The sequence below is a fragment of the Brassica rapa genome, chromosome A03 (genome assembly GCF_000309985.2).
Source record: "Brassica rapa cultivar Chiifu-401-42 chromosome A03, CAAS_Brap_v3.01, whole genome shotgun sequence".
In the NCBI taxonomy this organism is placed as follows: Eukaryota; Viridiplantae; Streptophyta; class Magnoliopsida; order Brassicales; family Brassicaceae; genus Brassica; species Brassica rapa.
Genome location: NC_024797.2, coordinates 31,558,948 through 31,835,402, shown reverse-complemented (window position 1 = coordinate 31,835,402; position 276,455 = coordinate 31,558,948). Strand labels below are relative to the sequence as shown.

At 36.0% G+C, this 276,455-nt stretch overlaps 46 protein-coding genes, 3 long non-coding RNA genes, 1 other non-coding gene and 3 pseudogenes across 69 annotated transcripts in view; 23 read left to right on the top strand and 30 right to left on the bottom strand.

The window, feature by feature from the left end:
• The window catches only part of LOC103862458 (NAC domain-containing protein 76-like), a 10,008-nt gene extending 5,344 nt beyond the window's left edge, over nt 1-4,664 (top strand). The window contains exons 3-5 of one of the 2 annotated variants that reach the window (XM_009140162.3): nt 755-928; nt 1,021-1,292; nt 2,021-4,664. In XM_009140162.3, coding sequence (XP_009138410.1) covers nt 760-928; nt 1,021-1,292; nt 2,021-2,692 — 1,113 coding nt within the window. In that variant the 5' untranslated portion in view covers nt 755-759 and the 3' untranslated portion in view covers nt 2,693-4,664. Of the gene's footprint in view, nt 929-1,020; nt 1,293-2,020 lie in introns of both variants that reach the window. The other variant, XM_033286680.1, reaches the window with a different exon arrangement.
• Nucleotides 4,665-8,857: 4,193 nt separating this feature from the next.
• Nucleotides 8,858-10,409, bottom strand: LOC103862457 (60S ribosomal protein L8-3). Its single transcript, XM_009140161.3, has 2 exons — nt 9,911-10,409; nt 8,858-9,383 (listed from the first exon to the last, which is right to left on the bottom strand). The coding sequence occupies exons 1-2, from the start codon at nt 10,348-10,350 to the stop codon at nt 9,047-9,049; spliced, it is 777 nt and encodes a 258-aa protein (XP_009138409.2). The 5' UTR covers nt 10,351-10,409; the 3' UTR covers nt 8,858-9,046.
• A 6,333-nt stretch (nt 10,410-16,742) lies between these two features.
• Nucleotides 16,743-18,071, bottom strand: LOC103862456 (auxin-responsive protein SAUR50-like). The gene has a single exon (XM_009140160.2). The coding sequence runs from the start codon at nt 18,027-18,029 to the stop codon at nt 17,730-17,732; it is 300 nt and encodes a 99-aa protein (XP_009138408.1). The 5' UTR covers nt 18,030-18,071; the 3' UTR covers nt 16,743-17,729.
• Nucleotides 18,072-22,221: 4,150 nt separating this feature from the next.
• LOC103862455 (calcium-dependent protein kinase 18) lies at nt 22,222-24,969 on the top strand. Its single transcript, XM_009140159.3, has 12 exons — nt 22,222-22,622; nt 22,742-22,872; nt 22,953-22,994; nt 23,088-23,199; nt 23,280-23,358; nt 23,446-23,615; nt 23,711-23,837; nt 23,914-24,029; nt 24,100-24,207; nt 24,288-24,350; nt 24,422-24,595; nt 24,669-24,969. The coding sequence occupies exons 1-12, from the start codon at nt 22,284-22,286 to the stop codon at nt 24,831-24,833; spliced, it is 1,626 nt and encodes a 541-aa protein (XP_009138407.1). The 5' UTR covers nt 22,222-22,283; the 3' UTR covers nt 24,834-24,969.
• A 177-nt stretch (nt 24,970-25,146) lies between these two features.
• LOC103862454 (transcription factor bHLH11) lies at nt 25,147-29,058 on the bottom strand. Of its 2 annotated transcripts, none has more exons than XM_009140158.3 (5): nt 26,278-29,058; nt 26,075-26,193; nt 25,858-25,985; nt 25,455-25,766; nt 25,147-25,359 (listed from the first exon to the last, which is right to left on the bottom strand). In XM_009140158.3, exons 1-5 carry the CDS (start codon nt 26,355-26,357, stop codon nt 25,261-25,263), a joined length of 738 nt encoding a protein of 245 aa, XP_009138406.1. In that variant the 5' UTR covers nt 26,358-29,058; the 3' UTR covers nt 25,147-25,260. The 2 variants fall into 2 exon arrangements, with proteins under 2 accessions (XP_009138406.1, XP_033142572.1); XM_033286681.1 differs by having other exon boundaries at nt 26,075-26,207; nt 26,290-29,058.
• A 240-nt stretch (nt 29,059-29,298) lies between these two features.
• LOC103862453 (chaperone protein dnaJ 11, chloroplastic) lies at nt 29,299-30,189 on the top strand. Its single transcript, XM_009140157.3, has one exon. The coding sequence runs from the start codon at nt 29,411-29,413 to the stop codon at nt 29,894-29,896; it is 486 nt and encodes a 161-aa protein (XP_009138405.2). The 5' UTR covers nt 29,299-29,410; the 3' UTR covers nt 29,897-30,189.
• A 5,327-nt stretch (nt 30,190-35,516) lies between these two features.
• LOC103862452 lies at nt 35,517-40,440 on the bottom strand. The gene is made up of 2 exons (XM_033287474.1): nt 40,326-40,440; nt 35,517-35,980 (listed from the first exon to the last, which is right to left on the bottom strand). The coding sequence occupies exons 1-2, from the start codon at nt 40,438-40,440 to the stop codon at nt 35,517-35,519; spliced, it is 579 nt and encodes a 192-aa protein (XP_033143365.1).
• Nucleotides 40,441-40,708: 268 nt separating this feature from the next.
• Nucleotides 40,709-40,816, top strand: LOC117133150. The gene has a single exon (XR_004456991.1). It is a non-coding gene; the product is annotated as a small nucleolar RNA R71 (small nucleolar RNA).
• A 4,316-nt stretch (nt 40,817-45,132) lies between these two features.
• On the top strand, nt 45,133-48,587 carry LOC103862451. Its single transcript, XM_009140155.3, has one exon. The coding sequence runs from the start codon at nt 46,333-46,335 to the stop codon at nt 48,286-48,288; it is 1,956 nt and encodes a 651-aa protein (XP_009138403.1). The 5' UTR covers nt 45,133-46,332; the 3' UTR covers nt 48,289-48,587.
• A 4,717-nt stretch (nt 48,588-53,304) lies between these two features.
• Nucleotides 53,305-54,632, top strand: LOC103862450 (cold shock protein 1). The gene has a single exon (XM_009140154.3). It carries the CDS (start codon nt 53,571-53,573, stop codon nt 54,360-54,362), a length of 792 nt encoding a protein of 263 aa, XP_009138402.1. The 5' UTR covers nt 53,305-53,570; the 3' UTR covers nt 54,363-54,632.
• Nucleotides 54,633-56,060: 1,428 nt separating this feature from the next.
• On the top strand, nt 56,061-59,021 carry LOC103862449 (senescence/dehydration-associated protein At4g35985, chloroplastic). The gene is made up of 4 exons (XM_009140153.3): nt 56,061-57,149; nt 58,143-58,309; nt 58,394-58,478; nt 58,559-59,021. The coding sequence occupies exons 1-4, from the start codon at nt 56,284-56,286 to the stop codon at nt 58,752-58,754; spliced, it is 1,314 nt and encodes a 437-aa protein (XP_009138401.1). The 5' UTR covers nt 56,061-56,283; the 3' UTR covers nt 58,755-59,021.
• A 5,674-nt stretch (nt 59,022-64,695) lies between these two features.
• Nucleotides 64,696-66,461, top strand: LOC103862447 (rac-like GTP-binding protein ARAC1). Its single transcript, XM_009140151.3, has 6 exons — nt 64,696-65,287; nt 65,451-65,538; nt 65,638-65,811; nt 65,903-65,967; nt 66,050-66,115; nt 66,197-66,461. Exons 1-6 carry the CDS (start codon nt 65,189-65,191, stop codon nt 66,296-66,298), a joined length of 594 nt encoding a protein of 197 aa, XP_009138399.1. The 5' UTR covers nt 64,696-65,188; the 3' UTR covers nt 66,299-66,461.
• Nucleotides 66,462-66,575: 114 nt separating this feature from the next.
• Nucleotides 66,576-68,497, bottom strand: LOC103862448 (glutamic acid-rich protein). Its single transcript, XM_009140152.3, has 3 exons — nt 68,082-68,497; nt 67,362-67,821; nt 66,576-67,254 (listed from the first exon to the last, which is right to left on the bottom strand). Exons 1-3 carry the CDS (start codon nt 68,160-68,162, stop codon nt 66,713-66,715), a joined length of 1,083 nt encoding a protein of 360 aa, XP_009138400.2. The 5' UTR covers nt 68,163-68,497; the 3' UTR covers nt 66,576-66,712.
• Nucleotides 68,498-68,747: 250 nt separating this feature from the next.
• Nucleotides 68,748-72,829, bottom strand: LOC103862446 (F-box protein At4g35930). Of its 2 annotated transcripts, XM_033286698.1 has the most exons (6): nt 70,396-72,829; nt 70,013-70,243; nt 69,773-69,919; nt 69,611-69,685; nt 69,436-69,545; nt 68,748-69,344 (listed from the first exon to the last, which is right to left on the bottom strand). In XM_033286698.1, the coding sequence occupies exons 2-6, from the start codon at nt 70,229-70,231 to the stop codon at nt 69,071-69,073; spliced, it is 825 nt and encodes a 274-aa protein (XP_033142589.1). In that variant the 5' UTR covers nt 70,232-70,243; nt 70,396-72,829; the 3' UTR covers nt 68,748-69,070. The 2 variants fall into 2 exon arrangements, with proteins under 2 accessions (XP_033142589.1, XP_033142588.1); XM_033286697.1 differs by having other exon boundaries at nt 69,773-70,243.
• Nucleotides 72,830-73,067: 238 nt separating this feature from the next.
• On the top strand, nt 73,068-76,540 carry LOC103862445 (protein MID1-COMPLEMENTING ACTIVITY 1). Of its 3 annotated transcripts, XM_033286696.1 has the most exons (10): nt 73,076-73,245; nt 73,696-73,731; nt 73,775-73,835; nt 73,907-74,325; nt 74,966-75,369; nt 75,436-75,545; nt 75,666-75,737; nt 75,827-75,933; nt 76,048-76,141; nt 76,230-76,540. In XM_033286696.1, exons 4-10 carry the CDS (start codon nt 73,915-73,917, stop codon nt 76,280-76,282), a joined length of 1,251 nt encoding a protein of 416 aa, XP_033142587.1. In that variant the 5' UTR covers nt 73,076-73,245; nt 73,696-73,731; nt 73,775-73,835; nt 73,907-73,914; the 3' UTR covers nt 76,283-76,540. The 3 variants fall into 3 exon arrangements, with proteins under 3 accessions (XP_009138395.2, XP_033142587.1, XP_009138396.2); XM_009140147.3 differs by having other exon boundaries at nt 73,068-73,245; nt 73,696-73,835; XM_009140148.3 differs by lacking the exon at nt 73,076-73,245 and adding an exon at nt 73,295-73,614 and having other exon boundaries at nt 73,696-73,835.
• A 327-nt stretch (nt 76,541-76,867) lies between these two features.
• LOC103862444 (UPF0434 protein BRADO0313) lies at nt 76,868-77,958 on the top strand. The gene is made up of 3 exons (XM_009140146.3): nt 76,868-77,073; nt 77,175-77,229; nt 77,685-77,958. Exons 1-3 carry the CDS (start codon nt 76,973-76,975, stop codon nt 77,763-77,765), a joined length of 237 nt encoding a protein of 78 aa, XP_009138394.1. The 5' UTR covers nt 76,868-76,972; the 3' UTR covers nt 77,766-77,958.
• A 749-nt stretch (nt 77,959-78,707) lies between these two features.
• Nucleotides 78,708-80,979, bottom strand: LOC103862443 (protein FD). The gene is made up of 3 exons (XM_009140145.3): nt 79,398-80,979; nt 79,202-79,279; nt 78,708-79,085 (listed from the first exon to the last, which is right to left on the bottom strand). Exons 1-3 carry the CDS (start codon nt 80,040-80,042, stop codon nt 79,014-79,016), a joined length of 795 nt encoding a protein of 264 aa, XP_009138393.1. The 5' UTR covers nt 80,043-80,979; the 3' UTR covers nt 78,708-79,013.
• Nucleotides 80,980-86,823: 5,844 nt separating this feature from the next.
• On the bottom strand, nt 86,824-90,107 carry LOC103862438 (la-related protein 1C). The gene is made up of 6 exons (XM_009140141.3): nt 89,448-90,107; nt 88,529-89,039; nt 88,328-88,454; nt 88,147-88,237; nt 87,564-87,635; nt 86,824-87,470 (listed from the first exon to the last, which is right to left on the bottom strand). Exons 1-6 carry the CDS (start codon nt 89,868-89,870, stop codon nt 87,210-87,212), a joined length of 1,485 nt encoding a protein of 494 aa, XP_009138389.1. The 5' UTR covers nt 89,871-90,107; the 3' UTR covers nt 86,824-87,209.
• Nucleotides 90,108-92,482: 2,375 nt separating this feature from the next.
• Nucleotides 92,483-94,162, top strand: LOC103862440 (ras-related protein RABB1b). The gene is made up of 6 exons (XM_009140143.3): nt 92,483-92,792; nt 92,875-93,014; nt 93,151-93,233; nt 93,321-93,525; nt 93,665-93,733; nt 93,828-94,162. Exons 1-6 carry the CDS (start codon nt 92,747-92,749, stop codon nt 93,918-93,920), a joined length of 636 nt encoding a protein of 211 aa, XP_009138391.1. The 5' UTR covers nt 92,483-92,746; the 3' UTR covers nt 93,921-94,162.
• Nucleotides 94,163-94,459: 297 nt separating this feature from the next.
• LOC103862441 (NEP1-interacting protein 1) lies at nt 94,460-95,742 on the bottom strand. The gene is made up of 3 exons (XM_009140144.3): nt 95,349-95,742; nt 95,042-95,220; nt 94,460-94,963 (listed from the first exon to the last, which is right to left on the bottom strand). Exons 1-3 carry the CDS (start codon nt 95,503-95,505, stop codon nt 94,586-94,588), a joined length of 714 nt encoding a protein of 237 aa, XP_009138392.1. The 5' UTR covers nt 95,506-95,742; the 3' UTR covers nt 94,460-94,585.
• A 303-nt stretch (nt 95,743-96,045) lies between these two features.
• LOC117132685 lies at nt 96,046-107,020 on the top strand. Its single transcript, XR_004456227.1, has 2 exons — nt 96,046-101,938; nt 104,882-107,020. It is a non-coding gene; the product is annotated as an uncharacterized LOC117132685 (long non-coding RNA).
• A 2,997-nt stretch (nt 107,021-110,017) lies between these two features.
• On the bottom strand, nt 110,018-113,017 carry LOC103862667. The gene is made up of 2 exons (XR_004456228.1): nt 111,252-113,017; nt 110,018-111,159 (listed from the first exon to the last, which is right to left on the bottom strand). It is a non-coding gene; the product is annotated as an uncharacterized LOC103862667 (long non-coding RNA).
• A 2,555-nt stretch (nt 113,018-115,572) lies between these two features.
• On the top strand, nt 115,573-119,504 carry LOC103862436 (phospholipase D delta). Its single transcript, XM_009140140.3, has 9 exons — nt 115,573-116,687; nt 116,785-116,901; nt 117,088-117,282; nt 117,363-117,737; nt 117,813-117,960; nt 118,042-118,190; nt 118,481-118,630; nt 118,708-118,908; nt 119,004-119,504. Exons 1-9 carry the CDS (start codon nt 115,728-115,730, stop codon nt 119,298-119,300), a joined length of 2,592 nt encoding a protein of 863 aa, XP_009138388.1. The 5' UTR covers nt 115,573-115,727; the 3' UTR covers nt 119,301-119,504.
• Nucleotides 119,505-125,160: 5,656 nt separating this feature from the next.
• LOC117132850 lies at nt 125,161-125,467 on the bottom strand (annotated as a pseudogene).
• A 6,930-nt stretch (nt 125,468-132,397) lies between these two features.
• Nucleotides 132,398-135,840, bottom strand: LOC103862432. The gene is made up of 2 exons (XM_018657185.2): nt 133,151-135,840; nt 132,398-133,061 (listed from the first exon to the last, which is right to left on the bottom strand). The coding sequence occupies exon 1, from the start codon at nt 135,476-135,478 to the stop codon at nt 134,525-134,527; it is 954 nt and encodes a 317-aa protein (XP_018512701.1). The 5' UTR covers nt 135,479-135,840; the 3' UTR covers nt 132,398-133,061; nt 133,151-134,524.
• Nucleotides 135,841-136,754: 914 nt separating this feature from the next.
• LOC103862430 lies at nt 136,755-137,747 on the bottom strand (annotated as a pseudogene).
• On the bottom strand, nt 136,755-141,223 carry LOC103862429 (annotated as a pseudogene).
• Nucleotides 141,224-142,585: 1,362 nt separating this feature from the next.
• On the bottom strand, nt 142,586-142,993 carry LOC103862428 (exocyst complex component EXO70H1-like). The gene has a single exon (XM_033287473.1). It carries the CDS (start codon nt 142,991-142,993, stop codon nt 142,586-142,588), a length of 408 nt encoding a protein of 135 aa, XP_033143364.1.
• A 4,961-nt stretch (nt 142,994-147,954) lies between these two features.
• Nucleotides 147,955-158,623, bottom strand: LOC103862427 (probable polygalacturonase At3g15720). Of its 2 annotated transcripts, XM_033288156.1 has the most exons (11): nt 154,298-158,623; nt 154,099-154,218; nt 153,817-153,954; nt 153,584-153,727; nt 153,462-153,491; nt 153,175-153,382; nt 152,599-152,691; nt 149,195-149,276; nt 148,922-149,030; nt 148,732-148,848; nt 147,955-148,618 (listed from the first exon to the last, which is right to left on the bottom strand). In XM_033288156.1, the coding sequence occupies exons 1-11, from the start codon at nt 154,340-154,342 to the stop codon at nt 148,388-148,390; spliced, it is 1,317 nt and encodes a 438-aa protein (XP_033144047.1). In that variant the 5' UTR covers nt 154,343-158,623; the 3' UTR covers nt 147,955-148,387. The 2 variants fall into 2 exon arrangements, with proteins under 2 accessions (XP_033144047.1, XP_033144048.1); XM_033288157.1 differs by lacking the exon at nt 152,599-152,691.
• Nucleotides 158,624-162,658: 4,035 nt separating this feature from the next.
• On the bottom strand, nt 162,659-168,103 carry LOC103862426. Its single transcript, XM_009140136.3, has one exon. The coding sequence runs from the start codon at nt 163,614-163,616 to the stop codon at nt 162,771-162,773; it is 846 nt and encodes a 281-aa protein (XP_009138384.1). The 5' UTR covers nt 163,617-168,103; the 3' UTR covers nt 162,659-162,770.
• A 244-nt stretch (nt 168,104-168,347) lies between these two features.
• Nucleotides 168,348-173,802, bottom strand: LOC103862424 (cyclin-B2-2). The gene is made up of 8 exons (XM_009140134.3): nt 170,478-173,802; nt 170,245-170,380; nt 169,964-170,129; nt 169,756-169,884; nt 169,593-169,682; nt 169,294-169,515; nt 169,105-169,203; nt 168,348-168,855 (listed from the first exon to the last, which is right to left on the bottom strand). The coding sequence occupies exons 1-8, from the start codon at nt 170,512-170,514 to the stop codon at nt 168,514-168,516; spliced, it is 1,221 nt and encodes a 406-aa protein (XP_009138382.1). The 5' UTR covers nt 170,515-173,802; the 3' UTR covers nt 168,348-168,513.
• Nucleotides 173,803-183,091: 9,289 nt separating this feature from the next.
• LOC117132717 lies at nt 183,092-187,693 on the top strand. The gene is made up of 2 exons (XM_033287551.1): nt 183,092-183,465; nt 183,554-187,693. Exon 2 carries the CDS (start codon nt 184,156-184,158, stop codon nt 185,824-185,826), a length of 1,671 nt encoding a protein of 556 aa, XP_033143442.1. The 5' UTR covers nt 183,092-183,465; nt 183,554-184,155; the 3' UTR covers nt 185,827-187,693.
• Nucleotides 187,694-194,463: 6,770 nt separating this feature from the next.
• Nucleotides 194,464-197,884, bottom strand: LOC117132720 (protein AGENET DOMAIN (AGD)-CONTAINING P1-like). Of its 2 annotated transcripts, XR_004456235.1 has the most exons (8): nt 197,783-197,884; nt 197,603-197,701; nt 197,072-197,521; nt 196,941-196,997; nt 196,790-196,870; nt 196,659-196,715; nt 196,182-196,567; nt 194,464-196,049 (listed from the first exon to the last, which is right to left on the bottom strand). XR_004456235.1 is itself a non-coding variant. In XM_033287555.1 (7 exons), the coding sequence occupies exons 1-7, from the start codon at nt 197,870-197,872 to the stop codon at nt 196,346-196,348; spliced, it is 1,056 nt and encodes a 351-aa protein (XP_033143446.1). In that variant the 5' UTR covers nt 197,873-197,884; the 3' UTR covers nt 194,464-196,345. The 2 variants fall into 2 exon arrangements, 1 of the variants encoding a protein (XP_033143446.1); XM_033287555.1 differs by having other exon boundaries at nt 194,464-196,567.
• Nucleotides 197,885-198,077: 193 nt separating this feature from the next.
• LOC117132668 lies at nt 198,078-199,591 on the bottom strand. Its single transcript, XM_033287472.1, has 3 exons — nt 198,716-199,591; nt 198,219-198,632; nt 198,078-198,116 (listed from the first exon to the last, which is right to left on the bottom strand). Exons 1-3 carry the CDS (start codon nt 199,589-199,591, stop codon nt 198,078-198,080), a joined length of 1,329 nt encoding a protein of 442 aa, XP_033143363.1.
• Nucleotides 199,592-200,356: 765 nt separating this feature from the next.
• LOC117132718 (DUF724 domain-containing protein 6-like) lies at nt 200,357-208,720 on the bottom strand. 2 transcript variants are annotated; one of them, XM_033287553.1, is made up of 7 exons: nt 208,657-208,720; nt 208,040-208,563; nt 202,083-202,514; nt 201,692-201,948; nt 201,522-201,603; nt 201,014-201,398; nt 200,357-200,917 (listed from the first exon to the last, which is right to left on the bottom strand). In XM_033287553.1, exons 2-7 carry the CDS (start codon nt 208,106-208,108, stop codon nt 200,652-200,654), a joined length of 1,491 nt encoding a protein of 496 aa, XP_033143444.1. In that variant the 5' UTR covers nt 208,109-208,563; nt 208,657-208,720; the 3' UTR covers nt 200,357-200,651. The 2 variants fall into 2 exon arrangements, with proteins under 2 accessions (XP_033143444.1, XP_033143443.1); XM_033287552.1 differs by having other exon boundaries at nt 208,040-208,399; nt 208,477-208,719.
• On the top strand, nt 202,487-207,047 carry LOC103862423. 5 transcript variants are annotated; one of them, XR_004456236.1, is made up of 5 exons: nt 202,717-202,764; nt 202,864-203,015; nt 203,155-203,703; nt 203,775-203,907; nt 203,988-207,047. It is a non-coding gene; the product is annotated as an uncharacterized LOC103862423 (long non-coding RNA). The 5 variants fall into 5 exon arrangements; XR_001958124.2 differs by having other exon boundaries at nt 202,487-203,015; nt 203,988-205,440; XR_001958125.2 differs by having other exon boundaries at nt 202,715-202,764; nt 202,864-203,703.
• Nucleotides 208,048-210,243, bottom strand: LOC117132721. 2 transcript variants are annotated; one of them, XM_033287556.1, is made up of 8 exons: nt 210,164-210,243; nt 210,031-210,078; nt 209,884-209,952; nt 209,721-209,795; nt 209,556-209,624; nt 209,339-209,488; nt 209,176-209,247; nt 208,048-209,097 (listed from the first exon to the last, which is right to left on the bottom strand). In XM_033287556.1, exons 1-8 carry the CDS (start codon nt 210,233-210,235, stop codon nt 208,972-208,974), a joined length of 681 nt encoding a protein of 226 aa, XP_033143447.1. In that variant the 5' UTR covers nt 210,236-210,243; the 3' UTR covers nt 208,048-208,971. The 2 variants fall into 2 exon arrangements, with proteins under 2 accessions (XP_033143447.1, XP_033143448.1); XM_033287557.1 differs by lacking the exons at nt 209,176-209,247; nt 209,339-209,488 and having other exon boundaries at nt 208,048-208,959.
• Nucleotides 209,352-214,277, bottom strand: LOC117132719. Its single transcript, XM_033287554.1, has 2 exons — nt 210,853-214,277; nt 209,352-210,764 (listed from the first exon to the last, which is right to left on the bottom strand). The coding sequence occupies exons 1-2, from the start codon at nt 211,837-211,839 to the stop codon at nt 210,411-210,413; spliced, it is 1,341 nt and encodes a 446-aa protein (XP_033143445.1). The 5' UTR covers nt 211,840-214,277; the 3' UTR covers nt 209,352-210,410.
• A 303-nt stretch (nt 214,278-214,580) lies between these two features.
• On the bottom strand, nt 214,581-217,285 carry LOC103862422 (probable serine/threonine-protein kinase CST). Its single transcript, XM_018658044.2, has 6 exons — nt 216,933-217,285; nt 216,450-216,781; nt 215,795-215,930; nt 215,589-215,722; nt 215,353-215,476; nt 214,581-215,188 (listed from the first exon to the last, which is right to left on the bottom strand). Exons 1-6 carry the CDS (start codon nt 216,994-216,996, stop codon nt 214,809-214,811), a joined length of 1,170 nt encoding a protein of 389 aa, XP_018513560.1. The 5' UTR covers nt 216,997-217,285; the 3' UTR covers nt 214,581-214,808.
• A 231-nt stretch (nt 217,286-217,516) lies between these two features.
• LOC103862421 (probable serine/threonine-protein kinase CST) lies at nt 217,517-221,127 on the bottom strand. The gene is made up of 6 exons (XM_009140132.3): nt 219,946-221,127; nt 219,477-219,847; nt 218,754-218,889; nt 218,540-218,673; nt 218,307-218,430; nt 217,517-218,221 (listed from the first exon to the last, which is right to left on the bottom strand). The coding sequence occupies exons 1-6, from the start codon at nt 220,010-220,012 to the stop codon at nt 217,746-217,748; spliced, it is 1,308 nt and encodes a 435-aa protein (XP_009138380.1). The 5' UTR covers nt 220,013-221,127; the 3' UTR covers nt 217,517-217,745.
• A 2,443-nt stretch (nt 221,128-223,570) lies between these two features.
• Nucleotides 223,571-224,339, top strand: LOC103862420. The gene has a single exon (XM_009140131.3). It carries the CDS (start codon nt 223,989-223,991, stop codon nt 224,178-224,180), a length of 192 nt encoding a protein of 63 aa, XP_009138379.1. The 5' UTR covers nt 223,571-223,988; the 3' UTR covers nt 224,181-224,339.
• Nucleotides 224,340-224,822: 483 nt separating this feature from the next.
• On the top strand, nt 224,823-226,125 carry LOC103862419 (high mobility group B protein 4). Its single transcript, XM_009140130.3, has 7 exons — nt 224,823-224,926; nt 225,028-225,084; nt 225,163-225,307; nt 225,383-225,427; nt 225,515-225,595; nt 225,701-225,787; nt 225,862-226,125. The coding sequence occupies exons 2-7, from the start codon at nt 225,038-225,040 to the stop codon at nt 225,874-225,876; spliced, it is 420 nt and encodes a 139-aa protein (XP_009138378.1). The 5' UTR covers nt 224,823-224,926; nt 225,028-225,037; the 3' UTR covers nt 225,877-226,125.
• Nucleotides 226,126-226,206: 81 nt separating this feature from the next.
• Nucleotides 226,207-232,021, bottom strand: LOC103862418. Its single transcript, XM_009140129.3, has 17 exons — nt 231,726-232,021; nt 231,000-231,133; nt 230,836-230,920; nt 230,530-230,583; nt 230,359-230,450; nt 230,136-230,239; nt 229,137-230,056; nt 228,543-228,705; nt 228,098-228,472; nt 227,774-228,023; nt 227,570-227,693; nt 227,437-227,495; nt 227,260-227,359; nt 226,988-227,183; nt 226,671-226,915; nt 226,530-226,589; nt 226,207-226,449 (listed from the first exon to the last, which is right to left on the bottom strand). Exons 1-17 carry the CDS (start codon nt 231,762-231,764, stop codon nt 226,339-226,341), a joined length of 3,111 nt encoding a protein of 1,036 aa, XP_009138377.1. The 5' UTR covers nt 231,765-232,021; the 3' UTR covers nt 226,207-226,338.
• A 1,726-nt stretch (nt 232,022-233,747) lies between these two features.
• LOC103862666 lies at nt 233,748-234,950 on the top strand. Its single transcript, XM_009140351.2, has one exon. The coding sequence runs from the start codon at nt 233,748-233,750 to the stop codon at nt 234,948-234,950; it is 1,203 nt and encodes a 400-aa protein (XP_009138599.2).
• An 8,769-nt stretch (nt 234,951-243,719) lies between these two features.
• On the top strand, nt 243,720-245,139 carry LOC103862417 (WUSCHEL-related homeobox 13). Its single transcript, XM_009140125.3, has 3 exons — nt 243,720-244,143; nt 244,330-244,830; nt 244,916-245,139. Exons 1-3 carry the CDS (start codon nt 243,924-243,926, stop codon nt 244,993-244,995), a joined length of 801 nt encoding a protein of 266 aa, XP_009138373.2. The 5' UTR covers nt 243,720-243,923; the 3' UTR covers nt 244,996-245,139.
• A 279-nt stretch (nt 245,140-245,418) lies between these two features.
• On the top strand, nt 245,419-247,001 carry LOC103862415. Of its 2 annotated transcripts, none has more exons than XM_009140122.3 (5): nt 245,419-245,987; nt 246,123-246,207; nt 246,285-246,339; nt 246,490-246,610; nt 246,763-247,001. In XM_009140122.3, the coding sequence occupies exons 1-5, from the start codon at nt 245,796-245,798 to the stop codon at nt 246,874-246,876; spliced, it is 567 nt and encodes a 188-aa protein (XP_009138370.1). In that variant the 5' UTR covers nt 245,419-245,795; the 3' UTR covers nt 246,877-247,001. The 2 variants fall into 2 exon arrangements, with proteins under 2 accessions (XP_009138370.1, XP_009138369.1); XM_009140121.3 differs by having other exon boundaries at nt 246,472-246,610.
• On the bottom strand, nt 246,922-253,488 carry LOC103862416 (DNA mismatch repair protein MLH3). 5 transcript variants are annotated; one of them, XM_033286282.1, is made up of 25 exons: nt 252,895-253,488; nt 252,757-252,808; nt 252,634-252,681; nt 252,366-252,520; nt 252,218-252,275; nt 252,037-252,094; nt 251,814-251,906; nt 251,585-251,744; nt 251,463-251,478; nt 251,136-251,356; nt 250,985-251,054; nt 250,822-250,902; nt 250,100-250,708; nt 249,368-249,976; nt 249,085-249,258; nt 248,806-248,879; nt 248,520-248,720; nt 248,353-248,397; nt 248,193-248,246; nt 247,992-248,098; nt 247,858-247,906; nt 247,697-247,756; nt 247,548-247,620; nt 247,352-247,437; nt 246,922-247,272 (listed from the first exon to the last, which is right to left on the bottom strand). In XM_033286282.1, the coding sequence occupies exons 1-25, from the start codon at nt 253,018-253,020 to the stop codon at nt 247,114-247,116; spliced, it is 3,438 nt and encodes a 1,145-aa protein (XP_033142173.1). In that variant the 5' UTR covers nt 253,021-253,488; the 3' UTR covers nt 246,922-247,113. The 5 variants fall into 5 exon arrangements, 3 of the variants coding, with proteins under 3 accessions (XP_033142173.1, XP_009138371.1, XP_009138372.1); XM_009140123.3 differs by having other exon boundaries at nt 249,368-250,708; XM_009140124.3 differs by having other exon boundaries at nt 249,368-250,702.
• Nucleotides 253,489-254,985: 1,497 nt separating this feature from the next.
• LOC103862414 (suppressor protein SRP40) lies at nt 254,986-256,772 on the top strand. Of its 2 annotated transcripts, none has more exons than XM_009140118.3 (2): nt 254,986-255,227; nt 255,669-256,772. In XM_009140118.3, exon 2 carries the CDS (start codon nt 255,679-255,681, stop codon nt 256,513-256,515), a length of 837 nt encoding a protein of 278 aa, XP_009138366.1. In that variant the 5' UTR covers nt 254,986-255,227; nt 255,669-255,678; the 3' UTR covers nt 256,516-256,772. The 2 variants fall into 2 exon arrangements, with proteins under 2 accessions (XP_009138366.1, XP_009138368.1); XM_009140120.3 differs by having other exon boundaries at nt 255,083-255,357.
• Nucleotides 256,773-258,876: 2,104 nt separating this feature from the next.
• LOC103862413 (probable serine/threonine-protein kinase sky1) lies at nt 258,877-260,933 on the bottom strand. The gene is made up of 3 exons (XM_009140117.3): nt 260,466-260,933; nt 259,513-260,361; nt 258,877-259,363 (listed from the first exon to the last, which is right to left on the bottom strand). The coding sequence occupies exons 1-3, from the start codon at nt 260,646-260,648 to the stop codon at nt 259,070-259,072; spliced, it is 1,326 nt and encodes a 441-aa protein (XP_009138365.3). The 5' UTR covers nt 260,649-260,933; the 3' UTR covers nt 258,877-259,069.
• Nucleotides 260,934-261,166: 233 nt separating this feature from the next.
• LOC103862412 (54S ribosomal protein L19, mitochondrial) lies at nt 261,167-261,911 on the bottom strand. The gene has a single exon (XM_009140116.3). It carries the CDS (start codon nt 261,877-261,879, stop codon nt 261,409-261,411), a length of 471 nt encoding a protein of 156 aa, XP_009138364.1. The 5' UTR covers nt 261,880-261,911; the 3' UTR covers nt 261,167-261,408.
• Nucleotides 261,912-262,026: 115 nt separating this feature from the next.
• On the bottom strand, nt 262,027-264,450 carry LOC103862411 (54S ribosomal protein L19, mitochondrial-like). The gene has a single exon (XM_033286283.1). The coding sequence runs from the start codon at nt 263,626-263,628 to the stop codon at nt 263,158-263,160; it is 471 nt and encodes a 156-aa protein (XP_033142174.1). The 5' UTR covers nt 263,629-264,450; the 3' UTR covers nt 262,027-263,157.
• A 965-nt stretch (nt 264,451-265,415) lies between these two features.
• Nucleotides 265,416-265,831, top strand: LOC108871205. Its single transcript, XM_033287471.1, has 2 exons — nt 265,416-265,628; nt 265,682-265,831. The coding sequence occupies exons 1-2, from the start codon at nt 265,416-265,418 to the stop codon at nt 265,829-265,831; spliced, it is 363 nt and encodes a 120-aa protein (XP_033143362.1).
• Nucleotides 265,832-274,223: 8,392 nt separating this feature from the next.
• Nucleotides 274,224-275,746, top strand: LOC103862410 (probable E3 ubiquitin-protein ligase ATL45). Its single transcript, XM_033288580.1, has 2 exons — nt 274,224-274,927; nt 274,959-275,746. Exon 2 carries the CDS (start codon nt 274,982-274,984, stop codon nt 275,552-275,554), a length of 573 nt encoding a protein of 190 aa, XP_033144471.1. The 5' UTR covers nt 274,224-274,927; nt 274,959-274,981; the 3' UTR covers nt 275,555-275,746.
• Nucleotides 275,747-276,455: the final 709 nt, after the last annotated feature.

Below are 276,455 nucleotides of genomic sequence, written 5' to 3'. Positions count from 1 at the left end.
CGTACTTAAAGCTTTCCGAATTGAAGATAAAACAGACAGACTTTGAAACCTTTCCACAGTTTTTTGCTCAGAGGATTTTTTCTTATAAATTTGGAAAAAGCTGCTTTTGTTTGTATTCCACAAGGCTGAAAATAATATGTATAATATATGTAGTTGGATAGGTTGGTTTGTTTAAATTTAACATTCGATCATCAGTTTATTAGCGCACACATGAAATAATGTTCAAAAAGAGAGAAAAAAAACAGTTTTTCGATACACATGGTCTTTTTTTTTTGAACTGATTCTTACACATATGATCATTGCCACTATTTATTCACAAATCACGTTGAAACAGGAAAACATAATTAGTACAAGACTCTGCGTTTGTCCGTTCTCTTTCAACCTCACATAAGCTCTCATGCATGTCATCTTTATCATATCTTCTCAACTTTTAAACCTTTTTTTATCGACTCTCAACTTTTAAACCGAACTTTCATGTTTCTGCGCCACCTTCTGATCACCTTTTAAGATACATCAAAATATTAATCTTGTACCTTTTCTTAGTACATGTAAATTTTTATCTATGGAAAATGGTAATGAAGTTGAAACTAACCATTGAGTTATATGGTTATCTTTCAAACTTTCATTCTTGTTTTTTTCTAATTCTCTCTGAACATATATGAACCCCAACACTTTGTGATATAACAGAAGCATGCATACACAACATTAATATAGTGATGATCATTTAATTTTGGTGTTGAACCATGTTGTGCAGAAATAATGGAATCAGTGGATCAGTCATGTAGTGTTCCTCCGGGATTCAGGTTCCATCCAACAGATGAAGAGCTCGTTGGTTACTATTTGAGGAAGAAAGTGGCATCACAAAAGATCGATCTTGATGTCATTAGAGATATTGATCTCTATAGAATCGAACCATGGGATTTACAAGGTTACACATTTTAGATATAATTCAGGGTTTATTTTCTTAATATGACAATGTGAATGCCTAGATCTGATAAACATTTGTTTTATGTATGATAGAAAGATGCCGAATCGGATATGAGGAACGAAATGAATGGTATTTCTTCAGCCACAAAGATAAGAAATATCCAACAGGAACAAGGACAAACAGAGCGACCATGGCTGGTTTTTGGAAGGCCACAGGTCGAGACAAGGCTGTCTATGAGAAGTCAAAATTGATGGGTATGAGGAAAACACTTGTATTCTACAAAGGAAGAGCCCCTAATGGCCAAAAAACTGATTGGATCATGCATGAATACCGGCTAGAGTCAGATGAGAATGCGCCTCCTCAGGTATTCTATATTTTTCTGGATGATATTTTTGAAATAGATATATAGGATTATTGTGTTATGCGTACGACATATTCAATTTAGCGTTTCCAGTTTATTAGGGGAAATTATATGGAACTTTTTTTTCGTGGGGCTTGTAGACCATTTTTGGGGTCTCATTAAGCTTTTTATGAGACACATTTAAACCTTTAGGTAAAAGTCAAGCATCTTTAATTAAGACATGCAAAATGTTACACCTTTTATCACAAAACAAAAAGTAAAAAGACTGTACTAAAACTTCAGTTCCATATATGTCGACCAAAGATCATTCCTATATATCACTGTTTATGTGGATAATATTTATTTATAAGTGCTTAAAGTCTTGAACGTCTTAAAAGTTTAAAAGCATGTTTATGCTTATGAGTCTCTCTTGTGATTCTTAACACTATAATACTAGTACTTGAGTTATATTGTTGAAGTTCAATATTTTTTTAATAATAAAAACACATGTGTCTCTGTAGTTCATCCAATAATATTAATATATCTTGCAAATGAGTATGTAACCTATATATGCTAATGGTAGCTTTCTTCCTTGTGTTCTCAAACTTTAAACGCGTGCTTTTTATTGTGTCTCACTACACATATAAGCATGATTATTATTCTTTTTGTTTGGTATTGTACTATTGGTTAGGCTTATTTACACCAATATGATAATTAAACCATTCCTTATGATGATTGTGTACGTATTATAGGAAGAAGGGTGGGTCGTTTGTAGAGCTTTCAAGAAAAAACCAACGACCGGGCAAGCCAGGAACACGGAAACTTGGAGATCAGGTTACTTTTACGACCAATTACCGAGCGGAGTTGGCTCGAGTATGGAGCCTCTCAACTACGTATCTAAGCAGAAACAAAACATTTTTGCACAAGATTTTATGTTCAAGCAAGAACTAGGAGGGTCAGATATCGGTTTAAACTTCATTGACTGTGATCAATTCATTCAACTTCCGCAGCTAGAAAGCCCTTCATTTCCTCTTATGAAGAGGCCAGTGAGCTCAACATCGATAACATCACTGGAGAAGAATCATAATAAATACAAAAGACCACTAACAGAAGATGATGAGAATTTCGACGAGCTGATAAGTAGCAAAAGTAAAGATAAGAAGAAGAAAGCATCAGTGATGACAACGGATTGGAGATCACTCGATAAATTTGTTGCTTCTCAACTTATGAGCCAAGAAGATGGAGTTCCAGATTTCGGAGTTCATCAAGAAGACGATACCAACAAAACTGGTCAATGCAATAACGAAGAAAGCAATAACAATGGTATAGAGATGCCTTCATCGTCGTTATTGAGGGATAGAGAAGAAGAGAACAGGTTCATCAGTGGGTTCTTGTGTACGAGTTTGGACTATGACTTAATATAGGGATTTGCATGTTTGATAAAATTAAGATAATGATCTAGTATGGTGCGTAACGTTTTCTATATAGGTAGAATAAATTGATATAAAATAACATATATAAATATTTTTAAAAGATTTTTTTTTATTATTATATAGATATTATATATACTTTTCGTGAAAATAACTGGGCTGTGAAAGGAGTAATCACAAAGACTTTGTGGGTTAATGTTGCTATAACCAGGTTTTTAGGGTTCTGATCTACATGTGTATGATTTGACTATCAAACTAAAAGAACACCGCAGGGATTTTTTTTAGTGTAGTTTCTCGATGGGCTTGTTTAAGTTATTGTATTCTATCTTTTTGGTATAATAAATATTACAGTATTCATCTAATCTATTAATTTAGGGATTGGTTTTTTATCTACTACTTAAAGTTGTTATTTAGATTTTGGGCTCTTTCATAGTTGTTACTAGAATATATCACACCTCCTATAAAATGCAACCTACCAACTTAAATTAAACCAAATCTTAACCAACGTAGAAAGATTGAACTTAACCAATAACATAATTAAAATATTTCTGGTTATCTCTTAATATAACTAGATCATAAAAAACTGAACCATTCTTAAATCAATGAGTTCCAAATCATTCCAAACATAAGAGAAAAAATGCCCGACTCATTTTATAATGTATCTTTAATACAAAAACTGTGTATGCTTATGTTCATATAACTTTACCTTCATATATTTACTCTTCACCTGCATCATATCACAACATGTAAAAGTGATATATAAACGTGGGTTCTCATCTAGATACGAAGATATATTTGATTTGATCAAATCATAATTTATATGAACCTATATTTATATTTTTAAATTAACTTTGATCAAATCTACTATAAGTACGTGGGTCATCATATTATTATTCAATTCATAATAATATTAGATTTGATTAATTCTACTATAACTATCTTGAATAAAAAATTTATCAAAAAACTCAAACAAATATATATATATATATATATATATATATTACACAAAAATATATATAATATTATATGCACATATTATATATAACATATATTAAAATTAAAATTTGACAAATCAATCTCCACCCTTTAGGGCGGATCAGAATCTAGTTTAATCTATTAAAACAGAGTCTTATTTGAAAATTACCTTGGTATGATTTTTTTTGGACCTATTGAAAATGTTAGAACTTATCTGTTAATTAACATTTATATTATTTCTACATATCCTTATTCTACGAATATTAAATAGATACCTTAATATTTGCTAATAATTGTTACCCTATATTAAAGCATCAATGCTTTAAAGTAAGATTCATAATTTAGAACTATATATACTTGCCATATCTCATTTGTTGGAGCTATCGATTTATGTTCTTCTTGACATATGTTTTGCATTTGTCTAGGTTTCAAACTTTTTTCAATTACTGTTAATCAGCTCAGCATCCATTGATAGACTTATACTTCTTCAACTAATTTTAAACTCCTTCAAAAAAGTAAGTCCTATTCATAATCGACATTAGACTAACTTATTAACATTGATAGACTTATACTTATGTATAGTTGGTGATAACTGCATCAGACTACAACCATGTTACTCATCTACTTTTAAAAAGAGAACATAAAGCGATAGTAAAAATAACTGAAATATAATACATACTAGATTTGACGTCAGATATATATTTATTTTTAAAATAATATTAAAACTATAAAGTAAATTTATATATATAAATTAAAGAAAACACATATTTTGAAGGAGGTTATTTATTTGAGTATTTCATATTGTTATTTTATTGTATCTAACTCGAAAATATATTAGTAAGTAATAAAAATTAATAATAAAGTAAAATATACTAAACAAATCACTATATATTAATAACGCCGAATAATAAATATAAATAATAATATTGTAGAATTACACAATATATAATACTAAAATAAAAATTATATATTTTAAAAATTATAATAATATCAAATTTATTTATAAAATGAAAAAATATCCGCACAAATGTGCGGGTTAAAATCTAGTTAATTAATTAAGATAGACATGTTTTGTTAATTTTGATATGGGTTTGCGTGTCACTTAGGTATTGGTTCTTCCTCTCTTCTCTTCACTATTCTCAGAGTATGGTTCAGTTTATTTCTTGATATGGTCCTCTTTTGTTGGCTTGTTGATCACAACTTTGTAATCAATTCATTTAAGAGGACTTGTTGATCCCAACTTTGTAATCAATTCATTTTAAAAAAAAAACTTAACCAACAAATATTTCAGATAATTTCAAAATCACAGTGTAAATAATACAAATTATTTTTGGGTGATTATTTTTTATCAATAAGATATTAATGTTAGTATATTGGTATATATAATTAGTTAAATTGCATATTAACTCGTAGATACAAATCTTGAAGGTTTTCTTAATGTAGACCCTTGATTAATCAAATATCGAGGTTTACAAAACTATTTACAAGTGTACAAAGAGAATCTCATATCTAACAGTATGTAAGTTTAACTAATTACATAGATACATGTAGAAAATAACACGTTTACAGATCAATATCTGTACTAACATTAAATTTCATAGAATTGGTTATTTCTTGAGAGAGCTAGTTAGATAGATAAAATAATTAATTAATGATAGGAGTAAAGAAATAAAAACAAAGTGTTGGCCCAAAGTGGGCTCATGAGTTTGTCGAGCGTGCGGTGTACAAGATGGGGAGTCCGTTGGGCATGCTTTGTCGTCGTTTCAAGAGCCCTTACCCGTTTCTTGCTTTTTTCACAATTTCAATGTAAATTTCATTCTAGGTTTTCCTCAACTTTTATACATACTGTTGAAATTTTGTCAAATTACAGACACACGAGTCTCATTCTATTTCTCTCATTTCTTCAAGGATGAAAAAAATTATGAAGAAAAAGTCATCTTCCAATTTCAATGAGGAGTAAATTAAACATAAATTCTTATATTTCTATTTTATTATTTCTTCAACTGAATTTTTGTTCATTATTTTATTCATTTTTGTTTAATTATACGGCGCTAATCGAAGCTTTGGTTCTTATCAAATTAAATAATCCTTATCTTAAATCATTTTTGTTTTTGTATAATGCCAAAAAATAATTGTATACATTATCTAGCTTAGATCATACGTGGAAACATTTTGATCGAATAGTTGGCTTAATACTCAAGAGTTTATTTACCATCTCATTTAAACTATGCAAGTTTTACAATTAGAAGCAGCTTCCATTCACAAGCTAGATTAAAGTAAGTCGAAGGAACCATCAAATTGGATCGATCTCGGTATCTCTAGTCTACGATAATTTCATAAAGTCCAATTTGCTTAAAAGTTAAAACTGATATTTCTTGGATGGAGTTTAACCTAGATATGATACATATAGACAAATGCAACTAATAGTATCTTGGAAGAATCTTCAACACATCTAGTTACTCTAAACAAAACTGGATAATTTCTTGTAAATAAATATATATTATAGTTATAGATTATTGTTTAAAAGTGATGCCAAAATCTTAGCAATGGATTATAACCAAAAAACAATGGAGATTTACTTGATGGTAGCTTTTGAAGCGGAGGGATGTGATTGAAAGAAAGACAAAGCTTCTGATTTGTCCATTTCATACTTAGAGTGGGCCAACTAAATCACTCTCCTGTCTTCTATGCAATCCTTTCTTACTTTGCATTTTGCATTCTGCATTCTTATGTCTTCTTTTTCCTAAAGCTGTGTCCATTATTTTGTATAATTTTAAAGGTGGCGACAAAGACATCTTACATTTAATAATATATAATATAAAATACATGAAATGTATTTCAAACAGTATACTATACGATGGTGAATTCAGATATAAAAGAGATGAGGAGCTCAACTAGTGCGTAATTGATTAGAATTATGACAAATCAACCAATTGTACGATCCCAAGGATGAAGTATCTTTCATGTTACTACCATTGGAGGCACTCCACGTAAGTACAAATAGACGGCCAGTATGAATATGATTAGGAACAATTGCACACTTTTACTCAAACTAATGATTACTTTTCTCTTTTTGTTACTCCCTAAAGAGTATATATAATTCACTAAATTCTTCGTTTCCCTGAAATTTATGGTGTTGCTTTTCACACATTTAATAAGTTCTTCATATATACAAGCCACAGTTCGAACTTCGAATTGAACAATATTAACACTGCCCACAAGTATTTTTTTTTTTTTGAAACACTACTACTCAAAAGTATCTATAACATATTTTTTGTGATGAAACTGTAATTTGTTTCTTAATATATAGAGTACGCAATAATTTACATATATGTTGGATGGTTTTTGATGATTAAGAAAGTATTTTTTGCAGACATTACCAAAATCTCATATAATTGTTGCTTTTTGCAGTTTAGTTCAAGCAAGAACTTCGATATAGACATGTTAACACATGTGGTATGGTTTGAATATACCTAAACATGCAACTACATTAGACCCACTGGCCACTTCTAGTCTACTCTCTCTCTTTTGGGCAAAATAATAAGAAAAGTATCTGAGAATCTTGAACGATGGGAACTTGACGCAAAAAATGGGAATCGTTGGTTTGCACACGTTGTCATCTTTCAATCAAATTTTCAGAACGCATTAAAACAATAAAAGTAAAATGACAAAGGTTTGTGTGTGTATGGTCAAATGAGAGTAAACTAAATTACCAATGATACCAATTGTAATGATGCAGTTTTTTTTTTAAGTTGGAAGATTTGATAAAAAAAACTTAAGTATAGATTAAATTTAAATGTGATATAACCCAAAAATTTTGAGTAAGATTGTCAAACTCTTTCTCACCTTTTTCTATGATTTTCTTCTTTAAAATTGTGAAATTTCATAATAAAAATGTTCTAAGAGCAAACTGTCGAATCATGTCTTCTACTCCCAATTCGTTTTGTTTTTTTAAGTCGTTTAACAAGATTTCACATGGATTAAAGCAGTTAACATAATGTATATTTTGTCCTTCTTTGTCCTTAAAATAAAGTGTGCACTTATTTTAGATTACTACTCCCAGTCTCTTATTAATTAGTCAAATGTTACTCATTCCAATTTATTCTAGTCTCAGCCATTTAACACCATCATGATTTCACAGAAGTATATTAATGTTCAGTTATTCCTTTAGTCAACTATATGGTTGTGACTGAGAAATTGTAGCATAGATGCAATAAGACGGTTGAAAGTGGAGTAACATAAAATGTGCGGAAAGAGAAAAAAAATAAAAAAAATAATGAGAAAGAAAAAAAGAGGCAAAAGGATTAAAATGTTGTTACTCTCATTATATCTAAAGTAACATCTAGTGTATGTTTCTCTCTTCTGAAACAGTAATAAGAGTAAATGGGAGGAAATTAAATTCCACCTAATTGGCAACTTTTAAGAGTAAACTGGAGTAATTAATTTTTCACATTTGTGTGTTACGCTAGAAATGCTATACAATCACACTATATGTTGATTTGAGAACATACGGGTAAATAAGATTTGTAAATTTTATAACAAATTATGGAGCCAAAATATTAATCATCTTCATCTTTGGTCTCTGCTTTCTCTTTGGTCTCTTCATTCTTCATATTTTAGTGAATGAGTTTCGTCGAATGACAAGTGGATTATATAGTGGACGATGCTGAGACTTTATATTTACTGAATCTACATTATTAAATTTTCAGTTGCCTGAAAATGACATGTCTCGTAAAACGTGGATTATTCTGAGACTCAAAATGATTGACTAGAAAATAATTTTATATTCAAAGGGTAGATAAAGTCTAAAATGATCAAATGTTACATAGAAGTTTGGAGAGACTATTATTTCGACACAAAACAAAATCCCTAAAACCACTAAAAAAAAAACAAAACGGAGTAAGTACTATTTACTACGGGGAAAAAGGTAAACAGTTAAACTGTTGACCGGATCATGTTTTACCAAAAAAAAGTCGCTGCATATTAACTAAAACCGTGCCAAGGCTACATCATAAATTACAGAAAGCCAAAATCTGTATACAAGTAAACAAAGAGCCCAACAACAAACACAACATGAACGAAGTAGAAAAGATAAAAAAGCTCATTTTAAACTACATCTCCTTAGACAAGAAGAGAAAGTGACGAGTTCCAAAGCATGGAGAATTAGTTTTCTTGAATGAGAGATAATTCAAACAGAAGACACTACTTTCAAATGCACAATAGTGCGAAGGTTAAACTCTGAAAACATAGATTCTAATTGATAGAGAAAGGTCTCAAATAACATTATAGCAAGTCTTAAGGTTTCAAAACAAGGTCTCAGCAAAAACCCAAAAACAAAAGTGAACAATTTCATCATCTTGAAGCTTTCTCTCCTTATTCTTGCTTGGAAGCAAGAGCAGCAGCTTGACCTCTGAGACGACCAGTTCTCCTTGCAGCAATAAGACCAACCTTCTGCCCAGGGGGTGCATCACGACGAACAGTACTGGCGTGACCAATATGCTGATGGTTACCTCCTCCGTGAGGATGCTCCACAGGGTTCATAGCCACACCACGAACCTTAGGCCAGCAGTTTCTCTTCACACGGTACTTGTGGTACGCGTTACCCGCCTTGAGCATTGGCTTCTCAGTCCTTCCACCTCCAGCAACTTGACCAATCATGGCCCTGCAACCACTTGGGACAATCTTCTTCGATCCAGACGGCAACTTAACTCTGCCAAAACCAATGTGCAAGTTGTAACTGTAAGAACCAAGCTCAAGAAACAACGACATAACGTTTCTACAACCATTTCTAATCAAATAAAAGGCAATCATATAACAATTCATTACGACCAAAAAGACATAACCTTTCAATACTTCAAACCAAAAAGACACAACTAAGCAAGTTTAATCTTGTAATGAAGAACACAACCAAATGATGCAGCCATTTATATAACCATTTCTAATCCAATGAAACGCATTACAACCAAAAAAAGACATAACCTTTCAATCATACAAACCAAAAAGACACAATCTTTCAATCACACTAACCAAAAAAAAGACATAACTAAGCAAGTTTAATCTTGTAATGAAAAGAACACAACCAACTGATGATCAGCCATTTCTATAACCATTTCTAAACCAATCAAACGGATTATAACCAAAAAGACACAACCTTTCCATCATACAAACCAAAAAGACACAACCTTTCAATCATACAAACCAAAAAGACACAAACTTTTCAATAGTCCAGAACCAAACCTGGTCGTGTCGTTGTCAGGGTTGTGAGAAATAACGATAGCGTAATCACCAGAAGCTCTAGCGAGCACACCACGATCACCGACATGGTGCTCAACGTTGCAGACAACAGCTCCCTCAGGGATAGATCTGAGAGGGAGTACATTTCCGACAACGAGAGTGGCCTTCTTACCGCAGTACAAGAACTGTCCGGTGTACATACCTTCGGCGGCGACGAAGAGCTCCTTCTGCTTCTTGTAGCGGAAAGGATGACGGAAGGCGACGCGGGCCAACGGAGCACCACGTCCCGGATCGTGGATGATCTCCGTGACGACACCCTTGAGGTAACCATTTCTCTCGCCGAAGTCGAGGCTCCTGAACTTGGCGGGGCCCTTGCGGTGGTGAGTGTGAGACTTGAAGACGGAACCTGCTCCCTTACGTTGGGCTCTGATGACACGACCCATTGTGGATTGTGTGAAGTTGTTTCGTCTTCTTTGAGTTTACGGCGAGAGCAAGGAACTAGGGTTAGCGCTTATATGTAGATGGTGTACTTCACTCTTCAAACCCTAGTGGGCTAAAATTGATTCTACTCTACATGGGCCTACTATAAGCCTAGTCAACGCCCATACTAAATATTGAGGGAAATGAGCCTTTAAAGTTTAAACTATTCTCCTACTTCATTTTTTTTTTGGCTCAACATCAACTTTCATTAACCAATAATAGTGAATACAGGATTGTAACCACACGAGTTTAAACCCAACATACAAACGACGAAATCTAGTACCACCTAGAATCACTAAGTTGGATTCTACGCTACCTAATTTGGACGTCGTTGTATTTTTCACCATTTGGAAACGACACCAACTCACGACACGAGATGGCCGTCCCTTAGACCTACTAATTTGATCACAAAGTACGGAGACAGTAATTTACACGGAAAAGAATGAAAAACGTAGCAGGTACCAATTTTTAACCGCCTCTTAGTCTCCTAATGGTAAGCCTTCAGCCCGTGTACTAACAGGACCATCACCGCTGGCGCATACCGACCAAGTTCCACCCCTCCGGCAGTCACCATCCCGACCCTAAGCCACAAAACCGAACAAGAATGTCCGGACTGAAACACGGATTTTGACGTCGGAAAACGAGCAAGGATCACCAAATAACAGCTTCAAGAGGTGCAAAGCACGTACCGCCGGGACAATCGTAGATATCACCGACGCTGGGAAATACGGCTCCGCCGTGCCTCAGAAGGCAGAGACCTCTACTCTAGTTGACAAGTCCATCGTTGAAGGTTCATGCCGCACGTTGTCTCCGGGAACCAAAGAACAAGCCCCTTTCCACCGTCTGTCGCAGCACTCCTCCAGCAGTCTCACCGTCACACGGTAAGGTAGATCCGCGGTGGAGGAGACGTCACGCGCCGACTCCATGAATCCTTCACCGTAGATCTTGGAATTTGGAAAACCGGATTTGGTGGAGTCTTCAATCCTAAAAGCCGACTTTCATCTCCGCCGTTCCACCTTGTATCTCGCCGCTACTCCATAGAAGCCGAGAGCCATCACCGCCGAACACAAGAGGTCACCGGAAGAAGTCATCGACAGCACAGAATCGCGAGCATATCGACGAAGGGAAACCGGGGAGGATGAAAGCAAAGAGAAAAAAGAGGAAGGGAGAGGGAGGTGGTGCCTCCGGCACGCCTATCAGCAGCGGCGGCCGGAGTTAGTGTTTTTACAGATCTGGTTTTTACATGTTCAAGAGAGAGGTTTTTTTTTACGCACTAATTCATATTCTAGTGTATTCTCCTACTTCATTTTATCTTATCTTCCTTCATATTTGTATTTGTTTATATATACGTTTTGAGTATGTATGTGAGAAGAGAACAGTTTTAGTGAAGATCAATCTTTGGGGTCTTATTACTTGCTCTACACAAAAACAAGACCTGTTAAAAAGTAGAAACTCAAACTGAATTTACTGAAAACTGAAGAGTTTTTTTGGTTGTATGATGTACTTGAGAGTTGAAAGTTGATTAGGACAGACTTGGAATTTTAGTAAAATTAAGACATTCTGCCGATTAATTGAAACTATAAAATGTAATTATTAATGTTAACAACCTCATGAATAGTGTAAATATGGACATCAAATGGGTTATGATTTTAGCAGTTTTTCGTTAGCTCCATTTTTAATTGTATGGTTTAAATTTGAACGTGAGAATCAATGAGATTTCTCTACCAGATAAATAAAACAAGTTTTTCAGAAGAGCATTGGTTTATATTTTCTATGTATGATATTTTAGACAACAAAAATGGTAACGTGAGGTCCATGCAGCATAAAAACAATAATTAAAGCATCCAAATGGTCTTCTTAAAAATCTTAAGCAACAAGTTTGAAAAAAAAGGTAAGAAGCCCTTTTTCAAAATAAAAAAAAAGTTTGAAAAAGGTTCATGACATTAGTACCCAAAAAAAAAAGGTTTGAAAAAGAGACAGAAAACGGATCAGCCAGATATAATGTTCATCAATGTCAACCATACAGTGTATAATCTCAAAAACTTGAGAATATTTCAAAATTCTTTTTTCTAAACATAGTATTTCAAAATTCTTTTTGCCGACAAATGCTTTTTTCTTCCTATTATTTATTTCAAAATTCTCTGTGTTGAAAAATAGACATTTTTCTGTTTTTGATTTCTTCTGAGTATGATATTAAATTTTATTCTATTTGTTTGGTAGTCTAATTTAAAACTGTAATTAATATATGATAACTATGTGTGCGACCAAATCTCTTCTTTTTGTGCACATTGGATCAAATCTCAAAATTCATATTATATATATATATATATATATATATACACTATATATGTAGAAACAAAGAATATAGAAGAGGAAAAAAAGTTGCAACATCATCTCATTTATTTTTTCGTAAAAAATGAAAAAAATGCAAAAGAAAGGATCGAATCCAGATTAATATGACATAAATATAAGGCAGTTACCACTAAACCATCAAAACTTTCCAGGACACATATACAAGAATCACTAAGTATGTAATCACAAACTTTTATGTACAGTTACAATAATATGACTTCAACTTTCACGACTCCGATATTTTGTTTTGTAAAAAAAATAAGTAAGTGACTAAGCTAATATATTCTTTGAAAGTGTGAGAATATTGACAAATATGAAAAATCATATATTTTTGTTTTCGTGACAAAGTTAAGAATTTTGTAAAAGTAAGTTTAACATATATATTTACGTGACAAATATGAAAAAACATAGATTTTTGTACAATTTTGACAAAACAACTCAAAACAAAGTTCTCTAATGTCTTAATAAAATATTATTTAAGGGTTCAATAATTAAATATATCAATTCAATAAATTTTGTAATTTATAAACAAAACAATAACACAACAAATTTTGAAACATTTGTTTAACCTATCGATTTCTTTTCATGAGAATCCAACTAAACAAGATAAAAAAAAACAATTAGATTTAAAAATATTTAATTACCATTTTATTCAATTTTGATTTATTTCAAATTGTAATAATGTATCATTTTGAATTTACAAAAAAAATAATGTTTTTTCTTTATTACACTAGCATTATATATAAATTCTATATACACAAATAAATATAATATAACAACATAAACTTGCTTTCTCCGAAACATATGAAAACTTTTTAAGTTATCCATTAAAGTAAATTAATTAAATAAATCAAATTGTTAGAATACATCAAATTAATATATAATTTTATTTTAAATTAAATTATTTAAAAAGTGTATTTTCATTAAAAACAAAACAATAAATAAGTAAAACTGATTTGATGGTAATTTTTATGACATATATATATATATATATATATATATATATATATATATATATATATATCAATTCTGTGAAAGAAATAGAAGCTTAATATGGAAAAAAATCGTAAATACAAAAAACTCTAAAAAGTAACAAAAAAATTAATAAAAATTAAACTTATGATATCACTTGAAAGCTTCTTAGACAATATTAATAAAATATTTAAGCCATAATTAGACAAATTTGATTTTTTTGCCAGCCAAAAGTTTATTATTAATAAGTATCAATTATTTCAAGATATTTTTTTTTGACATCGTTATTTCAAGATGTTTAAGAAATGATGGACAAAAAAAATAGGATGGACATAAATGATATATGAACTATGAATATTACTTTGTAAATCTGACTTAGATAACACATCTGCACATCGATTTTCAGTCTTTTTTTATGCTTAAATTCAATTTCTTCAGAGCAGTTATTCCACAAAGAGATAGTATGAGATATTGTTTTGATATTCAGATTTGTTTCTTGACTGTTAAGAAGATTGATAACTGTAAAAATGTCTCCTTCAGATATGATATATCTATAACCGAGTCACCAACATGAAACAAGTTTGTTTAAAAAGTAAATAATTTCATTTCTTTTATATTATATAATAAATATATGTTATTTACTGATAATAAAAATATAGTTATTCATCTATCACAAATATCTATGCAAATATGTGAATCAAGTATAACAATCAAACAACATAATGATTTCCACAAAGAAAATTTAAAAAATATATTTATGTTATGTAGTCTTATTTTATATTCTTTAAATAATGTAATACAATATTATACATTATTTTTTTAGAGTTGAGAAATACATATATCAGTTAGACAAATTAAGGGATAATTAGACAAATTTGATTCTTGTTTGCGAGCCAAAAGCTTATTATTAATTAGCATCAGTTATTTCAAGATGTTTAAGAAATGATGGAAAAAAAATAGGATAAACATAAATGATATATGAACTATGAATAGTAATTTGTAAAGCTCACTTAGATAACACATCTGCACATCAATTTCCAGTCATTTTTGATGTATGAATTAAATTTTTTTAGAACAGTTATTCCACAAAGAGATCGTATGAGATATTGTTTTGATATTCAGATTTGTTTCTTGACCGTTAAGAAGATTGATAACTGTGAAAATGTCTCCTTCGAATACGATATGTCTATAACCGAGTCTCGAACATGAGAAAAGTTTGTTTAAAAAGTAAATAATTTTATTTTTCTTATATTATATAATAAATATATATTATTTACTAATAATAAAAATATAGTTATTCATCTATCACAAATATCTATGCAAATATGTGAATCAAGTACGACAATCAAACAACATAATGATTTCCACAAAGAAAATTTTAAAAATATATTTATGTTATGTAGTCTTATTTTATATTATTTAAATAATGTAATAAAATATTATACATTATTTTCTTAAATTGAGAAATACATATAATACTCTTATCCGCGCGGTTAAAAAATCTAGTGTATATTAATGATTCATTAGTGTTACTACACATATACTAATCATTGCATATGAAAATATCATTCCAATAGAGGATTATGATCTATCCATATACTAATTAAAGTAATCATCATCAAGCGAACAATAGTAGTCTAGTGGATATTTTGTGAGATATTGTATATATCATTTAGCAAACAAAAATATGTTACGAAAAATATACGGTCTCTCTTAAGTATTGATTCTTTTATACAGTAAAACCTCTATAACTTAATATTTCATAAATTAATAAAAAAATTCAGTTCCGAGTTGGAACAGTTCAAAAATATGAAAATAGTAAGATAATATTTTTTTTAGAAATTCTTATGTAAATATATATTTCCATTAAAATCATAAATTAATAATTTTATATAATAAGGTTTACATAAGTACAAATAAAACATTTTATTATTTCTTTAATATTTACGATTGATGCAGTTCATCTCGTTTTTTCTTAACACTTCAATATATTTTGATAATATTTAGTAAAATTATATCTAAAATTAATTTAAATTCGATAAAACATATTTCGTATACACTAAACAGTATAACAAAAAACAATATAAAAATGAAGTTCTAAAATTTGATTAATATATATACGGCCAAATTAACTATTTTAAATAGAGAATTTTAAAATATGAAACTTTTTGTAAATTAATATATTTTAAATTAATAAAATTTCATAGTTCCAGCATTATTAATAACTCACATATACATATACGTCGACAGACGATCTTGACAGAATTTACCTACGATACAAAAAGTCTATACTCTATACACCTTGATATATTAACCCGAATGATAAACGCATAGTTTAAATATGTATGAATCTCAATTCAACTGCCGTAATAATGCTTATACGTGCCGACAAATCTTGAAGGCGGCTTGCAGTTTACGAAGTTGTGAGTTTTATGATTGGAACTAAAAAGAAAACGAGACAAAGGGAACATATGATTAATCATGAAAACAATTTAAAAGCAATGATCGAACCCAACTCAAACAGCAACTACTATATATAACTCGGATTGCAATGATCGAACCCCATTCACTCAAAATTATCATATTGACTATTTCTATGTGTGTATAAATTCTGCAACGAACAAAAAAAGAGACAGATGAAGAAGACACGAACATAACCAAACAAAACCAAAACCAAATCAAAGCTGTATATAGACCGAACCGAATACTTCAATTTTATAGCTCAGCTCATACATTGAAACTAAAAAACAAATCATTAGAAGATCTCCGCTTCCCTTTTGGAGGAAACTCATGCATGGATTAGAGCAAAAAGTTTGTTGATCTTTCGATTTGTGATCATGGCCTACTTACAATCTTATGGCTTCTTAGATATTGAGTTGTGGAGCATTACGTTTGGGAACCACAAATGGTATAAATCGTTGATGTTTAGAAAATAATGGTTGATAGACCATGGAAAAAGTTGTCTGAGTCATCAGCAGGAAAGGGTGAAAATCAAGGTGCCTTTACTTCTGTTTGTGATTTTTTTTTTTTTTATATTCGTGGGATCCGGCGACTGAGGTTAACCGACTTGTTCCACGAAACCCACAGTAGCCATGTATTCTTACCATTTAAAACAGTCCGGATGGCCAGTTAGAATCGAACAGGGTTTCGCCATTTATCATGGATTTTGCATTTAACGTTTCACATATAACTTGCAGAAACAATGAAAAACAACTGGTTTTACTAGTTTTTCTCTTATGTTTGCATACAAAAAAAACTCGCAGTCAAAACGTTCACGACTATCTTTCTAATCAGTATTTCTTTTGTAACCTAAAGTTCAAATTTTGTAGGACAAATAGAAAATTAGTATACAGTAAAATCTCTATAAATTAATAATGTTGAGACTATATAAAAACTATAATTTTTTATTAATTTATCGATATACTAATTGTAGCAAAAATAATTTAAAACTATAAAATTATATTATTTTATAAAATTTTTTACTATATATTAATTTATAGAGTATTAATTTAAAGAGGTTATATTGTACTAATTTATTGATTTAAACTTCATACAAATAAACTAGCTATTCCTCTCAAAAACCAACGGTCAACAATACACGCTGACTTAAGGAAAAACTCATTCACCCAGACTCATGTTCAAAAGATTCAAAATAAATAGACAAGAACCCGATATCACATATAGAAGAAAAAAAAAAGAAATAAGAATCCTAAGAGAGTGATTGATTTAAAAACTGATATATATATATACATCACTATAGCCACAAATCTTGAGTCGATGCTTGACGCGATCCCCGCAGGCCGCCATATGCTTCCGTCTTCTTAGCAAAGAAAAGAACTAAATCATATTATTTATATACTGTTTCTCGATTTTCTTAATAATAAGTTTAATGTTTCGATCTTCCGAGTCTAGATCAGGTGGCAATGTGATCAAACGTCCCTTAAGAACCTTAAAAGAGATTATAATCTTGAGAGATTCCCAATTGAGCTAAATTAGTCTCTCTCTAGATCGAGTTCTATCAAAACATGGAGATGAGTGATTGAAAGACAACTTCATCACAAGGGATAGTAAGACCCATGTCGTGCTCGAACCCAAACTCTTCCTCAGCTAGTTGGAGGAGTGACTGAAACTCAGGATGAGCTAGCCATGAGATTGGCACCACGTAACGACTCCGGTACTGACCAACGTAGACCGGGAAGTGACCTTTTGGCACGTCGTTACCTTGGTTCTTCTTTCCAAGACTTGAGCATCTCTTTAATATTTTCTTTAGAGATGCTGCTTGACACGCTGACACTTTGTTCGACTTCTTTGTCACCATGATTTGAGCTCACTGAAACCTAATTTGGCTAGAGAGAGAGAGAGAGAGTTTGGTATGTTTGAAGAAAGGGTGTGGATGTGAAGGTGGTAGAGAGAATAGAGGGGTATATAAGGGCGCAATGAGAGAGAAATTGGAAGAGTTTATTAGCAGCAACTTTATCGTGTATAAACCGTATGAGTTTCTTAAAGAAAAATAATAATATTTAAGTTTTATAACTACACTATGATTTTTTTTTAAAATAACCAAATCATTTAGTAAATGCATTTGAGGTTCTCACCAGGTCTTTAACGGTTCTGAAATGAAACTATGTTCTCTTCTGTTTCATCCTTTCATATTATTTTATTTGTTTAAATCATGAGATGGTCTCTTGATAATTGAGATGTTCTAACTTAAGAAGAAAAGTATCTCTTTTAAAATAATTTTTCTAGGTTTGTTGACAAAAAAATATTTTTTAATTAGGTTTACCTTTGACTTTTAAGTAGATTTTTTCTTTTTTTGCAAAAACTTTTTAGTAGATTTGTGACTATGTTATATGAATTATATGTACATAATGACAACTAATTCATGCAGAAAACTCTACCTTGATGATCAATAATATTAATGCAAATCACAAACCGTCAACCTAAAAAAATCGCATAAATATAAACATATAAGAATAAATGATTGACTATCAATCACTGAAAATCTAACTATTTACAAGGTTTGTTATTCTTTACAAGCCCATTCTGGATATGACACATATAAACCTAATAGTCCGAGATTAATATAGCATAGAGAATTGAACTCAGAACTAGTTCTCTATAAACTTCCTACAAAGAAAAGCATAATTAAAAATGTTTTCATTTTGTAATGGTATTTTGAAAGCAAATATCACGCAGTATGTAGGAAATAAGGGCAAATTTAGAGACAAGGCCATAATGGAAATAGGGAAATATATATATATATATATATATATATATATATATATATATATAATGTGAAAAATTCATACAAAATAAAATTGAAACTCTTGTAGGGACCTGATATAGCATTTCCCTACATTGTCTCCCTTTTGTGTCTTTATCTAGACATAACTCTACAAAACAATACAAGTATTGCCCGTTTTCTCTTCCCCTTCATATACAGTATTCATCAGATTTGTCTCTACTGAAACTTCCAATTTCATTACAACTACTATATATACATATAAATCAAAGAACATATTAGATATTCGTTTTGTCACAACTGCAGATTGAAAACGAATAAATTACAGCGATATCAACTTTTTTACAACTAGAGATATCAACACTTAATTTACACAAAATGATTGTAGTTCGGTGGTTCTATATTTTTCTTGGTTTAAGTTGAGAACAAATTTTGTTTGAGGGTATAGCATGGTTTATATGACAGTTATACCTGGTGACGATCTGAATTGTAATCTGAAATGTCGGTCATCCCAAATTTTAGTCCCATTAGGAAAACCACCTTATATTGTTTTATGATTTATGGTAGGTTTTGGTTAAAATCCGGCTTGGTTTAGTAGTTTTTGTTAGTTAGGTTTTCTTGAATGCTATAAAACGTTTTTAATAATAGATTCACATTTTATGTATATAATAAATAAATGTATGGAAAATATAAAGATATAGATAAGAAATATAATAAATTTCTCCCATGTGAAAGTTTGAAAATGAAAACAAACACTTGGGATGGAGCCTATTTTTTTTTGTTTAATTGATAGTATCAAATCCATGTAAGTTCCACGTACTTCTTTTCTTTCTGTGCAGCATTTTTTTTTCCGCTTTCTCTGTTCATTTAAATGTGATGAATCAATCAGAATCATCAAACATTTTTCATCTTTGGCTTTGTGAATATTCCAGTCTAGTTAATTACAAACTTTCCGTGGTAGTAACCCCAGTATCGTGTATATAAATTAAAAAGTGATTGAAAAGGACTCATATATTGGCAGCATCTACACTATTTTGTCATCAGTGACTTAAAAATATCAGGTGAACTTTTTTAAAAGTTATTTGTTTGTATCTGTAGAACATTTATTTTAGAGATGCACAAGCTAAGCTTTTCGTAGAAACATCAACTAGAACATCTAAATGTGTGATAAGTAACCAAAACAACTTCTGTAACATCTGATCTGAGGGTACGTATGACCATATGATTAATTAAGAAGTAGCCAATATTTTTTTCTGTTTATTCAAACAAACACAATACCTTCAATCAAAATATCCTAACATTTGGGTTTAGGATTTAAAAATATGAATTCTTTAAACATGTTAGTTCAAAATATATTTGAAATATAGCATATATATATGTATATATATATATATATATATGTACATGCGGTACATCTCCACATTCGACAAATAAATATACTATTGTATGGAAAATCTGATGAACAAATGAAAAAACTAGGAGAAATGTGAAATAAGTCTGATTAATCATTGATCGGTTCAAATAGTAAAGTTACAACGGAAGACGTTATTTTATATACATTATTTAGTTTCTTCAAATTTGCTTTCAAGTTTCAAGTTTTTTAAAAAAGATTTGATTTGTTTTGTTTCAAAGATTTTGTAAGATATTTCAAGAAACAACGACAAATAGAAATAAATATGAAAGACGATCTTTCTGTCGACAAATTGAAAAATAGGTTTACGAGTTTGGCTTCAACTGAAACATTAAATAGGGGAGAGATAGAATTGAATTTGTATCTTATATGAAAAACGTTAAAAGTGACACTATTTGTGAAAAGAGAATAGAGAAGAAAAGTAAAAACTAAACCCCAAATTAATGTAGAAGATGTGATTTTGTCGTATTTATAGAATTTAACCTATCAAGAAAGAAAACAAAAATAAGAGATGGTGTGTGTAGGGACAAAGGAGCAGGAGACAGTGAGAGAATTAATCAGGTGGAATAATGGGACAACACTTAGCTGTCAATTGGCGTCTCTGTTGTGGTTATAACTTATATATACATGATCCCTCACGTTCTTCCTTACGCCACATCCGATTCATCATCATCATCAACCCACTTTTCTACTCTTGACTTAACCAACACAAATTACCTATATGGATAAATTTAGATACGTGTTAACGGCAATGATCATATCTATTATTTGTTGTTGAATGAGTCTTATAGTTGGGTTCAGTGCCCAGACAGTAGAAGACATCAACGTGGATATATATATCTGGAACCTAACTAACCACACAGTTTGATTGTATGAGACTAATTTGATTGTATATATGTATTTAGGTTGCATGACATATTAATGTGGTTTAAACGTGGCATTTTAAAGGACAATTCTTTCAAATAGTCATTTTAAAATTTTTGTCGCAAAAATAATTTATGGGAAAGAAAAAACCAAAATAATCTTTTTTATTTAAAATTTTTTAATATTTATTTTAAAAAATTTGAAACTCTATCCCTAAAACTCCACCCTTTAACTTTAAACCATAAGTGTAGATTAGTTAACCCTAGAGTAAAAATATATTTTTACCCTTTAATAAAACTTATTTTAGTCATTTTTTTCATTGAAACTATTTTGTGAAAATAAACTAAAAAGAACTATCCGAAGAATTTCTCTATTTTAAATACTAAACATAAATGTAAATATCTGAAAAGTTGAATTTTGTAATCTTAAACTGAATTGAGATTCTATGCATTGAAAACCGATTACTCAGATTTTATACCTTTGACACTTCCATGTATAGAACAAATATAATACATACAAACCTTTAGAGAATATTACAAAAGAGTTGATTTTGTAAGGTAGGTATGATATGAGATGCGTAGTTTACAAGGCCAAGTTAGTCACCTATCAAGCTTCCGGTGATAGAATTTAGATTTTTTTCTTTTTCCTAAACTTACTGAATTTGAGTTTGAAGTGGTTAGGTTTTGTAAATAGTTAGCTAATCTTTAATGGTAAATGTATATTATGATTTTTAACAATAACTGAAATGAAAGGCAAATGGAAGAAAATAATTTAGTTCTAATGGCTGTCAAATTAAGTGGTTCGTTCCCGTGTATCGCAAGCTATATAGATCGTTATCTACGCAATTTGCTGTCACGGTTTCTGTTTCTTTTGTTTCGAAAAAGTGTCTACCAGGTAACAAAGATAGAAAACTTGTGACAGGTGTAATGTTTAATGAGCCAACCTTTCTTCCTTCCATGTCTCAATCTGTCTCTCCATCTCGCTCAATTTTCAATCTGGCATTTGTGTGAACTTATCATCCATTAGAGACCCGAAACCTAAGCTCTAAGAGCATCATGGGTCTCTGTTTCTCTTCACCTAAGGCCACCAGACATGGAACCAATCACCCAAACCCTAATCCACCTCCAGATATACCTAAACCGCAATCTCAGGGGAAAGGGAGAGAGAAGGTTTGTAATCAAAACAAGAAGAAGACGAAGAATAACAAGACCCAGTGGAGGCACGTAGGAGGGACTCTATTTGGTAAGCGCATCGATTTTGGATACGCCAGGGATTTCGATAATAGATACACCATCGGGAAATTGCTCGGACACGGCCAGTTTGGTTTTACATACGCTGCCACCGACAACAACAACGAGGATCGTGTAGCCGTCAAGAGAATAGACAAGGCCAAGGTAAAAGTATTTTTGGATTCACATAGTCTATTTGGAAACCTAAAATTCAAAACTTAAATAATTTTGATGCTTGACGGCCAAGTAAGCTCAGTTTTCATTAGATTAAGGTTTGTGCGCAGATGACTCAACCGATTGAAATCGAAGATGTGAAGCGAGAGGTTAAGATACTACAAGCTTTAGGTGGGCATGAGAATGTGGTTGGGTTTCACAATGTGTTTGAAGACAAAAACTATGTTTATATAGTGATGGAGTAAGCCTCAAGTCTGTATCTCTTTCATCATCATTATGTTTCTTGTACTACAAGAATCTGATGGATTTTTCTTCTCTTAGGTTATGTGAAGGTGGTGAACTGCTAGATCGAATATTATCAAAGTAAGAATAATAATAGTTTGTGTTAGTTAACAAGAACGCTTAGGAATAGCCTCAAATTAATTTATGTGTATATGTAATTAATATGTTTACCAGGAAAGATAGCCGTTACACCGAGAAAGATGCGGCGGTTGTGGTGAGACAAATGTTGAAAGTTGCAGCCGAGTGTCATTTACGTGGTCTAGTTCACCGTGATATGAAGCCAGAGGTAGGTATGGGTTTGATCTGATGCCTCAAAGTTACAAATTCATACTGAAAGTGTCTGAGTTTTTTTCCTTTCCCCCACAGAACTTTCTGTTCAAATCAACAGAAGAAAATTCGTCTCTAAAGGCTACAGACTTCGGTTTGTCAGATTTCATAAAGCCTGGTACATGTTTCAAGTGTTTCAACTCTTGTCTCTTCTCATCATGATGATCTGATCTATATAGAGATGACTTTGTGAAAAATATGGCAGGAATGAAGTTCCAGGACATAGTAGGAAGTGCTTATTACGTTGCACCTGAAGTGTTGAAACGTAGGTCAGGACCTGAATCAGATGTTTGGAGTATAGGTGTCATAACTTACATTCTGCTCTGTGGAAGAAGACCCTTTTGGGATAAGACACAAAATGGGATATTCAATGAGGTATAGTAATTTTCTTTTTTTTAAGAAAACAAACCAATCTAATGTTCATGGAAGTTTTTAACATGTTTTTTGCATACTTAACATGAAAACAAAAGGTCATGAGAAAGAAACCTGACTTTGAAACAACCCCGTGGCCAACCATTAGCGACGGTGCCAAAGATTTTGTGAAGAAGTTATTAGTAAAGGAGCCGAGGGCACGGTTAACAGCAGCTCAAGCACTATGTATGTGATTCATCATAGACATTGTTTTTGGTTATATCTACTGATCTTTTGGATTTGGTTGTTTGGTGTTTTGAAGCACACTCATGGGTGAGAGAAGGAGGAGAGGCCTCCGAGATTCCAATAGACATATCTGTTCTTGAAAACATGCGTCAGTTTGTGAAGTTCAGCCGCCTTAAGCAGATAGCTCTGAAGGTAATAATCAAGAAGAAAAAGATTGTGTTTCATATGAGTTGTTACTTTAACTGAAATGTGTTTTTGAAAGGCTCTAGCGACGACAATTGATGAAGATGAGCTGGATGATCTCAGAGACCAGTTTGATGCGATTGACATTGACAAGAACGGTTCCATTAGCCTTGAGGAGATGAGGCAGGTAAGAAGAAAACAAAACTTGCAACAAAAGTAAGCGATTCAAAGCACAAGTGCATAAACTCATTGATCATATTTTCACAGGCCCTTGCGAAAGATCTTCCTTGGAAGCTGAAGGATGCAAGAGTAGCTGAGATTCTTCAAGCAGTAAGTCTGCTCACTAGCCGCCTCCACGGTTTTTTTTTGTAATAATCAAAAAAATCCATCTGTCTTTGCAGATTGATAGCAACACTGATGGTTTAGTGGACTTCACTGAGTTTGTGGTGGCTACTTTGCACGTGAATCAACTAGAGGAGCATGACTCTGACAAGTGGGAGCAGAGGTCAAGGGCAGCATTTGAAAAGTTTGACGTAGACAGAGATGGGTTTATAACACCAGAGGAACTAAGATTGGTCAGTCTCATACTTTTTACACTCTCTCTAAATCTTCACCATTGTTTTATTAGTTTTTGTTTCCTGCTTGCAGCAAACGGGTTTGAAAGGCTCCATAGAACCACTTCTTGAAGAGGCTGACGTTGATAAAGATGGGAGAATCAGCATCCATGAGTTTCGCAGACTCTTGAGATCTGCAAGCCTCAAGCCAAGAACTGTCAAAAGCCCTCCTGGTTACCAGCTTTCTCGAAAAATGTAAATTACTTAACACTTAAAAAAAAATAGAGACATGAAGATCTTATTGCCTCTCATATACAGAAAACATTGTTTATAGTAGTCACCCATCTGTTCTTTTTTTCTTTTGCTATCAAATCAAGAAAATTGTATAGAGGCTAGATAAGATTTGTATATTGGATACTGAGAATCACCCATGGGAATGTTTCTCAAAACATGCTTGGTGTCTTGCTATAACATAAGTCATAACATAGTACGTTGCAAAGAGAGAAGTAAATGGTTTCTATGCTAAAATGTTATAGCTCTCATTCTTGTGTAGGAACTAGGAAACGGTCGGAGAAAATGATTTTTGTATTTTTTATTTGCTTGTGATGATAAAATACATATCTACACATAGTTCACAGAGTTTCACTTGGCTGGGAATTACAGAGTTTATGACTTGAAAATGTTATTTACATTACACCATCTGAAACAGCTTGAGATGATGAGTAACTATTAGATGAGCTTGCAGTGTTTGTCAAGTTTCCTTTCTTCTCTTTACCATAAACATCCTGCACGGAAGCAACTTATGTCAGTCCCTGAACTATATACAATGTTCACAGCACAGAAAGATCTTATTAGTCAAAATACTGAAGAAACCACTCACCTCTTGACCTGAAGAAGAGGCATGGATTTTAAGCTCAAGCTCTAAACCAGCATCATCTTTTTGTTCGGCTGAATAGGGCATAAAGGTAGAGGATGGGCTAGGTAAAGGTGCAGGGTTTCGCGTACCATAGAGTGGAAAAGGCAGAGTGGAGACTGGACACTGAGTTATTGCAACTAGAGGGACAGGATAAGGGTAATGTGGAATCCATGGGACCATGGTTCTGACTCTATGTTGATATTGAGCATTAAGAATATCAATGTCGGATTTAAGAGATGTTTTCTCCTCTCTCAGCTCGCTCTTCTCTTGAATTAGCTGCGTTCAAAACAAGTGAAAGATGATGAAACCAAGTAGAAACTAACAATAATAAGAGCGTTGGAGAAGTTAAATTAATCATCATCAGTACCTCACGAGACTCTTGAGAAAGTGTGACATGCTCAGCCTTTAGTCTATCAACTTGAGTCATTAAATCTTTCAGGGTTTGTATTGTGTCGATGAGAATTGAGGCTTTGTCACTCTTTGGCCTATTGGGATCTGCAAGCAAACCATTAGTCTCAGCTTAAGACAAAGGAGTTAATAAAAATTGAAAAATCTATGTTCTTCATGTTGATATAAATATATACCAAGTGCATTTCCGAGCTCAAGAAACTGTTCATTGAGCTTATCTCTACGGATCCTCTCTCGGTCTGCCTTCTTAAGGGAAGAAACTGGCTCCTTCTTAACTTCCACCATTTTCTCAGGCCTGAAGAAGAAGTAAAAAAACAAATGAAACAACGAAAAAAACTTGAAAGTATACATTTTGAAATGCATTTTGAGGCCTCAAAACCTGATTGAAGAAGAAGAAGCTGAGGATTCATCAGATAAGGAGAACTCAGAAGAAGTTTTGAGCTTCTTGGTTTGCTCCATTGCAAAGTAATAAACTCTCCTCCTGAGACTAAAAAGGATATAGAGAGTAGTAGTGCGTTAAGATATCAAAAGTAAGTTGGTTTCTTCTTCTTCTTCTTCGTTAGTATATAAAAAACCGCGGTGATAATGCATGGTGGTGGACGCCGACGAGGCATATCAATAACTTGTGCTCCCCACGCGCCACAATTTGAAGAGATGTGATCTGCTTAGGTCCAATAACAGTCTACTAAATTCCACGTGTATAATGCACGATGCAGCTTTAATGGAGTGGCAAAGAATACAGAACCTAAAGCAAAACAGCATACCTCTCTGCCAAGGACTTACAATACTAAAACGGGTTTTGATATCAAACATGTTGATGAGATTCATGTGAATGTTTAAATAAACTAATTTAGTAGTCACGAACGAGAGATTTAATCTACTAAGCTCAGGTACGCTGTAGAGAGTAGAGACTAAACGATGTCCGTGTGGCGTGTGTTGTTAATGTTATCCATCTCTTGAGTCTTAACCAATGTGCAACGTTCCTGGATTTGGCTTCTTTCCTCGTTTCTGTCTCTATCACTTTATCCCTCTTGTCCTTATTTTATACTAATGTATTGATTCTTTTGGTATAATTAGCTTTTAGCTTCGTAAACGCAGTTAAATATTTATATATGGTAATATACTAATGTTACAAATTACAAGTTGCAGAAATGTAATTATAAGGTATGTTATAATTCGCATGGGATACGTCTACGCGAGTACACGTAAACGTAGGTACGTATGTATAATGTAATTAAGTATTTATTATATGTTTTTTAATGGACGATGACGGGAAAGCTAAAAATGCTTATGGAAGGGAATGTGTCACCCACGAATTGGTGGCGTCAATCTTGGACATCACTTGCAATTGTTTTATTCAATTTTTATACAAAGTAAAACTTTATGTTACTTGGCTGTTGAATGTGTCAAAAGTCTCAGATAAATTTTCCTTGGATGATTTTAAGAAACTAAGATTAAATTAGTATGATACACTAGATTTAGAGACTTGTTTATATAAAAACAACTGAATCGACCGGCACGTACTAAACACACCAATTGTATTTAGATAGAAAGCTATTGCAATTTTTGTTTGTTTGGGTATCAAAGATAAGCAAAATACGTGGTTGGAGAAGAAATGTAGACTATATATGATTACAATAGTTTGCTCAAAAAGAATCATTCAGTCACAGTCATAAACCGAATTATATGGTCCATTAGTCTCTACGTGATCGACTTGCATATGGAGTAATTAAGGAAGAGTCGAATCAATTTGCAATGGGCAAGAGCTCTTTTCATAAGTTGGTCCCGTTTATGACACATATGAACGTAATGGTCTTGACTACGCAACTTAATCTTGTGAAGTTAGTAATTTGAGAACACTTTATAGTGGATAACTTGGTTACTGTAAATAATTTCTCACTGATGAGTTTACTGAAACGTACGTGAAAAAGCTTGCTCATTCAAAAGTTACCATGCAGATAGGGTAGTTTGTAACTTTGTATTAGTAAAAGTCAGTCAAATTTTAAAAGCTTAATCATCCGTAATTCCAGCTCTTTTGAATAATCTCCTCCAAATTAATACACACAATAGAAATAAAATAATTCAGTGACTTTTCTTCTACGAATATTTAGAATTTTCCTTGATTGAGACAACCAATAATCTCTCTTTTTTTTTTGTAAAGCAACCAATAATCTCTCTCTAAAAAGATAAATTTGAAAATATTATTTAACTGTAACTTAATAAAGAAACGGTTTGTCGATATCATTAAAGTTCTGTGAGATAAGAAAACAATTTCTTCACGAATTGTATTCTAGATTTATACAAGGAAAAAAAATGTCACATAAATATTTAATATGTTTGCATAGTGGGAGCACTAGGAGGCAATCGTTAAACAATACTCCATCTGTTTCCCAATGTCAAAGTGTTTTAGATTCTTATTTTTTCTTTGAGCTTCCAACTTAAAATAAAGCAGTGATTAGTGGATTGACTATATCTTTTTATATATTACTTAATGTCTCTTAGAATTCTCGATGTAGGATATATATCTCTAATACCCGTCTTCGAGATGATTGTTCTTATTAGTCAGAAATCTCAGAACTTTAAAACAATTATACTCGGTCGAACGAGTTAATTAGACCTTTTATACTCGGTCAGAAGGATTAATCACGACTTTTATACCTGATTGTAATGATTAATATTAATTAAGAATTTGAGTATTTAGGATATAAACTCTGATACCATGTTAAATTCAAATTTTATTGTGGATTTTTAACTTAAAACTAACTAGTAATTAGTGAATTGGATATATCTCTTTATATATTATTTAATGTTTTTTAAAATTTTCGAAATGAAATATATATCCTTAATAAAGTGGCACTTATCAAGAAAGTGGGGAAGTAAATACATAAAGACTATAGTTATTTATCTTATGAGAAATCTATTTCTGTCTTCTCGGTATCCAACAAACAATGAATGGTCGAAACTCTCCATACCAGTACCACAGCAATGAAAATAAGATGAAGAACTATCAAATTTTGAATTTTCATCGAAAACTAAAAATCTACATGTAATTAATTTTAAAAAAATCATTATAAACCACAACATGATTTGTATTTTCGTGCAAATTTAGTTACTGAATTGTTTCTGTTTTTTTTTTTAAATATCTAATTTTTAATATGACAATTACAGCCACAACACAATTTGGCCACTAAGAATAAAATCTTACGTACATTCTTATCTCTACTGCAATAATTCATAGAGGATAAGCTTCTTTATCCGACTCAGCATCACAGGATCCGACCCGATTTTACCCTAATTAATCCGACCCGTCTTTTAACATTTTTGTTGTATGTAATTAAAAACTAAAAAGTACTTAATCAAGCAATTAACGACTAATCGCCTCTTCCCGCTATAAATAAACCACTCAATTTCTTCCTCTTCTTCAATCTCTCTTCATTTCCCTCTCTCGAACAAGAAGACAACAACTCAAAACGCAGAGAAGATCTCCAGAACGACACCGTTTCGTAGCAAAGATGCTTTCTTCGTCTCCAACCTCCTTCACTCATCCATTCCTCTCCACGTCTCCGCCTCTCTCCCCCATATCTCCGCCGTCTCGCTCACCTCGCCTCCCGCCTCCTCTCGTCTCCGCCTCTTGCTCCTACACCTGCACGGAGGATCCGCCGAGGCTGCACCAGATCCCGCGGCGAACGACGCCGGCGAACGCTTCGCTCTACGAGATTCTAGAGGTTCCTCGCGGCGCGACGAGCCAGGATATCAAATCGGCTTACCGGAGGTTGGCTAGGATCTGCCACCCCGACGTGGCGGCGGGAACCGATCGGAGTAACTCTTCGGCGGATGAGTTCATGAAGATCCACGCGGCGTACTGTACGCTCTCTGATCCTGACAAACGCTCTGTTTACGATCGGAGGATGCTTCGTCGGAGCCGTCCGTTGACCGTCAGCACCTCCGGGATGGGCAGTTACGTCGGACGGAACTGGGAAACCGATCAGTGCTGGTAGCGAGTTGACTCGGTGACCGAGTTAGCTCGAGTTGATTCGAATTAATAAAACACGGTTGTAAAAATAGGAAGCGATAAAAGCTGGGGTTAACGATGTAATTAATAGTAGTATTAGTGTGCTAACATACGCCAAGAGCTAAACGTACGCTCCCTCTCCCTGCTCACGGCCACGGGCGATCAGCGCCGTTTGCATCGTGTTACGTAGGATCTACGTGTGTTGTTTTTTTTTACCTTGTGAATCCTGTAATACTTATCAATGAAAACAAAATAAACACTGTTATAATTACTTTCGTTCTTTTGATCATCTAGAGCCTAGAGCTGATCTTTTAAATTTTAATTATGGTTCCAATATACCCATTAGGAATCTCGACGATTGGTAGAACACATCAGTAAGTGATTATATATTTTGTCCTACAAATTAGTACCTGATATTCTAGAACACGTGAACATGGCCGATGAAAGCAGATTGTATTTCAGTGCGAACCAAAGCTGGCCATCACTTTTAGAGTTCTTTCAAGTGCTAAGTTGAGAGATTTCGAGTTAATAAATGTGGAGGCCAAACTGGTTTTATCGAAAGAATGGTATCTGCATAGATGTATCTGTTGTCATTATATATTGTATTTGATGCTTTTATTACTTCAAAATCGTTATAATGTTTAATATCACTAGAATGATATCTTCTATCAAAATTGGGAAACGTAGATGAGCTATAAATATATACTTTTATCTACATTGATTGGTGCGTTTATCAATCTACTGATATACTCAAATTGTAATCTCTTGAACTACTATTGCAAGAAGAATAATAAGATTGAACCCTAGACAATAACACATGGTGAGATGGAACTTGGGTGCACTATAGGGACATGATAATTGATAAAGGCGATGCATATTTTGTTAAGTTGAGAATTATTTGCATGACTTTGTTAGTAAATAGTTAAATACTAATCTTTAGGTTTATTGGGGAGGCGACAAAAGTACGGGCCCGCGAGATTGTGGAAACTGGAAAAGTAACTCATGTTGCCAAGTGGTTAGATCTTCTTCTGCTATAAATTATTGCCGTATTTTGTCTTAATTTGTCGAAACTTAATACTTGATACATAGTATTGCATACTTAAATGTATTTTTAAATCCATATACTAATATCCTTCTAGAAGCTAAATGATAGTGTATCATTTCTTTCTTTCTCCAAGCATATAATATAAGCCGAATAAAAAACGAATTCTCTCTCTTATGTCTGTTACTGTCATCTGTGTGGTAGTATTTGATTCAGCGTCTTTTATGTACAGATGTTTTCGATGTTAACTGAAAGACGTGCTCCAGTGTGTTATATGAACAAATAGATTCATTGTAACCACGATGTCTTCGTTTAGGAGAAAAAAAAACATTTTATTGAACTAGTTTGTTCACTTTTTATGATTAAACATAAAACGAAGGAGGAAAAGCCGAGCAGAACACGCTCATTTCTTGAATAAGATATGTTTTAATTATTAACTTAGGTCTTACTTTTTTATCATTTGGGACAAATATCAAATGTGTTGTGAACAATTGGGGAAATCGTGTGTTATTACTTGAATCAAAGTGTTCACTTTATATAGAGATTACAAGATAAGGATAAAAGGAAAGAGTACAAATCCTAAGCTAAAAAGAAATAGGAAATATCCTTAAAGATAAACATGAAAGAGAAAAGGAAAACTTCTAATCCTATAGTCGGCTACTCTTTGGCCGCCTCTCTCTCCTATCCGGACGCGGTCTTGGTCTTGGGCCGGACGCGGTCCGTTCTTCCTTTGGCTTGGTTAATAGCAATCCACATTATTCATAAAACTCCCCCTTGGATGCTATAACCATATGGGTTTGTATCATGCACGATGTTGCCTCGTTAAAACCTCTCTAGGAAAACCAAAAACCCAAGGTGGGAAAATGGAAACCATAGACAGGAAAAAGATTACAACGCATGACACTCCCCCTGATGAATGCATCACTGAAGATCCTTCAGCCGGCACATCCCTATCTGATGAACTAGCTTCTTGAACGTTGAGGTTGGCAGAGACTTGGTGAAGAGGTCGACTGAGTTGTCATTGGATCGAACTTGAACCACTTGAACCTCCTTTGCCTTCTGCAGGTCGTGGGTGAAGAAGAACTTGGGCAGGATGTGCTTTGTCCTATCTCCCTTGATGTATCCTTCCTTGAGCTGAGCAATGCACGCTGCATTGTCCTCGTATATGATTGTTGGCTCCTCTTTCTCTTGTCCCATGGCCAGACTACTCTCTCTTAAGACATGGCCGGTCATGTTCCTCAACCAAACAAGCTCACGGCTTGCTTCATACATGGCTATGATCTCGGCGTGATTGGACGATGTGGCCACTAAGGTTTGCTTTGTGGAACGCCAGCATATTGCGGCTCCACTGTGTATAAACACATAACCTGTTTGAGATCTAGCCTGGTGTGGGTCGGATAAGTACCCAGCATCTGCATATCCGACCAAGCTCTCTCCTGGCCGGTCGGTGTAGAACAAACCAAGATCCTTTGTTCCTTGCAGATATCTGAACAGATGTTTCACTCCGTTCCAGTGCCTTAAAGTCGGATATGAACTGAATCTAGACAGTAAGCTCACGGCAAAGCTGATGTCCGGTCTAGTATGACTAGCCAAGTACATTAAGGCCCCAATGGCACTTAGGTAAAGCACCTCCGGCCCGAGTGCTTCCTCGTCCGGTTTCTTAGGTCTGTATGGATCTTTCTCTAGGTCTAAGGACCTCACGACCATAGGACTCGTCAAGGGATGAGCCTGGTCCATATTGAATTGCTTGAGTATCTTTTCTGTATATGTTTCTTGATGCACAAGGATTCCTTTCTCCACATACTCAAACTGTAATCCCAAACATAACTTAGTTTTTCCTAAGTCTTTCATCTCGAACTCTTTCTTTAAACATTCAACGGTTTGAGAAATCTCTCTAGAGGTTCCTATTATATTCAGGTCGTCCACATAAACTGACATTATCACAAAGCCCTTGCTGTCGAATTTCTTTATGAATATACATGGACTTATTGAATCATTCTTATAACCCTCTTTCATTAGGTACTCGGATAACCTGCTGTACCACATTCGACCTGATTGCTTTAAACCATATAAAGCTTTATTCAGCTTAATGCAATGTTGTTCTCGAGAACCTTTCTTATCTTTGAGCTCAATGCCCTCTGGAACTCTCATATGAATTTCATTATCCAGTGGTCCATATAAATATGCAGTCACTACATCCATTAGGCGTAAATCTATCTTCTCTTTCACGGCCAGACTGATTAAGTATCTCAATGTAGTTGCATCCACCACAGGGGAGTAAGTCTCCTCATAATCTATTCATGGTCTTGTGAGAATCTTTGTGCTACAAGCCGTGCTTTGTATCTCACTACTTCTCCTTTCTCATTTCTCTTTCTTACAAAGACCCATTTGTATCCCACTGGTTTGACATCACTTGGTGTCTGGATGATAGGGCCAAAAACGCCTCTTTTTCTCAATGATTCTAACTCCATGTTTATAGCTTCTTTCCATTTGATCCAATCTGATCTTAGCATGCATTCTTGTATGGACGTGGGTTCTAGATCCTCATCTATATCCATGATCTCAAGTACTACCTTGTATGCAAACAAATCATCAACGTTGATATCTTTTTTGTTCCATTGTTTTCCAGACATTATATGGTCTATAGAGATCTCTTGGTTGTCCGGCTCTTGTGTCCCGTGAAGCCCAGCGTCCCGAACCTCACTATGAGGAACGGCCGGATCATCGGGTGTGGCCGGCTCACTTGGCTCGACCGTCCTGGTCGGCTCGGCCGGTCCATCTATGTCCTGGACGGTTTCCTTGATGCACTTGGATCCAGCACCTCTCTTGGACTTCCGAGGCTGTTTGTCTTTGGAACCAATTGGTCTACCACGTTTTAAACGTTGCTTAGACTCTGTAGCTACTTGACATTGTCCCTTTTGGACATCTAATCTTATAGGTGCATTACAAACCGGGATATGTGATATTGTTACTCTATTTGGGTCAGCAAATGTATGTGGCAATTGATTAGCTAGCGCTTGAAGATGTATAATCTTTTGGACTTCTATATCACAATCTTTAGTCCGAGGATCTTGCCAAGATATTGATGGTCTAAACCATTCCAAGTCTTTAATGATCAACCGGCTGTTATCTCCCCCTAAGGACAGATATGTTGACTCATCAAACTGTGAGTCTTCGTATCTGGCCTTAAACAAATCACCGGTTGTTGGCTCAAGATACTTTATAATGCGTGGAGAATCATATCCTACGTATATTCCCATCCTCCTCTGTGGTCCCATCTTAGTTCTCTGTGGTGGAGCGATTGGAACGTAGACGGCACATCCAAATGTCTTGAGGTGGGACACGTCTAGCTCATGACCCGTAAGTAGTTGGGATGGTGAATATCTATGCTCACTAGATGGCCTGATGCGAATCAGTTCCGATGCATGTAAAACCGCATGTACCCATGCTGATACCGGGAGTTGAGACTTCATTAGTAATGGCCGGGCTATCAGCTGGATTCGTTTAATGAAAGATTCGGCCAAGCCGTTCTGTGTATGGACATGTGCCACGGAGTGTTCTACTCTTACCCCCATGGACATACAGTATTCATTAAACGCTTGAGACGTGAACTCACCAGCATTGTCTAGACGTATAGTCTTAAGAGGGAAGTCTGGAAAGTGTGCTCTCAACCTTATCATCTGAGCAAGCAGGCGTGCAAAGGCCAGATTCCGTGTGGATAGTAGACACACATGCGACCATCTGGTCGATGCATCAATGAGGACCATGAAGTATCTAAATGTCCCACAAGATGGGTGTATTGGTCCACATATGTCTCCTTGAATCCTTTCCAGAAAGTTTAAGGTCTCTTTATTAACCTTGGCTGGTGATGGCCTAGTTATGAGTTTCCCTTGTGCACATGCTGCACATGTGAGATTGTGTGGGATCACTCCTTTAAACGTGTGCCTTTGTGAATTCATCATTAATTTTCGCATCATTCCTGTTCCGGGATGGCCAAGCCGGTTATGCCATAAAGTGAATAGCTCGGAGGCATTGGCCTCAATCATACTGATCTTTGCATAGTATAGACCAGTAGAGATTGCGGGTATAGTCTCTAGGATCTTTTTATTGCCTTTGGTGATCAAGATTATATTAAGGAACTCCTTGTTTCCTTCTTCCCATGTTTCAAGATGGAAACCATTCAATCTTATATCTTTGAAACTCAGTAAGCTTCTTCTAGAGCTTGGGGAATATAAAGCGGTTTTGATCTCTAGATGAGTGCCCGTAGGCATCAGTACATACGCCTGGCCGTGACCTTCAATCAGGCTGGCCTCACCCGCAATGGTGTGTACCTTTGCACTTTGCATTGTGAGATTCATAAAGTACCTTTTGTCTCTAAGTATTGTGTGACTTGTGCCACTATCCACCACAAGTATACTCATCTCACCATTCATTTCTATAAATAAAATTTCTAAACTCAGAGACTTCATAAGATCTTTAAAGAACTTTCTTTATTATAAATGTCATTACATAAAATAAAAATACTAAATCAAAAACATAAAGCAATAAGACAAGTGATTCGAAACTAGTCCTTGAGACAATCAGAAGTTTCAAAGTCCATTAGATCATCTTGGTCGAATTCTTTATCAGCATCATATCCATATCCTTTGTCATCATTACTGGTTTCTTGGATCATGTTTGCCTCCGGGTTCTTGTTCTTGAGGCTCTCTTGGTAGAGGTCGCACAAGTGTTTCGGAGTTCTATAATTCTTGTCCCAATGGTTGTCCATCCCGCATCTGTGGCATACTGACTTGGACGTGTAAGATGGCTTAGATATGCCACCTCGTCCGTGGCCGTAATTGGAACCACGACCACGATTATTGTGGTTTCCTTTTCGGCCGGTCGAGTAGTTGTCTCGGCCGTTCGGGTTGTCACGCCCACGCCTCCTGTATCCACCACGGCCATTGCCGTGTGGTCTCCTATTGTCTTGGGCGTAGTAGCTCTCTTTGGGATCTTTCTTTTCAACCTCATGGGCTTCGGGTAATGGTGCTTGATATTACGTGTATACGCACACCAAATAACCTAATGTGCACACTACCACAATCGAATGGTATGTCGATGTAGCACTTTAGGATCGAATCCACAGAGACCAACTATTACACTTTATTTTTATGGGATCAATATCAAGCTAAAACAATATGGGAGTTTTAAGATTTGAGGGTTTCGTGAGAAACAAGTAACAAGATTAATTAAAGAATTCAGATAACTAAAATGCTAGCCTAGGGTGGTTTGATCAGGTGTTAAACAAGTGTGAGCCAAACAATTATTCAAGTTCGATTAAAGACCAGTCTAGAACTCGGATCACTCAAGTAGAACAGCCCACTGTCGTGGAACTGCCCCCTATGCTGATCGATCTTGATACCTAAACTCTCGTTTGGATCAAGATGTGACAGCAAGCAATAGAGATCAAGTCCGATATGTTCACAAAACACCCTAATATCTACTTTCGCTGATTAGGGATGCAATGCTCATTCAAGTTATGTCTAGCAACCTATAACACTTTTGATGAATAGATTAAACCTAGAATCAGGCACTAAGTGGTTAACTTGATGCAAGCCTTAAGAACAACAGTGAATGAAGACAATCGATTTATAACTTATTTATGTCAAGCTCACAGATCTAACACCCTAACACCCTAGACTAAGCAAGCTGACTACTCAGCCATGGAGCAAGAAAACACAGAGATAACAGATGAAGAAAACATGTTGAATCAATAAAATAAAAGAGATAGGGTTCAGGATTCTTCTCAAGAGTGTAGAGATCCTTCTCCCTTTACAATAAGCAAATCCAACAATGGAGTTTTTGGGTCTGGTTCCTCTCTGTAAACTAGCGTAGTATGATCAGGAAAAATAGAAAAAGAAGATATATCAAAGCCACAGGCGGCTGGGAGAGAAAATAGAGAGATTAGGGCAAATCCCGAAATAGGTTGTTGTTTCCTTAAAAATCTCTGCCGCTGGAACACTCCCTCGGAACAGTCACTCGGGTTGCTCCGCTATCCAGAACAGTCATCAAGACTGTTCTGCGTGAAAATCACCAAATTGCACTGTTTTCTGCCTCTTTTGTTCCAGCTGGTTAATCTCCCATCCAATGCAACTCCAGACCTGTAATGACTCGAAAAGGACTAGGAAGACTCGATTAAGACTTGAAAACCAATTTAAAAGCATATATACAAGATGTATAAAACACCATATATCAATTCCCCCAGACTTAGATCCTTGTTTGTCCTCAAACAATGTCAAGTATCAAGAACAGGGAGAAAGGTTTGAAAGTGTGGGAACTCACCTATTCTCAGCAACCATACTTTAACCACGAATCTCTGAACCATACAAGCAGTAAAACTAGGACAACACACCCTTACCGGAACCCCACTGACTGCTGTTCAAAAATCGGCTCCATACTCTTCATCTCAAACCTGAAAAAGCAACACTATCGAGACAGAACTCCCTACATTCATTTAAGAGTAGCGTGAGCTTCTCATCACAGGCATCATTCAGGGTAGACGGTCTAGGTGTGGAACAGGCTATTTAATGGTGGAGTTAAGAGTGTTTAGGGGCTACCATTTCATTGAAGAGGATGCAGGATATCACACAAAATGGCAAGAGAGGATAGATCCATTGATGTCCACAGCCTCAACTCGTTTTTGCTCTATCTGGTGCGACTGTTCTGATGACGGAACAAGCAACTGATTGTTCTGCTTTCCACTTTCCTCTACACACTCTTCAATACTTGGTACCAACTTCTTGCTCGACCTTTCCAGTGGCTCCATGTTTCTTTTCTTTCTTCCCCTTCTCCATCACATTAATCTCGTTTTTTTTTTTTTTTTTTTTTTTTTTTTTTTTGAAGACTGATATGGTGATGTGACGAAGAAGGAGGTAATACATGATCGTTCTGAGTGCCACTGGTGGTTCTGATTTTGCAACCATTCTGGTTCTCCACCCCTGCTCTTGCGCAGTTCATTGGTTATGGAGCGGTTGCTCCCTTAATCTGCTTGTTCTCCTTTCTGACATAATTTCTGCAGCAGTAACGAGTAGGAGGCTGCGTTGATTCTTTCCTCTCCGACCTTTTTGCACATATCTGCACATATGACACTGAAAAACAAATGCATGAAGGTGGAATAAAGGCTAAGGTGCAGGGTGGGAACTAGCTAAAGATGAGCTAGCCACTCAGGATCAGCAAGATGGATAAAAAGGATAAGAAGTCCTGAGTGTGTTCTCGTTTCCCTGATCTAATGCCCATAACAAGAAGAATTTCAGTTAAGATTAGGTTCAATTAAGGTGGAGTTAAGTCTACCCAGTGTAACCTGATCGGCTGAGAACTTCTGGAGAATCAAGTGAGATATGTCAGGGTGTTCCAGGTCCACATGTGTGTCTTTTGCCACTGCTAAGGTCACTGAATAAGATAACTAAAGCACGAGGTGGTTAGTGATCAACACGGAATAAGGTCCTAATTCCCACAAATTTTTGACTGACTCAATAAAAACTTACTTAAATTGACCCAAAAGAAAAAAAAACAAAAGAAAGAAACAAGTTAGTAAACGATGAAAACCCTCCCCCAGACTTACTTCACAACGTCCCTGGTGTGAAAATAAATCAGAGAGAAGGAGAAAACAAGAATAATTTTTTTTTTTTTTTTTTTTTTTTTTTTTTTTTTTTTTTGGGTCGAGATACTTACCTGGCGCGGAGCAGCCTGACAGAGCAAGACGCGGTTGCTCCGGTAAAGGATGCTCTGGAATAAGAGCAGCCAGCTGCTTGCTCCAGTCAAGGGTCTCGGATTTTCTGATTTATGACCTGAGACTCAACAAACTAAAAACAAAAATAAGTAAAAAGAAAATCCTAATGTTAATGACACTTACCAGTGGGTTGCCTCCCACCAAGCGCTTGGTTTAAGTCTCTAGCTTGACTTGGTGACTGGGATCAGTCGGGTTGACCAAGAGGGCTTGTTCCAAAACAAGCTCCACAGTCAGACATGTTCATCTTCAGAACTCTGCTCAACAACCCTTTCACAGCATCTTCTCCTTTCTCCTTCAGCTCATGTGTGAGAATGGTTCTGACTTTAGAGAACGGTTTGGAGGTACCCTTGCACTTTACCTCATACTCAATGGAGTTCTCATCACACTTGAGAGGTTTCAAAGTCATTGTAGGATCTCCCTTGACCCTTTTCTTCTGGACTTTCTGTTTCACCCTTGAATTCCCTCTAATTTTAGTAGGATCAGTGCATGGATCTTCATCAGATAACAGCCTGCTCTCACCCTTATCATCATGCTCCTTCTCTGGAACAACCTTCAGCTTTTCTACATCAAACACTGAGATGCGAGAGGCGTGTGATGAGGAAGATCTGGTGGGTACAGCCTTGTAGAAAACTTTCTTGTTGATGTTGGAGAAGCAGACTCTCTTGTTGGGCATATCGATGGTTGCTCCAACAGTAGCCATGAATGTCCTTCCAAATATTAAAGGCATCTCATGATCCTTGTTCATCTCAACAACTTGAAACTCAGCAGGAACAATGCATTCCCCTACTTGAACATGAAGGCTGCGGATGGTTCCATATGGGACTGCTCTGGAAGAGTTTGCAAAGGTCAGGGTCAGCTGAGAACGCTCAATATCAGCAATACCCAAATCGTCTACAATAGCCTTTGAGACGAGATTCACACAAGAACCAGAGTCACACAGAGCATCCTTGAAGGTTGTTCCTGCGATGGAACATGGGAAAACAAACTTTCCAGGATCATCAACCTTAGGCAATACCTTCAGTGCTGGCGTAGACAGTGCTCTGGTATAGAGGACCTTGATCTCCTCTTGAGTCTCTCTACAGTGTTTAAAGAACTGGAGCAATGGACGAATCTGCAGAGCATCTTCGAATGCAAGTTCTTTAGGAAGCCTTCTCACCATCTTGTTAAAACCTATCAGCTGCTCTTCACTAATGGGATCCATCAGATGTCTAGGTGGAATTGGATAGGGAACCTTGGGAACATAGACTCGAGATGGTGGAGTCTCAGCAGGTTCGCTAGGAGTAGTCACTCCAGAGCTAGCAGACTGCTCTGCTCTCTCTTCTGCGCCTGGAGCAGTCTCAGCGAACGGCTGCTCTATTGCATTACAGTGCTCAGTCCTAGGATTTTTATCAGTTCTTCCAGGGAGCGTCTCTTGTTGCCTCTTGACACTCTCAGCTGTTTGAGCCAGCTGAACATCGATCTTTCTCATATGGATCGCAAGATTGTCATACTTGTTATTCAGCTCAGTGAACATGTTGCCCATCCTGGTGTCAATTTCTGTGGTTACCTGATTCAACACCTTGGCCTGAACCTGCTGACCCTGCAACAGCTGTTGCATCATCATACCCAGACCTTGCAGCTCATCTGGTTGACTGTTCCCAGTAGCTGGAACAGCTTGCTGATTGCTCTGCGGTTGTCGCTTGGTCTGGTTCTGAATATGCCCAGCTGTAGCTTGGTCCATGCTGAAAACATGCCCTTGGTTGTTTTTCAGTAGCTGATCAACCTTGGCAGTCAGCTCATCTATTTTCTGGGCGTCAGAACTGTTCCCTTTCTTGGAGCAATCACTCTCCTCTTTCTTATTAGCTGAGCTAGCAGCCATGTTCTCAATCAGCTTAAACGCTCCAGCAGTGGTTTGAGTCATGAAGTCTCCATTGCTCGCAGAGTTTAGAGCACCTTGGTATTTCCAGTCCACTCCATCATAGAAAATGTCCAGGATATAATCATCATCAAATCCATGGTGAGGACATTCTCTGCGATAGTCATTGAAGCGCTCCCATGCGTCGCAGAAAAAGCTCATCAGTGAGCTGTCTGAAGGAGGTGATCTTGTTCCTCAATGCAGCTGTTCTCGCCTTAGAGTAGAAATGGCTGAGGAACGCTGATCGGACCTGTTCCCATGAAGTGAGAGAGCCGGTAGGGAGAGAGTTCAACCACCGTGCAGCTTTTCCATCAAGAGAGAATGGGAATAACATGCACGTGATGTAGTCTGGTGGAACACCATTCACGCGAGTGAAACTGCAGACTTTTTCGAAGCTCTCAATATGCTCCATTGGAATTTCTGTAGAGAGACCAGAGAACATTTTTCTCTGTACTAGACCGATCAAAGCAGGCTTGATCTCGAAGTCCTGCCTGGTGCAGAGTGGAGGAACAATGGCAGAGCGCGTAGTAGGGATGTTACGCGGAAGGTTTCTCTGCCCGATTGGAACAGTCTGCGCCTGTTGTTCCTGCTGCGCGAGAGCAGCCTGTTCAGCAGCATCCTGCTGAGCTTGGATGGTCTGCTGCATTTGTTGCATCTGCTGCTGCATGAGTGCCATAGCTGCAGCGAGATCATCCTGATTGGCGTGATCACCCATAGTGGTGTCGGTTTGCCTTGGCTGTTGACGATTTGTTCTTTCTAACCTTGCTAGCTCCTGGTTGGTAAATGTAACTAATTCTCCTTGTGCGTTTCTCCGACTATGTCTACTGGTCATGCACCTGGAACATTAGCTGCAACAAAAAGGATAAGGCAAGTTAGAGGTTTTAGACTAAATAAATAACCGAAAAATAAAGGTAAAAAGATGGTCCCCGGCAACGGCGCCAATTTGATATTACGTGTATACGCACACCAAATAACCTAATGTGCACACTACCACAATCGAATGGTATGTCGATGTAGCACTTTAGGATCGAATCCACAGAGACCAACTATTACACTTTATTTTTATGGGATCAATATCAAGCTAAAACAATATGGGGGTTTTAAGATTTGAGGGTTTCGTGAGAAACAAGTAACAAGATTAATTAAAGAATTCAGATAACTAAAATGCTAGCCTAGGGTGGTTTGATCAGGTGTTAAACAAGTGTGAGCCAAACAATTATTCAAGTTCGATTAAAGACCAGTCTAGAACTCGGATCACTCAAGTAGAACAGCCCACTGTCGTGGAACTGCCCCCTATGCTGATCGATCTTGATACCTAAACTCTCGTTTGGATCAAGATGCGACAGCAAGCAATAGAGATCAAGTCCGATATGTTCACAAAACACCCTAATATCTACTTTCGCTGATTAGGGATGCAATGCTCATTCAAGTTATGTCTAGCAACCTATAACACTTTTGATGAATAGATTAAACCTAGAATCAGGCACTAAGTGGTTAACTTGATGCAAGCCTTAAGAACAACAGTGAATGAAGACAATCGATTTATAACTTATTTATGTCAAGCTCACAGATCTAACACCCTAACACCCTAGACTAAGCAAGCTGACTACTCAGCCATGGAGCAAGAAAACACAGAGATAACAGATGAAGAAAACATGTTGAATCAATAAAATAAAAGAGATAGGGTTCAGGATTCTTCTCAAGAGTGTAGAGATCCTTCTCCCTTTACAATAAGCAAATCCAACAATGGAGTTTTTGGGTCTGGTTCCTCTCTGTAAACTAGCGTAGTATGATCAGGAAAAATAGAAAAAGAAGATATATCAAAGCCACAGGCGGCTGGGAGAGAAAATAGAGAGATTAGGGCAAATCCCGAAATAGGTTGTTGTTTCCTTAAAAATCTCTGCCGCTGGAACACTCCCTCGGAACAGTCACTCGGGTTGCTCCGCTATCCAGAACAGTCATCAAGACTGTTCTGCGTGAAAATCACCAAATTGCACTGTTTTCTGCCTCTTTTGTTCCAGCTGGTTAATCTCCCATCCAATGCAACTCCAGACCTGTAATGACTCGAAAAGGACTAGGAAGACTCGATTAAGACTTGAAAACCAATTTAAAAGCATATATACAAGATGTATAAAACACCATATATCAGTGCTGTCCCGACAGGTCTGGCTTCACTGTTCTTCATCAGGAGCTCATTGTTTGCCTCGGCCAAAAGTAGACACGAGATCAGATCAGTATATGTGGCAAAACTTTTTGTTCTATATTGCTCTTGCAATACTGAATTCGACTGATTGAAAGTAGTGTAGGTCTTTTCAAGCATCATCATATCGGATACTTCTTCACCACAAAGCCTTAGTATTGAAACTATTTTGAACAAGGCTGAATTGTACTCATCCACCGACTTGAAGTCTAAGAACCTTAGATGCATCCAGTCGTGCCTAGCCTTTGGAAGTAACACCATCTTTTGGTGATCATATCTATGCTTTAAAGCATTCCAAAGATCTAGTAGATTTTCAATTGTCATGTACTCATCTTTCAGACCTTCAATAAGATTGATGGCGCATAAAGCTTATGGCCCTGTATCTATCCTTTTCATTCACATTGTTGTCCTTGGTGATAGTATCACCAAGTCCCTTAGACTTTAGACTGATCCTTGTATCTAGCGCCCACTGCAAGTAATTGTCTCCGGAGAGATTAAGGGTTGCGTAGTCTCTGTTTGCTATTTTCGACATCTGAATCACATTATCATTTAAAGTTTCAGGTTCACAATGTGATCATGTGGCCGCATGATAATAAGCAAGCTCGGCCACCACATGTCTTACGCATTCATGATATTCAAAACAATACTAATCGACCATGGTGCTATCAATCATGAGCCACACGGCCATATAGGTTTACTAATGCAAGCAACCTAAGTTCGTGTGATCTATATGCTGGTCGATCTTGTTTATAACATGATGAATGCAATACCATATTCAGATTCATGTAATGCAATCAAACTATTCTTACTTCTTTTATAAAACTAGGGTTTTCAATCTTAAACTCTAGCAACCTTGAGTTAAGGTTTCAAGGCCTTAAGTATTTGAATACTTAGATTATTTCAATCAATCTAACAATCCTAAATCTCAGATCAATCAAGAAATCAATCAAGCAAAACAATCTTAAAATCGGATTCTAGCTTCTTTAGGGTTTAGGGTTTTTGATTCCTTCATTAGGGTTTCTCATGTTTCAGATTTAATCAAGCAAACATTCAATCATATTCTAGTGGAATCATATGTGTTTCTAGTTATAAGATTTGTCGATTTTAATCTTGTAGTTTCTTTTGGTTTCATCAAGAACGTAGTTTCCATAATAATGGATTAGGGTTTATGTTCTTTATCTAGGTTCTCAGACTATGTTTATACCTTTGTTTCGTAGAGGTATAGAACCAGACCACCTGAGAATGGATGAAACTTCGAGCTGAGACGGACGGACGCTTGCTGTCTCCTATCGGGTCGCGGATGTAGTCGGACGCGAGCTGAGGACGGACGCGAGCTGTCTCGGGTGCGAGGTGTTCTCGGATGGACGTGTTCTTCTCGGGTGCGAGCTGAGGACGCGATCACGAGCTGAGGACGTTCGGAGTTGAGGACGTCTAAGATTCAGGACGAACAGAGAACGTCTAGGGTTTTAGGTTGAGTCGCCGGTTTAGGCTTTTAGGTTTCGATTTAGGTCTCAGGGATTTAGAGGCTATCGTGCTGATAACGTATTGTGAACAATTGGGGAAATCGTGTGTTATTACTTGAATCAAAGTGTTCCCTTTATATAGGGTTTACAAGATAAGTATAAAAGGAAAGAGTACAAATCCTAAGCTAAAAGGAAAATAGGAAATATCCTTAAAGATAAACATGAAAGGGAAAAGGAAAACTTCTAATCCTATAGTCTGCTACTCTTTGGCCGCCTCTCTCTCCTATCCGGACGCGGTTTTGGTCTTGGGCCGGACGCGGTCCGTTCTTCCTTTGGCTTGGTTAATAGCAATCCACATTATTCATAACAAAATGTTCGTTTTCCTAGTTATTTGCATGCATTTGTATAAAAATAACTAGAGATAAAATCATTATAGATTGGGAAATACCCTAAGATAGTACTAAAAAAATTTATATCACAAATATAGATTTTAAAAATCAAAATGACCAAAATATTTCATTAAAGAGGTACATATACACTTTTTAAAATATATATATATATATATATATGGGTATAAAAGTGTGTTGGGTATAAAAGTGTATACCCATAGGATTAACTAATCCAAACCTTAGGGTTTAGAGTTAATGGAAGGGGATTTGGGTTTAAGGTTTAAAATTTTATAAAATAGAAAATGAATATTAAAATTTTAAAAATAGTTTCAAAAAGTATTTTCGAATTACAAAAAGAAAATTTGAAAAAAAAATAAAAAAAAATTCGAGAAAAAAATTCAAGAAAAGAAAAAAAATTATAAAAAGTTCAAACTTTGAAAACATATAATCTAAAACTATACAAAAATATAATTTTTTCTTTTTTTAATTTTTTTATATATCTAGAGTATTAGTGTCCTTTTACCTATTAAATAAAATATTTTAGTCATTTTCTTTTTCGTGGTTTATTTTTGTGACCAAAAAGTCTGTGAAAATTGCCCTTATAGATTCACGTATTTTTATATTTGTAATACTACTTGATATGAGTGATGAGAACAATATTCATAAAATTTCAAGTTAACGAAGTGTGGTGAAGTAACATTTGCTTATTATCATCTCTAAAATTTTACTTTGACAAAAAAAAGTCTCCAAATTTTAGTGGTTTATATGTATGAATCATTTAGCCCTTATTTGGATCGTATATATTATAAATTATTTATTAACTGTTTAAGTTTCATAAACTAGAAAACAAGTTTGGTTCTCTCTCTCAGAATAAAAACAAGTTTGATGGATTAATGAAGTTTTTCTTGTCAATGACTATAAGCCTATAACTACAGAGTATAGTTTTATGAAGACATACAATAAAAATCAACAAATTATTCTGTAATTATCCTTTTTAGAACCTCAAAATATAATTACGTAACATGTCCCAGAAATAAATATGGTTGGTATTAAGTAACATTCGATGTAGCCAGACCGAGTCGTAGAAAAACCCAGCTAGCCTTAACCAATAAATGCAATGTCTCTCGGGGCCCAATATAACTTATCCAGTCACATCTTTAACAATATAATAAATTTTCACTGAACTTTCAGTGTGTTCAAAAGCTTTTGTAAATCCCTGTTGAAATCATTTGAATTTTATATCATTAAAACTACTAAAATTGGGCAAATCACAATCGAATAATTAAAATCGAATTGCTTTTGTATTCATTCAACAACATGCCTATGTTTTCTTTGCCATCTTAGAATATGTTATTATTCTGCATTAGAAAATCGGATATGATTCCAGAAAAAAAGTAATATTAATATATATGACAGAAAAGCCTACGACGACTTGGTAAACTGACAAAAGTAATTTACTCCGACAACGAAAGCCGGCGAAGACCGACGTGTTCTGTAAGAAATACATTAGAAATGACGAAACCGTGTTCCAAAGACCAAACCAAACCAAACCCCCAAAACAAAAAGCTTTATAATCTTTCTTCATTATCTTTAAAAAATCAAGATCAACACCGTTCCTAATTTTCATTGATCCACACCACACGCACCAGCTTTGAGTTGTTAATCGATGGATGATCTAGCCAAGCAGATACTGACACGACCGATTCAACTCGCAGACCAAGTGGTCAAAGCCGGAGACGAAGCCACAATCAACAAGCAAGAATGCGCCGAGATCAAGTCCAAGACGGAGAAGCTCGCCGCTCTCCTCCGCCAAGCAGCGCGTGCGAGCTCCGACCTCTACGAGCGCCCCACGCGCCGTATCATCGACGACACTGAGAACGTTCTCCAGAAGGCATTGACCATGGTCCAGAGATGCCGCGACGACGGCTACATAATGCGCCTCTTCAACATCATCCCCGCCGCGGCATTCCGGAAAATGATCTCTCAGCTGGAAAACTCCGTCGGCGACGTCTCGTGGCTCCTCCGTGTCTCGACTCCCGCCGGTAACGACGACGACGAAGGGGTCGGTTACTTAGGTCTCCCTCCCATCGCTGCCAACGAGCCGATCTTGTGTTTGATCTGGGAGCAAATCGCGGTTCTGATGACCGGTTCGCCGGATGATAAAGCCGACGCCGCGGCGTCCTTAGCATCCTTAGCGAAAGACAACCCTAGACACGTGAAGCTAATCATAGAGGAAGGTGGAGTCAACCCTCTGTTGAAGCTAGTGAAAGAAGGAAAAATCGACGGCCAAGAAAACGCGGCGAGGACGATCGGGCTGTTGGGCCGAGACCCGGAGAGCGTGGAGCAGATGATACAAGCTGGTGTTTGTTCAGTGCTCGCGAATATTTTAAAAGAAGGTTCGATGAGGGTCCAAGCCGTTGTGGCTTGGGCCGTTTCTGAGCTTGTCGATGGGAACCACGCCAAGTGTCAAGAGCTGTTCGCTCAAAATAACGTTATCCGCCTTCTCGTGAGCCATTTAGCGTTTGAGACGGTTCAAGAGCATAGCAAATACGCGGTCGTCGCGGGTAGAGCCACGTCGATGCATCACGCCGTCGTGATGGCGAGCAAAACTAATACTAGTAGTAAAGAGAATCTCCTCCCCGCGCTGCACGAGGAGGAAGATAACGAGATGAATCCATTGCCGAATCAGATGCATAGCATCATCAAGACCACGATGGCGATGAAGTCGGTTAAATCCGTTACCGGCGACGACGAGAAACCGCCGCCGGAGAAGAGCTACAGCGGAATCAGCAAGCCGTTCAGCGCGGCGCATCAGTCGCGAAACGCGTCGGTGACGCGAGGGAGGGAGCTCGAGGATCCGGCGACGAAGGCCTACATGAAGGCGATGGCGGCGAGGGCGCTGTGGAAGCTCGCGGTGGGAAACGCGACGATCTGCCGAGTCATCACCGAGTCGAGAGCCTTGCTCTGCTTCGCGGTTCTGCTCGAGCACGGAGACGAGGAGACGAAGTACAACACGGCCATGGCGATAATGGAGATCACCGCCGTGGCGGAGGAAAACGCCGATCTGAGAAGATCCGCGTTCAGACGCACTTCCTCGGCGTGCAAAGCGGTCGTTGACCAGCTGTTCCGAATCGTTGAAAACGCAGACGCGGGATCCGAACTGCTCATCCCCTGCGTTAAGTCCATCGGGAACTTAGCTCGGACGTTCAAGTCCGCGGAGACGCATATGATCGTGCCTCTGGTGAAACTCCTCGACGACGGAGAGCCGGAGCTAGCGGCGGAGGTGGCAGTTGCGCTAGGGAAGTTCACGACGGAGGATAACTTCTTACGGAAGGAGCATTCGAAGACCATCATCGACGCAGGAGGATCGAAGCTGCTCGTGCAGTTAGCGTACTTCGGGGAGAACGGAGCTCAGATTCCGGCGTTGATTCTGCTGAGCTACGTGGCGATGAACGTGCCGGACAGCGAGCAGCTGGCTAAAGACGAAGTGCTGACGGTGTTGGAGAGGGCGTCGAAGCAAGGGAATGTGATAGAGGAAGAAGACATGGAACATTTGTTGTATGAAGCTAAGAGTAGACTTGAGCTTTATCAGTCACGAGGAGCCAGAGGCTTCCATGTATGATTGAATTGATTGATTCATGATTGAATGAAGAAGCTTCGTTTCTGGATCGCATTAGAAAATATAATTTTTCACATTTTATTCAAATGATATTCTTGTAGATGACTGTTTTTAAAGAAAAAAACTACCTCCACTACTATCAAAAAGTTGTAATATAACATTTTCCAGTATTCAATTTGTTTTTTTTTTTTGGCTTGGCATTGAGAAGGCAACATTTTGCATCTGATTAAGTGTTTGTTATTTTACCAATAATTTTTAATTTTTTTGTAAATGTCAACTTACCAGTATTTGTTTTTTTGCAACATTACTAGTACTTTTTATATTTTATATCCAAATAATTTATTTTGCAAACATAGTTAAACTCTTTTATCCGATTGTCGACTAAGGTTTTAAGCTCTAACTAAAAGTATATCCTTCGATAATAATCTGGAGTAAATCTGTCTACGGCTAAGTTACTCATGATTTCAATCAAGTGAAAATGTTTTTCATTTATTAAACATAAAATAAGGAAAATAAACTAATACTAGATTTTTCACCCGCACATCCGTGCGGATAGATTTTCATTTTATAAATATATAACATATACCATCGCAAAACTTTCAAAGATATAGTTTAGATTTTAGTGGTATATATTGTGTAAATCTATAATGTTATTAGTTATGTTTCTTATTCGATATTATTAATGTATAATGATTTGTTTTATATTTTTTGTTTTATTATTAATTGTTATTATATATTAATATATTTTCGAGTTTGGTAAAATAAATTCATAGTATGAAATAAACAAATTGAGAATCTCCTTCATTTTTTTTCTAATTTTTACAGACTGAATACAACACATTTTAAAATTTTATTTGTTTACTATAAAATTGATATTTTCTTAGCATAATTTATATTTCTATATTATTTCTTTTAGTATATTGTGGTATTTTATAAGTAAATAGATTATAATAATACTATATTATCAATTATGAAATCAATCGTTGCATTAATTTAAAAATATTTTATAATTTTATTTATCTCAGTATGGAATGATCATTGGATCTCATCCACTCGCCCGAGACCAGCAAACAAAAACGTTCATAACAGTTACCCGAACCTTACAGTGGATTCCCTTATTCATCAGGATTCCCGCACTTAGAATTTACAGGCACTTAGGACTTTGGTGGATCCCAACGACGTGAAATTGATTGAAAGTATTCGTCTGAGTAGAAATCAGTTGGAAGACAGGAATGGTTGGTATTTCACTAATAATGAGAGATATACGGTTCAATCAGGGTATCAAGTCGAAAGGATATATCCTGACAAGGAAAAACCACCATAATTTTATGGCCCAATGTGGATATACTCAAGGCATTCTGCTGGAAAGTGAAGTGTCCTCCAAAAATACAGTATTTTCTATAGCAATTACTGACAAGTTTTATAGCAGTGACAAAGAATTTAAAATCAAGAGGAATAAAAGGAGATACAGTCTGTGTACAGTGTGGAGACCCAGAAGAATCAATAAATCATGTTTTCTTTGAGTGTCTGCCGGCACGACAAGTGTGGGCATTATCTAAGATTCCATCAAATCCAAACTTTTTTCCTACTGGCTCTCTATTCGCTAATATGGATCACTTATTTTGGAGAATCAACCCGAAAATGGAGGATCATCAGTTTGCATGGATATTATGGTACATTTGGAAGGGTAGGAATAATAAAGTTTTCAGCAATATACATACTGATCCGAGAGAGACGGTTAATCTAGCAGAATTGGAATCAACACTTTGGACTGAGGCACAGATTATCAATACACCAAGGGTGGCACCTGAAGTACATATCAGATCAAACATAGAGACCACATGAAGATGGTGTTTTACGGATGGTTCTTAGAAAGATAAAGATTCGTTCTTAGGACAAGGCTGGCTCAGGACTCTTCCGGGGTTTGAGGGTCTATTAGGGGCAAGGAATGTAAGGGCAAGTCTCTCACCTCTTCATGCAGAGATGGAGGCATTAATCTCGGCAATAGAATGTATGAAAAACTTAAGACAGTACAGGGTCACGTTTGCAACGGATTGTTCTCAACTGGTGAAGATGGTTTCGGAACCAGAGGAATGTCCAGCATTTGAAAGTTACCTGGAGGATATTAAGCATTTGAGAAGAAGCTTCACTAATTCGGAAATCGTTCATGTTTCTAGGACGGATAATACAATGGCAGATCGCTTGGCACGCAGTGCTTGGATACAACCGTCGTTCGTCGTACACATGGATGCAGAGTTGCCACTTTGGTTTACAGAGTCTACATGAGGCTGTAAATGCTTTTTGCTGTCAAAAAAAAAATTATTAAGATTTTGTTAGATTTTTTCCAACATATTTTGTTATAAGTAGAAATAAAATTTAAATTTACACTTAAAATTTATTTATTAATATCTATATAATTTATAAGATTTTTTAGAAATGTTATATATTAAATATATTAACTTAAATAACCAAATAGATGTAATTGATGAAATAGACCTAGTATGATTTTTTATGGTATTTCTTTTAATTAAGAAGATATAGAATATAATTATAAAATTTAAAAAATAGCATACCCTTTTATTTTATTTTGTTTTATAATAAAATCTTATTTTAATTAATGTATAATAGTATATTTTATTAATTACGAAATTAATCAATGGTATTAATTTAAATAAAATATTTTAAATTTTTAGAAATATTTTGTTAGATTATTTCTCAACATTTTGTTATAACTAAAAATAAAATTTAAATTTACAGTTAAAATTGATTTATTATTAATATCTTTATATATTTAATAGATTAATGTAAATAGTTAAATAAATGTAATTAGTGAAATGGACCTAATAAAGCTAGTATGATTTTTTTTATGGTAGATAAAAATGGTACTTCTCTTTTAATAGAGAAGATGTTACTAGTGGAAAAAAAAATTATTCCAATTTTCATCTTTTTTATTTCCTCTTTCGCAACTTTTTTTATCCCTCCATTTTACCTAATTATTTACCAATCAACCACTTAGTTATTCTACGAAGAAAAGATGGAATTGGTGGATTCTCATAAAATACAATTTACTGCAAAAGATAATGAAAGCAAGTAAATAGTGTATATCCCCTATATATTAATCTTGGAGCATTACAACATGTTTTCGTATCTACGTGTCATCACGAGAATGATTATTAGAATTGTTAGAAAAATAAGTTGGTCCATATAAATATATACTATGCTTTTTATTAAACTAAATATCAAATTAATTAATAATGTACAAAAAAAGTATTTTTTTTACTTAAATAAAAACTACGGAATTTCCTCTATGATTAACATATATATGACAATTAATGATTATGAATAATACATATTTTATATAAAAAAATTCTAACATCTCTCCTTTTTGTTTAATTTTATACTATTAAAATAAATTAAATAATCATATTAAGCATGTAATAAAAATAATTAGATTTTTTCTTATATGTCATATTTTGAATTTTTAAAAACGACTATAAATTAATAAAAATGGTAAAAGTCTCACATTAAAATTTTTGTGATCAACGGTTTAACATTTTTTTTTGTTTAAACAAGATACAAATGATCTTATATCATAGGGGTGGGCGTTCGGATACACGTTCGGGGTTTGTATCGGATATTTCAGTATAAAGGCCGTTCAGGTATTTCTACACTTCGAGATGGGTTCGGGTATTTCATGTTTGGGTTCAGATATTTTGGGTCGGGTTCTGATATTTAAATTTTGAAGAAAAAATAAATAAATTATCCATTGTTTAAGTTTTTTATATTTAAAATATAATTAACTTAACCTTTTTTTTAATTTTTAAAAGATTAAACTATTAATAGGTTTGGAGATAAAAACTTTAAAAATAGAAAGTCACTAACTTAGTTGTTGTTTTGAAAATCTAGATGCAATTTTTGTTAATGCAAGAAACAAAAACTTAATATGTATTTTAAGTGAGTAGCAAATGATTTTGGCCATAATTATATGTATATTATCTAATCTTGAGCAATAAGAATCATTAATATAAATATTTTGAATAAAATGAGAGAAATAAACTAGAAATATAGAGTTAAGTATACTTATGTTTGGTTATCTTCGGATATCCATCCGGGTTCGGATATTACCCGTTCACATTCAGATATTACCCAAACTTGTGAAATAAGTAATTTGTTTTGTTGTTCTAATTAGATGATTTTTAGACCGAACTGGTGAATATATACTAGACAAACATTTATATTTTGAGTTTGCACTTACATTCTATAATAGCTTGATATATTAGATTTGAACACTAACCTGTTAATATAGTTTGTCGGTGATTGTTTTTCAAAATTTTGATTCTTAGATATGTATATGGAGTGAAACTAATTTTTACAGATGTTTATTTTTTTAAATTGAGAATTATGTAATTCACTGAATTCATTAAAGAAAGAAACTTAACTCATATCAATGAAACAAATACGAGAACGAAAGCCCAATTCCATAGATGTAGAAAATGAAATCACTTATGAAGAGTCAATAGTAAACAAATCGAGAGCAGGACATCTAATCTTCTTTCGTCATTATACAATCGATGTTGCTTATTTGATTTTAGTGATTTGTGCGAGGCACAAAACTTAATTTCATTTTGTGCAGATCAAGTCTTAAAAATAACTTAAATGAGATGTAATACGTTAACTCTTCAACAACAATAATATATTTAAGAGACCAACATTTGTATTCATCATTTCATAATTGATAAAAATTATGTAAAAGGCTAGCTAAGGATGTAAACAGCGTGTTGCAAATTATGAAGTGCTATATACTATGAATTGTTTTTTGAAGCTGAATTCTATGTTGAACTCTTTGGCTAATATTCAATGTGAATACTATCATCCGTCTACATTTACTTTCGTTTATTACTAACCAATATAAAATAAAAATAACGTCCGTAGATTAGGCCCATATGAGAAACTCCTGAATGATGAGCCCAATACAATCCAACTAAGGAGCCCAATCTTATCAAATCTTTAAATGATTAACGCGAAACGAAGGGTCAGGACTAAAAAGCTAAGGTGGACGCGTGCACACCAGATAACCAACGGTGATAAGAGTTGAAAGTGAAGTGGCAGAGTTTCCTAAATTCCCCACTCCCGAAGAATCCTCCACTCACATCTGTTATTAGTCAAATTAGGGTTTGATTACATTCCACTCATTAGGGTTCCTCTCAACCAACTCATACCTCCTCTCTATATATATATACACAAACACGCCGACGGTTTTTCTCAACCTCAAATCTTATAATCCGATGGCGTTAGAGGAACAATCCGCGGCGAGATCCACCGGGAAGGTGAACTGGTTCAACGATTCCAAGGGATACGGTTTCATCACCCCAGACGGCGGCGGAGAAGAGCTTTTCGTTCACCAATCCTCCATCGTCTCCGAAGGTTACAGGAGTCTAGCCATCGACGATTTGGTCGAGTTCGAAATCACTCAGGGAACCGACGGGAAGACTAAAGCCGTCGACGTCACCGCTCCGGGTGGTGCTCCTCTTAAAAAGAAGGAGACTAGCTCCCGCGGTGGCGGCGCTAGGCGAGTCGGCGGCGGCGGAGGGTGTTATAATTGCGGCGAGGCTGGTCATCTTGCTAAGGATTGCCGTGACGACGGCGGTGAGCGTGGAGGAGGAGCGTCTTGTTACAGTTGTGGTGAGTCTGGTCACTTGGCTAGGGATTGTGTTCAGAAATCAAGCGGCGGTGAACGTGGAGGAGCCTCCGGAGGTGGCGGGTGCTACACTTGCGGTGAAGCTGGTCATTTTGCTAGGGATTGCGTTCAGAAAGGAAGCGGCGGCGGTGAACGTGGAAACGGTGGCGGCGGTGGTGCTTGTTACACGTGTGGTGGAGTCGGTCACATGGCGAGGGACTGTGCGACGAAGAGACAGTCTGGTACATGTTACGAGTGTGGAGGTACTGGTCACTTGGCGCGTGATTGTGACCAGAGAGGAAGCGGTGGAGGTGGCGGTAGAAACGCAGGTGGAGGTGGTGGAAAGTGTTACAAGTGTGGTGAAGGAGGTCACTTTGCAAGGGACTGTTCTGTTGCTTGATTTGCTTCTTAATCAACAAAAGGATGAAATGAATTTGAGTAATGTATAACTTTTGATATTAATGTTTCGTTTTATCTTTTTGCTGATATGGTAATGATGAATTTGCATGGTCCTTTTGTTGTTTTTTTAGTTTTATTACTATTATTGTACAAAAGGGTTATGATCCTTTTTTTTTCTTTGTGATAACTATATAAGTTTAACTAGATTTGGTTTCTGATATGGATACTGTACTTTTGTTCTTTTTGCTTATGTCACTTTGAGTTTTGTCCTTTTTGTCGAGATGTTGCTGGGTTTCAGTTTATTGTATTCTTTGTACGTTGTACGGGATGCTTGACTACAGAATCAAACCTATGTGTTCACTTTACACATTAATTTTGACACAAAGATCAAGCCAATCTTTGATCCTTTTACACAAGAGTCGCTGCCATTTAGGAAATGGCTCAGCCGTTTACATTGTGTTTTAAAATTTTAGATTAATCCGATCTAGCTGTAAGTTTTGCTAACACAGTCGAATTATCATTGGTAAGATTTTAGTACTGTAATACACACACAAAAACCTGACTCGGTTAAACATCAGCCACGGCCACCCAAAAGTCTACAGTATTCAACTGACATTAACAACTATTCGTTTGAAGGTTCCAAATAGCCATTTGAGATGTCTCTTGTAAAAGTTTTCGATGAGAGACCTCTTTATCAGATGTTGATGATGCATTTGGGTAGTTTTCACAAAACGAGAAGAACCATCATCCCACTTGGCAAATGGATAACATAGATTCTAGCCAGCTACTAATCCATTTATGGTTTGGTTAGCTCAGTAGCTTGCCAGGCAAGTACACAGAGTAGAGCAGCAACATTGTTCCCATAAGTTTGTACTTAATCATGATCTACGATCAAAATAAAAAGCTCATCAGTTACACAACACTGTGATCACATAACACGAGACAAATAGAGAGATACTTACAGAAGTCTACATGTTAATTATTTTTACATTTGATTATATTTTGTAAATAATATCTAAACTTACTGAAGCTGACAAGTGTTCGCTCTTCAGTCAAAGTCAAACTCACGTACACATGTCAAAAGAAATAGTCAAGTGATCAGATATTAGACATCCCTTAGGTTTTTTATTCTTGTAATTGTCTAGATTTCTTTCTTTTTTTTTGTCTAGATTTTCTTTCTTGTAATTGTTTGTCCTTATTTATACAGTTTAATTACTTTAAGATCTATTGGATTGTTTTCCCAAATAATAGGTGACAGTTATATATAATTTTTCATAAAATTAGTATTTAACTCTGTAAATTACCAACAATTGTTAAAACTTAAAACAGAACATCACTTATCTTCCTTAAATCTTATATCCACTAAAAAGTTTTTCATCATTAAAATTGATTAGACCTATTAATTATTTAATCTTGTATGATACAAATTAGAGCAAAAAAAAATAAAATGTCCTTCCTTGTTTAGATAAGAACCATAGCCAAATTGTTAATCTTCATTACTTTCAAATATGTCATTTTAATATGTTCATTTTTTTAAAATGAAAGAAGCTAACATTTACAGTATATTATTTTGATAAAAGAAAAACATTCATCATAGTCAACGATAATCTGTAATATAATTTTGGATAAAGCTTTTTTAAGAAATAAAGTTTGGATAAGCACTGGTAAATGTCCTTATATTTATGTATTAAACCGTTCCGGTTAAGACATAAGTACGCGTTCTTCAGACACGCAACACCCACGTCTATCTGTATCCGACAGCTAATTACTTAACAGTTAATCAAAAGTACACTCGCTTAATATCTCTCACTTTTTCATTTTTTTTCCCAAATCGTTTCCACATTCATATAAAATAACCAAACCTTTCTTCACTTCTTCTTCGTTTCCCTTCCTCCTCTGTTTCTAACTTCCGGCGAGAAAAAATGGAATCCTCTCCGACTCCCAAGCTTTACCCAACCATCGACACTTCAACCACCACTGCTCCTCCCCCGATCTCCTCCTCCTCTTCCTCTTCTACCAACAATCTCTACCCCTCGCTCGACGTGGATGATCTCGTCAACAACATCTTCCCGGATCAAACAACGACAGCCTCTGCTCCTCCGGTATCAACGGAGGAAGTGATTCTCACAATCCCCGGCGCGATTCTCCACCTCATCGACAAATCCTACAGCGTCGAGCTCGCCGTCGGAGAGCTCCAGATCCTCCGTCTCGTTCAGGGAGACATCACCGTTGCGGTTTTCGCCCGCGTCGCCGACGAGATCCAGTGGCCGTTGACCAAAGACGCACCCGCCGTGAAAGTCGACGAGTCTCACTACTTCTTCTCGCTCCGACCCGTTAACGAATCCGGGTCGGATCACCCCACCGACAACAACGACATATTGAACTACGGACTCACCATCGCTTCCAAGGGGCAAGAACCGCTGCTGGAGAAGCTAGACGAGATCTTAGCTGACTACAGCAGCTTCACGGAGGAGAAAGTGGAAACGGCGATGGATTTAACGGCGGCGAAGGAGACGTCGCCGTCGGAGTTGACGGGGAAGAGGAAGAAGATGGTGGAGAAGCAGTGCACGGCGTACTGGACGACGCTGGCTCCCAATGTGGAGGACTACAGTGGAGTGGCGGCGAAGATGATCGCTGCTGGCTCGGGACAGCTGATCAAAGGGATACTTTGGTGTGGAGATGTGACGATGGATCGTCTCGTGTGGGGTAACGACTTCATGAAACGGAAGCTGACGAAAGCAGAGAAGGAGAGAGAAGTTAGCCCTGCTACTCTGAGACGTCTTAAAAGGTACAATCTCTATGTTTTTTTTTTCTTTTGTTTATTATTATTATAGGCTTGGATTAGTCGTGCCAAAGGCTTGGATCACCTCTCCAGTTGTCTTTTTTTTTTTTTTTTACCGGGGAGGTGATCACAATTGGTGGCCAATGTCCTTCCAACGGAAATCGAACTACCGAAACAACAAATATAACTAATTTTAAGCGCTAACAGTACTGGTTTTACACATACTGATAGTGTTTTTGCACTAAGTCCCTTATTTTGATAGTGGCAGCATCTCCAACCCATCTCTATTTTTACCTCTATAATAGCATTTGGAGGCAAAATCACTCCAACCCATTTCTATTTTTGCCTCTAAAATAGAGATTGTTATTTTCTCATCTATTTATAGAGGAAGAAATAGCATTCCTCTATATTTTGCTATATATTTAGAAATTGCTATTTTAAGGGAATACATTGGAGTATATCTCACCTCTATTATAGAGTTCCCCTATTTTAGAGGTGAAAATAACAAAATACATTGGAGATGGTCTAAGTACTAAGGACATTTCAAATCCACTCCATATTTTAATGAAATGAAATATGAAGGAAGAAATGTTCCAACCCAACTCTGTATCTCATTCCATAATAAATTTTATTCCATAAATAGAGTAATTTATTTTTTGTTAGTTCATTACTCACATTATAGAATGAGATATGAAGTTGAGTTTGGACCGATTTTATTTCTTTTTATTTTTTACTCCATTTTATAAAAAAATAAAGAGTTTTACATTGGAAATGTTCTAAGGATTTGTTTTGTCAGAAACATATAATTTAATGTCCTAAATTTAGATTTATAAAGATATAATAAAAATTGTTGAGAAAAAAAAAATTTAGCACAAAACCAATTAACTGAATCAGTCGATATTGAGAGCTAAACCATTAGTCCAATGCACGGTTGTTTTTTTTTCAGTTTTGTTTTATCTTTCAAGATTGTGTTTGGAGACTTATTGGGTTGTATAACAGAGTGAGAAAGATGACGAAGATGACAGAGAAAGTGGCGAAAGGAGTGCTTTCCGGGGCTGTAAAAGTTTCTGGATTCTTCACTAGCTCAGTGGTGAATAGCGCAGCTGGGAAGAAACTATTTGGTCTTCTTCCTGGAGAAATGGTTCTCGCAACACTTGACGGATTCAGTAAGAGAGACTTATTATACTATTATCTTTGTATAAATCTTGAAACTGAACTTTGTTTTTGTCTTGTGTGTGTGTGTGTGACAGACAAGGTATGTGATGCTGTTGAAGTAGCGGGAAAGAACGTTATGAAAACAACTTCAACTGTCACTACTGAAATTGTCGATCACAAGTAAGTACAAAAGCCAATGTGTTTCAATGTTATATTTGATCTGATGATTTAATATTTTTGATATTGTGTGTGTTTTGGAGGTATGGAGCAAAGACAGCAGAGGCGACAAATGCTGGGCTTGGAGCAGCAGGGCATGCTCTTGGAACGGCGTGGACAGTTTTCAAGTTACGACAAGTTCTCAACCCAAAGAGTGCAGTTAAGCCATCATCGTTGGCTACTACTGTAATTAAAACGGCAGCTAAAGAAAGGAAGAAGGGGAAAAAGAGTTCCAAGTAGAGAAGTTGTGTTGTTTGTCCATCAGTCTCATTGCCTTGGTACAGAAGCAAAAACCAGATCAAAAAAGAATATAGTTTTTGGTTATTGTTGTTGGTGCATGTGTTTTGCCTTACATGAGAATCAATAGATTTATATACAAACATGGATACGAAAAAAAAATTATTGGGTTTGATTGGTAACCGCAAAAATCATTAAGTGAGAACGATATGTTTTTTTTGTATGTTTTGATTTTCTCTGTTGTTTGAGTAGTGAATGTTCTTTTCATTACATGCTCTGTTCTCCAATAAGCAAAACAGCGTTATTGGAGAATTGTTGGAGAGAAAGAAAGATCATAGGCAAGACGGAGTATAAATGGGAGCACGGTTTCTGGAAGAGATGAAAGCTTGAAGGTCTACAAGTCTTCTCTATCTCTTTGAGGTACTCTGCATCAATGCTCATTGCCATTGTAAGACTTTCCAAGTACAAGAAATCAGGAACTAGGATGAGCAATGTCTATATATTAAAGATTGAAGAAGGGTCTATGGGGAGAAGTATGTTTTGTCAGCTGGAGAAAGCAAAGGATGTTTTGGGAGAACCCTTATGCTAATCTTGGTATATTCACATTTTTTTTTGATATATGCAACTAGTTATCTTTGCATGTTTGTTGACATATATATACATTATTGTTGATAAGCTTGGAGTAGCTTAAGGATCAAGCTACATGTTTTTGGAAATAGGAAAGTCCTTTTATAGTTAGGAGTATCTAACTATCCTATGTTAAGTGTGTTTAGGACTTTATGATTTATATATATATCAATGTCGATGAAAGACATTGTGTGTGTGTTGTGAGTGATTTGAGAGCTTAAGTTTTGTGAAGTTTCTTGAGCATTAATAAGAGAGTATTCTTATTTGAAGTTTGGTCTTGTGATCCTTGAAGTTGTGATTCTATATTTGGTATCAGAGCCAGGTTGACGAGAAATCTGCAAGAAAGACCGAAATACCCTTTGAATGATGAATGAGTGATGAATGGGTATCCTATGAGTTAGGAATGAGAGGTGTGTAGCAGATATCGAATCAGAAGATCCTGGAAGTCAGTTATAGGACACGAGATGAATGTGATCCTTAGTTTGAAGGGGAGAATGTGATATAACAAACTAAGTCTCACATTGGAGAATTAGACAAGGAGTGTCTGATATATAAAGAGATGTCCAACTCTAATAGTACGAGGCCTTTTGGGAAGGAAACCAAAAGTAAATCCATGCGGGCTTGCCTAAGGCCCAAAGTGGACAATATCGTACTAATAAGATAAGATAGAGTTGGACACGGGATTTCACAATCCCAACAATTGGTATCAGAGCCAGGTATCAGAGCTGTTGGTATCAGAGCCAAAGGAAAATAAAATCAATGGCGGAAGTGAAAGACGAAATCGAGTTGAATAAAAAAGATGGTGGATCCACCACCATCAAGTTTCCGATGCTGAACTCTACAAATTATACAGTTTGGGCAATGAGGATGAAGGTAGCCCTTAAAGTCAACAAAGTTTGGGAAGCAATCGACCCCGGGAGCAAGGCAGAAGACAAAAACAATATGGCTATTGCTCTCTTGTTTCAATCTATACCCGAGGCGTTAACTTTACAAGTTGGAGACTTGGACACAGCAAAATCAGTTTGGGATGCCATACAGACACGTCATGTTGGAGCCGAGAGAGTGCGTGAGGCTAGACTACAAACCTTGATGGCGGAGTTCGACAGAATTAAGATGAAGATAGTATTGATGCGTTCGTCGGCAAACTATCCGAAATATCTTCAAAATCTGCTTCCTTGGGAGAGATAATTGAAGAGCCAAAACTTGTCAAGAAGTTCTTGAAGAGCTTACCAAGAAAGAAGTATATTCATATAGTTGTTTCGCTTGAACAAGTTCTGGACCTCAATGTAACAAGTTTTGAGGATATCGTTGGACGACTTAAAGCGTATGAAGAAAGAATCACTGAAGAAGAAGAAGATACGCATGATGACTCTGGCAAATTGATGTATACTGACTCTTCGAACCAAGAAAACTATGGAAACAACTATAGTAATCGAGGTCGGGGACGTGGACGGCAAAACTGGAGAGGCAGAGGCCGCGGGCGCTACGGGTCTTTTCAGCAGCAAAGGGATGCTTATAGGCAAGGAAGAGGGGGAGATGCTTGGCACATAACATGTTTTAGGTGTGACAAGCTTGGACATTACGTTCAAGACTGCCCAGACCTGAAACTAAAGTTTCAAGAGACTATTGAAAAGAAGGATGAAGACACTCTAGAAGCAGATACATTAATGATGAACGAAGTAGTCTTTCTCAACGAAAGAAAAGTAAACCCTAGCACCTTTGAAACCGCAGGTGATACGAAGGATGTGTGGTATCTAGACAATGGTGCCAGCAACCACATGAGTGGTAACCGTCTCTTCTTCTATGAGCTTGATGAAACCATCACCGGGAAAGTGAGGTTTGGAGATGATTCACGAGTTGATATAGTGGGAAAAGGCTCAGTTCGATTTGTATTTAAAGAAGGAAACAAAAAGATTCTCAACAATGTCTATTACATACCAGCATTGAAGAGCAATATTGTGAGTTTAGGTCAAGCCACAGAAGTAGGGTGTGAAGTAAACATGAAAGGAAACACATTAACGATGCTAGATCGGACAGGGCAGCTGATGGTTAAGACGACAAGATCAAATAACCGTTTATACAAGGTCTCTCTCAATGTTGAGACGGTGAAGTGCTTACAACTAAAGGCCTCGACAAACTCTGCTATGTGGCACGCACGGTTGGGCTATATTAATAAAGATACGATAAGGCTGATGGTTAACAAGGACATTGTTGTCGGAGTTCCGGATATTGGTCACATCATTGAGACATGTGACTCATGCTTGCGAGGAAAACAGACCAGGAAGTCCTTTCCTCAGGCGACGACGTACAGAGCATCCAAACCACTCGAGCTTATTCATGCTGATCTCTGCGGTCCTATAACTCCAGCGACACCAGCACACAAGAGATATGCATTTGTACTTATCGATGATCACTCCCGATATATGTGGACCATATTGTTGGAAACAAAAGATGAAGCATTTGAAAAATTCAAAAGGTTTAAGCAACTTGCCGAGCAAGAAACGCAAGCCAAGATTGGAACACTTCGAACCGATAGAGGAGGTGAATTTGTTTCTCATGAGTTCCAGACATATTGTAACAACAACGGCATCAATCGTCATCTTACCGCGCCGTACACGCCACAACAGAACGGAGTGGTAGAAAGACGTAATCGGACGTTACTAGAGATGACAAGAAGCATCTTAAAACACATGAGTATGCCAAATCAACTTTGGGGTGAAGCAATAAGGCATGCAACCTATTTAATAAACAGAGTTGCGACAAGATCATTGGAGCTAAGCACACCATATGAAGCACTAAAACAGAGAAAACCAAACCTTGCTCACCTGAAAGTGTTCGGATGCGTCTGTTACGCTGCAACTAAAACCGTTGGAAGGAAGAAGTTAGATGACAGATCACTTGCCCTGGTTCACCTTGGCGTGGAGCCAGGATCAAAGGCATATCGCCTTTATGATCCAAAGAGTAAAAAAATTATGGTGAGCCGCGATGTTATATTTGATGAGGAGAAAGAATGGATATGGAACTCTGAAGAACGCATGAAAGATAATGATCATGGAGAGCTTGAGATAAATACAAAACGTTTGAATGATTTAGAGGAAGAGACTCCAGACATAGAAGTTGCTGAGGATGAGAGTGTGCTTGAGGAAGATGAGGAGCTGAACGATGAAGTCGAGGAAGAAGAAGACAATTCACAACCTAGAAGATCAACGAGGGCAAGAACTCAACCCTCTTATCTCGATGATTATGTTCTTCTCGCTGAAGTGGAAGGTGAGCGATTATTAATGGTCATCAATGATGAACCTTGGGATTTTAATGAAGCTAAGGAGTTAGAGGTCTGGATAGAAGCTTGTAAGGATGAAATACTTTCGATAGAAAAGAACAACACATGGGATCTTGTGGAACTCCCTGCAGGCGTGAAACCTATAGGTGTAAAGTGGGTTTTTAAAATCAAACGCAATGCTGATGGAACTATTAGTAAATATAAAGCGAGGTTGGTTGCAAAAGGGTACGTCCAGCGTCATGGAGTAGACTACGATGAAGTATTCGCCCCAGTAGCTCGTATAGAAACCATTCGATTGATCATTGCATTGGCAGGATCTCATGGCTGGGAGGTACATCATCTCGACGTTAAAACCGCATTCCTTCATGGAGAACTAAAGGAAGAAGTGTTTGTCAAGCAACCAGAGGGGTTTATTGTTCCAGGAGAAGAACAAAAGGTGTATAAGCTTAAAAAGGCTCTTTATGGTTTACGCCAAGCACCTAGAGCCTGGAATATAAAGCTCAATCACATCTTGCGTGGACTAGGTTTTAAGAGATGTTCAAAGGAGCCAAGCCTCTATCGCAAGGAATCAAAACAGGATCTCCTCATTGTAGTAGTATACGTGGACGATCTACTTGTTACAGGATCGTCTCTTGTCGCTATTTCTAAGTTTAAAGAAGAGATGGCCACAAAATTCGAAATGAGTGACCTTGGTAAGCTAACTTACTACTTGGGAATAGAAGTTGTGCAGTTCGACGGCGGTATTATACTCAAGCAAGACAGATATGCTCGGAGAATCTTAAAAGAAGCTGGAATGGAGTCATGTAACATGGTTCATGTGCCGATGGAGCTAAACGCTCAATTCTCAAAGGGGGAAAACGAAAGAAATACTGATGAAACAGAGTACCGTCGACGTATTGGGTGTCTCCGATATTTACTCCACACTCGTCCTGACTTATCCTTTAGTGTTGGAGTTCTCAGCAGATATATGCAGGCTCCCAAAGAGTCTCATAGTGCAGCACTAAAGGCGATTCTTAGGTACCTCCGAGGAACGAGCTCTCTTGGCCTGTTCTACCCGCGGGGAAATACTGTGAAGTTGATAGGATACAGTGATAGTTCTCACAATGTGGACTTAGATGATGGCAAAAGTACTTCGGGACATATATTCTATCTTGGACAGGCGCCTATCACTTGGAGTTCAACAAAGCAAGAGATTGTCACATTGTCATCCTGCGAAGCTGAGTTTATGGCAGCTACCGAGGCTGCAAAGCAGGCTATTTGGCTTCAAGAACTCTTAGGAGAAGCTATTGGAGAAGAGAGTAAACGTGTGATCATTAAAGTAGACAACAAATCTGCAATAGCGCTTTCAAGAAATCCTGTGTTTCATGGACGAAGTAAACACATTCATCGAAGGTTTCACTTCATAAGAGAATGTGTAGAAAAGGAGCAAGTTGAAGTTATACATGTTCCAGGTAATGAACAGAAGGCGGACATACTTACTAAGTCACTTGGAAGGATCAAGTTCAAAGAGATGAGAGATCTTATTGGAGTTCGAAATGTGTGTGATGATGAGATCAAGCTTAAGGGGGAGAATGTTGATAAGCTTGGAGTAGCTTAAGGATCAAGCTACATGTTTTTGGAAATAGGAAAGTCCTTTTATAGTTAGGAGTATCTAACTATCCTATGTTAAGTGTGTTTAGGACTTTATGATTTATATATATATCAATGTCGATGAAAGACATTGTGTGTGTGTTGTGAGTGATTTGAGAGCTTAAGTTTTGTGAAGTTTCTTGAGCATTAATAAGAGAGTATTCTTATTTGAAGTTTGGTCTTGTGATCCTTGAAGTTGTGATTCTATAATTATTGTATTTTGACTATTTGTTATGTATGTGCATGACGTATGAATGTCGGAGATAAAATTAATTTAAATATTATGTGCACGATGGTCTAATATTTTAAGACATTTTAGTACTAAACAAGGTACATAACGAACATAATAATGTTCCATAAGAGAAATGGTTTTGTCTTGTTGACACATTGAATATGAATCATGTTATTTTTAGAAGATGTCCATAATATTAAAACTAAAACCAATCAAACAGAAAAAAAAACAATAAATATTAGAAAAAGGAGGCAAAATAATAGGGGAGGTTGGTGGCAGAGATGATGCCATTACATACCCATTAGAGAACGCTTCAATGGCAATTATTTGCGGACATCACTTTCTACTTTGTCTCTTTCTCTTTCTCTCTGTTGATCCAAATTCATCGTGTTAACAAATCATCACAACACATTCACCATGTTCTTCCTCATCCTCTGATCACGTCTTTTGTGTTTCTCCCTCGCATTTTATTTTCTTTCTGACATTTCCTTTTAGGCTTTCCACATTTACATAGGTTTTTATTTGTGCGGGAGATGGTTAACTGAATGTAAATGGTAGACGGTTCAGAGGAATTGGCTTCATATTGTGGTGTTCCTCAGGCGTAGATCTGAGGTTGATTATTTCTTTCTCTGTGTGTGTATTGTGTGGTCATCACGTGTGGTTTAGGCAATGAGTGCATCAAGGTTCATAAAATGCGTCACGGTTGGTGATGGAGCTGTTGGCAAAACATGTTTGCTTATCTCTTACACCAGCAACACCTTTCCCACGGTAATGACATGAATCCGACATTCTTGGCCACATTTTTCATCTCTGTCCGAATATATATTTAATGTGAATTGATTGTGTTTGGTTTCTTTTGTTGTCTGATAGAATGAACGTTAGACCTTTGTAATGTATATTCACTAAGTGTTCCTTTTTTTCATGGGAACAGGACTATGTTCCGACTGTTTTTGATAACTTTAGTGCCAATGTGGTTGTTAATGGAGCCACGGTTAATCTAGGCTTGTGGGATACTGCAGGTAAATGATGAGGACACATTTCATCATCCAGATTTTTTGTAGTTGGACTTGGGGCTATGGATTTATATCAAATATTATGTCTTATGCTATGATTTACAGGGCAGGAGGACTACAACAGATTAAGACCATTGAGTTACCGTGGTGCAGATGTTTTCATTCTAGCCTTCTCTCTGATTAGTAAGGCTAGTTATGAGAATGTCTCCAAGAAGTGGATCCCTGAGTTGAAGCACTATGCTCCTGGTGTCCCCATTGTCCTTGTTGGTTCCAAACTAGGTATCTTACTCTTCTTCCATCTCTTGCTTTGTTGCATCTGAATCTTTGGTTTGATACTTGGTCTTCTTGCCCTGACCTTGTTTTCTGTCAGATCTCCGGGATGACAAACAGTTTTTCATCGACCATCCTGGTGCTGTCCCTATTACCACTGCTCAGGTATAAATATTTGTTATGTCTCCTCAGTGCCATTTTCCCAAAAAAAACAAGTAAATCATTTTGCCTCACTCTGCATTAAAAGGGAGAGGAGCTCAAGAAGCTAATTGAAGCGCCTGCTTACATCGAGTGCTCTTCAAAATCACAAGAGGTATATAAATCTTAATGAACCATTTTTTCAATACTGGCTTCCATCTTTTTGATGTAAAACCATGTGTGATATAAACTGCAGAACGTGAAGGGAGTCTTTGATGCAGCGATCAGAGTGGTCCTTCAACCTCCAAAGCAGAAGAAAAAGAAGAGCAAAGCACAAAAGGCTTGCTCCATTTTGTAATAGCTTATGGAGAGGCTAAGAAGCTCTTTGATGACAGTATTTGGTTTTTTTTTTTTTTTTTTTCTCTTCTTTTCATTGTGTTGCTGTCTCTTTAGTTCTTTAAAACCCTATTTATTGGTTTAATTGTCTGTTTCAAGTTTCAACTGATAGTTGAGATATCTGATATTGCAGTATTACTCTCCCTTTCTCTCTCTCTCTCTCTCTCTTTACCATTCTAATTGGTTTGTTATGTAATCTCACTTGTCATGAAAAGATAAATTTTCCAGCTAGAGAGATATAAGGCGTAATACTGATTTTACTAAGAATAACGAACAGTGTACTTATACAAACAAACATTTAAGGCTAAACCAAAAAATTGTCTGGTCCGCGTCCGGTACATAGATATCTCGACCAGGTTTTGAGTCTTCGATGTTATCAGAAAGGGACGGTGTAAGGTAAGGCGCAGACATCAGCTTCTGGTAAAAGGCTAGCACGTGGCCATGCTATTGAACTGCTTATTACTTCCTTGGTCTCATTGTTTCTGTTAAACTGTTTGCATGTGTCGATCTTGTGGCTACTTGGCTTCTTCACCAACCACCAAGATTCGTCTTCATCTTCAGAGTTAGTTAGCTCTACTCTGCTCTCGATCGTGTTAGGGACCCAATTCTCAACTACATTCAAGAACTGCTCCGCCACTGATGGAGGGCACAACCTGCATAGGCTTGAAGGTTGATAAGTTTCTTGAGTAGAAGACGGCACTTTCTTCTCTTTGTGTTTCCTTGAGGAAGTGTGTTTTTTTCTCTTCTCTTGTTCTGGTGCAGAAGTGGAACAAGGACGTTGTTGCGGCTGTTCTTTAGTAACAAGGCTATCTAACTTTATATCCCGGGAAGGACAAGGTTGATCCTTGTTGGTCATCATCATCATCACCTCAGGATCTTTCGGCCTTCGTATAGGCAATCGAATCCGAATGATGCTTTCTTCAAATTCATATATGAAGAAAGATTGTCATCAATGTCCTGAAATGGTAAGAATACTACATCCTTCCCAGGGAAAGGAAGAAACACAAACAAACAAACAAACTCACCAGAGTCGTTGTTGTTATGTCTACTACCATCGAGAGGCTGCTTGTCCATCTCCTCCTTAGGTAGCTCATTGCTGTTATGTCTAACATTGAAAGGCTGCTTCTTGTCCTTCTCATTGCTGTTAAGAGTGCTATCACAAGAGTTCTGAGACGTGGACTGAACCAGCTCACGTTCCACAGTAAGGCTGCTCTTCTCCAAACAGTTTATTTCACTTTCTTTTAGTTTGCCAAAAACATCAACTTTCTGGATGTTCTGAACATCTTTGGCAACAACTTCTTCTTTACGACGTCTCTTATGAGAGTGTTTTTCGCTTTCACCTTCCCTCTCCTTCCTCTTTTTATCCTTCTTATCTTTCTTTTCCTTATCCTTCTTCTCCTTATCTCCTTTCTTATCCTTCTTCTCCTTCTTATCTCTTTTTCTCTCCTTCCTCCTTACTTCTTTATCACATTTCTCCTCTCCCCCCTGAATCAACAAAAACAAGAACTTGCCACATTCAATGAGACTCAATGAACTATACAAACTTAGAATCGTATTTTCTTATTGATATCAACATTTGTATTCGGTGTTATATTATAATAGTACAATTTTGTATCATAATCGTTTTCAATAGAAACATCACACACACTCTATATCACCATCATCTTTCAATCCCTAGAATGAATCAGGTCTGAGCATTCGAAAATCCCCCAAAAACCAAAAACCATATCAATGCTCAAACAAACCTTGATCGATTCGATCATAGCCTCATCGCGGATTCCGTTCACTACATATCCAGGTGGCGGGAACGGGAAACACCGAGACATTCTTACGATTTAGGGAGGACGACGAAGAAGATGAAATCTCAGATCTCGCGGAAACCCTAGATCGATCACGAAGGCCTATGATTACGCGCCAAAAAAATCAAATCTAAGAAGCCTAACAGTAGATTAGCGATTGATTCGGAGGTAATAGCTGAGCGGAGAAGAGACGACGGGAGCCGCGAGATCTCGAATCTCTCCGATGGGGAAAAAAAATGTTTCTACGCAACACATAGAAGCTTGATTTATAGCCACAAAAGGAATTGGTGGACCCTACACGGAAAACAATGGCCTTGTTTGGCAACAAGGATAGTAACGGCGCCGTATGATTTATTTGCTTCGAAACGTCGCCGTATTAGTTAAGTTAATACACGCTATAGGCTGTTTGCAAATGGTTTAAGGCCCAATAAGACTAAATCAGTAGGATTATCTTTTGTAAACAAATTGGCCTATATCTTGATTGTTTGCATCAGTCGTATATTAATTTTACTCACAAACTCGAGGTTACTGGTCTTCATTTTTGGTATGATTCAATTCACCAAAATCTTCAGAGCAAATTTAAGAAGAAAGCAAGTAAAGGTAATAAAAGAAGAAAAATAAAAACAATCCAAATAAATGCAGAAAAATATACACAAGACTCAACTGACCAGTTCAGAAAACACTTGCTTATTATGACAAACTCAGATGACTTAAAACTCGAAAACCTTGAAATGATAATACTAAGAGATTACCATGTAAACCTAATACCCTGAACTAGCACTGCTACAAAACTTGCATGCTACTTATACTATATAGTCTATAACTGGAGACGATGCTGATGATGATAATCATGATGGAGGTGATCATGAACCATGATGAAGGCAAACTTAATATGAACAAGCGAAAGAAAAGCGTCTTGACTGTAGCAAGCATAATCACTGAAGGTTGTTTTGAGCAACAGCTTGACATAACTCATCTTCGTAGAAGAGCACGCGAGGGTGCTTTGGAGCCAGTGGCTTGAACAAAGTCGGCCTCTGGAGAACCGAAGGAACGCTGCACCTCGAAGGGAAAGCTGTCTGGTCTTGGAAAAGAACAGCTGTGATTTGCTTCATCTCCGCTAGTTTAGTTCGGCAAGGTGGCCGAGGAGCATGTCGCGGTGCCTTTGGGGTGTGTGGGCTTCCCATGATCCTATAGTTTTCATCACCCTTGCTGTTTCATTAGAGTCATGACGAAGGTCTAGTTAAGAACCAAACAAGTTGTTTGATGCTTTTTTCGTAAACTTGAAAAGCAAAACATGTACCTAACAAAAGGCCAACGATTTATTGGCATTGGGGTCAGAACACTCAGCATCTCCTGTCTTGAGCGGTCTGGCGTTGTGTAATTGAAATGATACTGTCTTGCAATCACAGCCTGATTCCAAAAAGAAAGATTAAAACATGGATGCAAAACTAAAAACCAAGTCAGAGAACACTTACAGCTGCCCTTATTCTCTGAGAAACATGGAACACTGCCTTCAGCTGGTCATGGTGGAGATGACACACAATCTTAACCTGGAAAGAGATATAACAAGTTGCAAAATAAGCACCAAGGCAGAGTCTTTCATACATTTCACATGAGTAAAACACGAGAGAAGTTACCAGTAAATCCATGGGAAGAGACTCAAACTGAGACTCAGAGTCACAAGGCTCAGCTTGTGGCGGCGTCTTCGGAGTCCTCAACAGCGAGTTTTGCATAACAATACCCACAGGAGATAACATTAAAGGACTCTTCTTACTACTCTCCACCTGCAAATCATCAAACTTCATCGGCCTCACCAGACTGCTCCTCTTAACAACGTTAACAGGGGACGATAAAAGAGGGCTTCTGGGAGAACTAACATCTTCCACAGCAATCACATTGCTCCTAGCAGGCTTAGAATCAAACACAGGTACACGTTTCTTCCCCAAATCATTATTAGACTTAGCAGTAGCGGAAGCTTTGCTGTAACAAAGCTGAACAAGAGCCCCAGGCTTTAAGTACTTGTTATTCGAACTCTTCAGCTTCTTCTTCCTCGTTGAGATCTTCGAATCCGAATCCTTCGGTGATACCTTCCCCATGTGCAGTCACAGCTACAAAATCAAACCACATATCAATACAAACCATCAAATCGAATCAATTACATTAAACTACGATGTCAAATCGAATCAAATCGAGAGAGAAGGGATTCGAACCCTAGAAATCGAAAAAAGGGGATAAGAGAAGAGACGGAGAAGGAACTAACCTCAGATTAACAGAGAGACCTTCTTCTTCTACTTCGGGAATAGATATTTCGGATTCGAGAGAGAGAGGAAGCTCGAAACCTAGAGAGCGAAAATGGAGGGAGAAGTGGCGAGGGAAGAGATTTGAGTTGAGTGAAAGATAGATAGATAGAGAGAAAGAGGGGCTAGGGTTTTTAATTTCGGCCTCTGATTTTTGAATTTTTTTAATTAAGCCCGCCAAAACCATTTCTTAAGCACTATACAAGTACCCAAGTAATCTCGATACGTGGTGCGTTACGACTGGCTAATCCCTTGATTATCGGAGACGTGGGACCCACTTTCCTTACCCACTAGTTGTTCTCTATCAATTTTGAAGCGTAGATTGCGCTACAAATTTTAATAATTTTGTACGACTGCTTTTTTTATTTTTTTGCTTTGCTCTTTAATAATATCTTTGTGATATGACGGATGTATCCTTGTGGTTCTTGTTTTAATGCTTTTGGGATGAAGGGTAGTTAAGGACTTTTGTGATATGAGCTCGAAGTGCGGGTCCTACGTAAGGGGGTAATTAGCATGATTAAATTCAATGTTATAAAAGGACATGTATTAATCCTCAATCACGCGTTATCAATTACGAGTCTGGCTCCTCTCGTGAGTATTTTTATCCTTTTCTACGTATTGAAATCTTTTTCCTTGTATAAACGTTTCAACTGATTGAATAAGTTCGAAAAAAGATTGGAAGTATACCTAGAAACGAAATCACGAAAGTTGTAACTGAAATTTAATAGTATATTTTTCACGTGTTGCTTTTAATTTTCTGTTATCTCGTTGTTTAATACAAGTGCGGGGGTACCTCGGTTTGGCATCTTTTGTCTCGCTCTGATAGACGACGACGATAATAGGAAAAATCTGTTTTGATTTTGGGCCAATGACTGAATTGCGATATTAACACTTTGGGCTTATTAACAAATAACTCAGCCCATTTGTATATCGATGACTTTATGTTCAAACAGTCCACTTGTACCAGTCAAAACATAATGTAGATTATAAACCATAAACCTGAAACTCATTAGCTGTTAGCTAGCATGCTAATATGCAGAAAATACTATAGTTTAAGATTATACTTATTGATATAGATTGAAAAATATCACGGGATATTCTGGTTCATATGATTACTTGCAAGTTATCAACTATTGGTTCACGGACTGCCAAAGCTACTGTGTTAGGGGCTAGCTGATTAGCACATTATTTTTATACTTGTTAGAGATTCGACTTAATTATTACTACGTTGATGTTTGTTCGACGTAAACAATAGTGTGCTGAAGCTTATAGTTTAACAATTTTATATAGTTAGGTCAGAGGGAATGCAGATTCCGAGGGGTACTTTAATCATTTTTTATAAGCTCGGTTCCGACAAAGTGTTAGACATTCGATGAAGATTTACACTAATTAAACCTCAAAACTAGTTTAAATTACTGTATAAGAATATAAAATACATTTGTTAAGTATAAGTAATATAACTTTATGATGTGTATGGAAAATTTAGCTGTCCCATTAATTGTTACGGATGAGGACATTTCGAAACATTTAGTTTAGTAGTATAAAGTACGGTGCACGATTGTTGTCAACTAATAAATTTCATGTTAGACAATCCACCAAAAAAACAACAGTCTCTCAATCTTCTTCACCTCCCATAAAAAATAAGTACTCGTTTCTTACTTTTACACTATGAGTTTATGTTTATGACATACTAATACTAATCAGTTTGTACTGGTTTTGTTGAGACTTTTGTTCAAAAATAATTCCGCAACATGAACATGTACAAGATTTATTATTCAGTACTTCGGTCATTGTCATGGAGCATCTGTAATATCAACATATTTACCGAACCGACAATTTCTTTGCTGAAACTAGTGATATACTTTTGAGGAAACAATGTTTTACATTTAAGATTTTCTATAGAGACTATCAAAAAAGGTTGTAGCAGTGCTCACCAGGACCACCACCAACACCAATGTCCAATCTTTCCATACATGCATATAGTATGCGTGCCAAAATATTTGATAACTTATTGTACTTCTTACATAAAAAATATATATACGTATTTTTTTTGCTAAAGGATAGGCAAACATTAGTTTACCGTCCGTTTCGCCAGCTGCCTAGAAACAATCATAGGCAATCCACGTGAAGCAAGATTATTATAGAGGAAGATAATTAAATGTATATAGAATAAACAAGGCATATGATTACCGTAACTGCATTTCAAAGACAAATCAATTTCAACAGAAAAGGGACTTAAAAGGGGAATGTGTGATGGCTTGATTGCCTTTCCTACCTTAACCTTCATCATTACAACAATGACTGTAATTCAAAGACAAATCAAGTTATACGATAATGTCTCGTGTTTTTATCCCTTTTTTGCCCCACTATTTTAACTCTTTTAAACATATACTATTGCGTGTTTTCAAATAAAAAAAACATATGCTACTGTGCCTGTTATGTATTTTTTTGGAACAAATTTGCTTATATTATCTTCATAGTTATAAACTTATAGTTGAAAATGTAAGTTAAGACTTGATTTGGAATTGCACTAAAGCAGAGGTATAATTAACTTTATGGTTAGTGAAAAAGAAAAGTCACCGGGGGGCAGATTGGTAAATAAATGGAGTTAGGCAGGTCATATTGGTAAAATGGGGTTCACAGCTCCGACGAGTGGCAAGTGAAGAAGGTGTGGGAAAGCTCAAAATCGACAAAAACAAACCGTCTTCTCTCCGTATGACTCGTCTCTGCATCCGCATAGTCTCTTATTGACGCAGAGAATCTTCTCTCAGCTCTAGTTTCGAAGACGACGAAAACATATCTCCTCCACCCAGGTGATTTGATTCGCATTTTCCCAGAGAAACTCAATTCTCCTGCAACATTTCTTCTTCCTTTTAAATCAATATATTCTAAATATTTTACATTTTACTAATTTCTGTGTTATGGGAAGTATATATGTTGCCTTCTTCAATGCATTAACTGAGCATTCCAATACTGTCTCCTCTCTCTTTAACTTAAACTATTAGTGTATTATTTTCCAATTGACTCGACTCTCGGCGGAGGAGCTTAATCGCCGGCGAATCGGTTACACTGTTCATTACCTTTCCCTTTTTTTTTCTCTCTTTCTCTTTCGTCAGCTTGAAGTTTTCAAAGAGGAAACAGTCTTCAGGACCTTTTTCTTTTTGCCGTTGAAGATCTTTGACGTAGAAAAGCTCTAACAACCTCAAGAATCTCTTTGATTCGAATCTTTTATAAACTTTTTATTTTTCCTTTTATTGCCGCAGTCAAAGAAGCTGCTCCCTGTTTACTCACTCAAGCCTTTCTTCACTCCGATTCTCCCTGATTCAGCGTCGGAATCGATCGCAACAACCAATGTCGGCGCCGGAGAACTTCGATCGGATCCTCTAATTCCGGTAACATCAAGGTAAAATCTCTCGATTAGCTTATGGATCTTTAACTTGTTACTAAAGAGAGATGAATGTGTTACACGACTAGGCAACAGAATGTCTCATTCATGGGACGGACTCGGGGAGATCGCATCAGTAGCGCAGCTCACAGGCCTCGACGCCGTCAAGCTCATCGGCCTCATCGTCAAAGCCGCCAACACCGCGTGGATGCACAAGAAGAACTGCCGCCAGTTCGCTCAGCACCTCAAGCTCATCGGCAACTTGCTCGAGCAGCTCAAGCTCTCCGAGATGAAGAAGTATCCGGAGACTCGCGAGCCTCTCGAAGGCCTCGAGGATGCTCTGAGGAGGTCTTACGTTCTGGTTAACAGCTGTCGCGACAGGAGCTATCTCTACTTGTTGGCTATGGGGTGGAACATTGTGTATCAGTTCCGGAAAGCTCAGGATGAGATTGATCGGTTTCTTAAGATCATTCCTCTCATCACTTTGGTTGATAACGCTCGCGTTAGGGTGAGTTTTGCTTTGCTGTGTTTTACATTCCTAAAGAGCCAATCTTGTAGCATTTGGTTATTAGTTCGGTTTTGGTTTGATTCTTCTGGTTATTTGGTTCTACATATTTAGGATCCGTTTGGGTATTTTAAAAAAATTAGATTTGGGGTTTTGGTTCGGGTAACAAAGTTGGGAACCAGCTAATATCCGAGATAATTTTCAATCTTAATGGATTCTGGTTTTCGGTTGATTCTGGTTAAAAGTTAGAAAATTTGGACTTTCGGATTAAATATCAAAAGTTTTAGCGTTTTCAGATAAAATTTTGGATAATTCGGATAATCTTAAATATTTCGGATAAAAAAATTCAGATAATTCGTTTTCTTTGGTATTTTATAAATATATATTTTTAAATTATTTGCTTATTATAAAGCTAAATATAGAAAATATTTATAAGTATATAAACTATATTAAGGTATCCATTCGGTGGTTCTCGGCTTGGTTTTGGTTTTTTGATTCTAGAGATATAAGATCTAGTCTGATAATTGATAGGATCTACACTGAAATCTAGTTTTTTGGTTCGGTTTGGTTTGCTTCTTCGGTTCAGGATAAAAGTGCCCATGCATAATCTTGTTGATGGGGGTAATGGTTTTTGTTTGTGCAGGAGAGGTTAGAGTATATTGACCGTGATCAGTTCGAGTATACTTTTGCTGAAGAGGATAGACATGTGCAAGATGTTATTCTGAAACAAGAATCCACCAGAGAAGCAGCTTCTGTCCTGAAGAAGACTCTCTCTTGCTCATACCCTAACTTGCGGTTCTGTGATGCTCTCAAAACGGAAAACGAGAAACTGCAGATCGAGCTTCAGCGTTCGCAGGAGCATTATGATGTTGCTCAGTGTGAAGTTATTCAGCGTTTAATTGGTGTTACTCAAACTGTCGGTGAGGTTGATGGCGGCTCTGAGAAGGAACTGTCCAAGAAAGCTTCGAGAAAAACTGATCATACGGTTGAATATTCGTATGAGGAGGAAGATCATCCCAAGAAAAGCAGTAGTCGTGCAGCTTCAAGGTAAGAATCTAAAGCTTCATGCTTTTTCTTTAAGTGCAATTTCAGTTACATAACCGTTTCGTGCAGGTCCACTTCTTCTGTTACATCGAGTCATGATATGCTTTCACGAAGAGAATCACAGCACCATGAAGAGTGGCATACCGACTTACTAGCTTGTTGCTCGGAGCCTTCTCTTTGTGAGTCCTTCCCTCTTTTGTTGTTTCCAGTGTGTTTCCCACTTTGTCTTCTCTGTTATATACGAAGAGTAGCAGCGTTTTACATGCATTCCATATGTTCTTGTTATGTGGAAATGGTAGGCTTGAAAACATTCTTTTTCCCGTGTGGTACTTTGGCGAAGATTGCCACTGCAGCAACTAACAGGCACATGTGTAAGGGATCTATTGAATATAGTCAACTTTGTTATGTGAGAAGCGAAAACTAATAAGTTGACTGTTTGTGTGTGTTTACGCACTTGCAGCTTCAGCTGAAGCATGTAATGAGCTAATGGCGTATTCTTTGATACTTTCGTGTTGCTGCTACACTTGCTGCGTTAGGAGGAAACTCCGGAAAACACTCAACATAACGGTATGATATGGAATGGTTTGAAATTGAAACACTTCATCCCAAGAGCCTCAAGTCCACGTTTGTGTCACACATTCAGTGTTGGGGTGCGTACTTAAATGTTATATGATTTGGCAGGGAGGGTACATTGACGATTTTCTATCTCATTTGATGTGTTGTTGCTGTGCTCTTGTCCAAGAACTGCGAGAAGTTGAGATTCGTGGGGCTTATGGTATGAAAACTATATATAAATCTTACAAATACTTGGTTTTAGTCTTGAAGCATGAACAAAGATGGGCTCTTACTTAATATCCTCGCAGGTACGGAGAAGACGAAAGTAAGTCCGCCTCCTTCGCAGTTCATGGAACATTGAATTCATATTCAATCATATACGACGTTTCTTATCTCTCTCTCTGAATATGACACACGAGATTCTTCTTTCGTACTAGATCGTTGTTGTGTGTAAATTATTGGTTTGGCATCGAAGTTTTCAGTATTTGTGTTGTGTGTATTGTATCATAGACTACAGACTAACTAACTAGCTTCTCTTGCTTGATTCACCTTGTACACGTCTACATATTATGCTTTTGGGTCATGATAGTAATATCAGCTGTGGAAAACATGTTGCATATTCGATTTGCTGTGGATAATAACATTATATGAAGAATGCATTTGAGTTATCACCACAGCTAAAAGCCTTGAAACATGGACAAAACTGATATGACATGATTCTTGTCGGATCCTTTTTTTTTTTTTTATAAAGAGATGCTTGCTTCCCACATGCACATGGCTACCACTGTCGGACGAATCCTAACAAATTGAAGGGGGCATCACTGAAAAACTCTCGGAAATAGAAGGCTTATAATCTAATATCTGAACAATTTCTTCTAAAACTGTAAATAAATAAACATTAAAGGACCATATTACAAAACATAAAATATTTCGCGGCATGGTTGTAATAAACTCAACTTTTTATTAGGGAGTCAAAACGGCGTTTTGCGTTTAGCGTTTTACACCGGTCGTGAGAGAGAGAGAGAGAGCTAAAGATTGAAGCTGCTCGAACATGGTGAGAATAAGCAGAGTGATGCTTAAAGAGGCTGGAAATGCAATCGACAAGACTCTGTCGGAGATTCTCGTGTGCCCTCTCTCCAAGCAACCCTTGAGGTTCAGTTTCTCTTCTTTAAATTTTGTTTGTTTCATTCATTTTGTAGCCAGATTCGATCGGATTAAAAGTAGTTTTCTCGATTATTTTTTTTTGGTTAAAGGTTCTGCGAGAAGACGAAGTCTCTGGTCAGCGACACGATCGGTGTCTCATTTCCTGTAAGCTTCATGTTTTCACAACTCTATTGGAAGAAAGGTGTTTGTGTCGTGTTTTTAGCTCCGTTGAAGAAGTTAGATGTTATGATGTCTCTAATTAACTCTACCCAAGCTGTTAACTTTTTGCAATCACTATCATACATGCTTTAAGAACCGTATGTCCTATTGAGTGAAAATGTTTGGATCCCAACTTTGATGAATTTGAACAATTATCATAACGATTATTGAGATTTCGTATTGAGCTGGATTCTTGGCTTGCCTGCTGTTCTTGATGTTGATTTGGTATTTTACTGATAGAATAATCATATGCTATTTAGTGTGATTGGTCGGCCCTTCTATTCTTAATCATATTCTTGATGAGATTTTAAAGTCTTGGTTTTGCTTCTTAATCATAAGCTTCCACTTTTCTTCACGGTTCTGTATTTAACACTTGATTTTGCTTCTCTTACTAACCCCAGATAAAAGATGGGATTCCATGCTTGGTTCCAAAGGATGGCAAAATACTTGACGAGGATGCTGATGCATCCAAAGCTTCTTGATTGTTGCACCGTATCTGCAGCCAGAGGCTTCTTAATGGTTCCTTCTTTCCTATGTACAAGCTCTGAGTAGCAGTTTTAAAGTTTAAAGTTTTAGTGAGAAACTATTGACTCATGATTTAAAGTTAATCATCTAATAAGACATGATTTAAAAGTATTGGATGCCTATTAGAGGGGCTATAAGTATATTACCATATACTGTGAGAATAGATTCTTCTAATCATAGTCCCACTTTTGATAACTATTCTTTTCTATCTTAATGCCACACCATACATATTAGCTCTTGATGTCCACTTTTGGTTGCTTAAAAGAATACATCAGCAAAATATCAACAACCAAAAGTAGATTAAGAAGAATATTCTTCCTGGACATCATCAACTAGACTTATCATTGTCAAGTTATTTTGATGTTGGACCAAAAGAGGATAAACCAAATGCACACAAACACACATAGTATTTGATGATGACCAGTGCAGCAAAAGAGGATACAACTATTCTCTGGATAAACTAAATACACAAACACACATAGTGTTTGATGACGACTAGCGTAGAAAAAGTGGATAGAACTATTCTCCTGATTAACCAAATACATACAAACACACATAGGGGTTTGATGATGACTAGTATAGCAAAACCTAGAGTACAATGAATAGGTAAAACGTGTGGGGGTGGGGCTGACCAAGACATAACCAACTATATCGTGTTCTGTCTTGACCAACCAGATAAAAGTGGTCCGGCTAAATTCCCATTGGCTTGGAGGTTTCATTTTCATAGTGCAAGTTGTTGGCTTGTATGGTAGCCAGCCAAAGGAATAGACATTTGTGTAAATGCTTAGTGATATGTCCCCTTCTCACTTTTTTCTTTTAAGTGGAGCATTGTTTTTGTCTATTGGTCACTTGAAGAAGCCTTTGCTTCTTTTGAGAACCAAGTGGGTTTAACAGTAGTAAAACATAACTGGTACAATTTTAAATTAGTATTCGACAAGGAAAGTAACACTAATACAAGTAGAAGTTAGTACAGAAGTAGAAGTGAACAAGAAAATGACAAGAACAAGAGGAGAGAGACCCACCACAGGTGTTCCTGTGCCTCAGGAAATGGAAAGATCCTTTTCTCTTCATAAGTTTTTCTTTTCTTACAACTTCTTTCCTCTGCAAGATCTTTTGAGGTTCTACAAATTTAGCTTAGTTATAATTATAGCTAATAAAATAGGAACAAACTTTTCCATTTTTTCCACTTCTCATGAAAGGCTCTCTCAAAATGGTGCTGTGGAAGCCCTTTGAAGTGTGTTCTTTTTAGGTTGCTGATTTTCTGCCTCCATTCTTAACTGCATACACATACACAAAGAACTTAAAGTATGAGAATCTTGAGACTCAAAATGTCATTGGTCAAAAAGGTGTAGGTAATGTAGAGGATGTTTTATTCTCTTTGCAGCTTGTTTACCTGATCTTGTTGTCTCATGAGTCTTGCATTTTCTGCCTTTAGGTGAGCAACTTTAAGCTCTAACTCGTTTGTATAAGCCTGCAAATTATAATCAAACAAACAGAACAGAAACCTTTTTAAAATCAAAAACATTTTGTTGACAAAACCACATTTCTTTTATTGAGTAGAAAGTTGGGAGAGGAGGACAGGCACGTTCCTGTTTTCTAGCTCTGGAACGAGCTGCAGATTCTCTGTTCTTGATCATACGCTTATTTCTTCTGTTCCCTGAACCTTCTCCATTGGACTCTTGGCCTCTTTTCTTTCCAAAACAAGTCGGTGTAACCAGAGCCTCAAAAGAGGTGTTGAGGTGATTGTGGCTATGCAGATTATACTTAGGGGTAACAAGAGGATCTTGGTTATCAAGAAACTCAAAGCCAGCTCCAGAATTCAAGCTCAGAACAGTTGCAGGAGGTGCCAAAGGGGGGCTGCTCAAGAGAGCAGTGACAGTGGTGGTATCTCCATTTGAGGAAGAACTCATGGTGAGGCCGGTGGGTATTGTTGGTTCCTGGTTCAAAGGCCTGTTGAGAAAATCTTGGAAGATGGAGTTAGGGTTTTGGTTCTGGTGGTTGTGGCTCCCAAACCTAGGCTCATGGTTGCCTTGTGGATGTTGGCTTTGGATGGAACCAAGGTTGATATCTTTCCAAACATCTTCCATGGTGACTAGAGATTTCTTCTGGGATTGAGAGTCTTGTGGATGTGAAGGAGATGATGAGGATGAAATGGAAGAAACGTTGTTGAGAGTCTTGTTCTTGCTTGTAGCAGAGACTCTATTGTTTCTCTGATGATTTGCTGAAAACAACATTGGAGAAGAGAACCAAAAGGTCCAAGCACACACAGCTTTAGGCTTTCGTTGTATCCTACACGCAGAAAGAGAGAGAAAGTAGAGCAGAGAGGAGAGGAGAGTAGTGTGTAGAGTTCAGAGAGCCTCTTGACTATTCCAAACAACGAAGAAAGTTTCCATAACAATGTAATTAAAGTTGTGATGTCTTTTAAAAAAAAAAATTTTGATGTCTTCAATTCCAAAGTATTATAATGATAAATTTGTTGATAATTTCAAAATAATGTAAGTGAACTATTGTCATTATCCTCAAATGTAAAAGTGTGTATGGGGGAAGAGATGCTTGAAAAAGGCAGGCAAATAATTAAACTTTGTTTTAATCTCACTTTTTTTAAGATCACATCCTTTTGGATCACTTTCAGCTTTCAATGTGTGACTTTATTTCTTGCTCTGGTTAAATAAATCGTCCTTTATTTTGTTTCTAATTGCTTGCATTTTAAAGTTTACTAAGAACCATGAGAACATTGTCTTTCTGTTATGATATGATATGTGTATATATTGTTAAAATTTATAATAAATATTCAAATACCATTATTATTAGTGTTTGGCTTTGTTATATGAGTACCTCCAGATATCTAGATATTCGAATATATTTTTGTCCTTCCATATCTATTTGTTCATGCTCCAAGTGCATATCTAGTCACACTTTTCATTTTTTTTCTTCTTTGCTACAGGTTGATAGTACAATACAATACCAGTTTTTCCTTTCTTTTTCTCTTGAGATTCTATTCAACAAAATTAAGTATTCATTTCCGTACACATATATTTAACCTACTTTTTATGAGTTAAGAATGTGCAAAGAGTATTAGAAGCTGTCTACTGAAGTTATTAAATAAAAAAAAGGGATTTTTGCAAAATTGACCTACAACTTAAAGTCAAACACAAAACTAACCTCCATTTTTTTTGAAAATTGGTTTTGCCCTATTCACCCCACAAGTTCATATAATTTACGAAAATGCCATCAATTTTTTTTTTCTTTTTTTTTTCGAAAATGACATTTTTACTCTCTCACCCTCATCATCTTCAAGTAATTACAAGATTGCCATTGTCATCAATACCACAACCACCATGAACAACCAATTTGAAGCTCTTAATGCTCCCAAAATCGATTTACCCTTCTTCTTTTTCCATTCTTGTGAACTAAACACAACATATCTCTCAATTTCTCTCCACAATGAGCTAAAAAAACCCAAGATTTTGATTCTAAATTTTTTATGGTTCATAGAGTCATAGAAGCTAACAATTATGGGTGGGTGACTTTCGTTTGTGATTCTGTGTGCTTGGAGAAGCCTTATGTATGCTAAGGAACTTATCTCACCAATTTAAGGTATGACATCGAGTTTTTTTCCAGATCTGTTCGTCAGACGACTTACTTGGGAAGTCGTCTGGCTGTAGACGACTTACCTTTCAGTCGTCTGGCTGTAGACGACTTACCTGGAAGTCGTCTGGTCAACGCAGAGGTTATTTTTACAATTGACTTTGAAATCTGTAACCTGAGACGACTGAAAGTTAAGTCGTCTACTATTGTTTGGATTCAAAAAAAATTCCAAAGAACCTAGACGACTTACATTTCAGTCGTCATAGGTTAGTTTTGCATTTGACTGGATAATTTCAGAAGTTTGACTTCCCCAGACGACTTACATTTCAGTTGTCTGGCGAAAATTAAAATAATAATATTTTTTTAAAAGTAGACGACTTAAAGTTAAGTCGTCATAGGTTAGTTTTGCAATTGAAAAAAAAAACTTCAAGATTTAATTATACACAGACGACTTATAATTCAGTCGTCCACCAGACGACTTAATTGTAAGTCGTCCAGGACTTTTTTCCGAGATTCTGGTCAAACCTCGTAAATCCTAGACGACTTACATTTCAGTCGTCTCGTGGACGACTGAATTATAAGTCGTCTGTATATAATTAAATCTTGAAGTTTTTTTTTTCAATTGCAAAACTAACCTACGACGACTTAACTTTAAGTCGTCTACTTTTAAAAAAATATTATTATTTTAATTTTCACTAGACGACTGAAATGTAAGTCGTCCAAAAAGTCAAACTTCTGAAATAATCCAGTCAAATGCAAAACTAACCTCTGACGACTGAAATGTAAGTCGTCTAGCTTTTTTGGAGTTTTTTTTTTAACCAAACAATAGTAGACGACTTAACTTTCAGTCGTCCGAAATAACAGATTTCAAAGTCAATTGCAAAAATAACCTCTGCGTTGACCAGACGACATATAGTTTAGTCGTCTAGACAACTTAGATTGAAGTCGTCCGCGTCTTCTCCACTAGTTTTTAAGTCTTCTACGTTAGTTTTTGAATAACTTGTATTTTTAAGAATGATAAGTAACTTCAAGATATGTAAAACTCATATTTACAAAATATGTTCTCTCCCTTAGTTTTACTAAATTTGACTAAGTTTTTCAATGCAAACTTATAAAAAATATGATATGCTTTGACTAGTTACTATTGTTTGTTTCCATCTCTTACCAACATTCTTGTTTATTATGATGAGAAAAAGGCCATTGGAGTTTATTATTGCATATGAGAGATCCAAAGATAAGAAAAAGGCTACTGAAGTCTATTATTTCATTGATTTGTAAATGTGTAAACACATTGTTAGCACATTTAATACATCTTGGAAAATATTATTACTGATTTTACAAAAAATTCACAACTAAAAGAGTATACATGCAATTCACAACTTGAGTAGATGAGTAGACAAGACCAGACAACTTGAGTAGATGAGTAGACAAGACCAGACAACTTTTAAGAAGTCCAGATGACTTCTAAGAAGTCCAGACGACTTCCAGGAAGTTCAGACGACTTTTAGGAAGTCCAGACGACTTCCAGACGACTTTACAGGAAGTCCAGACGACTTTACAGGAAGTCCAGACGACTTCCAGACGACTTTACAGGAAGTCCAGACGACTTTACAGGAAGTCCAGACGACTTCCAGACGACTTCCAGATGACTTTACAGGAAGTCCAGACGACTTTTAGGAAGTCCAGACGACTTCCAGACGACTTCCAGACGACTAACAAGTAAGTCGTCCCAAAAGTCTTCCAGATCTGAAAAACCTGCATATTAAATCCAGATCTGAAAAACCTGCATATTCAAAAACGTTCAAATGGCTTAAAAACAGAAAAAATGAATGGAAGATTAGATAAATCTACCTTTATAGAACACACAAAAATACATATCTAAAAATAATAGATCTACCTCTAAATTAGTGGAAGATGAGTACCACTTGATTAAAAACCTGTAAAAGAGATAGATTAGTAAGAAATACATGAGACAAAACTGAAAAATTCATATAAAGTTTGGTGTTTTCAAGTCAAAGAGATTAGAGAGAGGTTGGAGAGTTTTAGAATGATGAACATTACATTTTTGTTGCAGCCATTTGAGAGGAGGAGAGAGAATGTGTAAATTTTTCTTTATATAGGGAGGCAAAAAATCTAATTAGGTTAAATATTTTTGACTCAGACGACTTCCTGGACGACTTACATTTCAGTCGTCTGGTGAAGAAATTAAAACAGACGACTTACATGTAAGTCGTCCAGAAGAGTTTAATATTTTTAGCGGGAAATTAAATATTTTTAGTGGGAAACTAAAATAGAAGACTTTCCAGACGACTTACAAGTAAATCGTCTGGACGACTTACAAGTAAGTCGTCTGGACGACTGAAATATACGTCGTCCGGGTAAATTATTCAACAGACGACTGAAATATAAGTCGTCCACACCCTAAACATAACCCCTAAACTTAATTATCTAATTAAACACTTCATAAAACCAAATCAAACTTGAAAAGTGTTTACTATACACAGAAATAAACACATATAAGTGAAAACTAATTTCTGAAAAAAACATTTTAGTTTTCCAAAATCTAACCCTAACAATCCATACAATACTACAACATATGTTTGCCAAACTCCTAAACCAAAGTATTTCATGATTCACTACTTCCACTCATCTATCTTCAAAACAAATCAATTTTATCATATCTTAATTTATATCACTTAAAACTGTTTATAATTACTTGATTTTTATTTTTCACGCATCAAAATATTTTTTACAAGATTTATAAATTATTTTTAAAATAAGCTGGTACCAGACGACTGAAACTTCAGTCGTCTAGACGACTTCCAACAATTCAGACGACTCAGACGATTTACTGGGGCTATATTCGTAAAAATGGCTTCTGTTTTTTTGTTTGGTCACAAGGGGCTGAGCTGTAATTTCACTAGGCTTTTAGGTTAGTTTTGCATTTGATTCAAGTTTGGGTATAGGTTTGGGATTAAAATCAAGTTGTGGGTTAGTTTTAGAAGATGTTTTCCAATTGTAACAGACAAAAGGAAAAGCTTCAAATTTTTATTCAAATCTTAATTAATCTCCAGTTTGTACTTTGTAGGTTGTTAAGATATATTGATGTAACAATGAAAAACATTTTGATGTTTTTTTCCTAAATTAATAAGAGTTTTGTTTGTCCCTAACTTTTCTCGAGACTTAGTTCTCTCGAATAGTAATAGTGATGATGTTGCAAACGAACTAGCAATTCACATATGCGTATATCGAATTGTAGTCCAAAGTTCAATACTTGTGAGTTGTATGAGAGTGTGACAAGTCATGTCTCAGGGGGATTGGACATGTGTCAGCGCTGTATTGCTCTGTCCCAAACTCCATAAAATCTCTTGCTCTGTCTTTTAATATCCTCTTTGGTTTACCACAAAAACAATGCATATAAACGGCAAATTTGCTTGCCCGTTGCCAAAATAGTAAGTGAGAATTTTTTTATTTTGTAAAGAATTTTCGTTTTTAATATCTGTAGTGCAGTATTTTTTCTACATTTTTTCTTGCTTGGGGTGTAGTTTTCATTCAATGCAGCTAATATAAATTGTAAACAAAAATAAAAATAAAAATTACTATATATACTAAGAATTAAGATAGTGGTTAATGGTAACATATCATTGTGGTTTTTACCTGTTAGTTTTGAAATAAGACATTATTAAATCCAACATAATATCAACAGATGTCCCCTTTTAATGACCATTTTGATATATAAAATGTGTGACTGATTATCTATTAAAGTAAAAGATATAAAATAAGATGAAAATGAGATGGATGAAACAAAAAATTTAGGGTAAATTTTTTTGTTTCGATTAAAGTTGAGATAAGATTTACTTTACTTTTATTGGCTTTCTCACTTATTTACAGTAAATCAGATAGAAACATTTTTCATTTAATTAGAGTGAAATAGTTTTCACCTATTTTATTTTACTCAACTCTGCCATATGGTCACACGACTCACACCCTTCAGATTTTCCACGCGTTACCTTGTTTATATCACAATTAGAAGCAGTTTCATTGTATATAAAAATTAAATTAGATAAAAAGATCGAGTAGACTCGTTTGCAGAGAAAAAGGTTGATAGACTCGAAACCAGTCAGGACAAGTGATTTGACTAGATGACATACTCGTATTTATTGATTTTCATTTACATTCAAATTATATACCAACGAACATTATGAATGATACGCGAGTCTATGACCGTTGGATTCTTTTAGTTCCACTGGTCCGTACAATGATCATCTGTCCATAGGTTGTCTATAGACCATGCCGTATGGTCCATAAGGCCATAAATTTGTAGTTAATTTTATACTTAATAGTTTAATACTAAATTTAGCAATAAAATAAGAACTTGGAGTTGAAAGAGCCAAAAGAATGCCAAAATGTTGGGCGCTGGATAGTGGAGCATGGTTGGATTTGTGGACTTTGTATTTGGTCTGTTATGTATGGTTCATAGAGAGATTGTGACGTTGAAGCTATTTTGGTTTGTTTTCCACATTTAGGCGAACATAAAGAATATTTTAGTATATATATGATTGTTTATGCTTGTATATAATTACAAATAGTGATGACTAGATTAAGTAGAACCTATATACGGCTCTGAATGATAACTAGATCATCTTAGGCTTTAGCCTTTAGCTAAATCGTGAGAGTGAGGGGTGAATACAGTTGTTTTCATTTATTAGTTGTAGACATAATTCGCTGTTATAATCAAATTAGAACCGTACTAGTCTAAAAGTTAACACTAGTATGCAGAATACCAAATATCTTGATATAATCAGAAATGTGCATCCATGAAGTTCATTGCTTTTTTTGTTAATTGACAGTGAATTTTTTTATGAATGACGGTATCTCGATTATCTATTAACATTTTTAAGATCGATATACATTAAGCTTATGAGAATGAATTGACTGTTCTTTTCATCTTTTTAGCAAATGAATCATGAGAGTTTAATTGTCCAGCGACCGCCGAACATTTTGCTAAACTGTTTTAATTATTATTACACCAAAAAAAAACTGTTTTAATTATTTAGTTATACAGCGACTCGCCCAAAAAAAAAGAGTAAACCTACCCTACATACACAACACAACAGTACAACGTTAGCGGAACGTGAAACACGTGTTACTTCTTCACATCAAAGCGATACAAGCAAACGACAACACGACACCGTTTGGTACATGTGTTCTGTTAGATTCTTGCTACCTTTTGGAACACTTTTACGGTAAAGACAGATTAAAGACACACTTGTTTTTGCTTTTGCTTCACTTTTACCAATATCTGCTTTTCTTCTCACACATTTCACGAGTCTTCTCTGAAGAAGACTGTCCCTTTGCTTAGACAAACAAACCCCACAACAATCGAAATCTTTGAAAAGAAGAATAGAAGTGAAGATTAGGGGAACGAGTTCAAGAGTGTACTAGTACTAGTAAGCTAAACCAGACAAATCCCAAAACATAACAAAGGTTTACAAAGCAACCGTCAATGAACCATCTCATGTCGCAAAGTAGCATAAACATAGAAAGGTTATTAGCATCCAAAATAACCAAAATAAAAAAAACACAAAAATCCATAAAATGAAAAGCTAGAAGAATCACAAATGTTTTGATCCTTTTCTGGTTTTCATATGGGTCTCTTTTTTATTTTTGGTTTTATGCCTTACCTTTATCTCTCTCTCTCTCTCTTTTTTGGATTCCCCCTTCATTATTGTTTATTTTTTCCTGATTTTAGGCAGGACGAAATAATAAATATTTCATGTCCAGCACTAACCACCAGCTCCAAACATGATGGTTCAACGGTTTGCACCATCCGAGCCATTGCGGTTGCTCCCTGGAACACCACCAGGAGACTGTTGCTGACCATCTGAAACAGCTTTGTTTTCTGCTCCCGCAGGTTGCAGCTGACTGCTTGAGCCACCATTTGGACCTGCCGAGCTCTCACCAAGAGCCAAGTTTCCGACTCGGCTTGCTACTGCACCAACAGACTGGGGGCTCGAAGGGTCTTGAGGAATCAACCAATGTTGCCAACTGTAGCGTTTCCTTATTCTTTCACCCTAACAACCAAAAAGAGAAAAAGCTTGAGCAATCAAAAATAAAAGTAAAAGTTCTCATACACAATAAAGGACACACACATAGACAAGAAATACCTGAACTTCAACAACAGGTGAACCTTGTAGAGCTTCCGCTATTTGCTGCACACTCTCTGTAAGTTCTGCAACCTGAAGAAGGAGAAACAAGAAGCAACACCGACAGGTAAAAGTCACGGATGATAATACAGAAACTCTATATACGGTACTAAGCACCAACATCTTATAGTTACTAGGATTAAGAAGAGAAGGAATAACAAAAGAAATGAACATAGATGAGACCAAGCTTAAGTGACCAGTAAATTAGTTATTCCTTTTCAAGTTTAACATTACAAAACACATCATAAAAGAGCAAAAGAAGCATTCATAATTGAATTAACTAATGTAGGAATAAATTCTAAGAACATACCTCATTTGCTGAAAGTATGAACATGCATGGCAAAGCTTTATATGAATAGTCAGAAAGGGTATCTAAGATCTTACTGGATTATATACAAGTTCACACTAATCCTAAGTCAAGAAACGTTTTCTGGAATTCTACAGACAGTAATGAACTTTGAAATGAAAAAAAAAAGATACACTGTTTAAATACCATAATCAGAAAAAGTGAATGAGGCAAACATGCAAGACAGCACATACTTACCTTATTGAAACCAGCAATCACAGGAAGTGGAACAAAACCCTGATCATCCATCTGCCGACGAAGATATGTGTCTTTAATCAAATTCTCTTCACTGTAACAAAAGAAACATGTGCATCTAAATTACCCCCACTCAGCCGAGAATTAGGAAGGAGAACAAGAGAGTTCAATAAGAAGGTATTACCTAAAATAATAATGTATTTGCTTCTGAAGTTTTATGTTCAAAGGAGGATCTTGGACATGGTAGAACACTGGTCCAGGTGAGAGAGGAGCAACGAAAGGCATACGCTGATAATATTGCGATGCCAGTTCTGAAACGAAGAAGACGCATTAGAATAATAAATGAAAATTCAAAGACTTGATTTTTTTTTCTAATGTGTCTCACCAGGAGGGAAAGGCAGAGGGCTGGCAAAAGGGTGAGCCGCCATAAACTGAGGAGGAATTGTCTGCAGAGGTGGAGGAGGTGGATGTCTTACAAACGCTGGAGGAGCACCTCTTTGTGATTGTGCATTCCCATCTCTCCCATTAAAGCTCCTGCTGAAAGTCCAATTTTGATTCCCGTGCTCCTGATTGCGCCTGCCGCCGTGACTTTGGTGATGGTAACCGTTTTGGTTCCTGTACGAGTCTCGTTGAGATACGTTGTCAGCACCACTACCACCATGGGTGTGTGATGGAAAGCCGTTCCTCTGGTTCTGGCCTCTGGGAGAAGGGTTGTGCGAAGGCGATTCCGCAAGCGAGCCTTGTACTGATGGTTGGGAAGCGGTACCATTAGCAGAGGATCCAGAAGCGCCATTTCGTTTAAATGATCTCTGGCGCGAGTTGTTTGGTGTTGGATTGGGGTTTGCACGGCCCGCTGGCTTCGATGCAGAAGAAGGAACAGAAGCATTAGCAATTCCCTGAAACAAAGACATAGAACCAATTCTCACTATCAAGTCAGGATAACACATGCATATAAGTGAAGGTGTACTACATCAAGACAAGCATTTCGTTATCAACATCACAAACTATAAAAAAAAAGGAAGGATTTTTAACAGAGTAAACTTTCTCAAGAGGCATTAAGACGCATAACATTGATACATTACAGTATACAAAACCCAAAAGGAAAGACTTTTGCAAAGAGCTAAGACTCATTTCAACAAAGTAGGTACTAAGAGAAATAATCAAAAGCTATAAAGGTTGCTACTTGCTAGTGACCACACACACAACCAATACGTTTTTACCAATCTAATATAATACAAAGTTACAGTCTTTTCGCAACAGAAAGATCATTTAATCAATAACAAAGTCATGATAGTGAATCAAACCTGAGAAACGAGGACAGGTGGCGGCGACGGCGCTACATCGCCGAGACTTTTAAGAGAGTCAGAGGAAGACTTATTGGCAGCCACAGAAAGAGCAGGCCACGAGGAAGCTCCCATGACAGGTCCGACCTCAGAAGCAGCAGCCCCACCGTTAGAAGGCCTTTTCCAAACCGGTTTCTTCCCAGCATTGCCCTCCGGTTTCTCCTCTCCAGCAGCAGGCGGAGGAGACGCATCAGCAATCGGCTCGATCGGGGGCTTCGATTGAGGAGAGGACGGAGCTGCTGCGGCGGCGGCGATCGTGGGGACTGAATCGCCGCCGCGGACGATTAGAGTCCAGGGAGAGGAAACCTGGGGAGAGGGGCGGCGCGATTGGGCGGCGGAGGAGGAAGAAGAGTTAGGGTTAGTGGAAGTGGCGGAGGAGGCCATGATTGATCAAAAAAATTAGGGTTTGTTAGAGACGAGTCGATCGAGACACTGTTATGTCTAAATTAAAACGATTAGCTGGGTGAGAAGAATCCGACGAAGCCTCGGTGGCGATTATTAGTGGTTTCAGTAATGCGAAAATTGGTGTTTTCCAAAAAAAAAAAAGTTAACAATTCTTCTCACAAAGGAGAAAGACGATGGGAGCTGTCTAGTCTCCTCCTCTCTCTTCTCTCTCTCATTTCCCTTTTTTTTATTTTATATGTCCCTTTGATTCTTCTTCCCCGTGTTAAGTTGGAAGTTACGATATCGCCCTTGACAGTAACACACTAAGGAAAATAAAAAAACACACTTTGTTTTCTTGAGTGAATCTTACCGAGTAGATTAGTGTCGTTAAATTGGTTCAAATCATGTTTTAATTTATACACCTTTAATTCTTGAAAAAACGTCTTAATTATTCATTTTTGAACAAAAATAATAAATTATTCAATATAAGTAGTATATAACGATATTTGGTAAGGAGAGACTTCGTAGTGTTTGGCCTTGTTCGTTTGGTGGTCGCCAGCGTCAGCGACTAGAGTCAGCGACCAGCGACTGCGACTTGATGTCGCTGATAGTTGTTCGTTTCCATGTCGCGCGGTTGAACGCAGCGGTTGTCGCTGGATTGTTCGTTTCCATGTCGTGCGGTTGATCGCAGCGATTGATCGCAATTGTCGCTACGTCGTTCGTTTCGGTGTCGCTTGCGACCAGATCTTTACATTTAAATTATTTATTTAATTTTTGACAAAAATATGTTTACAATTATTTCTATTTTTTTTTAATTCGTTTTTAGTTACTCAGTTTTTATTTTTAATTTATACATATCTTGCCACACCTAATGACCATGTCAACAGATCCCAGTCTTCTAATGACACTTTCCATACCGTAAGCTTCAGCTTATTCGTTTAATTGTTATCGCTGTTTGTTGAGGCTCTCTATTATTGATTCTGTTTTTTTCCTAGGTCATACACATTGCAGCTGCAACTCATCCCTAGTTTGAAAACTTTGCATTCCACTCTCGACTCTAAGGTCTGACCTCTCTTCTCAACTGACACACTTGATCTACTCGCTGAGTTGCAACATGATACTTGCACCAAAATTGAATTAAAAAATACTACAATCTGAGTCATAACAAAAGAAATGAAACAAAAGTCATAAGCTTAAAACAAAATATCATTATCAACCATTCTTCTTGTCTAGTTGTTGTCTTGCTGTGATTTATGTCGAAACCTGAAAAAATAATACAAATGAAAGTGAATCAAAGGTGAAGAGCTAATAATATACAAACACATTCTAAACCAATCATAGACAGTGTCATTAAGAAAGCAAAACTGAAACATAACTCTAATGAAACTAAAACTGAAACATACGTGAAAGAACAAAGCAATATTAAGACATGATCAAAGACTTTTAATAATTCAAATCGAAAACCCATCTCTGCAAAACATATTATAATCCCAAAAACCCAAAACATATTATAATCCCAAAAACTTAGATGATCAAAACATATTATAATCCCAAAACCCAGAACTATGCAATTTTCTTACAGGTACAACAATAAGACAACATTTTGAAACATGCCCATCTCACTGATTTCAGTATTAAACCCTCCTGAATCTCTCAAGTGAAAGGTCGAGATCGAGATCGATCGTACCTGAGTTCCAATCAGAATCAGAGAGAGAACTGCCTGAAAGTTGAAGAGAGAGAGAGAGAGAGAGAGAGAGAGAGAGAGAGAGAGAGAGAGAGAGAGAGAGAGAGATGACCTTTGAGCTTTGATGGTAGCCTGCGTGAGAGAGCTGAGGAGGAGCGATGATGAAGAAAGGCGTAAAGAGATTTAGGGTTAAGGGTATTGTTTTGTGATTTTGAAAATAGATCAAGGGTGTTTTTGTCTTTTTATACTATTTTATTTTTTTTGGTCGCTGGTTTTCGATCGCAACGCTGAAATTTTCAGCGATCAAAATTTTTGAACGCCGAACGCTGGCGTCTGGTCGCGGCGATCAGTCGCAGAACCGGCGACCACCAAACGAACAGCGTTTAGTCGCTAGGACTGGTCGCTGACGCTAGCGACCTGCAAACGAACAGGGTCTTTCAAATATAATTAAGTTGACTATTAATATTATTGGTCCTACTAGTTATGTTGTCATTTTTGATTTAGAATGTCCATGGTTGTTGACAAAAATAAATTAGAAGTTACAGAAAATTAATAATGAGTGGAAGAGCCTACATATCCTCCAAAACATGTCTTAACTTTTGTATTTAGAGCTTATATAAAAATGTTTCAATGGTATTTTTTTTACTCTATAATAAAATAAAAAATAAATTTACTTTTAATATAGAATAATTTATTTATTTTTTGTTTATCACTCTATTTTTTATTCTAAAATAGAGTACTGTTGGAATATTATTGAATTCTATTATAGAATACTATTTTGAAGTTGAAAATAGAGTAAACCATTGGAGATGGTCTTAGAAGTGAGATTGAAAAAACATTATTACAACTATATAAAAGGGGAAGTTATACGAACATATATATATATATATATATATGTGACAGTAACAAAAGTTATACGAACACATTTTGCAGTGACGTAACAAAAGTTACACAAGGAGATACAAAAAAGACCCCAGCAACTTCGAAAAAATAGATTCCAAGCCCAAAACTAACGAAGTCTTAAAGGAGGAGATAGATAGCTTTGTCCACGGAGAAACCTGGAACCGTCGGTGACGTGTACTCTCCATCTCTTCTTCCTCTCTTTCAGACTTCCACAACTCGGATAAACATCAAAACCCAGAGAAGTTCAAAAGCATCCGCCTTTTGGGCAAATTCATCAATCATCAGAGCCATGTCTTACGATTACCTCTTCAAGTACATCATCATCGGCGACACAGGTGAGAGAGAGAGAGAGAGAGAGTTTCAGCAAAGTTTCGATTTTTATTAACATTATGGATTCCTCTTTATCTTCTCGTTCAGGTGTGGGAAAATCATGCTTGCTTCTGCAATTCACTGACAAGAGGTTCCAACCAGTCCACGATCTCACCATTGGTGTCGAGTTCGGTGCTCGCATGGTCACCGTCGCTGGACGTCCCCTCAAACTCCAAATTTGGGACACCGTACGGTTCTTTCTCTCTCTCTTACTGCTCTCGTCTAGTTTAGGCTATAATTTATCTGTTAGGATTGTGTTGCTGAAGATGTAATTGACATGTTATCTCATTAATCACCATCAGTAATGTGCATATGATGTTGTAGGCTGGACAAGAGTCGTTTAGATCCATCACCAGATCCTACTACAGAGGAGCAGCTGGAGCTTTGCTTGTTTACGACATCACCAGGTTACTCTTTCTTTCATCATCTTGCTAACAGTCTTGGAATGGAAAGATCGTTCATCCCATCAAAGGTGTGCTGTTTTTGGATTGCAGGAGAGAGACGTTTAACCATCTGGCGAGCTGGTTAGAGGATGCTCGGCAACATGCTAATCCCAACATGAGTATTATGCTTATTGGCAACAAATGCGATCTCGCTCACAAGAGAGCTGTTAGCAAAGAGGAGGGTGAACAGTTTGCCAAAGAGCATGGACTCTTGTTCTTAGAAGCTTCTGCTAGAACTGCCCAAAACGTTGAGGAGGTGATGATGATACTTCCATTTCATTTCATTTCATTTCATTTCATTCCTTTCTTCTTTACACATGTTATTTAACACTGTATTCTCACAACAAACTCTGGAGAAATTTTCTTAAATGACATGTTCATTCAAATATCAACAGGCCTTCATAAAGACAGCAGCAAAGATCCTCCAGAACATTCAGGACGGTGTCTTTGATGTATCCAATGAGGTAACCCCCCACCCCACTTGATTCTGGTGCTTTAATCTTGTTTAAGACACAAAATGTTCTCTGTTTGCGATCTTAATCTCGTTGGAATTTGCAGTCATCAGGCATTAAGGTGGGCTACGGGCGTCCTCAAGGTGCAGCTGGAGGAAGAGATGGTACGATCTCTCAAGGAGGTGGCTGTTGTGGTTAAAAGCGATCTCACACATACATCTGATGTAATCTGCTCTGCTGATTCAGTAACTACTCTTGTTTTTATTAATCTCTACAAATTGATACAAACAGAATGTATAGTTTTCCTTTTCTTTGCTCTATTTCCCCACGTTGTCTTTACTAAAACAAACTAAACCGGTGCATTTGAGAATGTACAGTTGCAACCGATTCTTTAATGAAAATTAGTCAAAATGATAGATATAACAATATAATTATTTATTCCAACTATTATTCTAGAAAGCTCTGACCTGACTTTAGGTCCAAAATTTTTGTGTTGGCATCTTTTGAATCAATGTGATGCTTTGCTTTCTACTGTAACCACAATAATCTCTGGATAAATATCTACAGTTACGTGTCTGGTGAGTAATGATGGTTGGTTAAATGTCAGAGCTAATTAACTAACCAAATCAAGAAATATGATTTGGCAAGATATTATCTCAACAGGTAGAGTTCAATTTCATTCCTTCACGTCACAACTAAAGAATATTTGACAAAACTCTTAACCACTTCAAAAGTTGGTGAGGCCAAAACACACAATCTATTAAATGGATTTGGTCTCAGTTTCTAAAAGTTTCAAAACTTATTATCCCATTTCTTTGTACATACATATAAGAGACTGTGCAAAATGGTAAGAAAGGGAGAGGGTTACAAATCACGTCTACACATTGGACAAGAACCGTGCCTGAGTAACCAATTGTCAATGCAAGGCAAGTGGAACATGTGATGACAATGTGGCAAGCTTCTCACAGTTTCACCTAGCTGAAAATCTTGAAGACAAACAGAACACGAGTCTTTGTTGCCAGAAGCATCTAAGTTGTTTCCGCCAGTGATTTTGATTTTGGGTATTTTGTCAACCACATCTACTGTTAATCCTTTTGAGCCACCGGTGTCAAAGATGCTCGAAAGATCATCGAAAGTAGCTGCATCCGCAGGTCCCATCTGACTTTGAACCGCGCTTAGCATTGCTGGACCTATGCGTTCACGTACGAGTCTGCCGCTTATAAGACTAACAATGACATCAATCTACACAACAAAGAAACAAGAGTCAGTTTTTGAAAGCTTCAACACTAGAAAACAGAGTAGTTTTCAAGAAGCTCTCACCAAGTAGAGGAGGCAACCGAAACGTGACTCATTAGATTTCCAGAGGAGGAGAGAAGATTCAAAGACTTCGATGGAGAAAACAGCTCCTGAGATGGCACCAACAGCCGCTCCGCGGATGAAGCCGCTCTCGGTTTCTTGGCCTATTAAAGCTCCTGTGACTGCTCCAAGCAATGTTCCCACTGAGAAGAAGATCAAAAGGAAACAACTTTAAATTGGAAAGAAGGATTATTTAGTTAGCTAAGATAATGTTGATGAAACTTTTGGAAAAACAGAGTCAAGAAACGCATAGGAAGCGAGAGAGGCGGACCTAGAGCGAAGAAGAAGGTCAAGATCGCCGAGAGAACTGTGCCAAGAACAGCTGAGACGAGGAAACGACATGCGTCTTTGATCCGTTCAACGAAGTTTCCGAGAGAGGGACACGGCGAGAGAGGGCAGAGCTCAGATTGGGATCTATAAGAAGCCATTTTCTTGCAGAACCTTAAAGACTAAGCCTTTCGAATATAACAGAGCAGTGGAGCTTATTCAATAGAAAGAGGAAGAAAAAAACAGAGTAATGGAGCTTACTCAGTAGAGAGAGAGAGAGTTTTGAAAGGAGATGGAAGAAATAGAGAAATGAATTTTTGCTTAGCTCTTAAGAGAGAAGATCAAGGATGTGTGACCTACTTGCATTTAAAGATTTAGCCTTAGGTCGTGGTCTGGCTTGAGATATTTTACCACAAGTTGGTGAAGTAAAAAAATCTAGGGGCTTGCCTGACATGATCGATGTTGACTACACGACCATTGATTAATAATAACCGCCCATTGATTAAATTTTAACACCTAAATCGGCACCAAACCGCGACCAGATAATGAAACCGAACACAGCCAACAAGCACCGCTAACTCGATTATGACAGCAACGGCTTGTTGATCTTAGATTCTTAGTACAGCACGAGTAATTTGGGTCAAAGTGGTTGTTAGCATTAATTCTAGAATTCTTTCTGAGAGTTGTATATATAATATATTCTTCGATTACAATATGCTAACGACATCTCCAACCCTATTCTAAAACCCACTCCAAACTCCATTTTACAATAAAATCATTTTTAACCCCACTCCAAAACTCACTCAAAAATTGAGTAATAGATATAATTACTCCAAATATGGAGTAAGCCAACTCATTACTCCAAAATGGAGTTGAACTTTTTTATTTATAAAATGATCCTTCATATTTAAATATTTTCGTTTTAAATAAAATATTATTATAAATACATATATAAATATTATTTTACTATATATATTATAAAAATTACTGTTAATATTTCTTAATTATATAAATATCCATCTAATGAACTATTTTATGCAACAAAATATATATAATATAAAACATAAAAGACCATACATATAAAAAATAAAAGATAAGCACCATACAAAAGATATATAATATAAATCATAAAAGATCATACATATGAAAATGGACTATTTTGCAAATAGTATAAATAAAAGATGAATAGATGATATTACTAATTTTTTAGTAACACAAAACATAATATATTAAAAATATTATATTTTGGAGTAGGAACTGAAGTAATACATTGGAGCAAAACTCAATTTCATTTTGAAATTACTCTATTTTAGAATAGAAAATGGATTAATACATTGGAGATGCTCTAATAAGAAAGCGACAATATACTATAATATATAAAGATTATTCTGGAGATATTTAGATGATACAAGAGAAACCATTGGATACGAAACAATCGTATTGTAGAAAATCTTATTTGATCCTGCCTTTCCTTTTATAGTAAGTTCCCTTGCATGATGGGTATGGCAAGACTTGTTTTTTACGTGGGAGACGCTACATTAGGTATCCGACCGCACATTCTATATACGTATTAACACATACGTAACAGCATTTTCAAGGAAACTGAAATTGAAATTGGAATCCAGTTTATGTATTTAGAATTTTGTACGTTTTTCCATGCACATCGCCACATTTCTCATATATATATATAGCATTCGGGTATTCGGTTCAGTTTCGGATAGGAACTATTCGGTTCCAGATATATCGGATAAATCATTTTTATATCCAATAGTTACTTGTGAAATGTCGGGTCAATTTCAGATCGGTTTCCCATACCCTTTTAATATTTGAATCAAATATATATACACATTGGCTAATCTAAAAAAAATATAGTGAATGGGAGCAAAAATAGTGAAAAGAGGCAAGGGTTACTCGATCTTTGGTTCAATGGGTGCAAGTAGTAGTTTTTTTCCAACTAAGCTGCATCGTGCATATAATTTTTGGTGCATTTAAATAAATTTGTATTTTTTACTGGGGGCAACTGCACCCTTTCTACTTCACCTAGATTCACCAATGTATATACATAATATATTACTCCCTCCGTTCCTAAAAGATGTATTTTCTAGAAAAAAGTTTTGTTTTAAAAAGATACATTTTTTATTTTTTCAATGTTTGATTTTATGAAAAATTGTAAGTTTCAAAAAAATTAATGGTGTTTATTGAATTTCTACTGGTTTAAAGTTGTGGAAAATTGTTATTCACAAAAAACAATGCATATTTAATGAGTTTTCTTAATATATGTGAAAAGTCTAGAATATGCATCTTTTAAAAACAGAGGGAGTAGTTAACAAGTTAGTCTACGTGGTCTAGTGGTTGCACATTTTTTAAATTTGTCAATCCAACCATAGTTGTGTTAAATTTATAAGTATTTAATGTATTTTAATATAAAAATACAATATATATTTATAATATAAAATAGTACATAAAAGATAATGTGTATTGGTGGTAATAATATTTTCACTTTTCATATTCAACCCATGTCAGAGTGGAGTTAATAACATTTTATCTTATATTAAAAAGTTGAAACTTGGTTTTTCGGATATTCAGGTATTTGAAGATTCGTTTGATTTTTTGGTTCTGGTTTTTTGCCCGGGCCTGTCCATGTATTTTATATTTTCCATACACAAGACTAACAAGATTGTAAAACATTGAATACACCTAAGTTATTGAATTATCTGTCAGAAGATGGGCATATTTATTAGATTGTATTTATTTCTGATCGACATTATCAGATAAGGGTGCCGCTTGATACAAAACAAATTATTCCAGTCTCTTTTCCTTTTCAACATGTCTTATAAATATCTACAACAGTTTGTCAGTTTCATTCATGACGTAATGGTCTAGAAGCTGGTCCCCATGAGTATTTCAGTGATTATAATTCATATCTAAGCATATGCATGATACTTCGTTGCGTGTGATCATGTACTGATGTACATGTCCACCATTATTATTGGAATACTGAGGATGGGTTATGTCATGAAAGTAACCTTGCTGATTTGTTTTGCTAATATATGTTTGATCTAACCATTTATACTAAAGAAGGTTATGTCATGAGGATTGGCATATTGGTTTTTCTTTTCGGGTTGAAAAGTGAAAGTAACAGATAAATTTCACCAGGAAACGATATGCGTCTTTAATCCTTTCCAAGAAGTTACCAAGAGAGGGACACGGCGAGAGAGGACAAACCACAGGTTGAGATCTATAAGATGTCATTTTTTTCTTCTCCAAGAACCTATAGATTAAGGGTATCGAGTGCAAGAGAAAAGCGTGTGTTGCCTAGAACAATGGCAGATCACATAAATATTAGATTAAAATTTGTCAGGGACATTATGGTAAATCTTGTGGGACTTGAGTCTAAAGTCGTTTGGAACCAAATCTGGTCTTTGCGCGCTTCAGGGTCGATCGACAACACAGAGTGTGTGTCGATCGATTATCGTCTTCAATTATCGACGGCTGGGCTGTTAGATGGTCAGCTACGGGTCTTCATCATTTTATCTCTAAAATGCACCAAAATCACAATTTTTCTCCAAATCACTCCAAAACCTGAAAACATACTAAAAAGACTCCAAAACAACTATGATGTATTTAAAAACACCTATATATCATCTAAAAGTGGGTAAAATCCATGGTATATCACTCGCCATATGGTGAGCTGGGTGTGCGATGCTGGGCTCGGGATGACCTGCTCGCTATTCGGCGGGTTGGATAAGGTCGAAGTCTTTTTGATACCCTAAGATTTCTACTCCGGTCATATTCTGAAATTATTTCGGAGAAATTTCCCAAGAACAACAATCTTAGACGTTGATTTCGAGATTGCTGATAAAATAATTCCAGAACTTGTCGTACAACCTTTTCAATAAAAAATATACGAAAGTTATGTTTCAAGAATTATTTTCCGAGGACTTTCAGACATTAATTCCGCCGTTACCGATTTTGACCTCAACATTGATATGTTAGATTTTTAAAAGATAACATTGGTGATTATGGTTTTGATAGTAATCTTGTACTTGAAACACCATTTATTGTCCGCGAAGAAACTATATCTATTTTCTTTGTACTTTTACATCAAAATATTAAAGGGGTTAGACAAAACATATAGTCAGCATATTTTATTGTTAAAATATGTTTTACTGCATCCATAATTATTTAGATACAACTAAATTTTTGAACTAATACATCTACAGTGTATAATTTTTCACAAAAATAAAATATCAGAAAATAATTTATTTGGTTATATAAGTGTAGTTTTTGTCACTAATTACGTATTTCTTACCAATTTTTTTTGTATATTTTAAATAACATATTCATTATGAAATATGTGTTGATATTACAAGAAAAAATAATAATAAATATTATTTTCTGTGTAGAACAAAACAACCATAAACATATTATTAGTCTAAATATATTATGCATGACGTATTTGGCTTATGTTAACCTGAAAATTGTTATAGGAAAATTTAAACTGAAAATAAACACTCAAAAAATAACAAAATTCTCAACTAGTCATATTGTAAATTAATGCATTTATATAGAAAAAATAGAATAACATTTGACACCAATGATAAAATATAATAAGGTAATGCATTTATTTTAATGTTATTTTGACTATAATCCAGTAAATTAAGCTCAAGGATATTTTGATGAAATTTTCCTTTTATGCAAATTTATGTTATTATATATATATATATATATATATATATATATAAATCAAAATAGAACACTTATTAAAAAAATTTAAAAATGTCCATACAAAATGGGTGTCTCCAAAAACTTATTGATCACATTTATTTTTACTATCTTCTTCGTAGTATCTAATGTTCATTGCTACACATGTATTTAATTTCACTTTATTTTTACTTTTATTTATACTCACATATTTATGTTTTTATAATTGTTAACATTGCATCATTCTGATTTTAAACAGACTTTGAAGTAAAACAAAACTACAGAAAATGCTAGTTGACTTTCTGTGTAAACCAAAAGATGGAATATGTGAGAGGTTTTGTGGAGCTATGACCGTTCAGTTAGTTGGCGAATGTGATTCTTGAAAATGTTGTTGTAGGTTAAAAAGGCCAAACTAACAGTATTAGATATTATAAATTTTGTACTAGTCAAAAACAATTAGCAAGCTGAAATTAGTTTAATAGAGAAAATGTCTGCTTAAAGGAAATAAAAAAATATTAATTCAACATATAAGATATTTAAATAGAAAATATCAAGATTACTAGTGAAACAAGTCTTCATATACTAATGGTAAATTCGATAACTTTTTGGATAACTAGAATATTATCTTTTGTGAATTTGATATTTTCAGGCGCAAAACCTTTGATTCTCTTGTTTTAATCGACTGAACACAATTGGCTTTCATATGTTAGATTTGTAAAAGATAACATTTGCAAGAATGGTGTTTATAGTAATCTTGTAGTTGAAACACCATTTATCTGTCCTCGAAGAAACTATATCTATTTTCTTGGGAAAATTTCAATTCTACCACAAGTTTGATACCACTTTTCAAATTTACCATTAATGAATGACTATTTTCATAAATACTCTAAATCTGTGATAAAAGAACACAAAACTAATTTTTAAAATATTTATAAACATTTATAAATCCAACCCCAACCCTAACTAAACCCTAAAAATAATCACTAAAGCATAAACCCAAATATTAATAAATTTTGTCATTGATATTATTTTTAAAAAAGTGGTACTTAACTTGTGGTATTTTTGACAATTTCTCTATTTTCTTTGTACTTTACATCAAAATATTAAACAGATTAGGCAAAAAATATAGTCAGAATATTTTATTGTTAAAATATGTTTTTACTGCACCCATAATTATTTAGATACAACTAAATTGTTTTTGTACTAACACATCTACCGCGTATAAATTTTCACTAAAATATAATATCAGAAAATGATTTATTTGGTTATAAAAGTGTAGTTCATGTCACTAATTACATATTTCTTACCTATTTTTTGTATATTTAAATATCATATTAATTATGAAATACGTGTTTATATTACAAGAGAAAATAATATCCTTCTTTTGTGTAGAGCAAAACAATCATAAACATATTGTAGTCTAAATATATTATGCATGATGTATTTGGCTTATGTTAACCTGAAAATAGTTTTATAAGAAATTTAAAACTTTAAATAAACGCTCAAAAGATAACAAAATTCTCAATTAGTAGTATTGCAAATTACTGCATTTATTGTGAAACATTAAAAATTTAAAGTTCTAAGATTCTACTGAACTAAAAATAATAACTTACATAACCTCACATGCCAAGTTTTTATAAATAAACTATTGAATTCATCTGACATTAAATATATATATATATATATATATTAAAAAAATACATAATGTATTAAATGAAATATAAAATATTAATTAACTTGTTTTGACTATGAATAAGGAAATATTCAATCATAATAATAATCTAAATCTATAACCAATAGACCTTGCAAAATCAGTAACAAATAACATAATACTGACAAGATATTTTCTATAAAAAAAAGAGAATAACATTTGACACCAATGATAAAATAGTATTAAAATAACAATTGAAGAAGCGCGGAGACAGGAGTTAAGGGATATTTTGGGTATACAGAATTTGGGAGGAATGGGATCTTACTTAGGATTACCGGAAAATCTTGGAGGCTCAAAGGTTCAAGTGTTTGGTTTTGTTCAGGATCGTTTAAATAATAGGGTAAATGGATGGACTTTTAAATTTTTCACAAAAGGAGCAAAGGAGGTGATCATCAAATCAGTGATTACGGCATTGCCGAATCACACGATGTCTTGTTATCGCTTACCTAAGGCCACAACAAAAAAATTGACGAGTGCAGTAGCACAATTTTGGTGGAGTCCGGGAGGTAGTACAAGAGGACTACATTGGAAATCCTGGGATAAGGTATGTGTCAGTAAGGAAGAAGGAGGATTAGGTTTTAAGGATATAACTGATTTCAACACAGCAATGCTTGGTAAGCAGTTATGGCGGCTAATAGAAAAGCCACATACGTTATTTTCCCGGGTCTTTAAGGGTAGGTATTTTAGGAATGCCTCACCTCTTGACCCGATTCGATCATACTCTCCGTCATACGGCTGGAGAAGTATTGTCTCTGCTAGATCTCTGGTAAGCAAAGGACTAATCAAAAGGGTGGGAACAGGATCTTCTATATCAGTATGGAACGATCCTTGGCTCCCAACCACTCGCCCGAGACCAGCCAATAAAAATCAACATAATTTGTTTCCCGACCTTACGGTGGACTCACTTATTGACTCCACTTCGCGAAGATGGAACTCGCAGGTTCTTCGGACTTTGGTGGATCCACAGGATGTGAAAATCATAGAAAGTATTCCATTGAGCAGAAACCAGATGGCAGACAGGAATGGATGGCATTTTACAAATAATGGAAAATTCACAGTAAAATCAGGTTATCAAGTGGAGAGGACTTACCCCGATAGGGACAGATTACCGTTATTCATTGGCCCTACAGTTGATGTTATAAAGGCGTTTTGCTGGAAAATAAGGTGCCCACCAAAGATAGAGGTGTCAAATGGGCGGGCCGTCCAATGGTTGCCCATGTCCATATACAAACGGGCTTAATATGGACAAACCCATTTTTCCCATTAGTTTCATTGGACAAAATGTGGAAGACCATTAAGAAAATGGTCTTTATTGGTTTTGGGCTTTATGGACGTGGACTGTCCAATGGTCACAAAACCTAAGGTTTATAAAATTTAAGTTTTTCCGCTAAACTCGTAAAATCGATTTTTTCGCTTAAATTTTAATATCAAATTTTCCCGTCAGAACTAGAAAATCGAGTTTTTCTTCAAAACGCAAAATCGAATTTTCCCGCCAAAACCGGAATATCGAATTTTTCTGCCAAAACCGCAAAATCGATTTTTCTCGCCAAAACCGAAATTGTTGTACTTATGAACTTATGTATTATTGTACTTATGAATTTATGGATGAATTTTAATTTTATGAACTTGTATATGTAATTGTATGCTTATAAATTAAAATTTTCTTATATGGTCATTATAGACCCCATGGCAAAACCGAAAAATCGAGTTTCTCTGCCAAAATCAGAAAATCGAGTTTTCCGCCAAAACCGCAAAAATGAGTTTTTTCCGCCAAAACTGAAAAATCGAGTTTTTCCGTCAAAACTGCAAAATCGAGTTTTTCCGTCAAAACTGCAAAATCGAGTTTTTCCGCCAAAACTGCAAAATCAATTTTTCCCACCAAAACCGTAATTGTTGTATTTATGAACTTATGTATTGTTGTACTTTTGAATTTATGGATGAATTTTAATTTTATGAACTTTTATATATAATTGTATGCTTATAAATTAAAATTTAAAATTTTCTTATATGGTCATTATGGACCCCATGGCAGTCCATAAAAATATGGGTGTTAGTGGGTATGGTCTTTAATGGACATGGTTCTTAATGGACATGGTCACTTTGCTGTCCACAAACAATGAATGGACAAATGGATATGGGCTAATGGACATGGGCTCGCCCAGTTTACAGCTCTAACCAAAGATAAAACATTTTCTTTGGCAACTGGTTTCAGGATGTGTAGCAGTTAAGAAGAATTTGCAGGCACGAGGGATGCAAGGGGATATAAGCTGTGCAAGATGTGGAGCGGACGAGGAATTGATTAACCATGTGTTTTTTGAGTGTCCTCCAGCTATTCAGGTATGGGCTCTGTCCAAGATTCCAACAAATCCAGCTATTTTCCCAACAGACTCTTTATTTACAAATATGGATCATCTATTCTGGAGAGTCGCTCCACCGATGGAGGATCATCAATTTGCTTGGATACTTTGGTACATTTGGAAAGGAAGAAATAATAAAGTTTTTAGTAATTTGGATATAGATCCTAGGGATACTCTTAATTTGGCTGAGTTGGAATCACTCCTATGGGCTGAGGCACAGTTGATGAAGGATCAGAAGATGGGAGCAGAGACTCAGGATACGATTCCTCAGTCAATCACAGGCAGATGGTGTTTTACAGATGGATCATGGAAAGAGGAGGATATGTTCTCTGGACAGGGGTGGTTCAGTACCTTACCTGGATTTGCGGGCCTAATGGGAGCTAGGAACGTAAGAGCGTCTCTCTCTCCTTTACATGCAGAGTTCGAGGCTTTACTATGGGCAATGGAATGTATGAGGAACTTAAGACAATTCCAAGTTACGTTTGCAACGGATTGTTCTCAATTGGTGAAGATGCTTTCGGAACCAGAAGAATGGCCGGCTTTTGCAAGTTATTTGGAAGATATCAGGAATCTGAAAGAGAGTTTTACACATTCAGAAATTATACACGTACCAAGGACGCAAAATAAAAAGGCGGATAAACTAGCACGCAGTGCCAGAACACAGCCGTCTTTCGTCGTCCACATGGATCAATATCCCCCGGGATGGTTTACAGAGTCTATATGAGTCTGTAATGTTGTTGACAAAAAAAAAAGAAGATAAAATAGTATGATATAATATTATAAGGTAAGGAATCTATTTTAAAATTGTTTTGACTATAATTCAAGAAACTAAGCTAAAGGATATTTTGATGAAAATTTCCTTTTATGAAAATTTATGTTATAATATATATATATATATATATATATATATATATATATATAACAATACAAATCAAAATAGTACACTAAACAAAAATTAAGAAAAGTTCATACAAAATGGGTATCTCCAAAAACATATTGATCGCATTTGTTTTCACTATCTTCTTCATAGTATCTAATGTTCATTGTTACCCAAGTATTTAATTTCACTTTACTGTTTATTTTTATTTATGCTCATATATTTATCTTTTTATAATTGTCAACATTGCAATCATTCTGATTTTAGACAGACTTTGAAGACCAATGCTACCCTGAGCAGCTGTGTGCACCAAATGACGGAATTTGTGAGCAGTGGTGTGCATCTATGTCCATTCCGTTAGTTGGTGAATGTGTTTCTGGAAAATGTTGTTGTTTGTCAAAAAGGCCGAACTAACATTATTTGATATTATAAATTTTGTACTAGTGTGAACAGTACTAATAAAGATCCAAAAACAATAAACTGAAATTAATTTAATAGAGAAAATGTTTGCTTAGAGGAAAACAAAAAAATATTAATTCAACACATAAGATATATAAATGGAAAATATCAAGATTACTAGTGAAACAGGTTTTCATATACTAATGGTAAATTTGATAACTGTTTGAATAACTAGAGTATTATCTTTTGTAAATATATTTGATATTTTCCGGCGCAAAACCTTGGATTCTCTTGTTTTAATTGACTGAGCACAATTGATTTTGATATGTTAGATTTGTAAAAGATAACATTGGTGATTATGGTTTTGATAGTAATCTTGTGCTTGAAACACCATTTATTTGTCTTGGAAATAAACTATATCTATTTTCTTTGTACTTTACATCAAAATATTAAATGGATTAGACAAAACATATAGTCAGCATATTTTATTGTTAAAATATGTTTTTACTGCACCTATAATTATTTAATACAACTAATTTTTTTTTGTACTAATACAACTACCGTGTATAATTTTTCACAAAAATAAAATATCAGAAAATGATTTATTTGGTTATATAAGTGTAATTTATGTCACTAATTACGTATTTCTTACCAACTTATATTTTAAATCTCATATTCATTATGAAATATGTGTTGATATTACAAGAACAAATAATGATAATTATTTTTTGTGTAGAACAAAACAACCATAAATATATTTTAATCTAAATATATTATGCATGACGTATTTGGCTTATGTTAACCTGAAAATAGTTATAAGAAAATTTAAACTCTAAATAAACACTCAAACAATAACAACATTCTCAACTAGTCATATTCTACATTAATGCATTTACTATGAAACATTAAAAATTTGAAGGTCTAAGATTCTACTGAACAAAAAATAATAACTAACATGTATGAAAAACCTCATATGCTATGTTTTTATTAAATAAACTATTGGATTCATCTAACATTATGTATATATATATATATATATATATATTTGAATAATACATAATTTATGAAATGAAAATTTTAATATGATTTAAGTTGTTTTGACTAAGACTATTGAAATATTCAATCATAATATTAATCTAAATCTATAGCTAATAGACCTTGCAAAATCAGTAACAAATAACAAATAGTATATTGACAAGATATTTTATTTAGAAAAAATAGAATAACATTTGACACCAATGATAAAATATAATAAGGTAATGCATTCATTTTAATGTTATTTTGACTATAATCAAGAAAATTAAGCTCAAGGATATTTTGATGAAAATTACCTTTTATGAAAATTTATGTTATTATATATATATATATATATATATATAACAATATAAATAAAATTAGAACACTTAAAAAAATTTAAAAAAAGTTCATACAAAATGGGTATCTCCAAAAACATATTGATCACATTTGTTTTTACTATCTTCTTCGTAGTATCTAATGTTCATTGCTACACATGTATTTAATTTCACATTATTTTTAATTTTATTTATACTCATATATTTTTATTTTTATAATTGTCAACATTGCATCATTCTGATTTTAAACAGACTTTGAAGTAAAACAAGACTACAGAGAATGCTAAACGACTTTCCGTGTAAACCAAAAGACGGAACATGTGAGAGGTTTTGTGGAGCTATGACCATTCAGTTAGTTGGCGAGTGTGATTCTTGAAAATGTTGTTGTAGGTTAAAAATGCCAAACTAACATTATTAGATATTATAAATTTTGTACTAGTGTCAGGAGTACTAATAAAGATCCAAAACAATTAGCAAACTGAAGTTAGTTTAATAGAGAAAATGTATGCTTAAAGGAAATAAAAAAATATTAATTCAACATATAAGATATTTAAATGGAAAATATCAAGATTACTAGTGAAACAAGTCTTCATATACTAATGGTAAAGTTGGAATTTGTTTTGGAAAATTAGAATATTATCTTTTGTGAATTTGATATTTTCTGGCGCAAACCTTTGATTCTCTTGTTTTAATCGACTGAGCACAATTGGTTTTGATATGTTAGATTCGTAAAATATAACAATTGCGAGTACTGTTTTGATAGTAATCTTGTAGTTGAAACACCATTTATTTGTCCTCGAAGAAACTATATCTATTTTCTTTGTACTTAACATCAAAATATTAAATAAATTAGACAAATCATATAGTCAGCATATTTTATTGTTAAAATATTTTTTACTGCACCCATAATTATTTAGACACAACTAAAACTTTTTTTGTGCTAATACATCTACCGCATATAATTTTTCACTAAAATATAATATCATAAATTGATTTATTTGGTTATAGAAGTAATTCATGTCACTAGTTACATATTTCTTACCTCTTTTGTTGTATATTTTAAATCTCATATTGATCTCACTCAAATTATCCTAAGGAGTGAATTACTCTCTCAAATAATATGTTTAGTTGTAGTACTTAAGGATCAAATTCACAGGGAGCTATGAAACCTAATAAATCTAATCATAGTGATAAAGCTAGGTTGATTATGATTAAATGTAAATAGCAGGTTTTGTGAGCAAGGCAGTTGCACAGTTGATTTGATTGAGTTTTTGGTACTTAGATAAAATAGCTAAACTTAGGGTTTTTATTTAGGTAATCATGATTATAATCCTACAAATGCCTAACAAGTTGTATGCATGATATTATAAAACTCAACACTTATAAACAAACCGATCGGCTCTCGCTTTCTAGGTTTGTCTATTGACCAGATATAAATGTCGATCGATGATTCTATAGGAATACCGATCGATACACTTGTTGTTCCGTCGATCGATTATTCGATTGGAATATCGATCGACGCGTATAGTCAAGCTTTACGTGCGGGTTGAATTGTGCTCACTAGGCTTCTTAGATCAGCTCTCGTCTTACTCTAGCAATCCTAGTTCAATTAGGATGAATTCATGGTGAGATGCAAGTGATGACTTTACAACACCTAGATCAGGTTCCAGCTAGCTAAACTAGAAACATGCTTTAATGACAATCCTAATAATGAATATCACAACTTAGCAATCTATAGTTGGTGCTAATATCTCATAACCTATTTAAACCCTAAACCTAACAAGAGAACTACTCAGACATGGCTAAGCAATTTATAACAACGATTGGGTATAAAAACTGCAAAGATAAATAGATAGATATCAATGGAGTTCCAATCACAAATTTTTTGGATCTTCTCTCCGATCTACTAAAAATCCTAGAAAACCTTTGCTGTAAAAAAAAAAAGCACATTTTGCCTCTAACATGTTTGCAACCTATAAATAATTAGATTAAAACTCGTCATGGGTAATCTTGTAAATTGGTAAAGTCTTGGGCTCTAAGTCGGCTGGAACCAAACGGGCTTCTGCGCGCTTCGCCGTCGATTGATGGCACATGATGTGCATTGATCGATTATTGTCTCTGAATGTAGACCATTGGTCTTGCTCGATGGTCAGCTCGGATGCTTTCTCCAAATATCTCTAAAATACTCCAAAATCATCACTTTCTTCCAAATCACTCCTGATCCTATAAATATAATAAATAGAGTCTAGAATATAATAATCCCTTATATATTAAAGGAGAAGCATTGTAATAAATGCATTCACACTATAATAGACACGTGGCAGCCTCACGATGATTTGATAATAAATATGCTAATGCGTTCACACTATATTCATAAATGTGTTCACACTATATACTTTATATTTTTAATATAAAACTCATATGCATGGTTCTAATAAAACTTTGGATTTTTCGTTTCGAATCAAAACAAATAACGAATCAAAATCTAAACTATATATATATTATTTTTATTGTTTACGGATAAAGTCAGGCAAAATATTTTTAAATTTTGATTCCATTCGTTATCCGTTTTGATTTGAACAAAAAATATGGATATCTGTAACTCTACGAAGCAAATCAGTTACTAAAATATAATTAAAAAAAAAACAAATCACAAATTCCAATATTTTTAGGTACGGATATCAAATTCGTACAGAATTATAATAAATTTAATTCATAAAATATTGTAAACTTATATAAACTATAATATATATAACATATATATATATGTTATATATATTATAGTTTATATAAGTTTACAATATTTTATGAATTAAATTTATTATAATAGGTATTAAAGTTTAGAAAGTTAAATAATATTTTATTTTGTAATAAAATGTTATTATTAAATTTTTCAATTATTTTATAAATTTTATTTTATTTACAGATCAAATAGGATATTCTTTAAAATTCTAAATCATTTCGGTTATCAGAGTCACCGACTATCTAGGTGGCTAAAGATTGAATCGACTTGAATGCCTCCAAATACCCAGATATTTGATCTGTGCCCACATCTATTTACGGATACAAATGATTTTTCTTTATATGAAAACAATTCACTAATGTCAAGGCTTTTTTAATTTTTAATTAATTTTAATTTTATCTTTCATGTATTATTTAGAACAAAAATATCATTTAATATTAATTAACAATATCTTTATATATTTGTCATTTATTCTTATATACTTTTACATACACATACATGTGCACATTAATGTGAGCACCTTATAAGTATTTACCACCACTGCCACCACTGAAGTATCTATTTTTTTTTGGAAGTTGAAATATTTTTTTTCTTAATGCGTCTTTCACTACCGACCAAATTGTAGTGAAATGATTTATCTTAATAATTTTCTTTTCTTTTTCTTGAACTATTATCCGCTTACAAACTATGATATAAAAACATTGGTTCGACATGACGATTATCTTAAATTTATAACATGAAAATAAACAAATAATAGTAATTTTTGGTTTTTACCAAAAAAAACTAAAAAATCAAACATTCTAACAGAACAAACCAAAATAAATATTAATTTAAAATAATGGTTATATTTTAGGAGATTAAAAACCAAAAAAATAACTTAAAACCGAACCGATATCCAGATTAAACAAATTTAGTGTGTTTTTATTAAAAATAACAAAACTAATAATCACATCCCGCGCAAGGCGCGGGTTATTATCTAGTTAGTTATTAAAACACTTACAAACCATAGTTAAAAATGGGTAAAATCCATAGCCTATCACATGTTCATTATGAAATATGTGTTGATATTACAAGAGAAAATAATAATATTTTTTTGTGCCGAACAAAACAACCATAAACATATCATAGTCTGATACATGCTCAATTTACCTGTGAGAAACTTTACACTCGTCAAAATAAGTTTAGTTGTAGTACTTAGGGATCGAATCCAGAGAGCTAGAGCGCGTCAAAAGAGGTTCTTTCTATATGATTTTTGGTCGCGTCAAAAGGCACTGTGTAAGTAAAACTGAGGCAACTCTTAGTGGTTACAGACTCTCTTTGAAGCTTAAAACGAAGAGCCCCCAGAACACACGGCAGGAGAAAATCCCTTTCCATTCCTCTCCACCTCCCATATTCAATGTCACAAAGAAGCCACTGATATCATTTTTCTTCATCACTTCATGAAGATGAAACAGAGCATCTCACTGAGTCAATCCATGGATGTGGGGAGCATTTTGATTTTTGAGCCATCAAATACAACATGTGAGCGAGTTGCTCAAACAAAATCCGAGGCTCTTAAATTGAGATTTAAAAGACACTGAGATTTTTGCCGATGTCTTTAATCATCAGAGCCTGAAGCGGCTCTAAAGAACCCCCATGTTTTTCCCAATCTTCAGTTTCACATGTAGAGGGACTGAAAGTAACGTACCAGAATCAACAAAGTGAGCCATATAATATTTATATACATGACATGGAAAAAAGAAGCATGGTATACGAGGAACATACCGAGAAGTGAAACCGCATTTTCCATGCTGGATTGCAGCAACAATACCAGCTTCTTTGGCGTAAGAAAGGATCAACTTCCAGCACGAGTTCATCATGTACCTGCATAATGAATGGTCCCATCATTACTTTAATGAGCTATATAGACAATATGAACAATCATCAACTTGCAGGAAGAAGTATGAAAATTAACAACTTAAGAAAAAAAACCGAAACAATATAAAGAGTGGGCAACAATATAAAGAAGTAAAGCACATCCAAAGAAATAAAAACAAATTAATCAAAATCTAAGTGTAATATAAGAAGCATTAATGAAGATAAGTGTAGCATACTCACCCTTTTTCCTGGCAAAAATGAAACTGTTTCGTTAAGCCAAGACGTGACTGCAGGGAAAGAATTTTTAAAAAGCTTCTAATTTTCTCCTTGGCTTCTTCATCTGAGCTGCATTCAAGCTGTTCGGCAAGCCTGTTGGCACCCATTCCATAAATCAATCTTTTGGTCTGATCTCTATCATGTGGACCATCATTTGTAAAGACATCACCTTCTGGCTGACTAAGGCTGTGCAATCAACGAGGAATCTCTAGAAAAAATGTGCTATCTGTGAATAATCAATCTGCCGTCAAGAGTAACCAATTTTCATGTGGTGAAAAATATCATTATTGAGTCTTCTTCATAAATGCTTTCACTTGCAGAACTCGTTTTAGAGATATGTCACGTCTTTTGACTTGAACTTTTAGAAACATGGAAAATTTACCTGAGAGTAGGAACAAAGAAATCAAAAGAAGTCATACTTGGCTCTTCTTCTATGGAAAGCCGCCCAGTTGCTGTCGACGTTTGAAGCCAGTGGCCATGCAAAGTGTACCTTTGCGTGCTTAAGCAAGCGAACAAATTGATCCATTCGAGAGCTTTGCCAAAGTGGGGTGCTCTTTGATAATTGGGACAATAGGATATGCTCATTCCTGGGACAAAGTCATAATCCCAATTTTTTTTTTTTTTGTAAACGCTTGCTGCCTTGCCTGCAACACACTGTTGGTACTTGGTAGTAAGTAGTGTTCTTGTCATCCAGGGAAGATGCTTTCAAGTAACTGTCCAAAGTGCCTTTGTCTCCAGGAGACCTTTCTCCAGCCACCTTCACGTGTGTTTCTCATTCCTCCCAGACTTCAAATTTGGTGACGGACGGGGTGGTTTCCTCTTCTTCGAAACATAAAACTAGTGGTACAGTGACAAACAGCATAAGAAAAGAAAAAATGTCAGTAGACCACACACTCTAGCTTCCTTGTTGTTATGCCCACTTCTCATTCATCATATCTAGCAGAGCTCTGATTATCCATACTAATCCTACTATATAAAAGGGACTAAATCCCTTCTTTCTAAGCCATGCCACATGGATAAAATATTATGAACCAACCAAGATGCCATGTCATCCGGACTGGGCTTGCGTCAAAATAAAAAGCTATTTTCAGAGCCCATTCGACCCATCTTGAAGCTCATTCCCGAGCCACTCTCTCATAAGCATAATTCTGTATTCTAAACATCCCGTGTTAAAAGTTTTTTAAACACTCATATCTTAGAAATAGTTTAGAAAATATCATTATATAAATATTTTTTCTTGAATAATATTTAATTATAATTTTTTGTTTCTTTTTAACTTTTATAATAAAAATATTGTCTTCAGATAACAACAAAATATATATAAGAATTATCTTATTTTAAAATTTTTTGATAATTTTATTATATTATTTTAGAATCAATTATTTAATATTAATATAACATATCAATTTTATATGATTAAAATAAAATTCATTTTTAATTATATATAAAATTCATTAAGGGTATTTTTTTAATTAACACATTAGAGAATCAGTTAGAAATTAATAATAAATCAATAACCTATCTAAAAGTCTAAAACCTAATAAAATATGAAAAATAAGAAAAACTAACTAAGTTTTAATATAAAATAAAAATTTAATATTACTAAAATAAAATTCATTTTTAATATATATATAATATTCATTAAGGGTCTTTTTAAATTAATAAATTAACCACTTAGCTAAAAATAAATAATAAATCATTAATTTAGCTAAAACCTAATAAAAACATGACAAACAAGCAAATTTACTAAAATTATGGATAATATAAAATATGATTTATTCTTTAATACAAAATTGAAATAAGAGTTTTGTTAAATAAAACATAAGTTTGTCGTATCGGTGTTACAAAAAAAAATCATTAATAGTATCGTAGGAATTATGTCTTTCCTATTAGCGAATAAAATTGAAGCAGAGTTTTGGAGGATAGCTCAACGTGTAAACGAGATTATGGAAATTGATATGGGAGTTGAGGTAACGGACACAACTGTTCCTCCGCAAAGAAACGCTCCTGCTAGACATCCTGGTTAAATGAAAGAGACATTTCTGGACTTGGCTTTGTGTTAATGGATAGTGACTTTCCAATGCTGTTTGGAGCAAGGGCCGATATACACGCACCAAATCACCACTGCAAGCGGAAGCTGAAGGTTTGCTATGGGCAATGCAAGTGATACTGAAGTTTGGACACAGAGAGATGGTCTTTCAATTGACTGTGAACAACTGGTTATACTCATTCAAAAGGAGGAAGATTGGCCTGCGTTGGACTCGGAGCTCGACGAAATACAGGCTGTATCCAAAGAATTTTCTGAATTTTCTATTGGTTATATTCATAGATCTTTAAAATTCCGTACGAATAGCCTAGCAAAAGGTGTCCGATCACGCGCATCTCGATCAGCTTTTGTAAATCTTTTTGCACCAAGTTGGCTACCCCACAAGCTAGCATGAGGGTGCCAAAAAAGAAAATAAAGCTGAAAGTGAAACTAAATATTCCAATGAACAAATTTATCATAAGTCCATATTTATGTGGATGTCTATATGGGACAAACAATTGTTTTCAGATAATTATAGAATATAGTCACGAAAATCAATCCTAAAATATATAATTTAAAAAAATCATTTAAACAAACCATCAAAATTTTCAATATTACACCAAATAAGAATATAAAGACCAACTATATTCTCTTCATGTATAATGTATTGTGGTAAGATTCAAACAAAATTAACTTACTTTACAGTAAGGAAAAATTAGATTTTTAATTCCAAATTTACAGTAAAAACATAACATTTTATAAAACTAAACAATTGACATAATAGTACAAAAATATGGAAAAAAAAATTAAAATACTATCCGCGCGTACAAGAACCTAGTCATACTAATGAGACGAAATTTGAAGAAAGTACAACAAACAGCATTTCCCTTTTCTACCTTTCACGGGTCCATGCAAATTCGAAAGGTCTCGATCTAATGGGTCTAAGGCATTAACGGCCCATTTAATGCCCATATAGCTTAAGAGCAAGCCCTGACTACAGCCCAAGCGCAGGTTACTCACCAATACTTGCCGGTTATTAATCAGTATACACCACATGAGGGAGATAAAAATGACAAGACTGGAAAGGATGTCAGCAAGGATGATAAAAGCAACTCTCGAAAGAGAGAGAAGAGATATTCTAAGTTTTAGGTAACGTCTAAATCTCTGGAAAACCATTGGCTTTGAAACTCCTACTAGCTCACAAACCGAGCCACATGCATGCTGAGAAAAGGGAAGAAACCATTTGAAAGTCATCTCCATGAAATGATTCTGTATGTTGCTACTGTTGCTTCATTGGGTAGATTTGAATCGAGAATACTTTGCTTCCATCAAGTTCTGTATGATTGGCATGTGACCACTTTTTGAAGTTTTAACCAACTGGATTTTCCAATGTGCATTAAAAATTCCGGAATACCAAAAACTTTATCCGCATTAAATCTCAAACGTCATCCGATTCTTCACTTGTCTTATTCGATTTATTTATTATTTCGTTCACCATTAGAGTTTTGTATTCTGGTTAATAATTGATATAGGACTTTCAAGAATAGTTTAATATAGATATGGTATTGATATGCATCTGAGATTCGCATTGCTGTGTGTGTTTTGACTCACCTTTTTCATTACCTGTCCAAAGACAAAGGAAGACCCACTGTACATCATCATCCTCCTCACACCTCAAGTCACCATCATTAAATTAAATAAATTGTAGAAAAATCTTCGCATAAGAGTCTAAAACCATTAATTAAGCAGAGGGTTAAGTTAAGTATGCAGGGTTAAGCACTCTCTTACCAATTAGAAACGTGTCTCTCAGATCTACACGGAATCAGTGACCCAACAACTACCCATCACCTCTTGTACCTCCCACCACGTGTCCCTCCTTCTTCCTTCTCTCTCAAATCATTTCACCTAACACTATTAAATAGTAGTATCTTCTTTTTTCTTTTTATTTCTAATAAATCAAAAAGACAAAACTTTTCAAAATCAGACAACAACCGACACTCTGTTCCGTTAGGGTTTTCGGCGTGTGTTAGCTTCTTTCCTCAGCCCTCTACTTCCTCAGTTCCTCCGCCTGATTCCCAACCATGGCGGAGAAACCCTCCGACGACGTCATGCTACTACACGGCGACCTCGATCTCACAATCGTCCAAGCCAGAAAGCTCCCGAACATGGACACCTTCTCCAACCACCTCCGCCTCTGCCTCACCGTCTGCACCAACCCCTCCACAGCGGACGAAGAAGAAGACCGCAGAGCCAGAGACGGCCTCCCACCACCACCACAACCACAACCTTCAAACGCCCGCAGCCACCGCAAAGTCATCACCAGCGACCCTTACGTCACCGTCGTCGTCCCACAAGCCACCCTCGCCCGCACCCGCGTCTTGAAAAACTCCCAAGATCCCAAATGGGACGAGCACTTCACCATCTCCATAGCTCACCCTATGTCTCACTTAGAGTTCCAAGTCAAAGACGACGACGTTTTCGGCGCTCAGATCATCGGCACGGCGAAAATCCCGGTTAAGGACATCGCCTCCGGTTCACCGGTTAAAGGCTGGTTCCCCATCCTCGGCGCTTCGGGGAAGCCCCCGAAGAAGGAGACCGCTCTCTACATCGAGATGACGTTCACTCCTTTCGATCAGATCCATACCTACCGGAGCGGGATCGCCGGAGATCCGGATCGGAAAGGTGTGAAAGGAACTTACTTTCCGGTGAGGAAGGGGAGTCAGGTGAGGCTTTACCAAGACGCTCACGTGATGGACGGGATGCTGCCGGAGATTGGGTTGGACGGTGGGAAGGTTTATCAGCACGGCAAGTGTTGGGAGGACATATGCTATGCGGTCTCCGAGGCTCACCATATGATTTATGTCGTTGGGTGGTCTGTGTTTCACAAGGTGAAGCTGGTTAGGGAGCCGACGAGGAAGTTGCCTAGAGGTGGGGATTTGACTCTTGGGGAGTTGTTGAAGTATAAGTCTGAAGAAGGTGTGAGGGTTTTGTTGCTTGTGTGGGATGATAAGACTTCTCATGATAAGTTTGGGATTAGAACGGTTAGTAAGCTTTTTGAGCTTTTTTTGGAACCGTTCCTTCCTGGATCGATTTTTAGAACACTCAATTTATAATGTTGTATGGCGTTTTGGTATGTAGCCTGGAGTGATGGGGACACATGATGAAGAGACTAGGAAGTTTTTCAAGCATTCTTCTGTCATATGTGTGTTGTCACCTCGCTATGCCAGCAGTAAGCTTGGGTTGTTCAAACAACAGGCAAGTCTTCCTAACTCTTCTCTCTTCATACTATTTTTTGAATGACCAATGTTCAAGAGAAATCGTTAGACCCTTTATTAGGGAATTATTGAATGCCTAGCCCAGTTTTCTAAAAATCGGTCAAATAATTGTTTTGCCTAATTGAGACTGATTTTTAGAATGTTGATTCTTTGTTTAATTCACCAGGTTGTTGGCACTCTATTCACACACCATCAGAAGTGTGTTCTTGTAGACACTCAGGCAGCTGGTAATAATCGCAAAGTCACAGCTTTTCTTGGAGGTATAGATCTTTGTGACGGCCGCTACGACACACCTGAGCACCGGATATTACATGATCTTGACACTGTATTTAAGGATGATTTCCACAATCCTACATATCCAGTGAGTATATATAATTTAGTTTTCAAGATTGATTCCTACTTCCTTTACTTACTCCTGATTCTTGTTTTCTACTTCCTTAGGTTGGTACCAAGGCTCCAAGACAACCTTGGCACGATCTGCACTGCAGGCTAGAAGGTCCTGCTGCGTACGACGTCCTCATGAACTTTGAGCAGCGGTGGAGGAAAGCGACACGGTGGAAGGAGTTCAGCTTGAGGTTAAAGGGGAAAACGCACTGGCAAGACGATGCTTTGATCCGGATAGGACGTATATCATGGATTCTAAGTCCAGTGTTTAAGTATCTCAAGGATGGTACTAATATGGTTCCTGAGGATGATCCAATTGTGTATGTTTCCAAAGAAGATGATCCTGAGAACTGGCATGTTCAGGTGTTTCGTTCAATAGACTCTGGATCCTTGAAAGGGTTTCCAAAATATGAAGACGAGGCTAAGTTACAAGTTAGTTGATCATCTTTATTTGCTATTAGTTATTACTGTCGCCACATTGTATACTAAGTTTTGAATTGAATGCAGAATCTGGAAAGTGCCAAGCGTCTTGTAGTTGATAAAAGCATACAGACAGCATACATACAGACAATCAGATCTGCTCAGCATTTCATATATATCGAGAATCAGTACTTCCTTGGTTCTTCTTATGCATGGCCTAACTATAAAGATGCAGGTACCGTCTTGTTCTTAGACTAGTAACTAAATTTCTCACTTTTTTTTTTCTGATCATTCCCTTGTGTTCTTGAATGAGCAGGAGCTGATAATCTTATTCCTATGGAGTTGGCACTAAAGATTGTTAGTAAAATCAGAGCTAAAGAGAGATTTGCTGTGTATGTGGTCATACCATTGTGGCCTGAAGGCGACCCTAAGTCTGGACCTGTCCAAGAGATTCTATATTGGCAGGTAAGTCTTTTACTCCATCCGTTTGCATAAAATTTTCGTTACAAAATAAGTATGTTTTATGATTCCAATGCAGTTTTTCTATTAATTTATCTCTTTTAATCCTAATTAAATTAAGATAAACAATAAATGTTATGAAACTCTAATAGTCAAACAAGGACAAAATTGAACATTAGACTAGTTTTTTAATTTGTGTGAAAAACCCTAGAACGGAAGGAGTAGCACTTATACTAAAATATAGATTCTTCCAATTCTTTACAACATTTTTGCTGAAAAAAACATCTTGTTTGCAGAGCCAAACTATGCAGATGATGTATGATGTTATAGCAAGAGAACTGAAAGCAGTGCAGTCAGATGCTCACCCTCTCGATTACCTTAACTTTTACTGCCTTGGTAAACGAGAGCCGTTGCCAGAAGATATGGCAGACACCAATGGCAGTGCGGTATGATATCTAAAGAGCTTAATGCACAGAACAGTGGAACAAATTGGTTATGATTTTTTTTTATTGCAATTTTTCAGGAATCGGATTCTTATAGGTTCCGGCGTTTCATGATCTACGTGCACGCAAAGGGGATGATAGTAGATGATGAGTATGTGCTAATAGGATCTGCTAACATCAACCAAAGATCAATGGCCGGCACGAAAGATACCGAGATAGCCATGGGTGCATATCAACCCCATCATACATGGACTAACAAGGGGAAACACCCACGTGGCCAGGTTTGCCTTATCTCCCATCATCATCATCATATATATGCCATTTTAGAATAGCATATTGATTAACAGGTTTGGTTGGTGTTATCTCTATTTCACAGGTGTATGGTTACAGGATGTCACTATGGGCAGAGCATTTAGGCAAAACAGGAGATGAGTTTGTGGAGCCTGGTGATCTAGAATGTGTCAGGAACGTGAACGAAATAGCTGAAGGGAACTGGAAGACGTTCATTGATTCTAATTTCTCGGAGCTGCAAGGTCACTTGATTAAGTATCCACTGCAAGTAGACGTTGATGGTAAAGTGAGTTCGCTTCCAGATTACGATAGTTTCCCGGATGTTGGTGGTAAGATCATTGGAGCTCATTCCATGGCTCTCCCTGATACTCTAACCACTTAAATGTTGTAATGTTCTCAATGTTGTGTGAAGTTGTACATTTTGTAACTTCTGTTTTATTTATTCTTTTTATGATTTGTTGTCAAACTGTATTTGTTTGGGGTCCAAAAAGTAGAATGTGGACTATTGAGGTAAAATGATAATAAGGAGATTTAGTTTCTCAGTGTTCTTTAATTAAAATTACAATGTAATAGCTTCTCTGCGCTACCTTTTGTCTTTGAGTGAATGAATCTTCTATTTTATCGTCATTTTGAGATTGCTTTTACATAACTGTTTGATACAAAAGGTTGAGACAAAATTGATGTTTGAAACTACACCTGCGGATTTGAACAAATCCGAACTTGGTTTTTTTAAATTTTCCTTCCAAGTTTTGTATTTGGTTTTTTTTTTTTTAACGCTGATTTATTATGATCTTACAATTATGATATAGGAAAGATTACATAGACGATTCGACAACCGACAATACTACCTGCCTTATGAAGACCTACGCCTAACTGCATCATCTGAGCCGTCCTATGAAGATCCACGCCTGACCAGATTTACTTGCACCATGTTGAAGATCCCTTGCAAGCCTTTCCTCTGTAGTTTGCATAATTGTTTAATAAACCGCTCTTTCCGGGACTTGAAAATTGGATTTCCTGTAATCTGCAATAAATTGCATAGTCTGAGATTCGAACCCCAGACCTGGGTGTAGAAGCCTTTAAACCTTAACCAATAGGCTACGGTGCTTCCACAATTTTGTATTTGGTTTAGTTTGGAAAGCTTTAAAAAATATTTCAGTTTCCAGTTATTTCGGTTTTCTAATACAAAATAAGTGAATCATCCAAAATTAACTAAAGTAGACTAATAGAATTAATTGAATTAATCAAAAAACCGAACTTAACAAATAAATAACCGAATTTCACTGAAAATATCTGTTTTTTTTATAAATCGATTTTCGATTTCTCGGTTTATTTTGGTGGGATTGTGGCCGAAACCAACTAACCGAAACTAAAAAATACCTGACATGAATAAACCAAAATCGCAGTGCTAAATTATCAAACTTAAAAGCCAAAAAAAAACTATGCAGCAGAGACAAAAAAGCGTTACCAATTTCTAATATAAGTATATACATACACATTTGTCTTTTTTACTTGTAAAATAACACAAATATTAATATATGAGCGTTGATTCAGTTTGGTTTAATGTTGGTTCAATATAGATTGTATTCGGTACATGTATAAACCGGGTTTCAATACTATATAATGTAAACGTTGAATCATTAATGAAAATAACAGAAAGATATTTCTATTTTGAGTTTCTTCTCTGATGAGCTTGAGCTCAACTAACATGGTATCAGAGCGGTGAGGCTCAAACCTCACTCGATTCTGCTCACGTTTCTTTTTCTCGCTCAACAATGGTGATCGCAAGGAGAGTTGGTCGTCGTTCTGGTCGAGCAGCAGCATCGGCGCGGAGATCTGCAGATCCCGAAGTTTCGCCGCCAAATACTCCGATCGCTCCATCCGAATCGTACGATAGCATCCATTCTCCCTTTCACCTAACCAACGGCGACAATCCAGGACTTTCGATCATCTCTGAGGTGCTTGATGGTACGAATTACGATAATTGGTGTATAGCTATGAACATTGCGTTAGATGCGAAGAACAAATCAGCGTTTATCGATGGATCATTAGCTAGGCCAAGTGATTCTCATTCTAGCTTCAGGATCTGGTTTCGTTGCAACTCTATGGTGAAATCTTGGATACTAAATACTGTTTCGAAACAGATTTACAAAAGTATTCTCAGATTCAACGATGCTTCGGAAATCTGGAAGGATCTCGCCACCAGATTCCACATCACAAATCTTCCGCGTTCGTATCAGCTATCTCAACAAATTTGGTCGTTGCAGCAGGGCTCTGTGGATCTAGCTACCTACTACACAACTCTGAAGACCTTATGGGATGAGCTGGATAGTGCTAACTGCGTTGATTCTTGCCACAGCTGTGACTGTTGCAAAGCTATGAACAAAAAGGCTGAACAATCTAAAATTGTTAAGTTCTTGGCAGGCTTGAACGAGTCTTATGCCATCATCAGGAGTCAGATTATCATGAAGAAAAATGTACCTGATTTGTCTGAGATATATAATCTTATGGATCAGGATTTCAACCAGAGGAATCTCAGTTCTCTTCAGAATGCTTCTGCATTCCAGGTATCATCTACTTCACAAGTTCCTGCTGTGGTTTATGCGACTCAGTCAAACTATCATCATCAGAAACAACCAAAGCCGATATGTACTCATTGTGGTTACACTGGACACACCACTGATACTTGCTACAAGATACACGGCTATCCGATTGATTTCAAGCATAAACATAAGAATAAGACAGAGAAGATTACTACTTCAGCAAAGCCTACAAGCTACATGAAGCCAGTGGTCGCTCAACTTGCTCTCGAGGACTCTGAGATCAACGAGAATAACATTTCTCATATGTTCAACAGTTTGACAAAGGATCAAATTCAGGGGGTTATTGCGTATTTCAACTCCAAGATGCAACCTTCCAACCTTCAGTCTATTGCTTCCTCATCTGGTGCCACCATTACTGCTTTGCCTGGTATGGCCTACTCCTCATCTACTCTTAGATTTGTAGCCATATTGCAGGCAACCAGTAGTATTTTGGGTTCTTCTTCATGGATTGTAGACAGTGGTGCTACGCATCATGTTACCTGTGACAAGAGTCGTTTTGAGACTTTATCTGTGACTCAAAATGCCTCTGTAACTCTTCCTACTGGAATGGGTGTTAATATTGAGGGAGTTGGCAGTATTAGACTCAGTCGTCATCTCGTTCTTAATAACGTGCTCTACATACCTGAGTTTCGTCTCAGTTTGATCAGTGTGAGTCAGGTAACAAAGGACTTGGGTTATCGCATTATGTTTGATGGATCTTCTTGCATGATACAGGATCCTACCAGGGGGCTGATGATTGGTCTGGGTGAAGAGATTGCAAACCTCTATGTGCTGGATACTACATCACTTCCTGATTCATCAAACACAGAAGATACTACAGATTTAATTTTCTGCTCAAATGTTGTTGCTGATACTGCTTTATGGCACAATAGACTAGGACATCCTGCCTTGTCTAAAACTGATTCTCTGAATGATGTACTTGGATTAAAGGAGAGAAATAAAATACATCATTGTTCAGTTTGTCATCTCGCAAAGCAGAAACATCTTCCGTATATCTCTCATAACAATATCTGTGATCATCCGTTTGAAATGTTACACATAGATGTGTGGGGACCTTTCTCTGTACCGACTCCTGAAGGCTACAAATATTTTCTCACCATCGTTGATGATCACACCAGGATTACATGGTTATATTTACTCAGAAGCAAGGATGAAGTTATCACGGTTTTTCCAGAGTTCTTACAGATGGTTGAAACTCAATATAAAGCTGTAGTGAAAGGAGTTCGTTCAGATAATGCTCCAGAGCTTCGTTTCACGGTTTTATTCAAGAAGAAGAGTATTGTTGCTTATCATTCTTGTCCGGAGACACAAGAGCAGAACTCAGTGGTGGAGAGGAAACATCAACACATACTGAACGTAGCTCGGTCATTGATGTTTCAGTCACAAGTTCCTTTGGATCATTGGGGAGATTGTGTTTTGACTGCGGTCTTTCTGATCAACCGTCTTCCTACTCTTCGTCTCAAGAACAAGACACCTTTCGAGTTATTGACGTCAAAGAAAGTCGTTTACTCTGATCTCAGGGTGTTTGGTTGTTTAGCATATATGTCTACTTCATCTAAAGGACGACATAAGTTCCAGCCACGCTCGAGACCCTGTGTTTTTCTTGGTTATCCCTCTGGTTACAAGGGCTATAAACTCCTTGATCTTGAGAGTAACAAAGTTCATATATCCAGGAATGTAACTTTCCATGAAGATATATTTCCTTATGCTGAGGAGAAGCCGGTTTACTCAGAGGATTTCTTAAATACTGATTGGATGAATATGATTCCTGAGAAGTCTCATCCAGCAGCATCGTCTGATTTTCCTACAGAAGTGTTACAGACAACAGGGGATTCTATTCTTCCTTCACGTGACAAATCAAAGCGAGTCAGCAAACCACCTGAACATCTTAGTGAGTATTATTGTCATCTTACTGCTACTGATGTTCCTTATCCTCTTGCTTCTTATATCTCATTTGCCAAGCTCTCTGAAGGGTATGAAAGCTATATATGTGCTTTATCTAAACACATTGAGCCTGCTTCCTTCACACAAGCTAAAAGGTTTGATGAATGGCTCAAGGCGATGAATGAAGAGCTAATAACACTCGAAAGCACAGATACTTGGAAGATTGTTTCTCTACCACCTGGAAAGCATGCTATTGGCTGCAAGTGGGTATATAAGGTGAAGTTGAATGCTGATGGTACTTTAGAACGCTATAAAGCGAGATTAGTCGCCAAAGGGTATACTCAACAAGAGGGAGTAGACTTTGTTGATACATTCTCACCCGTTGCGAAAATGACTACTGTGAAGACACTCTTGGCTGTCTCCGCTGCTAAGAACTGGAGTCTCACACAACTTGATATCTCGAATGCGTTTCTAAATGGAGATTTACACGAAGAAATTTACATGTAGCTTCCTCCAGGATATACACCAAAACAGGGGGAAACATTGCCTCCAAATGCGGTTTGTAAGTTACAAAAATCCTTATATGGTCTCAAGCAAGCTTCTAGGCAATAGTTTCTCAAGTTTAGCTCTACTCGTATCTCTATGGGTTTTGCTAAGTCACAGACTGATCACACATTATTCATCAAGAATTTTGGTGGAAAATATGTGGCCGTTTTGGTGTATGTTGATGACATTGTCATTGCGAGCAATGATGATACTGAAGTGGAACAACTCAAAGCTAATCTCAGAGAAGTGTTTAAGCTAAGGGATCTTGGTTCTTTGAAATTTTTTCTTGGTTTGGAGATTGCCAGATCTAGTAAAGGGATTTCTATTTGTCAGCGCAAATACATCCTGGAGTTATTATAAGAAACTGGTTTGATGGCTTGCAAGCCGGCTTCTGTTCCGATGGATCCTAATGTCAAGCTTTTCTCTGATAAAGATCAACTAATCTTGGATGATCCTACTGTGTATCGCAGAATGGTTGGACAGCTAATGTATCTTACTATTACACGTCTGGATATCACCTTCGCAGTAAACAAATTGTGTCAATTTGCTTCTGCACCATAGAGTCTTCATCTCAAGGCTGCCTACAGAGTTTTACATTACCTTAAAGGGACTATCGGTCTTGGTTTATTCTACTCTGCAGAATCTGATTTGACACTGAAGACTTATACTGATGCTGACTGGAGTTCTTGTCTTGATACACGAAGGTCTACTTCTGGCTTTTGTATGTTCCTTGGTACAGCTCTTATTGCTTGGAAATCAAAGAAGCAAGATGTGGCTTCTCATTCTTCAGCAGAGTCTGAGTATAGAGCAATGTCTGTTGCGGTTAAGGAAGTGGTCTGGATTGCTAATCTTTGCCGTGAGTTGCAGGCACCTCAAGATAAGCCCATTGCTTTCTTCTGTGATTCAACAGCTTCCATTCACATTGCTAATAATCCGGTTTTTCATGAGAGAACAAAACATGTTGAACTGGATTGTCATCAAGTTCGTGACAGGATTTGCAGTGGCTTGATCAAGACGCTTCACGTTGGCACTGCTAGTCAACTAGCTGACGTTTTCACCAAACCTATCTTCCCTACTCAGTTCAACGCACTCATTGGCAAGATGTCTCTCCATTCACTATACTCGCCATCTTGAGGGGGAATATTAATATATGAGCGTTGATTCAGTTTGGTTTAATGTTGGTTCAATATAGATTGTATTCGGTACATGTATAAACCGGGTTTCAATACTATATAATGTAAACGTTGACTCATTAATGAAAATAACAGAAAGATATTTCTATTTTGAGCTTCTTCTCTGATGAGCTTGAGCTCAACTAACAACCTCATTCATCAAGAGTTGGCGTATTTGTGCCAACAAAGCAACATAAGAATACATCTCCTGGCGATGTAAAACCTAGAACGCTTCTCCTTCACCATCATTAAACATCCTCTACTCCTTTTCATTGATTCTCTGCAACCGCCTTCTCCTCTCTTTCTTTTCTGTTCATTTTTGTCGTCGACGAACATTGCCCCATCTTTGTTCTTGTCTCTGTACTTTGCTTCTTCACACGTTTATGTTTTCGGCTCTCTGGAGAGACGATCTTTCCCTAAAAGACGAAGAATGAAAGGGACCAAATGTGAAAAGAGTGGAGAGGAAACAAAAATAAATGATTAAAAGACTATAAATAGAGGAGTGGTGGAGCAATGATGATGCGATGACGTTAAATGTCCTTAACCTCTCTTTTTTATTTCACGTATCCTCCAAGAAAGATCAATTTATTCTTATTGCTTGTATACTCACCCGATCATTGTTATTTAAATCGTTTTTATTAATTAGTACTAGAATAATTGTCTTTGTGTGTATAATTGTAGATACCATTAGAAGTAACTCTTCTTGCATATTAAATTGTGGTGTTATCTTTAAGGTTCACATTGTTATTATGAGTGATAAAATCAGATATAATGCAAGAAATTATTTATAACCGTCGTCTTGTGTTATTTATTTCCATATTTGATCAACCTACAAAAAACGCGTCTCAGGTGGTTTAAGCGTACCCGACAAGACAACGGCATATGTCTTGCTTACACATGTCATCCCCTGTTTGTTATGTTTATCCTACTGTGTAATGATACGGCCTTTTCTTCGACATGATATTGCGTTAATCTTCTGTTTCGTCTACTACTTCGATCTTTAGATAATCTAAGTTCTTCAACAAATGATTTTTTTGCGTTAATTTATATTGGATACATGTTTTGATTAAAAATCCAGTTCAGATAAGATGCTAACATATCGTAATTCATACATGTAACTAGATTTGTAAGTTTTTGAGTTTAAATTTTAGAGACGTTTATTAACTGAGTCAATATCTCTGCTTTTTTTGGTCAAAGACTGAGTCAATATCTCTATAAAATCATTATTCTAAACTAATTTTTTTTTTATAGGACTAGGGAAAATAATTTGATTTGTTTGAGTAGTTATTTAAGCAAAAAAGGAACGGCGGCGTCACAGACGCAAAAACAACGTCAGCATGAGCGCAAAAACAACGTCAGCATGAACTGGTGGAAGGGAATCAGTGATCAATCATTGAATAGTTGATTGGTGTTTGCCACGTCAGCAAACTTCTTTTCATAGCTGTGTAATATTCCTCTTAAAGTTTTTTTTCTAAATTTTGTCCAAAAAAAAAGTTTTTTTTTTCTAGATAAAAAGAATTATGATTTTATGTCTATAAATATATTTCGATTTCATATACATTTTGTGATTCTAGTTACCGAACCGAGATACTTATGGGCACATGATTTGTTCACATGTTTTCTTGTCGCCATCACATCTTAATTTTGCGAATGTTGTAATTTTATCTACCGGTTTAAAACTTAAAAGAATTGATTACACATAAGGACATTTTTTTTGTTTTTCTTTTACATTAAGAGTCAATTTCCACATGTGAGGTACTTTTTAGTGGGACTTAGGTGTGTTTTTGACAAATTTGTCTTTGTGGGAAATGACGAGTTGTGGACGACGAATTGTGTACGACGAATTGTGGATAACGAGTTGTGACGAATTATGGATGATGAGTAACTTGTGGACATATGAATAAAAAAATGCAAAGAATATGTATAATGGTTTAGTTCCACAATTACAAATTTAAAATTTTAAAGAAATTTGACATGTATGCAAAATATGTGGACGAATAGGAAAATGAAAAATGAAAAATGTGGGTTAGTGAAAATGTGGACATGGTTATGTAGGTTATTGAAAACGTGGACCCAGAAATGTGGATACGAGTTGTCTTATCGGAGAGCGATAGTTAGTTGCATTGGATTGGATGTGGTCACCGGAAAAATCTCTACCAGATCAGTGTACAACAGTTTGAAAGATGAGATCTTTAGTGAGTTAGAACCAGAACTCGATCGTGGTGATGTCGACGGTGGGTGACGGTGGGAGTAACGGTGAAAACATGGTTATGTGGGTTTCTACTTTCTCAAGACTATGGAGAAGAACAAGTTTTTAAATGTATCAACCAACACCTCCGTTTTAAGATGTCAAAGTCCACATCTAATCTATAATTCTATTATCTACGCTTTGGTGTCACGTCTACATTTAATTTTGTTTACACGTTAATATGTATATAATATATATATGAAAATGGATATTAAAAGATATAGATTTTTATATATAATTTATTATGATAATTTTACTTGTTTAATATATTTTAGAATTGAGATAAAAGTAAATGAAAATATAAAATGGAATAAGAAAAACAATAAAGTAGAATAAGCAGAGGAGATAGATTTGTGTGTGATGAGAAGAAAGCGTAGGACAACTGAGTTCAATTTTCTTTAGTTTAGGGTCATAATAGTCCATTTTACAAGGAAAACTGTGTCTCAAGTGATAAGTGTCTTGTAGTGTAATTGATACTAGAGTTTGACCCGCACATTCGTGCGGGTATTATTTTTGTTTATAAATATATAATTAATATTAAAATTTTAAATATATTATCTAAAAATTTATTGTTATATATAATGTAATTCTATAATTTTATTGTTTATGTTTTTTATTTGACATTATTATTTTATTATATATAAATATTTATTATATACATTTTAATTTTTTATTAATTGTCATTATATAGAAATATAACATCTAGTTCGGTACAATAAATTCATAACTTGAAATAATCAAATAAATAATCTCGCTCAAAATATATATTTTTAGTTTTTACAGTTTCCGTACAAAATATTTTTTAAATTTAGTTAGTTATACTATAGAACAAATATTTGTTTAGGATCATTTTTATTTTATTTTTGTGTTTCAACACATATACTTTAGCATCTACAGTTCTATAAGTAAATTTTATACATGCTTTACAAATTTTAACTTGTTTCAATGGTAAATGATTTTTTTGAATAAAATAAGTTAATTTATTAATTTAATAAAAAATTTCTGTTTAATTTATATAGTACTTATATTTTAATATAATATAGGCTATAAATAGAAAATTTATGAAAATAGCATACAATTCTTTTATAATAAAAACTTATTTAAAATTGTTTTAAATAATATTATACTTTTAATTATGAAATTAATTGATGCATTATTATATAAAAATATTTAATTTTTAGTAAGATTTTGTTAGAACTTTTGTCAATAGATTTTTATAATTAAAAATAATATTAAAACAATTTTATATGTGCAATTGTTATATGTGTTGATTATATAAGATATGATATCTTAATGACACCAAAATGTTAATTTGGAATAAATAAAATATGATTTCTAGTGAATGTCCATTTTAAAAAAATATCACACATGAATAGAAGTTGTGACTTCTATTTTAATAGAATAGATAGGCTATAAATAGAAAATTTATGAAAATAGCATACAATTCTTTTATAATAAAATCTTAATTAACATTGTTTTAAATAATATTACACTTTTAATTATGAAATTAATTAATGCATTATTATATAAACATATTTAATTTTTAGTAAGATTTTGTTATATTTTTTGTCAGTAAATTTTTATAATTAAAAATAATATTAAAACAATTTTATAAGTGAAGTTGTTATATGTGTAGATTACATAAGATATGATATCTTAATGATACCAAAATGTTAATTTGAAATAAATGAAAGATGATTTTTTAGTGAAGGTCCATTTTAGAAAACAAATCACACATGAATAGAATAGATATGGGAAAGTGTCTCCAGAGGTAAGAAAATTAAACTTAAAAGAGTGTAATGAAGTTTTAGTTGATTCCAAAATGTAAGAAATTGAAAATCCTTTTTAGTAATAATATTGTATAATTATAAAAAGATACAAAATAATAGATTTGCTTTAGTGATGATATATAATTTACTACCATATAATAATTTTTGTTACTGTTAACTGCGGTGTGGTGCAGATCGTAACATTTAGAACCATATAATCAATGTTATAAAAATGTATAGATATATGGTATATGTAGAGATTTTTGTTACTGTTAACTGCGGTGCGGTGCAGATCGTAACATTCAGAACCATAGACTGTTTTAGGAACATTGTATAATGACTGTTTATATATAGTTAACTATATTTTAAAGAGATTTGATCTTTAATCGTCCAGGATAATTTTATTTCTTACCCAATATAAAAGATTTGATCTTATTACACTTCTCTAGTTCTCTGATCTATAAACATGTTTACATTGTCAAAACATATATCTACTCACCTTAGTCTTTGTAAGTATACTAGATTGTCAGGAAAACAAATACACAAGTTTTCACAGTGATGGAGAAAATTTCATTCAAGTCTGCTTTCATCATCCTTTTAGCTTTTACTAGTGAGTTCAAAGTTTTATTTTAATTTATTATACATGGAAAACTCAAAAGCTTTACCTTTAAAGTTTATTGTCTTTATTTATGATCAGTAGAAATATCATAAACAATTAGACTGCGTTGTCTGCATTACTTATGTTTATTACATCTTGTACTCCAGTGGTGATATCCATAACAGTTCAGATTGGTGAGGCGAAACGTATGTTACAAGAAGAAAAGTCTCTGCCGTTATTGGATCTTCAAGTTTCCAAGCTGGTTAACCCACAAATGGTTGGATTTTGCAAAGAACCTTGCAAACCCTTATGCTTTCAATTCAGTTGTCACTGTGTATGCCCTGAGCCACCAACACTATAAACTATGATCAGATCAACTAATGAATAAAAAATATTTGTTTTAACATTGCTTTTTAACACTTTTGATTATTTAAAAATATTAAGAAACTCTTAATTGATTTATATGAAAAATAGGTTTTTACATACATTGACTAACATTGACCCAAATTCTGTAATTTAACTGTTTATCAGTGGTGGTATGGCAATGATATATCATATGAATCAGTTTAAAATATTTGTAATACAAAATGACATTGCTTCGTTAATTATATTAAAATAAATAAATTTAAAAGGAAAATGTGCAGTTGACTAGAATCAAATAACCGTTACAGAGATTTGTTCTTTAAACCAGGTATAGAATATATATAGTAAGTATAGCTTTGTTTTAACCGTTACAAAGCTAAGAAAACTTTGTTTTGCCCAGAACCGTTACTTAGTTTTCTATTATTATATATAGTCAACTATTTTCTTAATGAGATTTGATCTTTCAGAAAATTTTTATTTTCTTATCACATTTTTCTATTCTATAAAAACGTTATACATTGTCCAGAATATATACCATTCACCTTGTTTTCGTTTAAAAAAACACACAATTTTCTGCAGTGATGGGTTCATTCAAGTATGCTTTCATCGTCCTTTTAGTTCTTACTGGTAATTTCAAATTTCTGTATAATATGAGAAACTCAAAAGCTTCACTTCTAAACTTTAGACAGATTTTATATTATTTATGAACGTAAACAATTAGATTCTAGTACTTATCTTTATTACATTTTGTGCTGCAGTGGTGATATCAGTAACAGTTCAGATTAGTGAGGCGAAACTTATGTTACAAGAAGAAAAGTCTTTGCCATTATTGGATCTTCAAGTTTCCAAGCTGGTTAACCCACAAATGGTTGGATTTTGTAAGGAACCTTGCAAACCCTTATGTTTTCAATTCAGTTGTCATTGTGTATGTCCTGAGCCACCAAAACTATAAACTATGATCAACTAATCTGAAAAAAAATATTTGTGTTAACATTTCTTTTCAACACTTTTGATTATTTCAAAAGATTCTGACACTATTAAATTGCTTTATATGGAAAAAATATTCTAATTATCATTATCCTATTCTAGGTAACTACCTGCGCTACGCCGCGGGAGATTTTTGTATAAAAATTTCATAAGTATTATATTTACTTTATTTTTTCAACTTTTGATATTAAAAGAATTTTGGTTAAAATGTGATATTATAATAATATATCAATAGAAGTTGGCACAAATTTCCAACTTTAAGAAGCTTTTCAAATTTCTGACTTTTTCATCTTTAATTTATTTATAGTTTAATGATACTTCTGTGAAACTGAGAAGTTTTGTTTATGATGTGTAGTTTGTGTTTTTTTTGTCTAGTAGTATTAAGTTTGGTCTTATGTCAAATTAAAACTTAATTGTAAGAATATTTTACCTTGAAAATATAACGCAGTTATCGAGAATCATAGATACACAAATGTACACTATGAAAAGAAGAGGTTTCACATAATAATTTTGAAAAAAAGTCAATGCTTTATGCACTTAATAGATAAATTGCTCCCTTTAATATCAAATCATATTGTTAGATTCCTGCAACTTTAGTGAGTTCCTCTTTTTAAAATACTGTACTTGGTGATACAATGGAAAGGCGAACTGCCAAGAAAAGAAAAAAATATATAAAAAGACAGATGAAACAAGAAATGTATCATATGAGAAAGAAACACCACTTATATTGATAAGAGTTGCTTTGTCACGTAAATAATCTTGGAGTTAGACTAAAACATACCCGAAAGCTTTGGACCAGCAGTGGAATGTCGTTCGTTTAGTAGATGAACCGGCGTCTTCCATTGAGTAGTTACAAAAGCTATTCAGCTCAGATCAAAACCAGCTTCGACGCTTATGGCGTACATCAATTTGGTCTCAAGTTTCTCTTTGCTGCATTACTGACAAAGAGATTCAATTTTATTTCTCTAATTATATAACATCGAGTGCAATACAAGTCATTCGAGACAAATGACCGAGGTTTTCTTGAAGTAAGCAAAATCCAATGGAGATGATGTGTTATGTCCCATAACTTATGGGGGACAAACCATTGATAGGGTGGAAGCTTGAGAAGGCTTTTTTATATCCTCTGCTTTGGCCTCTATATTGACGTCCTTTATAATTGATGAATTGTCTTAACACATCAAATCGATCCACCCCATGCTATGTCCTAGGTTTTAGTCGTCTTCCTGTTTTTTTGATGAAAAGTCCCGTCTTAGGATCAAAATCAAAACTTAATGAAAACGATGGTGGCTTCATTTGGATGGGAAGAGGGAGAATCATTTTTTTTAATAATAATAGTATATTATAAAAATTCTCAGAAAAGGAGCATCGGTGGTTACAACCCCGACTAACGTCGGAGAAACAATGAAAACCTAAAACCATGGAGGAAACTTAGCTAAATCCTAATGGAGAATCAATACAAAAACTACAGAGGGAAAATACGAGTGTGGGAAAGAAGACTTGAAGTACTTGACTTCCATCTCCGGCGGACACAAGCTATCCACCATATCCGATATCACCGGAACTTCTCAAAGCCGGCGTTGTTATGCCCCTCAGACTGAAGAGCATATTTAGTAACCAAAGCATCAAAATCCAGAAGTTAAGATCACGATCTGCATCAGACAACCCCGAAGAGAAGGTAATATTCGCACCACTTTCTCTACTGGTCAAGTTTATGAAATCTTATCTGGTCATGGAGCTACAGTTCCTTGGGCTCATATTAATTGGATTGTTGGTGGAATTCCGAAGCACTCCTTCCTCTGTTGGCTTTTCCTATTGAATCGCTGTCCTACAAGAGACAGATTACTGAGCTGGGGACTTCTAACCCACCAACTTGCTTGCTCTGTAATTCGTCCCCAGAGTCGCGTGATCATCTCTACTTTCTTTGCCCTTATTCGTGGAGTCTGTGGTACCCTCTTGCTCATCGATGCGGCCTGGATCCACAACAACAATGGAATGATGTCACAGCTCAACTTCAATCACACAATAGCCGTAACTGGAGAGGAAGATTGATTTTGCTTACCTGGCAAAGTTGCATCTCTTGGACTTGGCAGGAAAGGAACAGTCGTCTTCATCGTAATACTTTTAGAACCGTGGATCAGTTGACTAGGCTGATTGATCGACAAATAAGGGACAAAATTTTGAGCTATCGTGATAGGAGTCCTCGTATCTCTTCAAGGATGATGCAACAATGGCTTTCATGACCCTTCAACATCTTCTACGAAACCATCGGAAACATCGACACTAACCTTCGATGGCAACTTCTTTTTGTTTGGGTCTCCCTAACTTGGGCTATTAGGGAAATTAGGATCTTTGATTTGGTTTAAGTTACTTAAACTACTTTGGGCTGATAACTAGGCTGGTTGGGCCACAAAACACTAGCTGCAATGCTTGTATAATTTTCTTTTCTTCTGCAATTTAAATATGAAATTATGTTCAAAAAAAAAAAAAAACTTGCGTGTCCAAAACCAGCTAATCGATTTATTCACGATGAAGCTTGAGAGGTGGAGTAGCTCCCGGAGGTGTCCCGAGGCCACGTCGCCAGACTCGCCAAGACGCCATCTCCGATGACGCGTCGTCGTCACGCATGGCCTAGATTCAACGCACATCCAGAAAATCAGCCTGTCAAGAGCAGATTCGAGCTTCAATGGGCTAGACTACTGAAGAAACCGCTATCCTCCAGCAGTACAGCCGTCGCCGTAACCCTCACAACCGCTGGAGCAAAACCCTAGCCCCGATGAACTGACTTGCGACCTCTAGCTAGCCTCTGCACCGTCCTCAAGCGAAGAGGGCCTGTCGTTGAGTCGACGAGCCACCAGAGCCAGGGTTCACGTTGTGGTCCGCCACAACAGGAACAATCCAGATCTAGGAGATGAACAGATGCGTACGGTTCCGATAACTATAATGGGAGCGGAGAGCCTTCTCACGGACCGGCATGAGACGCCGAGACCGGAGACGAAGAAGGCGAAATGAGATCTAGAGAGAAAATGTTCTGGCGCGTGCAAGCAGCTCACAAGCGTTTTCTATCCCCCGTAGAGGGAGACTCATTACGTGTATTCTAAAATGTGATGTGTATAAACTAAATGTTTTGATTGGATAGTTAAGTTTTTTTCATTTATTGACATGTCCTCTTCTCAAAGCCCTAAAAATCTGATGTGTCATACTTTGGAGAGAACCTTGTGCTATTATTGTGTTAATTTATAAGTACATAAAACTTTACAATAGCTGTTCAAACCTGGATGAGTTTCAAACTTACAACAAACACACATCCTCTAATACATGGATGCATGTATTACATCTAAACACACAAATGAAAAACAAAGACAAATCAAGACTTTAAAACCAAACGATCCATCTTGATTCAGAGCAATAAACTCGTATCTGGTCTCATTTTGATTTAAGTGGATAGGATGTTCAGAAGAGAGACCCTAGCTTGTATCATCACTTTGAACAATCCTTCGAGTCCCTCTTCAAGCTCTTCCATGGCTGCCTCTACTTCTTTGGATCTAACCAATGAACACTGAATCCTTTCACTTATTTCCTCGCTAATCTCTTTCTCCTCTTCCTGATCTTCTCTTGTAACGAGCTTTTCTATTTCAGTTTCCATAGCCTCAAGCTCGAGACAAGAGAAGCCTTTCTCATGATTGTGATGATCTATTCCTTTCTTCACAAGCTTCATAACAATGCCCCAACCTTTGTGTTGATGCTGACTCTTACTCTTCAACCCTTTTGGCGACGACAAGAACGACAAAACCGTGCGCAAGACGAAACAAGTGACCACGCTTGTTTCTTGCATCACTCTAACCAAAGAACTCATCTCTTGATCATCACCACCACGCCAAACGCTACTCTCCAAACACGCGTCTGTCTCTTTCGACATCACCATATACTTCTTGATCTCCTTCTTGTTCTCTTTACGTGACGCCATGTAAGCATCCATGTCATTCTCGAGGCTAAACTCACCACCCTTCTTGCTCCGTCTCAAAGCGGACTGAAGCTCAACAACACTCTTTTTGATCCTCGACGCGCTGTCTTTAGCTCCCCCACAAACCTCTAAGTACTTCAGGGACACTTCAAGAAGCTTATCCATCAAGCCACTGTTTAAAAGAGCTTGTTGAGTTTCAGATGAAGACTTGAAGAGATCTTCGCTTAAGCATCTATAAAGTTCGGTGAGACCAGAGAGACCGTCACGGACCATGGTCCTCGACTCTAGCGAAGACGACCCCAGAGCTCTAACCTTGGTGACCACTTCTTGAATCCTCCCAACACTCGGATGAGACCGAACCGGTAAGCTAACACATCTAGATTTGTATGCTTTGTGGAGCCTAGGGGACAATGAAGACATATACATCTCTCAAGTAATGATGATAAAGAACGGGGTTTAGAGTTATGCTGTGTATGTTTTGTTAGCTCTAGGGTTTATATAAACACACATAATGATAATAAATGTCAATGAGTAGGGCTAGCGTAAGACGTGAAGACCATGTGAAGTGAGTGTGGGTACTTCACGAAGCAGAAGCATAACACGTAAAGCTCATTTAATGCTTTGTGTTTGAATTTTAGTTGAAATCGTTGTCGAAGTTCGATGTTTCGGTTTCGGTTACTAAAACCGAAACTTTATTTCACACCACTTTTCATGCACCGAAGCCACCGTCCATATACGATTCTTTAATATTATTGTCATTGTTTAATTACTTTTATCCTCTATATTTCTTTTGAAGGTTACAAATACAATGCTCTTTTTATACTTTTCTTTTGTGTGTGGGTACATCAACCTCGATTGAATTAAATTAAAAGATTTTGAAAGATTTTGTTACATTATTTAAATGAGATGTAGATGAAGATATCTATCTATTCACGGATGATTTGGTCCCACGCAAGGGGACGATCCCTCCCTTAAATAACACCGTCACACGTCAGCAATTATGTTACCATGAATTTAGGAGTGTACATTAGATTTCCCATTGATCAGGTTTATCCTTTTGGTTTGAGTTTTGGAAAGTATTTCATAAAGTCTTCAAATTTTATTGGTAGGAAGTTAGTAACTTAACCGGTTTAAACTTAAAAAACTAACAAATTTTGACGGTTTAATATATGAGAGCCATGAAAGTGAAAGATTACGAGAAATCCAATTAGGAGGTGCAATCTCACTAGAAAGAGTTCGGAAATTAATTTGGGAGTCTTCAACAATGTGTTGATGAACACATAAAGATAAAAGCCATAGAAATTGTTCAAAGAGAATAAGTGTCATGGTGCATCAATGCAGGTTTGGAGTTGGACCATGCCATTAAGGTTCATGTCTATTGCAATTTGCAAACTAGGCCCAACTAAATACGCAAGTATCGATGGAACAATACTCACTACTTAGGTTAAAAAAACACTCACTACACAATAGACGTATTTATTTAGCTACTATTATCAACATGTTAGACGCATTCATACTTGATGTTATAATACATAAAGTATCATGCATAAAATTCAGCAGCGATAATGCATGCACGTTTTCAGTCAGTGAATTCATACCCTTGCATTTAAAAACTGCTGATTAACCGATCAATGGCTAGTAAATCCTAAACCAACATTTTTCACACAAAGGCTTTGTATATATAAAAGTGCAATATCGTATCTATTTTCACAAATTTAGTTGTCTCTACATTTCTGTTTAATCAGTGTACAAAATTTTATTTATGCGTCTATAATGTATCCATCAGGCAAATTCTCTAATGTTGAATGCCTACGAAAGTAAATTACATGCATAATTTTTTTAATCTAATGAGAGATTATGTTGAGAATTGAGGCTCGTATTCTTATCAACCTTCGAAATAAACCTTCTAGATGCTTCTCGAATCCATCAATGCTCAACTCGACCTCCTCAAGCTTATTTTGTAGGTCATCACGAGAGCAACATATCGCGGAATCCAAACTCTCCAACTCGTTCTTGGTCTCCTCACGAAGATCCTTCTTTTTCATTAGTACTGAAGTCAGCTTGGTCTTAATGTTACTTTGTCGTCCGGACAAGAACTCCAAGAATGACTTCAACACCGAGACACTAACGGAAACTTCTCGTCTCATCGCATCAATAACCGCCACAAGACTTTCATCTTGTTGGCTATTACTCACCCCGAACATGGACACGACCCTCCATCGATTTTCTTCAAGGATCCAATAAGCTTCTTAGCTTCCTTTCTCATGTTCTTTCTAAATCCGACATAGCCGGAGATAGCTACATCGAGTTGATCATTTCCTCCGGCTATTTTCTTGCGTCTAACGCATGATTGAACACCACGAACATGTTCGTGAGTCTCCACCATGAGATCTCTAGAGACGCTGCATGTATCCATTAGCCTCAAAGACCCATCAAGCATCTCCTCCATAAACTCCGATGCATCAGAAGACGACATAACACGCTGCGTCGAACCTATTTTTAGAAACTCCTCCGTACAACTATAGAGCTCCTCCAAACTAGCCAATGCCATCAAGATTGATTCTGACGAGCCCGTGGTGGTGTTAATCGCTTTAACCTTGCTAAGAGCTTCCTCAATCCCTGTCGTGCTAGGATGCGATTTTGAAGGTAAACTTATAGATCTTAGTTAATTCTTGATGATCATCATATTCGACATTTTTTTGTGTTTGATTTTTTTTTTCTTCTTTCTTCTTTGATCGTTCTGCTTTATTCAACTTGACTTACTACAAATGCATATTTATATAACAAGATTTGCCACGCATCAACCAACAAAACTTCAACAATAATTGAATGTTAAATTTGATTGGTCCGATTATTACTGGCAAATCTGTGACTCTCTGAGCTGTCGGGCTATTATATTGGTCAAATTATTTGGCCACAGAGATAGAGCCTGATGAGTGATGAGTCATTGTTTGTGATGCCTCAGGTTTTGCCACTTATCAATAAGACTTTTACGACTATTTAAAATTTATAAATATCGACGGTCATAAAATTGTCTTGGTAGGTAACGAGATCCAGATCTTCCTCAACCATATATTATACGAATATACTTTTTACAGGAAAATAAATAACGTTTTTTTCACCAAAAATAAATAAATAACGTTTTTAACTTTTTATAAGTAACTTCCTCTGCATGGCTTCTCATATTATACGACACGTACATGAGGTGAACTGGTTTTGAGTTTATTTGCTTGCAAGATTGCGTTGACTTCTTTTATCGGATTGATCTTTTTGACGTGTATACTCTTCAAAATAAAAGGCTAAATGACAACGGCCCCATTTTTGGGCTAACTTCAAACGCAAATTTGGCAATCATATCGCTTTACAATCTGATATAATGACGCATGTTATTGAGGAAAAAAATCATAAATAGTGAAACCAAATAGAGCAAAGCAGTACTCGTTCAACCAAGAGATTTCTTTGATAAGTGGGACGTAATGTAAAATATACCAACAAAAGTAAATCTTCCAAGTTTACAAAAAAAATAAGAAACGTAAATCTTCCAACAAAGGTTACTCTCTGAGACTCTACACTTGCTTTTAGTGCATTAATACACGTGTATAAATGTTTTGTTTAATTTGTCGATTTATATGATTAGCCCATCGAATTTCTTTCACCGTCCAGGTACACGTTTAGAAAGCCTAATATTTTATTTTAACTGTTTTTGCTTATTGATTTGTAAGCACCAATTATTGCATGTTCCATCACGTTATGCTACTGTTCTTATTAATATAAATATCTATAAACATGATTTTAGCACCAGCTCAAGAGTACTTATATAGGTTCCACGTCATTGCCAATGATCTTGGTATAATTATAAGAATTTTACACCAATTATCAATCGCATAAGAAGTTGCTAGAAGAAAGTTGTCAATGATCTTGCTAAAATCATCAGAATCTTGCACCAATTATCACTCGGATAAGATCTAGCTAGAAAAGAGGTTTCTAAAGTAAAATTGTGTGTGGTTTTTAAAGTAACGTTGGGTTTGTTTTAGAACTTCCTGTCTACAAACTTTAAGTTGTGATGATTGATGAACACTAAATCTTTTCAATTTTAATATAATCTTATTAAAGTTGGATATATGCACATAGTTTTTAAATATTTGAAGTCAATATTTTTTTTGGTTAAAGAATTTAAAATTTAATGAAAATACATAATATAAATTGAACTAAATTGAAGTCATTATTTTATAATATTTGGTAGATCAATATTTGATAATATTTGGTAAATCGAAAATCATCTTGGAAGCGAAATGTGGTAAACCCCTATATACTCACATCAAACTAATTCTTAAATTATAACAATAAAATAATCCTTCAAATTTGAGACATTTTATATGATTAAATGAGACTAAAAGTTTACATTACATTAATGTAAAAACGCCAGGTCTAGGTCAAATCCGGCTTACACTAGTGCAAAACTGGATTCCTGTTATTATTAATTTTTCTTTTCTTGCAAGCAAAGCATTTTGAGAACAAAGAAAAAAAAAAGAAAAACACTCTGTTCTTGTCTGTATTTTCCCTGAATCAAATTCATTACTAGATTAATAGCTTAGGTTATAAGACACAACTCGTCTTCTTTTTCAAGAGTAAAACCGGTTTTGATCGGCATCATCTCTGTCCCTAAAAGCAATATCAGCTGATAATCCATTTTTGATTCGTTTGGTATTTTTGAATCAACTCCATTTATTTAAACATGCGATGGGAACCAATCATAACATTATTAAGCATAGAAACATAAACCCTCAAAAACCAAGAAAAACTCCCATAGGGTCAGTTTTCTTTGGCCAATTTATCTCCGAGGGGGAGATCGTTAGCTTCCTCTTGATCATGTCTTTGTTGCATCTTCTTCGACCTTGTCACTATTCATCAGCTGAGATAATCTCTCGGCAACACTCAACCTAGTCCCAGGAGACGCAGCTTCCGTTCCAATGATAAACTCAAGAACTGGCCTCTGTCAACAACTTGTTTTCGATCACCGCTTTTCCCGTTTCGGGAATGCTATCGTCTTTCGAAAACGCAATCTGCAAAAGCATTTTAAAGTCACAACAAAGAGATGTCATAATGCTTTCAAAGCTATCACGTATGTACTAATAAATACTGTTTCAAACGTCAATTGCGTTTACACCTAAACAATGTCAAGAAAACATCTTACATGTTTAAAACGCCATTTCTACATTACCGTTTATATGTAATAATGTAAATAAACAAATTTTTTAAAGATATTAAAAAAAAAACATTATCCTTGCAAGAGTATCCCATGTTCCATTTCCCTTTGACAATTGTATTTATACTCAAAAGTTATGGTTCTACATAACAACATGTGAAGCTAAATGCAAGTCAATGTTATAAGAAGTTGTGAAGGCATCAATCAAGTACCGTAAGAGAGCCTTCAGGGGAGAGAGCGAAGAGGATGGAAGCACCACGAGGGAACTTTTCGTCCTTGAAGACTTCCAAGAACCTCTCCACTGCTTTAGCCTCAGAGTATGTGTAAATCCCTAACGATTTCCATATCTTCACAGAGGTCCCCGTTATTATCTGTGAATATAGTTGTCCCGGTAAAGGCACTCTCATCATCACCTTAATGAGTTTCTCAAAAGTACCTAATAAAGAGCAAAACAGTCATAAAAATTAAGAAAAAGGTTAACTAATTGATGGCAAAAAAGGTTAATATAATTAAACAGAGTTGAAACCCTTTTGACATTAAAACACTTGGAATGATTCCAACGTGTCACGTAAGTAAGTGGTGTAAGGAAGCACCTGTGACGACTTCACGGAAGAAAGGGACGGATTCCATTAACTCCTCCGTCGTTTTACCTTTCCACTTAACGGAGAGTAACGGGACGGCCACAGGATCTAGGTAAACGCCGAAGAAGGTGATGATCACAAACTTATCTCCTAGAACATCAATACCTCGCACACCTGCGTATGTTAGCAATAACAAATAAATTTTTAAAACAAAATGGCGGAGGAAAACGTGTTTTAAAATTTTAAGTATTTTTCCGAACCTGCGCCACCGAGGAAGAGAGGGTTGGAGGAAGCGGGTGAGATGACGGACGGTGGAAAATTCACGGAATCAACTTGAAGATTCGTGACGGAGGGTAACGGTAACTGAGAGCCGGAAGAAAACATGGTTTGAGTTTGGGGTTTAGGTAATTGGAATGATTTGTTGATGATGATAATAATGAAAATAGCTTTCTTGGGTTGGGTAATTTATAAAGAGGAGGTAGAGAGCAAAAGTTAGGTTAAGTGTTAGTTAGCATGTGGCGTTACGCGCTTCTGTCCCTTAAATGTTTGAATGGAAGATTGATCAGTACGGTGGTAGAAACTTTAGAGCTCATTTCACACGGGCTTGGCTTACAGTAATGCGCGCGGTTTAATAATAACCAATTAGTTTATGTTTTCTGTTAGTTTTGTAAAATAATAAAGAGTAAAATATTCCCCTTGTTTCTAGGCATCACCAGATAAATTAGCAGTGGCATTACTGTTTCTAGGTCACAGATTAGATGTTTTGTTCAAGCTATTAACCTTGTCTGTTGCTTTTTAGTTTGCTTTCTTGTTGTTGTGTTTGATTTAACAGATGTTACTTTGCACAACATGTTGATGATAGATGCATACGAGTGACTATTCCCCATTGTTTTCTTCTTCAGCATGTCATGTTTACTTGAGTTCTTCTCTGTATGTTCCCTGAATCATATTCATTACCAGATTAATATCTTAGGTTTATAAGACACTGCCCGTCTTCTTTTTCAAGAGTAGGATAGTGAAACATCCTTGTAAAGTTCTGCTTTGGTGTCTAGCTTGCATAGCAAGACAAGGAAGAGACAAGCGAAATGAACAGAGAGGGCATGATTGTGCTCTTCCTCTTCTAGCATTGGAGTCCTGACGTAAGACTCAAGCAACCTGGTGTTTCTAGGTATTGGATGGTCTGCAAGGATTTCAGACAAGACAGGGAAGAGATGAAACTCATTGTAGATCTTGTCAGCTTATGAATCTGATAAGCTGAAGCAGTGCTATGTGAGGAAGAGAAAGAAAGGGCAAGCAAAGCAAACGGGAGCTCATGCTGAGCTGGACAAATGAAACTTGCTGATTGGAAGAAAGAGTTTGTTACGAGTCAGTTAGAGTCAGTAGACTTGAGCTGAGTATACTATAAAGATGAGTCGTTGTATTCTTTAGAGAGTTAGCTTGTCTTTGGATAAGAGTCTTTGACTTGAGGAGTGACGAGTGGGTTAAGCCACCGTACTCATTGTTCTTTACAAGTGTATTTCTCAGTATCAATATACAGAAGTAATATTCAGTTACGGATAGAGAGACAGTGCTATGTTTATCTATCAATTGGTGCGGTGTTCAGCTTCAGCTTTAGTTGAAACCTTATGAATGGGTTGTTTGATTCAAAGTCGGTGAGAGCACTGTGGATTGAAACCTTTAGCTTTTGAAGCGACGTGAGCGCTTGAGACTTCACACCAGCTACTGAATCAAAGTGGAAGATCATCTCTATGTCTTGCTCTTGATCACCCAGTCTGTTCTGTGAAACCTTGAGCCTTTGTAAGCTTCGATCTCAAGCAAGCTCAGCCCTTCATCTACTATAGATTTTCTGATCCTCTTAGAACTGATCATACACTCTGCTATAGCCTTTAGGTCAGACATAACCACAGCTGAAGCTTTCTCAACTTTAGTTATGGATTCATTAGCTTTCTTGATCTCATTGTCATCTTCAAACTCGGAGTTGGTTGACGTTGAGGACTGACCAGAAACTGATTCAGGATCAAGCTTGTCTCTGTTTGAAGATAATATCGGGAAGAACTCTTTTTCTAGCCTTGTCATGGCGATCATGCGCAAGAGCAAGCTTTGGAGATTGAGAGTCTTGCGAGACAAGAAAGTGCATAGCTTTGCGCAAGTCATTTGATGAACTCTTTGGCTTCTTTTCTGCTGTGGTTGAACAGAGAGACGATCTTGGTGAAGGAAGGTGTGTTAGGTTCCCATTTTTTGATGATGGCTTCTGCTCTCTCTATGGTGGCATGAGTAAAGACCTGGTGCAGAGGAGAAGCTGGGTAGGATGTGAATGAGGAAGGAGATGAAGGAAGAGACTTGGGAGAAAGAAAGAAAATTTCGACTTTTTCTCCATTGATGAAGAGAGATCTGTGTTCTGTTTCTTGAATGTTTTGATGGTGTTAACTTGGCTAATACCCTTTCTATTTTATAAGATGGTTTTTAACAATTATATATAGAGAGAGATTGGTCTTGAGCTTCCCTGTGAATTTAGACCTAGACCAAAGAGAACCATTGACTAGGATGTATTAATAAGCCTTACTTTTATTATACTATACTTAGATTAGATTAGATCAGTACAGTACAGGACAGGTTAAAAATGAAGAAAATGTTATTGCTTAACACGTCCAGGACTATTTCATTCTGTCAGATTATAATTAATAAATTGTAATAAATTGTTAATTTGACTTTTATTTTTTATTGCATCACTCGTTGTCTTTTTTTTTCGACCAAAAACTTTTATATTTAAATAACACAAGTGTTTACATGATAACTAGGTGACCGGTCCGCACCCTGTACGGGCATAAGAACATGATCGGTCCGTACACTGTGTTCTCTCTCGGTCCGTACCTCACGAGAGGAAACACAGTAACGCCAGTATGAAGAGGCATATATTGTGTGTATGTATAATTGCAACGTTACAAAATATTTTGTGTGTTTACAAAGATACTTTCATTCAAAAAATGGAATAAATAGTGTATAGTTTTAGAAGTAACAGATTTTATATTATCATTATATAGAATTGTATTGTATATGTTTCGTAATTTTTTATTTTAGGTGAATAATATTATTTTTCCATAAATAATAAACAAACATTTATGTAGACATATTAAAAGAAAATATAATAAAAATCAAAATATTATCCACAAATAATATAAATTATGAAGTACATTTCTCGATAAAGAAAGCAAATTCAATTAGAAACTTGCAAAAAAAAATTAAATAAATTTTATAAGCAATTTGACGGGTTAACATTATTTGATAGATTTATAAATTTCTAAATTTTATGAAACATGTAATAATATTAAATTGACATACTGTCATCGGTCTCCTAACTCATCACAACCCTTCTAGCAAATACAAAAAAATAAATAATTGCAACAGTTTATTCATTTTAAAATTTGTATTTGAAAAAAAATTAGATTAAAATACGTACCGTGACTACGAAATATTCTGAAAAACTTGTTTGTAGACAACATTCAATATTTTTGTCTGCGGCTTCCCTTCTTTACCAGTTATTAGGATTTTTAATCCAGATCTCGACTTAACTCTTGAAAGTGAAAGTGAAACTTTGCCTTGCATTTTGTAAGCATTTTATAAATTATTTTAGAATTATGATAAATTTATTCTTTAAACAACGATAAATAATTTAAAAATAATATTAATAAACATTTTTGGATTTTGTAATATTTAAAATATTTATTATATAATTATATTCGAACATAATTCATCAAGTAGAGTATAAAACTATTATAATTATCTTATATAAAATTTCGTTCATTGTATTTTATAGTTTATAAATATTAAAAGTAATAAATAAAACATTATTAATCTTTCTATAATACTTCAAAGGTAAAGTGGGTGGCAGAGTCTATGAAAGTGGGTGGCAGAGTCTATTCATCAAGTAGCATATAATACTTCCAAGGCAAAGTGGGTGGCAGAGTCGATGAAAGATGAGGAGCCTTTGCGTCTAAACACATTTTTCTTAGCACACAAGCAGCATCGTCGTAATACCTTAATAGGATGAGAGAAGAGATTTGTAAATAATACTTTAAAGAAAAAAAAGAGAATGTTTGTATTTTAAGACCTTGGGTGTCTCATATATATATACAGTCGATTATTTCTCATATTAATGACGCACAATATTTTGCACAATAAATAATGAAATCGTTTAAAGAAAGATATTAAATGTGTATTGTCAAAAAATGATTTGCATATGATATGATTTTAACTTGCGCAAGTAATCCATATTAGAAAAGTAAGTCATTAAAAACAAACAACCTAATTAGTAACATTAAAATATTTTGTAAGCAATGTAATAAATATGATATCAACATGCACAAGTTTACCGTTTAAATAATAAGGAAAATTTTTAATATTTGTCTTAATTCTAAATCTTGCCCAAGGGTAAACTAAATCGATAATATTTAATGATTTCAACTTGCGCAAGTAATCCATATTGTGAATAAGTGATTTGCATATTTAATGATTTCAACTTGCACAAGTAATCCATATTAGAAAGGTAAGTTATTAAAAACAAATTTTGTCAATAAGTTATTGCATATTTAATGATTTCAACTTGCGCAAGTAATCCATATTAGAAATGTAAGTTATTAAAAACAAACAACCTAATTAGTAGGGGTGGGCACTTTACCCGATATCCGAAGTGGCACCCGAACCCGATCCGAAAATGCATGTCAAGTTTTTTATTTAAAAAATTAACAAAAAAATACATCCAATTTTTTTTAAAAAATAACTAAATTAATGCCTTTTTAGTTTTAAATTTTTATGTCTAAATCTATTAACCATTTAATCTATTAAAAATAAAAAATTAGTTAACTGAAAGTTATATTTTTAAATATAAGAAGCTTGAGAAATGAAAATTTTAACTTTTTTTTCAAAATCTAAATATCTGAATCCGATCTGAAATAACCGAATTCGAAGTAAAAATACCCGAACCCGACCCGAAGTACAGAAATACCCGAACGGGTTCTACACCTCTATACCGAAATACTCGAAAATCCAAAATACCCAACCCGAACCCGAACGGATACCCGAACGCCCACCCCTACTAATTAGAAACATTATAATATTTTCTAAGCAAATGTAATTAATATGATATCAACATGCGCAAGTTTACTGTTTGAATAATAAGGAAAGTTTTTAATATTTGTCTTAGTTTTAAATCTTGCCCAATGCTAAACTAAATCGATAATTATTATCCCCTAGCTATATATGGGCTTAACGAAATCGACAATAGTTTTGGACTTGTCTACATAAGCGATTGATTAAAATAAATAAAAAATAAAATTCAAAAAAATCGACCAATAGAATTATAACAATTTTTCTGAGAAGCTCTATATTAATGCCATGTCAGCAGAAATCACTAAAGTGACTTCTCTTTTAATGTATAGGAGGATATTCAACACACAAAAAATGATATAAGATAGTATTACTAAATGATACTATGTAATAGTTTCCCGGACAATATTCAACAAATAGAGAGAAAGTACTAAAGAACATCTTCAAAACTGCTTTAACTTGGCGAAGCTTCTCAGCATATTTAATCAAAGTTTTCTGGATTACTATCACTCTCACGACCTCGTCTACATATAAAAAAAGGAAGACCATATTGTCGTTACCAGTATTCAACACATGGAAAAGATAGACCAAACATGCTTTTTGGAGACAAGACACAAAGAGTTGAGTTCAGGGTTCTAAAGATGAGGAGCCTTTGCGTCTAAACACATTTTTCTTAGCACACAAGCAGCATTGTCGTAATACCTTAATAGTATGAGATGAGAGATTTGTGAATAATACTTTAAAGAATGAAAAGAAAATGTTTATATTTTAAGACCTTGGGTGTCTCCTATATATATAGTCGATTTATTCTCATATTAATGATTTTAATATTTTGCACAATAAATAATAAAATCGTTTAAAGAAAGATATTAAATGTGTATTGTCAAAAAAATGATTTGCATATGATATGATTTTAACTTGCCCAAGTAATCCATATTAGAAAGGTAAGTTATTAAAAACAAACAACCTAATTAGAAACATTAAAATATTTTGTAAGCAATATAATAAATATGATATCAACATGCGCAAGTTTACCGTTTGAATAATAAGGAAAGTTTTTAATATTTGTCTTAATTCTAAATCTTGCCAAAGGGTAAACTAAATCGATAAAATTTAATGATTTCAACTTGCGCAAGTAATCCATATTGTGAATAAGTGATTTGCATATTTAATGATTTCAACTTGCGCAAGTAATCTATATTAGAAAGGTAAGTTATTAAAAACAAAATTTGTCAATACGTTATTTGCATATTTAATAATTTCAACTTGCGCAAGTAATCCATATTAGAAAGGTAAGTTATTAAAAACAAACAACCTAATTAGTAGGGGTGGGCACTTTACCCGATATCCGAAGTGGCACCCGAACCCGATCCGAAAAACCCGAACTGAAATTCGAACCGAAGTAGCAAAATACCCGAACGGGTATTGAATAAGGAGAGATTGGATACCCGAACCCAAACGGATAATATCCGAACCTGAATGGATATCCGAAGATAACTGAACATATGTATAATTAAACTTATATTTTTAGTTTACATCTCTCATTTTATATAAAATATTTATATTGATACTACACATACTTTAGGTTCATATGATATACATATAATTACGACAAAATTGATTTGCTACTCACTTAAAATGCATGTCAAATTTTTTATTTAAAAAATTAACAAAAAGTTACATCCGAAATTAAAAAAAAAAACTAAATTAATGTCTTTTTAGTTTTAAAATGTTATGTCCAAATCTATTAACTATTCAATCTATTAAAAATGAAAAATTAGTTAACTGAAAGTTATATTTTTATATATAAGAAACTTGAGAAATGAAAATTTTAGTTTTTTTTTCAAAATCTAAATATCCGAACCAGATCCGAAATAACCGAATCCGAACTAAAAATATCTGAACCCGACCTGAAGTACAAAAATACCCGAACGGGTTCTACACCTCTATACCGAAATACCCGAAAATCTGAAATACCCAACCCGAACCCGAACGGGTATCCAAAGCTAAACTAAATCGATAATTATTATCCCCTAGCTATATATGGGCTTAACGAAATCGACAATAGTTTTGGGCTTGTCTACATAAGCGATTGATTAAAATAAATGAAAAAGAAAAATTCAAAAAATCAAACCAATAGAATTATAACGTTTTTCCTGAGAAGCTCTATATGACTGCCACCTCAGGAGAAATCACTAAAGTGACTTCTCTTTTATTGTATAGGGGGATTCTATCAAACTTTATAACGGGATAAAGCTTGCATGAACATTCTTCATGATAGCTAAAATCTAATACGTATGAAACATCTTAGGCAAAGATTAGTAAAACCATAGATGAAATGAGAAAGTAGTTTAGCGACCACAATGACCACGTTTCCTTCTACCTTGTAGTGTTTTCCATTTCAAATCCCGGTTCCTTGTCAAGCCTAGTTAATATAATAAATAGTTAAATATTTTCAAAACAGTCATGCGTTAAAATAGTGTCTTCAGATTTTCCATCGACATTTTTGCAATCAACTCTAGGCTGTTTTCCATCCGCCATGGTAATATTGATTCCATTCATGAGGACATCTTTACAACGTGTGGTTGCACTACAATCAATCTTTATAGCATTCTTTTTCGACGTCGTTCCACGAAAATCAATAAATTTTATATTGCTAATCGCCACAGCTGATTTCTGATGAAGATAAAAACTATACATTTTCAGTGAAGGCATACATCAAAAATATATACATTTTTTTTTTTGAAACACCATCAAAAATATATACATATTTTGTAGAAATTATTTACCTCTGCAGAGTAAACACGCCCTTTATCTATATATTGTTGATCAATTATAATTGGATTTTTTGCGTTAATGAGTGTGATGTTTTCAAAGCTTATGTTTCTTGCATACCCTTGTCCACCCTAAAAACAAAAACAAAATATAAATTTAATGCATACTTATCAATATCACTAGTTTGGGTGAAAATGAGTATACCGGCCATGTCTTGATTCTAGCTCCATTCATTGTCTGATTGAAAGTGCATTGAGTCACTTGAACATCACTAACTGCAGCGCTGCCTCCATTGACTCCTAAACTTCCCACACTGTTATCCAGTGATATGAAAATCAATAAACTCTTTCCAGTATATTTAGCAAGATAGCCTCTCTCTCTGTTTAAAAAACTCTTTCGTTCAAAAAAAAAAGCCTCTCTCTCTGTTCACAATAGATGATGATGTAATCTGATAACTGAATTAATACCAATAGTTACCTTATTCCATGACCAGGTCCACAATTAATCCTTGTAATGTTGATATTTGTATTCCCAGTGTTGATTGCTATACAATCATCTCCTGATGATTTAGTGATTGAAATTCAAATAACTCTTGTGCCATTTTAATGATATTCTATATACTATTTAAACAAGAAATAGAAAATGCATTAAACTAACTCTATCTCTATGCATAGGGGTGTCAAAATGGATAAACCAACCCAAACTAAACCATATCCAAATGGTTTTAAGCTTATATGGGTTATGGTTTTAACCAATCCATTTGACAAATAGATTCGGTCAATCCATAACACATTTAAGTTAATGAGTTAATGGTTTTAATGGTTAACCCATGAACAATAATTTTATAGCTTAAATGGTTACTAAGTAAAAATATTATTTTGGGGCTGAAAACAAAAAGAATACTTAGACTTTTGATAAATACAATTATATGGTTTGGTGTTAGAAACAATATAATTATTTTAGCATGAAAGATAATTTTGTGATTTTAGTGAGAAAACTATTTTTAACATTTTGGCGGAAAAAAAGATTTTCTACTTTAGCGGAAATACAATTTTACGGTTTTGGCGGGAAAACTCAGTTTTACGATTTTGGCAGTAAATTCAATTTTATGGTTTTTACGAGATAACACGATTTTGTGGTTTTGGTAGGAAAACAATTTTTGCGGTTGTGACGAACAAAAAAAAACAATTTTTGCCAAAAAAACTCAATTTTACGGTTTTGGCGAAAAAACTCAATTTTACGGTTTTGACGGGAAAACTCAATTTTAGAGTTTTGGCGTGAAAACTTATTTTTACGGTTTTGGCGGGAAAACTCAATTTTGTCGTTTTGGCGGGAAAATCGATTTTGTAGTTTTGGCTGAAAAACTCAAATTTACGCTTTTGGCGGGAAAATTCAATTTTGCGGTTTGGCGGAAAAACTCAATTTTAAGGTTTTAGCGGAAAAACTCAATTTTACGATTTTGGCGAGAAAACACCACTTTGATGTTTTGGCGGAAAACTCAATTTTACGGTTTTGACGAGAAAACAAGACTTTACGGTTTTGGCAGGAAAACCTTATTATGTCGTTTCTATGGGAAAATGAGATTTAACGTTTTGATGAAAAAAAATCCAATTTAGATTTTTGGTCGAAAATTTTGATTTTATGATTTGGCAAAATTTATGATTAAATTTGGCTTATTAAAAATTGGGTGTTAACGATTGTATATATATATATATATATATGTATATGTGAATAATTGGGTTAGATTTAGTTTATTAAATTTTAGTTATATATACAAAAAATAAATAAAATTTGGTGTAGTAAAAAAATGAGAAAAAGATTAGGATAGCACTAAACAAAGTTTTTGTTCCCAAAGTAGCACTCAAGGCTCAAAGTCACAAAAATAGGTTTCATTAAAGAGGTAAATATACATTTATACCCCTTGTGTTAATTAATCCAAACCTTAGGGTTTAGAGTTAAGGGATGAGGTTTTGAAATTAGGGTTTAAAATTGGGCAATTGTCAATAATAGCACCTTTTGAGTTTTTGTCTCAAAAATGACACTAGAAGGAGAAAGTCACAAAAATGACATTTATTAAAGGGTAAAATATATCTAATACCATTGGTTTTAAATTAAATAAACAAACAAAAATAAATAAAATTAAAAAAAATTAAAAAAATAAATAATTTTTTTTATAGTTTCAGATTATATGTTTTCAGATTCGAAATTTTTTATAATTCTTTTTATAATTCAAAAATACTTTTTGAAACTGTTTTTTTTAATTTTTATTTTTAACTTTTTAGTATTTATTTTTTATTTTATAAAATTTTAAACCCTAATTCCAAAACCTCCACCCCTTAACTCTAAACCCTAAGGTTTGGATTAATTAACCCAAGGGGTATAAGTGTATATTTACCTCTTTAATGAAGCCTATTTTTGTGACTTTGAGCCTTGAGTGCTAGTTTGGGAACAAAAACTTGGTTTGGTGCTATCTTAGTCTTTTTCTCTTTAAAATTTTATAAAATAAAAAACAAATACTAAAAAATTTAAAATAAAAATTTAAAAAACAGTTTCAAAAAGTATTTTGAATTATAAAAATAAAATTTGGAAAAAATAAAAAAAATTTGAAAAAACAATTTCAAAATAAAATTAGAAAAAATTTCGAATCTGAAAACATATAATCTGAAACTATAAAAAAAAATTTCATTTTTTTATTTATTTTTATTTATTTTTGTTTGTTTATTTAATTTTAAACCAATGGTATTATTGATATTTTACCCTTAATGAATGTCATTTTTATGACTTTCTCCTTCTAATGCCATTTTTGAGACAAAAATTCAAAAGGTGCTATTATTGACAATTGCCCTAGTAAAATTGGTTTAGAAATTTGGTTTGGTTATTTTTTGTTTATATTTTTGATTTGAGTTTTTGTTTGTTATAAACGTTTATTGGTTTAGTTATGGATAACTCATCTATTCTGTTAAAAGGGAAGCAGTCTTGAAAAATCTACTTAAAAAGGTTGTTTGGACCCTTTCATTAACTAACAATATTTTTGGTCTTACCATAATAATTGACTAACAATATATTACCTTATATTTCTCTAACAATAATTTAGTCACTGCTATATATCTTTGTTTTTTTTTTGAACTGAGATATATATCTTTGTTGGACTTATTAAAATCAAATATCTTACAATATGTATAATACCGACTTATTTGATTTTAATAAGTCCAACAAAAATTTATGGAAAACAGAAGTTGGAGCCCTGATACCTTTTGATAAAACCAAATATCTTACAATACGTATAACACCAACTTATTTTGATTTTAATAAGTCCATTCACGAACCAATAAGTTTAAAACTAAACATATTGTTAAAACCAAATATCTTTCAATATATATATATATATATATATATATGTAATATTGTATTCTAATGTTTGTGGAATATTTATACAAACAAGTTAAAAAGTAATGATATAATATTTATACAAACAAGTAAAAAATGATCTAATATACTTTAAAATACGAGTTGGTTTAAATCCATAACTTAAATACCCGTAAAATTCATATAATTTTCAGGTATGTAACTGATTCGATTAGGTTTGGGTATCTAAAACCCAAAGTACCAGTAAGCCTGAAAAATACTTGAGACTCTAAATAAATACTCAAATAAATATGCGAAAAGCCCGTATTTTAACCTAAATCATGAATCGAAAAACTAAAAATACTTAAATTTAATTTGAATGCCCAAAATATATTTTAAAATTGGAATTTTACCCAAAACCTGAAACAATAACCAAAAACCCAAACCTAAAATTTAAAAGAATATCTAAATTTAAAACATATACGAAATACCCATATATACCTAATATACTAAAAAGATCTGATTAATTTGGGTACCTGATCGGGTCTCAGGTATGATCCGGATCAGATCAAAACATGTGGGTCTTAAAAAATAACCAATAGATACTTTGTCCTGGACTCGAACCGAACCTACATTTTCAAGTCGGTCTTGGTTTGTGTTTTTGGATCCAGATAAAATAGACAGACAAAAAGAGTTAAATAAAAATGTACACACAAAATCTTAAATAAACTTATTTATGAATTATATAATTTTACAAAAAATATCTGCCTCAATATAATAATATTTTGTAACATAATAATGTACAACAATCTACAAATATTAATTCATATCAAATTGTTTATAGTTTTAAAAAAATCTGCACTTTCTAAACGCGGCTCAAAATCTAGTTATCCATTACAATCCAAACTATTTTAACCCAATCCACTAAGTCCATTAACCCATTCAATCCATAAATGGATTCAATCCATTAATCCATTTGTACCCAATTATTCTATCCATTAAGATCTATGGTTTGGATTGGGTTGGGTTGACCCACTAACTTTTACCCATTTTAACATTCATATCTATGCATGTTGTAAGTAAAGAAAGCCATATATGAGTTAGATACGTACCAGTTTGAATCGTAGAGTCAAATATGTTGACGTTAGTCGACCGACTTATATCAATCCCATCTGTGTTGGGACTATCCTCGGGTGCAAATAGACCTATATTCGACACTACAACATTTGTGCATGCGGCGATTGATATATGGTTTTTTGGACTATCGATCGAGGTTATTCCGCTTATAATTAAGTTGTCACATTTGCTAATATGCAATGACTGCAAGAAATAATATAATTTTAATAGCCATTTTGTAGCAATCACAATGCATAACTAATACTATAGTATATATACTCACGGTAGGTCGTTGAGAAGCTTTCAAATGTTGCTGAAAAACAAGAGAATGTCCATGAATTTAAAGTTATGATGATTGTAATATACTAGGAAAAGTAGAAAATTTGTGATTTAGCAAACTCTCACTTCCCAAAAGGATGAACCACGACCATTAATCGTTCCTGAACCAACAATCACTAGACCAAGCACCGCTGAAAATTTGATCCACATTCGAGAATTGGGGTTGGACCATACTTCTTTGTTGCTAGGCGCTACAACGATGCCTTCCAACTTCAAATATAGAAAAAATATTATTATTCTTTATAATATATACACAATTGTATATACCAAACTAATTTATAAATTAGCTATCTACATACCTGAACTTTTGTATTGCTAGACCTACATGGACCATTGAACACAATAGGTTGAATTAAAAATGTTCTCCCAGCAGGAATAAGAAGTATGCTTATGTCTCCTCCTCCGCCACAAGCAGCGTTCCACGTTTTCACAAAAGCCTTGACACAAGCAATTTTATAAAGATAAATAAATAGCAAAAACGTCATAAAAATACTATTATTAGTTTTACAGAAAAAGTGTCTGATAAAAAAATCAGCCATATATTTTTGCTATACTAAAAGAAACTCTCAAATATAATTTACGTTTGAATCATCAGTTTGACCATCTCCGGTGGCATCAAAATCGAGTACGCTGAAGTTTTGACCGTTTACAAGACCAAAACAGAGAAAAATTACCGAGACCGAAAGACGTAGAATAATTTCCTATGAAAAACAAGGCAAAATGTTAGAACAAGTAAGTACTAAGAGAAACAAAAAATAATAATATTAATTTGATATGTACCATCGTGGACGAGAATATTTGAATGTATATGTGTAATTCAATCATTCATCAGCTACACGATGATGTGTATCTACGTACATCTGAACCGTGCCTATTATTCTGCCCTTGCATGTATATAAATTGTGCTATACATCTCCGTCTTATTATAGTTTGGATCGTAAATCCAATATTTATAAATTAAATAAACACGTTTTATTTATGATACAAGATTCTAATTTGTGGCTGTGTTTCACAAGATGACGCAGGGAAATAGAATTTGATTTTAAATCTTATATACAAAACTAAAGAAAAAACTAGAAGAACATATAACCAAATCTCATGAAATTGATTTAAAGTAAATATAAAAAGAATTCAAAAACTTCCAAAAATATGAAATTTCACAAACATTTCACATCTTTAACAGGTACGAAAACTTTTTTTTTTTTGGGCAAGAACGAAAACTTATACCTCACTATTAGTGAGTGACTAAAAATCCAAAAGCAGAAATAAATCCTTGTGAACTGGGAAAAAGATTCAATAAATTCGACGATTTTGAAAATTTAATATAACTAAAAATGGCAGAAAGCTCTCTGTTTTATATGGTTGAGATTTGCAAAAATAGTCTAGAGGTGTCGCTTTCAGTGTTCTTTTGCCAGAGATTCCGGCCCGGAATAAATGGTGGTGATGGGAACAACAGAAAATAGTGGAATAGTTCGTGGAAATTTTATGTTTTCAATTTACTTAACTGTAGTTATAGTGATATTCTGGTTTTCAGTTACTAAAAATATCACCATATGGTTTGTGTGTGTAACAAGGGTGGGTAAAAAAAAACGAATCAAACCAATGAAATCAAGTTGTTATTATATTTTATTTAATGAAAGCATTGAAGAAACCATCACACGATAATCTAAGAATCAATGAACATATAATAAAAATGGTCAGGCATGATATTGGACTTCCATGTTATGTATATGGAGACAAAGTGGCAGTAAAGCAGAGTCACAGATGCCTTCTTATTCATTGTGTCTTTTTGTATTTTGGAGCTTGAACCAATTTGAAAGCTGGTTTTAAGATTAACCAAATGGCAAGTTGTTTCTATAAGTAAGTAATATCCGCGCTTTGAAAACGCGGGATCATTTCCTTTTAAAATTTCATTGAAAATTGATATATATTTACCTAATTTTATTATTATTATTATTTTATTATTAATTTTATGTTTACAAAATACTAATTAATTTTGTTAAACATTTTTTAAACTCGTATATTTTAATGATGAGAAATTTCGGTGAGATTATTTTTGGTAACATATATTCTATATTTTATACCTTCTAATTATGTTTTAAATGAAATTGAGATTTTTTTTTAAATGAAATTTATATTGTTGTCCAAGTAAATTGAGATTCGGTGGGATTGTGCTTTCCTATATGTATACAAATCGTTTATTCTCGTATTAGATATTTTATTAATATTAATGTATCAATTAGTTGAGAAGTATTTTGAAAGCCATTAATTAACCACTTTTAAAAATATCTATAAAATAAGGAATTTAGATAAAAAAAACTTTACATAAAAATATAAGATGAACATTAACTATTTTTAGCATATATTAAAAGTGAAATGAATATAATCAATACTTTATAGTTTGATATGTATAAATATCTGGTGTTCCTACTGTTATTTTATGTTTATTGTTAAAACTTAAAAGTAATATCCATTTAGAGTATGATTTGTAAAACTGACTATGCATTACAATATACAGGTTTGATATATGATATGAAAACTCAAGGGCAAAATGACTGCATTACAGTATAAAATTTTGATATGTGACATGAAATTTTTAGGTTACAGCGAAAACATTCATTAGCTGAGATGATATACGTTAAGTGCGTCTTCTTGCACGACATTATAAATCTAAAACAATGATAGTTCTACTTGATGGGCCCATGAATTATATAATGTCGATGGTTTTGGAAATAGCTTTTGCGGAGAATAAGTTGATTGTTGTTTTAGAATATTTTTTTATTTATTTATTTTATTAAAAAAAAAAAATTAGTGGCATAACAATGTAAATAACTCCAAAAGTTAGGGGCATAATCCTATTAGTAATTCTGCTTTGATAGTATAGATAATAATTATTTTATATAATCCAAAGACTTAATTAATAGTCAACATATATCAGTCACTACCCATTTTCCCCTAAATTGAACACAACTCCAATAATAAAATGCATAGCTGAACCTGCTTCATAATAGCATCCGTACTGGATTCAATTTAGTTTATCAATTGCTTACAAGTGCCTCATAAAAAAATAATACTCTATTATTTTAGTACAAGCATAATTATACAGTAGTCAACCCTGCAGAAAATTTCAGAATTTACAGATATATATATAATGTATTTAATATTTGGATAAATATATAACTTTTTGAAACATTAAATATTTTTTCTCCCACACGGCTTTTAATTCAATTTTTTTTCCTTTTTTCATTCAAGAAGTTGGTCAAATATATGTTGGTTTTTTTTTGCTTAACGCATTTATATTTAACAAAAAGTTTACATGGCTGGCTCAAGCCAGAGGTTAGCAGAAGAAAATTAGAGAATAGAGATGACATATATATATAAGGGATTAAATCAACTAGTGTTCGTATTCACAAACTTCTAACAAGTTTATATTTTTATACAAATTTAAAACCATATAACATGGGCAAGTTGCTCGTTAGCATGACATGAGCCAATAAATAGAGAATCTCTTCTACATTCTGTAATTGGATTATTAATTTCCCGGAACAAAACAAATAAATTATTTCTGAGTTGTGCTTCCGTGGATCATCATCGTACACAAAAAGTATACACTCCAATTCCGGCGATGATGATGATAATGCACCACATATATAGGTTTAGGAATATATACACATGCTCCAGTTTTATTTATTATTATTCGTTTGTTTATCTTGTTTGCTAAGATTTAAATTAACGTGTAAACTCTATACAAAACTTTCATGAAAATGGACTGTCAAAATGCGATTTAACTCTTTTCTTTAATAACTCCATCCTGTAGACAGTAAAGAGAAGAAAGACAAGGTCTAGAGAAAGAAAGAGAAAGCAGTTTCAGAAACACTATGTTCTGTTTCTAAAACAGAGCGACAAGAAGAAACAAGTGAAGATGAAGTGGGCTTCGATAATCTGAAAGCAGAAACGAGTTTCACCAAGATGGGCTCACAAGAAACAATACACAAGCCCACTCAAACAGAGAACCAACCAACGGCTACTTTCAGACAACATCAAAGCATGGAAAAGGACAAACGGTGTGGTCCTGCGTCGTACGGATTGAATCAGCCTATAGCATTGCAGAACCGATTCCAGCTGTTGGAGATCCAATGAAGAGAAGACCAATGTGACAGCTAAGAGAACAAACTAGGACTTTCACACTTTAGTATAAATTAAGTCATCTCATTGTAATAGAATCAGAGGCAAGATAAAAAAAAATGAAAAGCTTCAAACTCTCTCTCGTTTAGATCTCGTTGTCTTGTTCTTGTTTACATGGTATCAGAGCTCAGTGAGCACATCCTGAGCCATGGACAATGCCTTAGATCTATACTCTCAACCAAAACTCAACATCTCAAACTGTGTTACTATCAAACTCACTGAAAGAAACTACATACATTGGAAGAGGCAGTTTGAGTCCTTTCTTTCTGGAGTTGATCTTCTCGGGTTCGTCAATGGAGCCTCACCTCAGCCAGATTCTGTAATCCATGTTCCAAACATAGCTGGAGGGTATCGAGATGTTCCAAACCCTGACTACCAACAATGGGTTAGATCTGACCAAATAGTTCAGGCATGGTTAGTTGGCTCACTCTCTGAAGACATCCTAAGTGTGGTTCTTGGGGCTCAAACAGCTCAGGAAGTTTGGGTCTCTCTCGGCAACCACTTTAACAGAGTCTCCTCTGCTCGTCTGTTCGAACTTCAAAGACGTCTCCAAACTGTCTCCAAAGCCAACAAAACCATGACTGACTATCTCAAAGAAATCAAAGGGTTATGCGATCAACTGAACTCTGTGGGAAGCCCGGTTACGGAAAAGATGAAAATTTTTGCGGCTCTTCAAGGACTTGGTCAAGAATATGAACCCATAAAGACCAGTGTGGAAGGAGCTATGGACTCTCCTCTGGCTCCTACGTTTGAAGATGTTGTGCCTCGTCTTACTGGTTATGAAGACAGAATCAAGTCTTATGAAGGTTCTCAGACCTCAGTATCTCCTCATTTGGCGTTTCATGTCTCTGCTCCTGAGCAAACCTACCCGCAAAACACAAACTACTCTCAACAGCTTCCTCACTTTACTACAGAGGTCGAGGGGGCAATAACGGAAGGTTTAACTCTAGCAGAGGTAGAGGTTACTCTACCAGGGGCCGTGGATTCTATCAGCAAAGCTCTGCACCGGGAAACAACCTTCAGGGTGATGCCTCAAGTCGACCTACCTGTCAGATATGCGGTCGTTTTGGACACAATGCGTTGAAGTGCTACAGACGTTTTGATATATCATATCAGAGCACTGATCAACCCTCAGCAATGGCAGCTCTACATGTCTCCAACGATCCGCCTGAAGCTAGTCAACAGCACTACAATGGGACTGAATGGTATCCAGACACAGCTGCTTCAGCGCATGTCACTAACTCTCATCAAAATCTTCAGTCTACTCAACCTTATCAAGGTAATAACTCGGTGATGGTGGCTGATGGGAACTTCCTTCCCATCACACATGTTGGATCTGTTCCATTGCAAACCTCTTCAGGTATTATCACTCTTAAAGATGTCTTAGTATGTCCCAGCATAGCCAAGTCTTTATTATCAGTGTCCAAGCTTACTGTTGATTTCCCTTGTGAGTTCACCTTTGATTGTGATGGTGTGTATGTTAAGGACAAGCTCACCAAGCAAATCCTGACACAAGGAAGCAGACTTAAAGATCTCTATGTTCTGGACAACTCAGCCTTCACAGCGTTCTACTCAGCGAGGCAAGTGGCAGCAAGCGCTGAAGTGTGGCACAGAAGACTGGGTCATCCAAGTGCTGAGGTCCTTCAAACTTTGTCTCGTCTTCAAGCTATCAATGTCAATAAAAGCATGTCCAAGATCTGTGACTCCTGTCAACTTGGAAAAAGCTCTAAACTACCTTTTTCTAGTTCTTTGTTTGAGTCTAGTAGACCTCTAGAGAAAGTTCATTGTGATCTCTGGGGTCCATCTCCTGTCACCTCTGTCCAAGGTTTCAGATATTATGTTATCTTCATTGACAATTTCTCAAGATACACTTGGTTTTATCCTATGAGACAGAAGTCTGATTTTCTTCAAATCTTCAAAATCTGGCAAACCTTAGTAGAGAAACAGCTAGACAAGAAGATTCTAATGTTTCAGTGTGATGGAGGTGGCGAATTTGTCAGCAACAGCTTCACTGCTCATCTCTCCTCTCACGGAATCAAGCAGCTCATCTCTTGCCCTCATACGCCTCAACAAAACGGTATTGCGGAAAGAAAACACAGACACATCACTGAGCTTGGACAGTCCATGTTGTTTGAAGGGAAGGTTCCTCAACGGTTTTGGGTGGAAGCGTTCTTCACCTCGTGTTTCCTTGGCAATCTGCTACCTTCCTCAACACTAGCTGCCAACAAAAGTCCTTATGAGACCTTGTTTGCTAAAAGACCTGAGTATTCAGCACTCAGAACTTTTGGCAGTGCTTGTTATCCTTCACTGCGCCCTTATGCCTCGAATAAGCTTGATCCCAAATCTCTACAATGTGTTTTCATGGGATACAATGAAAAGTATAAAGGGTATAGATGTTTACATCCTCCCACAGGAAAGGTTTACATCAACAGACATGTTCTGTTTGATGAACTAAAATTCCCTTTTGCGTCTACCTACATTCACCTGCAACAACAAGATACCACTCCTCTGATGTCTGCTTGGCAACAAAGCTTCATGTCACCCAAAACAGCTCCAGAAAGGTCAGCCTCAGACAGCTTTCAGAGGTCTACTACGCCTCCTCAAACTACATCAGACTCCTACTTAAGTGTCACTCCTATTCCGAACATACCTAGCACGAGTGCTTCTCCAGTCTTCACGGTTCCTGAGATCACAGAGACAAGCCCTGAAAACAGAACTTCAGTTCAGTTTGGTACTCTACCACCAACTCGTCTGTCTACGCAAACTATGGATGAAAGAAATGGGGTTACATCTCAACAATTGGCAGAACCAAGAAATCTGTCTGGTTCTAATCAGATGAATCCTCCCACAACACAAGCGACAATTCCTGAAGCTTCAGTCTCTCAGTCACAACATCCTATGATAACCAGATCAAAAGTGGGAATCACAAAACCGAACCCTCGATATGTTTTGTTCACGGTCACCTCCTCTCCAACCACTCCCAGAACTGTTACTGAAGCTCTCAAACACCCTGGATGGAACAGAGCAATGACTGAAGAAATGGTTTCTTTCGATGAGACAGACACCTTCACCTTGGTGCCATATCAACCTGATATGCATATACTCGGATGCAGATGGATATTCAGGGTCAAGCTCAACGCGGATGGCTCAGTGAAATGTCTACGATCTCGACTCGTGGTAAAGGGTTATGATCAAGAAGAGGGAATTGACTACCTAGATACCTACAGTCCTGTGGTCAAATCACCAACAATCAGAGATATTCTACATTTAGCAACGGTGCACAAGTGGGACATCAAACAACTGGATGTCAAGCATGCCTTTCTCTATGGTGATCTCACAGAAACTGTGTATATGCACCAACCACCTGGCTTCATCAACAAAGAGAAACCTGGTTATGTGTGCAAATTAAACAAAGCCATCTATGGACTGAAACAAGCTCCAAGAGTCTGGTTCAACAGGTTCAGTGATTTCTTGTTGAACTTTGGGTTTATCTGCAGCCTAAGAGACCCTTCTCTGTTTATTTATCGTCAAAATGGAGACATAATGCTTCTACTTCTTTATGTGGATGACATTGCTCTCACCGGAAGCAACAACAAGCTCATCAGTACACTCCTTGAAGCTCTGAACAAAGAATTCAAGATGAAAGACTTGGGACAATTCCACTACTTTCTTGGACTACAAGCGCATTTTCACTCTCAGGGTCTCTTCTTGAATCAAGGAAAATACGCTGAAGACCTGCTCCACATATCTGGTATGTCGGAATGTACTCCTGTCTCCACTCCCCTGCCAGTTCAACTACACAGAGAACCGGATGAGACGCCACTGTTTCCTCAGCCAACTTACTTCAGAAGCCTTGCAGGAAAGCTTCAGTACCTGACCTTAACAAGACCAGATCTTCAATTTGCTGTCAACTATATTTGTCAAAAGATGCATGCGCCAACAGAAAATGATTTTCACTTGCTCAAAAGAGTGCTCAGATACCTCAGAGGCACTACCAACCTTGGCATCTCCTTTGACTCTACATCAGACTCTGCTGTTAAAGCCTATAGCGACAGTGATTGGGGAGGATGTCCTGATACTAGAAGATCCACTGGAGGATTCTGCACATTTCTCGGATCAAACCTGATATCCTGGTCTGCACAGAAGCAACAGTCAGTGTCAAGAAGCTCCACCGAAGCTGAGTACCGAACCTTATCAGACACAGCAGCTGAGATCGTTTGGCTCACAAACATCATGGACGAAATTGGAATACCACAAGTCTCTCCTCCTGAACTATTTTGTGACAATCTATCCGCTGTCTACTTGTCAGCCACGCCAGCTATGCACAAAAAGTCCAAACACTTTGAAGTAGACTTTCATTTTGTAAGAGAAAAGGTTGCTGCAGGGAAGCTGATAGTTCATCACATTCTCGGAATTCATCAACTAGCTGACATCTTTACAAAATCCTTACCGGTGAAGACCTATCAAGAACTCAGGTTCAAACTTGGTGTGGTCGTGTCTCCCACACAAAGTTTTAGGGGGCATGTAGACAGTAAAGAGAAGAAAGACAAGGTCTGGAGAAAGAAAGAGAAAGCAGTTTCAGAAACACTATGTTCTGTTTCTGAAACAGAGCGACAAGAAGAAACAAGTGAAGATGAAGTGGGCTTCGATAATCTGAAAGCAGAAACGAGTTTCACCAAGATGGGCTCACAAGAAACAATACACAAGCCCACTCAAACAGAGAACCAACCAACGGCTACTTTCAGACAACATCAAAGCATGGAAAAGGACAAACGGTGTGGTCCTGCGTCGTACGGATTGAATCAGCCTATAGCATTGCAGAACCGATTCCAGCTGTTGGGGATCCAATGAAGAGAAGACCAATGTGACAGCTAAGAGAACAAACTAGGGCTTTCACACTTTAGTATAAATTAAGTCATCTCATTGTAATAGAATCAGAGGCAAGATAAAAAAAAATGAAAAGCTTCAAACTCTCTCTCGTTTAGATCTCGTTGTCTTGTTCTTGTTTACACATCCCTACAAAACTTTTTCTTTTTACACAAAATATACAAACTCTTTTGTCCTTGTTTTATTGAGTAACAATATTTAAAAGAGACGCTCTATGTTGAATAAGTCGTCTTGACAAGTAACTTAGCTCATCCATAATTGCTTCAAGGCTCACACTAAGCATAGCTAATCTCCCCAGCATCGTTTTCACATCAATGACCTTTGCAGTCTTCTTACCAATGATTCTTCCATAAAAAGAACGGATCATTGAGTTATCTACGCATCCAACTTCAGCATTCTTCTTCTGGTTCTCACTCGAAGAAGAAAGAAACTGCAAGAGGGACTTGAAAATAGAGATCGTCGATGTGTGTGACTGCCTTAGAATGTTGGACACCATAGAAGCATGTTGATCAAGAGTCTTGGACTGTTTGATCACCGGACACTTCTTCTTTGTTTGTGTTCTTGCAACGGATTTAAGTTGTCTACTCGCTGAGTTCTTGAACTTCTTCTGAAACCTGATGTAAGCGCTGATCTCTGACTGAACTATCGAGTTATCTCCTCCACGTCTACGTATAGTGGATTGAAGATCTTGGATTCGCTCCAAGAATGTTCCTATCAAGTCTCTTGCGAAGTCAGCTACATCGAGCAACAAGATGGATTCATCAAGAGATTCTTCAACAAGTTTTGCGTTGTGAGAAAGGCAAAGGACTTGTTGGCCTTGAGGAGAACTAATGACTTGTTGATTAACAAAGTCGTAGAGCTCGACGAGCCGGGCAAGTCCAAGTTGGATGCGAGAAGAAGCTGATGAGGAAGAGTTCAAGGCTTTAATCTTTTTCAGCTCTTCTTGTACTCTCTTTGCTTTTGGATGGATTAGTCTTGTAGGCAAACTAATAGACCTAGTCTTTGCATAGGAAGTTGATGCTGCCATCTTTTTTTAGCTTCAAAAGAAGATGAAAGTTTAAAACAAGTTTTGGTGTGTGAAGGTTGAGAGACTCCAAAGATATATATATATAACAGATGAAAATTCAACAGATAAATCCAAAATAACCTTTTTAAAAATTTAATGTAAGAGCAAATGGGCATGTGTTAAAACCTTAATAAAATGAGGAAATTTGCATAATTATCTCCTTTTGATTAGTTTAATAATCTCTATGTGGTCATGAAGCCAGCAACGTCAAGCTCTCTTGATTATAATGATTATCTTGTCTCTTCTTGCCTCCTACATCATCGCTGGCAAACTCAAAACTCTGTTGCATCAGGAAAAAACACGACAGCACAGAGAAACGTTTTCCAATGAGATATTTATATTTAAAAAAATTGACATAAAGAAGAAAGCTAAGGCCATTATAGGTCCAAGAATCTAGGGTTTTTTAAAACAATAAGAGTAGTAGGAGAATCTTGTTCAAGAAGGTCGTGGAACGATTCATTTCCTACTCATATGTGTATATATCTACGTAGACTTACTATTATCTTAATAGGAGACAAGGAGACACAAGGTGTAATAGAGAATATATGACAGAAGAGAGAAGAAATAAACAAAACAAAAGAATTTTAATGTTGACAATTGATTTAAGGGGAGTTATAAAAATGAATAGAGTATTACCACAATGTTGACCACTTGTCCTTCGTAAATCTTCTCTAATTGATCCGTTGAACATTGTCCCTTCTGTAGGCTCTCAATGATTAGCAATTTAATTACACTGAAACGTCATAGTACTCTGCACTTGGGCTACTTAGTGTTAAAATAAATATTGTTCTTTACTTTTGAGAGGGTAGTTAATGGAGATTACAGTATCACTTCCATCTTCACATGTACAAAGAGAAAACAACATAACAATATTTGATCTGATCAGATATTGCTGTCTGATTTACCAAAGAACATATCAAATTTCAGACTTTAAGGTGAGATTTTAATATATAAAAATTGATGTTTGAATTCAGATTCATTCACTCTGGAGCAAAGGATCATTTCTTGGTGCGCAAGTATCTCGTCATTTGTAACTAATTAAGATTGAGAAGACAGTTTTTGTTTGCAGTAAAGGTTATGAATACTTTTAAGGAGAGTATTGCAAACAGAGTTTCTTTTTGTCTAATTCTGAGCAAGAAACTAGTCCAAATCTTGTATTAAACTTCAAATGACACAAACATCAAACAAAATATACATGAGGCTGATCCATTTTCTCTTCTCTACAACATTTTGAATGTAAATTACTCTGCTTGTCGGAAAGAGAAATGCTAAAACAGAGTTTGGTTGGATAGCTATTAATATAGACTAAAACGACAGTGTTTTGAATGTCAGGTAGTTCTTAAAGTTCAAATGACAACATTCAGAACAACTGTAGTGTGGTACAAAGTCAAATACTAACAAAAACATATGCATAGATATTTTTTGATCAAATAATAACAAGGGTGAATTTGCTAAATAACCAACTTTAGCATCAAAATGAAGTGAGTGGCATTGATTTTGACGTAATGTAATAACTTTCATTTATGCCAATTATTATCCGGTTCTGCCCCTTTTCATGTAATTATCCGGTAATATTGTATTGTTAGATATGACTTGATCAAAATAACATAGGGTGAAGATTAAATTAAGACTACTTTATTTAAAAGAAACACATGCAACCACATACCAATTTAATCCACCCAAGAAATTTTTATTGCTGGTCAATAATGAATCCTATTATTTACAAACACATCACGTAAAAGAACTCATGTCACAAATTTATTTACAACATATTTATTTACTATATGCAGTAGAATGAGTGGATAAAAACATAAATTTTTAAAAAATAAAAAGTGTATAAACCCTAAACCCAAATATAAACACAAAACCCAAACATAAATTTCCAAATGCTAAACCCTAAACTCTAATCACTAAACCCTAACTCAAATATAAACTCTAAACCTAAATATAAACACAAAACCCAAATATAATGAAACAAAATAAATAACATAGTACATATTGGTGAAACTATAAAATATCTATGATTGCATGAAAGAAGTTAATGCTCACCCCAACCATACCCACTCACTTTCTAAATACTAAATCCTAAATTCTAGTCACTAAATCCTAATCCAAATATATCGTAAACCCTAAACCTAAATAAATAGATTAAGCTAAACCCTAATCAAGGAAGTACAAACCCAAATATAATGTATATAATGTAGTTTACTATACCCAAAACTTTACTTAGTAAATCGAAACCCTAGACAGGAACCTATAAACTCAAATACAATCTATAAATTGTTTTTCAATATTAAACACTTGAAAGCATATTTACTTGGTTAGCATGTTGCATATCTTATATTCCATATAGTCTAAGTAGTATAGTAAACGAATGTTCCAAATAATCAAATTTGTCCAGCACTAGAAAAATGAATTGTATATTATAATCAATCACACAAAATGACAAAGAAGAGACCTATCAAATTTTAAAACATGACATATTATTACATTTTTAAGGAGTAGTATAGAAATATGTCTCAAATAGTATGGTAACCGTACATAGGTAGATATAATTGAGGATATATACTATACTATTTATTTCACCAAATATAGTATAGACGGCGAGTTTATCTTCTTCAATTCTTTTTTTTAGACAGACTGATACACATTCATTTCGTTCACCATCATGATTCTTCACCACCATATAGAGATCGTCTTCATCTCCTTTATTTTTCCCGACACGATGATGCTTTTACCAACTCGCCGTCGTTGTTCTTCACCACTGGATCTGTAAAACAAAAACAGAAACGAAAACTGAGTATGTAAACAAAATTATGATTGTGAGAATCAATTGATTTAAGAAAAAGAAGGAGAAAAAAATGAAGCTCACTGTCTACGCTTTCATCGTTGTCTGTTCTTCACCACTGGATCTTTAAAACAAAAACAGAAAAAAACAGAGTATGAAAACAAAAGCATGATTGTGAGAATCCATTGATTTTTTAAAAATGGAAAAGAAATGAAAGAGTTGTTATGTGTGCTCACCGTCTATGGCTTCATCGTTGTCTCTTCTTTAGAACAATTGATTGTTCTTTTGGTGAAGTATTGAAAGAGAAGAATTATGTGACAGAAGAAAATGTATGATTTTATTGATAATCTGAAGAAGAAAGAGAGACACTGGAAAGAGATGGTGGAGTAGAGACGTGGCGGTGGTGGTGATAGATTAGAAGATGTGGCTAAGAAAATTTATATATTTTTTAATTATTTTTGTTAGTAGGTTTCACCGGTTGGTTGAAAAGAGTAATATGACAATAATCTATAATGTGTACAGTGTTTTTTTTTTTGCCAACAACATTACAGACTCATATAGACTATGTAAACCACACCGGGAGGTATTGATCCATATGGACGACGAAAGACGGCTGTGTTCTGACAATGCATGCTAGTTTATCCGCCTTTGTATTTTGCGTCCTTGGGACATGTATAATTTATGAGCATGTAAAACTCTCTTTCAGATTCCTGATATCTTCCAAATAACTTGCAAAAGCTGGCCATTCTTCTGGTTCCGAAACCATCTTCACCAATTGAGAACAATCAGTTGCAAACGTAACTTGGAATTGTCTTAAGTTCCTCATACATTCCATTGCCCATAGTAATGCCTCGAACTCTGCATGCAAAGGAGAGAGAGACGCTCGTACGTTCCTAGCTCCCATTAGGCCCTCAAATCCAGGTAAGGTACTGAACCAGCCTTGTCCAGAGAACATATCATCCTCTTTCCATGATCCATCTGTAAAACACCATCTGCCTGGGATTGGCGGAGGAAGCGTAACCTGAGTCTCTGTTCCCATCTTCTGATCCTTCATCAACTGTACATCAGCCCATAGGATTGATTCCCTCTCAGCCAAATTTAGAGTATCCCTAGGATCTATATCCAGATTACTAAAAATCTTATTATTTCTTCCTTTCCAAATGTACCAAAGTATCCAAGCAAATTGATGATCCTCCATCGGTGGAGCGACTCTCCAGAATAGATGATCCATATTTGTAAATAAAGAGTCTGTCGGGAAAATAAATGGATTTGTTGGAATCTTTGACAGAGCCCACCCCTGAATAGCTGGAGGACACTAAAAAAACACATGGTTAATCGATTCCTCGTCCGCTCCACATCTTGCACAACTTATATCCCCTTGCATCCTTCGTGCCTGCAAATTCTTCTTGCTGCTACACATCTTGAGATCAGTTGCCAAAGAAAATATTTTATCTTTGGTGGGCATCGTATTTTCCAGCAAAAAACCTTTAAAACATCAACTGTAGGGCCAATGAATAACAGTAATATGTCCCTATCCGGGTAAATCCTCTCCAATTGATAATCTGATTTTACCGTGAATTTTCCATTATTTGTAAAATACCATTCATCCCTATCTGCCATCTGGGTTCTGCTCAATATGTACAGTGTATATTGAAAAAAAATAGAATTTTTAGATAGTGGATGAATTATAATTTGTTTGATGGATGTAGGATGCAATTCCCTTAATAACAATAACATACACATCTAGAAATTTTTGCTAGTCTTTTTTTTTTGCAACAGAGAAAATTTTCTTAGTCTTATGTTTGATTTAAATTCATTTTCAATTTGTTCAATTTTTTTATGGCAGAATCATTCTTAATATTTTAAGATTAATATTATGTGAACTTACCAGAAAAAAGAGGAGATTTATCAGAAAATTAGAGAGTTTTTATTGCTGAGATATCAATAAAGGAAAAAAGAGTTCAAATTACAAATCAAATTCAGAGTAAGAATTGAATTGAATTTATTTAATTGTTGTTTCTTTTTGTAATTAAAAATTAAGAATGAAAAATGTCAGGTCTCTCTTGCTTGCTATAGCTTTGGAGAATCTGACACAAGAAGAAAGTGTGCAGCAGCAGCTTCATACTTTGTTGCTATGTATCCGAACTTAGACGAGCTGTATTTTCTACGTACTCCTGTTAGTTTATCAGTCGCTGCCTTCTGATGCAGACTCACCATTCTTCTACTACATTCTCTGAGTTGGTCCTCAGAGTAGTGACTGTGGAATTCACAAGTGCTGTTCCATTCGCTGAAGCCATGGATTGTACATTTAGCTGTGTACACTGCACTGGCTGCTAGTAACGATGGTGGATAACGTAGCATTTCGTAGTCCACAAGAGCCAGCTCCATCAGGAACGATGCCAACATCTCAAGCTGTTTTCAATAGACAAAGTTACTTATATTTCATACATAGTTAGTGTTCTAAAAATCGGGTGTGTAGGCCTATTCGACATATCCGACTTAAACGAAACTATTTTTCTAGACTGACTTCTGAAGAAATCGGTCTAAATGCCTGCCTAATCAATTATCTCATATAAGGAGACTAATCATCGATAGTTGTACATGGTGTTTGATAAGTTAACAAGCTGTTTCAGTATACAAAAGATAGTTGTAAATTCATACCTTCTTGTCTGATTGAGCTGCCTTGAGGAACCTCTTCAAGAAAGGGTATTGTGTCGGTAACGACATGTTGAATTGCAAAGTATTAAGCATAATCTTCTCCTGCACACACACACACAAGCTTTGTTAAAATCATATAAAATGTAATCTTTTTTCCGAAACAAAAACAAGAAATAATCTTATGAGTCATACCATTTCTAAAACATCGTTTCTGGTATAGGCTTTGTCAGAGATGACAACTAAATCTTCAACAATAGGTACAGAAACCTCTTCGTACTTGCAAGCTAAGAGCAAGGCAACTAAACCAACAAGCTGAAGCTTCTTTCTTACAACAGCTTGCTTTGATAAAAATCTATCTATAAGGTTCACTGTTAGATACAATGTCTCGTTCATTAGCTCGAATTTATCATGTACCTACACAAACATTCCAATAAGAGTCGTATAAATATAACCCATTGCCAATGAGTTTTTAAGATCTTTTTAGTACATACCTCGATGAGCCAATCGATAAGTATAGCTCTCATTTTCTCTGTTATGTCATACTGTTGCGCCATGTAATCTTGAGGAACACAACTAAACCTCTGCACAAGATTAACCAGAGTCTCAGTCTCAGACAAGAACTCTTTAAACCATTAAAACAAACAAAGGTCATACCTCGTTTTTTCTGTAGAACTCGTGTAGATCTTGGACGTATTCAATAACTGCAAGAGGGTTGTGTGCATCGTCTACATCAATATCTAAAACTGGTTCTTGTTCCTCCTCCTCCATCTCAACTTCTTCCTCCTGTCCGAAATTGAAATTTCATTTTGAACTCTCAAGGCTAAATAATCTTTTTTTTTAACATTATTAATTAATTAAATACCATTGGATCAGATTCTATGTAAGGTTCCTCTAATGACATTGGCATAGATTGGTCCAATGTAGCTGCTTCCTCTTCCTCTTCGTCTTCATCATCAATGAATATACAATCACCAAACTCGTTCCCGCTTGGAACTGATGGTTTCAGTTTCTTTGTCTCTTCTTGAGATCTGCACAAATTCAAAAAAAAAAAAAACTCAGAGCTTTTTTAAAAATAATAATAATATTTTTTCTAGAAAAAAGAGATGAGCTTTGTGATTGAGAGAGAGAGTTAAAGTGATTTACTCAGACAAGCCTCTTCTCTTGTTAACAACGCAAGGATAAGCTTTTGCAACAACGAGGTTCTGGTTAATTACAGACAATGCTCTCCTGTTCTGTCTTTTCATCTCTAAACCCAATTTTGTGCTTCTTCTCGTTTCATCTGAGATAAAAAAAAAATAACATATTGATGTCAGATTGTCTCTTCGTGTTGAGACCTCTAATTATCAGATCTTTTAAAACGTGTTTAGCTGAACTACCTTGAAGAATCGCTGTAATGGGTTCTTGATTAACCATGTTTGATATTTGATTTGAGAAGAAAGCTCAAAACCCACTACAGAGAACTCTAGAGTAAAAAGATGAAGAGCATCAAACGAAGAGGATCTCTCTGTCTGTTCACGTCTGATGCAATTGGATCCTGACGAGTCAGAGAGAAGCCATGATATAAGAGAAGGATTCAAAGGAAATAAAATAAATTAAAATTTTAAAAGGAAGAAAAAAAAAACTTATTATTATTATTAAAGAAAATAGCAACGGCTAGGTGATTAAGATGACCGTTGGTTCATGAAGGAAACGATTTGCTTCTAACTCTGAGTCTAAGCCAACGGTAACTTTTTATTTTGGTTAGAGAAGAAGCACATGATGTGGCTCTCTTATTTCAAATTTTATTATTCCTCTTTGTTTTTTTTTTTTTTTTTTTTGAAACTACTATTCCTCTTTGTTTTCTTTGCCTTTTCAGACAAAGAAGGCTCGTTGCCACTACTAGCCTCTCTCCTAGGGGCTTTTGTAACACACTTAAAGTCAACATATTCAATTATTAAATTCTTAATCTTAGCTCAGTAATCTGTAGAATTATTCTTACCGAGAATTATGCTGACCCTGTAATAAGTGTTTTGCCATTTGTAAATTAGCATTCATTTTGTTTTGTTGAAAATTTTCATATTCAATTTGGAGATATCTTAAATTTAGGCTAGACGAGTTCTGATCAATGGCATTTCAATTGAATTCTGAATTCTACTCTCCATAAAATGATATCATGTAGAAAGTTATTAGGTTTCCATTTTGTTATTCAATGGGTAATAATGACGTATCTTACATATTTAAATTATAGATATTTTGTATCTGTATTTTCTTAGAAAACTATTAAAGTTGGATTACAGTCTAGATACTCTTGAAAATAATTATTCAAACATATGTTTCATACATATTTATAAACCTGGAAATTCCAACAAGTATATATTTTACCATAGTAAAGGTGTTTGATATGTCAATAGTCTATTAGTCTGTAAACATAATCTTCATGCTTTGGCTGTTTCTAAATGTAACATTTTAAGGTGGAAACGTTAGGGATGAAAAAGCTTTTAAGACTATCCAATCTGAATTGAGATCTATTCTGATTTGTTGGAATTCTTTTGAATATTTGGTAATCTTTGGTCATAAGTATATGAATGGTAAGTTTCAAAAAAAGTATATGAATGGTGTATTGGCGTTGATAGAAAATAAATAAGTTTATTTGCCAGAAGTTTTAAGCGGTAAAGTAAAAAATAGTTTAACAAAACATCAGTAATTGAAGATATCTGCTATTGAATATTAACTCTAGAAAAGAACTAGTAAATTAGCGAAATTCAATTAACATATATTTACACCAATATGCATTGCATTTAGTATAATATTAATTCAGATTAATTATTTCAGTAGTACTTCTTTTACACCTCAACACATATAGTGTACATGACTACATGTTGACATTAACTGTAAATTATTAGTTTGTTAATGCAACTCTAAATCACTTTTTACTCGATACACTGCATTTACTAAACTAGCTTTAATTAATTATTGATACAGTGGTTATAATACTTTTCGCAGGTTAACAGATAAACCAAGAAAAAAAATTCAGTAGATAGTACAATATGGTATGGCAATTAGTATTTGTGGATATATCATCACATACTTTCAAAAGCCTCCTTTCTGAGTCTTATGACACTGAAATCTAAATATCTATAGTTACGTTACGAGTGTAGATGGTAGTCTACTAGTATACATCAGTGTTCAAATTTTAAATAGAAAAATATATAGAATGTAATCAAATAAATATCACCATTGAGTAATAATAAGTAATAAATAATATGATGATAAAAGACTTTACAAGTCACGTCACTGTCGGATGTCTCACATGCATATAATATAGGGATATTTAAAATTTGTTATTTAGTGCAACGATTATTGCAATCTCCATCTCCGGTCAGATCAAAAAACACACTGGAAAAGAGAAACAGTTGCCGAAAAACAAGTCTCGTACTTTCGTTAGGCGTTAGAGATGTTTGTGACTTGTGAATTCATGTGTCTCGTTAAGGTGTCTATGTATCATAATGGTTATAGTTAATGTTCTAAATCTGTTTCCCTCAAACATACTTAAATTTAGTAATACTTCTGAGCCAATACGAATTATAATAGATTTGTATTCAAATATAGTAGATATATATGTTTGGACAACAATTAGTTAAAGAAAATCACAATTTTCATGTAAATGACTAAAACTTTTTTTTTGTGCAACATAGAAATTCATTAAGGTAATCAAAGGGGCCCAATAAATTTGATTACAAAGGAGGATGCAAGTTAGACTTTTGCGAGCTGGTCAGCATGCCCATTTTCAGTTCGAGAAATGAAATTGAAACAACAAGAAACAAAAGGAGAAGCAGCGAAGAACGGGAGAGAGTCAGATATCAGACAGAACGACGAAGAGTTTCATTATCAATTTCTTCTGACAGATTACTTGAATAAGCACTTGAGAATCTGATCGAAAACAGATGTGGGTGATTTTGATAGATGCTGCATGCAGGAGTGCTCCTCTGATGGCCAAGGCTTCTGCCATGAGCAGACAAAATACATGATTAAGCGAGATGGCTTTATGGGAACTTTCGGTACCCGCATGATCTGAGAAGATCCAGGCCAGACCCGCCGCTCCAGCTTTCTAGGAGGCATCGGTGTGACAGACGGTGGTGGAGATTGAGATCATTGAAGAAGGTCGTGGTAGATGCGAGATCGGGGGCGAAATTGGGGTAGTTGTTGGTCGATTTGGGTTGGCCGCTTGGCCCGCTTCCCACTCCTTCATCGCACATATGGATTGGAGTAAAACATTTTGAGGGGTCGCCAATCGATTATCAAACATGAGCTTGTTTCTTGAGATCCAAAGATGCCAACAGATCCAGGGAATAAATTTTCTACCACGTCCACAGGAGGAAGGATCTTCCATGATTACGAGGCGCAAAGTGAAGGCTTGAAAATCGTCTCCGTCGTGATTGAGAAAGCATCGGTCCATGGTCCTATCCTCCAGACTTCTTTTGCGAAGTTGCAATGGAAGAGGATGTGATTGATTGACTCTGGTTCTCCACATCGGGTACAAGCTGTGTTAGTTAAGAGGCCCCTCCTTTGTAGGTTCTCACACGATGTTAAAGCATTTTGTGCTACTTTCCAGAGAAAAAGTTTCAGTTTGGGGAGAAGCGGCGGGTTCCAGATTTGTTTCTTCCAGTTCTGTGGGAACCGAAATTCACACTATCGATTTCCGTTTAAATAAGGAAACTAGGAAAACCCTAATTTCCCAGAGGACCCGGATATCTATTAATTACCACACGTCAAGCAATCAGAACACGAGAATAACAACGATAAAAATAAGAAATCGAAAAGAGAGCAAAGTAGATCTTATTCCGAATCTGCGTATGAGCGTTACAACAAGGTATAAGCCTGGGCTCGAGAGCTGTCGGCGAGATTCCTAGTTCTAGCAACCCTAAGACGGCTAAACCTAATTGAGTCGCAGCTCGAAATAATAAAAACGGAAAATTGCCTAAATTGCTCTAAGTGCTAAGTTTGCTCTAAAAAAGTTCTCCTCCTTTGCTCCTCGCCTAGGACTCCTTATATACTAGCTCCAAGGTCGTTTTACGCTTTTACGCTTCTGCCCTTAAGCCGTCATAGCATAAAAATGGAGATATTCCATTTTTCCCGATCTTCACAATTATCTTCAAAACTTCCGTATTTATCCGCGGAAACTTGACATTTATCCTTCCTTGTGGACCAAGCGTAAACCAGGCTGTGGTTTACGGGCTTTTGGTTAGGAAAATCATAGGTTGGGCCTCGAGTCGTGTTTTAGGTCCCTTTGGGCCGTCTTCCGACTCGACACGTTTACTACGAGTTTTCCACGGTTTCTAATCCGCGAAGTTTGATCGATGAATTAGAATGGCGGGAAACATGGACTGAGCTTGCTACGGTCTTCGGGAGATAGCATTCGAAGGTTTTGACGAGAATGCAAGAACTGGTGTCGTATTGACGTTCGGAAAGGTTCAATCGCTACACAGCGACCAAACTTTGGCTCGAACCTGGTCGCTTCGTAGCAACCGAGCGGGATGAGCACTCGGTCGCTACGTAGCGACCGAGCTTGGCTGAGCTCGGTCGCTACGTAGCGACCGAGCGGGACGATCGCTCGGTCGCTACGTAACGACCGAGCTTGGCTGAACTCGGTCGCTACGTAGCGACCGAGCGGGACGATCGCTCGGTCACTACGTAGCGACCGAGCTTTGGCTCGAGCTCGGTCGCTACGTAGCGACCGAGCTGTGTGCATGCTTGGTCGCCGTGTATTGATCGAGCTTGGCTTGTCCGCGGTCTGATTTCCATACTCGAGCTTGTCCGCGGCCGATTTGGATACATGTCCGTTGCCTTTGGACAATCGGTATTTAGTGGTTCGATTGAGATTTGGACGATATTTTACTGCAAGGCTGTTCGTAAAGATATCTTTACTAAGATTACTTTTCGTAAAAACGGTTATGCTGATTTTTACGGACTTTCAGACATTGATTCCGTCGTGACCGATTTTGACCCCAACAGTTAGCCTCCCAGCTCGTTAGAATCATGAGCTTCTAGCGAGTGGCTCTAGCGAGTGGCTTTAGGCAAGTTAGGTGAGTTAGGCGGAATTAATGGTTGAAAAGGTCTGTGGTAAGTGATCTTCTCGCTCTCCTAAAAGTAGAAAACGCGATAAGATTGGGGCTGCGCCTTATGACGGCTGCCTACGTACCCTTGTTGAAGGGATCAAGCCTTTCGTAGTTCGTCTTGGAGTTAAGGTTCTTATGACTAGTTTTCCAGTAGGACCTTTATGGTCTAGTTTTTATGTAGCGGTTATAAGGCGTGTTGCTGCCGATGGCATTTTGTATGGGTGTAGATGGAAGACTACGAGTTGTCGTCTCGTAATCTAACTCTGTGTGAATTGCTATATCCATAATCTGTTTCGAGAGTTTTCCGCAGTGTGTAAACTTGCGGGATTTTCTGAAGACGTTCGAACATTGGCAAAGAGACAAATTTTGGGATCTCGTATCAGAGTGTTTGATACTATGCCTAGAGATGTTAGAGACAAGTGCGCTGGGTTTAGGGCAAGACCTAGGTTTACTTTCGGTTTAAGGATTGTGCGGTGACTAGCCGGCTATCGTTTTTCCTGTTGCGATTTCTTCCTGATTCGATATCGATTTAAAGTCCGCGATAGGTTCTCGGCTTATACGACTTGTTTGATACGAATCGAGCATCTCTCCGGAGACCGGAAGTGCTGGACCAAAATTTCGGATTTCTTTTATAGCGCTATTATCCTTGTGTCGGATGTAAGAGAGTCATCTTCGTGAGATGGCTATGTCTGTTTAGGACGTTGAGAGTTTGTTGTGATCAGCAACAAACTTAATGGTAAAAAATACCGTTTCGAGTCTTCGCGAAGAATATTTTTTGAGAAGATGTTAGTGCGTATGACTGTTTAGTCTTCCATGAAGGTATTTTTATCGAGGAAGGAAATTTCGTCGAAGAACTAATCTTCAGGCGTCTACAACGTCTCGCGATGCTGAAGATTTGTTATTCTTTCGTATGCCACGTTTCGTGCTTGAAATGTTCGCGGGCTTGAAGATATTTTGCGATGTTGCAAGGATTTAGTCTTAGCCATGCGTTTGAAAAACATTCTAGTTTGACTACGAATGTTCGCAGCCAAAATTGTTGTTCATGTTTGGATGCTAATAGTTTTATTTGCGATCGAGGAATTATGACTGAGGTGTCGTGTAAATTTGTCCATGGGAACAAGCGTTTTCCTTCATAGTGCTTTGTGAAGTGTTGGCCTTCCGAGATGTATTTCGTGTATTTTTTTAGGATGTTTCGTATAGCTCTAGAAGCTTTGTTACGAATTTTTCCTTACATGCCGCGTATTATGGTTAAAACGTTGCGGGCTTAAAGTGAATTGTGGAGCGTATTGAACTTGGTCAATTTTCGAAAAGTTTAGATTTTCCGTTAACCATTTGGTTGTTAGGACTTAGTTTCGTTACGAAGAATTTATCATATGATTTCCGACTGTGGGCTATACGATAATTTATCATATCATATAACCGATTTTACGAAGGTCGTAAATCAGTGATATGTATACATATGTCAAAGTAGCATTGTTTCTGCGGGTTCTACGAGAAACGTTCCCGCTGTGATTTTGATCTTAGGTGAAAGTTGCTTGGAGTTACCCATGGAGTATTACCGAAGTTTATTTCAATACGATCTAGTCGCGGAACGCTTTTCATAGGTTTTTCGAGAGGATTCTCATGACAAATTCGTTTCTTGAACGAATTGGTCAACCAGAAGTGGATCTAGCTAACCATCGAGAGGAAAGTGCTCCTTTTAATGTGCACGATGCTACATATATTCTCGAGTTTTCTTCGTCGCAAATGTTTTCGATGATTTTCCGTGACTTCCTTGGTACAACGGAAACTGAAAGAAATGCTTTGGTGATTGAAGATTTCTCGTAGAAATTTTTAAAACGAAACTGGCTTTCTGAAGCCGGAAAAGGCTTCAATACTTTGGCTAATCGTCGAGTTTCAGTTTGATATTGGTACAAGTTTTCTGTACGCATGATTGCGACAAGAAATGATGTATAGTTTTTGAGATTATGTTCATGATTGTCTGGATATGTTGCTAGCGTTTAGACGAATATTAAGATTGTCGTTGGCCTATTCTTGACGATTTGCAGAAGTTTTTTGAAGTTTGGGAGTATACGAGTATAGTATACGTACCTACTCCCCCCTTTTTTTTTTTACGAAAGAAAACGGTTGAACCGATACTTTGAAGGGTTGTGTACGTTTCCTCTTCTGATGTTTGGAATGATCGATAATTCGGGGCGATTTATAGACGACGCTTGGACTGTGATTTGGTTGTTTCCACGTTAACGACTTGGGATATGTCGGTTCCGAGAAAATTGCCAGTAAAGAATCGGTTTTAAGACGACGTTCATGTCTCTAACTTTTTCTCTCTTTAGGAAGCGAGCATGATATGCGTGGCGATCGTTTCTCGACTTTCGGAGAGTTTAGATCGGTTTGCAAGATCTGGATGAACAATTATGGAACAATATACCGAGACAGGAAAAATCGCCTAAGACTTATTTCGCTAGACTATCCACCTAGGTTTTAAGTTCCCTAAAGTTCTACGGCAGTCTCTTAGGCATTTCTATTTCTTAGTAATTTTCTACGAAATTACAAGCCTGATTTCAAGTCGGGAATACCTTAGTTCTCTCGTAGATCTGGGTTAGCCCTTCTCTTGTTTTGCTTGCTCATTTGCCCTTACTCTTTTCGTGTCGTTGCTCATTTCGAATAGCAAGAATATTGATTCTTCCTGGATATCTATGCTTTCCTGGCCGCGTTTAGGCAGCTATCAATTTTCTCTCGATTTTCGTGATCCGTTTCGATCTTAATATCATTGGATTTACGAAAATGAATGAGCATATCGTCGAAAAAATCGAGTTGTTGAGAGGAAGGATTGGGAGATCGTGGAGAGAGGCGGATGGCGAATTCTGATTCTCGGATTTTGCTCCATCGCTTCCCTTATCAGAGATTCTTTTTCTACGATTGTTGTTAGAATTTTAAAGGTTGTCAAATGTTGCTTATTTTAGTTTTACGAAAGTTTTTCCGAAAAAATAATAGCGATCGACTCGTTCGCAGGTTGGTCACTACGTAGCGCACCGACCGAGTGGCTAGGTCGCTCGATACGTAGTGACCGACCGAGTGGCTTGGTTACTCAATACGTTAGCGACTGACAGAGTGGGCTTGGTCGCTCAATACGTAGCGATCGAGTGCGACGAGTGGTAGGTCGCTCAATACGTAGAGACCCGATCGAGTGGCTAGGTCGCTCATACGTAGCGACCGACCGAGTGTCTTGGTCGCTCAATACGTAGCGACCGACTGAGAGTCTTCGTCACTCAATACGTAGTGACCGACGGAGTGTCTTGGTCGCTCAATACGTAGCGACCGACTGAGTGTCTTGGTCGCTCAATACGTAGCGACCGACTGAGAGGTCATCACTCAATACATAGCGGACCGACGGAGTGTCTTCCTCGCTCAATACATAGCGACCGATCGAGTGGCTAGGTCGCCTCAATACGTAGCGACCGACCGGTGTCTTGGTCGCTCAATACGTAGCGACCGACTGAGAGTCTTCGTCACTCAATACGTAGTGACCGACGAGTGTCTTGGTCGCTCAATACGTAGCGACCGATCGAGTGGCTAGGTCACTCAATACGTAGCGACCGATCCGAACGTTTCTTGTCCACTCAATACGTATACGACCGCGACGGAGGTCTTGGTCGCTCAATACGTAGCGACCGATCGAGTAGCTAGGTCACTCAATACGTAGCGACCCGACCGAGTGTCTTGGTCGCTCAATACGTAGCGACCGACTGAGAGTCTTCGTCACTCAATACGTAGTGACCGACGAAGTGTCTTGGTCGCTCAATACGTATCGGCACCGATCGAGTGGCTAGGTCACTCAATACGTAGCGACCGACCGAATGTCTTGTCACTCATATACGTAGCGACCGACGGAGTGTCTTGGTCGCTCAATACGTAGCGATCCGACTGAGTGTCTTGGTCGCTCAATACGTAGCGACCGACTGAGAGTCATCACTCAATAATAGCGACCGACGAGAGTAGTGTCTTCCTCGCTCAATACGTAGCGACCGATCGAGTGGGCTAGGTCGCTCAATACGTAGCGACCGACCGAGTGTCTTGGTCGCTCAATACGTAGCGATCGAACTGAGAGTCTTCGTCACTCAATACGTAGTGACCGAGGAGTGTCTTGGTCGCTCAATACGTAGCGACCGACGGAGTGTCTTGGTCGCTCAATACGTACGCGACCGACTGAGTGTCTTGGTCGCTCAATACGTAGCGACCGACGAGTGTCTTGGTCGCTCAATACGTAGCGACCGACTGAGAGTCATCACTCCAATACATAGCGACCGACGAGTGTTTCCTCCGCTCAATACGTAGCGACCAATCGGAGTGGTAGGTCGTCAATACGTAGCGGGCCCGACCGAGTGTCTTGGTCGCTCAATACGTAGCGACCGACTGAGTGTCTTCGTCACTCAATACGTAGTGACCGACGGAGTGTCTTGGTCGCTCAATACGTAGCGACCCGATCGAGTGGCTAGGTCACTCAATACGTAGCGACCGACTGAGAGTCTTCGTCACTCAATACGTAGCGACCGACGGAATGGATAGGCGCTCAATACATAGTGAGTGACCGAGTGCCTTCGTCGCTCAATATGTAGCGACCGACCGATTGGCTTGGTCGCTCAATACGTAGCGAATGGTCGGACCAAGGCCGATCTACCCCCAGTTTTATCCGTACTTCCACAGTTTGGTGTTTACCGTGCGGTTCCAGGCTATCGATTGGGGTGCGATTGCGAAGTCGAGTCTTTTCCCGCGAACTTTAGTGGTTCCGCGGGGATGGATTGCTCGAGTCCTTGCCGTTAAGGTTTCTAAACCTATGTGGTCAAGGTATTCACGAGCTTCTCTGTGTCTTCCGACCTTTTCTCATAGGTGGCGAACATCCTTTTTAAACTCCTCGAGCGTCGCGGCGTTGGCTTGTGCGTTGGCCGCGGATACGTCCGCTGCTGGGAATGGAGATCGGTGCCGCTGCCCTCCGTTAAGAGGGGTTTGCACGTATCCGCGTCGTTAGTTGACATGTCTGATTGAGAGTGTTGTGGCTTTTGCGGGGGTTAGATTGATCCGTAAGTCCCCCTCCTTCTAGCGCCAAACTGTGGGAAACCGAAATTCACACTATCGATTTCCGTTTAAATAAAGGAAACTAGGAAAACCCTAATTTTCCCAGAGGACCCGGATATCTGTTACATTACCACACGTCAAGCAATCAGAACACGAGAATAACAACGATAAAAATAAGAAAATCGAAAAGAGAGCAAAGTATATCTTATTCCGAATCTGCGTATGAGCGTTACAACAAGGTATAAGCCTGGGCTCGAGAGCTGTCGGCGAGATTCCTAGTTCTAGCAACCCTAAGACGGCTAAACCTAATTGAGTCGCAGCTCGAAATAACAAAAACGGAAAATTGCCTAAATTGCTCTAAGTGCTAAGTTTGCTCTAAAAAAGTTCTCCTCCTTTGCTCCTCGCCTAGGACTCCTTATATACTAGCTCCAAGGTTAGTTTACGCTTTTACTCTTCTGCCCTTAAGCCGTCATAGCATAAAAAATGGAGATATTCATTTTTTCCCGATCTTCACAATTATCTTCAAAACTTCGTATTTATCCGCGGAAAAATTGACATTTATCCTTCCTTGTGGACCAAGCGTAAACCGGGCTGTGGTTTACGGGCTTTTGGTTAGGAAAATCATAGGATGGGCCTCGAGTCGTGTTTTAGGTCCCTTGGGCCGTCTTCCGACTCGACACGTTTACTACGAGTTTTCCGCGGTTTCTAATCCGAAGCCGCGAAGTTTGATCGATGAATTAGAATGGCGGGAAACATGGACTGAGCTTGCTACGGTCTTCGGGAGATAGCATTCGAAGGTTTTTGACGAGAATGCAAGAACTGGTGTCGTATTGACGTTCGGAAAGGTTCAATGGCTACACAGCGACCAAACTTTGGCTCGAGCCCGGTCGCTTCGTAGCGACCGAGCGGGACGAGCACTCGGTCGTACGTAGCGATTTCCCGAGCGGTGGATGATCGCTCGGTCGCTACGTAGCGACCGAGCTTTGGCTCGAGCTCGGTCGCTACGTAGCGACCGAGCGAGACGATCGCTCGGTCGCTACGTAGCGACCGGGCTGTGTGCATGCTTGGTCGCCGCGTATTGATCGAGCTTGGCTTGTCCGCGGTCTGATTTCCATACTCGAGCTTGTCCGCGGCCGATTTGGATACATGTTCGTTGCCTTCGGACAATCGGTATTTAGTGGTTCGATTGAGATTTGGACGATATTTTACTGCAAGGCTGTTCGTAAAGATATCTTTACGAAGATTACTTTTCGTAAAAACGGTTATGCTGATTTTTACGGACTTTCTGACATTGATTCCGTCGTGAACGATTTTGACCCCAACAAGTTCCAGTCATTATTTAAAGTAATGGGGGAGTGTGTGTACTGTCTGGTGTAGAGAGAAGTAGCCAGATTTGACAGTGTAGGCTCCGTTCTTTGATAACGGCCAGACGTAAGAGTCTTGGGAGTCCAGAAGACTTGGTTGAATGACTAAAACTTTAAGCTTTTATAAATAGACTTTTATTGAAGTATATTGGGTCCGATAGTTTGAATACAATAGTTTTTGAGAAAATGACACAAAGAACACTAAACCAAGTTTTCCTCCCCAAACTAGCACTCAGGATCAGAAGTCACAAAAATAAGTTTCATTAAAGGGGCAATTTACCCTTATGCCCTCTTCTTTAACTAATTAAAAAAACAAATTTGAAATCAATTGTGGCCGTCCTCGTTTCATCGCTTCTTCTTCTCCTCATCGCTGTCTTTCTTCGTCGTCGTCTCTCCGTCGTTGTCGTCATCGTCTCTCCATCGTCGTCTCTCCGTCGTTGTCGTCGTCGTCTCTCCGTCGTCGTCGTCTCTCCGTCGTCGTCGTCTCTCCGTCGTCGTCTTCGCCTCTCCGTTGATCCGTCGTCGTCGTCTCTCCGTTTATTTATCGTCGTCGTCGTCGTTTCTAAATTGATCTGTCGTTTCTACGTCTATTCATCTCATTCTCTCTCTCGTGTGTCTGATTTGATTAAAGTTTGAATCATTTCATTTTGTTATACATTATCATAGGCCTGGGCATTCGGGGTCCCAATCGGGTTTCGGTTTTATCCAATCGGGTTTCGGTTTTTCGGGTTTATCAAAATCAGTCCCATTCGGATTATATGAAAGTTCGGTTCGAGACCGGTTCGGGTTCTATCGGGTTTGGGTCGGGGTTAGTAAATCTTCAAAGAACCGGTACAACCCAATATATTTTCAGGTTCGGGTCCCAATCGGTTTTTTCGGTTTAAAAGTACTTGATTTTTACCTATTTTATAACCAAAACATGACTAAAATCGGTTCTTTAGTTTTAAAATATCTGATTTGTACCTATTTTGTAACCAAAACTTAAGTAAAATCGATTCAAAAATAAGGAACATAAAAGAAAACTAAATAAATAAAAACATAAAACGAAAACCAAGTTCTCATGAAATGAGAAACATTGTTTAACGAAAACAAAATCAAAATCTAAATACTTCAAGATTCAACGGCCATCTTTATCCATCAACCTTCATGTAATAGAACCAACAACCTTCATGTAATAGATAAGTATTTTAGATGTTCAATATTTCTTAGTGTATTTTGGATACATATTAGGAATTGAGATCATGTTTGGTACAAGATCTTTTCGAGGTTTTGAATGTTTCGGGTTCTATCGGATATCCATTTACATTCGGGTTCGGTTCGGATAATACTCATAACCCGAAATACCACAAAACAAGACCCATTCGGTATTTACGTCGGGTTCGGATCGGTTCGGATTCATTTTTATCGGATCGGATTCGGTTCGGGTTTTCGGGTTCGGTTTATTTGCCCAGCCCTACATTATCAAGGTTTTGTTATATATTATTCATTTGTTGATGAATTGAAGTTGATTTTGTAGAACAATGGAAGTTTTGTGCATCTGTAGACAATGGATCTCAAAAGAATCTCTCCAGTGGGAGTTTCTTGTTGATTTGAAGAGGAATGCATCAATCATTTCCATAGAAGAAGATCTACTGTATGAAGATTTGATGAAGATTGTCTCTGAAGATTTTAGTGTTAAAGAGGAAGAAATCAGTTTGAGTTATGGTTTTTCATTGGATAAGAAATGTATTATTGAAAGTTTCCCCCCACTCTCGATAGGTAATACTCGTCAGCTCAGAACTTTCATTTCCAAGACTAGAGCATTTGATGGAACCTGTCGTTTGTGTGTTAAGGTTTGTATGATTTTTTTCTTACTTAGACTTTTCAGGATATGCTTCATAACCAAGTATTATGCCTTACAGAACTACTTGACTTTTGCAGGTTAGTACTGATCCAGCTAGCTGTAACACTCAAGCTTCTGATACATTTGCTTCTACTGTTCCATTGAATGCCAATCCAGCGCTTCTTTCTATTGTGCAGAGTGAAAAACAGGTACATTGTCCTTAATTCCCTTTTTCTGTTTGTGTTTGCATGATATGCTTCATAATCAAGTATTATGCCTTACAGAACTACTTGACTTTTGCAGAGTTTTCTATATGAAGGTGTTTCTACAGTTCCTCTGAATGATCTTCCGGATTTTAGTACTGATTCAGCTAGCTGTAACATTCAAGCTTCTGATACATTTGCTTCTACTATTCCATTGAATGCCAATCCAGTGATTCTTTCTACTGTGCAGAGTGAAAAACAGGTACATTGTCCCTAATTCCCTTTTTCTGTTTGTGTTTGCATGATATGCTTCATAATCAAGTATTATGCCTTAGAGAACTACTTGACTTTTGCAGAGTCTTCTATATGAAGGTGTTTCTACAGTTCCTCTGAATGCTCTTCCGGATTTTAGCCCTGTCCATATTGGACTTTCACCAAACACGAGAGTAGCTGGCGATATTAAGGTGAATAGCTATTTTAAGACAAAGAGAGAGTTGATGTTGAGGATGAAGAAATGGGCTTTAGAGTGGAAGTTTGAGTACAAGACTGTCTCTTCTAACAAGTCAAGAGTGCTTTTGAGTTGTGTTGATGAAAATTGCACGTGGAGGATGCGTGCTATCAAGCTACCTGTTTCAGATTTTTTCGTTGTTAAAAAGTATGTTCATGAGCATACATGCGATACAACACACATGAAAGCCAACCACAGACAAGCATCTGCAAAGTTGTTGGGTTCTTTGATTTCCAGCAATTATGGAGAAAAAACGGAAGGTCTCAAACCGAAACAGATCATTGAACAGGTCAGGATGCTGCATGGTGTTCACATCAATTACAAACAAGCTTGGAGAGTGAGAGAAGAAGCTCAGATTTTGGTTAGAGGGACTCCTGAAGACAGCTATTACAATTTGTCTAGGTGGTTGTATAAAATCACAGAAACAAACCCTGGTTCCTTGACTTATCAACATGTTGATGCTGCAGGAAAGTTCAAGTATGCATTTGTGGCTTTTGGTCCATCGATAAGGGGATTCTCATTGATGAGGAGAGTTATTGCAGTAGATGGTACATTTCTGAAGGGAAAATTCAATGGGACTTTATTGGCAGCTTGTGCTCAAGATGGGAATTATCATCTATATCCTCTCGCCTTTGCAGTGGTTGACGCAGAAAACAGCGCCTCTTGGAAATGGTTCTTTAGAGGTTTGAGCCAGAAGATCCCGGACGCTTCGGATCTTGTTTTTGTATCAGACAGGGCTAACTCCATTTCTTCAGCGTTGGAGGATGTATATCCCTTATCTCACCATGGAATTTGCAGGATCCATCTGCTCCGCAACATCACTCCTACATATGCGAAGACTGGGTTGCTACCTCTGGTGGAAAGCGCTGCTGATGCCTATACGTGTCACGAGTTCTGGTTAATCTTCAAGGACATAAAGGATAAATGTCCTGAATTGGCTAAGTATCTGGAAGAGTCTGATTTTAGGAAGTGGGCACGAAGCTATGCGCCTGCGAACAGGTATAATATCATGACTACCAACATTGCAGAGTCTCTCAATTCTATGTTGAAGATGCCTCGTGAGTTGCCCATTATCTCTCTCCTTGAAACTATCAGATTGACGATGACCACTTGGTTTTTTGAGCGACGCGAAGCGGCTGCGAAACATAAGCACCTGGTTACTCCAAAAGTTGTGCAGAAATTGGTATCTAGGTTAGGGGCCGCAATGTTGTTGAATGTGTATCAAGTTGATCGAAGCGAGTTTGAGGTGAAGGATGAAACAATGAAGTTTGTTGTTGACTTGGAGAAGCGGCATTGCACATGTAATGTTTTCGACATTGACAAGATCCCCTGCATCCATGCCATCGCTGCTGCTAAGCATATCAAGAGAGATGAAAACCGTTTTGTTGATGCTTCTCACTTGACAGAAACGTGGGCTAAAGCTTATGCTGAAAGCATACATCCTGGTGGAGAGTTGTCAACGTCCACCTATCCAGAGAATATTGATGAACTATCTTGCCCACCTCCAGCTACCAAAAAGAAAAGTGGACGCCCTCCTACAAAGAGAAAGAGATCCGTTGGCGAGTTTGGGGTTCCTGGATCTAAATCTCAGTCCCACAAGTGCAGCAGATGTGGCACAGGAGGGCACAACAAGATCACATGCCAGAGGCCTATAGGATGAAGTTCTACATTTTTACATTTTTATCGATTATTATTTGGATGTTGGCTATTTGATGGTTACATGATATGCACAAGACCATATACATTTTTTCTTTTGGAACCCTATCCTGAATAAGTATGATTTCTTCCAACTTTTGTAATATACAACATTATCTTTTGAACTCATTTCAATTTTTAGTTTAAACTTCTTTGCTAGAAAAAAACACAGTAATACTCAACTATTCTGGAATCCCATCCAGAAATACCGAGTTCATTTCCAAGGTTTATAATACAACATTTTTTGTTAAGAATAATTATGTGGAAAAGTGTAACAGATGATTCTCCTCGGTCTAGCGGCTAAAACACCTATCTGTCGAAATTGTAACGCTTGACTCGACCCGGGTTTGATTCCCCTACTAATCAGAGTTTTTAAAAAAAATTTAAGTTGAATAAAAATAAAAGAGAATATATTACTTTACTTACAACATGTAATGACTGAAATTAACTTGGCCTAGTGGCTACTACACCTTAGTTCCCTCTTTCCTCCTAGTCATCTTCAGGTTCGAATCCTATGAGATGTGTATATATATTTTTTTTTCCTCCAAAATTTGCAAATCACATTATCAAATTTTCCAAATGTGTAGATATTAATCCTTAGTTTTGATCTCATTTCATTTTTTTCTAGTTTAAGAAAGAAGCACACTAACATTCATGTATATTATTCATGCATACTCTGGAAGCCCATCCTGAACTATCTAAGATCTTTCCAATGTATTTTACTATAAATTGTATGGCTAAATTCAATTATGTGGAAGTAACTAACAGATGATTCTCCTCAGCCTAGCGGCTAAACCACGAAACCTATGATACCGAAACATTTGTTCGACCCGGGTTCGACTCTCCTACGATTAATGGTTGATTTTTTTTTTTTTGTTCAAACATATATCTCAGGAATCGAAGAGTCTCTTCCAAACGACATCATGTAACTCAGTAACCGAAGAGTTTCTTTTCGTCAAGATTGGCTGTTATATGATTGGTTATTTCAGTAACTGACTTCAAAAATCGAAGAGTTCCACAATAATCAAGAGTTTATTTTAACTAACTTCAATAATCGAAGAGTTCCTTTTAGTTCTATAAATATAAGGGACGATATCAGACCTTTTATTCACTCACTTCATTTCGTCTGATTTATCCTTTTGCAATACAAGTTAGTTTTCGATTTTTCTCATTTTCCATTCAATTCATGAACTTTTTTCTATTTCTATTTTATCGTAACATCTTAGTTTCGATTTTGTTGCAGGACAAAGTTTCAATGGAAGGAAGTTCAAAGAAGATGATGAAGCGTCCCATAGAGGAGGTTTACGGATGTGATGCCGCCGAAGGTTTCAATAAGGGGAAGAAGGAAACTGTGGTACATTACAGGGCTCTTCTTCGTTTGTCCAACGAATACAGGCTATCTGAGAATGATTGGAATCTGGCATCCAGCAAAGCAAATTCAATTGCTGTCCAAATCGAGTTGCTTGAAGATATTATCAAAGCTGATGGAAAATTTGATTTAACTGCTGAGTTGGAGAAACTCAAAGAAGAGCACTCGGAAGCGGAAGGAATGCTTGCTGATGTGAAGGTCAAAGTCCCTGATTGGGATAAACTTGGCGAAAGTTGGCTGTGTCATGAGTAATTTCATGTTATCATCTTCTCTTTTTATGTTTTTAAGGACCACATTATGTTTGATTTTCAGTTTTTATTTTAAATGAATAAGTACTTTTGTTTCTCTTGTGTTGTTTCTTCAATTAACAACCTAAATAAAAAAATTGTTCAATGTTTTTCACTATTTTGTAATGGTTTGGCCTAGTGTTCTTGTAACTTGGTTATCTGATTTGCTTATTTGTTTTTGGAAAGCCATCCTGAATACATAAAATGATATCCAGATTATATAAATCTATCGTCTGTGAATAAATAAGTTCACATTTACTCTGTTATCGAATATCCACCGTAGCCTAGTGGCAAGCCCTTCTACTCTTAGTGTACCCTTATCACACAATAAGCCGTGTTCGATCCCCGTTGTGTATACTCACATTTTTTTCTGTTTTTAATTAAATATTCAAAAGTTATTTTCGTTTTATTATAGCTTTTGGCAAGTATAACACCCTTGGTACAACGGCTGCACACTTTGATTCTTCTTTCGAGAGTTCACGAGTTCAATCAACATCAGATCACATTCTTTTTCATTTTTTTTTTGTAAACTTTAAAGGAATTTGTTTTTGGAAAGCTATCCTGAATATCTAAAATGATATCCAGATTATATAAATCTATCGTCTGTGAATAAATAAGTTCACATTTACTCTGTTATCTGATTACGCGTTTAAGCACACACCAATTAACCTAATGTGCCAACAATACCACAATCGAATGGTATGTCATTGTAGCATTTTAGGATCGAATCCACAAGGAACTAGTGACCCATAACACCAAGAATACACAAGCTTTCTTAATCTAAGCAAACAAGAAGATGGATGATTTGTAACAAGCTAAGATCCTAGAAATATAAACAAGGTGATCTCAAATCCAATCAAGAAATAAGTGCAAGAACTTTCAAATGCTAAGGATGGATTCATGGGTAAGGATAATTGATATAAGGTGATCAAGTTTCAATCTAAAGGTGTCAACTTTCAACCGATCTATCTACCTTAGGCCTAGACACAATCCTAAACAAACTCTATCCCTAGATGAATGCTCATTTACCTAGATAACTCAAGCATCAAATCCCTTTGGTTGAATGTTATCTAAGTAATCATTAATCTCAAGTCTACTAGCCATCTTAACACCTCTAACAACAAATCCCTTTGGTAAAGAATGTTAAAAGCTTAGGAGAGTTGGTTCAGGCATTTCATCAAACACCTTCCGGGTATGAAATGCCTAGAGCTCAACTTTAGAGAGGCCAACTCTAGAGTTGCATTAAAAGCACTCTACTAGCAAGGAACAAGATGGATCTATACTAAAACACTTTAGATCTAGCTTAATCACCCTAATCTACCTTAACCCATGAATCCAAAATGTGTCTACTCAATAATCTCCATGAGAAACCTTAAACCCATGTAAGGATCAAGGCTAATCATGTTAATGAGCAAGAGAAACACAATTATAAGATGAAGTATTTCCTTAAATTCTAGAAAGATTCAAGCTTTTACAAGTTTAGACAAAGTCTTGAGAGAAAATGAGATAAAACTAGAGTTTTTAGGTCTAAAACTATTTATAGTGATGTACAAGTCGTACTGGTTGATTTGAATTAAACCAGGTCAAACCGGATTAAACCGGTCAACAAATTGGGATCGCGTCTTTGTCTTCTCCGAGCGGCCTTTGCACCCCGCTGTGGCAAACCGCTGTGATGTTGACATCGAGTTTGTCCAAGTGCGCGCGGCTTCTTCATCCCGCGTTGCAGGTCCGCTCCAAGGTGCGTCCGAGATACAGCGACCACAACACCTCGCTCCCTTGAACTCGCGTCCGAGCCCGCTGAGTTCCCGAGCCGTGTCCCAATCTCTCTCCGTCGCGGCTCGTCTCACTTCACCGCGAACCACCACGAACTCCTTCTCCCGTCGGCCATGGTCTGCAACTCGCGGAGGTCGTCGCTTCAAGCTTCGTCGGCACTAAGCTCTCCACTGAACCGGAACCACTGAGCCACAGCCAAGCTCAATCCGTCGTTCATCCATCGTCAACACCTCGCCGGTGCTCAGTTCTCCCGTCGTGGCTTTCATCGTGGTAAGCTCTCCGTGGTACTGTAACAGGCTCGCCGCGTCGTCAAGCTCCGGATCGGCCAAGAGAAAGCTCGTGCTCTCCAATGGAGGTTTCTTCATTATTTTCAAAACCAGTCCCTGGCCTTTTGATTCTTTACATAATGGACCCAGCCTTTGGAATGTGCAGAAATGCCCTCGCGAATCAAACCCAAAGTTTCCAATTGTGCGATTTAACCCAAGCGAGTATTCTGAATTTGCAGCATTGGTCCCTCGACTTTTGATGGTTTCCAAATCAGCCACAAAGTCTTGAATACACAAGAACAACCTCACATTTTGGCTCCAAACTTCCATTTGTGCAATCCAACCCCTATGATATGCAAATGAGTATGCAAATGCAACATAAAAACCTAAATGCAATCTAAAATGATCATATTAAACTTAAATATGAATCTAAAATTCATTAAAATCATGAGATATCAACTCTCCCACACTAGTCCTTTACTTGTCCTCAAGTAAACATTCAAGATCAATCAAAGAGGAGAGAATTGAAAATAAAATACATAACCAAAAGAGTCACTTTCTAGCCTTCAATATGACATCCCAAAGAAAACATAGCAAATAGCATGAGCAACTCTCTTATTATACTCTAGCTTCTCTAGGCCTATCCATACTCTTATGCCTCTACTCAAGTTGCAATACTCATCAACTAACAAGTTCCTTAGCCAACTCTCACATTTATTAAAACACACACACACAAGGTGAATTCTTGCAAATGGGCACATGATCTCAATCATTTGGCTTGGTGAGTGAAAATGGTCTAATGTGAAGCAAGGGTTTTCAAATGCATCTTTTATGGTGACTAACACTCAAGAATAGGAGCAAGAACATTATGCAAAATTTATCTAAGAAAAAGAGCAATTCATGCATACAATGACTTGTTCTCATCATTCTACCCCTTTCCTAAATGATTTCAAGCTCTACCCTTCTTCTTTTCATCATCCCAAAACCCAAAGATATACTCACTTTCATCTTTCACCCAATGAACACATTCTCATTTTTTTATTTTAGCCAACTAGAGATTCTTTTTTTTTTATTCACTCAGCTCTTTTTTTTTCTTTTCGTGTTTTTTTTTTTTCTTTTATTCTATTGGGGATTCTATTTATAAAAACAAGAGCTTTTTTTTTTTTTTTTTTTTAATCCCTAGTGGCTTTCTTTCTTTTTGTCACTCTTTTTAGTTCATTTCTTTTCACTTTCACTCACATCCCAATCCCAAGATCAAAAGAATTTAAGCTCACAAACTCAACAACCATCCTAGAGGCTAGCTTAAATGAGGTCCTAATGCTAGCTAAAGATGAGAACAACTCATTGTCGCTCCTAATACTCTCAAAATTTTGCACATGACATGCTATCAATAAAAGGCCTCACTCAAGCAAATTAATGTTGGCTTCAAAGAATGGTGAAGGTTAATAGGTATGGAAGTGCCATTTGGATTAACAAAGATTGGTACAAAGAGAGAAAGATAACCCAAATGTGTATAATATCCATGATCAAGTATGCAAATGCCCATATGCAAGAGAGATTAAGTTCATTAAGCCCTAGTTCATTTGGAGTTGGTTTCAAGAACAATGCCAATCATCAAGCAAACAACATGTTTCAAGAAGAGTTTTCAAGGCTCGAAGCTTACAAGCTTTTTCAAGAGATGCTTAAGCTACTTGATATGTTTAGCTAGGATGTCAAATTGAGTTCTAGACATGTGTTCTTTACAAGGTTTCTCCCAATGCATGAATGCAATCTAAATGCTTCTAGACTCAATCCTAAAGATGCAAATGGATCAAGTGAAACTACATGAAGATTTTCAAATTTTTATGGATTTTCTATGCAAATAAGTATTCACAATGCAATGCATGAGACTCATGGCAAGTAAACAAAACATAAAATGATGTGAGATAGTAGACTCTCCCCCAAACTTACTTCACGCAGTCCCTTGTGTGAGAGTAAGCTCAAAGAAGAGATCCAAAGGAAAGAAATAAACATGAAAACTAAATATGTACAAAGTTGGAGTGACACTTACTTGAAGTTATTGGCTGAATTGGGTGGTAGAGGACCCTTGGCCTCAGATTTATTTCACTTGTAGACATGGGCTGAAGCGGAGAAGGCAAGTGTCTAGAGTCACAATGCTTCAAATCAGCCATGGTAAGTAAGACTTGACCTGAAAAACCTCAACCATGCTTATTAAATAACCTAAAAAGAGAAGATAAAAAAAAAAAAAAAAAAAATATATATATATATATATATATATACAATGGATAAACATGGAATTTCCTCCCAAGTGAGCTTGTTTTAAGTCTCTAGCTTGACTTTGTGTGCTTGTTAATCATAGGTATCAAAAGGTTGAGCCAATGCACCTTTGGTCATTCTCCTACAAGAACAAGAAACCAAGTATGCAAAGGAGCACACTACTATCCATAGAAAATAGACAGATTTTTCCTTAAAGAGCTTCACTAAAGATGTGACATGAATTATGAAATGCTCCTTGAGGTTCAGATGGTCATGAGAATCAAATGCATATGGTGGAAACACACAGTCAACTACAGACTCAAACGAGGTTTTAGCAAAGTAGTTAACTCTATCTCCATCAATCAAATAAAACACAATGTTTTCATTCTCATGATTGTCTTTGACATGGGGGTTTTCTATCTCAAGTAAGAACATATCAACATCAAGTTCATCCCCTAAATCAGCTAGTTCAAGAAGAGGTCTAGGTTCATCAAGCATCAAAAACTCAGATTCAAGATCAATTGAAGCACAAAGATAGTTCTTGTCAAAACAAACTTCAATATGATCTCTAGCAAGCTTTTCTATTCTCAACTCATCTAGCTTCCTAGTTTCACATATTAGATCAAGACATTCATTTATGAGCACAAGAGAATCAAGATCATGGGCAATATTCTCACCACAAGGCAAGCAAAGTTCCTCAAGTTGAAGTTCTAGAGTGGAAATTCTTGTACCTTCCAGCTGGGGTGGTGGAACCCAATACATTACCTCTTTAAGGTCATAAGCAACATTGAACTCATACTGTGTAACCTCCCTTCCTTCAAGCTCTGCTTGATCCTTAATAAGCTCCACCCGGATCCTTCGTGCTAGGGATGTCTTTGCTGACCCCGGATACTTCTTCTGAAGCTCATTTAACTTCACAAGCTGTGCTGGTGTGAGTATACTTGCATCAAAGGGTGGTGGCTCCACATACACATATGGTTCATCTTCGATGTGATCTTCCTCTTCTTGTGGCTTCTCAAAACAGCTTGAAGCCATCACTCAAGAACAAAAGCTAGAAGTAAAGGTTAGTAACTATGCAAAAGAAAAACAAAGCAAGAAAATAAAGCTAAGTCTCAAGAAAGATTGAAATCCTAATGATAAATCTACTAGTTCCCCGGCAACGGCGCCAAATTGATTACGCGTTTAAGCACACACCAATTAACCTAATGTGCCAACAATACCACAATCGAATGGTATGTCATTGTAGCATTTTAGGATCGAATCCACAAGGAACTAGTGACCTATAACACCAAGAATACACAAGCTTTCTTAATCTAAGCAAACAAGAAGATGGATGATTTGTAACAAGCTAAGATCCTAGAAATATAAACAAGGTGATCTCAAATCCAATCAAGAAATAAGTGCAAGAACTTTCAAATGCTAAGGATGGATTCATGGTAAGGATAATTGATATAAGGTGATCAAGTTTCAATCTAAAGGTGTCAACTTTCAACCGATCTATCTACCTTAGGCCTAGACACAATCCTAAACAAACTCTATCCCTAGATGAATGCTCATTTACCTAGATAACTCAAGCATCAAATCCCTTTGGTTGAATGTTATCTAAGTAATCATTAATCTCAAGTCTACTAGCCATCTTAACACCTCTAACAACAAATCCCTTTGGTAAAGAATGTTAAAAGCTTAGGAGAGTTGGTTCAGGCATTTCATCAAACACCTTCCGGGTATGAAATGCCTAGAGCTCAACTTTAGAGAGGCCAACTCTAGAGTTGCATTAAAAGCACTCTACTAGCAAGGAACAAGATGGATCTATACTAAAACACTTTAGATCTAGCTTAATCACCCTAATCTACCTTAACCCATGAATCCAAAATGTGTCTACTCAATAATCTCCATGAGAAACCTTAAACCCATGTAAGGATCAAGGCTAATCATGTTAATGAGCAAGAGAAACACAATTATAAGATGAAGTATTTCCTTAAATTCTAGAAAGATTCAAGCTTTTACAAGTTTAGACAAAGTCTTGAGAGAAAATGAGATAAAACTAGAGTTTTTAGGTCTAAAACTATTTATAGTGATGTACAAGTCGTACTGGTTGATTTGAATTAAACCAGGTCAAACCGGATTAAACCGGTCAACAAATTGGGATCGCGTCTTTGTCTTCTCCGAGCGGCCTTTGCACCCCGCTGTGGCAAACCGCTGTGATGTTGACATCGAGTTTGTCCAAGTGCGCGCGGCTTCTTCATCCCGCGTTGCAGGTCCGCTCCAAGGTGCGTCCGAGATACAGCGACCACAACACCTCGCTCCCTTGAACTCGCGTCCGAGCCCGCTGAGTTCCCGAGCCGTGTCCCAATCTCTCTCCGTCGCGGCTCGTCTCACTTCACCGCGAACCACCACGAACTCCTTCTCCCGTCGGCCATGGTCTGCAACTCGCGGAGGTCGTCGCTTCAAGCTTCGTCGTCACTAAGCTCTCCACTGAACCGGAACCACTGAGCCACAGCCAAGCTCAATCCGTCGTTCATCCATCGTCAACACCTCGCCGGTGCTCAGTTCTCCCGTCGTGGCTTTCATTCGGGAATATCCACCGTAGCCTAGTGGCAAGCCCTTCTACTCTTAGTGTACCCTTATCACACAATAAGCCGTGTTCGATCCCCGTTGTGTATACTCACATTTTTTTCTGTTTTTAATTAAATATTCAAAAGTTATTTTCGTTTTATTATAGCTTTTGGCAAGTATAACACCCTTGGTACAACGGCTGCACACTTTGATTCTTCTTTCGAGAGTTCACGAGTTCAATCAACATCAGATCACATTCTTTTTCATTTTTTTTTTTGTAAACTTTAAAGGAATTTGTTTTTGGAAAGCTATCCTGAATACCTAAAATGATATCCAGATTATATAAATCTATCGTCTGTGAATAAATAAGTTCACATTTACTCTGTTATCGAATATCCACCGTAGCCTAGTGGCAATCCGTTCTACTCTTAGTGTACCCTTATCACACAATAAGCCGTGTTCGATCCCCGTTTGTGTATACTTACACTTTTTTCTGTTTTTAATTAAATATTCAAAAGTTATTTTCGTTTTATTATAGCTTTTGGCAAGTATAACACCCTTGGCACAGCGGCTGCACACTTTGATTCATCTTTCGAGAGTTCACGAGTTCAATCAACATCGGATCACATTCTTTTTCATTTTTTTTGTAAACTTTAAAGGAATTTGCTAGGCTTTGGTGCATTTTGCTTTCTCACTCTTTTTCTGGAAACCCATCCTAAAAGTACCATAAGCATTTGACAATTCATCAATACATCCTAAAAATTTTACAATAACAATCTAAATGAAAAAAACGTTAGGGATAATTCATTACAAACTTAAACTTAAACGTTAGGGATAATTAATATCAAAGTAGAAAACAGAGTAGAAAACAGAGTAGAACAAATATGACATTTTCACTTCCTTTGACCTTCCTGGAAATCTTTATCCATAAACTGGTCGAAGATCTCACAACATAGCTTGCTTCGTAAGTCCATCGCAGTTTCATCATTTATATTAGCCATGCTCTTCAATCCCAGTGACCTGCATTCCAGCATCTTCACAACAAAAATATCACAGTTGTATGGAAATTTTGTCTTTGGAAGCCCTTCTGCAAACTTAACTTCAAATGGACTGATATCTTCGAAATTAACCTCTTCACCAAGAAGTTCCATCTTTATGGCACTAATCAACACTGTCATAAATACCCAAAATTATACAATAAATCAATCACCAACAGACAAAATGAATATGTAAAAATGCATCACAAGCACAAGCAGCAACAGACAACAAAATGAATATGTAAAGAGTTTTTACCTGCCAGTTCTTGGATTTGATTAAGAGCATGTTTGATATTTGCTTTTGGAAGACCACAATGGAAGAGTGTGATTGTGTTGTCCATCAATTGTATCTCCACCCCAATATAGTGATAGCTCAACTTATCTTCAATGACACCATATATAACATCAACATCTTCCAGCCATACCTTCTTTGGATGTATTAAACCTTTCACAAGTTCGCCTACACAGCCCTCCAATAACGTTTGTTTTTTCTTATGTGGCTTCCTGACAGATTCATAAGTGTACCCAACCACTTCTAAGAATTTGACTGGTACAAAGCATGCTGCTGGAAGATTGTTGTTGCGGAACCAAGCACCTTGCTCAACCCTCTTACAATTTAGCATTTCAAATGCAACATTTATGTGCTGCCAATGTAACAATATAGTTAGAAACTTCATATAGAACTGCTATAACATGGACATCTAGCATAGCTCAACTCAACCTCTTCCTAAACATATGACACAATCAAATAGAAGACAGAACAGAGTGTTGATTACCTCTTTGTTGAGATTGTTTTCTGCATCGTCCATTTTTTGAAAGAACTCTTTTTCAATTTCTTTTCCATTGATATAAAACGGTATGTAGTTGATAAAATTAACTAGTATCAATCGAAACTTTTACAAAATAAATTAGGAATATTTATGCGAGGACAAAAAGTTGCTTACACACGATATATGCCCCGTAGATCCATCCAGTGTGCAAGCCTTGAAAACCGAGGAAATTCAGGTGTCACAAATGGATCAATTGGAAGGATTACCTCAGGTGTTACAGGTATAGGAGGGTTTCTAGGTCGTATTGGCCTCTTCTCTTCTCGCTGTAGAAAAGGAAGCATATCTACTGGCTGAGCATTTGCTTTCTTCTTCTTACCAACATCAGGCTTCCCCTTTAATTAAAAATAAAGACAAAAATTCAGGATCGTTTTTATCTTTATACTTGAATGCCTTCCTAATATGAAGTAAAAATATTTTTTATACCTTTTTTGCATGATCGTCTTGACTTGGTTTCACACTCTTACCCTGCTTTACTTCCATCTGTGAAACAAAACCGATATATCAAACTATTGACCTGAACTTCAATTCAAGTGGATCTTATTCATTTTTATTACCTCTTTTGCCATTTTCCCAACACCATCTTCTGATGGACCAGCTGCTTCATTTTTCTTACAAGCGACAGCCTTCGCCTTCCCCTTTTTGAATGACAAAAATTCAGATACATTTATATCTTAATTCCTAGTATGATGTATAAATATTTCATACCTTTTTATCACCATCTCCTTCACTTGGATTCACACTCTGCGTCTGCTCTTCTTCCATCTGAAAATCAATACCGAGATATTAAACAAATGACATTATTTTTCAATTCAAGTGATCCAAGGCATTTGTTTTACCTTTTTTGTCATCTCCCAAACACCATCTACCCATTTTCTTGGTTTTCGCATCTCAGAATGGTGGAAGTAAATTTGTTCTTTAGAATTGTTCAAAGAGACAAAACACGAGCCATCAAACAAAATGACTTTAACTTTTCCAGCGCACCAGGCACCATTGTCGAACGCCTCCACGTCCTGCGTTAGCTCATAACTTTTCTTCGCTCCAGATCTCTCAGGTGGTGGTTGAGGACGTATTCTGTCAATTGATACACGTGTCTCAACACTCCTTTTCCTCTTCTTTTCGTCCAGAGACGGGACGAAGTACTCAACTTTCACCATCTCAACCCCATCAACCAAATATGTTGCCAACACATTTCCTGGATACCATTTATGACAAGTATTGTCATCTTGTGATGAAATCTCCACATTTGCTCCGATCTCAAAGGGATTTTGAACTCTGCTTTCTACATCCTGTGATGGTTTAGATTCAAGGATATCCAGTCATTTTGATAGTTGCTGTGTATTTATTAAAGGTTTTAATGAAAGTAATACCTTATTTTGCTCTGTTAAAAGATTTCTGCGAGCTCGGGTATTTGGCTGTGTGTCGGAAATGTTTGGTGAAATGATCTCATTCATAAGTTCGTGAGTCTCCTGAATTCAGGAATGGTTGAATGAACACGTACAAGGGCTTCCAAAAATTACTTGAAAAGTCCATTTTTTTAAAGAAGGTACCTGCTGCGTCTGAATTGGAGTAAGGACTGGAGTCTCAATATTCTGTTGAGCTATTGGAGAACCAGGTGTCTCTTTCGTGATCTCATTCATAGGCTCTCGTGTATCCTGAAGTCAGGAATGGGATTATGAACTCGTACAAGAATTTCCAAAAATTAATTTAAGTACAACCAAATTCATAATTTTATAAATACCAACAGTTTTCAAAATTATACTTGCCTCATTGTTAAGTTGTTCATCTGCTTGATCTGCATTGGCTTCACCTTGTCTGGAAGCCGTCTCATGAAATGGAGTTGTGTCAGTCTGTGCAAGTACAACAAAAATTAGGAAGGCAATCCTAAATATGTATAACATCTTCCAAAATTACTTGACAACTCAAAAAAAAAACTGAATCAAGAACTAGATAAACATTAATTTTAATTTCCGAAAAAAAAGTTACCTCATTGTTTGGGGTTTCATATGAAGTAACTCTTTGTAGTTTCTCTAGTTTTGTCACACGTTCTTTAATCTGTTTCCTGTCTTTTTCAATCAAACACAAACGATCGTTCATGATCCTTAAATTATCTCCCACCATCTCGCTGATTCTGTTGATCTTTGATTCCAAAGACTCCTCCTGATACGAAGAAGAAGCTTGACTCATCCCTCCATTCCCAAACAGTAAAGATGCTCTTCTTATTTGTTCATTAGCACCGTATAGGTCTACTGACATGTTTCGCCAATCTCTAATTTTAAACTTATAACCTCTCTTGGATAAATCGGCCATGTCATCCAGATCTTTATTAGCTTCGTCTTCCATGCAAACATCAGCTTCTGGATCATTAGAAATAGGAGGTAGGATGCATGTGACCTTAAGCTGAAACCATAAAAATAATTAGCTTTTAAATGGAGAATCATAAGGCAAAACAGAAACAAGAAAAAAATAATGTAAAAACTTACATGATCTTTGATTTCAATTAGGAGAACATCTATCAGCTGTGGAGAAGCTATTTGAAGGTACTTCTCACACAAAAATATTGGGGTAGACGGTTGAACGCTCAGAATAGGAACAACTTGACTGAATGCATACTGTAGCAAAGGTACTGACTCAAGTATCCATATAAGAAATGCCATAGGGAATCCTTGCAAATCATAATTGTTTTTGTCGAGGCTTTTGTCGACAGCTCTCTGAAGTGATTTTAACAGCAAATTATAAGCTGTTCTCTCCCATGGGTATGTCATCAAGACATCCATATCCTGCGCTATTTTCACATAATCCAAAGTAAAAGTTGTGCCACCGTCGAGAAGGCTCTTCTGTAGTAGTATGCTCTCAATCAGGAGGAGCATTGCAAGGCAGAATCTCTCATCAGAAGCATCTTCTCTTGTGTTTCTGAGCTGCTTCTCCACGTCCTTTACTGTATGAGTACACCCTTTTAGGAAGTCCCACTTAAATTTCTCGGTTTCCTCTCGTGGTTCTCTTGCTTCACCACTACATTTCAAACCAGTCACCATGTGGAATTCTCTTATAGAGAACCTCATTGGCTGAGCACCAAAATGGAACCATGCTTCGTGTCTCTTCACTGTCTTGATGCTTTTGGTGAGAACTGCGTGCACTATCTTAGCTGATAATTTCAAAGACCTCTCTCCAAGCTTGATCACCGGTCCCAAAAACGTCCCTCTTATTCTGTTGAACTCATCATTTCCTAGAATTTCCTTAACAGTTTTGATATAAGCAACTATCGAGTGTTGGTTTATCGATATCGTCTTCTCTGGCTCTGATCCAATCGGATACCTCAGCTCAGGCAGTGCTAGTCTTAATGGTAATGGATCTCCCATCTTGTTTTTATCCTGCATAAACAAGAAAAATTTTATTTTTCTAAATTAATTAAAATCCAATTTTCAGGAAGGGTTTCCTGAAACAATACAAATCCTTCCTGAGTCTATACACATGCTTTCACATGAACTAGAATTCTACCAATCATATTAGGTTAAAACGAGCAAGTCTATACACAAGCAAAAACCAGGAGACCAATCTCTCAGAAAGAAAACACACATAAGGTTGAATCTGCAACATACCTTAAAGAGATAGAGCTCTAGAAATGATTTTTCTCGGAGAATAGAGAGAGCTCGCGTAAAAGATCGAGAGAGAGAGAGAGTTCTGGAGATGGGTTTTCGTCGGAGATCGAGAGATATGGAGATGAGAGAGAGATTCGAGAGGCGGAGACGAGTGAGATTCGAGAAGTTTGAAACGGCGAGAGTGTTGAGACGGCAAGAGTTTTGTCTTTTTTCAATCGAAATGTATTGTTTTGGAAACCTATCCTATATTAATTGGTTTAAATATGCTTATGTAATATTCTTTAACAGATGATTCTCCTCAGACCAGCGGTTAAACCAAGGCATTTCATAACTCAAAAGTCTCTCTATCCCCGGGTTCGATATGTGGTGGATTCAAAATCAATTTTAATTTTTTTTTGTGTTACAGTTTGGAGTTAAATAAAATTAAATGTAATCCATTAACAGATGATTCTTCTTGGCCTAGTGGCTAAACTCCCACACTATCCAAATACGCAAACTCTCTCCCTCTGGGTTCGATCCTTTGTGGTTCTAAATTTTTGTTGTCTGTAAACATCACAATTTTAAGCTTACCATATACATGTCAAATCCTTAGTATATAATCTCATTTCATTCTTTTTTACATTTGAAACACTTAACTTTTTTTCTGGAAACCCATCCAGAAACATTATTTTAACCTTCCAAGATATATGATACCCAAAAAAAATACTTGATATCCTTCCAATCTTTCTTATGTAACCAGACGCCAACAACATAACAAAATAAACAGTCATAACTAAAACCGAGTCTTAACTAAAACAAAAAATGTTTTCATGCATCATTCTCATTTCCCAAAGCTCTCATCCACAAATTGGTTAAATATCTCACAAGACAAGGTTCTCCTTAGCTCCAATGCATTGTCATCATTAATCTTTGTCATGTCTCCTATCTTCAATGACTGGCACTCCAGAATCTTGACAAGAAATATCCCACAGTTGAAAGGATGTTTTGTCTTGGGTAAACCTTGTGCCTGCTCAATCTCAAATGGAATCATCTTCACTTTATCTACCTCATCACCAGAAGATTCCACCAGCAGATTAGTAATCAACACTGTCATATTTAAAAATCAATATCAAGATAGAATCAGTTGAATATTTCAAACCAAGAAACAGTTGAATACATCAAATACAAATTGTTTATACATACCTGCCAACTTTTTCACTTGAGGAATATCAATGCTGTTGCTTTCCTTTTGAAAACAATCATATACTGTGATTCTTTTCTTCTTCAAATGAATTTCCATCCCAATCCAGACATTGCTTTTTTTTCCAAGAGTAATCCCATACACAACATCAACATCTTCTCCCCATGTCTTCTCTGGATATACCTTCCCTCTCACAGTATCTTTAAATATATCGTTGAAAATCTTTTTACCTTTGACCTTTTCTTTCTTGTAAGCCAAATCATCAGAGAGCAAGCAATGCAAGAACTCCATAGGTAGGAAGCACGCCTTTGGAATCTTGTAGTTGTGGAACCAAGCAGCATTCTCATTTCTTCTGCAATTTAGCATTGCAAAGGCTCCATCAATGTGCTGCAAAAAAAAAGGCAAACATTATCTAATTTGTTACTATATAATTCCTGAAACTAAACAAATCCTTCCTGAATTTTTTTTTAAAAAAAAAGCTCAAGGCAAGAACATATGTAAACAAATTACCTCTTTCTTAAGGTCCTTTTTTGCATTTTCCATGCTTTGAAAGAAAGATTTCCTTATCTTATTATCATTGATTGATAGGGACCTGCAGTCGATTAAAGATTCAAAGGAATTTACCAAACCTCTTATACATAAATATAAGAATATATAGACAAGGACAGAAACATTCTTACGTTTCATGCATGCCGGGCTTTAATGTCATCCAATTTTGAAGCCTTGAAAGCTTATGTTCCGCAGGAGTTGAAAACGGATCAACTGCAGGTATAATATTCTCAGGTATTACAGTTAAAGCCGGATTTCTGTCAGACTTGAATGGAGTTTTTGTGTCTCTAGATCGTTTAGTCACCCTCTCGCTCCTTCTTAGGAAAACATTATCCATTCCTGAATTTTGTGATGAGGCAGCAGCTTTCCTTTTCTTATCAGGCTTCACCCTTAATCAAACAATGGACACCAAGCAAAATATTATCAAATTTGTTGCAATCGGAATTTCTGGAAACCATTCCTGAAACTAAAATGTATGTATATAAACAATTCACGTGAAGTATAATTCTAGTTATGATTTACCTTATCTGCCATCTTCCAGACTCCATCTTTCCATTCTCTATGAATTCGCAAATCTGAATGTTTGAATAGAATAGTTTCCATAGAAGTATAGAGACACACCGAGTATGTGTTATCACCAAGTACCATGCTAATTTGTCCGCTGCTCCAGCCATTGTTGTAAAAGGCTTCTACCTTATCCATCATCTCAAAGGATTTTTGGTCACTAGTTGGTGTTGCAGGACGTATTTTGTCAGCCGTGTTAGTATCCTGAAGTTTCTGAAGTCTATTATGTTGGTATGTGAAGAGTGTCGTGTACTCAACTGTCAGCTCCTCTAGTCCTTCACACAGTTTAAGATCAACAACCTTTCCTGGATACCATATTTCGTCATCAGTAAACAAAATCTCAACCTCTGCGCCTATTTGAAAGTGAGCTATACGCCTGCTTACTTCAACCTATTAAAAATGAAGATTCAGTAACATCAGCGGTTTTAAATTGTTAGAATCAATACAATACTAAAAGGGATATATAATCCATGGGGAAGGTGTCCACGTCATCACAAAAAATTGACCAATCAGAGACAAGTGTTTTAACACGTCATACAACTACAGAGAGAATCATAATATACGACGCATCAATCGGGTTCCACTTCGTCTTCACCATCTAGGTTCTTCGTGATGTCCGTTACGGTGAGCTCAATCAATGGTGCTCTTTGATTCCTTCTTTATAGTTTCGTTCCACCTCCCTCTTTTTATCCTCATATATATCGATTGCTCAACATCTTCGTCTAAACTTACTTGCAAGCAAACCCGAAAACCTCCAGTGAAGAATCGAAAGCTCTGGCAATAAAATCCAATCGAAAGTCTCATCTCTCCACCGGCAAGTCTCTGTCGCTTTGTATTTCAAGGATATCTCACCATGTCCACCAGAATACGAATTAGGATTTCGAATCTAAAGTTAAGGCGATGATCAATTTCTTTTTTTTCTTCAATGGTGTTGATAACCCAATCAAAGGGCGTCGCCTTTTAGTTTTGATGTTGATTCATTTGATCCAGTCTTACAGGTTCTTACAATTTTTTGTTTTGTTTCGATTAGGATGAAGTGCGGTAGCGATTGCTGTAAGGTGTGAAGATAAGATGGCTCTCTGAATGAAAACATGAAGAAGTGTCAGTATGTCGTAAGTGGTAAGCTCCAGAAAGAAGGCAAAAAGGTATACACTTTTGGATCATCTTGTGCCTTTACATGTTGGCTTTACTCAAGAAAAAGAGACTGTAAGTATTGTATATATAAAATAACTTACGAACTTTGAACGTATTGAACTTAGAATAAATACTTTCGCCTCTTAAGTTTTGAATAAATACTGGTTCTGAAAAGGATTAAGATTTGTCTATCAACTGCATCAGATTTTGTACCCTTTTTACTTTTCTAAAAGCTAAGCCCAGCTCAGAAGGATGGAATCATCGAGTGGAGGAAGATGAGTGTCTTTCAGAGAATCAGTGGGGGTTCGTGGGCTGTTCCAAGTTTCCAAATAGTAAGCTGTAAGCATAAACTCTTAAACTGCAAAGCGCTTTGGATGGGGAAGGCCAGCTTTACGTACCGCTTCTGATATCGCCAGGTTCTCTACGTACAAAGGATTCAGGAGAGGTGTGTTTAAAGTCATCTTATTTTACGCACTTTTTAGTTTGCTATGTTGACTTTCCCTATCTATGTAGCAGATTGGTAGAATACCTACTTAGTGGGCTCGGTGTCTTCTACCGCATGTGAGAGACAAGAAGGTTAGGCTAGAAGGGAGATGCAAGTCGACGCCTGAAGCATTAGGCATTACATAATGATTCTTCTTTCAGTAAGGTATACATTACAAACTATTGCGTTTGGATTGATTCTTCCGGGATAGCTGCTTAGTTTTGAAATGGTTTGTTTTTATGCAGTGTGTACATTAATAGTTCCATGTTTCAAAAGCATAGTATGACTTCACTTAGGGTAGCCAGTACTCCGGCGGATGAATAAATGTTTTATCCTCTCCCACACTCCTTGCGGTTGCTCGGTTTGACACCCTTTAAACAGGTAATGGATTGTCCATTACTGTAACTCTAAGATTTTCTGAATGTTTGACAGGTTGCAGTTTGCAATTCCTATATACTTACATATTTTGTTGTGATTGCAAATTTTTGAGATGGTGAATTAGAATTATTACAGTTCAAAAGGATCCACTTATTTAACAAGAAACATGAGAAGGTCGGCCATAGTCCGTAGAATAAAAGATAAGTTACAAAATACATTTGACTTATAAGAATAGAGAAACATGACATGTCATGTAATTCAACTGACGTACTCTTTAGACCTGAATATGTTCAATAAATATTACAAGGATGTTGTATAGCTTGGGAGGAAGAGGAGAGAAACATGATGTCTTCTGCTGGCTAAGATTATGAACATTGATAATCTTTATTAGATGCTTATTTCTTGGAAAATGTTTTAAAAGATGTTTTAATATAGGTAAATACTTATTGCTGGATCATGTTTAGAAGTATATATAAGTCTTCCGAGAGAAAATTACATTTACAATTTCACTGTTGTTTTACTGTCATGAGATAACTTTTATGACAATTGTATGCATATAATTAAAATCGCACAACTTCTTTATGTTTTCCAATCCTTGAATAACAAACAAAACATTAAGATAAAACATATTTGCAAGAAAAAAATCAAGATACAATATTGTTTCTTCTTATGGTTCGTTCCGTAGATATCTCTTGCTGTGGTTTTAGCCATGTTTGTGTCTTTATTTTCTTCAGATCATTTTTTTTGTTGGATCCAGAATCAAGGTAGTTTTTCAATGTGTTTAAATTATAAACAAGAGAGATGTGAAGTATTTTAAAATTGTGTACACCTGGAAATATAATAAAAGATAGGAATACCATGATCAAGAAGCTAATGAGAAATGTTTCGAACAAATAAGTGGAGCATTAAGCCCAAAAAAAGTGGAACGACAAAGGTTAAGCTTAGTTTGACAATTAATCAATAAAGAGTAAAGATTGAGAGATGAATTATCTATTGAAAAACACAAACAAATAAACTAAAATAAAAAAAAACAATAGCTAAATAAAATATAAAACGTAAAGAAACCCCACCACTTGATATATGAACTAAACGAGCTAAAAGAAGCAATGCAATTTTTTTTTGGCCCACCACTTGATATTCTGGACACATCAGCTATACTGTTAAAGAAATCATGATCTTTTTTTTTTTGTGCACAAATACTTCATGAATTAAACTTAAGTTGGGTTTCTTACAGGGTCTCTGAAAGCCTGTTTAGCCAAATTATCCTCAACACAGAGATAATAATTATGATTGTTCATCAACTTTACCAAGCTAGAAAATCACATTGAAATACTACCGAAGCATGACCTCTGAAATAATAGTTGTACTATAGCAAGTCGTGCAAGTGCTTCAGTCTCTAATGCAAAAGATGCCATCCTCAAACACGAACTGCTCCAAATGATTCACCATTCATATTACAAACCATCAATCCAGATTTGACCGTACCCTCCACAAATTTCTTATAAAATTTTAAAAGTATTACAATACATCTAACTGTTAAGTACCCCGCGCTTGCACGAAGCTCCGCCTCTAAAATATCTAAAGATATATCTTTTCATTAATTTTATTTATCATGCATTTCAATAGTCCAAATAAATATCTAAATATTTACCTTTTCATATATATCTTTTTTGATCTATGAATGTGTCTTTTTCTTATTTGTTCAATTTTTATATATTATCATTTTATATACTATAATTTTTAAGCAATCTAGAAAATAGCCTCTACTACTTAATCAACCAGCTTTCACAAATTAATTTTAATGAAAATGCAATATGTATTACCGAAATAACTCAAATCTACGTTTTAGAATATAACGTATCCTTTATCATTTATAAAGATTCATTGCAAACTATAACTATGTTTTTTTCCAAATCTAAGCATTCTAATGACACATTGGAGATGGTCTAAGGTATTGCCGACGTAAATGATCCATGTTGAGATTTCAGCATTTCTGATTCTTACTATTCTAATGTTTCAATATATTTTGAATATTCCCTTTGTTTTATAATATAATAGTTTAAAAGTATTTTTTGTTTCACAATATAAATTGTTTTTATATTTCAATGTAACTTTATATTTATTGAATATTGTATGGCCAATTAAATTATGTAAATTACTGTGTAATTGATTAAATTTATATATTAAATGATCTTTCTAAAGTAATAACTTTTAAATATTACAGATTTTAATTAAAATTGATTATATTTTGAAACAGATAGAGTAATCTATAAACTAACTTTATATAGATATGAGGACAAAATTGTAAAGTGATCTCACCTTAAATTTATTTCATTATGTGCATTCCTAATTGGAATGAGATAATCAACATCTAATATTATGTTACTCTTAGTATATTAGAAATGGTCGAACCGTAAACCATTTAAGGATTTTATAAGGAAGACATAAAGATGTATTTCCAGTTATCACAAATATAGAATAAATTGACAACAACTTAATTATGTCCAGCGTAGGAAACAAAGAAGAGTTTTAATACTTTCTAATATTATAATATATCACTATATTAGTTGTTAAATCAGTTTTTTCTAGCACAAATACTCACTCCATTCTTGGAGTTTAAGTTTTTCTATCTGATGATATTAGTAGTTTGATCCCAAAAAAAAAACGTTCGATGTGTACATTGTAATTGGAGAAAGAAAAACAAACAAAAATCAACCGAAAACTTTTAAGGTATATGAAACAAAAATTAAAAATATCAATTCTCTGCAATTAAAGAATAAGACAATACAATTGTAAGAATACAAAATAAAACAAAAAATATACACAAAAAGAAAGATTTAGTAAAATAAAATCATAATATAATTTCCATAATTGATAGTGCTCAGTTACACTAAAAAATCTAAATTTACAACATACACAGTTTTATTTACATCTTTAAACATATTATCTTATTAAAATGATTCTAAAAAAGTACCAGGATGAAGAGTTGGAAAATATACGATAAAATATAATACATAATGTTAAAAATACATTATCACTGATCACTAAAAAATCATGTTAGTATTAATAGAAATGAAATGACAACACATTTATTAAAACCATAGAACGGCACGCAATAAGGTGTTACTAAATATACAAACTACAAATTAAATATGCTCAACGCAAACACACATAAAAATGAGACATCATATTTGGATATATTTAAATAAATAATTTTAAATATATTATATTCTTGATAATTTTAAAATTACTTAAAAAGAAACTAAATTATTAAAAAATTATTAAAAAATAATATAAAAATAAAACTAAAGCAATATTTTGTAACGTCAAAATAATAAATGAATAAAAAATACATTATGTTAATAAAATATATTTTAGATTTTAAAGACTTCTAATTCATGTAATATTACAAAATTCAAAATTGGTTTATTACAATTAATATTTTACCATTAGATATATTAATACAATATTCTAGATCGATATTCAATTGTCAGTTTTCAACTATTACACGTAAAAAATATTATTAAGTACGTTTTTTTTTAATAGGGGGTTTTATATTTTAAGTAGGTTATTCGAGTACTTTTTCTTTCTTGAATTTATTCGAGATGAGATTCCGATCTTTTAAACTAAGATAATTTATGTTCTATACATAATTCTATTTTTTTTACATAACTCTAAAATCTCGGACTTGATTCTTCATATTTTATTAGTTAATTGTGTTACATATAATAGAAATACTTACTTCAAACTAAATATATTAAAAAAATCAAATTTAAAAATTAGTTATATATAATTTAGTATACAAAAATTCACATACAAAATAAAAATTATAAATGTAACAAATTTAAATATATTATCCGCGCGTAGCGCGGAGAAAGGATCTAGTAATAATTAAAGATCAAATATACTCGATGCATACCTCGTTTGTTTCTGAAAAATCTATAGCACTTGTCTGAAGATGCTCTGTTTGCTGAGTAATAGGCGGCATCTTCGAAACATATGTGGAAACTAGCTCAGTAGTAGGTTCTGTAGTATCCTTGAGATTTTCTTCTGCTTGATTCTGCTCTGATGGTGTCTCATCGGATTGATCTCCCTCACTTGTCTGAAGGTGCTGTGTTTGCGGAGTAAGAGGCTGTGTCTTCGAAACATCTGTGGAAACTAGCTCAGTAGTAGGTTCTGTAGTATCCTTGAGATATTCTTCTGCTTGATTCTTTCTGCTTGATTGTGTATGCTCTCATTCACTTGTAGAAAAATATTGGGTCGCAGTTTCTGTCTCACTCTATAAGACAAAAGTAAATGGTAAGAGTTAGTTGAATAGAAAAATATTACATAAACATTTTAAATATTTCTTCTTACCAAAGCATTCTTATTTTCTTCAATAACTAGTGCAATTAGTGAAGACAATGGAGAGGAAGGTGTGTGATGCACAGCATGCGTATCCTCCTGTAATAACAGTAAAATAAAAGAGGTAGTTATGAAGAAGTTTCTACAATTTAAAATTCAAGTTGTACTTATGAAAGACATTTCTATGCTTACCTTTTTATTGTTTGCTGAAATGATCTCAGTCAATGGCTGTGTAGCCTCATACGTTTCCTCTGTTGCCGTCTGCAAAAAAAACAAAAAAAAAGTCAGGTAGGGGATCAAAAACACGTACAAAAGCTTTCAAACATTACTTGAAATCTCCAAGATTTTTTGAACATTTACCTGCTGTTTCTGAATTGGAGTAAAAACTTGAGCCTCAATACTCTTTGGAGATATTGGAGAAGAAGGTGTCTCATTCATTTCCAGTGTTTCTTTTTGCAAAACTTGAGTCTGAGCAGCAGGTGACTCAATCACAATCTGCAAAAAATATCAGGAAAGGCCATCATGAATACATTCAATTATAATTTCTAGAATAAATATTACCCCATCATCTGGTTTTCCTTCTTCTTGATTAGTTTTGGGTGGCGTTTCATCAGTAGAGGTTTGTGTTTCCCTCTGCCAAAAATTAGAAAGGTCTATATATGTAAATCACCCAAAACTAATTGTAAACTCCAACTGTCATTGAGCATATACCTCTTTTGTCAGATTAGGAGTAAAAACTTGAGTATCAAGGGCAGGCGTGTCATCCGATGGCTCTCTCTCAATCTGTAAAAATTATCACGAAGTCAATCCAGAGTACGTTCTAAAGCTTCCAAACATTAACTTAAAAATCCAAGATTTTTTTTTGACCATGTACCTGTTGAGTCTGACTTGGAGTATAAACGGGAGTTTCAATACTCTTTGGAGCTATTGGAGAAGAAGGTGTCTCATTCATTTCCACTGTTTCTTTCTGCAAAACTTGACTCTGAGTAGCAGGTGACTCACTTGTTAATTTCTCTCTCACAATCTGCAAAAAAATATCAGGAATGGCCATCATGAATACATTCAACTATAATTTCTAGAATAAATATTACCTCATCATCTGGTTTTCCATCTTGATTAGGATTGGATGGCCTCTCATCGGTAGACGTTTCTGTTTCTTTCTGTCAAAAATCAGAAAAGCCTTTATATGTAAAAAAAAATCACCCAAAACTAATTTGTAAACTCCAACTGTGAAAACAATATCATTGAGCATATACCTCTTTTGTCAGATTAGGAGAGAATACTTGAGTATCAAGGGCAAGAGTTTCATCATCTGATTCATTCATTGTCTCCTGCAAAAATCAAGAATGCATTCAAGAATATGTACAAAAGCTTCCAAATATTACTTCAAAACTCAACAATATTTTATTGGTTACATACCTTATGTGTCAAATTAGGCTGTTGAGACATTGGAGATAAAGGCGTCTCACTCGATTGTTGCGTGTAATCCTGCAAAAATCAGGAAGGCATTCAGGATTTTGTACAAGAATTTCCAAATATTTTTCTTAAAAAATTTTGAGCATATACCTCATTTTGTTGAGACTTTGGAGATGCAGCTGATTCAATCATTGTCTCCTGCAAAAATCAGGAATGCATTCAAGAAGTACAAAAGCTTTCCAAATATTACTTCAAAACTCAACAATATTTATTGGTTACATACCTCATGTGTCAAATTAGGCTGTTGAGACATTGGAGATAAAGGTGTCTCACTCGATGGTTGCGTGTGAGACATTGGAGATAAAGGTGTCTCACTGGATCGCTGTTTGTCAAATATTAGGAAGGCATTCAGGAATATGTACAAGATCTTCAAAAAAATACTTGAAAATGCAAATGTAAAAGAACATGTTTTGAGAATTTACCTTTTGTGTCACGTTAGTGGGAAAAACATTGTTGTTTCCTTCCAACTCTCACACACGAGCTCTAAGATGTATGTTTTCTTCTTCTAGTAATGACATTCGATCCTTCATGCTCTTCAGATTCTCCTCCATTACCGTGATGATCCTGTTCACTTTTTCATTTACTGAATCCTCATCAATCGGAGTAGAAGCTTGGCCAGTCTCCTTATTTGCCATCATTTGAATAAGAGCATCCAATGTGTCAAATGTGTCTACACACCTATTTTCCCAGTCATCGGCTGTAATCTTGTACCCTTTCTTTGTTACATCTTTCACTGTTTCCAGCTCGTCACTATATTTGTTTTCAATGGAGATATCATCTTCTGGATCATGAGGAATAGAAGGTAGTATGCAATGGACCTTCAGCTGAGAGTATTTAAAAAAAGACCAATGAGAAACATATTAAAAAGAAGAAGCCAAATAAACTGAGAAACATATACTTGGAAAAGCTTACCTTTGTATCAGCTTCAACCTGTAAAACCCTATCAAGTGATGGATTCTCTACCTCAGTGTATTTTTCACACAAGTAAGTCGGCCCAGGAACCTCAACTGTTGGTACACACTTACTGAACATATCCCTTAGCAAAGGAATCGACTCTAGTATCCAAAGAAGGAATACTAGAGGATAACCTTGCAACTCAAATTTGGATTTATTCTCCAAATGATTCGCGACAGCGTTTTGAATTGACTTCAGGAGCACAATGTAAGCCTCTTTTCCCCATGGATATGTCATATCCTGTGCATTTTTCGCATATTCCAAAGGAAAACTCCCTCCTTTGCTCTTCCGCAATAATATGCTCTCTACCAGGATGAGCATTGCGAGGCATACTCTCTCCTCAGAAGCATCTTCTCTTGTGTTTCTGAGCTGGTCCACCACGTCACTTAACTTATGACTACGCCCCTTTAGCAATTCCCAATTAAATCTCTCGGTTTCCCTTCGTGGTCCTTCTAATGCACCACTACATTTCAAGCCTGTCATCATATGAAATTCTCTTATAGAGAACCTCATTGGCTGCGCACCGAAATGGAACCAGGCTTCATTCTCCTTGACAGAAACGATGCTTCTAGTGAGAATGGCGTAGACTATCTTTGCTGATAACTTCAATCCTCTCTCACTGAGCTTCATTACAGGTCCCAGAAATGATCCTCGGACTCTTATCATCTCATCTGGTTTTAGGATGCTTTTGACAATAGAGATATAATCTGAACCAGAGTATTGGTTGATTGCTGACTTTTCCTTTGGCTGTGAACCAATAGGATACTTCAGCTCTGGCAGTGCTAGTTTTAGAGGTACTGAATCTCCCATCTTGTTTCTATCATGCGTAAACAAGGAAAAAAAAAATTTCAAACTTTTCTGGAAGGCTTTCCTGAAATAACACAACAAATGCTTCCTGAAATTCTTATAAACACTAGACAGTTTCACAAGCAACAAAAGATTCATAAGCAAATTCAAGACCCTATCAAAAATATCAACATTCCTAATCAAAACAAGACTCCAAGCAAAAAAGTTTCAAAATGTGTTACCATCCGAGTTTCAATTTTCAACATTTAATAGATGCAGCAACAAATGCTTTCTGGAAATCTTCTAAAAACATTCAATAGATGCAGCAAGAGACAACAAACTTTTATTTTATAAATTTGTACAAACACACAGAAGGTTGAATCTGCAACATACCTCAAAGAGATGAATTATGCTCCAACAACTTTGTGTTCCCACAATTCAAAAGTCTTTCATTTGCTTCGCTGGTTAATAAGAAAGAGTAACAAACAAATCAAAATCAAAACGCAAGCTTCCCAAATTTTAATTCAAAAACCCTAATTTTAAAAAGCTACATAGTGATTTGTGTCCGATTTTGAGAGTAGAGAGTGTGACGCTGATGATTAGATAGCCGGAGAAGATGATTAGCGAGCCGGAGAAGATGATTAGCGAGCGGGAGAAGATGATTGGCGAGCCGAAGAAAATGATTAGCGAGCCGAAGAAGATGACTAGCGAGCCGGAGAAGATGATTCCCGAGCCGGAGACGACGATTCCCGGGTCGGAGAAGATGATTCCCGAGCCGGAGACGACGATTCCCGAGTTGGAGACGACAGTGCCGGTGAGGGTTTGAAGATTCCGGAGAGGAGACGACACGATTCGCGATCGAAGGAAATGAAATGTTTTTTTTTTATTCTTATAACAAAGGGTATAAGGGTAAATTACCCCTTTAATGAAACCTATTTTGTGACTTTCTCCTTCTAGTGCTATTTTTGGGACATAAACTTCAAAAGGTGCTATTATTGACTTTCTCCTTCTCCTTCTAGTGCTATTGAAATCTATTTGGTCCAATAGTTTGAATTTGAATTATAAAATAAAAAAATCTACTGAAGCAACGTACAAGTCCTCCAATATTAATATGTTACTAGATTTTGACCCGCGCTTTAAAAAGCGCGGAATTAATTCTCTTTTAAAATTCTACAAATTTTTTAATTATAAAATTTTATTTTAAATTATAAGATTATGTGTTTTTATATATGATAACCATATACATTTAAAATTTACTGATTGTTTATGTTATAATCATAGATATTAGATATGATATATATAAAATTTATATTTATATTTATGAAATTATTTTTAAAGAAGTTAATTGTTTAGAAAAATATTGTATTAATTTTAATTTATTCTAAATAATTATATTTATATACTAAAGATATTTTCTCATTACATATTTTAATATTATTTTTGCACATCTTTTTTTTATTGATAATATTTTATTTGATCATTTAGATGCATATATTTGTTCCAATTATATAAAAACACTATTATATAAGTTGAAAAAATGAATGATATTTCACATTGCATATTTTAATATTATTCTTTGCAGATTTTAACTTTTAATTATTATTTATTTATTTATTTACTTAGATGCATATATTTGTTCCACCATATAAAACTCAACTATAAAAATTGTAATGGAAAGTTTATGATTTTTTTATTTCTCATATTAGGAAAATACACTACGAAAAACACTTCAATTAATTTGTATCTAATAAATAAATTATATTAGTTTAATTTATTTATTATCCGCAAAATTAAGTATATTTCATATGATTAAAAATATCTAATTATTCAAAAAAAATTTAGTCGAAAAAAATTTGCTATGGATATGATAAAGTTTTACCTATAGTAAGTGCTAATAGTTAATTAGCATTATGGTTTTGTTTTGGTTTGTAAAGAAAATTTATTTGTTACCATAAATATGAGATATTTCTATTATTTTGTAAATATGATTAAAATTCAAGGGTAGAATCCTAAATTTTTAAAATAGGATCATGCTTTAATAGTATAGATGTTGCAACATAACAATCATGACGTTGGGTGATAAAATATTTTTTTAATGGTTATTTTTATATAAAATATCATTGAATATGATCTTATTAATAAATATGTTATACTGCTATTTATGGCTTTGGGACTGAAATAGTGATATATTAGAATACAATGGTTGATTAAAATATTAAAATAAATATTTTATTTTTAGTTAAACGTGAATTGCAGAAGATAATTATTTTATATGATTAGTTTTTTTTGGCAATCGTAGAAGATTTCATTTATAAATATAGTTGTGTAAATATTGCAATTAACTGATCTTTCCTAAAATGCAGGAGATTATAACTATTCCCTTATATTATTTAGGATATGCTATGTGTAGAGATTAAATAATGTATAACTAAATTCTAATTAATAGGTCCAAACAACCTTTATAAGTAGATTTATTAAGAATGTTTCCCTTTTAATAGAATAGATAACTGGGATTATTATGTCATGCGCATGTGGAAAATAATTTTGGTGACATTTTGATCAAAAAAAAAAAAAAAACATTTGGTGACATGTACGTCTGTGTACAACACCGCAAACCCTTCACGGGTAAATGAAATATGAGGATGTTCTTAGCAAAAAAGGAATTTGAGGATGAGATGCAAGAATTAACTTAAATAACGGTGTGGTTTATTGGTGAAAATGTGAACAATTGTATTTGTCCACATCCAAACCATAACTGAAACATAATATTTTCATCACTCCTCACTTCATACTCTTTCCCAATATCTAAAAATGAATCATTTCTTTTTGTTAGTATGTAATACAACACAAAGAATTCAACCTTTTTTTTTTTTTGGACAAAAAAGAATTCAACCCTATTGTACACAAAACACAAATAATAAATGTTCACCAAACACATTATAGTTACTCTCATCTTAAAACATAAAACAAGAGATTTTTTTTTTTTGTAACACAAACCAAAGAGCCTCTAAAACCTTATTGTGAGTTGAAAAAGACAACATCATGATCATCATACAACCATTTTATTTCTTTATTCCAGACCGCCTACGCTGACGTTCAGCTCCGGCTGCGCCAACTCGATACCAATACTAACAGTGACGTGGGGAGGAATGAGAAGAACTAGCACCGGCCGAATTAATGGAAGAACGGCCTGGGACGACGTTAATGCACTGGATGTTTTCGAGTACGTCCAGTACTTCTTTCATGTGAGGTCGGTTTTTCGGGTCTGGTTCAGTACAAGAGAGTGTGATACGTCCCAATTCGGTCACCACCTTGGATGAGTATTGACCTTTGATTCCTTTGTCTATTATTTTTTGCACTTTGTGTTTGCTTGAGAGTTTAGGTCTTAACCAGTCGACTAGACTCTCTTGTCCGCGAGGCCGTTTTGGGTCAATCGCTCTTAGTCCGGTCAGTACTTCCAGTAAGACCACACCAAAGGCGTATACATCACTTTTAACGTATAAATGGCCTGAAAGTGAAGAAAATAAACCAACCAGTTAGTTTATTATTTAGTCATAAAAAAAAATCTTGAATGATTAATATCAGCAACGTAGAAGAGACTAGTACTTGACAACGTAAAATTAGTAACAATTGCTAACGAACTATAGTTTATGTTTTTCCTTATTTATGCACCTGTTGCCAAATATTCAGGAGCAGCGTAGCCAAATGTTCCCATGACCCTAGTCGAAACGTGTGAATTCCCTTGTGATGGTCCTAACTTTGCTAGTTCAAAACCTGAAAGCTTTGCTTCATAATTCTGCCCGGATATATATCAAACGATAATCTCATTAAGAATACAAAAAAAAAAAGCAGATTGTCTTTTAATTAACGCGACTATCATATAATGATAATTTAATTAGACGTCTAACCGAATCGAGCAGTATTTGAGAAGGTTTAAAGTCTCTGTAGATGACTTGTCTTTGTAGGCCGTGAAGAAATGCAAGGCCACGTGCTGCACCGATCATAATTTTGATCCTTAGATCCCAAGGAAAAGATTCCTTTCCTGAAACCAAATCGAAGTTTTTATGAATCAGTCTTTGATATATAACAATGAACAGTAAAAAATCTTCATTACGTTGAAAAAGATGATACTCAAGGCTTCCTTTGGGCATGAACTCGTAGACAAGCAGGTGCTCTTTGTCTTCACGGCAGTATCCTAGTAACTTCACCAGATTCGGGTGTGAAAGCACACCCAAGAAGTTAAATGCTGTCTGTCCAGAATCAAAACCACAAACTCTAAACTTTAGCTCTGTAACTTGAAGACTAATTTTGTTTTCTTCAAAATATACAATAACCCATATAAAAGTTTTCGGACTCATTAATTCACATACGAGCTAAAGGATAGATAACGTTGCCGAATATCAGGTCAAAGTCAAGTGACAATGGAAAGTTCCTAGTTAAAGCGAATTTTAAAACAGAAAAAGGAGCTCATCAATTTCTAACCGTTGTATAATTTGGTATTAAACAACTGATAAGTAACATAATTTTTGAATCAATGCCTGAATTTTGAATACTTTAATTTCCTAAAGCATATGTTAAAAATGTTTTATTTATTATAGTTCAATTTAATATATCTTTAGTCATTATGCAAGAGTGCAGTAATAAGTCAAGGTCGTCTGTTGTTTGGAATAGTCAAATAACTAATGGTGTTCGTTGAAATTTACGTAACTATTACGTCAATGAAGAAACAAATATCGCAAAATATATAATTAAGTTGTCTGTTGACTTACTCGCCACTCTTCAAACCCTTGAAGACTCTCGGAGCTCAATCTTTTGACGGCGACGGTCATACCGGAGCCGCCTTTAGAAGGAGCAAGAGTCTCTGCATGGATCCAACCTCTGTAAACTCTACCAAAACCTCCTTCACCCAACATCAAATCCTGTTTGAAACCCTCGGTCGCCGTCTTGAGTTCAAGAAAGCTGTAGACTCTGAGATTTGGCGATTCCAATACCTGCCCTGAATCACTCATAAACACACCGGAACTCTCGCTCGAAGCCTCCACGAATTGGCTTCCTCCTCCGACGCTGTTGTTTGTTCCGTTGCTGTTGTTGTTCGTCGAGGCTGAGTAACGATATCACAAAGGCAAGAGAGAGATCAGTAAGTGTGACGTTCGAAAACTTTTGCCAAGAAAATCTTGTCATGACGTAGCTAGAGGCAAAAACAAGAACCTGCACAAGAACTTTATGTATTTGGAGTCAAAGAGATTGATTACCATGACTATGAAGACCTGTTTTGGACGGTGAGGAAGAGGAAAGGGATGAATTACAAAGACCCATTTCAATAGTCTTCTTCTTCTTGTTTTTCTTGTTTAGCGATTCAGACGAGCAAGGGATGATCAAGTAGTAATATAACTTTTGTCATGGAAAAAGAAAATGACGGGAACTTGGGGGGGATATAAGAAGATTGAGAGTGAGGAAGAGGGTAGCTAAATAGTCTAAAATTATTAAAGGAAAGAACCCCACACCACTATCTATTTGACCATTTCAATGTTTTGGTCTAATTTGTCATTTAATGCAAGTCGTTTTGATTTTCCACGAGAAAATATCATACGAAAATGCCAAGAAAATGCCAAAGCTTTTGACTCTATGATCATGTGATTTGAAAATATAGTTGGCAATTTTGTTTTAGTTTGGAAATATTGTTATTGTTTATAGTTTTATTTCATGTCTCTCTGAACTCATGTGCACATCATGGACTCATAGTAATAATTCGGTTACGATAAAGCCAAAATGAACATGCTATTGATTTAATATCCTGTGATAATGTGCATTTTAATAAAATAATATACTAGCATGATATTTGATTAAATTTCACATACTTTCCATCTTGCAACGGTTGAGCAACTATAGTATCTCATACAACAACACAAGAAAACGCTATTCTATACACTCCAATAATATGGTCTCAAATAAATTCTAGTTACTCTGATTTCAAAATAGAATAGAGTTAAAAAAAAATAGAATAGAATAGAATCAAAAGGACTCTGAAACCATATCGGATCAGTATGGCCGATAAATAAATAACATCAAGCAGCCATTTCTTTCTGTACTCCAACCCTTCCAGGCGACGCCCTTGGTGACTTCCTCCGTTCAGCCCCAGCCGCACCAGCTCGATATCCATACTGATAGTGATGTGGCGAGGAACGAGAAGAGCTAGCAACAGCCGGTTTAGTGGAAGAACGGTCTGGAACAACATTAATGCGTTGGATGTTTTCGAGTACGTCGACTACTTCCTTCATGGGTGGTCGGTTTTTTGGGTCAAGCTCGATGCAAGAGAGTGTGATGCGTGCCATTTCTGCTGCGACTTTGGATGAGTATTGACCTTTGATTCCTTTGTCCATTATATGTTTCACTCCGTGTTTGCTTAACAAGTCTGGTCTTAACCAGTCGACTAGACTCTCTTGTCCGTTGGGCCGTTTTGTATTGTGTGCCCTTAGTCCAGTCATTATTTCTAATAGTACTACGCCGAACGCATAGACGTCACTCTTGACGTATAAATGTCCTGAGGAGAAGAAAATAACCTAAACCTTTATCAACTGCAATCTGACTATTTAAATTATAAAATAAACTATGTTTTCTAAGTGTACCTGTTGCCATATATTCAGGAGCAGCGTAACCATACGTGCCCATGATCCTAGTTGTGACGTGTGACTTCTCTTGTGATGGTCCTAACTTTGCTAAACCGAAATCTGAAAGCCTTGCATCATAGTTCTGCGCAGATTAACAATTTCAAAACAAAATATCATTAGCCAAAGCAAACGATTAAGAATTCTACTAATTGACATGAGTATCATATAATGGATGTTTTAATTAGACTAACGGAATCGAGAAGAATATTGGAGGCTTTAAAGTCTCTGTATATGACTTCTCTTGGTAAGCCGTGTAGAAACGCAAGACCACGAGCTGCACCGATCACAATCTTGATCCTTAGATCCCAAGGAAAAGGCTCGCCCCCTGAATCAAATAAAGATCATGCAAAGTAAATTAAAAAACGAATTCGATGGTGTTTTGTGGATTTTAAAGATCTTAATTACGTCTGAAAAGGTGATTCTCAAGGCTTCCTTTGGGCATGAACTCGTAGACAAGGAGAAGCTCCTTGTCTTCACGGCAGTATCCTAATAACTTCACCAGATTTGGGTGTGAAAGCGTCCCCAAAAAGTTAATCTCTGACTGTCATCAAAAACAAACCCAACAAAATCTCATTTAGCTTAATTAACTTAAAGACTAATATAGTCCCGTCAAAATATACAATAAACCGGCTGAAAGATCTTGGACTCCAAAATATATCTAAACTGACCGTGCTAAAGAAAATTTTATAAAAAATAAAATAAAAGAACTTATAATTTCTATGACTCTTACCAGTTAAATTATAATGTTACATATTAATAATATTCTAATGAAATTATAATAGCTAATGATATTATAGACAAAGTCCAGCAGTAACAATCACAAAGGGAATTTGTTGTCAGTGTTAGACAATTGATAAAAAAAACTAAGACTTATAGCCGCCTTAATTTAAAACTATTAATCTCCTAAATCTTAGTACAAACATGTTTTATATTATTATGATCAATTATTTCTTTAAACCATTGTGCAAGACTTGCAACAGAAAGTCTTGGTCGTTTCCTGATTAGAATAGTCAACTCGTTAGATCGAATAACGTAATTATTGGTTTCTTTGTATGTTTTTCGTTAAAGAAGTAATCAAAATCCGAAAATAATTATGTTAATGGTTGAAACTAGGAGTTTAGATCTTACGCGCCACTCTGAATAACCCTGAACGCTCTCGGAGTTCAATCTTTTGACGGCGACGATCATACCGGAGGCGGCTTTAGAAGGAAGAAGAGTCTTGGCATCGATCCAACCTCTGTAAACCTTCCCGAAACCTCCTTGACCCAACATCGAGTCCGGTTTGAAGTTCTTGGTCGCCGTCGATAGTTCAAGAAAGGTGTAGACCTTGAGATTTGGTGATTCCAGTAGTTGACCGGAATCAGTTATAATCCCACCGGAACTCTCGCTTATCGCCTCGGAGAATTGGCTCCGTCGTCCGGCGCTGCTGTTGGACGTCGCGGCGGTGGTGGTTGTTGACGACGAGAACTCTGTTCCATTACTGTGGTTGTTCGTCGAGGCTGATTAATCATTCACAAGGACAAAGAGATGAGAACCTTATTATAGAAAACAAGAACGTGCAGAAGAGTTTCATGATAAGAGATTAGTAATTAATTACCATGATTATGCTGGAGACCTGTTTTGGACGGAGAGGAAGAGAATAGAGATGAAATGCAATGGCCCATTTGATCAGTTGTCTTCTTCTTCTATGTCTTGTTTCAGACAAGAGCTAGTGGATGATCAAGTATCTATGAAGCATTCATTGTTTGAGTTTCGAATTACTTAAATAGGTTTTGTAATATAATCTTGATTTAGGTGAAACCAAACAAAAAGGGGAAGGAAGTTTGAGGGGATATATAAGAAAATTAGAGTTCTTCTTTTAGATTTTGTGGAAGGAGAGAAGGTCTGAGGAACCCGCCATTCTTTAATATGACATTTTCCATGCTATGGTCTTATTTGTCAATTTTATGCATTTTCTATTCGAATAAAAATAAATTAAAATTATATAAGAAAATGCCAAGAAGATCGACCAAATAATATCCTAGCCAGATTATTTTCAATATGAACGTGTGAACTGGAAAAAAAAGTTGTTAGAACTTTGTTTTACTTCGGAAATTTATAAATAGTTTCACTGTCTTCCACATTTTTAGAACTCATGTTCACATCATAGTAATAGTTTGGTCATTTAAAAAAAAAGAAGAAAAACAGGATGAAAAAATTCGATTTTGAAAACTATATAAATAAAACTCTGGATTAGGTTTTTCGTTTAATGGTCTTGTAACGCTCAGTACTATTCCCCTTGAATATTGATCTCCTAACCATTTGATCTACGAACACGGTGACATAAGCTATTTTCAGTTGAAACTTGTAATATATAATCGAATATACAGAATAAAATACTCTATATACTATGTACAGTGATGTGAAATGGAACCTTTATAAAGTAAAAAGGTCGTTTCTTTGTAAATGCTTAAAAGTGTCTTTGTGAAATTTATTCATTTATTTTCCACAAAACCTTAGTAATCATTCGGTATCTATTATTCTTAAACAAGTTGCTATAAAGATAAGAATTTTGTCATATGTTAGCCTTTTTGGTTTTATCACAATAAAACTAAAACATATTCAAATGATCATAAACTTTTCATATAAAAAAGTTTCCGAGTAATTTCATTGAAATTTGCTTTCATATGGAATAACAATTGACATTAAATTTCAATTTTATTTGCTTTGGATAAAATAGATTTGCATTTTGTAAATTGCTCAGAACTAGGGCTGTTCAATATGGTAAAACCGAACCGTACCGAACCGAACCGAAATAGATAATATGGTTTGGTTTTGGTATATACCATATAAACCGAATGGATATAATTTTATAAAAACCGTAGGATTTGGATATGATTTGGTATATAACCGATTAAACCGAATAAACCGAACAGAACCGATTAAAAGTAGAAACATGTAAATATGTATCTATTTTATAACAATACATGAAAATCTATTTGTTACATAAGTTAAATTTATGTTAATAACTATTACCATAATTTATAGTAATAAAGAACTTTAATTTGTAGAACACTTGAACTATAATTAAATAACAATACATCGCAATTCAGACATCTTATTCCCTAAGTCTTCTTTTGATCTTTTTTCTTTATTTTAGTCATCACTAAATTAATATGAAGATTATAAATTTGATGGACAATAATTAATGGAAAATTTTCATAATTTTGTTTTTATCTGTAAATAAACAGAGTTTCGTGTTCAATTGAAAAAAAAAATGACTTTAATGAACACTAAATATAGAAGAGTGGAAAAAAAAATTTCATGTTTCTGTTTTGTTTCATATTTTCATTTTCAAAATTTCAAGCTTTCATTTTAGTTATAGATTTGATTATTTTATTTGATGGTAGAAGCATTTTTACTTTTTTATTCATTTATTTGAACATGTAATATATTTTTAATAAATGATTGTGTTGACAATATGACTCTAAAATTCATATAATATGATCTCAAACTAAATAATTTTGTTTTTTGGTATAAAATCGAATAAACCAAAAACCGATGGTATATAAACCGAACCGAACCGAAGTAAATATGGATTTAGAATGATAGTTATATTTTACTAACCGAAATATCGAAAACCGAAAAAATAACCGAACCTAAACCGAACCGATATCCGGATTGAACACCCCTACGTTTCCATATTAAACAAGAAAAATTATGAAAACATTGAAAAATATTTTTTTTCCAGGTTAGGTGAAACTAAATTTTGGTCCACAGAATAAATGGAAAGAAATTTAACAAAGACATGTTTTCGTCATTGTAAACGGACAGTTACACATACATACACTTTTTTTTTTTTTTTTTTATACATACACACTTGAAGTGGTCTATCAAGTTTGGAACCTCATTATACGCTACACGTCCCTTAATTTAATCTGGTCTTTGCTGTGTGGTCGGAGTCGGTGTAGATTTCAAAGCACGAGCTAACAAATAGGACCACTCATTCACACACATACACTAGCTAGTTGCATTAACTAAATTATCATCACACATTTGAAAGTTTTGAATCTTGACTACAGATTGATCTAGATCACTTAAGAAACCAAGATTTTGAAATGAATTCGATCTTCTACCTAACTGCACTATTCCAAAAAGAAGAATTATTTCCGACTTCCCATCACAAAAAGTCATGATACCAAAACAAAAAGTACTCCAAACCAACATGACTTAGAATCTGTTAGGCTGTTAGCCTTTGTGACTAACATTTCTAGATACCAAAAGACTTCACAGAAGTCCTAAATAACTTTATGTTTGATGTTTCTACTAAAAGACCTAGAATCTCCTTTAAGAAAAAAGATCTAGAATATTTAAGTGGAAGAGAAGGATATCAGAGATTCTTGTTCTTCTTGGCTCTGGAAATTCTATGTCCTTCTTTGAAGTCCTCCGAATCTATTGGTTTCCTTCTTTAAAATCATGAGCTGCGCTAGTTTTATGTTTTACGGTTGATATGACTTTGCTAGGCCGGACCCAATATATTTTTAATGAAAAAACAATTATTAATGGGTTGCATTTTGGGTTTGATTTAATTTGCTTTTATATAGTTTATGGGCCCAAATTAATATAGAGTCGAGATATTATTTTCAGAAAACGTGATAGGGCCTCTAACTTAAATCATAGAGTTAGAGCTTGATTGGTTTTCCCGCTACCACCCGCAAACGCAGCTTTTGCGATTGGTAGCGGTTGACAGCGTTTCGAAACAATCATACAAACCGCTACAAATCTCTTCAAACCGCTCCGAACCTCTTAAAATCAAAAGCTGGTTCCAGCTAGCGTTTGCGGTTGCGGGCGGTTGCGGGAGGATAATTTTTTTTTCTTTTTTTTTAAAAAACCATATAAATACAAAAATAAAAATAAAAATAAAATTTTTAAAATGGAATTATAAAAATACTAAAATATTTCTATTATATTTTAATTAATATTATAAAATTTTAAAATAAAAATATTTTCTATAATTTAAAAAATTTAAAACTATAACTTTGAAAATATAATTTACATATTTATTATAATATTATGATTTTTGATATTTTTATAATTATATAAAATGTAAATATTGTTAATTTATTATTTAACTGCTGCTGTATTTGGTAGTTAACCAGTCATAAGTATCCCGCAAACGCACCAATTTCTAACCGCAGAACCAGTCGTACAAATCTCTTAAAACCGCTAGAAACCGCAACCACCCGCATCCGCAAACTTCCGCAGCCGCAACCGCAACCGCTGCGGTTGAACCAGTCGGGCCCTTAATATATCAGCCTTTTGATTTCAAAAAAAAAAAACTTAAATCATAGAGTTTTTTTTTTGTCAAAGTCATAGAGATTTCAAAAAAAAAAAATCATAGAGTTTAAAAAAAAAAAGAAGAAGAGAATATCACTATTTTTGTCCACTTCGGCCACTAGTATGTATGAATAGTCAAATGTACTTGAGGAAAGGGCAAAGCTTGGCTAGCAAGATAATAGAGGTCCCATCCAAGAAACGTGTCCAAGAATATTTGTAGCTGGTTTTGTGGTATAAATACATAACATAACCTTCTCCTATAGTAACCTGAAACCAAACATAAACAACATCAGCCATCTTCTAAAGTTTTTAAAAACTCCGATCATGTCTCTCTTCACGTCCTTCTTTGGTTGCTTCGTTCCGAAATCCGGCTCAAGGATTAGCTCAGACGATGGTAGTACTAGTAACTCGAAAGTCATGTCTCTGGAGAAAGCAAAAAGAAAAGCTGATGATACTTGGAGAGCTCCGATCATAGTGACTTATTTTCCAGTAGGTTCGAATCTTTCCCGTTTGTAAGAGAATAAGATAAGATGAACCTGGGACCTTGACATATTTTGCAAGGCTCTGTTCTTTTGTTCCCCTTGTTTGTTTGATAATGTATAAATTGTAATAGATCTACCGGTTATATTTGATAAAAACATATATATTGAGGCTAAATAAAAGTTTAAACGTTTACAAAAATGAGAAAACACATTAAAACTTGATTGTAAATGTATTATTTTTTGTAAATAATAATTTTTCATAATTTTTATTCAATAGAAATTCAATAAACACCATTAACTTTTTTAAAATTTATAAATTGAGTATTAATCAACATCAAGAGGTGCGAGTGTGAGTGTTCATGCATAGATAGATATTTTGGGAGAAATCCAAAACGGTTCATCTGCATATAATCAATGATTTAAGATAGTATGTTAAAATAGGAGTGAGTCATCAATTATTAATTAATACATTAAATGCAAATGGTGGGGTAGCAAGAATATTTATTTAAAAAAAAAAACTCATTCCGCTAGAAAATAAATAGTTGGCGCCAAATGTAATTGACGTGGCGCAAAGAAAATGAAATCAGATTAGCAAAACATAGTAAGATGGACGGTCAAGATCCAAAGCACAGCATCTTAGTTATCTTACCTGGCAAATCCCGCCACATCACTAAATATAGTATTTTTAAAAATAAAAAAAATCTGGAATTGATTTAAATACACCACATCAGATTAGCAAAGGAATAACCAAAAAAAAAAAACCCTAACGTTCGTTCACAGGTAAAAAAAAGCTCTCTCTCGCTCGCTCGCTCTCACCGCGTCTTCTGAGTCAAAGTCCGAGTCCAACTCTTCGTGTTCTCATTGTTTTACTGTTATCGCAGATCTGGAGAGATGAAAGGTGGTGAAGCCAAAGCACAAGCGAAGAGCACTGACGAGAGGTATGAGGGAATCTGAGATGGTGTTTGTTTGTTTGATAATGATTTGGGATGATTGGAATTGGATATGTTGTGACACAGATTGAAGACGAGAGGGAAGAAAGCAGGGAAGAAAGTGAAGGATCCGAACAAGCCTAAGAGGCCTCCAAGTGCCTTCTTCGTCTTCCTGGAGGGATTCCGAAAGGAGTTCAATCTTGCTAACCCTGACAACAAATCCGTCGGAGCTGTAAGTAGTAGTAGTAGTAGTGCCTTCATCTGGAGACTTTTAGTACCATATGATTCTTACTTAATCATTTACTAGGTTGGTAAAGCTGCTGGAGCCAAATGGAAATCCATGACTGTTGAAGTGAGTTTCAATCGTTTGAGATCTTTATTTAGACCTGTGTTTTTATTCAATTGTTTTTTTAAATTTTTCAAAAATGGAATGAAACAGGATAAAGCTCCTTATGTAGCCAAGGCTGAGACCAAAAAGACTGAATACGCCAAGACTATGCAAAAATACAACATGAAATTGGTTAACTATTTTACTCTCTCTTTTTCTTTTTGTCATTTTCTTTCTTCTACTGTTAGACTACAAATCTAATCTCGAAATGTTTTTTTTTTTTTTTTAATTTTGCAGGCTAATGGAACGAGTACAGCTGGAGATGATGACTCTGACAAGTCCAAGTCTGAAGTCAACGACGAGGAAGATGCTGCAAGTGATGAGGTTTCTGCTTGTACTATTTTGAACTGTTGCTACTAGATCTAGTTTTAACACTTATTTGATCTGGTGTTTTACAGGAGGAAGATGATTGATTAAAAAAGATGGATCATCAGCAGCAGCAGCAGCAGCAGCAGTTTGTTTAATTGAAGTATCTTCTCTTCTGTTATGTGTTAGCTTTACTAGTTTTAGGGAGAAAGTTGTTTTGTCTTCCCCCACCTTTTATGTTTAACTTGGATTAATTCATCTTCCTCATGATAACTTTGGATTTAGCTTTGAACTTCGTTTCTAGTTTTATGACACTGTGTTTGCTTTGCATGCCTCTAATTTTATCTTCTCTATGATCGGTGAAAAGTCGATTACACCTTTCTACAGGTCGAATTTTTGGTTTATACATTTTTCTCAACTAGTACAAAAGAAAGCTGAAAAAACTCCTTGCAGGTGTAGTATAAAACTTTAGAGAAGCTATCTACATCAATAAATATAGTCCAACAAATGGTACTTGTCACATTCTGAGTTCTTTAAGAAATATGAATAGAACAAGAGAAAAGAGAGTGCTAAGTTTTTGAGCTCTGTTTGTTGAACTCAACAGCGTTCAACAGTTCTTTAGCCGTAGAGGAGAAAGACTTTGCAGTATCTTCCATCTCCGTCGTCTTCATGCTGATTCCCTGCATAGATTACAAAACAGATTTTTAACTCTACGAAACAATCAAAGATCATGTGAATTGTGATATCAAAAGTAGAGTACCTGTAGCTTCTTCAGGTTGTCTTGAAGTTTGCTCTGAGCCATTTTAGCAGCTCCCATTTCCTGCACAACAACACCGGATGATGAAACCGCTGAGCCAGCCAAGCTACATAACTTTCTCTAGAAGGCTATAGAGAAACTTACCTCGGACGAAGAAGCAAAACCGTACTTCTTCTTGATCTGGTCGACTGATGCGCCGCTCTTCTCCTCGTGCTTCTCATCATTGGTCACAACACTCTTCTCACTCTTAGCCGTCATCTGCTTCAGCTTACCTTTGAAGCTCGTAAACTTACTCGCCAGCTTCTGTTTACTAATCCCTGACAGTATCCCTTGTTCTTTAGGCAGCTCTTGTTGTTGATGATGATCATCATCCTCGATGTCAATGTCATCTACAAGAAAAAGATCAGAAACATACGCAGACTCAATTATTATTACATCACTAAGGATATGTAGACCTTTACCTATGTCCAACTCTTCTTCGTCGCCAACTCTGGTAACTACATTGCTCTCTCTACTACGCTCAACATTGTTGTTCCACGGGAAATTAGCTGTGGTGAAGATCTTAGAAAGGTCCTCAATAGTTTCCTTGGTGCTTTCTGTTGTTTCTGTATCAGCTGCACGCTTGGGTTTAGTCTTGAAGACAGAACCAAACATACCCTATAACAAAACAACATGGATTAGTTACTCATTTGTGTGTTAAAGAAAGCTGTAGAGTCAATGTTGGCTGCTTCACCTTCTTTTCCTTTGGAGATGACGCAACAGCTGATGCAGTGGTTCCATCCTGACAAACCGCATTATCTTTCTTGTAAACTCTGCTCAATGACTCAACTAGCCTAAAATAGAGACAGTTTTAAGACTTTTCAGTTTGTCTTTATGTTATAGATGTAAGCAAACTCTTATCAAGTCTAACCTAAATGTTTCCTTCTGAGGTAACACTGAGCTGACAATAAGTTCATCGTCTCCATTCACCTGCATCAAGCAAGAAGATGATCAACTAAAATCAAGCTTAAGTACTTACTACCAGTGTGTATTCAGAAGGGTACCATGACTAGATCTCCATCCCATGAAGCAGATATGGTAATCTCTGGTAATGAGTTTTGCTTTGGTGAAGAGTATGTGAAGCCTCTAATGGAAATTTGTTTTAGTAGAGATAGTTCTGGCAAAGACCTGAAACAATTCAAAACATCAGTGTGACCTTGAATATGAAGAAAGACAAAAGAGAGAGAGAGAGAGAGAGATGTTTTCACCTTATCTCAACAGTTCCATCAGAGAAGACAAGTATAAGGCCAACACCAGAGGTTCCATAGAAGGTAGAAGCTGAGCAAATGGATGGAGAACTAAACTTTTTCTTGTGAAGAACCTTCTTCACTCCCTGGACAACTTGAGACAATGGGTAGATGTATACAGCTTTCTCAGAACAAAGCAAAACCGAAGGCTGCCTTGTCGAAACATCCTCAACTATGCTCTCTCCATTTCCTGAAGAGTCTTGTTTTCCATCTGCATTTGATAAGAATCATTTAAGATCTTGATTTTTTTTTGTTTACTAACTTGAAAAAGAGGTGAGAATCTACCTAGAATCTGCATGAACAGAGCCTTGAATGGCTTTTTAGGCTTAACCATGTTGGTTCCAATCATGTTCCCTGTGTCACTATCCAAAGAAAAAACAGACGAGTCCCTCATAGCAACCACCAACACGTTCTTCTCGAAGCCTTGCACACTGCAGCTCTCAAACTGCAAGGAGGTGATCCCTGGACAGATATCACTAGCAATGTGTTTTGTATATAACACAGTTGCTTCCTCAACGTCAACCAGAGAAACATGTCCTTGATCTGATCCGATAGCGAGATGTTTTGAGTTTTGGCTTTTCTGAATACATGTTATGGAGCCAGTGAGCTTTATGTGCTTGACACTATGAACAATATGGTTATTCCCTTTCTTTGAGCTTCCTGCAACACGAAAGAGAGTATCAATATATGAAGACACAACACAAGATAGTAAAGCTAACTTCTAACATACCTTGGAAAGGGATGAAACTGTTTTCTGTTAGGTATGGCTCAGGTTTGAACCTATAAAGGCGAACCATTCCGTTCTGATCACCAGAGACAAGAAGCCTTGAGTTGCTGTCGAAATGCAAAGCTGTTAATGCAGCAGTTCCACGTGATGATATATCTTGATCAGCCTGCTAAGCAACTCACATCAGAGACAGAAGTACATTGAACAGAAGCAATGTTCACGAAATCACTAGGGGGTAACTATGAGCTTTGTAGAGGACTAACCACTAGTAGGATTGTGTGGAGCCTAGGAGATAACCAATTATTGATTTATTTTATATATTTTTCATTTATATAAGAATTTTTAGTTTTTGGGTTTAATTATAAAACTATTTTGATGAATTATTATAATTAGATATACGAAAGAAAATAAATTAGACAAAATTATGGATTAATACTAACATTATTATTTAGTTTAACAGATTTAAACTGATTTATAATAGTTTAAACCGATTTAGAATGGTTTAAACCGATTTGAACCGTATAATAGGACTGATTTGCCGCCTAGGCGCGCACCGATTTTTATGAACCATTAACACAAGAGTCTATGAAAATTTACCTGTTCTTTCAGGAACAAGACAGGAACGAGAAAAGGACAGGACATGTCCCATACACCAATGCTTCCATCACTATGTCCCGTGATGTAAACATTCTTAACTTTGGTGAAACCAGGAAAATGAGCAGAACGAGAAGCTTCCTTTGAAACTATCTGAGAAGGAAGAAACGGCGCAGTATCTTTCGCCAGCTGAGCATAATCCTCGTCAGAGAGATTCAGCAAGTGTGAAGAGTTTGTAAGAAACTTTCCCACTGTAACACCACTGCAAGAATCTGAAAACGCCAGCTTGACCACACTCTCCTTAGGGAGAGAAGGAGGTGACTTGGACTGAGATTGAATTAGATACTTCTCAATCATATAATCATCGTAGGCATACACACGTCCAGACTTTCCAAGAACAAGGAGAGAATCTTGTTTAGCATCAGCCATGATCATCTCCATGCCAACACAAGGCTCAGAGACATGAAGCCCCAGCTTAACCATCTTAACTTCGGTTTGGTCGTTAAGTAAAACCACTTGCAAGGAGTTTGAGGATGATCCAGTGGCGTAAACTCTGCTTGCTTTCCCTTCAGCGTAGACCCATTTTAGAGAATTTATCGGTGTCTTCTCGGCTTTGTATCCGAGGTTAAGCTTGCAAACCATGGAAAAACTCTCTGTCATGCTCCATATTAGAATGTCTCCATTGCTATATCCAACTGCTACTTTGCTTCCTGAAGGGCAAACCCAACAAGCACAAGTGGCTTTCTTTGCTTCTTGCTTTACCATACCGTTTCCTCCTGTTTTGAGAACCGGTTTGCTTTCTTTGATGTCCCATAATGTGATAAACCCGCTACTAAACACCAGTAGAATCCTTTTGGTTTCAGCTGTTGGCTGTGGTAGAATGCTCACAACTGAAGTATCATCAGAAGCTTCAACTGGAGAGCCTAACACAAACAAGAAGATGTTTCAAGAATCCAAATAGACCCTTTGTCTTCTTTTTTTTTTGGTGTTTTGGTTATTTACCATTTGATGCTAGATAAGGTATAGTGTAATCCATTTGTATCACTTGATTAGAGTCTTGATCGATCTTCAACACTGATACATTACCAGAAGAGTCTCCAACATAACTGCAAGTTCAAAAAACACACTTGCTTTCATTATCAAGAACTGATCAAGAAAGTATGTTAAGAAGTTTTTGACCAAAAAAAAAAAAAGTATGTTAAGAAGATTGAGAATTGTAGCATACAAGTAAGGTGTATGTTGCATAACCCTGAGAGATGTGATCTCGCCGTTGAATACATGAACATGAGACATAAGCTTCTTCTCCAAGTCCCAAACCTGAGTGAACTTTAGATTTCAGACCAAAGCTCAAATGCTACTATAGTACTACTTTGAGTGATTCAAGAAAATGCCTTACTTCAATCTGGTTTTTGGAATTCACATTGAGAAGAAGTCCTTGGTTCTGAACAAACTGGAGAATCAAAAGTAATATGTCAAGCTATGTCATTGTAATCAAGATCGGTCCTGAGCATAGGCTACTGGAGCATTGGTCTATAGCCCTCAAAATTTTAGAAAAAAAATTATATATATATAGAGATAGATCCCCAAATTTTTTTAAAAAATTGTATAAATCTTAACTAAATTGTTTATAGCCCCCAATATCTCAGGACCAACCATTATTGTTATAAAGAGAGAACACATAGATAATGTAAGTGAGCAGCACCTCAATAAACTTGCTTGTGGATGCTTCTTCTGACACTAGTAATGCCTGAGTCTGATTTTTCCCGAACAACTTGATTCTACCATCCCTGATAATTAAAAACAATATGTTATTTGTCACAACAAGTGAAACAGCTTGAAAAAAAAAACTTTCTGTACAACTCTTACTTGGTGGAAACAGCGAGAATCTTCTGAACCGGATCATAAGCAAACAAGTGAGCTCCTGATGGAATTCCATAGTGTAACACGACACGTGGCTCAACGTCATTAGCTCTCAGCCCTTCCGATGGGCTTCCTCCAGGCTGCAACAATAGGGAAAAATGGTAAGAGTTTGCATGATTCTGTTCTGTTCTGTTCTGTTCTTCTGGCTACGACTAAACCGGACGGTTCGGCTGGGAGACACGATAAACATGCCGGTTCGGTTCTTATGGTGTGGATAAGTCAAAAGTCAACAGATAGTTAGTAACGAGATTGGATACGCATTTAATGCGACTATTCAAAAATTTAGGACACGAAACATGCGTGTCGACAAAAACATCTTACGTCATAAATGTTTTTATTTTAACTAAAGTGTCAAACTGGATTAAACATCTGGGCTAACCACGAACCGACACAGAGTAACAGTCACATTCACAAGTTAATAAGATCTGTATTACTAATCCGACACAAGTACGAACTTAATCATCATAAAGCAAATATGTGTAATACTAATAACGGAGCCAAGGAAAATTCTTCTTTTTAAAATTAAATATTATTCTAACAATCGATCTAACATCGATTTCTGTAAATTTCAGTTTCGATATTTGTTTTTATTTTTCTTCTCACACTGAATCTGGGAAGCCTAATTGCAGAAGAAGATGAACAGTTCGATAAAAAAGAGGAGTTTGTGTGTACCTTCTTCCCTGCTTTCTCGACCAGCTTCTTCACGAACATCTTTGTAAATGGATCCTACAGTGAACTAATTCAAAAACTATCGAAGGTGATCAAATGAAAATTAGACAAAGATCAAACTTGAAATGTATCAGAGAGTTTCAAGAGATCACAAAGCATTCGATTCGTTTCAACAATATATTGAGAGAGAAGAGGGGAAGGAGAGATGAGAGAATAGAGAAACAATATGGGGTAGTAGTGTTGAGATTGAGAAGTAACGGTTTCCTTTGACGGTTTTTTATAGACGGCGACCCACAAAAATAAATATTCACAACAAACATTACAGAAACATATCAAGATATCAATACTATTACATCTTTTTGAAGTCAAAATTCCTATATATGGGGGCGGTGTAGTTAATTAGTTATATTACTAAAATTGTCTGAACGTTCCATAATCACATAATTTAATAAAATATTTATTGAAGATAAATCAATTAAACTACAATAATTAAAAAATATATATACAATAATTGTGAAATCACTTACCATATTTTTTTTTGTAAACTAATCACTTACCATATTAGATTAATATATACTTGAAAATCTTGAAAAATAATCAATTTACTTACATATACAAAAAATGTTTATTTTTTCAGATCTACATTTATATTATCATAAATTTGCAATATTATTGGAAATCATTGTATTATAGTCCAGAAAAGTATAATGAATGTTTGATAGCAATAAAAACTCTAGCGTCAGATATTATACGGTTATAAACATTACTACCACATAAATCTTAATCCATGCGATGGAGTACATGTGGGGCAATGTTCTTTAAACTCATTCCAACAACACAACACAACACAAGACTTCGAGCTATGGTGTGTCAGTGTGCTGCATCTCCCTTAGAGTAGAGTGAAAGATCAAAATAGGCAAAAGATGAAAAAAATAAAACTATACTTTCTGAGCATAAATAAATATATACTTCATCATTTCAATTTAGTTATTGTTGTAAAATAATTTTTTTCGTTTCAAAATAAATATATTTATTGATTTTATATTTCAATCTATTATTCAGTTAGTTGAAATGTGGTTAGGTGTATTGGTAATGATATTTTTATTTAGTAAATATATAAAATTAAATGTTTTTTTAATATGTGTCTCGAAGTTTAAAACGACAATTAAAATGAAACGAAAAAAGTATAATATTGTAATAAAATTGTTAACCGGTTTTCAATTTAAAAATACAAGGGTTACATCTTTTTTTTTTTTTGAACAAAGGGTTACATCTTTTTAACACCATAATCTGGTTTGGCTTTATGAAAAAAATTGAGAGAAGAAACAAACAGAACTCGTGAACTACTTCAACCATTGCTAAGCGGTCCCTTCTCTGAACAATCTTAAAAATTAATGATTTGCGAAAACAAAAGTAAAATGAATATCCAAGTAAACCCAAAAATTGGTCTTACTGACATTTTTTAATAATTTTTTAAAATATAAATACACTGAATTTTCTTTTCTTCTACATCTTAACTTTATAATAGGTTTCTCCCAGGCACCATCTTCGATGTTGGTCTTTAACCGCTGGTTTTTAGTAAGTTGCTATAGTGGACTTTCCTTTTCGGGTATCAGATCTCCGACACAGGCCTGCTTTAGATTCAAATTGTTCTCCCTTGAAGATATATCCGCTGGTCCACCACTCACACCCCCCTTCGACACACTGGTTTTCTCCCCGTGCTCACCGTATGACAAGACGCCTCGCCGGAGAATATGTGTATCAGCGGAACCTCGATCGGAAAATGATGACCTCCTCTGAGACAACGGCGCCATAACCTCCCAAAACCACCTTAGAGTCGACGCATAACTCCTCTTTGGCAGGTGGGTAACGTGCTGTTGACCCCTTCAGAAACTGCTGGACTTTTCAAGGCCTCATCTTATCTTATCTACTCCCACGGTGAACTCCCCACTACACTTTCAGACCAGTACACTCTCTTCTTGCAACACTTCCTTAAGTCGCCTGCATAACTTCTGCCTAACAACAATGGATTCACGTAGATTCTCTGCTGCTGAAAAAGGAAAGGGGGTAACTTCCCAGCCAAATGAAGCCCCTGTGAAGCGTGTGAGAGCTCCGGTTTTTGACACCTCTGCCCTCATTAGAGATAACGCCCTCACCTTGATTGGGAGAGTGACAAACCCTAAGGAGCAACCTGTTGACTCTCTCATCTCTGCGCTTCCACGCAAATGGTCCCTGAAAGGACAGGTCTCTGGATCTGACCTTGGTCAAGACTGCTTTCAGTTTCGTTTTGAACTAGAAGAAGACCTCTTACAGGTGCTCCTCAAAAGACCGTTTCACTATAACCAGTGGATGCTCATCCTCCAATGGTGGGAACCTGTCATATCTCCTTCCTTCCCATCTCAGATACCGTTATGGATCAAACTCCAGGGGCTGCCTCTGCATTTCTGGCATGAGAAGATGATTTATGACCTAGGGCAAGATCTCGGGACCTTGGAAGAATACAAAATCACAAAGACCTCGGCTCGCATTAGGGTCTCTTTTGACGGTCTCAAACCACTCCCAAGATCAGCTCTAGTTGAATTTGAATCGGGAGAGGAACTTATGGTAAATTTTGACTATGAAGATCTTGGATACAACTGCTCACGCTGCTATAGCCTCTCACACCTGGCACGTTCATGTCCCTCAGCTACTGTTGGGGAACAGAACGCTCAACGAGCACCTGCTGTATCTCGGCCCCAGGAGCAATCTCTAGACTCCTGTCTCCGCACTAGAGATCCACGACACTCCGAGGCTGATCCTTTCAATCAAAGGGTTGATAGGCATGGACGTCCTTTTGGTGAAAGGATCCCACTCCCTGAGTTTAGGGGCCGGCCACTACAAAACAAGATTGTCCCCTCCTTAGAGGGACCAAGAAATCAACGCCAACAGCGAGCTTCCTCGTACTACAGACCTATCTCCCCACCAAATCAAGTCAGGGCCAGACAAGACGTAAGAAGCCGATCCCCAGCTCGTCGATTGAGAGAGAAGACGCGCCCGGTGGATACACACCAAGAGAGCAGAGGAGCTAGACAAATTACCCCTGCCTGTGATTCACCCAGGGGGAACAATGAAACTCAGCGCCCACCGCTAGAACGAAACTTGGAGATCACGGATTCCCCCCCCCATGAGAGTTCCCACAACAGAAGAGGTCATGGAGCAGCTGAGAGAAGATACTATTCACTACATTAACGTAGATAACCCTATTGAATCTGCAGCTCGAAGGCAGAGAGTCTTGCAAACAGAGGAAGAAGGTTTGATGCAGAAGACAGCTTCAAGAATAGTCGCTGCAGCGAGCAGTAAGGCTATGATCTATGGGGAAAGCTCCAGGACTCTCCCAGAGCCAACTCCTCAAGAGCTCCTTACCCCCCTGTCGAGGGAGTGTCTGCTTCTATTCCAATTCCCTCTAAGAGAAATCAAAGTAGAGTAACTCCAGCTAGAAGAACCCAAGCGAGCCCGAGAATCTTCACTGGAACTAATCTGAGAAGAAGAAATATTGCTCACACACCCTCTAGACACGGGTTCCCCTTCACTTCACCAGTCCAATCTTCACAAAGAGGAATGAACGGGACTCCATGACAAACACAACAACAGGCTGCACCCGCTGCTACAGAGACGGGATGTGAATCTTTGGATATTCACGCCCCTCTTCCCCCTCTTCCTTAGTCGTTTTGAGCTGGAATTGTTGTGGGCTAGGGAATCTCCAAACAATCCAGAGACTCAAAGACCTGCACAAAAAGAATTCCCCTGACATTATCTTCTTGTCAGAAACAAAGAACTAAGATGAATTCGTCTCAAAAAAATTAAAAGATCTGAATATGGATGCACTCTACCTCGTATCAACCCTAACCCCTGGGTCGGGAGGACTGGCTCTTCTCTGGAGGAAGGATGTGAATATAACAGTACTTACAGCAACCCCGAACTTTATTGACACTCTCATTCCTTCAAAGGCAAGACCTTCAATGGAACGTTTGTTTACGGGGCACCAGACATCTCTAATCGCCTAGACGTCTGGATGAAGCTCTGTGATCTCTCCGTCTCACGAGACTCTCCATGGTTTCTCACCGGAGACTTCAATGAGATCACAGATAACTCAGAGAAAGCTGATGGAGTTGAACGGCCTGAAAATTCTTTCAGTAACTTTCGTTCCTTCCTCTCAGCTTGCGACTTGTTTGACCTTAAACACACGGGCAACTTCCTCTCATGGAGAGGACAACGCCATACCCATCTGGTGCAGTGTCACTTGGACAGGTCAATGGCTAATAGTTCGTGGTCAGATATGTTTCCAAATGGTCGAGCTCATTATCTCCAATTTGAAGCATCTGACCATAGACCTCTCATCTCAACTTTTGATTCAAAAAAGAAGCGCTCTTCTCGAATATTCCGGTAAGACAGACGCCTGCGTGACAATGAAGAGATCAGTAAGCTTATAAAAAAAGTCTGGAACGCTAACCAGCATTTAGAAGTCGCTACAAGGATCAGCAAATGCAGACATGCAATCTCGGCTTGGAGTAAAGATTTCCACATCAACAGCAAGAAACAAATTGTGGAACTAAAAGAGGCTCTGGATACAGCCCTATCAGCGCTTACCTCTGATGATCAACTGATCTCGTCGCTTAACCTCCAACTCCTCAAGGCATACAAGGCCGAAGAAGAATTCTGGAAGGAGAGAAGCAGACTCCTATGGTTAACCCTGGGAGACAAAAACACAAGTTTCTTTCACGCTTCAACTAAAGGAAGAAGGGCTAGAAATAGAATTTCAGTGATCGAAACTTCAAATGGTGAACCAGTTTACGAGGACATTATGATTGCAGACACCATCGGGGAATATTTCAGGGAAATGTTTACCTCTACTGGACACTCAGCACTGGAGATAGTTAACAAAGCCTTGAAACCATGCATCTCTGCTGCTACAAATGACAAGCTGATCCAAAATCCATCGGTAGAGGAGATCAAGGAGGCCATGTTTGTTATACACCCCGATAAGGCCCCGGGCCCCGATGGCTTCTCCGCAAGCTTCTTTCAATCCAACTGGGATGTGGTGGGCCCTGCAATAATAAGGAAAATTCAGGTGTTTTTCACGGAAGGCTCTCTCCCCTACTCCATTAACGCAACTCATATCAGGCTGATCCCAAAGATCCAAAGTCTTAAAACAGTTCATGACTACAGACCTATAGCTCTTTGTAACGTGTACTACAAAGTAATCTCTAAGCTGCTATCCCTCAGACTCAAGCCGGTTCTACAAGAAGTCATTTCGGAGAATCAGTCAGCGTTTGTACCTGGCCGAGCAATCTCTGACAACGTCCTCATCACGCATGAAGTGCTTCACTTCCTTAAGACGTCAGGGGCTGTCAAACATTGCTCGATGGCTGTCAAAACAGATGTTAGCAAAGCGTATGACCGCTTAGAGTGGTCCTTTATAAGAGCAGTATTTGAAAGAATGGGATTCTGCAATACCTGGACAAATTGGCTGATGGAATGCATCACAACGGTCTCCTATTCCTTCCTCCTTAACGACGAAGCAGTTGGTAGTTTAGCTCCGCAACGTGGCATCAGACAGGGAGATCCACTCTCGCCTTATATCTTCATCATTTGTGGAGAGGTTCTCTCAGGACTCTGCAAAAAAGCACAAGAAGACGGGTTATTGCCAGGGATTAAGGTGGCGCGAAACAGTCCTAAGATCAACCATCTATTATTTGCTGATGACACAATGTTTTTCACAAAGACAGATACAGCAGCATGTACTCACCTTATGAGCATCTTGCACAGCTACGAAGCAGCCTCAGGTCAGAAGATAAATGCTATGAAGTCATCTATATCTTTTTCAAGCAAAACCCCTGCAGAGATTCGAATGCGAGTTAAAACACAACTTGGAATTGATAAAGAGGGAGGAGTGGGAAAATATTTGGTCTTACCTAAGCACTTTGGCCGGAAAAAGAAGGACCTCTTCGCATCTATTGTGGACAGGATGAAACAGCGCTCTCTTAATTGGTCAACTCAGTTCCTATCTACTGCAGGCAAAGCGACAATGATTCAATCAGTCCTCTTCCCTATACCTTCCTTCGCTATGACTTGCTTCGAGTTACCGGTTAGTCTTTGTAAACAAATTCAATCTGTTCTCACCAGATTTTGGTGGGACTCAACAGATGGAGTGAAAAAAATATGCTGGACCTCCTGGGATAAAATGACACAACCAAAGAGCTTGGGGGTTTAGGGTTTCGCGATATACAAACTTTCAACAGAGCTTTACTTGCAAAGATAGGGTGGAGACTGATTACTAACCCGGAGTGCCTCTTTGCAAAGGTTCTTCTAGGGAAGTACTGTCATAAAACTCCATTCCTCAAGACAGCGGCGTCTACTGCTATCTCCCATGGATGGCGTGGAATACTCCTAGGACGTGATCTCCTGTTGAAACACCTAGGGAAAGCAATAGGAAATGGGGAATCAACGTCAGTCTGAAAGGATTCTTGGATACATCCAAAGACAAACTTAAGACCAATAGGACCCGTTCTCTTGAAAGACACTGACCTTATGGTATCTGATCTCCTTTCGAGAGAGACAAAGGAATGGAACACAACTCTTATAGACAACCTCCTTCCTGAGTTGAAAGACCATATCATGAGCCTACGCCCAAGCGTCATAGGAGCACAGGACTATGTCATATGGCCTCTGCATAAGTCCGGGAGCTACAGTGTTAAATCAGGTTACTACTCCACCTTTATTTCTCCTTCTGAACATGATCTGGTTAGTAATAGTACCTGTGACTGGAAACGACTCATTTGGTCTCAACAACTATCGCCGAAGCTGAAATATTTCCTGTGGAAAGTGGGATCCAATGCTCTGCCCACTGGAGGAAACCTACAAAGGAGAGGCCTTTTACACAACACTAACTGTATACGCTGTGGAGCCGTGGAGACCGTTGATCACATCTTCTTCCAATGTCAATTTGCAATTGAGGTTTGGAGCCACGCTCCCTGGAGTCACCAATCTGTCACCACCACAACTGCTAGTATCTCCTTCCTCGACACACTAAAGGAAAGTTGGAAATGGATCCCGTTACCTCCATATGGGTTCACAGGGAACGCCTTCCCGTGGATATGCTGGTCTATCTGGGTCGCGTGAAACCAGCTTATTTTTGAGAATCGTACTCAATCACCTGCAGAGACAGCCCTCAAAGCGATAGGGGCTCTTAAGGAATGGGAGATAGCTCAGCCACCTCAAGTTCAACAAGAAAATCGATCATCCAGACCCCAACGGACACCACCGCCTCACCCACAGGAGATCTCATGTAATACCGATGCTTCTTGGAGCCCAATTACCAGAAACGCGGGCTTAGCGTGGGTTTTTGCGGATCAATCATCGAGGGAGCTTCATCGCGGATCAAAGCTCCAATTTTCGGTCTCCTCGCCATGTATGAGAGAAGCCCTTGCAATCAGAGAAGCTCTCCTCCAGGCAGCCTCTCACAACTACCCTCACATCTGTATTCGAACAGATTCCCAAGTACTTGTCCAAGCAATCTCATTTTGCCGGAATACGATGGAACTCTACGGCGTTCTCTCTGATATCGACGACTTGGCCTTTTCCTCTACGTTTCCGTTTATTTCTTGTCGTTTTCTTTTTATTCCGAGGGCCAACAATGGGCTTGCCGATGGGCTTGCAAAGTCCTGTCTCTCTACCCATGTTGTCTTAGGCCTGAACTCATCTTAGTTTTACGAATGAATGAAATTAGTTGCTAAAAAAAAAAAAAAACAAACACTGAAACTAAATAATACATGATAACATGACAAATGTGATTGGGTCACGCATAAAACTTGTATGATAAAAAGCAAGGTTGTAAGAAAAGAAAAGAAAAGAAAAGAAGCTTGGAATCATGGTAGAGCCAAAGAAGGGTCTTCTTCAGAGACTAGTCAAAACGGTACACGTCGCAAACGCTAATCTCTTATGGGTCCACCTGAAGTTAGTGATCTAACTCTGTTACGTGATATCACGAGAGACGTCCGATCTTGTGGACGGTGAGAGATTATACTGGCTTTTTCTATGAGAACTCTGTCTGACCACCGACCAAATTTGAATAAATAAATGAAAAACAAAACTTGGACATAAGTGCAATTACCATTTTCTAATGCGATTCTTAGCGTAGTAGGTTGGGTTTATGACTATATCAAATCAAATGCAGCGATAAAAGTTGGACCCATCCTCGATATATCATTTCTCGGATACGGTCTCTTTAACTTTTGTAGATTTAATTTTACTTATATGATTGAACTTTTTCTTAACTTTGTGAATCCACTTAAGTAAAGCCAACCTACTGAATATATGAAACTAGAAAATGAAAAGTGATTCAGTTTTCCCTCGTAGCTTTCATATACCATCAATAGAGAGTGAGTATATATCCAACACATCATTACTCACTTATTCATCTAAAATCTTCATAACAACCACTTATTTCTATGATTATTAGCACTTGTTGATTAACAACCTCTAGTTCAATTCCAATACAATAATTCATAACACAATCCCAATCATAATATATACACACAATAAATTTTGAATAGTCCAATAGTAATAACTTAACGGTTTTACTTTATTTTTATGTGTTTTATAATTTATGTGTCCAGTTGAAAAAAAAGGGTTATTTACCAAATAAACAAAAAAAATGGAAAATTAGATTTTGAGAGAAATGGGAAGAATGTAGGAGAGGAGTTTTAGTTATTTAGTGAATTTATGATTTTTTGTGTATATATGAACAAAGAATTCAGAAGTTATTCATAATCCTACAATAGAACAACAATAATATGAAAGAAAATAATTGGTAAACACCAAGTCACACATGTACGAATAAGCTAAATGATTCTCTATAAATTAATAACTAGAGTATTCATGCCAAGAAAACAACTGTCGTCTGTCGTTCATTTGGATGCAGAATTACCGGTGTTGTTTGCAAAATTTATATGAGTCTGTTTACGTTGCTGATAAAAAAAAAAGAGTACTCATATAATAGATTTAAAATTATTTTGAAAGTAATATATCCTATCAATGTAAGATCTCAAGCTAATCAAAACTTTATACTTAGTGTGTATTATAAATTATAAATATTTTTAGATTAAATTATCATTGTCTTATTATACTTGTTATAACTCAAATTTAAAAATGGTTACATTTTGGTTGAACATTTCATGGCATAATAGAGCAAGCAAATGAGTCTCATAGTACAAAACAAACCTTAGGGGAAACCCATATTAAATTCTAACCCATTTATTTAAGAGATAAGTATCTCCTTGCCCAAAATAGAACTAAATAAGCCCAACGAGGCTCAACGAAATCCAAGTTACAATTATCGGTTTAAGCCTGTTTTGAAGATCAATCTTATAACCTTGGAAGTTATTACATTTTTGTAAAGATCAATCTCAAATACCTTTCATTTGGTGACAAATTTTTTGTATATTTTATATGTTCCCACGTCCTACACGGCTACACTCATAATAGAAAGATAAAAAGGAAAACACGTATGAATATGGATTCTTGGTACATCTCCAACCTCACTCGATCTTTTACTTTAAAATGAAATGAAATAAAATATGGAGTTAATAATATTTCAATTCAACTTTATATTTCATTTTATAATATAGTTTATTTTATAAATAAATTATTTTTTTTGTTCACTATTTTATTATAGAGTGAGATATGAAATTGAGTTGAAGCAACTTTATTTTATTTTCTTTTTTACTTCGTTTTAAGAGAAAAAAAATGAAATTTTATTGAAAATGCTCTTAGGAAAACAGTTCGGTCGATATTTGACTTAGGCTCGCACATGGAATAACAAAAACACTGTCGGGAAAAACGATGAGGCTAATAAATGTTTTTTTGTTTGTTTACTCGAATAACAAATGTTTCTATTTTTTCTGTTTCTAGACCACTAAACAAGATACGTAAATCCACAAAAACCAAGATTACCAAAACAATATTAGAATTAGCGATTGGTACCAGTAAAAAACTTTAAAACAATCAGTACTAGTGAAAAAACAATCAATAATTAATTATATAAAGTACAGATGATCAAATACATATATACTATGTATAGTGATAAGGTAAACGAGTTGTATTAGCGGGTTGCTGAAGTGGATGAAGCGATTGCTCGCGGACTTTGGAGTTTACCAGAATGGTCCAATGGACATGTATTGTGACAGCAAATCTGCAATATACATCGCAGCTAATCCAGTGTTCCATGAACGAACGAAACACATTGAGTCCGACTGTCATGCTGTACGAGATGCTGTGAAGAGTAAGCTTATAACTACACGACATGTGCGGAAAACAGAGCAGCTGGCTGATATACTTACCAAAGGTTTAGGAAAATATAGCTTCGACTACATTCTGTCTAAGTTGGGAGTTTGTGACTTACACTCTCCAACTTGAAGGGGAGTGTTAAGATATGTATAGATAAGTCCTAAGGTTGTGGAGAATAATATGTAGATAATGATGTAAGTATTACAGATAAGTACCAATATTGTTGGGAAAGATCTCACGTATGTATAAAAGGAGACCCTCTCCTATTGGAATAAACAACAGCTTTCTTAATATTTGAAAAAAATCACCCAGTAAATATCAGCTGGTAAATATACAGGTAAATTATAATGTGTTACTATTAGGTAACATTATACTTCCCACCGAACAATTCATAATCATTCCGATTCTAAACTTATGTTCCACCGTATTTAGGTGAGGCATTGACTTGGAATATAGTTGTGAAGTAATTCATCTTATAATTGACCTAAGTTGATATATTTTTGACGTGGAAAGGTCACAGTATGCAAGTAGACCTGAGAAGAACTAAGTACACGTTCCGACAAATACTATATTTACCGGGTTCATTACGGCATGAGTCATGACCGCGTATTCATGTATTCGTTGACCAGTACTACTCACATTTTGTTTTCAACAATAAAGACAACTATGTTTAAACGTTTCTGTTACTAGTTACTACTAGAGTATTATTCAGGGATCATGTTCATTTATTTTTATAGTTAATGATTCTGATTAAATCTTATTAAATTCTCAAACCCTTAAGTACCCGTGGAACGTGGACGGCGGACACCGACCATTTACGACTTCTCAATTCATGGTTAGATGACACGTTGGTGTGTGGCTCCTTAACGACCTTAACTTATAAAGTCCTGACTCTGACCCATTTCTTATTTCATTTATGTTTCTTCTTATGTTTGATTAGGATGATAGGGATTGCAAAAGACGGTGAAGCTAATACTCTATAGAGGATGGTTTTGGAAAAATATAATCTGGAATGTGTCAGAAAAAGTTACTGGATAGCAACTCAAGAATGTCAGTTAACTGGTCAGGAAAAGAGTAAATTAAAGTGTTTTTATTTCTCTAAATTTTCTTTACCACATCTTTACTATAATACGAATTCGATTGTTGACCAAAACGTTAATCTAAAAGCAAAATTAAAATTTATAAATATTTTCATGAAAAATTGAGCTTGTGTATTATTATTATTGTTGTAATCATGCAAACAAAGATATACAACTTGAAAAACTGATAATGGCTTTTTCGTCAAAAAAAATGATAATGGTAATAGTTCAATTAAAATGTAATAAACTTCATAAGTTCATTAGTTTTTTTTGGTAAAATCATAAGTTCATTAGTTTCAAAAAGGAACTATATTTCAATTTCTTGAAAGAATATCAACCAACAAAAATAAAACTTAGCAACATTAATCAGTTAATTGCATAAAAATATAGTAAGAATATTTACAACTATAAATAAAAAAAGAACATTAAACGAAAATGTTATCATCAGTTATATAACTAGCCGTTTAACTGTCAGTATACACATTAACTGTCGATTTCTAGTTTTGGAAACTAGATAAGCATTTGATTCTAATATTTTCTTTAAATCATTTTGCTCTTTATAATGTTACCGTTTGATATACAAATGATCGGTCTTACTCACATATGAATCATGTTACCGTTTTTCTTAAATATTTAGTTCTTAAGCATTAATAACAAAAAGTTAATAGTATAAACTTATTTTTTTTTGTCTTTATCGTGCCTTTACCTTTCCTTCTTGAGCTCTTCGTCCTTCCTCTGTTTCCTTCATTCACACAGAGAGAGAGAGAAACGAAAAAGACTCAAAACTTTGAGAAAAGAGATGATGGAGTGGGACAATCAGCAGCAAGCCAGTAACAATCCTTCTTCAAATCTTCAAGGGATCGACGCTAATGGAGGCTCAGGCTCAGGAGGAATGTACGTGAAGGTGATGACCGACGAGCAGCTCGAAACTCTGAGGAAACAGATTGCTATCTACGCCACCATTTGCGAACGTCTCGTCGAGATGCACAAAACCCTCACTTCTCAGCAAGATCTTGCAGGTTCTCAACGTTTCTTGGCGTAATTAAATCTTTTTTCTGGAATTCAAGAATAGGTTTTAGTAAGCAACCTTGAAACCCTCTAATTGAGCTAGAGTATTTCTGCTTGATGCTAGTTCTTGGGTATACAAAGTTTTAATTTTTATGTACTTTTCAACTTCAACAACTCTGTTTTCATTTGGTGTTTAGGGAGAGTGGGAGGTCTATATGCAGACCCAACGTTTGGTCACAAGATGACAGGTGGTAGGCAGAGGTGGACTCCTACTCCAGTTCAGCTTCAGATTCTGGAGCGTATATTCGACCAAGGGATAGGGACACCGAGCAAGCAGAAGATCAAAGACATAACCGAGGAGCTGAGCCAACACGGTCCGATAGCTGAGCAAAATGTTTACAATTGGTTCCAGAACCGGCGTGCTCGGTCCAAGAGGAAGCAGCATGGTGGTGGTGGTGGTGGTGGTGTTGGTTCTTCTAACAACAACAATGGTGAGACTGAAGTAGAGACTGATCAAACTGAGACGGTGAATGAGAAGAGAAAGATGCCAGAGAGTCTTCTTGTTCTTCCTGATGGAAACAACAACAATGGCATTGGGACAACAAGTGCTACTAGTCCTAGGGCTGAAGAAGATCTTTGCTTTCATTGTCCTGAGATGAGTTCTGATCTTCACTTGCTTGGAGTCCTATCAAATCCAAGTAAGTTAAAAAAAAAAAAACATTTTACACAAAGCTTGGGACTTGTGTCTGAACAATAATCAGAGAGTTTGATGTGTTTTTGTAGGGGATGAGCATCTTGTAGGAAAGATGGGAATGTCTGAAAGCTACAACCTTTATGATCATGTTGAAGATTATGGCATGTAGGGCTGAGGAAATTGGTTTAGTAGTCAGTCTTAAGCAGTTTTAGACTCTTTTTAATTATTTTGTTTATGGGTGTTTTAATCAAAGCTTGTGATGCATTACTTTAATGTTTTACTGAATTTAGAGTGATTCCTATCTCCTTTTTAACTATAGTAATATTTACATTTTAAAAAACTGATTCAGGTTTTACAGTTTCTTTTCGCTACCACCAGCTCCAATCCCAAGAGGCGCACTTTAATTTAGTTTAAAACACGCAAACCTAGCAAAGCTAATTCACATTGTCATTGTGTATGATGATGGACCAGGAAAAAAAAAGACAAGGCGTTAAAGTAACCATGTAAAAAACGACAAGGCGTTAATATATCAAAAGAATCAACGGCATGTCGTTTTTGTTTTTAGTATTGAAGTTTTTCGTTGAAACGGCACACAATCTGTAAAGCTTGGACCTTTTTTGATCTCGACTTCAGAGTTATATATCGTCTTCTTCTTCTCTTCACCTGTTCAGATTTGACCCTTTCACTCCACTTTTAAGATCTGGTCTTTTGCGTCTTTTTCTTCTTCTCGTGGCTGAGATATTGGTAATTGTGTGTTTCGAGATTGGTGACATTTATAATGGTGGAATGGGGTTATAATGCACGCGTGTTGCTCGACTAAAAGCCGCGGAGACATTGTTTTGCTGCATGAATCGAGTGAGAGACTCAAAAGTCTGAAGCTTTTTGATTGGGGCAGGCTTTTTATATGGATAGGAGTAAACTACGACTGATAGATACACTGTGTTAATAGCAACTAAGACCAGGTTTCTAATGGTGAGCTCGTGTCTATCGTATAAGAGATACACTTACATACACGAAAATGAAAATGAGCCAACCAGAGGAGCTATTGACATCCACCATGTGATCATCAACGGAAGCAGAGTAACTGGTTATGCCCGTCTTTGGTGGCTTGCTTTCTTCCTTGTGGGTTTGGCTATTATCATGTACTTTCTTCTTGGGAAGGTAAAGCATTATCCTGATACATGACAAGTTTTGTATTTAGTGTGTATTTTACTTTACATGGTTGTTTTGTTGATGTTCCATCTGTATCTTCTTTAAACTGGTATCTGAAAGGGGTTGTTAACTCATATATTACAGGACAATCCAGTTAGGACTCTTTCTTGGAGCTGCCTTTTAAGTGGTTTCTTTGTTATGATACAAAGCCGGAAGTTTGTCAAGAAAGGTGAGGAGGCCTTGTTACCAAATGATTTAGTCTTTCACATTTTTGAAACTGATTATTTTCTTACTTGAGCTGTTCAGAATCTGTTATAATCATGCCAACCTTTGGGATCCAACTTGAAACCCAATATTTAAGGTATGCTTTATCTGTCTAGTTAGTATATGATTGTCTGCATTCCATGATGGCTTAATGATTTGAACTACAGCATATGAATGGCCTATATGACTTAATGCTTCTTAACTTTGTTTATCTGTTTCTACTTTGCAGTGGAAAAACTGTCTCCAGGTTTATCCCTATTGGCAAGATTTTGAAGCCTGTGCTGGTCGAATGCGTCACCCCCGTTACATGTTACTGGAGTCTCTCCTTGTTTCTGCGTGGCGAAGAACAGCTTACGTTGGTGTTTAAGGTAATGCAAAAACAGTTTCTTCCAATACATTGTGAGAGAAAGTTTTACTGACAACATTGAGAATAGTCACGGGCTACCAAATGATTCAATCTCGAACATTATACTGTTTCTTTTTGCCATTGATTCTAAGTTCAGTTTCCTCTTTTTTACAGGAATTGCGCCCGTCATTGAAGATGTTGGTTCCCATTTGGAAGGCATTGTGTGCTGTTAGTGGCACAGACCAACGTGAAATGATGACTGAAGAAGAACATGTTGTAGCTGGTTAAGCATTTACATGTGAAATATCTACTGCCAATACAAGCAGAATCAACTGTGTTTTATTTTTGTTCTTTGGTATATTAGTTGAATGCAAAGAGTACAATGAGTTATATCAGCAAATGTGGTGTCAACCTAACTACTACACATCCAAGGATAAGATTTACAGTGTGACTAAGAGTAGCAAATTGAAAAGGTAGTTATTTACTGAATCTATAGCATCAAAGGTTTGCTACAGGTGCAACTTCTTAGCTTTTAGCTTCATCTACGCGTGACTTGGCACGATCAAGTGTGATTTCTCTATGTTCGAACCCATGCCACGGTTGTCTTGGTTCGAGCTTTGTTATCTGTTTGTGTAATGCCTTCAAATCGACTAGAGGAACTGTCGTTGGTCGCCCATGAGCACACTGTAAACATAAGAAATGGGTTAATTTGATTAGAATAGAAGATGAATCATTTTGGTAAAATTTCATGTTTCTTACTTACCTGGAAACACAGTGAGGTCTGCTTTAATCCTTCGATGATTAAAGAGCATTCCGAGAGTAACAGAGAATCTCCGAACATAATTGCACCTTAGCAGTTGTAGAAAAAAAACAATTAGTAGTGAAACTAAGTGCTGAACGGTAGTCACTAACTCATCCCTGATCATGCATAACAAATTCTGGAGAGATCAGGAAGATACCTCTACATGCTTTGGAGTTCAGGACTCGAAGAACAGATGGAGGAATTGTTGATGATCCGTCAGTATCAGCAAGCTAGTTTGGCAAAAGTTGAGTAAGAATCTTGAAGTAAGAAGGTAAGTCATGTGCTTATACGTGATTCTGAAAGTACCTGCTGAAGAAACTCTAGTAGATCAACATCTGATAGATTTACACCCAGAATGCATGGGACCTACAAGTGGTGTAAACAAAGTGATCATTCAAGTGAACTATAAGAATTCCACAGAGAATAGAATAAAAAGGGAAATGAAAGAGCTAGAGTAGGCGTCTAACCGCATTAAGTGTGATTGGAGTTGGTTTCCGCTGAATGATGCTCATGCTCCTGTAGAAAAGGAAAACATTAATCATGGTGAGGCAATCTAAAACACACAAATGCATATGCTGTGGGACAGCAAGAGAAAATTTACTTCTTAAAGGACGTTGACCCTTCTACATTAATGCTGCAGATCCAACCCCATTCTCTTATCTGGTCTGAGTAACTCTGGAGTAACTGATAACCCATCTCTGGTAGGACCTTCAATGTCAACATTAAAGATTAATGATGCATCATCAATAAAATGAGGCACAGTAGACTACTCTGATTTAAATCCAGTAGATGATAAACATACCAACTCTTGGTTTGCACTCAAATAGGTGACTGTCCTTGCTTCCCCCGCCAGGACCTAGTAATTTCATTTTTTTTGTCAGTTGATAGAAGAACAATATTATCCAAACTGTGAAACACTAGAAAAGTAGTTACATAAGCTTGAGGTTCCAAGATGCTCTTACCTTTTTACGCAGCTCTTCCAAGCGAATTCTTTCATCGGCAGCATGCTGTAAAAATGAAACCCCCAGATTAACTTGTAGCAAGACATTTATTAAGAGCCATAGTTTTAACAACTTATGTTGTCCTTGTTTGAAGATAAATAAGAAGAAAGAGATGATATAGGATGAACCTGATCAACGATGGCAACTGTTCCACAAGCAACAATTGGAATATATTTTTTATCCACTTGTTGTAAAACCTTGGCATCTTCAAGGGACTGTCTGTTTATAGATTCAGGAACCAAGGACTCATCGGATCGCAGGTGCAAAAGTCCTGAACATATATCGAGTACACTATCTTGATCATGAAGCTCGTGTGATTCCTTTGCAACCTGGCACAAGGAAATATTAGATGCTCAGTTGTCTTCAATGGTTTTAGTTTATTAAGCAAAAATAAAACATTTCAATTTGCTTAACCTGAGGGACCGGACAGTTATGGCGCCATTTCGTTGTGGATTTAACTGGATCCAGATTTTCCTCAGAGCTTAAGTCTGTGACATAGGTAACATTGTTAATTACTCCACATGAAAGAGGGGATACAAAGGAAACGTCGTGAAAACTCCCCTATACCAAAATTGTCAAGGAGAACGATTTGATTGACAACTACACCGACATGAAAGATGCAAAAAGTGCCTTTGGAGATGATTTACCTACCAAAGAGACACACACACAGCTTATTTAAAGATTAATAGTTACCTTCGTCTCCATCCTCATCTCGGGTCTCTGAGTGCACAATACTGCAACCAGCAGATGCTTTCAAGTCTGAGGCCGAACTCATACTTTTCCCTGGTTCTTGTAGGTGGTCATATGACACATCATCAAGGATGCTGCCATTACAGGGTTGTGTCAAGCACTCCAAATCATCAGGTTCTGCAGAAAGTTATACCTTGTTAATTTCTTTTCTACAATGTTACCAAAACTAAAACAACAGTAGCACCAAATAATCACTTATGAAGAAAAGAGGAACAGTAGTACGAACCTGATGGATCAGAATTCTTCAATTTTGTGTCTGATCTACAACTTAAACTGACAAATCTCTTTTTCTCTTGATAAAATGGAGGAGCAGAGCGGCTTCTTCTTGACCTTCGTTTACCAACATTATTCTTTGAACCATACCTATAACTAAATTTGTTCGTCCTGGTACTATGTTGTTCAGTACCCACATTATCTGCATGCCCCCACAATGACTGGAAAATCTTTTCACCTGACTCAGTGCAATTCTGCATATCTGCGAAAGAATCTGTGCTGGTTTTTCGGCAACCGATTTGAGGTATGGCCTCATGATCAAATTTGAAGTTGTTAGCTGGACTGAAAAAATACCCAGGGTCAGGCATCCTTCCCAGTTTCAAACTCCCTTCAAGAATTTGACAACCTTTCTGATAATCAGACTCCCACTCGGCCGTAGAAGGAGATGTGGAGAACACTGTAGAGCACTCAGACCTCAAACGGTAACTACCAGGACCAGACCTCCCGACATTGGCTGAGGAAGAGTACCTTTTCTTCACAAATTTGTCTTCATAAGAACGAAATTCCACAATATCTACGGGGTTGATGTTAAAATCTTCTCCAATTCCAACGCTTGTACTATCTGAGATATGTTGTGGATTAAACCAATCAGTATCCTGCCATGAACTCCCTAGGGAACAATCAGGAGTCCTGGTCATTCCATGAATTTCATGAGTATCAGAAAGAAAATCACAGTAAGAACCACCTTCTCTGGTCTCTAGGACATGAATCAGTGAATTACTTCGTTTGTCATCAAGTTTCATACGCATGCCTGATTCATACCCTTCACCACGAGATAGATTAGGCTCATGAAGGGCTAGGCTTTCTCTTGAGGAGCAACCCCGCAAAAGATGCTTTCCAATGCAATTGCTGACATCCAACTCATCTTCAACTTCTTCAAACTGAAAATTCAATACGTCTGCATCTTTCATAAAACCATGGTTGACATTGAGAGGTGTGCTAGTTTGGCATCTTGTTAGAAACTGTTTGCTGCACTTAGCGCCAGAAACAAATCTTGTTTCTAGGAAGTCAGGAACTTGTGGAAAGTCTTCATTCTTTTGCATATCTGTGTCACGTGACTGTAGAAGAGAAGCAGTCTGACGGTCAAATTCGGCTACAGTGTCTTGCTCTTTAAGATTCTGAATTTTCATTCCAAATTCATATTTTGGAGACCATTCCTCCTTTCCTTGCGACAAATAACCATCATCTCTTTTGAAGTCAGCAGACGGGGGAAAGAGAAAACTAGAAGGTGTCTCATCATTACTTCTCTTGAGCTTCTTTTTTGTAGGCTCCATAGTTTCTGGCCACTCTGCATCTAGAAAATGAAGCATTGGTAAAGGCTGCTTGATAATATATAAGAGATGCTGCCCCGTTCCCCTAAGTAAGAACTAATGTCATATAATGGTAACAGTATAAAACGTTATGTACCTTTTTCAAGTCTACCCATGTCATCAATCAGGTCTTGTCTATCACCTTTTGCCAGCAGATCAGCTCCCCCATCACAAACTTCTAAGAAAAAAACAGTAAGAAAACATTGAAAAACCAAGAAATATAAGGGATACTATCAGAGCTTGACAAAAGTGTGGCATACCAAGACCCTCATCTTTCTTCCAATTGGCTAGAACGATTCTTTCTATCAAGGTAAGTATAGGTTCCCAGTTCTGCCACAGATAGAGATACAGGCAAGCTTTAAAATACAAAAAACGTCTAAGCAAGTTTAGATCACAAGAGAAATTTAATACCTTGAACTCAACGTTTGTCTTTGATGGTTCAAATGAGAATTCATAAAGATGACGTGGACATGTTATGCACAGTATGTAACCAGGACAGGGTTGAAGTCTGTTACGTCGTCCTGTTTGTAGCCCATCTGTAGGCTTCCAGTCATCCGTAGAATCAAAACTAGCAGCGAAGTTGTTCAGCAGCTTATGTATGGGACCTTTGCTTACGAATCTTGAATTGATATCTGTCACCGTGAAGGCCATACAACCTTATACAGAAACTTCCTAACTTAAACCGCAGAAGATAGTTGATGTATAGTCACACATAAAAAGAAGCAGAGATAAGGATACATATGTACTGCAAAGCCTGCAAGGAAAATACCACAATAATAGAGAAAGGTGAGGCTCAAGGTTAACAATCTGACAAACAAGGGTAATCGTTTTGAAGCCCATAAGTGGAGCAAGTAACTTGCCTTGAAACTATCTCGAGGACCAGATATATACCCAGAGACATTCAACAGGCCATCTGTAACGTCTACTTTACAAAGAGAGTTTAACGCTTTAGTCCCTGCATCACTCATCAGTAGAGAAAATGCTGAAGCAGAAGGATTGGCTTGGAGAAGCTCTTCGTCACTGTAACAAGGAAACTATCAGAAGGGCCGCTGGACTCATAAGGATCTTAAAATGAAAGTAAGAACCCACCTTTCGATATCAAGAACACTGAAGGAAACATCCGAGTGCACGAGCGCAATCCGGAACGAACACTTTGTTATAGATTCCAACACTTTCTTGGGGCTTCCGTTGCAAAAAGAGAAAGAAAGAAACGATTTTAGAGTCCAGAGACAAATAAAAACATGGACGTCTTTCAGAGAACTTCAGACAAGGCGAAGATGAATGCGGATGTTTAAGTGTCTAAGAAATGAACCTGGATCGCATATATTTTTGTCTCACTGGTTGATTGTAAAACAGATCTCGGACAGTTACTGCATCAACCAGGTCAACATCAGAAATAAATCATGCTATTGGCCCCTTGCCAATGTAAACAAAAAAAAAAAAATCAGATGCAAGCATGACAGAAAAAGCAATGGTGACAAAAGACACATTACCAGTTGTGCCAGAGTCTTTTCTATCATCGTCAATTGCTAGATGTAGACACTTGGATCCCTAAAAAGCAATGTGTAGAAGTTTAAAACCATAAACAAAGTCATACACATTAAGCAAGAGTGTTGAATTGCATCAAGATTCATCCCATACCTTCATAACCTTCCGATAACCATTAGGCCTCCCAACAGCTTTAGTCGTGATTTCCAGCAACGAGATATCTGATATCGAAGCTAAGGCCTCTCCTCTGAATCCAAAACTTTCACTGGCTGTCTCCACATTTGTAAAGTCGTGAAACTTTGACGTAGCTGATTCCACACATTGCTCATGATAAGTTTCTTAATCGAACGAAAAACTAACAATCCATTAAACCTAACTTACAAGACTCGTCCTTTATAATGAAAGTGAGATAAGCACTTACCATATCTTTCTCCCAACAAAACCAAATCATCTCTGGAAACGCCACATCCTGAAAAAAATCAAAATTAAGACTCAATCATTTGCACAAAGGTGAAGATAATCATAGTGGAGCTACTACACTCACCATCATCGACAACCTTCACAGAGCATGTAACAACACCCACGAAGATAGACACCTGCAAACAGAGATTTTCAATCAATCAGCAGAATTACAAACAAGTTTTCAGAACCAGAAGAGAATCGAATTCGATTTCGGTTTAACCTTGGTCGCACCAGCGTCGAGACTGTTGAAGACGAGCTCCTCCACGACTCTCGCCATGTCGAACATGATGATTCCGGATCGCATCGAGTGACGGACACCTTCCGGTAAGGGCTTGATCGTCTTCATCTTCTCGCTCGCTCAGTCACTCTCTAACGGGAATGGTTCCATCGACTGTGGAAACTGGAGGGAAAATCGGGAAATTGGGGATTTAGGGCTTCAAAACGACTGCGTTTTTGCATGTATTTATAGTGTTTGAATATTGCTTCTTTCGGGTTTTAACTTCTGTTTGAATCCCTTTCTAACCCCATAGAAAGAGAACCTTCTAAATCTAACCCTAGTGCTAAATCTAACCTTAGTGCTGAGGGTTGGTCGGTTTATATTAAAAAGCCACCAGATTAGACCACCGACGACTCTCTCCAATTTTATTCCAAGAAAATAATTACATTAATTAATATGAACCTGCAAAAGGCCAATTAACAACTATTTTCACATTTTAACATGGAAACTACCAAACATTTAGTTCGATAAATTTGGGTAAGTAGCATTCTCTAATATATGATACTCCCTCTGTTTTTAAATATAAATCATTTTAGAAAATTTTTTATGTTTCAAATTATATGACATTTTCGGTTTTTCATGTAAAATTTATTAACATTTAATGTTATATGACCAATGATAATATACATTCAATTTTATTATTAGTTGATTTGTGGTTAGGTAAATAATTAATTATATTTTTTTTAGAAAATATAAAAAATAATGATTTCTTAATTTATATACATAATTTTAAAACGACTTATATTAAAAATAGAGGGATTAATACTATAATACTTATAACTAACCTGAATTATTATCAGAGGAAATGAATTTTGATATATATATTATAAATTGAATTGTAAAATGGCAAATGATAAAGTTGATTTAAGAAAAATCAATGATGTTGATATTTTCTCTATTCAATGTTTGATGATATATGTATTTGGTCAGACAGTGATCTGATAATTACGATGTAATAGTTCCATTAGTTTTCTCTTTTAAAATGATTTCATTAACCTTTTTGGGGGTCTGATGAGGATGAAATGGCAAGGCAAGTGGATGGTGAAGTTGACTATCTCCGCCAAACTAGTAGGGTATAATGATCATAAATCCATCGGATTAAAGCTTTGATTATACCGATTATTTCAAACTAAATATTAGATAGACCACTTTGCTTTAATATTCATCCACCATAAATTCTATATCACGTCAATGATATGGTACCTACTTACGTTTTAATAAGTTTCACAGTTCAGTTTCTTAAAATATGATCTTGTTTGACAGCTAAAAAAATAAAAAATTTAGCTTTTAGCACTTTTGTATAATTATAGTAGGAAATATATTGTGAATTATATTAGTATTATTTCCAACTACAGTGTAAGGATTATACTCCCTGTGCTTTCATAATGTATGTGATGTATGACTAAACACACACAAAATATTATTCTATAAAAAATAATCAAATATATTAAAAATGATTCCACCAATCATAAAAGCTATAAAATATAACTATTTGAACAGTTTCCAATAAAATTAAATTTAATATAATTTTTAAAAAATACTTTTCCATTTTGAAATATATTTTTTCTAAAAAATCACAAGAGGTATAATCTAAGATTTTTAATCATATGTTACACAAATTTGTGTCCATTATCATGTTTCTCAATCGATAATCCTCCTTATATATCATTTTGTGTGGTTCAAACTTTTGTGCATTGTTTAGAAATCTAGATGACAGCGTATAAAAAATCAAATAAAAATCGAATATTCTTTGTTTCTTTTAAAATAGTGTAATATTTATGAGCCATGTTCACCTTATTCTTCCAAATTTTATTTTTTTATTTGATTAAGACTACCAGTGTAGTGAAAATAAAATAAACTAGGACGCTAGAAAAAAGAAAGAAGAAAAGTAACTCCGTGAAGAAAGAAAGAAAGAAAAACATGACGGCCGTTATTATGGTTAGACGGAAGAATGTCAGACTCCGACCAGCTGGTGAATACTTCCGCGGTTCTTGTCAATGTCATGTAATGTAAGAGAGATAACTGTAAAAAAAAATGCAAACTTTTATTGATAATTATATATGGAAAATAAAAAGAGAGAGAGAGAGAGAGAGAGAAGTGATTTTGTAGGGTTTACATATAAAACTGAAAAAATGGAACAATCTCCTCTTCTCTTCTCCATTGCCATTTATCTCCTTCTTTCCCTCTGCAAACCCTAATTTTCCCTTGCTCTGTTTTCTTTTTTTCCTGAGAAACTTCAAAGCTCTGATAATTCACCTTGGTACAAAAACGCAGAGGTAGAAGAATCTAATTGCTTGTTCATCTGATACTCTGTTTTCTTTATATTATATCTCGTTCGTTTGGGTTATGATTCTTGTTGTTTCAATGCTTCGTAATTTTAATTCCATCAATCACCTTTATGATCGAGTAAGTCAGCTGTCCATTTCAAATGTTATTGCTTATTATGTTTTGTTAATCATGAGAATTCGTGAGATTTAAGGATATGATTATTTGAAATAAAAAAAAAGAGGTTCGATTTATGTTCTGTCTTGACGATTGATTGTATCATGTATTGATCTCTTTGAGGTAATAAAATGTTTTGATTTTAAATCAGCTAATGGATGATTCAGATTCTATGTACTCTGATCTCGAGCTGATCTCATTCATGATTCCAATTCAGATCCATTTAAATCTGATTTACGGACACTAACTCGTGTTCTTGTTTGTCGGAATTGTAGCTGATTTAAAATGGAGATGAGTCAGCTCGATTCCGATTTGCGTCTCCCTCCTCGAAAACGTTTACTTGCTGGTTACATGAAACTAAACGGCATCGGATCTTCATCATCATCATCATCATCTACGTCTCCTTCGGCTGCTTTCCCTTCTTCTTCCTCAACTTCAAACTCAATCGGATCATCCTCCTCCTCTGCTTCAACCTCTCGTTTCCACAGCGTCCAGAATCAGTCACCGGAAGAGCTCGTGGAGGCAGCGAGATCCGCAGCTGCTTCAGCCGTTAAAGCCGCAAAGGCGGCTAGAGCGATAGCAAACGAGAAGGCGTTGTCTTCCTCAAAGGCGATTGCTGCCGCCAAGAGGGCATTGGAGCTGGTTGATTCTTTCCCTAAACAAGCAATGGCTGATTGCAATGAGAAGAAACATGTCTCCGTAGTAGACAACTTGTCTTCAAAGGATTTAGCGTGTAGGTTGCAGCGAGCTATCGAGAAAAGGTACCCTAAAGTCTTGGCAACTCGCGAGGAGAACGGTCAAATAAACAAGAAGCAGAAGACCGTAGCTGATGGTGGGAGCAGTGTGACCGGTTATGTGAATGGTATCGCTGGGGTTGTGGATTCAGACAGCTCCTATGACGGGTTAGAATCAAACAGAAAGGCGTTCAAACCGGATGAAGTGGATTGGATACGGACACCAGGGAAGGAGCAAAGAAGAGGGAGAGTGAAGCTAAAGAAGTTTCCTTTGAGCATTTGCGATTCTACCGATCAAGAAAACGGTATCTCCTCATGCGTGTCTCCACCAGTCCAGGACCTAAAGGCTCCAGAATGTGCGAACCAAAACAAAGCCATACGGTCATAGTGAGTTTTGTATGCCAGAAGAAAAGACTTTTTGATTCAAGTTTTGGTCAGCGTTTGCCATTTTCAGTAGAAGAAGAATCACATTTGTTGTTTATTCATATATATGAATTGTATTGCAATTACGTTGTGTTGTAGAATAAGGTTTGGTGGTATTTGGATTCATAGACAGAGGACGAATGTAATGAAGTGTACTACTTTTTGTTGTTGTTGAATATTATTCTTTCCTTTCAAATTAAATGTCATTAAATTTTTTTGACACTATTAAAAATAGTTAAATGTTTAATTTTGCTCTTATTCAATTATTTAAATTCTATTATATATTAATTTTAAATTTGATTGTAAGTAAAAATGGTAAATTAATGTAAAAACTGTACTGATATCATATAAAACGATAGTAAAAAAAATTTCTACAAGATAACTATTTGAAACAAAGGGCGTATGCTTTTATTGATTTACCCATTTTCCATGTGCTTTAGAAACAATTACTCAGTTTGGTAATGGTTTGACCCAATAAAAAAACACTGAAAATAAATTATATTACAAAGAAAAAACATATTTTTATGGATTCATAGACTGGATACAGAGTGTCACGTGTAGATCCACGTGCTGTTATGGAACGTGTGAGACAGTCAGGCACACAATGAGAGATAAATAAACATACAAATCTGTGAAGAGTGAAAACAAAAGCTCAGTCATGCACGTCACATGTGGTCTGAAAGTTAAAAACATCTGGCCATGTCGCTTTTAGATTTACCAATAAGTCATCTTTATTTCAGTTTGTACTTTATATTACCTAAAAGTTTTAGTTTCACTACTTAGGGTGCTTTTTTTACTTCTAAAAGTATTTTGATTTTAAGAGAGAGAAGAGAAAGTCTCTCTCCTCTTCTCCGTTCTCTCACTACGACCTTTCACGGAGAAGGAGATGAGACTTTCGATTTTTGTTTCTGTATTATAATCTTCGATCAAGTGATCGATTTCATCTTCGCTAGGCGATTAGACTTTCGTTAGGCGACTTTTGTTGTGTTTGTTCAAATCAAATCAGTTTTGTTCTTCAAATCTCTTTCTTATTTCTGATTTGGTTTGAATCAATAAAGATCCGATCTTGTTTTGATCGGTGATTTCAATCTCCCCCTTCGCAAACTACTTCAAATCCCGTTTAGTTTATAGTCTGATTTTCTTCTCCCAAAGATTATCCCCATATACTTTGTTTATAGGAGTCAATCTTTACTCTCACTCTGATGTGAGCCATGATTGGCGATTGGGTAAAGTTTCCTTGCTACAAGGTATTATGAGTTATTGGATTTATCTCGAGTGATTTCTCGGAGGCTTAGTTGAATCGGCATCTTGAAGATGGTCCGATAAAAGTCTTTCCCTGGATCAAATTTCGAGTCTTTCCCAGAGCTTATAAATCGGCGATGCAGAAGTCAGGCTATAAACAATGGTTTGGGCGGAGGATTGGAGAAAGATGGGATCGGGAAGTGATGGAAAAGACAAAGATGCATCCATCTTCGCGGAGGAGCCCAGGCGGCGGAAAGCTTACGGTCATCGGAGAATACACCTTTGTGCATGAGGGACACGTGTTAAAACACGCGTTGTAACATGCCCTAAAGGATGGACGCGTAGTTATGATGATAATGATGGCCGAAAACTTTGCTGAATTGGATATGGGCCTTTTAATTTAACTTGTAAATGGTATCTTTGTTTGGGCTTTAATGTAAACCTGATTCATGTATCTTTAGCCTGAGGGCTTATGAAATGAAATCAGAGTTGACAAAAAAAAAAAAAAAAAAAAAGAGAGAGAAAGTAGGTACTGAATGATATGAGTATTTTTGTTCAACATTCAGTAATTTTACTACCTCATGGATACGTTGACAATGACATGTTTAAAATTGGACTTGTATTTTGTATGGACCATTAATTTTATCATGTGTGCCCCTATATAAACTACTCGAGTACATAAAAGAATTCAAAAAGCAAATGGCGCCGACAAAAAAAAAACCGCAGTGATAAGTGAAATAGCCAATTAAGTATTCAATAAAACGGTAGTAGCCATTTGAGTGTACAGAAGATCAATTGTGTGTTTTCTTTAGTTTCTATACGTTTATAGTATGAGTTATTATTAACTAAAATCACATGCGTTACTACATATTTTGCATAGTTTTTACAATCGACTGTTTTTCGTTTTTGTGTAATCATACGTCTTAATCATCTCACTAATGGATTCACCAAACAATAGGTAAAACAAAGCAAGCAAAAATGTTTAACATTTATTTTTTAGTTTTGTCAGTCGTACATTATGGACATAAAGAATTGGGATGGCGATGCAAAACTTTAATTAGATCACTAACTAGTATTAAACAAGGAGATGAAACATATTTGTTAGTTGATTCATTCATTCATTACAAGGCATTTCTATATAAGCAACAAATGAAGTGGATGTTTAACCAATAATCATAACTCTCCAAACAAAACAGAGAACAATTAAGCAAAAAAATATCCAACTTGTTCAAAACGAAAACATGTATGAAAAAGAAGACGAAGTGGTGAAGTTTATTTCACCCTTTGATGTGCAAGTTTCTCATTTGGGATTCTACATTATCTGCATTGTTCTGTGTACTTACTACATTCATCCATGGATGTTCCAAGCACTGCTGAGCAGTTGGTCGTTTCTCCGGCGCAAACTCAAGAATAGGACTCAGAAATTCAGCAAACTCCTTTGCTTCTGCTTCCGGAAGCTTGTACTTATCCACCAGTAAACGATCTAGCGGCCAATACTTCAACCTCCTGATCCTCTTCAAATCTCCATGTCTGTCAAAGTAGTCTTTCGACCTCGCTCCACCAATAGCAATCTGCACAATCAAACCATGTCAAGAACCGAGTCAAAGAAACACAGGGCCGGTCCTGGACAAAGCCCACTAAAACATTGGTCCTTAGCCCCAAAAAAATATTTTTTTATCAAAATCTTTACTAAATCGTCTATAGCCTTTAGTAAAGATACCTTTCTCGGCATTTTTCCTAGGAGTTCCATCATAAGAGCAAGATGATCCTCGTCTTCTCCATAACCATTCCCTTCTTTAGGAGCAAACAGCATATCACCCGTGACAAGCTCGAAAGCAGTACAACCAAAAGACCACATATCAACAGAGAAAGAGTAACCAGACTGAAGTATCACCTCAGGAGCTCTGTACTGTCTCGTCTGTATCTCCTCCGCAAACTGTTTATCAGCCCAACAAGCGTTACCAAAGTCAACCACTTTGCATCTCATATCAATCCCATCAAGACTCTTCTCCGTCTTAGATGATGCTTCTTCTCCACCAACCATTGAAACTCTCCTCTCTGATATCTTAGCAACCGCTCTTTTAGCTCTCCTCTTCAACTTCTTCTCAATCAGATTCATGGTCGAAGACCCGCCACCACCGTTTGCGTTTCCTTCAGGCTTCTCTAGCAACGGAGTTAACCCGGATCTAACCGGATCTTTACAAGGATCAATGGTGGAACAGAGAAGAATATTCTCCGGTTTTAAATCAGAGTGGATCATACCGAGCTCACGGTGCAAGTAATCCAAACCGGTCAGCACGCATCTGCAAATCTCCCTGACTTTGTCAAGCTTCAAGCCTTTGTAACGGTTGTACCTGATCAAACGGAGCAAGCTGTCGCCGAGAAACTCGAGCACCATGCAGAGATGCTGCCCGTTGGGGCCAGCGTGCTTGAAATGGTCGATGAGGCGGACGACGCATTTGGTGTTTTGGAGGTCTCCGTCGGCAGCAGCTGAAAGGAACTCGATTTCGTGGAGTGCGGCTTGTGCGAATTGCTGCGCGCTCTTCTGAATCTTCAAAGCAACGTAGCTCTGCAACAAAGGATAAAGGGAGAGTCTTTTGATCTGGATTTGTGAAGAGATGGAATAAAGGTTTGATCTTTTTAATGAAAAGCAGAGAGAGAGAAGAAGCGTACAGAGGAGAGAGTGTCGTAGGCAAGCCAGACGGTGGAGAATTGACCCCAGCCGAGCTTTCTCTGAGCGATGTAACGACCACCGGAGAAAGGGTCGCCGATCCTGACGGCGTGGTATCCACCTTTGCGGTAAGAATCGAAGCCTTCCTCTTCACCTTCTGATCCAGACGAGGATGAACACGACATGTCTCTGTCGGAAATTGAACTTTTGTGGTCTGGTTTAAGATCGTCAAAATTGGATCTTTGCGAAAGAGCTTTCCTTTTTCTTACAAGGGAGAGAGAGAGAAATGGCACTCAGATTGCGTGTGACCTTCTCCACTTTTTGCTCTGTTTCTGTGTGTTTTCCTGATTTAAACTTTTGAGGGGTAATTCTCTGTTTTGCCCCTTTCAGGGTGGAGGAGTTGTTAAGCAAAAGAGTTTATTGCTCTGGTCATATGTCGTTTTTTCAAGGGCCAAAGTCTCTGTCTTCCTTAGAAGGTTAACCACTGCATTAATAGACCGGTTTGCTCCCGAGTTTTTGATAAACCGGATCCAAATATCACATGTGATCATTGAGATTCATCCCATTGTTCCTTCAAATCACTAACCCCCTTGAGTACAGAAGCTGAATTTACAAACAAAAGACCGAACGAGAAGAAAACAGCAAGAGAAAACATCATCGAATCACAGTCTAAACTTCATAACTGAGAACAGAGTGTTGTCTGTTAATCTAAAGGAACCAACTTTGGCGCTAATCAAAGAGACAACATTCCAGAACAAAACTGAATCTCAGTTTCAATCTCTACTTAGATTCGTAATGATAATTGCAAAGTTTTGGAGCTCAGCTATCCATTGAAACAAGCAATAACATGCAGAAAACAGAGCAATCTAAAATTCACGATTATTAGACAAGACAAAAGACCATTTCGAAGTGCAATAAGATTTGATCGATTCCACTCTCATTTCATCACTCCAAATCCTGAACGATCTTGATCCCCATGGAGTTAGCGGTACCAATGATAGACTTGCAGATCGACTCCAACGGCATATACTGACAAAACGGATCCGTCTGCTTCACCTTCGCGATCTCGTACACGTGTCTCACGGAAAGCGTCGTCACCGTCAAATGCCCCGGACGCGTGCTCCCTTTATCAACCCCCGCCGCTTTCTTGATGTACCACGACACGGACGGAGACTTGACGGTGAACTCGAATGAGTTGTCCTTGTACGCCGTTATCTTCACGGCCATCGGAGTGTCAGGCTTGTACTTTTGAGTCCTCGCGTTGAAGTCCTTGCAGAACGCCATCAGGTTCAGCCTGTACTGACCTAGCGCAGGGCCCACAGGAGGTGCTGGTCGTGCTCCTCCAGCTGGGACGGTAAGCTTGATCGTCGCCGCCACAGCTCGCCGTGTCACGATGTCTTTCGCAGCCGCCGCCATTGTTTGGATCGTGAAGAGCTTCCTTCTTCTTCCCAGGGTTTTTACAAGGGGTAGATTTTGGGCCTTAGCTTTTTAATATGGGCCTGTATTTGGGCTCACTTCACTAAATTGAGTCTTTTACATTAAAGGGTAAATGATTTTCCCTGCCATGGTTTTGTATTCTGTAAATAACGTCTGTGACTAATTGACAATGACATGAATCTTGCGTTATTAACATGGAGACATACAGAGCCGTGCTTCAAGATTTTTATGCCATAGGCCAAATAAAACATATATGTTTATAATCTCTTACTAAATAGTTTTGCAGTTAAACAACAAAAGTATTTTCTTACGAATGAATTCCTGATAGAAAATATTACCCAAAGAGCCTGTTATTATTTTTTATGTTTAACTTGTAAACAATTGTAATGCACAGAATATCACCTATAATAGAAATGATATCTATTAAGTTTCAATCACAAAGCTTATTTTACAATTCTACAATAAATAACAATAATATACAAAGGATATTAACAGTAATTTAGATTCAAAAACACATTAGTTTTTATTATAACATTTCAGAAAATATAAACATTAAAATATTCAGAATAAATAAATACTAAAATTCAAATATTTTTCTAAATTTGGAAATAAATGTAATTACTTAGTTTAAAAAATTAAGTTGCAAAAAAAATCTTAAATGTTAATTAGTAGTAATCTATGTTTAAGTTAAAAGAAATTAGCAAAAGTGTTTTATCATTTGACTATACAAAAATAATACTTTTATTAATATGCCTTATAAAGATGATGCCTTAAGCCAATGCTCATAGACTACACGTAACAAACACGAGGCATGGCTTTGACTCGTTCGAGTAACAAGTTGGTTTTATGGGATTTTAGATTTTTGTCAACTTTGGCTACTTCAACAGAGTCCTAAAGGTGCAAAGCTTAGCTACCATACCTATTATCATTTTGATATTCGATTCAAAAGATAAAATCTACACGTTGTAGTATCCCTTATCCATAGCATAAAGATACATATACTTAGAACAAAACATATATAAAATGCAATGTGAAATATAAACACACGCGCACACACACTAGCTAATGTGTAAACTAAACCTCATGGATTTGGGATGTTTCGACACACTAGGTGTATCAATGGGTCTAGTCCATAGCGACTGCGGTCAGGTTTGATATTCTTTCATTTTGGTTGAGAATTAGTATTTTCGTCACAAAATCAATTAATAAATAAGGTAATGAGGAATAAATAGTATGATTAAGCAATAACCTCTTTAATCACTCCAAATCCTGAACAATCTTGATTCCCATGGAGTTGGCAGTACCAATGATAGATTTGCAGATCGACTCCAGAGGCATATACTGACAGAATGGATCCGTCTGCTTCACCTTAGCTATCTCGTATAAGTGTCTCACCGAAAGCGTCGTTACCGTCAAGTGCCCCGGACGTGTGCTCCCTTTGTCAACCCCAGCTGCTTTCTTGATGTACCACGACACGGAAGGAGATTTAAAGGTGAACTCAAACGAGCGGTCCATGTACGCCGTTATCTTCACGGCCATAGGAGTGTCCGGTTTGTACTTTTGAGTCCTGGCGTTGAAGTCCTTGCAGAATGCCATCATGTTAAGCCTGTACGGACCTAGCGCCGGACTTACAGGAGTTTCTGGACTTGCTTTCCCAGCCAGCACAGTCAGCTTAATCGTCCCCGCAACAGCTCTCCGTGTCACGATGTCCTTCGCAGCCGCAGCCATTGGTTAGAACGTGAAGAACTTCTTAGGGTTCGAGGGTTTTTATTAGACATATCTTGGGTAGCAAGGTGTGTCTTGAACAGTAGATATATCTTGGGTAGCAAGGTGTATATCTAGGAGAGTAGATATTATGGACCGTTAATCGTGAAACCCGAAAAGTTTGTGAAGCCCAAACCAAAGAATATAATAAATACTATTGTGAAAATTAAATAAATTTAGATATGTCATAAGCTACATATAATTTTTTTAGTTAAGTTTAACTCTTAAGTATACATATATACACAACGATTTTATAATTTGTTATAACAATAATACAACTCATAGTCTTATTCGCTAATCTTATATACAATCCAACCACTCAATTAACAAACAAGTGCATGGTTACAAATTGAAGGATAAAGAATATAAATTCTGTCATGAATCACATGGTCCATAACCTAGACCATACAAATTCAAGACTAGAGTCTATTAGAGGTTTACATCTAGCCACATGGAATACTTATTCAACCTTAGTCTTTATGAGTTTGACCATGTCATTATGTAGAGTATTTTTGTAATCAATTCTTCATTTGACTCCACCTTGTATGAACCACTATATATAGTGGTGTAAGCAATAAAAAATATACAACACATTCTCACAAACCTTCTCTCAAATCTTAACACGTTATCAGCACGAAGCTCTTTCCACCTGAGCAAGCTCTCCGCCGGCCAGCCCCACGCCGGCCACTTCTCCACCTCTTTCCACTATCCGCGGATCATCTTCCTCTCTCTCTTAAGGTGGTCCATTCAGAATCCTTGTGGTGAAAAGGTAAAATAATCTAACCCTAAAATCTAAGAACACCACATATCTGAATTTTGATTATAAAGATCTATATGAATCTGAATTTTATATGAATCCTAAAACTTATAAAACAATAGAAATCTATAGATATTATAAAAGAGAAAAATCGGTAGATCTAAAATCATCTCAAATATTAATCTTGAATCCATGATCTATATGAATCATGATTCTAAGAACCTTTTGAATCATAAACAAAAATTATTGAAAGATTGCAAATCCCCTTAGCTAAAAGCCATTCATAAAATCGGCTGCTCCTCTCTTCTTCTGTCATCCATGTTTCCGGATGATTCAATCATTCGATTGGCCTAATTACCAGATGTGAAATCATGAATGTATAATCTGGCCTAATAAAAAACCCCATCAAAATCCTCAATCCAAACTGATGTGATGTTTGCCAAATAAATTCGGTCATTACACACATCAAACTTTTTCTCTTGCTTGGTTTCACAACCAGCAAAATCCAATATCCAAAATTCAAAAAATAAATAAATAAATAAAACAATCATGATCACCCTAAAGCCAAAATCGTTTTTGATCCTTTGTGATCAGTCAAAATCAGAATAAATGAAATATTAAAACCCATAAATGAAAATCTTTGACCATTGATGTCTGATTTTGAAAACTGAATTTTTTTTTTGAAAAACCTTTATGATTGTTTAAATGAAAATATTTGACTAAAGTAAATATTTATTTCAAATATTATAAACTATAATCAAGTTTTTAAAATTAGTATATCATATAATAAATTTTAAATACTTGTTTTGAAAACATTTGATTATAAAGTTATCATTTGATCACATAGTTATTATTAAAACCAACCTTGAAATCGATTTTAATGATTGAATTTTATTAGTGATGATTGAAAAATATTAAAACATTTCAAACATTCAAAATCCCCATTGATCATCTTATTATGAGTCCTTATCCCTTTATGGATTATTTGATTCAGATGTCGAAAATCAACATTCTTGAGTATGCTGCCCTCAATCTCTCCGGAGACAATTACCTTCAACGGGCACTTGACACCAAGATCATCTTGAAATCCAAAGACCTTGGTGCTTGTATCACTGATGGCAATGAGTCATCTGAGAAGGATAGATACAGTGCGATCTTAATCATACGCCATCACCTTGCTGAAAGTCTCAAAGACCAATACCTCACTGTTGAGAATCCTCTGGAACTTTGGACATAACTGAAATCCAGATATGATCACAGAGGACGGTGCTCTTACCAAAGGTCCTATATGATTGGAGGAACCTAAGGATCCAAGACTTTAAGTCTGTGGATGAGTATAACTCGGCTCTATTCAAGATAGTCTCAAAGTTGAAACTGTGTGGAGAGACCATCACTGATGCTGACATGTGAGAGAAGACATTCTCTACATTCCACACAAGCAATGTTTTGCTTCAGCAACAATACCGAGAAAAGGGTTTCTCCCCCTATGCAAATTTGATCTCTTGTTTGTTGCTGGCTGAGCAAAACAATGAGTTACTCATGAGGAATAGTGAAATGAGGCTTCCTGGTGCTAATGCATTACCTGAGGCACATGCGGCCATAGATCCAAAAGATGAGTCTCCAAAGAAAGAGTCAATCCATGGCCGTATGAGAGGCCGTGGAAGATGGCAAGGTCGTAACCGTGGGTTTCAACCACGTGACCGTGGGTTTCAACCACGTGAACACCTTGGTCGTAGCCGAGGCCGAGGATATGGCCGAGGGTATCAACCTAGCCGTGGGTATAAGTCCGATTTCAAAAACCATGGCTCGACCAAATCTTCTTGCCATCGGTGTGGGATGACCAATCATTGGGCCAACCGATGCAAAACTCCCAGTCATCTTGTTAAACTCTACCAGGAGAGCATAAAAGGAAAGAACCCTGTGGCCCATTGGGTCCATCTTGATGATGAGAATGATCTCGACCATGAGGATGTTCAAGCCCATGACAATGTTCAAGCCCATGACAATGATGATCAGACTGAATTTGAGACTTCAGATATCCTTAAAGAGGCCAATTAAGATTTCGACATCATGTTGCTTTTGTCTTTGCATTTCCCTTTGGCTTTATGTTTTTGTTCTACTACTTTGAAATAAAGTTCTATTTATGAGATAAATTTGATTTTATATATCCAGTTAAATTTCCTAAGAACATTTAAACAAAGCCAAATAAAACATTCTTATACTTAAGAAATGTTTAAGATGATGATCCTTGTCTATTTTTCAGAAATGAAAGAAGACAAGAACATGCTAGTGGTGGATAGTGGATCAAACCACACTATATTAAAAGATAAAAGATATTTTGTTAACCTCACCCTAAGAAGTGCCAATATTAATACTATAGCAGGCACGGCCAGTCTTATTGAAGGCCATGGCCAGGCCCACTTAATGATGCCTAATGGCACGCATCTAGAAATTTATGATGCATTATATTCTCCTAAATCAAAGAAAAATTTGTTAAGTTTCAAAGACATTCGTATGAATGGTCTACATGTTGAAACCAAGGGCGAGGGAAAGAAAGAATTCCTTTTGATTTATGATAATGCCCAAGGCCATAAGAAAGTCCTAGAGACTATCCTTGCTATATCTATGAGCCTTTATTGTGTCCATATAAACTTGATCGAGGTTAATGTCACAATGACTAAAGAGTTCAGAGAAGCCTTTAACCAATGGCACGACAGGCTCGGCCATCATGGTTCGGCTATGATGTGTAAAATACTCTTGAACTCAACTGGCCATTCCTTGAAAGATAGGAAAATTCTCCCTAAGAGCTTCCTATGTGTTCCATGCTCACAAGAGAAATTAATAATAAGGCCATCACCTGTAAAGGTGGTTAAGGAAACATTAAACTTTCTGAAAATGATTCAAGGCGATATATGTGGACCAATACACCCACCTTATAAGACATTTCGATATTTTATGGTCCTCATTGATGCATCAACCAGATGGTCGCATGTTTGTTTATTATCCACTAGAAACCTGGCATTTGCTAGATTACTGGTCCAGATCATAAGACTGAGAGCCTACTTTCCAGATTTTCCACTTAAAATTATTCGTCTTGACAATGCTAATGAATTCAATTCCCAAGCTTTTAATGATTACTATATATCCATGGGGGTAAATGTGGAACACTCCGTGGCACATGTACATACACAGAATGGATTGGCCAAATCTTTCATTAAAAGAATCCAACTCATAGATCGACCATTACTCATGAGGTCGAAGCTTCCAGTATCAGCTTGGGGACATGCGGTATTACATGCTGCTGAATTAATACGCATAAGGCCATCTAGTGAACACAAATATTCTCCATCCCAATTACTCTCGGGTCATGAGCCAGACCTGTCCCATATCAAAACATTTGGATGTTCTGTGTATGTTCCTATTGCACCACCACAGAGAACAAAAATGGGACCTCAAAGGAGGATGGGAATATATGTTGGATTTGACTTTCCCACCATTATTAAATATTTTGAGCCAACAACAGGAAATTTGTTTAAGGCCAGATATGCAGATTGTCATTTTGATGAATCTGAGTACCCAACATTAGGGGGAGAGAATAACAAGCTGGGCAAAGCAATAAAATGGAATCAAACATTCTTATCATGGCAAGATCCTCGGACTCAATCATGTGATTTAGAGGTCCAGAAAATAATTCATTTGCAAAAGCTAGCTAATCAATTGCCTGATTCCTTTGCTGATCCGAAAAAAGTGACTAAGTCCTATATACCAGCTTGTAATGCACCAATAAGTATTGATGTCCATGATGGACACAATCAAATGGCTACAGAGTCTAAAGCACGTCTCAAACATGGTAGACCAATTGGTTCCAAAGATAAAGGACCCCGGAAATTAAAGAAAGGTGCAAAAGAAACCGAGGTCATAGATTGTCCAGACAAGGCCGAAATGGCCATGCCTAAGTACCAACCAATGAGACTCGGGACGCCGAGCCTCATGGTACTGAAGGTGCTAATGATGAGATCTCAATTAATTATCTTATGTCTGGGACAAGATGGAACCGAAAAGATGTCGACATCGATGATATATTTGCTTATAAAGTAGCCCTTGATATGATGGACTTAAATGAGGATCATGAACCCACGTCTATTCTAGAGTGCACTCAAAGATCTGATTGGCTCAAATGGAAAGAAGCCATAAACGTGGAGTTAGAATCATTAAAGAAAAGGACTGTCTTTGGATCGATTATCCTGACGCCTTCTAACATTAATCCAGTGGGATATAAGTGGGTATTTGTGAGGAAGAGAAATGAACATGGTGAAATTGTAAGATACAAAGCACGGCTTGTAGCACAAGGATTCTCACAAATGCCAGGCATCGATTATGAGGAGACATACTCCCCTGTGGTGGATGCAACTACATTTTGCTTTTTAATAAGTCTAGCCATCAAAGAAAATTTGGATGTGCGGTTGATGGATGTTGTAACCACATACCTTTATGGTCCACTGGATAATAAAATATATATGAGATTACCATAGGGTATTGAGCTTAAAGCTAACAAAGGTTCTCGAGAAGAACACTGCATAAGGCTGAACAAATCCTTATATGGACTTAAGCAAAGTGGTCGAATGTGGTATAATCGCTTAAGTGAATACCTTGCCAAAGTAGGCTATAAGAACGATCCTATCAGTCCATGTATCTTTATAAATAAGTTTACAAACAATGGATTTGTTATCATAGCAGTGTATGTTGATGATTTGAACATCATTGGAACCTCTGGGGAAATCGCCCAAACAGTTGAATATCTCAAGAAAGAGTTTGAAATGAAAGACCTAGGTAAAACCAAAGTCTGTTTGGGGTTGCAACTTGAGTACATGAAAGGAGGAATCCTTGTGCATCAAATGGCATATACTGAAAAAGTACTCAAGAGATTTTATATGGACCATGCTCCCCCATTGACCAGCCCAATGGTCGTGAGGTCCGTTGATTTGGACACGGACCCATTCGGTCCTAAGAAGGACGATGAGGATGTCCTGGGTCCAGAAGTGCTATACCTCAGTGCCATAGGAGCATTAATGTATTTGGCTAGCCACACTAGACCAGATATATGTTTTGCCGTAAACCTCCTATCAAGATTTAGTTCTTGTCCGACCCAAAGGTACTGGAACGGAATTAAACATATTCTACATTACCTACAAGGAACTAAGGATTTGAGTCTATTTTATACCAATGAAACCAAAAATGATTTGGTAGGCTTTGCAGATGCAGGCTACTTATCTGATCTACACCATGGTCGGTCTCAAACCGGTTATGTGTTCACTCATGGTGGTACTGCTATATCATGGCGTTCCATGAAACAAACTATAGCAGCCACTTCATCTAATCACTCAGAAATTCTTGCCATGCATGAGGCAAGTCGTGAGTGTGTATGGTTGAGGTCTATGACCCAACACATCCGATCAGATAGTGGAATGGTCAAGGACAATGGTCCGACCATCATATATGAAGATAATGCTGATTGCATTGCTCAACTCAAAGACGGGTATATCAAAGGTGACCGAACCAAACATATTCTATCCAAGTTCTTCTTTACTCATGAGTTGCAGAAAGCTGGAGAGGTCAACGTCCTTCAGATCCGGTCTAGTGAGAACTCAGCCGACCTCTTCACCAAGTCATTGCCCACCAGCACATTCAGGAAGCTCACGCAGCAGATTGGCATGCGAAGACTCAAGGACCTTCAGTGATGTCCAAATCCGGGAGAGTAATGTGTGTTGTACTTTTTTTCCTTTCTCTGGTTTCTCTTTTACTATATTGGGTTTTGGGTTTTCCGGAAGAAGTTTTAATGAGACAACATTAGTATGTTACAAGTCCTATATGGTTATGGCATCCAAGGGGAAGTGTTATGAATTATGAAGTGGATGGTCCATAACCTAGACCATATAAGTTCAAAACTTGAGTCCATTGAAGGCTTACATCCAGTCACCTGGAAGACCCATTCAACCTTAGTCTTTATGAGTTTGACCATATCATTATGTAGAGTATTTTTGTAATCAATTCTCCCTTTGACTCCACCTTGTATGAACCACTATACATAATAGTGTAAACAATAAGAAATATACAACACATTCTCACAAACCTTCTCTCAAATCTTAACAAATTCTGTTTTTTACATAATGAGAAATGATTTTCCACCCATTTTAACGTCATGGCGATTGCACTGATCGTTTTGTGGCGTCATGTATATATGTTGACATTAATGTTTTCAGGACCAAAAGTCAATACAAGTGTGCGCACCGACAATGACATGAAACTTGCGTTATAAACATGGACACAGAGAGTACACGTAACAAACATGATGCATGACTTTGACTCGTTGTATAACTCTTTTGAGACTCAAGTTGGTTTTATGGGCTTTTAGATTTTTGTCAACCTTTGCTCCTTTTGATATGAGATTCAAAAGACAAATATACCCGCTGTATTGGTCCTTGTATAGACATAAGTCACATAACGATTCATAGACTGAACAAAACATAAAATGCAATGAACACACGCACACTAGCTAATGTGTAAACTCAACCTATCGAATGTTTTTGAAACTAGTAAAATATATTAATATGAAGTTGAGAATGAGAACTAGTATTTTTCATCACAAAATAAATAAATAAAGTACTGAAAAATAATATGATAAAAGGATAACATATAGAGCATCTTTATGTGTGTGAAAACAAACAACACACAATTATAAGGAGGCATTATCCAAAAACCAAAACTATGGATTATTGATGCTCCTATCTCCATTATTGTTGGTTTTCTTTTTGGTTTCGGTGTGCTGCGAATGTCTTCTTGTTTTAATTATGGGCTTGGGACTATTAACTCGGTTTGCTTTTTCACTTTTGTGGTTTCATAAAAGACATTAAGAGTCAAATCACACGTATTCACACCAAAGATTATTATTCCCTTCCTCCTCAGTGTATATTTCATTTCAAACTTCTTATTATTCTCGTAGGTTCCATCCATCTTCCGTTATAGCCTACAAGACCGAGTGGTGATTCTTATGATATTCAGCTTACAATTTTTATTTTGTAGGATGAAATTTCCAAGTTATTTCATCGAAGCAGAACTTCACTTACTTTTACCAGTACTATTTAAACCAACGCAAACAAAAATTGTAATAATGATTCTGATTAGCACCATTTTCGAGAAACACCAAAGCTTTCTACACACGTGGACGATGTTGCCTGCCGTTCATGTTATAATGTAAAACTAGACTTTGACCCGCGCGTCTGCGCGGATGTATATTTTAAAAAATATGTTGATATTTGTTTTTCATGTAATTATTAGGGTTTGGCAAAATAAATCCGAGGAACAGAACCGATACCGATCCAAAAATATAGTACCAAACCCGAACATAAATTGATTAAATATTCGAATTATTCAAAATTTTGTTATTTAGAGAATCGAATCTGATCTAAACCGAAGTATTCGGATACCCGAATTTATCTAAAAATAGATATATATATATATATATATATATATTAATTATTTTTAGATTTAACGTATATAAAAGATCAAGAATGATATTTTTAAATTGGTTTACATACTTGAAAATATATGTAAATAGTCAAAAGTAAATATCTGAAATAGTTAAAGTATACTCAAATCACCAAAAATATTTCAAATAATTATTGATTACATATCCAAAATTTTAAATCAAGCGAATTGATATGTTAAGCTTAGGTAATCTAACATATGTTATTCAAATTTATAGGTAATATATTATTTTATATATAGATTTTGAGAAATTTAAAATATATAATGATTTAAAACTTTAAAACTAATTTAAATGGGTTATCCAAACCCGAACCAAACCCGCAAAGATCCGAATCGAACTCAAACCAAAATTTATAAATATCCTAATAGGATTGAAATCTTTGACCCCGAAAACCCGAAACACAAACCGATCAGAACCAAACCCGTATGGGTACCCGAAAGCCCATTCCTAGTCACTATTATATATCGTATATTGTCATCATATAATTAATCGTGTTTTATACGTACCATCATATAAGTAATCATATAATTAATAGTATTTTATACGTACCATCATATAAATAATTATATATATTATATTTTTAAAACTTAATATTAAATATAAAAACCATAATTTGAGTTGGTATTTCAAATTGGACTTTGTATTGTATTTTTCTTATATATAATGACAACATTTTTTTTGTAATGGTTATTGAAAAATAGCTTAGCTAAAATCCATTTTTGAATATATGTATATTTCTGAATCAATTTTTGATATAAATCAACTTTGAATTATTATTTTGAATTGCAATATGTATATAAAGTTTAAAATTTGAATTATGGTTAGTTTAGAAAAGAAAAGTTTTAGGCAATTAGTTTTATGGTATGTTCAATTTTTCTTAATAACATAAGCTCATTACTTTTTTTCTTAATACTACTATCCTTGTTTCCAAATAAAATTAATTTTTTTTAAAAGACTACAATTCATGTTTCCAAACACTCCAATTTTTTTAATAGTCTTATTCAAGTCTCCAAACACTCTAATTTTGTACTTGAGTTTTAATAATATAGATATTACTACCTTTGACGACACGTACATCCATTTCAGAGATTCTGAAACTGGATTGTATCATTATCAAAGATCCCACCTACATGATCTAGACCAAAAAAATATCCAAAAACTATATTACAAATCTAAACCAAAACTCTTCCAGGAAATAAAATCACTTAAAGTAACTGACTTTTAACCAAAATATGCTATCTCCGAGAGTCGAGCGACTAAAAACTAAATAATACGCTGGCCAATATTGAGTCATTTCTTTAATCCAAAGTTACAGCTACATTCTCTAATATTGGAGATAAATAGTTAAAGAAATGCATTAATTTATGGATGGATGGATGGAAGAACTAAAACTATTCTTATCTTCCAAAAAAAAAAATACTTTGCAATTCAATTGACTAAATCAGAATTTCGAATCAGCTATCAACAAGTGCATTTTCTCTGAAACCTCAATTTTTTGCCTTCTGATTTTGAGAGAAAGGAATTGCAAAATAGAGAAAAATAAAAAATGATGATTAAGGGCCTGACTGGTTTAACCGCAGCGGTTGCGGTTGCGGTTGCGGGAGTTTGCGGATGCGGATGGTTGCGGTTTCTAGCGGTTTTAAGAGATTCGTACGACTGGTTCTGCGGTTAGAAATTTGTGCGTTTGCGGGATACTTATGACTGGTTAACTACCAAATGCAGCAGCTGTTAAATAATAAATTAATAATATTTACATTTTATACAATTATAAAAATATCAAAAATAATAATATTATAATAAATATAAAATTTATATTTAGAAAGATATAGTTTAATTTTTTAAAAAATATAGAAAATATTTTTATTTTAAAGTTTTATAATATTAATTAAAATTTAATTGATATATTTTAGCATTTTTATAATTTCACTTTAATTTTTTTATTGAATTTTTTTACTTTTGTATTTATATTGTTTTGGAAAAAAAATAATTTTTTTTTATCCTCCCGCAAACGCCCGCAACCGCAAACGCTAGCTGGAACCAGCTTTTGAATTTATGAGGTTCAGAGCGATTTGGAGCGGTTTAGAGCGGTTTGAGCGATTGTTGCAAAACGCCAGCAACCGCTACTAACCGCAAAAGCTGCGTTTGCGGGTGGTAGCGGGAAAACCAGTCATACCCTAAGTAAACAAAAGAGTCTAACCGAAGTAGGTTTAGGTAAGAAAGTGATTTATTCTTATATATACCTTTTAATTATTGGTTCGTCAAACTAAACCTATAAAGAGTGCCTACACGGCCGCACCTACCCATCTTTTCTCTGCTTACTTCCTTAATAACATACGGCAATTTGATTCTTATTATATAATTAAGGGAACGATTTGGTATATGATTACGATAATTCCAAATCTAATTTTTCTATTTGGATCTATACAGACGCATGCTTCAACAGTTCAACTTGCATTAGATATTTTAGATATCTTTGTCCATTTTATATTATTTGATAAATTCTTAACAAGTTATTTATTACCGTTTTGTAAAATAACATACTTTTACAGAACCATGAATTATTTATTTGTATTCAATGATTCTGGCATTTCATGTTTTCTTAATCTAGAAATAATGTCAATCAAATTTTCTAGATAAGAACATCAATTTTCAAAAGTTTTAATAAGGAATATACTACAATAATAAAGGAAAAATCAAGGAAAAAATATGTTTGGCTTTATGGATACTTCAATCTCGTTTTTTTTTTTCGTAAAGTACTTTTCAATTTTTCTTATTCATACAAACCTTTTCAGCCGATATTACATGGATTTTTAATAATTATTTTATATATCCTCTAGTTATCTGCAATTATCAATTATGTATATAAGTAAGATGTGTATGTGTGTCTCTATTATTATCTAACTAGTTCAGATTCTTCTTCCTCTCAAAGCAACAACAAGTTCTTCTCCTCTCTTTCTTCTTTTATCTTCACCACTCTCACAACATTCTCTCTTTCTCTTCATACATCAAACAACATGACTCGCTCCTCTAGATTCCTCGGATCGGCGACGGCGCCGCCACCGCCGCAAGAAATCCTCGCCGCGGAAACCGACATGGTCGTGATTCTCTCAGCTCTCCTCTGCGCTCTCATATGCGTAGCCGGCTTAGCCGCCGTAGCTCGCTGCGCCTGGCTCCGCCGTCTCACCGGCGTTAATTCCGCCGCCGTTGGCGAATCTCCGCCGCCGCCGAGCAAAGGTCTCAAGAAGAAAGCGCTCCAGTCTCTCCCTAAATCCACCTTCGCCGCCGCAGACTCGCCGAGCTCCTCCGCCGGAGACGGAGACTCATCCACCGAGTGCGCCATATGCTTAACGGAGTTTTCCGACGGAGAAGAGATCAGGATATTACCGCTATGTAGCCACGCCTTCCACGTGGCGTGCATAGACAAATGGTTGACTTCTCGGTCGTCGTGTCCTTCTTGCCGCCGGGTTTTGGTTCCGATGAAGTGTGATCGGTGTGGACACCACGCTTCCACGGCGGAGTCTCACGTTAAAGACCACCAAGATCGTTCACAGTTCACTCCCGTCATTATTCCTGCTTTTCTTCCTTAAAAAGTTCACTTTATTTTATTTTATAATTAAGCGAAATATTATCGGCATGATTAGAGAAAAGTAAAGTATTCATTAACTATGAATTAGGAATCTTTTTGTTTACTTTGATCTTTGTCTGTTCCTCTTTGTAAAACTGTAACACTGTTCTGAACCTGAATCAATCAGATGGAGTTTCTAAGTTCGATATGTTAATTTCTTTCCCATATACTCACAATTCGCTTAAAATTATTTATTTATATATATGTATGATAGAATATGATCAAATTGATAGGACAACATGCGCACTGAGAAAAGAGCCATGTGAACCCGTTTATGAGCGAAACCCAAAAAGGGAATAAAGACTCAATTAAAAAGTTGGAACTGGAAAGTATACATTTTCCGTAATTTCCTTGTAATGTTTTGTAAAATACTAGCAAGTGATTGGTCGTTTATCTTTTTTCCGACAGTCGACACTAACTGAAAAAATGTAACGGCACAAGTAATGATAATACACTAGCGATTATTTGCGGGTAAACGATTTCAATTAGTGTGTAAGATAATGTAGTGATTGTAGTAATAGTTTAGTTATTTGAAGATTATTTATATGCAAATTAGATAAAATAATTTGGTTGACAAAAAAAAAAGATAAAATAATTTATGATGATATGTGTGTGTATTCAAAAGTCTTCCTTATTATCAGTCGCAAGTCAAAGAAAGCGTGTATGGGGGGGGTTTCATTATCATTTACCCGCAAATGAGGAATGACTCACTCTCATTCAATCCGGATGGGCAGAGAAATTGATAGTTGTCTGGTTTCTTTTTGTCAGTGACCATTTATATACGAAGACTATATAGATTTACTTTATGCAGACCATATATACCAATTAATTTCATAGAGTAACTATATGGAAGAAGATTTATA

Coding starts and splice junctions, on each gene's coding strand:
- LOC103862436 (XM_009140140.3), top strand. CDS start 115,728: ATGGCGGAGAAACCCTCCGACGACGTCATGCTACTACACGGCGACCTC. Junction 116,688..116,784: donor ATAAGTTTGGGATTAGAACG/GTTAGTAAGCTT, acceptor TTTGGTATGTAG/CCTGGAGTGATGGGGACACA. Junction 116,902..117,087: donor TTGGGTTGTTCAAACAACAG/GCAAGTCTTCCT, acceptor TTAATTCACCAG/GTTGTTGGCACTCTATTCAC.
- LOC103862419 (XM_009140130.3), top strand. CDS start 225,038: ATGAAAGGTGGTGAAGCCAAAGCACAAGCGAAGAGCACTGACGAGAG. Junction 225,085..225,162: donor GCGAAGAGCACTGACGAGAG/GTATGAGGGAAT, acceptor GTTGTGACACAG/ATTGAAGACGAGAGGGAAGA. Junction 225,428..225,514: donor GGAAATCCATGACTGTTGAA/GTGAGTTTCAAT, acceptor GGAATGAAACAG/GATAAAGCTCCTTATGTAGC.
- LOC103862411 (XM_033286283.1), bottom strand. CDS start 263,628: ATGGCTGCGGCTGCGAAGGACATCGTGACACGGAGAGCTGTTGCGGGG.
- LOC103862666 (XM_009140351.2), top strand. CDS start 233,748: ATGGATTCACGTAGATTCTCTGCTGCTGAAAAAGGAAAGGGGGTAACT.
- LOC103862413 (XM_009140117.3), bottom strand. CDS start 260,648: ATGTCGTGTTCATCCTCGTCTGGATCAGAAGGTGAAGAGGAAGGCTTC. Junction 260,362..260,465: donor CCTACGACACTCTCTCCTCT/GTACGCTTCTTC, acceptor CCTTTGTTGCAG/AGCTACGTTGCTTTGAAGAT. Junction 259,364..259,512: donor TAGGAAAAATGCCGAGAAAG/GTATCTTTACTA, acceptor TTGATTGTGCAG/ATTGCTATTGGTGGAGCGAG.
- LOC117132668 (XM_033287472.1), bottom strand. CDS start 199,591: ATGGGAGATCCATTACCATTAAGACTAGCACTGCCTGAGCTGAGGTAT. Junction 198,633..198,715: donor TAATTGAAATCAAAGATCAT/GTAAGTTTTTAC, acceptor TTATGGTTTCAG/CTTAAGGTCACATGCATCCT. Junction 198,117..198,218: donor ATGAAACCCCAAACAATGAG/GTAACTTTTTTT, acceptor ATACATATTTAG/GATTGCCTTCCTAATTTTTG.
- LOC103862428 (XM_033287473.1), bottom strand. CDS start 142,993: ATGACTTGCGCAAAGCTATGCACTTTCTTGTCTCGCAAGACTCTCAAT.
- LOC103862426 (XM_009140136.3), bottom strand. CDS start 163,616: ATGGCAGCATCAACTTCCTATGCAAAGACTAGGTCTATTAGTTTGCCT.
- LOC103862457 (XM_009140161.3), bottom strand. CDS start 10,350: ATGGGTCGTGTCATCAGAGCCCAACGTAAGGGAGCAGGTTCCGTCTTC. Junction 9,384..9,910: donor CCTGACAACGACACGACCAG/GTTTGGTTCTGG, acceptor TGGTTTTGGCAG/AGTTAAGTTGCCGTCTGGAT.
- LOC103862450 (XM_009140154.3), top strand. CDS start 53,571: ATGGCGTTAGAGGAACAATCCGCGGCGAGATCCACCGGGAAGGTGAAC.
- LOC103862417 (XM_009140125.3), top strand. CDS start 243,924: ATGATGGAGTGGGACAATCAGCAGCAAGCCAGTAACAATCCTTCTTCA. Junction 244,144..244,329: donor TTCTCAGCAAGATCTTGCAG/GTTCTCAACGTT, acceptor TTTGGTGTTTAG/GGAGAGTGGGAGGTCTATAT. Junction 244,831..244,915: donor TGGAGTCCTATCAAATCCAA/GTAAGTTAAAAA, acceptor GTGTTTTTGTAG/GGGATGAGCATCTTGTAGGA.
- LOC103862449 (XM_009140153.3), top strand. CDS start 56,284: ATGGAATCCTCTCCGACTCCCAAGCTTTACCCAACCATCGACACTTCA. Junction 57,150..58,142: donor ACTCTGAGACGTCTTAAAAG/GTACAATCTCTA, acceptor GTTGTATAACAG/AGTGAGAAAGATGACGAAGA. Junction 58,479..58,558: donor ACTGAAATTGTCGATCACAA/GTAAGTACAAAA, acceptor TGTGTTTTGGAG/GTATGGAGCAAAGACAGCAG.
- LOC103862438 (XM_009140141.3), bottom strand. CDS start 89,870: ATGGCCTCCTCCGCCACTTCCACTAACCCTAACTCTTCTTCCTCCTCC. Junction 89,040..89,447: donor CACCTGTCCTCGTTTCTCAG/GTTTGATTCACT, acceptor TCTTTGTTTCAG/GGAATTGCTAATGCTTCTGT. Junction 88,238..88,327: donor CAAATACATTATTATTTTAG/GTAATACCTTCT, acceptor CTTTTGTTACAG/TGAAGAGAATTTGATTAAAG.
- LOC117132717 (XM_033287551.1), top strand. CDS start 184,156: ATGTTGAGGATGAAGAAATGGGCTTTAGAGTGGAAGTTTGAGTACAAG.
- LOC103862447 (XM_009140151.3), top strand. CDS start 65,189: ATGAGTGCATCAAGGTTCATAAAATGCGTCACGGTTGGTGATGGAGCT. Junction 65,812..65,902: donor CCTTGTTGGTTCCAAACTAG/GTATCTTACTCT, acceptor GTTTTCTGTCAG/ATCTCCGGGATGACAAACAG. Junction 66,116..66,196: donor GCTCTTCAAAATCACAAGAG/GTATATAAATCT, acceptor TATAAACTGCAG/AACGTGAAGGGAGTCTTTGA.
- LOC103862455 (XM_009140159.3), top strand. CDS start 22,284: ATGGGTCTCTGTTTCTCTTCACCTAAGGCCACCAGACATGGAACCAAT. Junction 23,616..23,710: donor AAAATGGGATATTCAATGAG/GTATAGTAATTT, acceptor TGAAAACAAAAG/GTCATGAGAAAGAAACCTGA. Junction 24,030..24,099: donor TTAAGCAGATAGCTCTGAAG/GTAATAATCAAG, acceptor TGTTTTTGAAAG/GCTCTAGCGACGACAATTGA.
- LOC108871205 (XM_033287471.1), top strand. CDS start 265,416: ATGTCGAAAATCAACATTCTTGAGTATGCTGCCCTCAATCTCTCCGGA. Junction 265,629..265,681: donor TCAAAGACCAATACCTCACT/GTTGAGAATCCT, acceptor ATATGATCACAG/AGGACGGTGCTCTTACCAAA.
- LOC103862448 (XM_009140152.3), bottom strand. CDS start 68,162: ATGTCTCGGTGTTTCCCGTTCCCGCCACCTGGATATGTAGTGAACGGA. Junction 67,822..68,081: donor CTATGATCGAATCGATCAAG/GTTTGTTTGAGC, acceptor TTGTTGATTCAG/GGGGGAGAGGAGAAATGTGA. Junction 67,255..67,361: donor ACATAACAACAACGACTCTG/GTGAGTTTGTTT, acceptor ATGAATTTGAAG/AAAGCATCATTCGGATTCGA.
- LOC103862416 (XM_009140123.3), bottom strand. CDS start 253,020: ATGAAGACGATCAAGCCCTTACCGGAAGGTGTCCGTCACTCGATGCGA. Junction 252,276..252,365: donor GTTATCGGAAGGTTATGAAG/GTATGGGATGAA, acceptor ATTGCTTTTTAG/GGATCCAAGTGTCTACATCT. Junction 250,709..250,821: donor CATGGGTAGACTTGAAAAAG/GTACATAACGTT, acceptor TTCATTTTCTAG/ATGCAGAGTGGCCAGAAACT.
- LOC103862421 (XM_009140132.3), bottom strand. CDS start 220,012: ATGGGCCATTGCATTTCATCTCTATTCTCTTCCTCTCCGTCCAAAACA. Junction 219,848..219,945: donor AGGTCTCCAGCATAATCATG/GTAATTAATTAC, acceptor ATGATTAATCAG/CCTCGACGAACAACCACAGT. Junction 218,431..218,539: donor CCAATATTCTTCTCGATTCC/GTTAGTCTAATT, acceptor TAATCTGCGCAG/AACTATGATGCAAGGCTTTC.
- LOC103862454 (XM_009140158.3), bottom strand. CDS start 26,357: ATGGAGCAAACCAAGAAGCTCAAAACTTCTTCTGAGTTCTCCTTATCT. Junction 26,194..26,277: donor GCTTCTTCTTCTTCAATCAG/GTTTTGAGGCCT, acceptor CTTCTTCTTCAG/GCCTGAGAAAATGGTGGAAG. Junction 25,767..25,857: donor TTTCTCAAGAGTCTCGTGAG/GTACTGATGATG, acceptor TTTTGAACGCAG/CTAATTCAAGAGAAGAGCGA.
- LOC103862452 (XM_033287474.1), bottom strand. CDS start 40,440: ATGGACCAAGCTACAGCTGGGCATATTCAGAACCAGACCAAGCGACAA. Junction 35,981..40,325: donor AGATGAGCTGCAAGGTCTGG/GTATGATGATGC, acceptor CGTAATATCAAG/CACCATTACCCGAAGCCCAT.
- LOC103862410 (XM_033288580.1), top strand. CDS start 274,982: ATGACTCGCTCCTCTAGATTCCTCGGATCGGCGACGGCGCCGCCACCG.
- LOC103862420 (XM_009140131.3), top strand. CDS start 223,989: ATGTCTCTCTTCACGTCCTTCTTTGGTTGCTTCGTTCCGAAATCCGGC.
- LOC103862445 (XM_009140147.3), top strand. CDS start 73,915: ATGTCTCATTCATGGGACGGACTCGGGGAGATCGCATCAGTAGCGCAG. Junction 75,370..75,435: donor AGTAGTCGTGCAGCTTCAAG/GTAAGAATCTAA, acceptor CGTTTCGTGCAG/GTCCACTTCTTCTGTTACAT. Junction 75,546..75,665: donor TTGCTCGGAGCCTTCTCTTT/GTGAGTCCTTCC, acceptor TGGAAATGGTAG/GCTTGAAAACATTCTTTTTC.
- LOC103862441 (XM_009140144.3), bottom strand. CDS start 95,505: ATGGCTTCTTATAGATCCCAATCTGAGCTCTGCCCTCTCTCGCCGTGT. Junction 95,221..95,348: donor GACCTTCTTCTTCGCTCTAG/GTCCGCCTCTCT, acceptor TCTTCTTCTCAG/TGGGAACATTGCTTGGAGCA. Junction 94,964..95,041: donor TCGGTTGCCTCCTCTACTTG/GTGAGAGCTTCT, acceptor TTTGTTGTGTAG/ATTGATGTCATTGTTAGTCT.
- LOC103862456 (XM_009140160.2), bottom strand. CDS start 18,029: ATGGTGACAAAGAAGTCGAACAAAGTGTCAGCGTGTCAAGCAGCATCT.
- LOC117132718 (XM_033287553.1), bottom strand. CDS start 208,108: ATGCCGCCTATTACTCAGCAAACAGAGCATCTTCAGACAAGTGCTATA. Junction 201,949..202,082: donor TCTGGAAGATGGCAGATAAG/GTAAATCATAAC, acceptor GTTTGATTAAGG/GTGAAGCCTGATAAGAAAAG. Junction 201,604..201,691: donor AAGCCCGGCATGCATGAAAC/GTAAGAATGTTT, acceptor AATCGACTGCAG/GTCCCTATCAATCAATGATA.
- LOC117132719 (XM_033287554.1), bottom strand. CDS start 211,839: ATGAATCTTTTGTTGCTTGTGAAACTGTCTAGTGTTTATAAGAATTTC. Junction 210,765..210,852: donor AGGTTGAAGCTGATACAAAG/GTAAGCTTTTCC, acceptor AAATACTCTCAG/CTGAAGGTCCATTGCATACT.
- LOC117132721 (XM_033287556.1), bottom strand. CDS start 210,235: ATGTCTCACACGCAACCATCGAGTGAGACACCTTTATCTCCAATGTCT. Junction 209,796..209,883: donor AGCCTAATTTGACACATAAG/GTATGTAACCAA, acceptor TGATTTTTGCAG/GAGACAATGAATGAATCAGA. Junction 209,248..209,338: donor CTCCAAGTCAGACTCAACAG/GTACATGGTCAA, acceptor TAATTTTTACAG/ATTGAGAGAGAGCCATCGGA.
- LOC103862451 (XM_009140155.3), top strand. CDS start 46,333: ATGGATGATCTAGCCAAGCAGATACTGACACGACCGATTCAACTCGCA.
- LOC103862414 (XM_009140118.3), top strand. CDS start 255,679: ATGGAGATGAGTCAGCTCGATTCCGATTTGCGTCTCCCTCCTCGAAAA.
- LOC103862424 (XM_009140134.3), bottom strand. CDS start 170,514: ATGGTTAATCAAGAACCCATTACAGCGATTCTTCAAG. Junction 169,516..169,592: donor TTATCGATTGGCTCATCGAG/GTATGTACTAAA, acceptor ATGTTTGTGTAG/GTACATGATAAATTCGAGCT. Junction 168,856..169,104: donor CAGCTCAATCAGACAAGAAG/GTATGAATTTAC, acceptor TATTGAAAACAG/CTTGAGATGTTGGCATCGTT.
- LOC103862444 (XM_009140146.3), top strand. CDS start 76,973: ATGGTGAGAATAAGCAGAGTGATGCTTAAAGAGGCTGGAAATGCAATC. Junction 77,074..77,174: donor CTCTCCAAGCAACCCTTGAG/GTTCAGTTTCTC, acceptor TTTTGGTTAAAG/GTTCTGCGAGAAGACGAAGT. Junction 77,230..77,684: donor CGATCGGTGTCTCATTTCCT/GTAAGCTTCATG, acceptor TACTAACCCCAG/ATAAAAGATGGGATTCCATG.
- LOC117132720 (XM_033287555.1), bottom strand. CDS start 197,872: ATGAATGAGATCACGAAAGAGACACCTGGTTCTCCAATAGCTCAACAG. Junction 197,702..197,782: donor CTCCAATTCAGACGCAGCAG/GTACCTTCTTTA, acceptor TCCTGAATTCAG/GAGACTCACGAACTTATGAA. Junction 196,871..196,940: donor AAGGAGATGGTGATAAAAAG/GTATGAAATATT, acceptor TCATTCAAAAAG/GGGAAGGCGAAGGCTGTCGC.
- LOC103862446 (XM_033286697.1), bottom strand. CDS start 70,231: ATGGGGAAGGTATCACCGAAGGATTCGGATTCGAAGATCTCAACGAGG. Junction 69,686..69,772: donor CTCTTCCCATGGATTTACTG/GTAACTTCTCTC, acceptor ATCTCTTTCCAG/GTTAAGATTGTGTGTCATCT. Junction 69,345..69,435: donor AATCGTTGGCCTTTTGTTAG/GTACATGTTTTG, acceptor CTAATGAAACAG/CAAGGGTGATGAAAACTATA.
- LOC103862418 (XM_009140129.3), bottom strand. CDS start 231,764: ATGTTCGTGAAGAAGCTGGTCGAGAAAGCAGGGAAGAAG. Junction 230,057..230,135: donor ACCTTATCTAGCATCAAATG/GTAAATAACCAA, acceptor TGTTTGTGTTAG/GCTCTCCAGTTGAAGCTTCT. Junction 228,706..229,136: donor TCTTGTTCCTGAAAGAACAG/GTAAATTTTCAT, acceptor GTTGCTTAGCAG/GCTGATCAAGATATATCATC.
- LOC103862443 (XM_009140145.3), bottom strand. CDS start 80,042: ATGTTGTTTTCAGCAAATCATCAGAGAAACAATAGAGTCTCTGCTACA. Junction 79,280..79,397: donor GTTCCAGAGCTAGAAAACAG/GAACGTGCCTGT, acceptor TATAATTTGCAG/GCTTATACAAACGAGTTAGA. Junction 79,086..79,201: donor TCATGAGACAACAAGATCAG/GTAAACAAGCTG, acceptor ATGTGTATGCAG/TTAAGAATGGAGGCAGAAAA.
- LOC103862427 (XM_033288156.1), bottom strand. CDS start 154,342: ATGATTGAATTACACATATACATTCAAATATTCTCGTCCACGATG. Junction 153,728..153,816: donor CTAGCAATACAAAAGTTCAG/GTATGTAGATAG, acceptor CTATATTTGAAG/TTGGAAGGCATCGTTGTAGC. Junction 153,492..153,583: donor GTGGTTCATCCTTTTGGGAA/GTGAGAGTTTGC, acceptor CTTGTTTTTCAG/CAACATTTGAAAGCTTCTCA.
- LOC103862412 (XM_009140116.3), bottom strand. CDS start 261,879: ATGGCGGCGGCTGCGAAAGACATCGTGACACGGCGAGCTGTGGCGGCG.
- LOC103862422 (XM_018658044.2), bottom strand. CDS start 216,996: ATGGGTCTTTGTAATTCATCCCTTTCCTCTTCCTCACCGTCCAAAACA. Junction 216,782..216,932: donor AACAGGTCTTCATAGTCATG/GTAATCAATCTC, acceptor ATCGTTACTCAG/CCTCGACGAACAACAACAGC. Junction 215,189..215,352: donor TCCTGAATATTTGGCAACAG/GTGCATAAATAA, acceptor CTTCACTTTCAG/GCCATTTATACGTTAAAAGT.
- LOC103862440 (XM_009140143.3), top strand. CDS start 92,747: ATGTCTTACGATTACCTCTTCAAGTACATCATCATCGGCGACACAG. Junction 93,234..93,320: donor CTTGTTTACGACATCACCAG/GTTACTCTTTCT, acceptor TTTGGATTGCAG/GAGAGAGACGTTTAACCATC. Junction 93,734..93,827: donor TCTTTGATGTATCCAATGAG/GTAACCCCCCAC, acceptor TGGAATTTGCAG/TCATCAGGCATTAAGGTGGG.
- LOC103862453 (XM_009140157.3), top strand. CDS start 29,411: ATGCTTTCTTCGTCTCCAACCTCCTTCACTCATCCATTCCTCTCCACG.
- LOC103862415 (XM_009140121.3), top strand. CDS start 245,796: ATGGTGAGCTCGTGTCTATCGTATAAGAGATACACTTACATACACGAA. Junction 245,988..246,122: donor TGTACTTTCTTCTTGGGAAG/GTAAAGCATTAT, acceptor CATATATTACAG/GACAATCCAGTTAGGACTCT. Junction 246,208..246,284: donor CCGGAAGTTTGTCAAGAAAG/GTGAGGAGGCCT, acceptor TGAGCTGTTCAG/AATCTGTTATAATCATGCCA.
- LOC103862432 (XM_018657185.2), bottom strand. CDS start 135,478: ATGTATATGTCTTCATTGTCCCCTAGGCTCCACAAAGCATACAAATCT.